General features: G+C 43.0%; 22 protein-coding genes and 2 long non-coding RNA genes across 46 annotated transcripts; 10 read left to right on the top strand and 14 right to left on the bottom strand.

The window, feature by feature from the left end:
- Positions 1–18,666: 18,666 nt before the first annotated feature.
- Positions 18,667–23,923, bottom strand: eif3d (eukaryotic translation initiation factor 3, subunit D). The gene is made up of 16 exons (XM_029160027.2): positions 23,774–23,923; positions 22,724–22,849; positions 22,591–22,636; positions 22,180–22,316; positions 21,989–22,074; positions 21,773–21,845; positions 21,431–21,552; positions 21,207–21,339; positions 20,946–21,093; positions 20,601–20,731; positions 20,270–20,355; positions 19,914–20,043; positions 19,505–19,647; positions 19,040–19,232; positions 18,873–18,960; positions 18,667–18,780 (listed from the first exon to the last, which is right to left on the bottom strand). The coding sequence occupies exons 1-16, from the start codon at positions 23,864–23,866 to the stop codon at positions 18,767–18,769; spliced, it is 1,749 nt and encodes a 582-aa protein (XP_029015860.1). The 5' UTR covers positions 23,867–23,923; the 3' UTR covers positions 18,667–18,766.
- Positions 23,924–27,965: 4,042 nt separating this feature from the next.
- sstr3 (somatostatin receptor 3) lies at positions 27,966–37,241 on the bottom strand. Its single transcript, XM_029160025.3, has 2 exons — positions 36,923–37,241; positions 27,966–29,971 (listed from the first exon to the last, which is right to left on the bottom strand). Exon 2 carries the CDS (start codon positions 29,905–29,907, stop codon positions 28,459–28,461), a length of 1,449 nt encoding a protein of 482 aa, XP_029015858.1. The 5' UTR covers positions 29,908–29,971; positions 36,923–37,241; the 3' UTR covers positions 27,966–28,458.
- A 4,096-nt stretch (positions 37,242–41,337) lies between these two features.
- LOC129604476 (uncharacterized) lies at positions 41,338–43,877 on the top strand. The gene is made up of 4 exons (XR_008695383.1): positions 41,338–41,518; positions 41,886–41,963; positions 42,520–42,612; positions 42,748–43,877. It is a non-coding gene; the product is annotated as an uncharacterized LOC129604476 (long non-coding RNA).
- A 1,971-nt stretch (positions 43,878–45,848) lies between these two features.
- On the top strand, positions 45,849–53,286 carry LOC114861038 (cytohesin-4-like). Of its 2 annotated transcripts, XM_029160014.3 has the most exons (13): positions 45,849–46,329; positions 46,926–47,002; positions 47,258–47,322; positions 48,466–48,532; positions 49,309–49,427; positions 49,517–49,597; positions 49,771–49,883; positions 50,324–50,472; positions 51,038–51,149; positions 51,239–51,315; positions 51,409–51,480; positions 51,762–51,910; positions 52,379–53,286. In XM_029160014.3, the coding sequence occupies exons 1-13, from the start codon at positions 46,167–46,169 to the stop codon at positions 52,461–52,463; spliced, it is 1,329 nt and encodes a 442-aa protein (XP_029015847.1). In that variant the 5' UTR covers positions 45,849–46,166; the 3' UTR covers positions 52,464–53,286. The 2 variants fall into 2 exon arrangements, with proteins under 2 accessions (XP_029015847.1, XP_040927878.1); XM_041071944.2 differs by lacking the exons at positions 45,849–46,329; positions 46,926–47,002 and having other exon boundaries at positions 47,255–47,322; positions 48,768–49,427.
- A 571-nt stretch (positions 53,287–53,857) lies between these two features.
- Positions 53,858–61,730, bottom strand: fam83fa (family with sequence similarity 83 member Fa). The gene is made up of 5 exons (XM_029159541.3): positions 60,914–61,730; positions 58,538–58,705; positions 57,194–57,315; positions 55,590–56,380; positions 53,858–55,398 (listed from the first exon to the last, which is right to left on the bottom strand). The coding sequence occupies exons 1-5, from the start codon at positions 61,547–61,549 to the stop codon at positions 55,349–55,351; spliced, it is 1,767 nt and encodes a 588-aa protein (XP_029015374.1). The 5' UTR covers positions 61,550–61,730; the 3' UTR covers positions 53,858–55,348.
- A 156-nt stretch (positions 61,731–61,886) lies between these two features.
- grap2a (GRB2 related adaptor protein 2a) lies at positions 61,887–72,881 on the bottom strand. Its single transcript, XM_029159543.3, has 8 exons — positions 72,652–72,881; positions 68,767–68,913; positions 68,582–68,673; positions 68,257–68,376; positions 66,258–66,447; positions 65,407–65,499; positions 65,088–65,204; positions 61,887–63,029 (listed from the first exon to the last, which is right to left on the bottom strand). Exons 2-8 carry the CDS (start codon positions 68,842–68,844, stop codon positions 62,856–62,858), a joined length of 864 nt encoding a protein of 287 aa, XP_029015376.1. The 5' UTR covers positions 68,845–68,913; positions 72,652–72,881; the 3' UTR covers positions 61,887–62,855.
- A 6,557-nt stretch (positions 72,882–79,438) lies between these two features.
- Positions 79,439–95,673, top strand: radil2a (Ras association and DIL domains 2a). Its single transcript, XM_029159483.2, has 16 exons — positions 79,439–79,920; positions 80,303–80,629; positions 81,174–81,409; positions 82,478–82,806; positions 84,438–85,133; positions 85,259–85,296; positions 85,759–85,928; positions 86,023–86,135; positions 87,496–87,715; positions 87,899–88,071; positions 89,991–90,135; positions 90,842–91,023; positions 91,133–91,493; positions 94,064–94,179; positions 94,337–94,476; positions 94,563–95,673. The coding sequence occupies exons 1-16, from the start codon at positions 79,793–79,795 to the stop codon at positions 94,660–94,662; spliced, it is 3,474 nt and encodes a 1,157-aa protein (XP_029015316.1). The 5' UTR covers positions 79,439–79,792; the 3' UTR covers positions 94,663–95,673.
- A 25-nt stretch (positions 95,674–95,698) lies between these two features.
- Positions 95,699–100,740, bottom strand: LOC114860548 (uncharacterized). Of its 2 annotated transcripts, XM_029159220.3 has the most exons (7): positions 100,303–100,740; positions 99,136–99,321; positions 98,602–98,681; positions 98,327–98,498; positions 97,628–97,748; positions 97,490–97,549; positions 95,699–96,909 (listed from the first exon to the last, which is right to left on the bottom strand). In XM_029159220.3, exons 2-7 carry the CDS (start codon positions 99,269–99,271, stop codon positions 96,543–96,545), a joined length of 936 nt encoding a protein of 311 aa, XP_029015053.1. In that variant the 5' UTR covers positions 99,272–99,321; positions 100,303–100,740; the 3' UTR covers positions 95,699–96,542. The 2 variants fall into 2 exon arrangements, with proteins under 2 accessions (XP_029015053.1, XP_029015054.1); XM_029159221.3 differs by lacking the exon at positions 99,136–99,321 and having other exon boundaries at positions 95,963–96,909; positions 100,303–100,652.
- Positions 100,741–105,836: 5,096 nt separating this feature from the next.
- LOC114860956 (serine/threonine-protein kinase SBK1-like) lies at positions 105,837–113,993 on the top strand. The gene is made up of 4 exons (XM_029159875.3): positions 105,837–106,070; positions 109,914–110,142; positions 111,413–111,615; positions 112,061–113,993. The coding sequence occupies exons 1-4, from the start codon at positions 105,852–105,854 to the stop codon at positions 112,865–112,867; spliced, it is 1,458 nt and encodes a 485-aa protein (XP_029015708.2). The 5' UTR covers positions 105,837–105,851; the 3' UTR covers positions 112,868–113,993.
- Positions 113,994–116,402: 2,409 nt separating this feature from the next.
- On the bottom strand, positions 116,403–122,495 carry LOC114860428 (uncharacterized). Of its 4 annotated transcripts, none has more exons than XR_008695322.1 (7): positions 122,114–122,494; positions 119,398–121,328; positions 119,183–119,276; positions 118,888–118,937; positions 118,424–118,492; positions 117,578–117,887; positions 116,403–117,529 (listed from the first exon to the last, which is right to left on the bottom strand). XR_008695322.1 is itself a non-coding variant. In XM_055510747.1 (6 exons), exons 2-5 carry the CDS (start codon positions 121,324–121,326, stop codon positions 118,451–118,453), a joined length of 2,115 nt encoding a protein of 704 aa, XP_055366722.1. In that variant the 5' UTR covers positions 121,327–121,375; positions 122,114–122,495; the 3' UTR covers positions 116,403–117,887; positions 118,424–118,450. The 4 variants fall into 4 exon arrangements, 2 of the variants coding, with proteins under 2 accessions (XP_055366722.1, XP_029014848.1); XR_008695323.1 differs by having other exon boundaries at positions 117,582–117,887; XM_055510747.1 differs by having other exon boundaries at positions 116,403–117,887; positions 119,398–121,375; positions 122,114–122,495.
- Positions 122,496–122,726: 231 nt separating this feature from the next.
- On the bottom strand, positions 122,727–138,422 carry LOC114860426 (myosin phosphatase Rho-interacting protein-like). 6 transcript variants are annotated; one of them, XM_041071883.2, is made up of 22 exons: positions 138,125–138,422; positions 136,230–136,307; positions 136,049–136,114; positions 135,506–135,657; positions 135,345–135,429; positions 134,882–135,044; positions 133,983–134,133; positions 132,633–132,747; positions 129,342–129,440; positions 128,862–128,918; positions 128,598–128,666; positions 128,429–128,518; positions 128,228–128,337; positions 127,518–128,004; positions 127,046–127,138; positions 124,789–126,963; positions 124,558–124,705; positions 124,180–124,297; positions 123,931–124,090; positions 123,757–123,846; positions 123,588–123,686; positions 122,727–123,505 (listed from the first exon to the last, which is right to left on the bottom strand). In XM_041071883.2, exons 1-22 carry the CDS (start codon positions 138,248–138,250, stop codon positions 123,365–123,367), a joined length of 4,872 nt encoding a protein of 1,623 aa, XP_040927817.1. In that variant the 5' UTR covers positions 138,251–138,422; the 3' UTR covers positions 122,727–123,364. The 6 variants fall into 6 exon arrangements, with proteins under 6 accessions (XP_040927817.1, XP_040927819.1, XP_029014841.1 ...); XM_041071885.2 differs by having other exon boundaries at positions 128,459–128,518; XM_029159008.3 differs by having other exon boundaries at positions 127,518–128,031; positions 138,125–138,421.
- Positions 138,423–139,191: 769 nt separating this feature from the next.
- On the bottom strand, positions 139,192–148,418 carry LOC114860732 (splicing factor U2AF 65 kDa subunit-like). Its single transcript, XM_029159534.3, has 11 exons — positions 148,244–148,418; positions 147,160–147,334; positions 146,772–146,875; positions 145,936–146,087; positions 145,725–145,841; positions 144,929–145,067; positions 144,746–144,825; positions 142,379–142,501; positions 142,210–142,296; positions 141,724–141,966; positions 139,192–141,181 (listed from the first exon to the last, which is right to left on the bottom strand). The coding sequence occupies exons 1-11, from the start codon at positions 148,290–148,292 to the stop codon at positions 141,050–141,052; spliced, it is 1,401 nt and encodes a 466-aa protein (XP_029015367.1). The 5' UTR covers positions 148,293–148,418; the 3' UTR covers positions 139,192–141,049.
- Positions 148,419–149,504: 1,086 nt separating this feature from the next.
- Positions 149,505–152,516, top strand: LOC114860733 (dehydrogenase/reductase SDR family member 7C-B-like). 2 transcript variants are annotated; one of them, XM_029159535.3, is made up of 8 exons: positions 149,512–149,653; positions 150,591–150,682; positions 150,937–151,114; positions 151,204–151,313; positions 151,522–151,732; positions 151,796–151,888; positions 151,984–152,127; positions 152,220–152,516. In XM_029159535.3, the coding sequence occupies exons 2-8, from the start codon at positions 150,629–150,631 to the stop codon at positions 152,423–152,425; spliced, it is 996 nt and encodes a 331-aa protein (XP_029015368.1). In that variant the 5' UTR covers positions 149,512–149,653; positions 150,591–150,628; the 3' UTR covers positions 152,426–152,516. The 2 variants fall into 2 exon arrangements, with proteins under 2 accessions (XP_029015370.1, XP_029015368.1); XM_029159537.3 differs by lacking the exon at positions 150,591–150,682 and having other exon boundaries at positions 149,505–149,653.
- Positions 152,517–152,602: 86 nt separating this feature from the next.
- Positions 152,603–161,941, top strand: LOC114860734 (protein NATD1-like). 2 transcript variants are annotated; one of them, XM_029159539.3, is made up of 4 exons: positions 152,619–152,940; positions 160,816–160,934; positions 161,018–161,070; positions 161,860–161,941. In XM_029159539.3, exons 1-4 carry the CDS (start codon positions 152,727–152,729, stop codon positions 161,864–161,866), a joined length of 393 nt encoding a protein of 130 aa, XP_029015372.1. In that variant the 5' UTR covers positions 152,619–152,726; the 3' UTR covers positions 161,867–161,941. The 2 variants fall into 2 exon arrangements, with proteins under 2 accessions (XP_029015371.1, XP_029015372.1); XM_029159538.3 differs by having other exon boundaries at positions 152,603–152,940; positions 161,018–161,941.
- A 139-nt stretch (positions 161,942–162,080) lies between these two features.
- Positions 162,081–165,737, bottom strand: LOC114860697 (germ cell-specific gene 1-like protein). The gene is made up of 5 exons (XM_029159482.3): positions 165,207–165,737; positions 164,732–164,779; positions 164,089–164,241; positions 162,729–162,840; positions 162,081–162,435 (listed from the first exon to the last, which is right to left on the bottom strand). Exons 1-5 carry the CDS (start codon positions 165,508–165,510, stop codon positions 162,132–162,134), a joined length of 921 nt encoding a protein of 306 aa, XP_029015315.1. The 5' UTR covers positions 165,511–165,737; the 3' UTR covers positions 162,081–162,131.
- Positions 165,738–167,938: 2,201 nt separating this feature from the next.
- Positions 167,939–170,750, top strand: rcvrna (recoverin a). Its single transcript, XM_029159209.3, has 3 exons — positions 167,939–168,410; positions 168,785–168,896; positions 168,974–170,750. Exons 1-3 carry the CDS (start codon positions 168,030–168,032, stop codon positions 169,090–169,092), a joined length of 612 nt encoding a protein of 203 aa, XP_029015042.1. The 5' UTR covers positions 167,939–168,029; the 3' UTR covers positions 169,093–170,750.
- Positions 170,751–171,334: 584 nt separating this feature from the next.
- Positions 171,335–188,163, bottom strand: gas7a (growth arrest-specific 7a). 6 transcript variants are annotated; one of them, XM_029160151.3, is made up of 14 exons: positions 188,005–188,163; positions 185,759–185,882; positions 184,442–184,519; positions 183,218–183,288; positions 181,674–181,736; positions 178,603–178,692; positions 177,854–177,969; positions 177,125–177,199; positions 176,744–176,822; positions 175,952–176,083; positions 175,064–175,187; positions 173,940–174,019; positions 173,757–173,855; positions 171,335–173,024 (listed from the first exon to the last, which is right to left on the bottom strand). In XM_029160151.3, exons 1-14 carry the CDS (start codon positions 188,005–188,007, stop codon positions 172,911–172,913), a joined length of 1,248 nt encoding a protein of 415 aa, XP_029015984.1. In that variant the 5' UTR covers positions 188,008–188,163; the 3' UTR covers positions 171,335–172,910. The 6 variants fall into 6 exon arrangements, with proteins under 6 accessions (XP_029015984.1, XP_055366689.1, XP_055366691.1 ...); XM_055510714.1 differs by lacking the exon at positions 188,005–188,163 and adding an exon at positions 182,644–182,822 and having other exon boundaries at positions 185,759–185,883; XM_055510716.1 differs by lacking the exons at positions 184,442–184,519; positions 185,759–185,882; positions 188,005–188,163 and adding exons at positions 182,644–182,822; positions 184,310–184,362.
- A 1,786-nt stretch (positions 188,164–189,949) lies between these two features.
- Positions 189,950–199,626, top strand: LOC114861126 (myosin-4-like). The gene is made up of 39 exons (XM_029160154.3): positions 189,950–190,298; positions 190,383–190,526; positions 190,889–191,045; positions 191,136–191,163; positions 191,240–191,348; positions 191,431–191,523; positions 191,612–191,675; positions 191,764–191,862; positions 191,963–192,066; positions 192,145–192,283; positions 192,362–192,480; positions 192,558–192,707; positions 192,790–192,960; positions 193,053–193,359; positions 193,484–193,560; positions 193,730–193,817; positions 193,902–194,019; positions 194,098–194,221; positions 194,306–194,442; positions 194,530–194,785; positions 194,861–195,103; positions 195,182–195,358; positions 195,434–195,579; positions 195,721–195,811; positions 195,905–196,294; positions 196,365–196,491; positions 196,575–196,693; positions 196,769–196,965; positions 197,043–197,226; positions 197,304–197,469; positions 197,556–197,680; positions 197,748–198,056; positions 198,127–198,330; positions 198,405–198,530; positions 198,605–198,775; positions 198,864–198,968; positions 199,054–199,149; positions 199,227–199,358; positions 199,458–199,626. The coding sequence occupies exons 1-39, from the start codon at positions 190,095–190,097 to the stop codon at positions 199,473–199,475; spliced, it is 5,814 nt and encodes a 1,937-aa protein (XP_029015987.1). The 5' UTR covers positions 189,950–190,094; the 3' UTR covers positions 199,476–199,626.
- A 150-nt stretch (positions 199,627–199,776) lies between these two features.
- On the bottom strand, positions 199,777–202,303 carry LOC114861128 (uncharacterized). The gene is made up of 3 exons (XR_003786713.3): positions 202,049–202,303; positions 201,412–201,499; positions 199,777–200,188 (listed from the first exon to the last, which is right to left on the bottom strand). It is a non-coding gene; the product is annotated as an uncharacterized LOC114861128 (long non-coding RNA).
- Positions 202,304–203,558: 1,255 nt separating this feature from the next.
- On the bottom strand, positions 203,559–216,148 carry LOC114860062 (myosin-8-like). Its single transcript, XM_029158336.3, has 38 exons — positions 215,822–216,148; positions 215,547–215,690; positions 215,270–215,426; positions 215,122–215,149; positions 214,921–215,035; positions 214,751–214,843; positions 214,560–214,623; positions 214,359–214,457; positions 214,132–214,235; positions 213,827–213,965; positions 213,608–213,726; positions 213,381–213,530; positions 213,126–213,296; positions 212,738–213,041; positions 212,364–212,428; positions 212,101–212,188; positions 211,897–212,014; positions 211,686–211,809; positions 211,424–211,560; positions 210,983–211,238; positions 210,467–210,709; positions 210,224–210,400; positions 209,981–210,126; positions 209,819–209,909; positions 209,356–209,745; positions 209,142–209,268; positions 208,946–209,064; positions 208,221–208,417; positions 207,961–208,144; positions 207,721–207,886; positions 207,510–207,634; positions 207,125–207,433; positions 206,856–207,059; positions 206,511–206,636; positions 206,255–206,425; positions 206,073–206,177; positions 205,895–205,990; positions 203,559–205,815 (listed from the first exon to the last, which is right to left on the bottom strand). The coding sequence occupies exons 1-38, from the start codon at positions 216,020–216,022 to the stop codon at positions 205,672–205,674; spliced, it is 5,796 nt and encodes a 1,931-aa protein (XP_029014169.1). The 5' UTR covers positions 216,023–216,148; the 3' UTR covers positions 203,559–205,671.
- Positions 216,149–218,808: 2,660 nt separating this feature from the next.
- LOC114861044 (protein SCO1 homolog, mitochondrial) lies at positions 218,809–222,222 on the bottom strand. Its single transcript, XM_029160023.3, has 7 exons — positions 221,962–222,222; positions 220,785–220,904; positions 220,226–220,316; positions 219,876–220,073; positions 219,688–219,780; positions 219,308–219,423; positions 218,809–219,210 (listed from the first exon to the last, which is right to left on the bottom strand). Exons 1-7 carry the CDS (start codon positions 222,115–222,117, stop codon positions 219,064–219,066), a joined length of 921 nt encoding a protein of 306 aa, XP_029015856.1. The 5' UTR covers positions 222,118–222,222; the 3' UTR covers positions 218,809–219,063.
- Positions 222,223–223,118: 896 nt separating this feature from the next.
- Positions 223,119–225,154, bottom strand: tmem220 (transmembrane protein 220). Its single transcript, XM_029159342.3, has 6 exons — positions 224,732–225,154; positions 224,614–224,643; positions 224,475–224,535; positions 224,078–224,201; positions 223,877–223,936; positions 223,119–223,740 (listed from the first exon to the last, which is right to left on the bottom strand). Exons 1-6 carry the CDS (start codon positions 224,837–224,839, stop codon positions 223,608–223,610), a joined length of 516 nt encoding a protein of 171 aa, XP_029015175.1. The 5' UTR covers positions 224,840–225,154; the 3' UTR covers positions 223,119–223,607.
- Positions 225,155–225,504: 350 nt separating this feature from the next.
- map2k4a (mitogen-activated protein kinase kinase 4a) lies at positions 225,505–234,199 on the top strand. Of its 5 annotated transcripts, none has more exons than XM_055510892.1 (13): positions 225,505–225,993; positions 226,720–226,755; positions 227,321–227,458; positions 229,176–229,278; positions 229,360–229,534; positions 229,647–229,766; positions 229,887–230,006; positions 230,101–230,152; positions 230,239–230,366; positions 232,766–232,843; positions 233,125–233,273; positions 233,376–233,421; positions 233,516–234,199. In XM_055510892.1, the coding sequence occupies exons 1-13, from the start codon at positions 225,894–225,896 to the stop codon at positions 233,627–233,629; spliced, it is 1,359 nt and encodes a 452-aa protein (XP_055366867.1). In that variant the 5' UTR covers positions 225,505–225,893; the 3' UTR covers positions 233,630–234,199. The 5 variants fall into 5 exon arrangements, with proteins under 5 accessions (XP_055366867.1, XP_029015171.1, XP_029015173.1 ...); XM_029159338.3 differs by having other exon boundaries at positions 225,507–225,993; positions 227,321–227,353; XM_029159340.3 differs by lacking the exon at positions 227,321–227,458 and having other exon boundaries at positions 225,507–225,993; positions 229,188–229,278.
- A 519-nt stretch (positions 234,200–234,718) lies between these two features.
- Positions 234,719–241,727, top strand: elac2 (elaC ribonuclease Z 2). Of its 2 annotated transcripts, none has more exons than XM_029159841.3 (24): positions 234,719–235,241; positions 235,569–235,619; positions 235,718–235,788; positions 235,865–235,929; positions 236,025–236,082; positions 236,170–236,238; positions 236,323–236,430; positions 236,577–236,632; positions 236,722–236,780; positions 237,469–237,541; positions 237,630–237,742; positions 237,821–237,919; positions 238,001–238,139; positions 238,287–238,372; positions 238,676–238,797; positions 238,966–239,062; positions 239,300–239,438; positions 239,520–239,558; positions 239,636–239,745; positions 239,828–239,927; positions 240,006–240,126; positions 240,522–240,600; positions 240,899–241,043; positions 241,244–241,727. In XM_029159841.3, the coding sequence occupies exons 1-24, from the start codon at positions 234,877–234,879 to the stop codon at positions 241,490–241,492; spliced, it is 2,613 nt and encodes an 870-aa protein (XP_029015674.1). In that variant the 5' UTR covers positions 234,719–234,876; the 3' UTR covers positions 241,493–241,727. The 2 variants fall into 2 exon arrangements, with proteins under 2 accessions (XP_029015674.1, XP_029015673.1); XM_029159840.3 differs by having other exon boundaries at positions 238,963–239,062.
- The last annotated feature ends 13,123 nt before the right edge of the window (positions 241,728–254,850 follow it).

The following is a 254,850-nucleotide window of genomic DNA, read 5'->3' as shown; positions in this document are numbered from 1 at the left end:
GTCTGCATCAGAACCCTGAGTAAACTGTAATTTGATGACCACTGGTTCACATCCACTGGCGACCCGTCCAGGATGTACCCTGCCTCTCGCCCATAGCCAGCTGGGTTAGGCTCCAGCACCCCCGTGACCCCACATTAGGGGAGTAAGCGGTTTAGAAAATGGATGGATGGATGGATGGTTCACATCCTCTGATCAAACCTTCATCATATCTGTGTGTGAGGGGCTTCCTGTAAGGCTGAGTGTTGCGTTAGAGCGTCCTCTGAAAAAATATCAAGAAAAAACAAAAACATTACAGTGTGTCATTAGAATGCTGATGTGTGATATGTGATGAAGTTCACTGTTCGCTGCGCATGAGAGGCAGATTAAAAAAAGTTTTCTATAAGCATGCAAAGTAGGTAAGTACGTCACATGAGGGAGCAATTGTTTATTGCCAGCAGATAAGCATGAATTTGGATGAACTGAGTGTGTATAAAGAATAAGAATACCAATGGGAAAACCTTTAATAGTCCCGCAGTGGGGAAATTACTTCTCACAACAGCAGTACAGATGAGCGAGAATACAGGTACAGTTTGTGTTGACACAGTACAAAGCAGTACAGTACAGTTAGAGTGAGTATGAGGTCATTGCAGGGTTATTGCACAGTAATGGGTATAAGATTTGTACCGGTAACAATATACATGATTGTTCACAGATTTACACAAATATTGTGCAGAGCAGGTTGCTGTATAAACCACTGATGCAGTGGGTGAGTGACTGTAGTGGGACATGGTCAACAGTTCTGATTGTACAGTCTGACAGCAGCAGGTAGGAAGGATCTACGATATTTCTCCTTCACACAGCGAGGGTGAATCAGTCTGCTACTGAAGCTGCTCTCCAGAGCAGACAGTGAGTCGTCCAGTGGGTGAGAGTCCTGGTCCATGATGGATGTCAGTTTAGCCAGGACCCTTCTCTCACCCACCTCCTGCACCGTGTCCAGAGTGCAGCCCAGGACAGAGTTGGACTTCTTGATGATCCTGTCCAGTTCCTTCCTGTCCCTCACTGCGATGCTGCTGCCCCAGCAGACCACACCGTACAGGATGGCTGATGCCACCACAGAGTCATAGAAGGTCTTCAGGAGTGGCCCCCTCACCCCAAAAGACCGCAGTCTCCTCAGCAGGTAGAGTCTGCTCTGACCCTTCCTGTACAGTGCATCCGTGTTATGAGTCCAGTCCAGTTTATTGTTCAAATGCACACCCAGGTACTTGTAAGAGTCCACTCTCTCAATGTCCCTTCCCTGGATGTGCATCGGTGGGATGACAGCAGGCTGCTGTCTGCGGAAATCCACCACCATCTCCTTCGTTTTCCCTGCATTGATCAGGAGGTGGTTCCGCTGGCACCAGTCCACAAAGTTCTGAGTGAGTCCTCTGTACTCTGCATCGTCATCATCGGTGATCAGTCCGACGATCACAGAGTCGTTAGAGAACCTCTGCAGAACACAGCTGTCTGTGTTGTGTCTGAAGTCTGACATATAGAGGATGAAGAGGAAGAGGCCAGTACAGTCCCCTGTGGGGCCCCCACACTGCAGGTCAGAGTGTCAGACACACAGTCCCTGGCTCTCACAAACTGAGGCCTGTTTGTGAGATAGTCCATAATCCACTCTGTCAGATGGAGGTCCACACCAGCCTCCTCCAGTTTGTCTTTCAGAAGCACCGGCTGGATGGTGTTGAAGGCACTGGAGAAGTCAAAGAACATGATCCTCACAGTGCTGCCGGGCTTCTCTAGGTGGGAAAGAGCTCGATGTAGGAGGAAGATGACGGCGTCGTCTACTCCTATGCCGTGTCGGTAGGCGAACTGCAGCGGGTCCAGGTAGGTTCCCACTGCAGAGCGGAGGTGACCCAGGACCAGTCTCTCCAGTGTCTTCATCAGGTGTGATGTCAGAGTCACTGGTCTGAAGCTGCTGGGGTCTTTGGCGTGCGGTGTCTTGGGCACTGGTACCACGCAGGAGGTCTTCCAGAGCTGTGGTACCACCCTCAGCTTGAGGCTCAGGTTGAAGACATGCTCCATAACTCCACACAGTTCGCCTGCGCAGGACTTTAGGAGTCTGGAGCTGATGCCGTCTGGTCCAGCTGCTTTCCTGGCCTTGATCTTCCTGAGCTCACTTCTCACCTGGGTGCTGGAGAAGGATAAGGGTTGAGGGAGTGTCTCAGTGTGGTGTGAAGTGAGAGGGTGTTTGTTGTTGCTGTAAGCGTGTTCCTTCATTGCGTGTGTGTGTGTGTGTGTGTGTGTGTGTGTGTGTGTGTGTGTGTGTGTGTGTGTGTGTGTGTGCGCGTGCGCGTGCGCGCTTGTTTGCGGTACTTCTGCTGAAAGGGGTCCAGATCCAGATTTACCCTGATCGCGCTCAGGTCTGCATTAGGATAAAGAGCATGACATGAGTACAGACGAAAGCTCGGTTCCACAAGCCAACCCTTAGAAACCATCATCTCACTACCCAGAGAGAGACTTTGACCTAATTGATTTTATTATTTTTTATCTAATCAATTTTCTTAATTAAATTTAGTGTTTCAACCAAATAGAAGATTTATTTTCCAACCAATTGAAATGTTTAAGCCAAATTAAATATAAAAGTTCCAAATTCTTTTTTTTCCCAAATCAAATCAATCACCACAGGAAGAAATCTCTCTCACCGGGCCGAGCCAAGTTAATATTTGAGTTTGAATTTCAGTTTGTTGGATCTCGTCAGAGACGATCCAGGTGGGTGAGCAGTCCTCCCAGCTCTGAATGTTTGTTGAGGTTTGAAGGCTGAGGACTATCGGCCCGGGTCACACCATCCAGTCGACCTGGAGCAAATCCTGTTGAACAGATCTCGCCGTGAAGTTATCCCCGCTGAGAGGAACTATGACATCGGAGATCGGGAGCTGCTGGCCGTTAAGATCGCGTTAGAGAAGTGGAGACATTGGCTGGAGGGTGCAGAGCAACTGTTTTTGGTGTATACTGACCTTGAGTATCTTAGGACAGCCAAACGGCTAAACTCTCAGCAGGCCCGTTGGTCTCTGTTTTTTGCCCGCTTTAACTTTCACCTGTCATCGTCCTGGGTCTAGAAACACCAAGCCGGACATCCTGTCCCGCCTCCATGATACGGGACATGAGCAACAGAGCTGTGTGGTGGGAGCGGTGACCTAGCCCATTGCCGACATCTCCCGCTTGCCCGCCTAACCGCCTGTTTGTTCCCCCAGATCTTCGGAGCGACGTTATACATTGGGTGCTGTGGTGGAAATTTTCCATAAAGAAGTAGATGAGAGAGAGTTGTCCTTTTTGTGCGATTTATTGAAATAATAAAGAAAATAAAAATAATGGGGAAAGCAAATAAAAAGCATGGATGTTGATCGTGCACATCAACAAACCAAAAACCAGCTGGGAGATCAGTGCACACACCACGAAGGTGTGATGCAAAGAGCCCACGATCCTAAAGTTGCTTCTGCCCTTTTAGCTTCTCTGTCCAACTAGGGTGGAATGTCTTTCTAACCCAATCAAATTACACGCACCATCTTCTCCCTGTCGCAGTGTGTGTGAAGATTTTTACTTTCTCACACCTGCATCGCTGACGTCCAACTATCTGTGAGAAAGGAGCACCAAGTCTCAACAGACAGAGACACAACTCCCCGACCTTGGGTTTGGGAGCTAGAGTTGAGAGTCTATCAGGCAGAGACAACCATTGAACAATCTAGGTGAAATGTCAAATGCATACAGTAAGACAAACATAAGATATTAATTGCAGAAATAAGTCATAACTCGTTATAATAACTGCATAGAAATGCATAGAAATAAGGAAGAGACAATTTTTCCATAAACACTCCCCCCTTTTGATTACACATAATCAAACCATAAAGGATAACTAAAATTGTCAACATCACATTCTGTAATAATAAAAGATCCTTGCAAATGAAACAATACGGGTATAACTCATCAAGATTCAAAATACACCTTCACATAAAATGCAAGTAACTTAGGGACAAAAGGTTGGGAAGCTGTTTTTGGGGGTAGTTATACAAGAATAACTTCTGTATGGCATGTGAAGAAATAAGCTTCATAATCATAGTTGTATCAGATATATTTTGTGATCAGATAGCCCTAAGACCATCGTCAAAGTCATACGTGAATTAGAGTTGGGGTTTTTGAACATAGTTCTTGTGTCATTTGATACGAGAGTGTGCTGCAGGTCGCACGCATGATGAGACCTTTAACCAGTGGGATAACGCAAAACCAAACAAGAGAACACAGCCATCTCAATATAAAGGAAACAGCTGTGGACATGAGGACAGATTTCCATTTTCCAGACATTTCGTCTAGCCAATTTCCAAGGGAAAGAACCTATACCAGAGTTAGCTGAGGATTCTGAAGGTCGTGGAGCGCCTTCGCCACAATACCATTAGAATCCGTGTTATTCAGGATGTAAGTACAATATGCGTCTCCAAACATAACACAACCGCCTTTTTTCTCTGCTAACAACGTGTCTACGGCCATTCAATTGTAATGTAATAAAGACAATTAATGTATGATAGCCATAGGTTTCCGGTGGGGTTCTGTATCATATAATCTTCAGATAGATTTCATGCTTTCGGATCTTTAATTGTACATTTGGGCCTAGAGCGAATAGGAGATTCAGGGATTTAACCAGAATGATGATGCGTTTTTCCGCTTGTGTTGTCTTTCATCTGTAGATGAAGGATAAAACTAATTGTAGCAGTGAATAAAGTGATTGTGAGCAAATTAAACACCAAGTCAACTTTAGGATATTTAAACTCAGTGTTGTGAATTATGTGAAATTTTCTCATTCAAAAGTAGTGTGTAAAGTTACATAGAAACATCATATGATCAAGGCAATAATCAGAGTAACATAAAATGTCTAACGCAACGAGGTTACAATTGACGTCTCGTAACAATCTGCTTCGTCCTGTTGAACAGTAGCGTTAGATTGTTTCCAACCTGTGTGTTGAAGTATTGATTGTTCGTTGGGGTTCTTCAGGTTGTGATCAGCTGATCACAGAGACACTTGGGATTCGTTATCACCGCCAGGTTTCCTCCCAATGTCGTCTGAGTCACTGTCACTCTCGTGATGTGAAGAGTCTACACGTCGTCCAGCGTCGGCAACTCAAGGCTGCTCGTGTGTGTGTTTTCTCAGGAGCGTGTGTGTAGATATATGGTCTGATAGTGTGATTCACCGGCGCAGCTTCAGGCGGCGCTTGGCTCACACCTTTAGCTGAACGGTCAACGCAGCCTCGCCTCAGTGCGTGTGTGAGCACAGCGAGGGTCGACCTTCTCAGTTCTTTTCGTCAGTGGTGGTTTTCTCGTGTGGTGTAGATGGAGATGGAGGGTCGTCTGTCGGATCCGGGACCTTCCTGCAGTGGCTGGAGTGGATCCAAGTCGCTCTTTCTGCGATCTTCACAGCCGTGTGGGTCGTCAGAAGGACCTGGAAGGGGCTTCGCCACCGTTTGGAGTCCCAGTGCTTCCTCCTGAACTCCTTAACGATCACCCAGTGCCCTGGTTGGATGGTGTAATGGTCCTGTCGCCTGCTTTCACCTGTTGGGAAATCTGAATTATGGGGAAAAGGTGTTTGGGCGGCACGGCGTGTCATCAGGCCCAAACCAGACTCCATGGCTACAGGTGGAACCATTCGTCAGCCAGAGTCTGCGTTCCTGCGAGGTAGAAAATGTTTAAAGCACAGGGAGAGAGGAAAGAGAAGAAGGAAGGAAAGGATAGAGAGAGTTGGAGAGAGGGAACAAGGATGAGGAGAGGAAACGAGGATCAGGAGAGGGAGGGGTTGTCGTCCTTCGCAGCAGCGTCTGCAGCTGCATGTCGGCAGAAACAAAGTCGTCACTGATGATGTAAAAACAGCATTAGCTGTAGGCAGCAGGACAGCGTCCAGCAAAGCAGAACCTAATCATGATGTGAGATAGGTTTGCAATTAGACTTCAAAAAGCTTCCTATGCTTCCACAGAGCGTCTGTGGAGTCCGTGTAGATGGTAACAGACTCTCCTTCTGCTAGTTTACTAGCTTCAGTCAACGCAATCAACTCTGCAGCCTGAGCAGAGTGGTGTCTTAGCAAAGCCAGACTTCAAGACGGACTCTTGATAGTAACGTTCAGCATGTTGAGTAAGGTGGTGTTGCATCTAAGCCATCGGGCTGTAGAAAGATGTGATGTTTTCCAAAAGAATCAAAGACACAGTATGAGGACAAAGAACAGAAGTCGTACAACCTGATCTCTCATCCACTGTTTGAGTGAAAGGTCGCATAGGGTCAGATCAGGAAGACCCAAAGTAGGAGCCTGAAGAGCAAGCATGAGGTCAGTGAACGTTGTTCAGCCTCAGACGTCCACGTGAGACAAGAAGTGGACGATGAAGACGTCTGCATCAGAACCCTGAATGGGGCCTCAAAGACAGTAAAGTTAGGACTGAAGGTCCTACAATAAGAACAAAGACCTAGAAAAAACATCAGCTGTTTTTACGTGCACGGTTTAGGCAGGTTTCAAATTGCTTTAACTCTGTTGGGTGAGATGGATTTGCCATCAGCTGTAATTACAATGACCCAGAAAATAACCTTTGTCTGAACAAAGTGTAATTTAGACAGGCTCTCTTTGTGGCCTGTAGCATCCAATGTTTCAGTATCTTAGCGGTGTCTGCAGTAACGCCATCTTTGGCTTCTTTCAAGAGGGTGTTGTTGTTTACATGGTTTGTGGTCAGATTTAGGTGTGATGACCACTGGTTCACATCCTCTGATCAAACCTACATCATGTCTGTGTGTGAGCCACAGGGAAGCAGGGCTTCCTGTAAGGCTGAGTGTTGGGTCAGAGCGTCCTCTGAAAAATGAAAATAAAAACAAAAGCGTGTAATGTGTGTCATTAGAATGTGGAGGTACCCAGTTTACTGTTTGCTGCACATGACGGCAGAATAAAAAAAAGTTTTCTAAAGTATGCAAAGTAGGTAAATACGTCACATGGGGTCAGAAGTCGTTCACCAGTCTCCACCCCGTTGACATCTGTTCACGAAAGGACCCACGTCCTGCATCTGTCTCCATCATGTTTTCACAGAGGGACGTGTGGAGCTGTAGAATAAACATCAAAAATCTTTTTGTTCGTTAGTAAAAGAAATCGCAAGCGCAGACCTGTGTTCATCCCAAAAGAGGGAAGTTGAGGCCAGTTTGTCAGTGTGTGTGTGTGAAATCATAAACAAGCTGTGATGCAGCCTGTGTGAGGGCCTCAGTTACAGCCCCCTCTCAGCAGCCAATGATAAGAGCACAGCTGAGCTGAAGTTAACACCAACAAAAGAGGGATTATTTAGAATGTCTGTAGACGTAACCTGCACTCCGTCTGGAGTGGAAATCAATCAAATACCTAAACTACACATGAGATCTCTTCCTAAAAATTTAAACTGGGCATAAGTTTGAAAGCAAAAATGAATGTTACGGTGTCTTGCTGTCAGATGTTGCACATGACAGTGAAAGAATAAGTTTTTCTTTAATAATCTGGTACGTACAGTAATTATTATTACTTCTCTCTAATAGTCGTCTTCCCTTTAATAGTCATTAATAGTCTGTTTCGTTTTCCTATAGTCTGTTTTTTGTTTTTTCTACAGTCTGTTTTGTTTTTCTACAGTCTGGCCAGACAAACCTATATTGTGCACAAGTATTTTTAGAAACATGGAGGATTTTATTACTGAATTTGTTGTAAATTGAAATAGTTTAAACCCATCAGACTGCAAAGTCATGCAGCAGTTGTCATTTAGCTGTTTGTCATATTTTTAAAATCACTCTGTGGGATTTTTTTTTTGAGCAAAAAGCGATTCTTCATTGCAAGCAGATAAGCATGAACATGAATTTGAGCGTGTATCAGCTGTAAGCGTGTTTCTTCATTGCGTGTATGAATGTGTGTGTGTGTTTGCGGTACCGTCTTGTACGTCACGTGAAAAGGAACCGTCACCTTCCTCCTTCCCCAACCATCAGTCTGATGTGAGCGCCAGCGGGTGAAGCATTTCAATGGGACAGTTGTTCCTCGATGACAGACCTTTCCTGGATCCTCGGTTGCAGCTCTTTTGGGCCGATCACGTCTGAAGCCTCTCCTGTTGTTTCAACCAGTGTCTGTGTCAGAGCACGTCTTCTCTGCTGTTGCTCTGTGCTTGTTTTCCTTTGCTGATTGTCATAAGCAGGTGTCTGTGTCAGACACACACGCTTGTAGTAGCTGGTTTATCTGATGAGCCCAGAACGTGATGGCTGCAGACGTTGTGGGGTCAGTGAGGCGTCCATGCTGTGGTCTGTGTCCTCCAGCTGCTGTGGTGTCAGAGCTTCCACCCTGTTCTGGCTGTTGGTCAGACGCTTCTTCTCCTTCGGTTCTTCTGCTGATGGTGGGAAAGGAGTCCAGATCCGGATTTACCCTCATCGCGCTCAGTTCTGCATTAGAATAGAGAGCAGAAAGAATGGGAGCATTTGCTCTTGACATGATATGTGTGTGTGTGTGGCGAGTGCAAACAATTCTTCCCCAGAGTTGTTATCTCCTTTTTTTTTTTTTTTTCTCTGTTACTCTCATCTCTCTTTTGTTTCTTTTAGGGGTTTCGTTTTGATAGTTTTGCTTTTTCAAATCTCATCTTTTGTATCTAACTTTTCTTTTAAGGTGCGTATGTCCTTTTACACTAAGCGATTCTCCTTTTGAACCCATAACCAGTTTCCCACTCATGGAAACATGAAACGCACTAATAACCATATTTACTTTTTACTTTTAATTACTTTTACTTTTGTAATGCTGCAGTCTGGTGGTGGAGACTTAGATCGCCCCGAACCCATCTTTCAGAGTCCCGGCGGTTTTCTGCCTTAGATTTTTATGTGTTCCGGCCGGAACCTTCAAAATGCCTTTTTATCGGACGTCTCCGTAAAAGGGAACCAACCCGATCTGGCGACAGAGTTCACGAAGTACTCCTCAACGTAGGCCCCTCTAGGCCCGGGCCCTCGTCTCTTGAAAATACTTCACTCTGCAAACGCGCCCTCTTTCAGAAGCCGTCTTTTATACTCAGTCCCCACTTTGGACACGCACAGATCAGAAAACAGTCTGTATCCTCAGTACAGAAAAGCTCGGTCCCACGAGCCAACCCTTAGCAACCACCGTCTCGACCACCAGGGCACACTTTGACCTAATTAATTTTACCCGAATATTAAGTTTTTTTTAATTAAAAAAAATTGTTTGGTCCTAATTATTATATTTTAGATGTTTTCAGCCACATAGTCGTTTTAGAAATATTATCTCTTTTCCTAGTTATATTTTCTTTTTGTTTTTTCCCAAATTAAAAGGAATCTCTCTCACCGAGCGAGCCAAATTAGGATTTGAGTTTGAATCTGAGTTCGTGGATCTCGTCAGAGGCGATCCAGACGGGTGAGCAGTCCTCCCAGCTCTGAATGTCTGTAGAGGTTGGAGGCTGAGCGACCCTAGTCCTCAGGACTATCGTCCCTGGTCACACCGTCCAGACGACCTGCCGCGGGATCCTGCCGACAACGCCAATTTCTGTGGTGGAAATTTTCCATAAAGAAGTAGATGAGAGAGAGTTGTCCTTTTTGTGCGATTTATTGAAATAATAAAGAAAATAAAAATAATGGGGAAAGCAAATAAAAAGCATGGATGTTGATCGTGCACATCAACAAACCAAAAACCAGCTGGGGAGATCAGTGCACACACCACGAAGGTGTGATGCAAAGAGCCCACGATCCTAAAGTTGCTTCTGCCTTTTAGCTTCTCTGTCCAACTAGGGTGGAATGTCTTTCTAACCCAATCAAATTACACGCACCATCTTCTCCCTGTCGCAGTGTGTGTGAAGATTTTTACTTTCTCACACCTGCATCGCTGACGTCCAACTATCTGTGAGAAAGGAGCACCAAGTCTCAACAGACAGAGACACAACTCCCCGACCTTGGGTTTGGGAGCTAGAGTTGAGAGTCTATCAGGCAGAGACAACCATTGAACAATCTAGGTGAAATGTCAAATGCATACAGTAAGACAAAACATAAGATATTAATTGCAGAACATAAGTCATAACTCGTATAATAACTGCATAGAAATGCATAGAAATAAGGAAGAGACAATTTTTCCCATAACAGTGCACACCGCTTTGTTCAGTAACCACCCAGGCACTGGTTGTACTGCAATCATGGATCCGACCTATGATGAGTGAGACCAGGTGTGGTTGTCTTCCAAGGACCTTCCCCTGAGGGTCCAGTCATGTAAGTTAGCGCAAAGATTCATTGGGCCACTTACCATCTCCGCAGTTATTAACCCAGTATCTGTCAGGCTCTCCTTGCCTACGTCAATGAGGGTCCACCCCACCTTACATGTTAGTTGATTTAAGCACGTGAACTCCACCCACACAAGCTTTCAGGACTAGGTCCCCGAGTTCTTGGAGGCGAGAAGGCGCAACCCCACCTCCTCCCCACCCGTAGCCTGGGCAGTCTGTTTCGCGGATGGGAGCTTGGGCAAAGGGATGAAATGGGTCAGTTTAGAGAATTGGTCTCCTACAGTCATGAATACTGTGTTACCGTGGGAGAGAGGATGCCGGTCACAAAGTCCAAGGCCACTTGTGACCATGGTCCATGCGGCACTGGTAGGGGACGCGGGAGACCCGCTGGACATTGGTGAGAGGATTGCATGGAGCAGGTGGGACATCCCGCAACATACTCCCGCATGTCCTCTTTCATCGAAGGTCACCAGAAGCACCTGCCTACTCTGAACATGGTTCGAGGTGCTCCTGGATGACAACTCACCGCCGAGGCTCAGTGTAATACCTCCCCTCGGAGATCTGGAGGCACAAACAGACGGTTACATGTTGTTCCACCAGCCAGGAAACTGCGCCCACAAGACATCCAGCCACCAGGATGTTCTCTGGTTCCGCTGAACCCTCCTGGGAGTCGTGAAGTTGAGAAAGAGCATCAGTTTTGGTATTCTTGGAGCCTGGGCGGTAAGAGACATGGAAGTTGAAACGGCTAAAAAACAGCGCCCAGCGAGCCTGATGAGAGTTTAACCTCTTACCGTATTCAAGGGTTTTGTGGTTGGTGTAGACCAGGAATGGTTGCTCTGCCCCCTCCAACCAAAGTCGCCATTGTTCCAGTGCGGCCTTCGCCGCCAGTAACTCGCGATTGCCAATTTCGTAATTCCTCTCGGCTGGGGATAACTTACGGGACATAAAGGCACATGGATGCAGCCTACCTTTAACTGGGTCTCTCTGCGAAAGCACCCCACCCACTTCGGAATTAGACGCATCCACTTCAACCACAAACTGGCCAGCAGGATCTGGCATGCGCAGCACTGGGACAGAGACAAAACTCCTCTTGAGGCGCTGGAACGCTGCATCTGCTTCTGGCGACCACTGAAACAGAGCCTTGAGAGATGTTAGAGTATAAGGTGGTGCAGCTATGCTGCTGAACCTGCGGATAAAGCTATGGTAAAAGTTAACAAAACCCAGGAATCGCTGCACATATCTGCATATTTCAGGACGTGCCGCACGTGTGGACGGTGTTCCTCTTCTGTGCGAGAGAAGATCAGAATATCATCGAGATATACAAATACAAAGGTATTGATCATGGGACCAAGGACCTCATAAACGAAGGACTGGAAGACTGCCGGCGCGTTGGTAAGGCCAAAATGCATAACTAGATATTCGTAATGCCCATTGGATGTGTTGAAGGCCGTCTTCCACTTATCTCTCTCACGTATCCGCACTAAATGATATGCGTTGCGGAGATCCAGCTTGGTGAGCCACTTGGCCCCAGATAACAACTCGAACGTGGACGACAGCAAGGGGAGAGGGTAGGAGTCCCGTATGGTGATGTCATTGAGGCCTCGGTAGTCAATGCAAGGCCGTAGAGAGCCATCCTTCTTGCCGACAAAAAAGAATACAGCTTCAGCCGGGGAGGATGAAAGTCCAATGAGACCGGAAACCAAGGCTGAATCCATGTACCCCCTCATGGCCTGCCGCTCCTTGGTAGACAGTTGGTAGAGTCTTCCCTTCAGTGGAGTCAAACCTGGTCTAAGGTTAATAGCACAGTCATGGTTTTGGTGGGGGGGAAGCGACATGGCTCTTGACTTACTAAACATGGCGTGAAGATCATGGTAGCAGTCCGAAACCCCTGTCAGGTCTGCTTTCTCATGTTCGGGGTCGTCTGGAACCACAGCCGTAGGGGACTCCGGTTCAGCTGTAGTCTGAAAACAGGTATTAGCACAGTCACCCTTTCAGTTGTGGATTGTGCCGTCGTAGCCAGGTGTGTCCCAACACCACCGGATGGTAACAGGATTCCACCACCAAGAAAGTAATTTGTTCTGAATGAGAGTCTCCGTGTGGTGAGTCACTCTCCAGAGCTGACGACCATCTAATGCCACAGTCTCCACTGGCGACGCGGTGAGGTGGTGATACCGATTCTCTCCACCAGGCCCGCATCCATTATACTCGTATCTGCGCCTAAGTCTATGAGCACCGCCTGCTGGACTGAACGGACCTTGGACGACAATGTGACGGTGGGTAAGGAGCGGGCGGAGGCACTGCAAAACATGATTCAGCTCACCACTATTCTCTGTGCTAACGGTTGAGCCTGATCTTTTAGCGGGCAACCTGCCGAATAATGACCGGACTGACTCCCATAATCCATGGGAGCGTCCTCTCTGTTTCTTCGAGTCTGGAAGGCGAGCGTGACCTAACTGCATGGGCTCCTCTGTCGGCTGAACGTCTCCCGAGGCTCGGGACGCGGCATGGTTGACAGCTCTGGGCCGCTCCCGAGTGGCCGTGCCTCCTGAGTTGCCCTGTCCTCTCGGGAAGCTTTCGTTCCGGGATCTGCGTTGCTCCCCCATCTTTTCCTCTCCGTGATGCTCCTGGTTGCTGTTCCACAATCGGTTAACGACTTCAACCAAGCCCGCTACAGCATTCTCTTGACGGAGGGCACACTTCGCTAGTCTCCGGAGCGAATCATTTGTCTTTTCCTCCTGCTCGCTGAGCCGTTTACCTGGGCGAGGAGCACAGCGCGGAGGGTCTTGATGCTGGCTGGGTCCATTTCTGGTCAGATTGTTCTGTCAGTGGCTCGAAGATGGCGGACCCACATGCACAGCTCCAGACAAGATTGATAGTGTAAACAGGCTTTAATGTTACTTTGACAAATCCAGTTCAAGCAAAGTCATACATGGTAAAACTCACGGTGACGGTACAGACTGGGTGTAGGCTCAGGTCAAAAAACAGGCAAGGTCAGGACAGAACACAAGATCAGGAACTAAGAATAGCAACGTAAGGTAACGCTTCGAGGTGAAAACATGCAACAATCTGGCAACTGGATGTGGTGGCTACTGGCGTTTAAATACAGGTGAGTGATGACTGATGATAAACAGGTGTGTTAAACAAGAACCGTACGTAAGGCGAGAACTAACATGGTAAGAACAAAAACCAGAAGTGCTTTCACAGTAAAACAGGAAATGAGTCCAGAGTCGTGACAGTAACATGGCCTGCGCTAGCTGCTTAGCCGTGGGTATCTTAGGTAGAAATGAAATGAGTTAAGTGGGAGAAGAGATCAACGACTGTCATAACCACCGTATTGCCTTGCCAATTTGGATAACCCAAATACGAAGTCTAGAGCGGCGTGTGACCATGAACAATATGGATGATAATATGGACATTATAGACGGTGCAGAAAACAAAGGAATTCGGCTGGACACTGGTGCGAGGGCTTGTGGGTTCTTAGAGCTTGGACTGTACGAGAGGTGGAAGTTAAAGGTCCATGCACACGCTTTTTTCGTGCTCCACATTGCTAAAGAATTGGACCTTGATGTCTCAGTAAGGTGTCTGTAACTTTTCATGCCAAAAAGTGCTGTAGATTGCCCACACGACTCGTCTGAAAATGTGTGTTTTAAGCTCTCGTCCACAACGCTCTATTTTCGGAGTGTGTCGGAAGCTCAACTGATCGCCACACCCCTTTGAGGAAGACCATAGCCGTGATCCGCCGCGGGAATCAAACGTCACGGTCACTGAATCCAACAGCGAAACTGGCTCCCTCGTCCTCGTAGTGGAGTTTAACCATATGTTTGATCCAAAATCTGACTCTGAAGTCGAATGGGAGGCTGTTCAAGTGGTTACACTTTGACTGGCGCAAGGTACGTCTAACTGGCAGATTCATGTTTAATTTAAGTTTTTGATTTATATAATACGCAACTTGATTAGCCGCTAACGCTAATACTAATGGTTGCAAATTAGCAGCCTGAATTAATACAACAGAATATTCATAACACGACTACAGCTTGTTTGGGAGCATAGCTTGATAAACTAATATAAACTCATTTTTACATGTTTTTTTCTTTCTCGTTCTGCTGATGTGTGAAAATAATTTTTCTATATCTTCAGCTGCAGCTTATATTTTGCCGTATTTGTCTGTAATAAAGTGCCAATGTAGGAATGTACCAATGTACCTGGGAACTCTGGTTTACAAACATAGTTTTGTTTCTAAATATATATTGACCTAATATTTTTTTATTGTTTTTAGTAAGGTTTATGATATATCAAGTGCTAATATATAACTAATAGAAATGTAGTTATTGTTTTTTCTATACTATGTGTGTATCTCAAGTTGTTGCAGGTATCTAGCCTAGAAGTCTTGTTAGCTGGTGCTGTGGACTTCTAGGGCGAAGAGTCCAAGTCATCCCACCTTCCCTGGTCTGGATCAGGGAAGCTGGATTTTCTGAGGGACAAGGCACCTATGTTGGACTTAGACCACCTGTGAGAACCTAACCAATGCACCAGCACTATAATGCTGGATAAGTTACCGTCACAGTTCAATTTGCAGACCACAAAATGAACGGGTAGGATTCATAGTTATGTTGAAAGCATAGTTTCTGGAGTGGAACAGGTACAGTCATGGGCAGTTGGCTGGGGAGATGTGAGGATCTTTTTTGTCTTCACGTGTTCGGAAGCAGTGCAGCTGCTGTACAGATGGAGGATGCAGCTGTTTTCCTTGACACCACTCTAGAAGGTATAAAGAATAGAAAAGCAGATTAATGAAATGACCAGTATTTTCTATGTATATCACAACCTTTACATATCTAAACAATAAATAGAGGTAGTTAAATCAGTTTTAATGGTGTTTGGAGCAAACACGTTTTTAACTTATTTTATAGTGCTGGTTTGTTAAATCTGAGCATGACATTATTGACCTCCTTTCTGTCAGGTTGCTCAAATTCTGCTCAGAGGGCCGGTGGGACAGGGATGTTTACAAGGACCTCCATAGAACAACCTGAGTCCAGCAGGACTTTATTGAAGATGGTCTCCATCACATTTTCCACATAATCTGCACCATAACACAAGAGTTACAAATTACCCGTCAACAGACTAAAATATCAAAATAAGTTGACCAACTGCATACAGAGTAAATACATAGACAATAATATAGATCAGATTATGAATCCCACAACTACTGAAATGTGAAATGCAAAATCTCTGTCAAATAAAACTGCATATTGGCCAACAGATGATTATACTTCTGTTAAATGTACATACCTTTGCTTCTGAGGTGAGCAACAACTCTTCTACAAGGTAGCTGTTTGTCCACAGACCGCAGTGGCGTCAGTTTGAGAAACAACCTCCTTGCGTTTCGGTAGCTGGGATGCGTCAGCCTGTATAAAAAAACACGTCACGTTTACAGCTAAAGTAGCTGACTAGATAAGCAACAACACACATGTTAGACTTAGATAGAACTTGCAATAACCCAAATTCAGGGGTCTACTCGGGCTACAACATACACACGACAGGCTCGGTAGTAATTAAAAACACTGCTGACTCTCACAACTAGCCGCTAACGCTAGCCGCTAACGCTGTGCTACCATTGCGCTAGCAGCTACAATGTGAGCTGAGTGAATGACCTCAGTACCATATATCACACGATTCGAACCGGACAAATGCTGGAGAGGCTTGGACTCAACCAAATTGCATGTCAGCACCTTGCAACACTGTCTCTCTCTGTCGCTGTAGCTGTTACATTCAACGGTTCTAGCAATTGGAATTCCTTACACAGGAGGGAAGCTACATTATAAACAAAGAAATTTCTGGAGTACATACATCAAATAAGAATCAAGCATGTACTTATGTTTGGGGAAGCAGCAGGTGGATAACGTCTTGAGGATCAGGGCGCTTCTTCAACCTGAGTGACTTCTTCTTTTGTCTGGTTCTGTGATTGGTCAAGTGAATGCAGACGTATCCAGTCCGCCAAATTTGAAACGATGCGAAGCAAACCGGATTGGATAAACTCTCAAAAATGTGAAATAAGTAGGGGGCGTACTTCTAAAACACCAGGAGTGTCTTAACGTGACCCAGGGAGTTAAATAAACGTACCAGAATACCCAAAAAGTGAATTTTGCATGTGCAGGCACCTTTAAAACGACTAAAAAATAGGCACCAACGGGCTTGGCTTTTGGCTGTCTTGAGGTACTCTAGACAAACTGCTGAACCTACATATAAATCTCCAGCAGAAGAAGAAGCAGACAAATTCAAGGAACTGTTGAACATCATGTCGGTTGAACATCATGTTGACTCTAGGGAGCTGGCTCATTCTTCCACTCTTCTTGGCTGGAAGAGTGTCGCTGGATGTGTCCCTGCAAGATCATAAAGTCCATCCATCTTCCATACCACTTAATCCCAGCACAGGGGTGCTGGAGCCTAACTCAGCTGGCTATGGGCGAGAGGCGGGGTACACGCCAGGGCAACACACAGACAAACAACAATTCACACCTACGGGCAATGGAGAGTAGTCAATCAACCTAATGCATGTTTCTGGACTATGGGAGGAAGCCGGAGAATTCGGAGAGAACCCACGTGAACACGGGTTCACCTGGCCTCCTCTTCTTGGCGACAGACAGTCGTGCTCGGCACAGTTGCATGGGCTATGTCCCCAAGGAGTACCGAAAACCAGATTCCGCGTGTGCGACGTGTCCACTAGCTTGAGTTCTGTCTGGTGGGCGAGCGGTCCTCTTGACGGTGCTCCAGGTTGCTGTTCCATAAGCGACAGTCTATCTGTATTGCCAGGGCGATCAAAGCATTGAGTTCAACTGGTACACCTCGAGCTGTCAAACAATCCTTCACCCTGCGTGAGAGGCCTTGAATAAAAACGGCCATGCCGTAGCGTCCCATTCAGCTTCCACAGCTAGTGTTTGAAATTCAGTGTCATATTTACTGTAGCCGTACTACATCTACCTTGCCTTAGAGTGACCAACCTTTGTGCGGCCTCGGGTCCCCCGTTCTTGCTTAAAGAATGTGCTTCGACGCCTCTGCGAAGCTTCCAAATGTGGCCATACACATTTGCGTAGCATGCAGGAATTTTACACTGGGTCAATTTCTGGCCAGATAGATCTGTCAGGCGGTTTATCATGGCGGACTCACATGCACAGCACCGAGGCAGGAGGTAAGTAAAAGGTTCTTTAATCATGAGGCTGAGGCTTGGTCGCACAGGCGGGGTTCCGAACACAGGTAAGCACTGGAAAAGGGCAAGGCAAGACAGAACAAGACAAGGCTGAGAGCTGGGTCATACATATAGACTTATTTTTTCTTATCTCATGACAATGAGCTTTGAGTTCATGACAATAAGCTTTGTCTGTGCCTTTGTCTGTCTGCTACAAGTGAGATTAACTTGTCATAGTGACTGTTCTATACCTCTTGTATTTTGGCAGAATCATTGTCAAAAGAATGTCTGGGATAAACTCCAGGAAACAGAAAATTGCTTTTGAGTAAGCACTTAGTGCTCATTTCTGATTTCAGACCACAAGTTAGAATGGAACCAGATGTTTGACATCGTTTTAGGGCCTATAAGCTCATACCTTAGCCTGAGATGGGTAGACCCCCACGAATTGGCAGATGACTCGTATCTGGGACCATGCGGTTCTCGGGCAGGCACCACGGGTGCCACAGTGGTGCACCACCATGCCGCCCGTGGCTGTAGGTACCACGTTGCTACCCGCGGTGCTGCAACTGCTACACGGTGCCGCCAAGAAGGTTGTGGGTTTGATTCCTGGGGCAGACCAGGTGCCTTTCTGTGTGGAGTGTGCATGTTCTCCCCATGTTCGCTCTCATTGGTCACTCTAGCTCTAGTTGTCTGTGTGTGTTGCCCTGTGAAGGACTGGCAGCCTGTCCAGGGTTTACCCTCTTGCCCGTAGTTAGCTGGGAGAGAAAGCGAAACCACGCTTTAACTAATTTCAACATGTCAACACAGATTGGCTTCTACCTCAAGTTTTCTTGTACTTTGCACTATGCAAATGTGAGGCTGGTTTATTATTTACCAAAGGGTCAATAATCTTGCTTTTTTGTTATTTTATAGGTTTGTTAACATTTTAGGCCTGTGTTTAACAATTTAGATGATCCTGGTTTAATCACATTTCAAAATAGAGTTTAAATATAGAGCCATCACACATCCTTTCAGTTCCACTTCAGTTCTCCTTCAGACACATTTACTCTTATTTTTCTTGTTCGGGCATGAAGCCAGCTGCAACTAAGATCTGCAGTTTAAGATAAAGCCTTTACAAAAGCCAAATAGGAGTTTATACCAGTAGCACCTTAATTAATCTGCAGTGTCTATGCAAAAAATATGCGAACAGTTACTAGCTGTAGCTTTTGTAAGGTGATAATAAACAGACAAAAAAACAAATCATCTGGCCAATGTTTAATCTTTATTGAAAGTCAAAAGAAATAACATTGTTTTTTGTGTGTGTGGTAAAGGCTGGTTTGGTCAATGGAGCCGACTCCACACTTCAGTTGTCTTCATCTAGAAGTGGAGAAAGAGACGATAAGCTGTTTAATAGTGGGCATTTATGAGCAATGTGCCATCTGATTTCACCATCACAGACGACATCCCACCTTCTTCTTCCTCGTCATCTTCCTCATCATCATCCTCCTCATCAGAGCTGAAGGTCCCATCAGGCAGACTGTACACCCGGATCACTTGCTGTTGACATAAATAGAACATAAGCTCCAAATATTCACCATCGCCTCGAATAAACCACAACGAGAAACTGACACCTCACCTTGTTGGGATCCTTCAGAATGAGGTACTTGCCCTCTTCCAGCTTACGGCAGATGTCAATGACACAGCGCAGAATTCCCCAGGCATTCTCCATGCTCAGGTTGATCTGGCTGGCAAACTCGTTAGGTTTGAACTGCTGGGTGCCCAGGATGACATGGCGAGCAGAGTCCTTCACGTGGTACCGGGAAACATACCTGAAGAAAGCAAGAGAGGAACGTTATTCAGTACAAGGTTTCCCAACCACCAAACATTAATTTCATATATTTACTAGAAACAAGGCTTAGGTCAAAAAAATGAGCGCTTCATCAATATTCTCCTAGAATTTTATAGATTACACAGCCTTAAATTTAACACCATTAACCTTCACAAGTGTTACATTTTCTACAGCTTACCCTCCCTAATAAATCCGTATTACATTACCGCCACACACTGATACGCAGTATTTAATCACCAACATGTCCCTCACCCCAGTTTCAGGTACTCTGATCCTGCTAGCATGGCGCAGCAGGTCCAGCGGGCCAATTTATAGCTGTTGTTTTTCAGCTCAGTGGCCAACACGGCTCCTCTCTGAGAGTCCAGCTTCTGACGCCAGTCCACACCGTTACAGTGCTGATGACAACACAGAACAAAGAACGTTAAGCTGACAGGAGCCACTAAAGTTAAACTGTGCTTGGCAAGAGACCACAACAATTTATCCATCTTATTAAAAGAACAGCTCTTAACTTTTAAGAGCTTTGCTTAACTTTTGATGTTTATCTTTCTTTGTGTAAACGGAACAAACAACAACATGAATGTTTAATAGTTATATAATAGATGTTATATATTTAGTTCAGTTCAGACAACAATTTAACACATAAATGCATATTAAAATATACCCTAGAGTCCCACTCATTGAGGGTCTTGACGTTAATGAAGGAAACTTCTCCATTGGCACCGGTCATCACTCCATCATGTTCACAGCGAACAATTAAATCAATGTCATCCCCAAGCTTCCAGTGACGATACCTAAAAGACAAAAGCACCACATGAGCCTGGAAGAATTTTCAAAAACCTACTAGAATGCTTTTTATATACAGTGATGCTTTTATGTACAGAATAAAACCCCTAATCCAGAGATCTATGACTGGGACAATTTAATAGGTTAATAAATGGCAACATGTTTTGTCCAACTAAAAACAAAAGTGGAGCAATGCTGGACCAGCTGGGAAACAGAGGCAGAGGTAGCACCTACCTGTAGGCTACAGACGCCACCTCACTCTTGTCCATATCCTCTTCTACGAACGGGTTAGAGTTTGGAAACTTGTACCTCTCTCCTCCCTTTTCAGAATGAAAAAAATGAAATTACATATCTTCATTGAAAAAGTAATTCATGCAGGTATAGAAAAATCTTCATGTCCAGGCTATAACAAAATGTAAAAAAAATAAAAGCATTTCAATATTGTTTCTACACATGTACTACAAGTGTAAAACGTTTCATTACTGACATAAACCTTCATTAGTCTGTGGTGTAATGCAGGCATAATTTCATGTATTACATCAGTACAAATGTAACTATAACTTACCATGCGCAAACACTGCTGGCTGAAGTTGTGGTTGATGTACGTGGCCTCCATGGCCAGGTTACGGGGAGAGTTGAAGGAGTTCCCCTCATCCTGTGGCGGCTCGTTGGCCGTCTCGCTCACAGTAAGCAAATCTAAGAAGTGTTAAAACAATGGGTGAAACTGCCAATCGACCACATAAACACTGGGAAATCCTAACAACCGTAGTGGTTATCGTGTATGGTACAACACAATCTAAAGATTGCCAGAATGAGCTGTGTCTCTCCTCACTGTTTTAATCAAAACTTTTAATCAAAAAACATTTCATAACTTCCTAATGCTTGTGAATAAGTTGAAATGAAACCTCACCAAAATCAGAGTTGTCTCTCTTGTCAAAGAACAGCTTGTTTCCCACTCTCTGGACAATGATGTCCCAGGAGTTGACTGAGCGTGTGCAGCACATCAGGGTGGCCAAAATAGCATCAGTGGCAAACACATTACCCTGAGTTTTGGCCAGCTGGAAAGAGGAGCAGAAACCTGGTTATTACGAATTTGTGGAAACTACATTCCAGCTAAATGTGTTATGTTGGGTTTACTCAGCTAGTTTATTATATGCTAAAAACTCTGCACCTTGCGGATCACAGGATCATCTGTAGTGGTTACAGTGTGGAAGATCCTCTTGATGCTTTTTAGTTGCTTCTCATTGCGGGTGGTGATCCGATCGAAGGCCTTATCGTAGTACTCCAAAGCACCACAGCACTCACTTAAGGAAAAGCAAACCAGGTTTAGTTAGCTTTGGATCATCACCAAGAACAAGAACATGACTGATGTAAGCAGAGAGCCGTTCCACTTACATGTCCACAGGATCAGCCACCTCCATGTATCTCATCTTCATCAGTCTGGGGAAATCCATTTCCTCCTTTACTTCCCAGTCGCTCCTCACCTCCACAGAAGAATCTCTGGGCTTGAGCTGGGCCTGGAGAGCGTACAAACAAGATTTTAGAAGGCATGAAAGACCTAGACTTAGAAATCTTTGCTGGGAAAAAGCCTTCTACAAAACAAAGATAACACCATTTTGTTATTGCCAAATTACGGAATGGCAATTTCATACATTCTTCTCAGGGATTAGGAATTATTTTTCTAACAGGGATTCATCTTAATTTTTCTGCCATTAACATCTGTTAACTGATTCTGACCTGGGACTTTTGGTCCCACTTCTGACGAACACCAAACTGCTTTTGGAACTTCTTCTGCAGACGCATACGATCCCTTAATAAAAACAAAAACGATTCAGATTATGTCTCAACACAAACAGCTGTCAACATAAAATATAATCAGAAATGGTATCCTTATTGTCAACATGTGGAACAACTCAAAATGGTTTTCCAACAATCTTTAAGGCTGAACCTCACCTCTCCTTTTGCTTGGCACTCTTTGGGAGTGTCTGCATATTGAACTGGGTCAGGTTTCTGCGGTCTTTGTCCCTGCGAAGGTTCCTCTGTGGAAACAATAAGTAATGGCACAAATGAGAATATGCATAATGTTCTACAGAAGTGTGTGAACATTCTGGCAACTGCCACTGCTTTCCTTTGCCTTGTTGTACCTGGGCAAACCTCATGCGGTTCCTCTGGTAGGCAGTCTTCTGTGTCTTGGCAGTGTCCACCAACTGGAAGCTTGTCTCATCCTCCTCATGAAAGTAGGCATACTGACTGCCACCTCCAAACTGAGAGGAATACTTATCTGAAGACAAAGTAAAAGCAAAACTATAAGAAGTGATTCTGGATCTATACAGTAATTTAACAAAACAAAACAGACCAGGTTTTGTATTGGAGATGCTTATCTAAAAGCATTGAAATGAGGCTCATGCTATGGCCAAAATTATTCATAATATAAATATTACTTCATATTAAATATTTAAATTTACTTTGACAGTTAATTTAGCAGTATTTAGCTCCTGCACTTTAATTGTGTAGCTGACAGAAACTGAAGACATTTAAACCACTGTCCCACTTACTTGTGTATCTCTTATCTTGGTAAGTTGCCCCGGTCCAGTCAGCGACCTGACAGAGAAAACGGACATTGAAGAAAACTGTGCTAAACTAAATCTGCTGGAGAACTTCAAAAGCAAGTTGAGAATGAATACAAACCTTTCCCAGACGATCTCCTTTGCTGAAGGGCTGGTAAGGCATGTCTTTAAACTTTTCTGGGACTGCACATGGACCCCATCCGCATGGGTTGTCCTGGATCACAGGGGCGTGGAACTTCGCCATTGCCTGAGATCAGTAAGTAAAAAAGACATGAAGTCAAAAACAAACTGAATAATCTAATTGTGACCTGATGCAAACACTCAAGTCTCACTTGTAGGGTCTCAGCCAATAAGCAGCACTGAATTCTCCAGCCATGCACTAAATTAGATAGGCACTGGTCAGTTTGCGCAGTGGGCTAGTCATCATTGACCCCTGAACATCCAATAAATGAGACTTACAACTTCACAAAAACACACTTTTATCAGAGGTATGAACTAAAGCAACAACCTCTACTGAAACACAATCTTAATCAAAATGGGAGTGATTTTGTAGACCTGATGGACCCTCTACTGGACTTCACTAATTTAATTTTGCAAATAATAGAGATGACGATGGCAGAAACAAAATGTTTACTTGTGTTGTGTAACCTACAAATAGACAACAGACCATTACTAAATTAGAAAATTATATTTCTTACAACCAAATCTCTTATCAAATTTAGTTCAAGCACAAAACACTCACGAGTGTTGTTTATTTCATTAGTTCAGTTCGCTGGTAGCCCTTTGGCAACACTGGCTAACCTACAGATTAGCTGGTGTGATACAAGTAACAGATACATTTATTATCTCAACATTACAGATAGTTGCCGCTACTGGCAACGACTGGTGTTGTTTTAGACACGCTTGAACCTCGACCAGACAAGTTTAAACTAACAGAGCAGATCTAAGCATTTTTAAGCATCATAATGGCTTTTGTTGTATGATTAGCTTAAGCAGCTAACGGCTGCTGCTGCTAGCGTTAGTCATCCGGCCAGGTGGCCGCACTAACTACGCTAAGCTAACAGGGTGGTGGACTGCAATCCCGTACATAACACTTTATATCAGTAAACGCAATAAACAACACAAATCGCGCGTTTTTCATGTGTCTGTTCATGTCCGACTATTGTCTCACCGTGAACGATGCAATGTCTTTAAAACCTTTAAGTCCGACCGGTCGTAAAACGGCGCAGATCCCCGACACAGTGCCGGTGGGAAAGGAAGTCATCAGCTGCCGTAAAGCGGAAGCTTTTTCCTGTCGTATAACAACCAACACTGTCGTAATAAACGTAACGTTACATTTATACTATAGATATGTACACGTGTATGTGTTTATAGGTAACGTTTGAAGCTTTAAACTACTGTGTTGATAAATAGCTTTTGCGGTCAACTATATTTTAGTGTCACGCAGTTGTCATTACTCACTGCATCCACCAGAGGGCAGCAAAACGAGTGTTTTACAAAATCTGTACTGCGATTATAAAAAAGCGCAGCAGAATGATGTCTACAGTGAACTGGACAGATGTATTTCTCACTTACACAGAGTCAGAGACGTCTCAGAACTGATTTATTTGCGTCAGTCAGACACACTTTGTAATCATTTGCTTCTTTCACAAACAATTCTCAGCATCTCATTCAAGATCATCTCTGCTGACACTCCGGAGGCCTGTGTGGGTGTGGGCATGTTTTCTAAACGGATCCCTGGATCCAATTAAGATGTTATTCATGCACTGCAAAGGTCAGGAAATCTGATTAAAAAACAGCTGATTGTCGATGTGATGGATGTTGGTCTCGCAGAGAAGGAAATATTTCTTGTGGGATTTAGTAACAGCAGTTGATCATCCTGCTCACAGATCTCTCTGTTGATGAATGCTGCAGCCGTCTCTGCATCTGACGGTTTAGGCATCAGCATTCATTGACACTTTATTTAATAGGCGGTTTCTCATCATCTATTACAAAGCATTTCTCTCAGCAAAATCAAACAGCTCCAATCTCTACAAGATATCAAATGTACATACACCAGAATGTGAATTTTGCCGTGTTTTCATTGCATTATCACCTGGCAGCTGGACTGTGAGTCATATCAAACATGCTCAGTGTGGTCCTTCTGGGGTTTCTGGAACAGGGCTAACAACAGATGGTAAACACAGTATGCACATAAATGATATCCATTCTGTATTTTAATAGGAAAATGTGGCGAACTTCTATAGAACCTTCCTAAGGACTTACCATTTACGCTTGTGGAAAGCAACAAGATTCCTGAGGTTATCGCTCCTGAATATGATATACCTTCTGTAGACAATGTTTGTAGCGTTACTAGCTCTTGTTCACATCTAAGTGAACTTACGAGTCACAATTTCACGTTTCATTTCCATTTAACACATTTTCCCTCACACTCAATTGCAATGGCCTCAGGCAAGCAGTTCTAACCAAGAGCACTTTTACTCCTGCAGTGCACAAGTTGTAGCTCTTTTCCGTCATGTAATGACATCAGCGAGGTCGTTGATTGCCCTGAAATTCACTTTGTCGAATGATAACAAGCCCAAACAGTCAGAAAGAAAAAACTAGCTTCAGCATCAATAATTTGTGCAGCACGGGTTGGTTCCCACAGAGCCTAGATCTCCGACACGATGATCCGACACTGAAAAAGACTAAATCCTTAGTCCCGATTCTCAGTGAGATTTATCTGCTTACTAAAAATCTTCAGGTTTGTCACAGACAAGTGGATATTTTTTTTGAGGACATTCTAAAGACAAAATAAATAATTAATCAATGAAAACAAATGTCATAAACTATTACGTTTGATGACATTCAACAATTTAGTTGTTTACATGCTGTTGGTAAAACAATACATTGTCTGCTTGTTTTAACAGTGTGAAATGAAACAGTATGGCATTGTTTTATTATTATCGTTTGCAAAAATGCAAACAAACAAGAGAAATATAATAAATGTAAATAAATATAACAAAATGTTACAACAATATAATAAATATATAAAAATGTCGTAGCAGCATTAGAGACTGAATCCTTTTGCTTTTTATGCACCATTAATATAATAAATAATAATTGCAGTTTTTCTCTGGACCATTTTGTCCCTGTCCCTCAGAGCTAATGTCTAGATTAGTATGAACTGACCTGTGTTTGGTCAGAGAACTCCACCTCTGAAACCTGGAGATTGCAGCTCACTCTGTAATACCTGGAGACCGCCGAGGGCTCCAGGATTACTCATTCTCAGTGTGATGGATCACTGCGCAGAGCCTGAAAACACTTAGAGTTTCTTTATCCTTAGAGAGGCAGGATGCGGTGTTGCACTGATCTGGGAGCACAAGCGTTTGAATGTAATCATAGACTCCTACAGTATGTTCCAGTAAAATACAATGTACACAATATTTTAAGGCTACAACTATACATACATTTTAATTCTTGTACCTGTTATAAAAAAGACACTGGAAAAAAGATTTTTGATTTCACTAAAATATAATTTCTTTAATTTCTTCTTACTCCCGCAAGAACGACATCCAAATCTACACCACACTGCATCTAGCAGTAGCAGAAATAGGTTTTAAGTTTCCCCTGATGGGTTTAACTTATCCACAAAAATCTCGCTGATAGACAAGTAAAAGCTGGAAGCGTCACAGCGTTGCAGAGACTTTGATGAGATTTGCGTCCCAGCGGGAAGAACTTCAGGTTAACACACAGAGCAATACAAAGTCTCCCACTCCATCAGCAGTAATGATGCGCTGCAGTTTCACAGCTTTTCCTATGAATCCCAATTACCTGACAGCACAAGCACTGTGTGAAATACGTGTAAATGTCAAAACACTATAAACTCAATGGACTCTGATATTTAATTGGGTCAAAAAGGGAAGCACAGACATTTTAGAAAGACCGTCTGTGTTCATCCTCTTGAGCTCATGATAGTGTTTGCTCTGGGTTTCCATAGCTGCTTCTGCCAAAAAAAAAAGTAAATAATAGGCTATTAGAGTTAACTTGAGTCTCGTCCATGTTGTACGTGGGTGAGAGCCTGTAGGCAGAGAATCACACTGAGTCATAACGATGCCACCGGCGGATGCATCAACCGACTATGACTTGTGCGTGTACAGTAAGCGCAGGTGGGTTATCGCTGGGAGAAGCCGAGGATCACGCAGCTCCAAACAGGAATATTTATAGCCCAACACACACACAAGCAGCGACACTAGTAAACAGAGGAGCAAACGCACACACCGCCCTTCCCAGCTAATCTGCGCTCTCATCAAGCCACAAAGCCCCAGGGGCCTGGCAAATAAACTATCAGAAAGGTAAATCCCTTTTTAATGTGCCTTTAATGATGGCTTCATGCTCCTGCTGGAGTCTTTCCAGAAGGGCGTGAGTGGGCGTGTGGGCTGGAGACCAGTGGAAAGCAGTGGCAGCAGCACAGTAACACTGTTTCACTGTCTTTGCAGCCAGATAATGACAACGCCGCTGCTTCTGCATGCTGTCGGAGCGTGTGCCCATGAATGAGCAGCGCGTTTATGATGAATGAAGGAGACATAAAAAGCACAGGAACAAAAAAGCACATCTAGCGGCGTATTACATGTCAGGTTTCAAAAGTTAAGTGACACGTGTCACTGAAGGCCATCGCTGGGACCTGTACAGCAGCAGGGCTGCTATGAAGGTAATCCTAACCTATGTGTAAATGGAGGTTTATTAGCAGTCATTAGCAGCCTTTAAATGAGCCAGGCCTGCGAGCCCTCATGGCCAGATACGGTGGAAACAGCTGCACAGGAGGCAAAGAAGGTTAAAAGGCAGCTGTGGAAGTGAGTGACAGACATTTTAGTTCGCTGTATTTATAAATTTAATTGCTTAGTTTTTAATCAGCTACAGCAGCTGCTGTAGTGGTCGAGTGAAACTCCGGCAGCGTTTAGTTTCTCTAATCAAACGGATGAAGGCAAGTTGAAATTGAGAATCAAGATATGAGAAACATAAAAATGAATCAAGCAGCAAATCAGTTACTAAGGAATGGGGGGGTAGAAAAGCTAAAAACACTGATTTAACCATAGACACCAACACAAATCCTGTGATTTAGTCTGTGTTCACTGAAATAATGTCTTCACTGAAATAATGTTTACAGTGCATTAAAATAATTAGCAGGGAATATTTATCAGTGTTATAAACCTATTTTCCTATAAACCTATAAACTTAAGCTCCAGCTGCTTCATCCTGTTTAATCCATGTCGTACCCACTCGGCCGTCGAGCGCTCCTTTGAAGCTGAGACAATTCTAAGTTTAAGCCCTCCTTGACATTACACACATGAGAAATCACTGAGCTCAGACATCAGTAGGACACGCTGGGTTAGAAGACGTTTTCTCTTTATTACTTGCTACAGCTGATCAGGTCCTGTGGCATCCACGTCGGACAAACATCACAAAGAACAATCACTAGACTTTTGATCTGCCTGTAAAAATAGCTGCAAATCCTTTTAACCACGAAAATTCACTGACAGTCAAAATGTTGGTATTCAAAGGCCTGTGAGCACAGAAAAAACAGTCATCTCTCTACTGTATGCATTTATTTGTAACCTATTTTCACTACAGCCAACCTTGAGGCAGCATTTGTTACATTATGACATAAAGAGAACACGACGATAAACAAGACACATTAGAATGTTGAGTAAAGGCACAGATCTGTACATTTAGCCGTGCCGAACTGTACACGTTACACCTGCTGCTAATGGACTAGCAACTGCTTCCAATGCTAAACAAACATCTTAAAGGTCTGGTCTTAAAGTTCCCCACCAGGGTTTCCCATCATGACCAACGCATTGTTGTCCATGTATCACATTATAAGTAACTGATCTCCAGCGACGTGCTCTGCTCCGTGTTTTCCTCCGGCAAGGTTTTAACGCTGCCATTTCTGGCCCCGTTGAGAAGCAAGGGGACCGTCAGCGTGGCCCCGTTGGCCGCATCGCTCCCCCTCGCCTCCTCTGCTTTGTCCTTGGCGTCCGGCGAGGGCAGATCCCTCGCTCCCGGGGCGGCGCCCTTCTCGGAGAACAGCGGCTGCGAGCTCTCCGGCTGGAAGCCGCTGTTGCCGTTCTGGGCGATTCTGTAGATCTGAGTCATTTCGGAGACATCCTCCTCGTCGTCGTCCTCTTCGTCCCGGATCACCCGCCTCAGGCTCTCCCGGGGCATGAGCGCCCTCCGGCCCTCGTCCTGCTGCTGCTGGCGCTCCATGGGGTCGTGGTTCTCCACCCTCCTCGTGGAGCGGCACAGCGCCTTGCGGAAGCCCCTCTTGAAGTTGTCCGACAGGAAGCCGTAGACGATGGGGTTGGCGCAGCTGTTGGCGTAGCCCAGCACCACCACGAAGTAATAAAGGCCCTTGTACTCCGGGGGGAGGGACACCAGCAGGTTGATGATGTTCAGGGCGTAGAAAGGCAGCCAGCAGAAGACAAACACGGCCACCACAATCACCACCATGCGCGTGACCTTCCGCTCTGACTTCCTCCTCTTGGTTGAGGTGGCGTGGACCTTTTTGCCCGAGCTGCGAATCTTGAAGACAATGAGCAGGTAGCAGAGGCAGATGATCAGAAGGGGGCAGAAGAATCCCACGGTGGAGGTGTAGATGATGAAAGCCGCCTGCCAGATGTTGGCCGGCTGAGGCCAGGCGATGTTGCACATGCCTCCCATCTTCTGGATGTTGGCAAAGATCACCACCGGCAGCACCACGAGGAACGACAGGGCCCACACGGTGCCGTTCACCACCTTGGCCACCTGGGGGCGCCGCCACTTGGAGGAGCGAATGGGGTGGACCACGGCGAGGTAGCGGTCGATGCTCATCACCGTGAGGCAGAAGATGCTGGTGAACTGGTTGATGGAGTCGACGGTCATGACCAGGCGGCACATGAAGGAGCCAAAGGGCCACGTCTGCAGGGTGTTCTGCACTGCCAGGAAGGGCAGGCCCAGCATGAAGAGCTCGTCGGCGATGGCTAAGTTCAGGATGTAGATGTTGGTCACCGATTCTATCTTCGAGTAGTGCAGCACTATGTGGATGACTAAGGTGTTCCCGCCCAGACCGATGATACAAACAATGATGTAGATGAGTGGGATGAGGATCCCCGCCACGCTGGGACCCGAAGGGACGTCAGGGACGGTGGAGTTGGTGGAGTTGAACAGCGTCTCGTTCAGGTCGCTGTGGTTGAGCATGAGCAGAAACAGCGGGGGGCCGGGCGTGGGGCTGGCGGAGCTGCTGTTTTCCCACATCTCATCTGTCATCTCCAGTCCAGGAAGCGACATGTCACCCGCGAGCGGCGCGCCTCTTGCTTTGTCCTTCTGCTGTCTCAGCTTGCACCCATCTGTTCTGTTGGGAGAAAAGAAATTCGTCACATTTCTATTTTAAGTTTCTATTTTAAGTCTGTCTAAACTGAAAAATAGGAAGTAAAAAGACATTTGTGCAGGAACTACACGGCACCGATAAGCTTCACCCAGCGAGGATGAGGTGAGAGACGTGACCCTTGAGTAGAGGCTCCATCCCTGCACATCCCCCGTTTATTAGGCCACTGTTGCTAATGACTGGTTTGACTGGTTTACACCGAGATGCGCAGGAAATGGGTTAAGATAAGATAGAAAAACAAAAAGCAGGTGGAATGGAGATGAAGGTGAGACGGTGACTCAGACAGGAAGCGAGTCTAATTAGGATGAAGATGGATGTTTGATAGTGGGCCAATGTGGCCGCGGCAGCTATAAACTGACAGAACGGCCAGTTTAAACACAGGCGGTTCACACCCATGTGTGATAATGAGCCCTGACATTTCATTATGCGATGCCGGCCCAGCACCGAACTGGTGTCTGGGAACAGCTTCCCATCGAGGACACGCACACGCGAGCAGAGCTGAGCTTTTCACCGCACTTGGCTCGTGTTTCACACTGAGTCACCTTCAGCAGGAAGCGTCTTGGGAACATTCTTAAACATATAGAAGATCACATCTGAGGTGGTGTCACACAAGCAGCATGAAAGCATGTGGAGGCTTCACATTTCATTTCACCCTTCGTTACCGACAAAGCTGCACTGAACAGTGTTCAGTCTGCGATCAAAATCAAGGCCTCATGAGAAGCGTGACAGAAAGATATTGGGCTTCTTTTTTTTTTTTAAACGAACTGCCTGATGTTGCTTTTCGGAAAATGGGCCGTAAGAACAGCACAGATGTGCCCCGAGCTTGCTGGTGCAGCTCATCAAACAAATTGAATGAAAGCTTATAGTCACCTCTGCAGCAACAGCTGCAGTCTATAAAAAGCCATTCAATCTCTGCCCTTTGCTTTGAGCTCAACCTAAAAAGACACAGGAGACTTGAAAAAAGTACCTGAAACTCCAAAAAGCAAAAAACGTACAGAGGCGTCGTCTTTATTTCGTTGATTCCACTCACATTCATCATTTTTCAATATCTGGAGTTCCTACAGTGATTATGGATATTTCACGTGGAATGCTCCAATTTTGAGCGCCATGGAAACCGGAGAGCGAGGAAACCCGGGGCCCCGTGTCGTAAATCAAATGAAAACCAAATAAATGGCAGCAAGCGGCCGGAAAGGAGGAAAACAGCAAAGTCCCTGACGCCTCCTCAGTGATAATACAATAAAACAGCATCAGCTCAGATCGAGCCGGCGTTGACCTGCCTTAAATGTCTGTCAACAGGTTATTTGGCTACAATCTCCTACACAGCAGGATGAAAACGTTCTTTGAGAAGCTCCTTTGCATTTCTTAATGGCTCAAATTTAATTTCCCTTCTACTGTTAGTAATTGTGTGAGTCACGCTGCCTCACAGAGCGATGGACACCTCTCCAAAATCTGTCCCTCCTGCCCCCTTACGTCAGGGAACGTTATATCTGGTGAGATCCATGAATGGAGATCAATGTTTTTAATTTAGCTGTTCAGAGTAAATCCGAACTAAAGCTGCGTTGTTCAGTTGAATTTAAGAAGCCGTTTGGGTGAATAGAGCTCTACATCCTCACTCCTACTTTAAACACACAGTTGTCATGCAGTCAAATTGATTGTGAGTCATTTTCCTGCTGTTGGGTTCTACAGCTAAATTAAAACAATGTCCTTCAGTCAAAGCTTTATTGTGGAGAAGCCTTCATATTAGTTTATATTCCCCACAGCTGTGATACCTTTGAAAAATCTGTTTGCCAAGCTCCTCGTCCACGTTGTTTATCTCCAAAGCCCTGAAGGCGTTCTGATCTCTACATTGTATTTGTCATATTTGATTCCCCCCTCATTAATCACCACATTCAGTCGAGACCTTTCGGGCCTTTCAGACTTAAATCCATTCAGTTTGTGAATTGAGGCTGAGCCGCTGCCGGGACACCGGCAGCGGGCATCCTCCCGTCCACGCGCCTCCTCGTCTGCCGTCCTTTTGTTCGGACGACGGGAGGCGAGACAGCCGCATGATCTCACGTGAAACCAGAGCGAGCAGCGGGATCAGTGGCTCGTTGCGATGCTCCGCTCCGCATGCGCAACCGGAGGCTGTCGCTGGGAGAAATAACAGGAGGCACTGGCTGAAATGACAGATGATCTATGTTTGAGTTGAAGGCGGATGTTGTTGACTACTCGACGTCTGGGCTGCGTCAAGGACTCGGTGCTTCTGCTGTAACTGTCTCTGGTGACGCACTTCTTTTTGAATTGATTTATTCACTGATTCACTGCAGGAGGCAACTTATAACGTACCAAATGAGCTTTACAGCGACTGACAGCTTATTTTCATTTCATAGAACCAACCGATGATTAGGTTGAGTTAAACTTAAGGTTTGTCAGTTCCAGATCTGCATCAACATGTGGATCCCATGGACAGTTCTGATCGCTCGAACATAAAACAGCCATGTATGAAACAACATAACTGTGAGCGGCTCAGTGTGAGCAAACAAACGTGCCGCTATCAGTGCTGCTGAAGGTGAAAGCTGCCTTATTGCCTTATCTAAACGTCCCTGTGGAAGTGACAGATGAGCTGCAGAGCGGGTTTTCATACTGGGAACTGATGTAACTTTACTAACTACAAACACCTTCATGGCTTCATATTCACAACCAACCTGCAGTAAATTACTCTTATGAGTAATAAGATCCTGCCAGCTGCCATGAGTATCATACCACTCATCACATGAGTGTGAGTCCCACACATCGGTCGGTGCTAGAGGTCGCTTTGAGTGGCGACGTTGCTCAGTGGACTGAATTAGGTTTGAACGTTCCGACTCTGGAGAATGGATGCTAATATCTGAGCTAGAGCTTAGCTATCACCAGTTCAGGAACAGGCTGGACCTCTGCAGGGGTTCTTTAAAATAGAAAATCCTTTTTGCAACGCTGATTGTTTTAAAGTGGCCCTTTCAAAAATGCGCCTAAATAAATTCAAGTTCACCTTCAACTGGCGCACATCTCCTGACGGTAAACACAGGTGAGGGAATCATTGTTTCTGTCACAGCTCACCGCAGGAGCGGAAATGCCAACATCCTAGCTGTCGAGTGCAGCTGCACCGCTGAGCATCCGTCACAAAGGTCAGAGTCTGCAACAGCTGGAGAGCTTGAAAGGTTCAGAGTATTTCAGGAAGGAGCCTCGTCATCCCGACTGTCATGTAACACACGTTACCACCGTTGGTTCTGAACTGTGTGTGTGCTACGTTTATTCACTGGACTTCTGTGATGCTCTTTGAAAGCTGAGGAATGTTGGATCTGTACATCTGAAGAAGTCGTCTGTCAATTTTTGTACCAAAATAAAGTTAGATCGCCTCCATCGGCCCAAGCTGCTCTTATGCTATGCTAATGAGGTGTGATGCCCACACCTCAGAGTGCGTATGACGTAGGGGAGGTCAGGTCACAGCCTCCTTCTTGTTGTCGTGGTAACGGCCAACCAACGACGACTTCAGACAAAGGAGGACCCTGTGATGGGGTGAGAAAAGGTCCTGGTCTATGTTGACGAGGTGAAGAATAGTACCAGAATGTCTAAAAAGTGGATTTTGTACAATATGGGACCTTTAGTAGAAATGTGAAGTATTTGAGTCCTGTCTTTGCCTCTTTATGAGACTACATTTCAAAAGGAGACACTACAAGCAAAAGCTGGTTCTAATTGAAACTACAAACTAGCACAGCTTCTCAAACTTCAAACCTTCAAACAAAGGGCTAAACTCACACTTGACACAAGTGTGTGTGAGCCCAGCTCACGGTCATGGTTGAGGACACTGGCAGAGTTGTTTGAATAGTATATTTGTGTAGCTTTTCTTTTGTTGTCGCCTCTTGAAAGCAGAGTGAATGTGCAGCAGCTTGCCAAGTGATAACACTGAGTGTGGCCTGGAGAACAGAAAAACACAGCGCTACATTTAGAAACAAATATAAGTACTGGGAAACATACCACGCATTTAAATACCATGTATTTTGGTTGTAATGAGCTAATTTGGGGCCATGAGCACGGAAAATACAGCTCACTTGTTAGCAGCTGTGCCTAATATCACATATCAGCCCACCTCCAACATAATACGAGTCAGAAGATTAATTACAATGCGGAAGGTGCATTAATCTGGAAATAACCATAGCAACACAGTAATACTTCTCACGGCTAAGCTGAAATCCTTTCCTGTTAGTAGCGCTAGCAACAAGCTACTCAGCAAAAATGCCAGAAAAGTTACGAAGCTCCAAAAGCCACTGTGCAAATGGTGGTGTCGATTTTATTATGTGGCGTTCACTGCTCCCCCGAGCTTAGAGTGCTGTAATGACGTCCCCCAGTGTGAGTGGCAGCTACTTGACAGTACAGTACTTCATGACGTCACGTGCTCTGGAAAATAACTAGCGTGATAGCATGTAAACACACGCGTGTTCATGTCAGCAGCAGAACAACAACAACAACAACAACACAACTCGGCACCAGGCCGAGCCCTGAGTGTCTACCGAGGTCAGTATCCCGGGCTCCGCTGTCGTGACATGGTTACACACAGCCTCCATGTTCATCACCTTTTGTGTTTCGTTGGTTCAACACCTCCGTGTGAACACGAGGGGGCATTTAGTTAAACCGTTAGTCCACGTATGACCTTTCACTTTCCAGGCGATGGGGGTCCTGCTGTGGATGTGGCGACCCTAATTGCATACACGTGTATGTGTGTGTGTGTGTGTGTGTGTGGCCTGCGCGCGTGGGCATGCCGCTGAATATCACAGGTGCCCAACAAATCCATTCCGGACATTATTCGGCCGTTGAATAAACCATGAACGCGGCTCTGCATGTTGATCGATGAATCCTTAGCAGCCGCGGCGTTACGTCCCCGGCCCCTCCTCGCTGCGAGGCGCGACGGGGAGCCCGCCGTCCTGAGGGGGCTGTGCCGCCGCAGTCCTGCTGACACTTTGGGAAAGTGAAGTGGGCTTCTCGTCCAGGGCTCAGCGACTAACGCCTGCCGTCTGAGTCGGAGCCTCATTTCAAGCGCTTCACGACTCTTTTATCGGACTCGTCCTGCTCATCGCAGCAAATAGCAACCAATGCATCCGTCACTGTTTCTTCTTGATAACAGGACACGCATCGCTCTCCGCGTCGAGTGAGTGTGACGGCGGTTTAGCGCATCACTCTCATGTGTCTGAGTCTCATTTACGCAAAGGTCACGACAGCAATCTGAGTAGTAACATTTTCATCTTGGCACCGAATTGATTGCCGCCCGATTAATGTAGCGGCTGCAGCGCAAGGTTAAACACCAACAGAGAGAAATTAAATGCGTATCTGCCTGACTGAGAGCCTCCTAATAGATTTTTTCAACCGTGGCTCTTTATTCTCAACAACCTAAAGGCTTTGAATGAGTCGGTTCTGATGTTCGTGGTACTATTCACATTTATCAAGATTTTTCTTAGAACAGCCGATGTTTAATGATGCTCACATTGTCTCCCTTCGGTGCATTTTAGGTTTTAGTGTATAAACCTACATATGACGTGATGATTAATCAGCTGAACTTAGCTTTGCTACAAACCAATTTGGCCTGAAATGCTGTGATTGCACTGATTAAGTTCCCACCTCTGGCTACTGTGACTGTGTGTGATTACAGCTTTACCTTTGTGCTTGCCTCGTTTTGTGACAGGTGATGGAATAATCCTGCCTTGGAACACATGAATACATATAAATTCTCATATTTTTGTGTAATTTGTACAGGAACACAGATTACCTTTGCATCAATATTGGTTTTAAAGCATTATTTAAATTGTTAAGTATAAAGGAAATACAAGTTAAATGTGGTATAATCATGGATTTACAATAAAAAAATAAGAGATTATTGATTAAGACATTTATATAACACTGTGGTGATTATTCTGATTTTATTCATGTCATCTACCTCAATCTGGATGACGCCTCAACAGATGTATTATTATGATCTGTTATCACATATCTAAATTAAAAAGCCTGTCTTCCAGTCTAGGCAGAAAACGCTCTTCCTTCCTTTAGACTGTGATTAGATCGCTGCTGCAGAAGCTTCACAGTAACCTGGTGATGGCGAAGTGACTGCATGTACATGTGGAGGTGGCTAAAGTGAGAGTCGCACTACAGCCCTGTTCTCTGCCAGAGTGCCCTTGAACATTTCACCAAACCTGCACGACCTAAAATAGAAACTGACCTGTTGTTCTGCTTGTTACACATGAGATACAGTCAGAGCAACTGAACACACTGAACAAATGCGTAGCCACCAAATTAACCACAGGTAATCCATCATAGCTGTCACCTTTTACTTTAATATATGCATTATGCATGCCTACACACACACACACACACACACACACACACACACACACACACACACACACACACACACACACACACACACACACACACACACACACACTAAGAGTGAACACAGATTAGGTTACTATGCCAATATTTAGTTATATTTCACTGTGAGGCGCATGTGACTCATGGAAACAGGCACCAACCTTCAAACCTATTAAAGCTTATTTAGATTTGTTTAAGGAACAAAAAACTATTTTAGTTGTATAATATAATAACACAAAACCTAATAAGTATAATACTATGTACAATGAGAACCAAGATGACTGAGAAGAGACCAAAGCATGATGCAGACATATTAATAACAGTTTCCTGATAAATGCTATTCATGAAATTATACATTAGTTTTTTTATATTTTCAATGTGCAGATATTTAAAGTCGATTAAGTCATCCATCTATTAGGTACAGTATAGGTGTTAAGGCTAGAAGCCCTCACCTGCCAGTTCCCTGTCAAAAGTTTAGAGAGGATACAAATGCAGTGAATTAATAACAGTCCCACTATTAAATGAGCGACTCTTTCAACTTACCTTTCCACGCGGACTTTTCTCTCTCACAGCCCGGTCTCGTCCAATGCTTTAGGCTGTGGTGCTGAAACAACGCGAGAGGAGCCGCTTCCCTTCACCTATTCCCCGTCAGGATGCGTTGCATTTTCATCCTCGGCTGTGAAACAGTCTGCTCCCCTGCTCTGTGTGTGTTTTCTCGCTGAGTTTCTCCTCCGTCTGCTCCCGGACCGACTGATACGCTGAGAGTCAGCGACGCTACATTATAACAGTAGCGCAGGTCTCTGGCTTGTAACTAGGTAACAGCTCAGCCTGCCGCACACAGTCAAGTAGGAGGTGTTAAAATCCTATAGCCTGGTGTGTGTGAACTCATTCCCACTGTGTGCACAGTCTCAGTATGTGTGTTTGTGTGTGCGTTTGTGTGTGTGTGTGTGTGTGTGTGTGTGTGTGTGTGTGTGTGTGTGTGTGTGTGTGTGTGTGTGTGTGTGTGAGAGCGAGAGGGAGGGAGAGAGAGACAGAGGGAGGGAGAGAGAGAGAGAATCAACGAAATGGTTGTTTGATAAAAGAACAGTTCTTCTGTAAAGAGCATTAAAACACATTAAAGAACAGTTTATTTACTTTTTTTGTTTGATAGCACTGATAGCAGTTTGATACAACTGACAACTATGCAACCCGCGTTGGCCACAAAGATGTGGTTAATGTGCCATTATCTTTTGGAAAGTTCATGGAACATATTGGGCAATCACATTCAAAGCAGTTGGAGGCATTATGAGACCAGCAGTAAATAGCCGTGGTCTGAGCTTCTATGACTTCATTCTATCTTTAACTGTGATCAGACCCACATCCTCTAAGTCAGGGGGGTTCAACCCAGATCCTGGAGAGCCACAGTCCTGCTGGTTTTCTAACTGTCCCTGATCACCTGACCAGGTGTGTTCAGTCAATCAGCAGCTAACTGACACACCTGAACAAGGTGATCAGCAGAGAGTTGGATGCGATCACCTTAGTTTCATCAGTTTGGACAGATTCTCTGGTGCTGGAGATTAACGACTACTGACAAACTTTGTTTTGTAATGTGTGGCAATAAAACTGGATTACGGGAAGAAACTTTCCATTTATATGTATACGAGAGCATGTTCCTTCCTCTGATTCAGCCCTGGGTGTTCAATATTTGTGCTTCTGATAGATGTGATCTGATCAGATTGTCAGACGTCTCCCTGACTGATGATCTACCTCCAAAGTCTGCAGTCTGCTGTTAAAATGACAACAGGGACTATCAGCCATCTGTTGCTGCAACAGAGTTTATGCAGTATGCATGTGTGTGTGTGTGTGTGTGTGTGTGTGTGTGTGTGTGTGTGTGTGTGTGTGTGTGAGAGAGAGAGAGAGAGACTGTACTAAACTGCTTGTGTTAACTCCTCTGTGTATTATGACTGTGTATTATATGGGGGGGGGGCTATTGGTACCATATGTGGGAGATTATTACATATAACAGCAGTAAGGCTGTCACCTAACACTAGCACCCCCCGTCCCCCATCTCTAACTAAGCGTCACATCTTTAGGTGGGAGATGCTCTTTTTCACCATACTTTGCAGTTCAATAAGGATGAGTCAGACAAGAATGATGAGGCGTGGGCCAACATGGATTCAGGACAGAAAAAGATCCTAATGAGACAATCTGAGACGGGTCTTTGAACTGCCCTACGGTCTTTTGCATCTCCCGTTCATGTTGTTTGCCTTAACAAGGATTTCAAATAATAACAATAATAGTATTTTTGCATTCTGAGCTTTTACAGTGAAGGATCCAAAAACCTGTTCCACGACTGCTGCTTTTACTGAGCAGGAAAAAGAAAAAAATCAATAACCTAAGTGAGACAGTTGAGCGTTTGCGCTCAAAGGTCGACTAAAGTCCCGCCTGCTGAGAAGTGATTCAGTAAGAAACCGCCCACCAGCTTCTAGACAGTGGTCCCTGACCTTTGACCTCTCTGAGCGGGGTGGACACAGAAGAGGAGGCCTGATCAGACATCCGGACCAGCAGCTTGTTTCCTGCAGTCGATTAGGTCTCCAGTGACGACACTTCAGACGTTCTCTGGCCGCTAGAACGAGGCCTGAAAGAAATGTGGAACAGGTTTTCTAATGAAGTTTAATGAACCTGTATCTTCAAAATTAATTTTATTTAATTCAAAGAAATAACTTATTTAAAAGATAGTAGTTTACCATTTTAATAGAGATGTCTGCTGAACAGTGGGTGAGGCTCGTCCCTGTTGTTTCTGCTCTTTGCTAATCAGTGTTCTTTCATTTAACTCTGGATTAGAAGTTCATTTTCCAAACACCAAACCATTCCAATAGCGCCTATTCACACTGGGGGTGTGAGTCATGCAGAGCTCATGGAGGCACTAATTCATTTCTTTAAGCAAAAAGATGGGAAAAAGAAGCAAAGCACTGGGGCAAAGTCCTCTCCTGTCTGCGGCTTTCCACCATGACTTTAAATTCTACTTTAATTCAAATAAGGACAATAACCAGACAAAGCCCAGAAATATGTTTTCTGTCTGGATACACGTCTGAGTGCAGAGCAAACTCTCGGATACTTTCTGCGTAGACTGAAGGAACAGGTCAGATTGTGATCAAGGCACAGCGGGTCACAGCTGGACTGATGCCTCCTTCCATCGCCCGAAGCCTTAAGGTCCAGTTCATGGAGACTCCAAATGATCTGAACTGTAGGTGTGACTGTACATCACCTGAAAAGTCTTTCTACAGTACCTTTACACATTACCCACTGGTGCCGTCTGGTTATAAGCAGTCGTATATACATAAAACATAAAACATAAATCAAGTCCTTTCATTGAATCTTAAATCCTCTTGCTGTGTCACATGTGAAAATAGCATCATCCTCATCATTATATCTTGTAGTGCTCGCCGATGCTGATGTTTATCGCTCTCGCCCCTAAATGACAAAGTAAAGCCGCTTCCCATACTGCTTTCATCCGCTCTGACAGCAACCAGCTGCTCCTGCGATTAGATAAGTGCTCCCTTTTCACGCCGCCACCTTCGCGACGCTGCCTCTTAGACTCATTTATTTCCTCCTTGGTGTTAATTCGTCTTTTGGCACAGAGAGGCCTCAAAACGTCACAAAGTGAGACGAGCAGCTCCGAGCGAACGAACACGCAGATAAAAGCAGTTTTATATCTGCATCTTTTGATTGAGACATGTTCAGTGTCATATTCCCTAACATTATATAGTCTTACATTGTGATTAGTGCTTCTTAACCACCAGCAATCATTCATTCATATGGAAAACTTCTAAAGCAAGATCAGTTTGAAATAAAAACAAAAGTTTTGGCCACATGTCTTGGAACAACAATGCGGCTTCCTTCCCTTGCTTTGTTTTGTGTTTAGAAATGAGCTGCACAGCGTTTGGTCGCATGTTTTGCTCAGATACGGCCGAGCTTCTTTGTTCGCTGCCAGCGGTAAATCAGCCAGAAACTCTCCGTGGACTCCAGCCCCCTTTTTGTGCGGCCTTCAGAGTGTGTACGGCCAGGTCCTCGCATTAATTACGTCCAGTGCGGGGCCTTTGATGCAGAAACAATTATGTGCAGTTCACTGTCGTCCATCTTTAGGGGCTTTGGTCGTCGTAGTGAATTGAGTTGATGTGGTTAATGTTAATCTTCATTTTGAGACATGGAGTTTTGAGAGCTGTTTTATAATATTTCAGAGTTTGGAGTAAGATAATTGCCAGAATGTCCTTTTACAATGATGCTCAAACACTTTAGCAAAGTCTAATATGATGCTGTTTAGTTACTACTTCCTGTAAATTGTTTTAGCACATGCTGTAGTATGTTAAAAGGTGTGAAAACACCCTCACAAGCAAATACTTCTACTTAAATAGAATCAGAATGCTTCAGTGTATGAGGTGCTCACTTTTAAAAGTATTTTTGTATGATTCATGCAACTTCTGTATTAAAAGTATGAAATTATTCCACTGAGAAGCACTGTCCCAGGGAGGAGCTGCCGTTTTCAGCTGCGCTTTAATCGTCCCAACGCACCTCAAGTGTCCTTCTTTTCTGTCTTATCTTTGGAGCAAAAGCGCAACATCACTTCAGTGGCGAATTGAAAACCATCGGAATACATTAACCTAATGATGTCTAAGAGTGTTACGGCTTTGATGTGTCAGAGCAGAGGGCGTCTGTGAACTTGCTGAACTTCTGCAGCTGCCCTAACCTCCCCCTCCCCCCCCGGGTAACTCGAAGGCAGAAGTAAAATAAGGTGACGTTTTCTGTTCGAATGATGTGAGCAGATAATCTTTCTACATGAAATATAATTGCTTCTCACAACATACAAAACGGCTTTAATGTTAGGGCACAAACACAAAAAACCCGCTAACCTCAAAGTAGATGGGAGAAAAGCCTGTAACCATGGTAACTGTAGGGCTAAAATGACACGAAAGTGTCAATGACGTGTTGTTTGTATTTTTGTAGTTAAGTTGAGCTGGTTCACTGGTTCAAGATGTTTTTGGCTCCTCTATGTTCCCACTTTGGCCTTTTCTGTAAAAGATATCTTTGCTACTCCAAAGCAGATTATCAAGACTCTACAGTAGCCACCAGGCAGCAGACAAAACAGCGAGTAAAGCTCAGGTGAAACATACTCCATGTTCTTCTAATACATTCATCAGATTGTTCAAGCTAAGGAACACTTTCACCTAAAACACCAAAACATTTAGTTTTTTATTTTTCAATGACTAAATCTAATTAATGCATGAATTTAAAAACCTGATGCACTGATGTCTTCAAAGCAGCACATTACAACATGCTAAAGACAGTTTATATTTTTTAAACATTCCTCGCAGTCCTGACATGTTGTAATGTTCTAATCTGAGTCTGGAGCAATTGAAATGCAGCCATTCATCAAGCAGCCGCATCCGAGGAGGAGTTTGGGGGCATTTAGCACTTCTCCCTGTGAATGAGTGTTTACAGTCAACAGACGCCGTGTGATTGTTTTCAGTGTGTCAAGACTATTTCTGTCTGTCGTGAAGCATCCAGTTGATGAAGGCCTCCCTCTGCCAACAACACTCGCTTCAAGGTTTGTATGAAATTAAAAGATGGTGAGTCATTATTGCACTGGACGTGTACGCATTTCTACATAGATTGTTTGACACAAAATCATCATATATAACCTTCAGCAATGAATCTATCAGTTGTGTTAAATGATTTTTTTAAAGCAGTTTGAATAATAAACATGAGTCGGTTGAGTTAAAGACAAATGACGGAAAGTTTAAGTGATGAAAATAACTTCGATTTAAATTCCATCTACTTTTAATGAACAAATTTGCATCAAGAATTCATCATCTTCTGTCCTTCATCAAAGCTACTGAGGGTATGAAGCACAATTAATGGCTGATGGTCAACCACAGATTCTGGCAGCTCAGCTCCATCTGAGTCACTCTCGGTGGCCCCAGCGTTTTTGTACCATTCCATGAGCTTTTCTTTCCTCAGAATTTGCATTTCAGCACCAAGTGAGAGAATAACATTATGTCCAAATATCTGCACAGAGACCTTTTGCTGTTTTCTGAATCTATAACGTATAAATTAACACATGATGATAATTGATTCATGTGTGAACACTATTCCCTTCACAGGCCCTGTCCATGGTGCTGATTCCTCCACGTCCCATCCACATTTAAGCTATTCCCATCAGAATGGGGTGATGCTGGTATCATTCCCATCGTCAGGTAAGCCGGCATCAATGTCACCAATCAGCAGACAAACTCCACAAAAGCAAGCTCTGTGCTCAGAGTGACAGATTGAGGTCTGATTACACTCAGAATTAGATCTGAAGGTGTTAAATTGTGACTATTGATTTACAGGCTTTGAACGCTGAGGGCTTGTGAATTCTTTTAGCAGAAAGGTCTGTGGAGACAGCACCACCAATAAGAATGTAGTGAATGGGAGGAAGATGGAACCACCGACCACCCTCCCTTCATTCTCCTGCTGCAACTAGAGGCGGCATTTGTTACCTGAAGGTCTGTAATGTGACAAGGCAGCATTTGCATTATGGATATCAGGTTACTATGGCAACTGAATAAAGCCCTAGGACCTTAAAAAGATTTTGAAACGCATTGCAAGCCAAAGTTTCAGACGAGGGACGGTGTCAGGTGTTGGCATGTTGGATGTGGAAGGGAGCAAAGGGTTTCTGATGCTGGGGCCTGGTGACATATCTAAACACTTAGCACACAGCCGAGACTCTAAACCACACAAATTAACATGAATGGTGCCTCCATTACCAGCACAGAGAACAATCTTCCCTGTCCTCCAGCTCATTTAATGCACCTGCGACTTCAGCGCTGGGTCCAGAGTAAACACTTATTCCCTCTGACAAAGTGTGAGACTCGTTGCTACAGCTGCTGGAGCCGCGGACGAACTTGATTTGCCTGACGAAGTTTGGAGCTGCACAGTGATCAACCACTGGTTTTAAATTTCCAATTCTTCTTGCGATTCTATCACAAACTACTGCATGTTTACTTTATATGAATGCTGATGTTGGGACATTGGGCCCGTGATGTTGTTTAGTGCTCAATTTGGTCTCTCCACAGTGAATTTGTAGGTTTTGTATTTCTTCATTTGTGGCTTTGCAGAGTCTAAACCATTTTATTTTACTAATTCGATTAAATGGGTGTTTTATGTGTTTGCAGCTGATTTGTGTTTCTTTCAGTCTTCATTTGTTTATTTTGTCATTTTGGGAGGTTGACCTCAGAGTTCCGTGTAGTTTCCTACTTGTTTCTCTCAGTGATATTTGTGAGTGTTGAATCTTTTGAGTTTCTTTTTGTCGGGTAATTATCCAGTTGTCCCTTAACTGCAGGCTCCGTCTCAGGCCCCTCTGATTGCAGAACCAGTCTAGTCAGCCCATTCAATAATAGCGACTAACAGCCCCAGTATGTCTCAAAGGAAAGTGGACGCAGAGTGTTCCAAGAAAAATGGTCATCATCCTATTTATTCACGGAAGTGAATGTGAAGGCTCCCAGCATGTTGCAGTGCTGAAGGAATATAACCTTCGTCGCCACTATGTGAGTCTTCATGCCGACAAATAGTGTATGACAACTCAAGGACAGCGGAGAAGACAGAAGGTGAATGAACTGCTGGCGGGTGTTGCATACATGATGAAGGAAGCGGAGACTGCGTGCCAATATCAGCCTGTCAAGAAACCATTGCAGACAGGATTCCCGATCTTTCAGTGGATGTGGACACTGGAAGCAAAAGTAAAGTCATTTAGTGCGGTTTCATTTGCAAGTGATAAAGCACGGACATTACAGATGTAGCACAACTGGTCATTTTCATCCGTGGAGTTCATGACACATCACAGAAGAGTTTGTGGAGTTGATGCAGATGACAGCTACAACGACAGGAAGCACATATCTTTGTGAGCAAGTTTTTTTTCTGTAATGAGCATAAATAAACAAAGCTTGAAAATGGTGAAAATCTGGTGAAAAAAGGTGAAATCTGAAAGATGCCAGGTATTAGGAGTCCACTAAACTATGTAACCCAATTTAAAGTGCTGCATGAGACACCCTGATATAGTTCTGTGATCTGTGATCTACTTTTGTGAATCACTGAGGCGTTGTGTGTTCTTTTTCCTTAGAATTTTCAAATAACTTGAGGTGTTTTATGATTACTAGTGATATTGGGCTTTTGGACACCATGTCCTGTTTCATGTTTATCATATTATAACAAAAAAAATGTTTTTAAGTTATATATAGCGGGATTTTAACGGTTCGGCCCACTTACAGTAGGAATAGACTTTGCTGAATGTAGCTTGAGCTAAAATGAGTTGGACACCTCTGCTTTAGAGGACAACGAATGCACTGTGGAGGGATAGAACCTATAACAGTTTATACTACTGTATAAAGTCATGAGGACTGGAATGTGCCTGTAACTCCCCAATAGCAATACATGTCTTAATCAAGCACTTATAGTGAATTAAATCCATGAACGTACAAGTGAACTTAGTTCCAACTGGAAAGTTGGTGTCAGCGTGAATCGCACCATTTTACAGGACATTACACAACTGGCTTGTGCAGACTATTTTAGAAGTGACCCACTCATCCTGACCCATGCCGTTTTACATTTACCCTATGTGACTGAGTTTAAGGAAGTAACACAAGCACATTTGATGACTTGCAATGTCAAACCATTGGTTCAGGTTTCTTATTTGTGTGACAAATTTTCCTTGAAACTGAAGTTGATGAGTAAACTTAAACGGACAGTTACACCTCTTCTATCATAGCATCTGATGTTAAATGTTTTACCTCAATAACAGGACAAAGCAAAACAACGACACGTATAGTACTTCAGTAACCTGGAAAAAACAGTAAAGATAATGCACACAGTGTATCAGATGAATGTGTTTGTTTGCTCTTCATTTGTAGAAAAAGGGCGATATGAGAAGAAATATTAGATTGTGGAGCAGATTTTCTCCAGCCCTTCGCTGCAGGAGGCTGATGCTGGGGTCCTTTCTCCACTCACCTCTCTGAGCGTGTGCTTCTTTGTCGCATTATTTTGTGTTTGCGATTACAAAATGAGTGTAATGAATCCATACTGTAAAATAAACAAAAGCGTCTGTTCTTTGTCCAGGACTCGATCCCACTTACAGCTATTTTATATGTTCACGGCAGAATATTTATTTTTTCTATACGGTGAAGTTCTATTTTTGCAGCTATTTAAACCCCCATCAATGAGTCACACAGTTGAACTTGGTGACTTTTCCCTCATTACCATGGACACACACCAGATTATTATGACTCAGTCATACATATATTGCTCTGCTGCATTCAATCATTAGTTCGCTTAAACGGTTGCTGAAACCAATTCCTCCTGGTTAATAAAAAGGCTTTGTGTACAGCAGTGTGTAAAAATAGCTTCTTTTTAAAAAGTCCTAACAGAATACAGGACTTGTTTCCGACTAATGAGGTGTCAGCAGCCGCCAGGCTGGAAAAGGCTGAGAAGGTCCGTTTGTTGGCACAGTAAGAGTCTGTGTAACAGCAGAGCTTTATGTGTGTTTGCTGTTTGGGGCAGCACTCGCCTCTGAAGCCGAATCAAGGCCTCCACTGACTTTAAGTGGGGGATGTCTCCTAATCAGTGATATTACATTTCTTGTTTTTGTTTTTTTTTTGAAGCAAAACAAAACATTTTAAAATGACTGTTTTTTTGAATTAATCCAATTTTTTAATTTGTACAGGTTTTTTGGGTCTCATTTTTGCTACCCAGAGCAACGCATCACGCTAACGTCTTGATGCGGCTGCCATCGGAAACGGAGGAAGAACCGCTGAGGAGAGAATGGCAGCGCTGGCCCCTTTTCACTCTGACTGAGTCGACTTCCTGTACAGCCGCACTGTCGCTCAGCGCCGGCAACAACATGGCTATACGCAAGAGAGACAGCTTCCTGTGGGGCAAAGGTAGGCACTTATTCACTTTTAATTATTAGTCTGACTTAAAACAGAAAGGTTTGTTAGGAGACTGTTTGTAGTCAAATCATTTTTGGGGTTAAGTTCATGGAGCAAACTTAAAATGCTGCCAATGCACAAAAGTTCTCTTACAATCCATGCACAGTGCACAGTGTGTGTGTGTGTATACAGAATATATATGCGTGTGTGTTTGTGTAGAACCAACCGATTTAGAAAGATACAAAGAATTTAATCACAAGAATGGCTCTGATGCAGAGCGATGTGATGTTAGACATTGGCTGACATATGTGTTTGCTTGTCATCTTTTTACTTATCTATAACAACCAATCCAGAGCCGTGTTATTGTTTCTATTGTTTTAGACCTGCAGAACTCAACAACTGGTTTATGAAACAAATGTAAAAACGTTTACAAAACCAGAGCTCAGGGAAACTGTGTTTTCAGGCCGTTTCTCCTCATTTATGGCGCTTTCCTCTAACTTGTGATGCTGGTCTGTGAATGTGAGAGGGAGAGTAGGTGCGAAGGAGTATGTGAGGACAGTTCTGTCACCAAACTGAGCCGCCCTGTTGGCGATTCTTTCTTGTCCCAGTTCCTCTGAGCTTCACTGCGGCCGAGATGAGGCACGACGGTGAAGGCGTCCACGCCGAGCTGCTGGATGATGCTCAGGTACTGGTGACTAGAGCTCTTCAAGGTCCCACACTAAAAAGCCTCGCTATTCTCCTCTGTGCACCCACTCCTGACAGCCTCGCACACAAAGCCGCTCCATTCACTGTCTTTCATGTAAAGAATGTGAAGGTTACTTGACAACGGCGGAGGTGAGAAAGTGGCCCTGAGTCACATCGCGCCGAGCCGGTGATGTCATAACGAGCCTTGATCCCAGGCTTACGTCACAGCCCTTTCTTTCTCCGCTCCCTTTCACAGAAGCTGCGGCCGGCGGCGAATCGCCGCGTGTCCGAAATCCACAGCCCTGAGGCGAAGGAGCAGAAGTGAGTATGAGCGGGCTTTAAGGACAGCGTGACACTGGTGCAGCCTCCACTGACAATCTGCTTTGTTTGAGTGAGAGAGCGCCGTGATTTAAATTTCTTTTACATTCACACAAATTAGTGGTTCGTAATTATGTTTTCAGGTTTAACTAGAAGGATGCAGAGCTCTCCAGGGTCACTGAGCTGACTGTAAACAGCCCTCACATGACTCCCGGTCAGATGAGGTCATGTAGATGAGCAATGGCAACTGAAGTTCAAGAAAGAACTGTTACTGCAATATAATAATATTCAAATTATTTTATTAATACACTAATAATTTAATAATCAATTGTATTAATTTATATAACTTTTTTATATCTTTATTGAAACTAGTAGCTACTTTTCTGTTAAGGCATCAGAGAGGATCCTAGATATGGAAGAAAAGCCAGACTTCAGTGTTGAAGAATGTTTTGTGAGATGCACAAAACTTCTGCAGTAGTTTATCTCAAGTGTCAGCATCTCATATCTCATACTTGATCCCACGCCTGCTCTGTTCACAGCAGCAGTGGAGGGGATCTTTTGTCTTTGTTATGCTTAGGTTTGGACACAAAGTTTTGTATAAGTTTTATTTATACAGCAAGTCATGCCACAGGTTCATGTAGAGGGGTGTTAGTGTGGCCACGCTGTCATGTATAATGACTTTAAGGTCGCTGTAATCGAGCAAGAGCATGACTTGGGGAGAAACGCTCTTGTGACGTTTTGAGAACCGGTGCGTGTGGACTTCCTGTGGTTTGTGTCGCTGCTTTTAGAGGGTGATAATGTTAAGTGAGCACACATAGGCTGTGATGTTAAAATGCTGAATTTCAAAATACATAACTGTCTTTACTGGAATGACGAATACAGTTTCTTAGTAAACCCTCAAACCCCCTGATACAGTAAGTGACACTGAGGAAGTCATTAAAGAACTCCAGCTTAAGAATTTTACATGATAAGCATTTACGGTAGATAGTTAACAATTTGTCCCAAGTTATCAAATATTAGTCAAAGTTTTCCCAAAAACTGTGTAAGAGGCTTTAAGAAGTAAAGCTTTATGTATGTCATTTTATTTGATGTTCACACAATTACTATTATCATTCTTATGACTTTTCATTAAAATTATTTTTGCAGTAAAAATGTGGTGAGGAACAGAAAATTCTTACGCGGGAAAAAGAAATTTAACATGGATCCCAAAAAGGTGAGCATGTGCTCCACATTTGTCCATGAACAGTCAAACTTGAGTTTTTACCTGTAAGGTCCCTATTTATGGTGGAATCAGCGTTACCTGCCTATGTGTGTGTGTGTGCGTGCGTGTGTGCGTGCATGTGTGTGTGCGTGTGTGTGTGCGTGCACGTGTGTGTGTGCGTGTCTGTGTGCGTGTGTGTGCGTGCGTGCGTGCGTGCGTGCGTGTGTGCGTGCATGTGTGTCTGCAGACGTGCAAATGCTGCAGACACAGAGGAGCAGTAGCGAGAACAACCACATCCTGTTCCCTGAAGTGGGGCAGAGGCGCCACTTCACCACAGCGACCTCTGTATTTTCAATCTTCCTGCTTCTCTGCGCTCGGCTTCAGTCGAGTCGCTCGCCCTGCGACTGCTCCGCACTCCGTGGGCGACTGACAAGCTTCAGGACGTCTTGCAGTTAAGGGTGGTTTTTAAGTGGAATGAACTTGAAGAGAAGAAGAGTGTCCACTCATAATGAAAGGTCATATTTTGAAGATCTTGCTCTAATCGTCGTGAGATTGAGCAATAACACCACGCAATATTAATCTTATCATGTCCACAGAGACTCCAAGGTAGAAGTAAAAAACTGTGTTCCATGACGTGACGTTTTCAGGATTATCAAAACAGAAACACACAAACACGCTTTTTGCTCCAGTGTTTCAGTCTAATCGCCCCCGTTCTATGTGTGAACATGCACACGCTCCCGCTCTTCATGCACCGTTCCGGCAGCTGTGACGTGTGGTTTTTGCTGCAGGGGGTGCATTACCTGGTGGAGAACAACCTGCTGGAGTGGCAAGCGGCGTCTGTGGCCGAGTTCCTTTACAAAGAGGAAGGACTGAACAAGACGGCCATCGGCAACTTCTTAGGGGAGAGGTACAATTCTCAGACGGCCGAGGCCTGTATGTGTGAGCTTCTTATGGAATGCACACTGTTTTTAATGTCTATTTTAATTCTTCTCACAGGGAGGAAATGCATCTAGACACACTAAAAGCATTTGTGGCCCTACACGAATTCTCAGATCTGAATCTGGTGCAGGCGCTGAGGTTTGTCTCACTAAAACAACCCTCTGCAGGCGAGAGAGGGTGAAACTAAGCATGAAGCGTTGCAGCAGTTTTACCTTTACCTCAGTTTTTCAGATGATGTAGAAATTCCCCTTTCTTTGCATGTTCACCACACTCAGTGTGTGTGTGTGTTTTCTTTATCCGCCGTCCCGCAGGCAGTTTCTGTGGAGTTTTCGTCTCCCGGGAGAAGCTCAGAAGATTGACAGGATGATGGAGGCATTCGCAACTCGCTACTGTGACTGTAATCCTGGGGTCTTCCAGTCAACAGGTATGAAAAATAAAAGCCCTCATCTCATCCCATCATCATCATCATCATCATCATCATCATCAAAAAGTTTTACCATCATCTTTTTAATTAATTTTGAAGTTTTAAATTGAACTAGAAAATCTTCTGAAACACAAGTGGCCCTTTTTTAAAACAAATCTTTTTCCTTTAGTTCCTTTGTTATCCTTTAGTTTTCACAATTACATTTTCAATTGCAGTTCAATGTAAATGATTCTGCTCAGGCGACATTCTCAGAAACCTATTATTTTTAATGGGTCCAATTTATGGAGCTGAAGCAGTGATAATAATGCACAGCTGAGGAACACTCTTGTTTGTGTGTGTGTGTGTGTGTGTGTGTGTGTGTGTGTGTGTGTGTGTGTGTGTGTGTGTGTGTGTGTGTGTGTGTGTGTGTGTGTGTGTGTGTGTGTGTGTGTGTGTGACAGACACCTGCTACATCCTGTCATTTGCCATCATCATGCTCAACACGAGTCTCCACAACCCGAATGTGAAAGACAAACCCAGCCTGCAGCGATTCATTTCCATGAACAGAGGAATTAACAACGGCGAGGACCTGCCCACTGAGCTGCTCACGGTCAGCTGCTGCTATCAGAGCACGTGTTTGACTAACGTCCTATCACAATATGCAAGAAACTAATAAACTAAATGAAGCATAGATTAAAGTTATGGAGCCACTTCAGGTAGTAGCTCATTCAAAGGCTCAGTGTTTTGCCCAAGGCCACAGCAGGAGCCTTAAGCAAAATGCTAATGTCTGACGTCTAGCACTCCCCCGATAACACGCAATAGATGCTTCAGTCTAGGCTAAAACGTTGGAATCACAATAAACTTCATCTCCAGAAAGAATTAAGGCCAATCCTGGGAGTGATCAAAACAAACCACTTTAACTCAACATCAAATTCTCTGGATTTTGGAAGCTTCTTATATTTAATTATCTTAAGATAATTTTATGACATTACGCTCAAACATTAGGACTGGTATTTCTCAGAAAGGATTCATCACAATAATTATAGTTTTATCATCTGGCAACCTTTCATTAAAATGTTCTAGACTTCTCTTGCAATGTTGTAGTGATTTGTCTAAAGCAGCTTTCACGACAATTCGATAATTCAGTTTGCATCTTGCCTTTAAATCTCCTCCAGAAACTGTATGCGAGCATCCGCAGTGAGCCATTTAAAATCCCAGAGGATGACGGGAACGACCTCACGCTGACGTTTTTTAACCCAGACAGAGAGGGCTGGCTCCTCAAAATGGGTGAGGTGACGCCTGAGGTGATTTCAGGACAACAGCAGGACTCATTGCTGTTTATTACAGAAGTTCATGGCTTCTTTATTTTTTTAAAGGTGGTCGGATTAAAACCTGGAAGAGGAGGTGGTTTATTCTGACAGACAGCTGCCTGTACTACTTTGAATACACAACAGTAAGTACACAACAAGAACCTGAACCTGCTAATTAATTATGTTTTGGTTGCTGGAAGCTTCAGGCTGCCTCTCGTACTCATCTCCTCCCCCAGGATAAAGATCCAATTGGCATTATTCCCCTCGAGAACCTGTGTGTGAGGAAGCTCCAAGACACGGGCAAATCGGTACGCCGCCATTAACTTTTATCAGTGTGTGTGGAGAATTGTTGTTCACATTTCGTGTTGGCACAGAACTTAATGAATCACACAGCAGCTGCTAAATGAATTTCTAACACAAGTGTCTGCAACAGTGAGTCACAAGGCTGACAGAAAAAAGCATATGGACGCTCTGATGGGGAATGTGTGTGTGTGTGTGTGTGTGTGTGTGTGTGTGTGTGTGTGTGTGTGTGTGTGTGTGTGTGTGTGTGTGTGTGTGTGTGTGTGTGCGTGTGCGTGTCTTTGAATAGAATTGTTTGGAGTTATACAACCCGAAAGGACAAAAAATCAAGGCCTGCAAGACGGAGAACAAAGGCAGAGTGGTGCAGGGCAAACACCAGTCCTACAGGCTGAACGCAGCCACCGCGGAGGAGCGGGACAACTGGATAGATGCCATCAGGTGAGAACTGATCACGCGGGAGGACGCGCAGCGGTAACTAAGTAACTAACTAACTGCAGTACAGTATCATTACTGGAATGTGCCAAGCTATTTCCTGACCAGGCCCAGTGAGGTGTCAAGGTGAGTCTCACCCAGTTTCCTGGCAACAGTCTGACGAAGACAGAGGCAGGTTAGCTGCTTCCCCCCATTACGCTTTAGGCTTGTTTATACATTCTGTTATTTAGAATCTTCCAAATACACTGACAGCGATGGCTGTTGGTCACACAACCAATGGGATCAACTCTATGGCATCACTGTTCAGCCTCAGGGGAAAATGAACTACAGTGATTTGAGTTTAGTTCTGTTATGTTTGTGGGGTCCAGATATATTTTCACTATTTTCTGTAATTGTTTTACAGACCAACATACTGTATGATAATCATTTATTCTGGTGTTCTTGATGAGTTCATTGTCCGTATTCCTTTCTCAGGGCCAGCATCACTAAGGACCCTTTCTATGACTTGGTAACACAGCGTAAGAGAAAAGTCATAAGCAACAACTCCTCACTTGACTGAAACAAGGGACACGAGTGGAAGCACAAGGATTTGGTTTCCAGACGCTTTATGAGGAATCATCCCGAAACTTTTATAAAGATGACTGATAACAAAACAGAAACTAATTCACTCAGCGTTTCACCAAGATAAACAAAGAAGAAGTGATACTTTTTAAAGTGCTAAAATATTATAATCTTTCAGCCCTTGCTTTATTTCTGGAAACTACATGCACTACTGCTCTGGTCTGGTAACTCCCACTGACACCCATCTGCTATGGAGGCAGGGCCAATCAACCATTTTCAGATTATCTATTCATTTTTTCAACTCATCTTTTATTAGCCCAACTGGATTTTGTCTACCTTGCTGAATGCATAGCTCCATGCTCCCTGTTGTTGTAGGATGTGTCCACTTGGGGCCACTAACATGTGGTTCCTGGAGAACGTTTCACTGAGGATTGTCATGGCTACAAGTTATTTTGAATATTGTTTCTTTTAGCATTAACCTTTTCACACGAGCTGGTCAACCCACCTGCTCTGTCACTCTGTCTGCAGGGTCTAAAAAATCTAAACAGTTCAAATCTTGATGCATGGATCAGTAAAAGATGTAGCACTTTGTGTTTTTAATTACGAAATAATTAAAAGTACCTGTACAATTTTTAAATAGCTTGAAGTTTGATTATGCTCATTAAATGATGTACATTTATTTTTTGTATTAATCTGAAGTAAACAGATTTAAATTAACTTATTATTAACATATTTTCTTATGTGTAGTCCTTTTTAATTTCTGTATAAAGATGCATGACTGTCAAACTATTGCTGTATAAAGTATAAAGTTTTTAATGCTGCATACGTCCATGTGCCTGTTTCTCCAGCAGATGGCGCTACACTGTCGCTGCTGCTATTTCAGCTAGAACTCTCGCTCGTTTACAAATTAATCACGTTGCTACAGTGATGAGAAAGTACTGAGAAACGTCAAGCTATCGTACCAGCATCAGATTATGAGCGTGCGCGAAACGAGCTTTTCCTGTGCAGTTCCTGTCTTGTGAGTGATGCTATGATACTGAGTTGTGGCTTCCTGGAGGCAAGTACTGTATGCATGACACGAGCATGCAAAATAAGACATAAAATACACTCCTCACAACCTGATCCTCTGGCCAGGTGGGTTCTATGAACTCTTCAACTTCTCTTATGAAGCAAGACCTCAGCTCTATGTCCTCTTCAGAAATAGCTGCTCATCCAGTAATGTATTAAAAAAATCTAGAGTTGTAACATCATTTTTATGTCATGCTTCTAATTTTAGTCGGAAATACATCAAACAATATTATTTTCTAGTCTTTACTTGTACTGTATTTTATTATGTTGTGATGTCAAAGTTGGACATAGAGAAGCTGAAACTAACACAAAAGTAATTTTTTTTTTAAATTAGTTGCTGGGGACAATAATTGTTGTTTAGTATATATTATACAGTATTTACATTAATTGTAGTGACTGACATTAAAAGTAAATTTTAGTTTTTTAAAAAAGGAAGGAAAGAAAAGGGTGTTCTTCGATCACAGGAGCAACATTTTGTCAGTTGGCTTTTGTTCATTGTAGTCTGGATTTTTTAGCTTCAGTTTCATTGTACAGTAACATCAGAATAGGATCCAATGAATTCACACTATTTGGAGGAGCGATGGCTCAAAACAGCTCTGTTTTCATCAACACAGATACAGGGTACAGCAGATGAAAATCCATTTGATCAAACAATGGACTCCATAAACTGGTCCAATTAAATCCCCTACAAAGACAGGAAGGAGATGTCTGATGCTCAAACATGGAAGTTAATTCCAATCTACTGGAAAACGGACACACAACAAACACAAGGCTGCCTTTAGAACGTACCAGGTGGTGTGTCTGCAACCTCTGCTCTGAAAACAGAGGATGGAACGTTGACCAAGAAGATGATGACACAGCACATGATCCTCTGGGTTTCTACAGGCTGTGGGTGAAAGTTACAGTGAATACCACAGAATGCAGCTCTATTGTTCCGCCATCGTTTTCTCTGGGCCGTGAGGTGTAACGTTACTCACCTTTTCAACGCTTAATAGTATTATGTGATTTTTTCACCTTTACAAAACAGACTTTATAGAACTAACCCAAAAACTGCTGAAGACACTTTCTCCATCTGTGATTTTGGTTATTATTATATACTACTATAAGGTTGTGCAGGTACCTCTGTACATGATGGCAGTTATAAAATTAAGGAGTTCACCTTTTGAATCTTCCGCTCCGTGTGTGTAAACTAATTCTAATAGACATTTAATCGGCTGTAAAACACATCTTTATTTCATTTCTGCTACAAAAATCAAATCAACCTTTCATTTCAAGGATTCACATTTTAATAATTCCCAGTTTAAACTGGACAAAAAGTCCAAAAGTGCAAAGAGAAAAGTGCTGCTGCCGCCACAGAACTGCATTATTTACAGCAGAGCAGCAGACTCTGATGAACACCCGCTCTGTTGTCAAGGCTCCTCTGCAAACTGATCACTTTTCCCGTCTCCATAGAAACCAGGGACGTCCCACGACGACTACTCTGGGGTGTTTACTTTCAAACATACAAGAGCGAAGGCACTTTAACGGTGGAATAATTTAATACAAAAGCCCAACAAACTGACGGCGATCGGATCTGCCTTTGGCTGAAAGGTCGCCCCCGTGCTTAGCTGAACTCTAACAGCTGTTTAGAGGCTCCCACGAGGGCACAGCTGCGGACTTTCACCCCGGCTGCAGCGGAGCAGCCACTGCCTTCCCTCCGTCCTAGTGTCACCTGGTTAAAGCGAGGCGATCCTGTGACTGAGCCGTACAAGCACATGATCCTCATCATCCAGGTGCTTCTGACTTTTGTGGCAGATCGTCTTCCTGGTTTTGATTTCAGGACTGGATGCAGTTCTTCTTCTGATGCCGGCGGCGACTTTTGAAACCTGTGGAAACAAAAGGCATTAAACCTGTGGGCATATGTACATGCAGTAAATTAATACAAAGTAAAAACGGGGGAAATAATTTAATATTGGTTAAAGCTGCATTAACATTTTTTGGCCTGTGGACAAAAAACGACTTTACTGTGAAAAGCTTTGGGATTGAACATTTTGCACAGTGACATTTGAGCTCATACCGTCTTCGTCTCCTGTATTGATGGTCTGCAGAGACACGCTTCTCTGAATGTGTTTCGAGGCCTTTTTGGTTTTGGATTTCAGCGGCCCTGGTTTGTCGGTGATCTCGGATGAGTCATCCAGCTCGTTTCCTGCCGAGCCGTTTGTCTCTGACACTCTACAGGTGGGGGAGGTGCTCTGAGGAGAGGCCGTGCCTTCTTCTATAGTCTCTGTGCTCTGATTGGCTGCCCTGCCTTTTAAGAAGTGCCTAAAGGAGCTGCGCTGCTTCTTCACACCAGGTGAGTGAGTCTTCTTAAATGCTTCCTTTCCATCCTCCGCCTCCTCCTCCATGTGTGAGCCAGGGGAGGCTCTTCCCACCTTTTCCTTGCTGCTACTTTTGACGTTAGAGAAGCCGTTTTCCAGGAAGCCTTTCTGGCTCATTCCACCAATCAGTGAGTCGCTTGGACTTGAGAGGTCTTGTAAGGAACGTGTGAGGCCCACATTGTTTCCAAACACTAGCGAGTACTTAGGATTGTGGTACTTATGAGCAGGGACCTTCAGGTCGATCTGTTTCGAGTCCCCGACTGACACTTGAAAGCGCGACGTGGAGACGGCCAGAGGTCGAACCGGCTCCACCTTCGGCTTCTTGACGGGGCTGGAGATCGGCGGTTTGGTGATGCTGAACTCCTTGTAGAGGTCCACCTGTTCAGACACGGCGTACAGCTCCCTGAAGTCGCTGTCGAAGAAATCCACGATTTGCCCCGACATCACCGTGATCGTGTTCCTGTCCATCCGAGACGAGCTCCAGGTGAAGCTGGGGACGAGAGAAACGGATGAAAACTGGAAGCGAGGCATCACATGAGTTAAAACCCTCACTGCTCCCGTTTGACTGGGCACCAGTCAGCCACCAGTCACTCCAGGGTGGATCTTAGTGGGTCACGGATGTTTTCATAATGGATTCACTCTAATGTTTAAAGACACCTGTATTACAGACAAGCATGAGTCACTTACAAGTAAAACAGATGACGTGTAGAAACGTTTGTTCAGTCATCTGTTGTGTGCAGTAGCTTATCTACAGTAGCTCCTCCGGTGCTCAAACAGCTTCTGAAACCTCCTTCACCAAACCTTTACAGAACAAGCCACTTGTTTTCCAACAATTTCTGTGACTATGAATAACTGGTGTTGAGCACAGAATCACCTTGAGCGCTGATTGTGTAAACAGCTGCTTATAAACAAACCAGGGAGACATTTGTAACGATAAAAGATCTAAAAAGCTCCAACCAATACATAAAAGCGCATAAACAAACACAAGTGCTGTGGGGTTTTTTTTGAAGCGATTGTTAAGCATAATGTTCTTCCATAGGTTTCAATCCGTGATCACGCTGTCAGGTTGACCTACAACAACAGCCTGATGTGCTACAGTGAATCAATTACAGTAGAGCTATAAACAGACACTGCAGTCACTCAACAGGTATAACCCACTGAGTCATTACAGGGAAATTAGCACTGAGCAAACAGACTTTGTACTGTTTAGCAGCCTGTTGTGTTTTCAAGCCTGTTGTGTGTGATTTAAAGCTAGGCACAGCGAAACCATTACAGCCAGGTGAGGAGCGGGATGAATGCTCACCTGTAAGACCCGAACATGACCCTCTCTCCGTCCACCAGCATGTACTTGGAGCTCAAGGAGCCGGGCAGCTTTCCAAAGGACAGCGCCAGCCCTGCGCCTCTAACCATGCGCACGCGGAGGTTCTGCAACGACAAGGAAACACACACCTGAGACCCTGAGACGGCTCAGTCGACCATGACCTGAGATGCCACGTCGAACCGAACACCTCGCTAAGCAAAGCAATTTTCCCGGGAATAACAGGACAAAACACGAACCTGTGAGTCAGATGTTTACTTAAATTTAGGAAAAGTGGGGGGACAAGGAACGAAGAGAGCGATGTAAGCAAACACACTGTGGGGAGGAGGGGCGCCTCTGAACACCCAGCATCGAGTTACAGCCCCTTTGGTCCTGCTCTCAGGTTCTATGAATGCTCATTTGTAAGAAGTAAGAGTAACAGAGCCAGGCGCTCTGAAAAGGCCTTTCACAGCCTTATCAGCTGACACCACTGCAGCCCGGCTCTCCAGCGCTCCTGTTCACCTGCAGCTGTGAGCTCTGTGTGCAGCTCCATAAGGTCGGCTATTGTGTGGATGACAGCTCGCCGCAGGAAACCGCTCTCCTCTATCCCCTCACCCCAACGGGCCCAGGCGGACGGAGGCCCGCTCCGAGCCCGGTGCTGCTCAAGTGGGACCTTTTTGGGCCTTCTGTGTAACTCAATACAGCTGTAAAGTCGTAATATTCCATTACGGGTGCCTCAGGATGACTTCTGATGAATAGGTGTCACATGAATAAGCTGAATGGATCATTTTTAGAGCTGATCATCACACAGATAACACTGTGAATTAGTGACCCACTTATATGTTGGGTTCCAGTAAGAAATCACACCTGATCAGAAAGAAAAAGGCTTTTAAGAAATGAATACCCTGCACTGAACACACTACTTAAAGTTAAGGGTGGTGTTTGGTTTATTAAATGCTCTTTTATGCACTTTCTTTTACATTTTCATCTTTGGGGGCAAAAAAGCGGATCTGAAAATACTGTCAAATAAACCTGAAACTCTCGGAATGAGTTCCAGGGTAAGTACGTTTTTGTAATTTTGAACCCTTCAGCAGATTCACAGTAACTTACTGTAGATTTGTCCCACTTCCTGATAAGGCACGGCTTCTATTTGTACCACTTGTGAGTCACAGGTTTATTAACGTCAATGTTTGGAGTTGTCATGTAGTGTTAGCCCTGCCAAACGCATCTCTACCCCATTTGACAGGATGTCTTCAAACTTCACGGGCTCCTGTGCTGTTTGAACAAGCGCCTCCTCCCTCTAATAGCACTCCGCCGTGCTTTCCAATGTTTGCAGAACTCAGTTCTCACCCGCAGATGCACTGCAGTGATCTGCAGCCGAGTGCACATGTCCAGGAAGTGGGGCACTCCCCTGGCCTCCAGCACCGCGTAAACAGCCACGCCGCGCCGTGACGAGGCATCCAGCAGGTCCTGGAGGATCTGCAGGTCGGTCAGGAGGTCCATGACGATGGCCACCACCTGGGAAACAAACAGGAAACAGCGCATTTCCTCCATATTTATACGAGATACAAAACATCTGCACGCCGTTCACCCGGGCACAAACAACTGAGCTTACCCAGATCCTGTTTATCCAGTGTCACAAAAGACACTTTGGACACAATCCAACAACCGTTATGGTTAACATGCACTTGAATTAGTGCAGGTTAAGTTTGTGACTTGCATAACAGGAAGTGAAACAAGGGAAGGATCACCTGGCGACACAGCGGGGATCAGGCCACAGCTAGAATCGGTGTATTCTAATTAGAAGTTTAGCTCAGGCTAATTATGTCAATTGAAGCGTATGCTTATGCTTGTCTACGTGTTGGTGCTCGGTGCCACAGCCTTTTGCTGATCACGTTGTGCTTCGGGCTTCGAGCACACCAGCAGTTTTGTACAATAATGACATGTTATTAAAAACAAACCAGGCGTGTATTGTAATGGAGCATCTGTCAACGCACTCTCATCATAATGGTTAATATACTGTATTTATACCTATATTGAGCTTCTTTTGGTTAAATGGATGTAGATATTATTTCTTCTTCAAATTTTGGTCAACCAACATCTACCCACTGACGATCACTTACTAACCTCACCTCACAGTTGTGTTTAGAAAATTGGAAGAGGTGAAACATGTTGTGAATCCTAAACAATACGTATAGAGACAGTGGTTTATTTTGAGGTTTAGTGTTCAGGTCCACCCTGCACACCAACTATATACCACATAGGAAAAAAAACTCACAGCTTCATATCAGCTCAAGGTGATAAATGTTTAGCGAGCACTCCCCATGCTCCACCGAAGCTGCTCATATAAAACTGCCATGAGATTTAAATCATGCTTTAATAACAACGTTATGCTCTTGAATGCTGTTTAATCAGAAACATAATTATTCCTGTCCTATCATGCAGCGATCACCTGGCTCACCTCCTAATCCACAGCTCATTTCAACGTGAAGTACTGTACACGTCGGGGCTCTGGGCTCCTGGCTTGAGATACGGATCTCCTTCAGAGCTATTTTCTGATTCCAGAAGGTGCGTGTGAGGGTGTTCTTGCCTTTTTGAAGATGCACAAGCACTGCTTGAAACTTCAGGGTACTGATATAGAGACAGGTACTTGGCAGGCTGCACGATAGATGAATATTTCACCTCAAGGGGACATAATTAGGCTAAGCACAGATGTTTCAACTTAGATTGTGGACTAAGCCATGCAGTAGAAAGGAAATTGCCATTAACTTTTATTTCTGTGATCTTATAAATTAATGTTTGGATCAGCTCGGCTACGAGTCACACACTGCTGAGGAAATTAAGTCTAAACCGAGTCAGCGCATTTGGGGAAGAGTCTTAGTCTTTATCTTTGTGCTGCATGTTCGGATGTGCAGCTGCTCAATCTGCTCCATCTGCCACCACGTATGACTCAGCTTGTTAAAACCTGTACACGACTCTCCCGTCTATGTCGATTTTATTATCACCACTGCTGGTTAACCCTTTGCTAACTGCTACTGCTTGTTTTCTTTATGAATCACATTTTACTGGATTATGTTAAGACTAAACAATGACTGCATTAGTAAAGCTCCGTCATTGCTTATATTATGGATGATTACGATGATTACAGGTCCTAACTGTCACTTTTATTTTTGCTTTCACGTCCTCTAAAAATAATTGGATTAAAGTGAGTTTGAGGAAACTTGTCTCGTTTACAGTAAATCCATATCAAGACATATCAAGAAGTTGAATTACATATTATTGCGTGAATAAAAATGTTTCTCTAAACACCATAAACACAAGATGACATAAAGTGGCGATGCAACACTAAGACAAATGTAGATAATTATTAATTAATTGACTTCACTGTTTATGACACATGTACTGTTTGTAAATAAATTTAGCCTAATAAATACATGTGTGAAAAGGCAGCCTGCTTCAGACTAAAGCTTAGTCAGTGATTGTTCCCTGAATTCTATTCCTGTACCTGTAGCCAATCATGTGGACAATTCATTCAGCTGTGGTCAATGTCAAGGAGCATTGTTGAGTCTTGGAATGTTTTTATTATTATATTATATTATTAGGTTATGGTTTAATTTTCTTTTGCTTAATTCTAAACTCTTCATTGAGTGTCTGAAATCCAGTACTATAATAACAGGCAAGACAGTAGGTGTTGTGTGACTGCGCAGCCATCAGCCTTGAGGTTACCTTGCGTGACTCCTGTATGAGTCTCCTCACCACCTCCTTGATGTGCGGACCGGGCTCCTTGGGTGGGTGGCTGTACACGGACACCCGGGTCACCCCCTTGTACACGCCGCTGGTGCCGGGCCAGCCGATGTCCAGGGACGGGACCTCGGTGTCGGACATCTGGGGCCAGTAGGTGGAGTGGACCCCGGAGTCGGCGCTGGAGGACTCCTTGGACTTCTCGTGCTCGCCGGACTCTGAGTCGCTGTCCGTGTCGTAGTCTTGAAAGGTTTTGCGGATGCATTTCACCTCCCTGGCGGAGAGAAAGTCCTTGACGTTGTCGACTTTGAGGCGCGTCTTGTAGGCGCCGTCTCCGTTCCTCAGCAGCTGCTCCAGAGCCGCCCGCTGCTCCTCGCTGTAGTAGAACTCGGGTCTGGACTCCGGGATCTTCTCGTTGACGTGCTCGTCGTCCATGCACAGCAGCTGAGACTCCGCCATCGCACGTTCCGGTTCCCCTACGGTCGCTGCTGCGTCTGCGGCGCCGCGCTGCCTGTGCCGACAGGTACAGCAGGTGCTCAGGTGTCGCGCAGGTAGAGTCAGTGGGCGGGACTTACTCTGCTCTGGGATTCGACCCATTTCCCGTTGATAACCCTCCAGCATGATATAATCCACATGTACTGAAAACCTGTTTTGAAATTACCTGTAGGTGTAAGTGGAGCATATATCTGAAGAAAAACACACTGTATGAACATTTGTGTAATAAAAGTGATACTACTTAAATAAACTGTAAACACATTTAAAGCAAACATGGTACATTTGACCAATCTACTTCATGGCACACGCTATTCATGTAGCTTAAATATAAATACTTAATAATACGTAAATACTTTTAAAGACTGTGGTTCCCAGACCTTTTTGTTACCTAGAATCCACTCGAGGCACAGAAAAGTTACCTGATCTGACAGCGAAACAGTTAACAAATACAGACTCATGTATGTACAGTATATAATTTATTAGTTACGATATTATCTTCACGTTAATGTACGTAACTGAAACCAAGGCACAAGAAAAGTCAGCTCTGCCAGCTACCGTACCTGTGTGTACTGTATGAATGAAAGGCACTTTGTGAAACACTCGGCAATACTCGTATGGCTACATTTGTCTTTAAACCCTTGATTTCCTGTTGCTCAACATGAGATAACGGGAAACACAGCAACTCATATTTTAAGTCTCAAGTGACATCAAGTGACATTGAAACAATTTTGTTTTATTAGCATGTGGGTGAAATGAAAATTAAAATCAAAACCTGCTTCATCAACTGGTTTGAAAATCTTGTCAGCAAATGTATTTCTGGCATTAGTGAGCCTACAAACACTCAACTTCAGATGACAGCACATTCTTAATTAGATGGACTCTGGTTACATCCGACTTCAGCTGCCAACTTGCAGCTAAGGAAAAGAGGTTCACTATAAAGACTGCGAATGTGGTTCTCAAGTGCTATGTAGCATAAATTCTGTGACAAAATAAGTTTATAGAGGATATACTGTACAGTATATGATGCAGTAAGACTTTGACAGCTTTTTTATCTCGTGAAATATGTTGTGAAAAATAAAATGTGACTACACAAAGCAGCAAGATCGTAGTCGATTTATCAGTCTTTGCAAATAAATACCTGCTGATGAGTCAAATGTTGGAACATCCCTCACGAGAGCTGCAGCTGGAGCTGTGCCAGTCAAACATGTACCTGATGTTCTGTCATACAGTATAAACAGTATGCTGAATATAATCAGAAAAAAACCTATTCGACTCACAGTCCTGTGTTCGTGACGTACAGAGATCAGACAATTCACCAGCTGCTCAGTGTTTTATGTTCAGAAACACGTATTCTGAGCTGCTGCACTTGCAGAGAGACTGAGTCTGAATGTGGACGGACCTCGTGAGCGCATCGTCTGGGGCGTTTCCTCACTCACAGCTGTATCGTGTAATTGGCAGGAAACAGCCCGCTTTTCCCACGCAGCCTGCCTTTCCACCACGACGCGTCAGAGCGATCCAGCACTTCGATGACGTCCCCGGCACAAAAACCGAGCTCATCGTCCTCCTCTGCGACGAAGTTGTACAGTGCCTTCACCTGCAATGACTTCTGTGGGACGATATAGAGGAACCAAATCAGTCATTAAAGCTGAGAGTGGAGTCTAGGATTTAAAAAAAGCCTTCTTTCGTGTGACGTACTAAATGAAAAAATGAATTTATTCCATCCATTTATACTCGATCTTCTCACTCTATTGTAGCTTGCTCTAATTATCAATCCACTACGACTGTAAAGTCAAAGTACTGTGAAAGGAAAGAACCAAAGACAATATGAACATACTAAGGGACATAGTGTAAAAACAGAACATTTAGAACATTACTTTGATTTTTGAATATCTATTAATATTATTATATACTGTAAATAATATTAACAGAAAGATACCGTAAACTCTAAATATACCGCCACCTTATTGTGGTGGAAGCACAAAATAAGTTTATATGCTGATGATGTATTATTATCCTGCAGCCACAGATGTCTCTCCCTACAACTATCAGCCTCATACAGTAGATGAATTCTCAGCACTTTCAGAATATTCTATCAGCTGGACAAAAACTAAAGTGTTACGACTTTATGGTGAATAACATTCCTTTTACCACACTCAGGCAACATCAGATACTTAGGCATCGAATTATCCTCTAGGCTGTCAAACCTTATTGAAATAAAATATAATCTATTATTAAAATAAATACTGTAGAAGCCAGCCTCAAAAGATGCAGTTTCTACCCATTTCACTAATGGGAAAAATTGCCACTATAAATATGATGGTCCTGACTAGACTTAACTAAATGTTCTTTGACTCCAAATCAGCCAGGCCAGGTGTGGTTTAAGGCTTTGGACTCATCCATCTCGATTTGTTAATGAAGAAACAAGCCATCTCCAATCAGCTTACTGTAAAAACGCTTCAAATATCCAAACGCTGAGAATACCGTACCTAACTTCAAACATCAAACACCATAGTTGCTACATAGTTATAAGTATAACTGATAGCCTGGTAGGATTTTCTTAAAATTACTGTACTTTCGCTCACTCTTTGCAAATACACACCAATTTGGAACAATCCAGACATCCTTCAATACAAAAAAGAAATACATTTTCCTGTGTTTGCATAACACAGGGATAACACATCTATAACATTCTTTCACCCCTCTTGAAGAATTAGTTCTTGATATAAATCACTTGTGACAATTTCTTTGAATTTCAGCAACTGATGGTACACTGAGCCTCCTGATCTCTAAATGGGAAGTTGATTTAGATAACACACAGTGTTCTAGACACATGGACGATGGTAGTGTTTGATTCTGGGGTAGCTGCATGGTGCTCCTGAGGTTGGGTTGTGGTGGCTGGTGGGACTGGCACTCAGGTGCTGGAGTTGGGCCATTTGGGGGCTTGGCATGTGTCTGGCCCTGGTAAACAGAGGCGGACCTGAGGGTGGAGATCTGGGCACCCTGTGTCCGGGGGGGGTTCCTGACTGGGGGGCAGCGAGGGGTAGAGGGATGTGTAGCAGAGCTCGTCTGGAACATGGCTCTCTGGACCCTGGTGCCACTTTCAATGCACTGCAGTTCCTCAAACTCACATTCAAGCTGGGCTACTCCACCAACTGCCAGCCTTGTGTTGCAGGCCCAAGGTGATGCCAAGGGTTATGGTCAGGCTGCTGGGGTGGGCCCCTGCTTCGCTTTTGAGGGGGTGGGGGACCAGGGGCGCTCATTTGACTACGTGTGGTGGCTGGGCTCCTATCATCACCCTGTGGCATTGTTCATGCACAAACGTCTATGTTACAGCTTTACTAATATCAACTATTAGTACACTAAGTATTAAGTGATTACATCACACACACACACACACACACACACACACACACACACACACACACACACACACACACACACACACACACACACACACACACACACACACACACACACACACACACACTTAACCTGTCCACCAACTCCCAAGCTGACATCCCGTTTATTGAAGGGGAATATCTACTATTTACTTTTATTTTTATTTTGAAATATTTTACAATAAACCATTCACTCTGTTTTAGCTTTTCACTCTTTTACATCTGTGGGATGAGATTGTAAAATACAAAGTTAGATAAGAACAGACCTGTGGCAAAGGTAAGGTTTCAGATGTGCGACGTGGAGGATATGCAGAGCTGACGGGGCTGCTTCTTCCTGTGTGACCTATAGTGTGAGCCCGCTCCTCCAGGCCCGGCCGCTTAGCCTGGAATTTCCAAGCACAGGTATACATACTGCATTATATATTATAAAAGGGTGCACAGCAGTGACAACCAGGAGATGATATTAATTAATTAATTAAATTAGCATATTACTGTAAGTCAGTCATATCAGTGTTTAAAAAATAACCTAGCACATTTCCAGTCAAACCAGTGGGATGTGAAGTTGCTGTTGGTGGCAGTAAATACCATCTGGCTTGGAGGCTGGTCCGAAGCTCTGCGCGGTGCAGCAGCGCTGGCTCCAGCTGCGTTACGCTGTTCAGGCAAACTTCCCCTCTTCACCTGAAGACAGGAAACAGACAGGAAGCACACAGCAGCACTCTGCAACATCAAAACAGGTGAACTGGGAACAACAGCGCAGTGCAGCGATAAACGCGGCTGCCGTTTTTAGATTTTCATCTAATACTGTATGTTGACGCCTCATGAACTCAGCGCCAATTCTCACGTCAAGCCGTAAAAGTCTAAGCCTTCAATCTCAAACACCAGCATTTCACAAAGTTTGAGTAATTTATTCAAACACTTACATAAAACCTAAATAATGTCTAATCTAACTGCCATGACGGAGTCATTACCTTCTTTTATTTCTTTGACTTATTAGCAACATGTGAGAGAGGAAGACCACGTCCTTAGTTGCTTTCTTAGTTTCATTTCCTCTTCCAGCACTTGATCAGTCAGCGGTGTCGTGGCCTGTAGTTGGCCACTTCACCTCTTTTTAGCAAGTGAAAAGTGTTTTTCCCGTGGCTCTTTGCAAATTTGTTGCGTTAAAGAATGAATTTGTCAAATATTAAGAAAAAATCACCAAAAACACTTCATGTCAGTGGCTCATGTTGCCCGTAAGTTAATATGTGTGAAATACTAAATGAAAATGATTAAATAAATGACAGTAACAAATTTTTTCCTCTGTGGTTTAATAAAACACGCTACTAAAGCTAACATAATGTAATATATGCCATAATTTAATATTATCTGTAAAATCAAATTTATTTTCAATTTTGCAAAAATAGAAAATTAAAGTGGCATACATCAAGAGGGATTCTTACCGACTGGGCTGAGGTGGGGCTCTTACAGTCCGGGCTGCCGTCATCCAGGTAAATCTCTCTAGTCTTGGAGATGGAGGTGGTTTTATAGAAATCCACCAGCTTGTTGAGTGAAGAGAACTTCTCAGACCACAGGAAATACTGGAAGGTGCTGTCCTTCATCACTTTGAAGTGCTGGACGTCATTGTCATGTCTGGGGAAAAAAAGTCTCTGGATCAAACAAAAAACTGTGCAAATTGGGACTTTAAACAGATTTGATCACATTGGAATAAAAACTAAACTAAGAACATCTCACACAACCAGCACATTTTAACTCCATTTTAGCTCCAGAAAGAAATAGGTCAAATTATCTGGATGGATTATCTGGGTTTACTTCTGGATCATTTCCTCAGCTGGATTGTCCTCTGCTGGTCATGATGCTAACTTACATCCCAATTTTAATTTTACCCTGCTGACCATAGAGGTTCACAACACCACAACCCCTAATTGTATATCTATATCTATATCTATCTATCTATCTATCTATCTATCTATCTATCTATCTATCTATCTATCTATCTATCTATCTATCTATCTATCTATCTATCTATCTATCTATCTATCTATCTATCTATCTATCTATCTATCTATCTATCTATCTATCTATCTATATCTATCTATCTATCTATCTCTCTCTATCTCTATCTATCTCTCTCTCTCTCTCTCTCTCTCTCTCTCTCTCTATATATATATATATATATATATATATATATATATATATATATATATATATATATATATATATATATATATATATATACAGACCATTGATGCTTTTAGAAAAGTAAATCTTTCATCTCATGTTTTTTGAAATACTTCTGTCTGCAACTACTTAAAAAAGGCCACCTACAAACTACATGAAACAGTCAGAGCCATTCTCGAATCCAGCCCGCGGAGCAGTGGCTGGTAATTTTAAGTGACTCAGCATCGACAGAAAATCTTTGAGTGGTTTTATGTTGTTTTCCAGTGACAGAGATTAACAACTTACATGAAAAATAAAGTACTGCATTTATTTCCCGTACACATTTTTAGACAAAACACAGCTACCACTAAAAGCTTTATCAAACTGTAGAATTTAGCACATTGGGGAAGTGAAACAGATACTGTACAGTATATGGTTAGAGAGATTTATTTAGCTTTTATACTGCTGGGTATGAACGTGAAGTTGTATTGTTTCCTATTATAATCAGACCAGAGACACAAAATAAGTTTTATAAACTATGCACAACTACAACATCTGTAAATCAAATCTACATTCAGTTCATTGTCTTAGAAGACATCGCTGAAGCCCGTCCATTCAGGCCGAGCTGTTTCTGGCAACCGGTTTATCATCTCATTATTAATAAAGCAGATTGTTTGTCTGTGTCGACACCCAGTTTTATAAGTAGCACTCTGGTTAGTTACACATTAACATGAACTAATTCCACTTTCTGACTGATTGCTTACAAAAAGGAGGAAGTTGGCTTGGTGACAAATACTTGATGTCATGGAATTTCGAGAAGCTTAAATCATTTCTATAATATGTGCAGACTTCATTGTCCCCATTTCAATAACTCTCAAATTAAGCTGTCTTGATTTTTAGTGTTTGGACCAATTTAAGCCCCTGATTTCATCTAATCCCATCAACGTGGATGACTGAGCGGATAAACAAAGAAACACACAAACAAACACGTTTGGACCCCACATTCTCCTGACGCGGTACTTCTGCCTCGTATCTTTAGCATTTTTGTGACTGTGGAAAATATTTCCCAGACTAGTGTCAGCCTCACTGAGCAAAAGAGCGTCAGCTCCTCTGTTGTTCTGTGACCTGGTTTTACGCTCGTTTGAAGCTTTTCCAGGCCGGGCTGATTTTGCAAGCTGAACACAACAACAATGGAACAGTGGAACAGTGAAATAACAACCTGAAGAACAGAAACAAACAAGGACAGTTGAGAACCTATCTTTGAGTCGCTCTTTAACTCACTTGACAGAGATGGAGAAGTCTCCAGGGGAACTCTGGGAACCTCGAATCACAAATTCCCCCACATTTCCTCGTCTCAGGTGATCTTCTGCAGCGCTGCGAGTGGAATTCTCCTTAAACCATCTGGAAACAGAATAGAAGCCATGTTGCTCTGGATCGCAGGTCAAAAACAGCACCTACAGACATGATATGCATTTCCCCGCACTATGCTGCAACCGCTGATTTACACACATGCAAATAGAATAATGAGACTCTGCTGGCTGTAATGTACTGTATGAGCTTCAGTGTTAAACCCACATGCAGATACACAGTTAATACTGTTTCTTACTTTGGGATTTGCATTTCAATGTAGTTCTGTGGCACATATCCTGACTGTCCATTCATCTCCGCCTTAAACCAGTCATCTTCTCGGCTTATGATCTGACCAGAAGGACAAATAGAGAGGAAAGTTGTACATAACAGGAACAAAAGGACAATTCACAGACACATTGAGAAAGACTTTAATGCACTGACCTTAAGTATATCTCCCTTTCTGAAGCTGAGCTCATCGTCGGCTGTTGAAGTAAAATCATACTTCCCTCTCGCTTCCATCCTGAATGGATGCGGATGTTTAGAAGACGAGGAAAAACGAGTCAGGCAACCAGAGGGGCCAAAGTGGTTCTACCAGGCAAAAGGGAATAAATCTTATCAAAGTGCGTAGTGATAGAAGAATTATATTGTGTGCCAGCTGTGAGGGGAGGGTCACAAGATTTACTCCAAACTTCATAAAGTCACAAGAAAATATCGCATAATTCATATCTGGGAGCTAAAAGTTAAACACAGTTGTATACACTGATAAACATTGGTGTCCCGCTGCTTTCCCCCTCATTACACAATATAGAAATGTCAAAATATACTATTTAAGGCAGGTCAGAGCATTTTAACACCATCTCACACACTATTACGCATCTAGCATTGACATTATGTGTTCATGCACTACTCAGATATTACTGGACAGTAAAGGAACTGGAAAACTTTGTTGTAATCTCTTTCTAAAATGGGAAGAGTCAAACGAGCCACTTCCCTGTTTTCCTGTGTTTCTATTGGTTTTAAGCGGTTTACCTACAGATACACAAACAGGATAGAAATGCAGAGGCTCACACCTTGTTATAGACAATGTAAATTAAATCAGTTAACGTGAGGCCTTGAGTGCAGTTGCTGTATCGTGCTTGATATTTGATTGTCTTCGCACCACAGAAATGAATTAATTTCACTCTGTAAGTTTGTGGTTAGCAGGCAACGGAAGTGGTGAGTGACGGAGAAGAGACAGACTTTACCTTCTCTACGATCTCGCCACCGTGAAAGTGTCGAGCAAATCAAGTACCTTTGGATGTTTGACTGTAACATATTCCTTTTTCCTTTGGGCCAAAATTAATAAATTCACCATTCTTACAATTAACCAGCACATTGATCTAAGATATTAACATACAAACAATAAGCTACTGTATTTAAAAAGACTTCATGGTGGCTGATATATAATAATAATGTTGACCAGAAGTACTGTAATTATCTAGTGTAAAACAAAATGAACAGCTCTTGGTCAAGAGTCAATTTTTAAAGCAATATATGTTGAGCTGCATGAAATTCCACCAAACAGTGTAGAAACTAAATAAAAGTAGTTTCATTTAGTAGATGAAGGGTTTATTCATCCATTCATTGTATCACAATTATTCCAGATCCATGTGACCAAAGTGAAGGAAACCATATGTGCTTTATCTCGCTCTTTGCAGCTTCATATTCTTTCATTTTCTTCCTGTCACACGCTGTGTTTAATATGCATCACAATTAATGTTTTTTAAGAGGAGTTAAAACAAGACAGCGTAAGAAATCCCCTCCCTGTCATTCCAGTGTCATCTGCTGACTGCACTAAATGGGAAAATAAATAGAGGAAATCATAGACACTTTTAGTACATCAAGCTGAGTTTGCGTGCCATAGACCTCTTTAGTTACAGCTTTTCTGTTTAATGAGTGTTTTTGACCAAGTGTAGAAAAAAGAAGAAAAACGTTCCAGATGATTTGAAAGTTAAACCATACACACACTGAAAGCATTCTAAATAAAAGTCATACAGTAAAGAGTAATAGTATATATATGCATAAATAAATATATGTTTTTTTTACATATATTTATTAATATATGCATATTACACACACACACACACACACACACACCACACACACACACATATATATATAGTAGTATATATATATATATATATATATATATATATATATATATATATTATATATATATATAATATATATATATATATATTATTATATAGTAAGTATGTTCAAGAGTATGTTCAAGAGTCCTTAAAACAAAATCACACATTTCTTCATCTAGCATTTCGTACGTAGGTGAAACATTTTAGCTTTCAGGCAAACAAGAGATCAGCTGTAACGTTTGTCCCTGTGTCATTAGAATCAGAATCAGAATCAGAATCGTTTCTATTTGCCAATATTACGAACAGTAATCATTTACATATCAGTTAGCTTTATAAACATACATTAGCGGCTCACTTACTGATTCATTTTCCCAAACAAAAGTATTAAATATTCAGATGTTGGGATCAGTATTTTTTTTGCATTTCACAATGAACATGGTCAATTTAAAAATATAGGAATGCAATTTTTTCTTGATGCTGCAACTAATGATAACTTCATTATGGATTAACTTGCGTGTGAAAATGACCAAACTTCTGGGAACACCAGTATTTTTAAACTGTAGTCTAATTAAAACTGAACTATACATGGAAATTAATAACAGTTTATTAAATTCATTTATTAAGTATTTTCTCAAACCAATCTGTGAGGAAGTGTTTATCAACAGCCAGCGTTTGTGTAAGGTGTTGCTTGCAGTGTTGCATTAAGTTTCACTGTCACAACTAGGAGTTTAGTCGTTTTGCATTTGCACCTGCAATTAAGCTGTGTGCACACTAGCATAAAGAGAGGAGAAGTGGGTAAAGCCTTAAAAGCCTCACAAAGCTGCTACTTTAATAGGAGGCATCGACTCGAAACCCCCCACATCAATATACTGTATGTTTGGCAGCATTCTGCCTGCTGCTCTCCCACACACATGCTACATGGAGACAGTGAATGCATCGCCAGCCACTGGTGAAACATGATGGTGAAACGGCATGTACAGGTAGTTTAGGACAGATGTTTTAAGGTTCAGCACCTTCAGAAGGCTCATGAGATTAATCTGAGTGGTCGTGAGGGGATTGAAGAGGAAAAACCAAAAGCACTAAGCAGCTTCTCAGAGGCCAAACCTTGTCTTACCTATCTAATGTAACAATGCAAAGCCAAATCTCTTGTAAGAGACAAAGTCAGTAAATGTGAGAAGCAGAGGGCATGAAATAAAACAAATTTAATAAAAGTTATGTTGTGTTTGAGTGATGGGGGGGGGGGGTTGCTTGATTTGACTTATACTGGTTACTTGTTTCACGCTGAGGCAAATTCAGCCGAAACATTTGAATATTAAACAAACCATGATTCAAAAGTTTACGTCACATTTCATTTCAATTTAAAAGGCAACTTAAACTGTGGGAATTAAAAAGCACAATATGTGGACGTAGACACAAATATGAAATAAAAAGGCTCAAGTCAATATGTGTATTTGAAACTTCTTCTTGATCTTAGTTCTTTTCTACTACACCTACTGTATCTAACTCACAGGGCTCAGACAGTAACAGTAAGCACAATTACTCAAAATACTGCACTGTATGACTACGTAGGTTTATGGAGTTCCATCTACTTTGTGAAGCTTCATCTGCATTTCATTGGGAAATGTGACCAAGCAAAAGCAAGCAGACAGATGTTTTCAGTCCGGTGGCTGCACAGCTGCATGCAGCACGGGACCTCGTGTCTGTCTTGGCTCGTCTCCGACGCCAACACTTACAGTACAAGTGCTTCTGAAAACGAGGCTGACATAAGACATTTTCTCCAACCACAGGGTGCACGGATGTGTAACGTGTCTGCAGAGAAAGCTGCCTTGAAAGCTGCCGTGAGGTCGCTGTCATCGGGGAGGACTGACCCCTGACACCCTGGTGTCTGACCGCCTCGGATCTCAAATATTAAACATCTGTATTCTCGTTTTCCCCCTCGTGAGCAAACCACTTCCCCAAAGCGAAGGCAGAAAAACCATGCAACTCAAGCACAAACAATACAACAGCAAAATGCAATCATTTAACTCAAAATGTATTGTTATCCTGCAGTGGAGGAGATCTAAAGCATCTTACGAGCTGCAATACAGCGCACAGCTACTTCACTTTATTAAGTGCAGCGCTAAATAAAGCAATACGAGCATTAAAAATCATTATTCCGTTATTTAAACGTTACCTAAAACATTCCTTATCTTACCGTTCCTCTTTTCTGGAGTACAGTTAGACTTGGCTCAGGTTTATTCTAAGTCGGTCCGCTCCTCACGGCGCAGCATATCTATGAGCGCACTACCGTTCGCATTCACAAATTAAAGTTCCGGTTTGAGTTGAGCGCTGTTCTGTCCGCTCGGTTAGCGCCTTGAGCAATGACGGAGCAGCGCGCCTCTGCTCTCTGCAGTCGTCTGCGGTCTGGTCTTCAGGGAACCACCGCCACTGTTCAAAATATCAGTAGCTGTAAGTAGGAAACGTCTACTTCCGTCAAAGGTTTATTTTCAAAATAAGGCTTCATGCGCCTCTCCTGTCCAGCAAAAGGGGAAGCAGAGTTGACAGCATGGAGCTCAAGATGGATGGATTCTTTAAAGCAAAACATGAGAACCTCACATGTTACCTGCAAGTATCAAGACTAGACGGAATCTATTAACTTACTGTTAACTTATGAAAGTTGTTCTGTTTGCTCAAGACCTAGTTTACAGCTTTGCTCTGTTGATACTTTTATTTTTACCAGAAATCAACACCGTTGTCAGTTGAGTCCTTTTCACTCTGTTTAACTTCACACAGCTTCCTCATCCTTTTCTGTATGTTTACCAATATATCTTTCCCCATCTTTAAGTGCTTCATCAGCAGTACTGTCTCAAATACTACTCAGCAGTTCTGCAAAAGAGTTTTGGACACAAAATCACAAACACAATCACACACACACTCACACTCATACACTCAGTACCACGACCAGCACGCAGTAGAAACCTCAACCCTATCATACAGGCTCATTCCTCAAGTTGTGCATATGATGATTTAAATGATGTTATGCCCTTAACCACCAATTTATCTGCACATGCTGCAGCTGTTTCACTTCCTAAATACTAAAGAGACATTATATATATATATATATATATATATATATATATATATATATATAGATATATATATATATATATATATATATATATATATATATATATAATATATATATATATATATATATATATGTCAGTCATTTCTAAATTCTGACAAACTCAAGCTGATCATTTTAGCAGCAGTTAATATTCTAAAGCCTTATTTGACAGCTGTCCTGTGATATGTTCTTATTTTGTGTCTGCAAACATGGCAACGGTAACGAGTGTAAATGAGATCTGGACTTTCCCAAATGCTGCAAATCCAACATGTATATTCAGCTTTATGCCATAATCTTAATGATCTCAATCTATTCATAATTATCTTAACATTATTGTAAGAGGCGAGCAGCACGGTGGTGCAGATGCTGGCACTGTTGCCTCACAGCAAGAAGGGCGCACTGCGCAAGTGCCTTTCTGTGTGGAGTTTGCATGTTCTCCCCGTGTTTGCATGGGTTCTCTTCGGGTTCTCTGGCTTCCTCTCACAGTCCAGAAACATGCGCTTAGGTTAACTGGCTACTCTACATTGCCCATACTGTAGGAGTGAGTGTTTGTGTGTGAAAGGTTGTTTGTCTCTCTGTGTGGCCCTGCGATGGACTGGTGATCTGTTCAGGGTGTACCCTGCCTCTCGCCCCTAACAACTGTAGCTGGAATAGGCTCCAGCACCCCTGCGAGCCCCCACGGGAATAAGTGGCAGAAAATGGATGGAGGGATGGATTATCATAAAAGCAGGTGCTTAATAAGACAGATTTACTCACTGTAGAACTTATGTATCCTTGAATTACATACATTTGTTTTACAGTTAAATTCTAATTAGCATAAATATCAACTGGCATAGATTTGAACTTTATAGAGAAAATGAAATCATCTTATAGTAGTAGACTGAATTGCAGTCAATGTTCCCTAATTTTTCATGTGTCTGAGCAAACACACAAACCTCATGAGCGATCTCTTGGATTGTAAACTGTGGTCACGCCAGCATTGCATCCATCCACATTACATGATTTATTAACATCAAATTGGAGCATTTACATTTGTGTTCGAATACCAAATAGAAGACAATATAAACTAAACACACAGAGGTGAGGTACATGTAGGGGATCAAACCTCAGGGCTTTCTTTTAAAGATGTTAGCAACTGCTATACAACACACATGTGGAGGCACACACGTCCAACGATACTTTGAGTTAGGAGGGACCTTTTGAAGACGCAAACATTTTGTTACTTACAAAACGAAATAAAGGCTTCAGTGACCAAAGCGAGACACTGTCTGACTAATTGCCTGTGTTGGGAAATGAGTGGAAAAATTTTTTTAAATGTTAATTGTAAATGTTACAGTAAGTGATTGCAGAGTGTAACACTGAATATTTATAAATGTGCAAGTCCACCCTACCCTCAAACAGCGCTCGTAATGCTGATCCCGGATCAGTGACGCGGCCTCAAACACCTCAAACAGTAGCATAGCTCCGCCCACATCTGACTCTGGATCGGTGGAAACCTGAAGTCGAAGCCATCATGGTCGTCAGCTCCGACTCCCTCCCGTTAGCGGAGATTGAACAGGCTGTAACGGCAGGTGTGCGAGCTGAGGCTCCGCTTTACACTGCTGTTGTTCTGTCGTAAAACACCATTAATGGGGATTTAACTAGGTTTGAATAGAATATTTCTGTGACGCCGGTGGAGAATTAGTTAGCTAACTATACTAGCTAGCCGAAGTTACGTCCACGCTAAAAACAAAAGTTTCCAGGTCCGATGTAGGCGGGTTTTGCGCGCACTGTTTAAGGTGTTTTGAGTTCGTGAAAACATGTGTAATTTAGTTAAATTTGAGAAAACTAGTTATAGGTGCTCCTTTTACATTCAGCACCCCAGAGCTTGTACCTGTCTGAGGCTAGTAGAACCAGTAAGATGCTGTGTTCACGTTGCCAAAAAGTGATTCAAGCCTCTCTGTTTTGATGAGATACTTATATCTGTCTCATTTTAACCCTAAATGTGTTCTACTGGATCAAACTAAAGTTTTAGTTAACATCCAGTCCATCTGATCACTTCTTTTACCAGTCTGAAACCAGAAAGATATTGGCATGAATTACTTTTTCAAATGTGAACACTGCATCTTACTGGTTATACTGGCATCAGACAGGTACAAGCAGGCACCAAGCAGGTACAACTGGTTTAACTGGCCTCAAACAGGTGTAGAAAGTGAAGATGTACTGGATGCTCATTAAATCTGTTAATAAAACCCAGCAGAGCTCCATAAACTTAAAATAAGGGAAGCTTTCAGTAAACAGATATTACTGTAGCTTTTGGCTCTAAAAATCACGTTTTGGCAACATTAAAGCATCTTACTGGTTTAACTGGTCTCATGCAGATATTAAAAGTGGTAAAATAAATCGGTGGTCACTCGTGCAGTTTCAATCATACACAAAATGTGGAAGAACAAACATGTTGCAGCAATATTGGGTCATACAGTAGATCTGAGTCCTAGCGTCATGTCATAGAGTTAAACATTCACGATCAACGATAGCTTTAAAGGGAATTACGATGATTATTTCGGTTGTTTATACAGAATCTAAAAGACGTAGCATCAGTACGACCACTAGAAAACATGTGGCGGATAATATTTACAAGTTATGGCTGTTTGAGACAGAAATGAGCAGCTGAAGTCATACACAAGCCGAGCTAAACGCCTTAACAAGGCAGTGCATGGTCCCGCGTGCAGCAAAAGATTTCATATAAAGACAGTCACTTTTTGGCACGACAACGGCAGTAAACTTCTGTCAGACAGACACAACACCAGTGACCCAGCAGCACACAGGCTTGTCTGACAGTGAAAGAATAACGCTATTCTGTTCGTCAGAAAAGCTTCAGCGGTTGCAGTAGTGGGCTCTGATTGGGTAAGACAGTTTAAAAAACGATTTTATTTTGACACTCTTGGGGAAAATGTAATGCGATTGATTAAGTCTATTTAAACGTTTAATAAAACGGGGTTTCGAATCAACACTTTTTAATAATGCATTTCCATTTGCAGAATGCATTTTCAAATTGAATGACGATATTGCATATTGAATTGCCAATTGACAAATATATTGTGAATTGGATTTTGAGTCAGAAAAACTTCCATAGGGGAAGTATGAGTACGTGGCGTACGTATGAGTACGTGGCGTGACGATGATTTGACCATGGAAAAGCGAACAGTGTCTGATTTGACCGCTATTCAATTCAGTCAATTACGTTGCTGTATAAATACGTCTGTGAAACGCATCATTGCCTGGAGAAGCCATTCACTGACTCATTGCAAAATAACACAGAATGAATTGTTATGTGTTTTTTTTTTTTTTCAATTCAGGTTGGATTTTTTTGTGCAAGCAGTCAGATATTCTGTGTCAGCAGTGCACAGTTGTGCATGCGCACAGCTTTGAGGGAACAGTGGTTACGGTGTATATGTACCTACTAGTGTTATAAGAGCAGATGCTGCATTGTTTGCTGACATACTGTCAGACAACCAAAAACATAAATATAAAAAGTAGTTTAGGGATTCTTGAGTTATTAGGTTCACTAAATGTCACGTATTGTGACTTAATTCATTGATTAGTTGTTGTTTTTTTTATATAATTTTTTGGTTCTTTGCTCAGGATTTTTGTGGTTGCTCTCACTTTGCTGCAAATACTGGAAAAGCCTAACTGTTTAAGGAAGTTTTTTTTCTGCAAATTTAATAAATACTTTACTGTTAGCGTGTGATTGTTTCTTTAAAGCTTCATCAAGTATTAGGCGAAATGTAAACACTTATCTGTTGCTTTTTCGGGGGTTGGACCAAATAACTAGATTTCAACCCAGAACAAACTTCATTTTTCATGCATCTCAGTATTCCACACTCGTGGAATACTCAAGTATTACTATTGAATTTTAAAACTATGTCTATCTTAATCATCTTCATACTGTATAACTACACCTAATGTCCTTACATTCATAGTCACAGGCAGCTGTAGATCTTTCTCCAAAAAAACGCAACAAGCGCTGACCTGAATCTTGTTTCCTAAAAACCGCTTAACGTGCACAGCAGCTGCAGGTAGAACTCAGTCACTTCCGCCTGTGACTCTATTACTCAATACCACAAAAAGTCTGTGTGTGTGTGTGAAGAGAAACAGGGAGAAAAAGACGCCACTTTGTACTAAGGTTGTGCAGGTGGCTCACTTTGTATTTACTTTGTGTATCATAAATTATCATTACTACTTAAAACAACTTTTCTTTTAACATAAACTATACTGTGTATTCTAAACACACATTTGTCTAAAAGTTACACGTCCCACGTCTCCATCTGTCCTTTTCTGCTGTGCAACTTACGCTCTCTAAGGTGTTACAGTATGTTACATTTCTTTCATGAGTGCCTCCCACTGGCTCAGCAATGTCATTGCTTTTGTTATTGCTTTACTTGATTGTTTAGCATATCTATATTCATATTCAGTCAGTAATGTTGCAATTATGTTTAAGTAACTTTTTTTGTCCAAATTCATTTTTCCGCAAACAAGTCCCCGACAACCCCCGCCCCCTCGTGCTATGTAAAATATGTGCATTATGAATAGTTATACGTCTGCATAGTAACTAGTGTTTGGAACTATGAAAACTGATGTAATAAAACTGTCAAAACTGATAGAAAAAGCACCACTGATAATTTTAATACAGACTACAGTTTTATGATTCTGCCACTAGATGTCAGGTTTGCCCCATTTGTATTCTACCCCTGCTCACAACATCTAAAACCTGCTCTTGGGTGCACAAAAACTAATACTTTTAGGGTTTTCTTTTTCTTATTTACATGATGTAATCACCAGGATCTGATATTTATTTATTTGTTTATTTATTTATATTGCTTAACACATGGAAGCTAAATTAAGTTTCACCTCTAATAAAGTTAAACGTGACAGTTGGTGACATGATGATGTGCAATTATAGTTGTTAGCATCGATGACATTGCTACAAATGAAATGATGATGCAGGAGAACGTAAACATTTAAAAAGGAATCACTAAATGGTTAATCTAAATGCAGCTCAGAGGCAGCTAGGTCAGCCTCACTGAGCCCATCAAACCTGTTTCCAGCAGTGAAAACAAGCAGACTCTGATAACCCCACATTATTTGACCTGTGCAGTGCCAGCTGGAACAACGTTAGTAATTCTAGATGGTGAAGAAAAAGCACCATTCAGCAGAAATTGTCTCTCAGAACTTGTTCTTCTTCCTCTGGTACAAAAGGTCATAGGCTCCCTCATTCTTTATCCATCAACATGTGAACACTCCCATACACATAGTTACTGTGCTCTGTTGGCCCGTTTCATTCACCAATGGAATGCAACTAATGTACATACACTTATTTAAAAACATTACAATTCATTACAATTCATTACAACTACCTTTTTTAACTCTGGCAGCAATACTAACTGTTAAGATTGATGATTTTCCTGCCCAAGAAATAACTTCTATAACTAATAAAATAATATATTAACTAATTTCTAATTACTTTACTCATAAAGTTGTTATTGTGTTATAACATAGCACATTTTTGATAATTAGATGATTTAAAATAGCCCTTTTGTCCACATTACCATTCTTTGACATCGCGTACGTGACACTTGCCCCGCCCACTCGCGAAACTAGCGCGCTTGGCAACACTGACGTCACTTGTAGTAGCTCGTGCCTCCAACTGCAGGTTGTGGTTCATTCAGTCCGCTCCAGGCTCCTGTCGGAGTTAACGGATTCTACTATATTTATCATGGGGCGTTCTGTCCACCTACTTGTTTTCGATGGGTTTAAGTCCAGGAGTGAAGTATTGTTTTGCCAGAACGTTTCGTTTGTTTTCTTTTTCTACAAAACTTTAATTTCAGTTTGAGTTTTACGTTCGAGTGACGCTATTTGGAAGTTTTAAATCTATGGACCAGAGTTTTCCTCTGACGCGCGTGGGAACTTCACGTTAACTTCGGTTACTCGAAGGAAACTTTACACTGAAATAAATACTTTTAACAGTTTTTTCTCTGACGAATACAGCGACTATATACGCACATTTTTGTGATTTTTGAGGGAATTTCGTGTGGACGTGGAAGTGGACTATTTTCGCGGAGAACCTTCTTTTAACCGTTCCCTTTTCCTTTCCTAGTTAGCAAACGTAAGCTAGCTAGCGGCGAAGAATGCCATTATATAGTCATCTCAGTACGTTTTAAGAGTGCTGTGTTTGTCAGTTATAACAACAATGCTTTCAGAAGAGAGAAGCAGCCACTCAAATAAGCAAACCCTTAACTTCCCTGTGGGTTTACTCATCCGCTCTCCCAAGAGGCGACTGGCCAAACTGGGGAGGAAACCCAGCAATGGGTCTGTCCAGTAAGTCTAAGTGGCTCATTTTGTTTATTACTACAGTATATTGCTTAAGAACCAAATAACCAAAAAAGATCTATAAAACTGAATAGTGTTTGTGTTATGTTAGGTTGACAAAGCGGCTGTTGGTATCTGACAGACGTGGCCATATTTATATATGGTTAAGGATATTTTTTTAGGTTGAAAATGACAGGTGTGCACTGTTATAGCATTATACTACTCCTTAACTAAGTTTAAAACTCAAAGAACAAATTCCTTTCTGGTTTTCAGACACATGACTGCAACCAAACATTTAGGATGGGTTAAACATAATTCTTTTTAAGCAGTTAAGATAATGCTTTTAAGCTTTAACTACTAGTGTACCTTATCTTCTTTTCTGTTGTCTTAGGTCAAACAAATCGGACAGCACTGTACACTCCACAGAAAGTGTGGGTGTCCGGCAGCCAGCCAAAAGCAAAATCCGCCGCCACAACAACAGACTTTCAACAGTTTTCAACTACAGCCCAAACCTGCGTGACACAGGGCGTCGGGGCCAGGCTTTAGGCAGTGGAGACCTACAAACTGCAGATGATCCAGCAGAGTTGTCCAGCCAAATGTCTGTCCCTGGTGTCCTGAAGATTTTCGGCAATGACATCTGTCAAGGAACAAACTACAAAAGTGTGCTGGCAACCACACAGTCCAGTGCAAAGGAGCTGGTGAAAGAGGCATTAGAGAGGTATAAGGCTTCATCTGACACACTGTGTGTGTCTGTATGTTTTTTCCACATAAAAGAAGGTGCTGAAATTTGTCAGCTGGACTACATCTTCAAGTGCCTGGAAAAACTCTGGAAAAACTTAGTGTTAACAGATATGCACGGCATGAAACAGGTTCTGGCTATGATGCCTGTAAAACATTATACTATAATCTGGCATATCAAGCATTTAAGCCATCTTGATAGATCTTGTAACTGCAACAACATATTTCAAACACAATGTACGTCTGAACTGTGTTGTCAAAATGAGATCTATTATAACAGGTAACTTGTAACATAACTTGTACTGTAGGTCGTTAGGATTTTTAACAATATTACTGATTTTGCAATGAGTAAAATCTGTAATCAGCACCATATAATTGCATAGTAATTTCTGATAGTACTGTACAGTACTGTAAAGCTGGGCATATGATATGTAGGACTGAAAACAGTAAAATCAGTCCCTAATAATTTTCCATCTATCGATAACATTCTCTGAAAATCCTCCTGCCCCTTTTTCTTTGCTCAGGTACTGCCTGGAGAAAGAAGATCCAAATGACTATGTGCTCTGCGATGTGATTGGCCAGACAGGAGCTGATAACCAGTGGAAGAGAGAATGTTTTCGTGTTGTGGGAGATAACGAGAAACCTCTCATGCTGCAATCACTTTGGAAACCCAAGGAAGGCTTCTCCAGACGCTTTGAAATTCAGCTAAGAGCAAATATAGAAGAGCAAAGTTTAAAAGACAGAGACACAATCACAGCAGGTATAGAAGTCATTTAATGTCAGAGTATTTTAACTTTTTAACAGTGACCATAATGTCCTTACACCTGGAAAATCAGTCCCTCAGTTTTGTTGTGGTGATATGTGGGAGCCTTTGTCCAGCTTATCACAAGCTAGAACAGGGAAGATGGCAGGCGTGTGAGAGGGGTCAGGAGGAAACAAAAGCTGCAATGAGGGACAGAGGAGGTCACAGCTGCCCCAGTCTTATCTTTGTTTTATTGCAAGGGCCTATCATGGCCCCACAAAACATCAAGGCACCATGTAGCTCCTCTCACTGGGTCTGTAGCTGGGTCTGTAGCAGCACTGACTGCTGTGTTAGTCTTTCTATCAGTGTTCACTTCCTGTACCCTGGAACCTCAAAGGTCAATTTACATTTGCAGTAAGGCTTTCCTTACTTGCATTTGACAAAAATGTATGTGTAGATTTACAGTATGCTTAGTGTTTTGAATGTTGAAATTCATCATGATTATGGCCATTTACTAGTTGCTGGTTCCTCAAAGTTGTGTATATTTCACCGCTCTTTACCTCTCTGGGTTTCTTAGGCACTGAGCCTATCTATCATAGTGTTGAAAGATGTGGAAAACACCTATTTCCATGGCTGATATGAATGGTGGAGTCCCGTGTGAAGCAAGGCTCTGTGGACATTCCACAGTGCTTAATGGCTCGAAATGAACTGAATGGTGTTTGTGTTATGTTAGGTTGACAAAGCGGCTGTTGGTATCTGACAGACGTGGCCACTTTTCACATTTCCTGCACATTTTCTCTCTTTCCTCTGATTATCTTATGGTTTGCAGTAGTTCCAGTGCAGCCAGCCCTTAATGTTAGACTATGCGTCTAATGGGATTTTGGTCATTGTTAATTGTTAATTTAAATTAACACATTCAAGCAAAACATATTTTAAAGTATAATCTCTTGCTTAGTCAAGAAATTGAATTGCCATTTAAAATTTTGTGTAGTCTGCATTTATTTGCATTCTGTGAAAATTCACTGATAGATCTAATTATTGAAAACACTGCATTTGCCTTAACACACTTTCTCCTCTTTAATGCAGGTATCAATGCTCAGGCTCGTAAGCTGCAGAAGGGCCGCTCCAGAGTCACCTCTCTGTTTGTGGATGGCAGCGGCGAGGATGCGGATGGACTTGGGATCTGGAGGAGCTTAAGCGAGATGGATCTGTCTGCAATGGAGAAGGAGGCCAGTCGAGCCCAGCACACCATGCTTAGAGAGGACCCAGACGCAGAAGCTGACAAGGAAGTGCTGCAAATTGGCACGGAGAAGGAGGAGACAGAGAGCAGTGATGACAACACCACACAGTATTCCATTCATCCACCTTTTGAATTTCCATACTTCCTCTTGCTGCAGGGCTACAGCCATAGGCAGGTGAGAGACGAGGTGAAAGTGTCAACCAGATCAACAATCATCCCTTTAAACAAAGTTACATAAATTGGTTGATGAAGCATGGTGCAATGCACAACAAGTAAAAATCTGACTTGTGGCTTGTATGTATTGTCCATATAACAAATGGTTACATAGTAAACAAGGTTTAGTGCTATAAATGATTTTCAAGTTAAATGGGTCACTTCTTAAAGTACTGTCACTTAAGATAGATTTCATGTTAATATGTTAAATTAACATTAAAGTGGAAAACAGATTATGCCTTAGAAGCAAACACAGGTGTGTCAACAGGTACATGAGCAAGTTGGACTGAACTTGTGAGGTTAAGTACCTCAAGGAGAAAATCCCAGAGCAGAGAGTAGGCCATTGGTAAGCTGTGGTGGACAGAGTCTGTGGCTTTCTTGGGACAGAGTGAGACTGGCTTGTGAACTACACAGTTGATCCTGTAGTCCTGTTTAGATTCAGAGGGGGAACACAAGTGGCTTTGCTTGTTGAGCCTACTCAGGGCATTTAAAACAAGGAGATAGCCTTGATTGACTGTAGATAAAAGATAAACTGCACAGGAGCTGCTTTTTGAGTGCTGTATATAAACACACTCTGGGGTAGGGCTCACTTTAACTACCATAGTGTATTGTAATCTGCATACCTGGGTTTTAAATTATGACTCATTCAAAAACGATCTCAAAAACATCACGTTCCCTGTGTAATAAACTTTAAATCACTTGTTTACATAGCTCACAGCTTTCCACAGTAAACCCGAGTCAGGCTGTGGCTTCAGCCCAGCCCTTTCCCAAAAACAGGAAGCACTTTTTTTTTGCTCATGATGTTGCTTGTGGAGATTGCTGACTGTGCAGGATACATTAGCACAGCAGGCCTAATCTGACTCTGCAACAGCAGGTGTAAGCAAAAAAAATTCAAGCTATAATTACAAAATGTAACATCAGTGATCATTTGTCAACAATCTGTGATAAAATCTGTGATTTGTTTATTAGCTTGAAGTTTTAATTATGTGGAGGCTAAGTCTATAAATTGTGCACAAGTAGCAGCCATAATGTGATAGTGTGCTAGGACATTATTTATTTGAAAGCACACATTAAAGTAGTTCTACCCCAACATGAGGGCTGCTGTTAGACTTCTAGACACAGGCCTCTCAAGCCGTTGATACTGTGTCATTGCCCGACTAAGAGTCTTAATGTGATGACCCCAAGGTCGTGAACATCTCCGATGTCTCACCCATAAGCCCTTCCACATTTGCCTGTTCTCATGCTGTAATTACACCAGCTGATCCTACTGCTGTTCACACGCACAGTGCTGGTTCATTTCCAGAGAGTTACGCAATGAAAGTCATACCCAGCATACGCACTGGCTGACACCTCCAAATAGGGTTTGATAATTGTATTACTGTACGTCAAAACAGTTTCATTTTTTTCAATTTCATGTTTTTGATTAATTACTGTATGATTGACATTTATAATATTTAATGATTTTTTTGAAATCCAAAGAATCAATGATAATGTTATTGATAAGTAAAATACAGTGAAATGTTTATTTACCTAATTTATCCTAACGTGAAGCAATTCTTTATTTTATAGTTTAACTTGTTCATTTATTTGCAGGATTTTGTTATTTACTTGTTGAGCGGGACCACCACCATCCTTGGGTGCTGTAAGGAACACTGTAATGGAGAAGATGAGGAGAGATTAAAGGTTGACGTCCTTCTCTTTGCTCCTGATGTGTTGCCTCAACACTGCTGTGTCAGACGGCTTGACTCAAACAACCCCACATCCACAGGGGAGCACAGGAAGACACAGACAATGCTGAAGCCCCTACATGGTGCTCCTGTGACTAGAAATGGTTCTTTCCTCAAAGGTGAGGTAGAACTGAACCCAGGGGACTTAGTGGGTTTGGGTAAACACTACTTGTTCCTGTTTAAGGATCCTACTAGCACATCAGCATCCCTACAGACCCCACTGTGGATGACCAGAATCTGCCCAAATGTGGATTTAAAGGCAACACCTGCGTGTTCATCTTGTGGTTCTTCAATTGCCACAAAAAGGTTCCTGAGGAAGACTGTCCCACCTCGTTGGAGGGACCTGGAAGGCACAGAGGCTTCGATAAACTATGGTCTGGAGCAAGAGGAAAAAGTCCTGCAGAAAATTTTAAACATGCTTGATCCGTGTGGAAATGAACCAAAACTCACACCTGCCTTCTTGCTGAGCCTTTGTATCCAGCACTCAGCCTCCACATTCGAGCTGACACACTTAAGACAACTACTGCTAAGAATAGCCAGCAAAATCCAGCTTATTATGTGGGTAAGGCTAAAACTTTGCTCTTTGTTTCTGCCTCATAAATAACCTTTCTAGACCAAGCTTAAAGGTGTTTTTCTGTGTTGATGGCGAACCCTCAAATGCATATTTTCTTCACTGCATGTGTTTAGGAGAAGACAAAGGAGCTTGCAACAATTCAGCCAGAAATGTGAGTAGACAAACCATAGATGGATTTAGATTTAGATCAGCTGCTGCCTGAAATTATATATGATGCCTGACAGCAAGTGTTACTGTCTGAATAAAAGAAGTGTTAGGGATCCTGATTTACTACTACATGCTCCTTCAGAAAACAAAGAGATGTCTTAAATGCAGGTTGTGTAAAGAGACGACCTCCCACATTCTCTTCTCTAAGAAACTTGCAGCAGTTTATTTAGTTCTCATGAGAACGGTGCTATATGCTCAGACGTCAGTGAATTGAATAGAGTCTACTTCGAGGTTCATTGTCATATGTCCGTAAATATCAGCTTTCATGTCAAGTCTTTTTACACATTATATTATTTATTTTTAAATCATTCTGTTATAGATAACAGCATGGTACAGGTACATATGCATAAAGAGCAGACCTCCATTACATTACTTACTTTTTCTAATTGTTCTGTCTGTAAATCAGGAGCTCCACTAATGGGCAGCCTGATCATCTTCAGCTGCTCAGCATGGAGGAACTGATCCCAGGTCTGCAGCCTTTGCTGCTATGGATGTCCAACTCCATTGAACTGCTGCACTTTATCCAGCATGAAGTCCCTGAGTTACTACCCTGGAGGCCGGAACAGGAGGACGAAGGTGTTTACTATAATAACACTTAACATGCTTGCCACCGTAAAACTTTTTTTGAAACTTATTTGTTTGTTTATTTGGTGTTTTCTTGGTATTTTAGGTCTTTTGGACTCTGAGATATCCTCTACTAGAACAGCCTGTGAGGAAGCCATGACAGTCCTAGAGGAAGTGATCATGTTCACCTTTCAGCAGTCTGTCTACTATCTAACAAAGGTTGGCTGAAACACACAGTTTTCAAAAAATACAGTTACCAAGGTGCAAACCTAAATAAAGGCCAGTTTTATTGTGACCGTAGCACAGCAAAACCATCTAATCAGAGGAGCTAAAGGATCTGACTGCACAATGTGGCCCAAAGACAATATAGATAAATTTACTTATTTGAAAGTTCATTTTATGTTTATTTGGTGATTGGCGAAGGGAAGCCATGGTCTGACCTGATGAAGCCAGTTACTATCTGTTTTAGTTATGAACAGCATAGAATACTGGTTGCCTATTTCTGCTGGATATTTCGAGATATTTAAGCTACTTGATTAAATCTTTTTTTAATTTTAAAAAAGTGCCAGAAAGATTGTGTTCAAATATAGACTGAATTTTGGCTAAATGTTTGGCCTTCCAGCATTTTATAGTACGTATTATGTGTTTAACTTGGTTTCAAGATTAGTTTTATTTTGACTTACAGTAGCTCAGCTACCTCAGCTTAGCAATGTGTCAGCACATACAATGTATTACATATAAACCTGAACCCCTCGGGTACAACACAGCACATCAAAAGTGGAAAAAAGGAAACATAATCAGTTTTAACTTAAACTGATCTATTGTGCCATCTAGAAGACACTCTTAAATTCTGTTAATTCTTTAAATGTATATTAGTATGTTGTAACCTTTGTTGTTGTCCATGAATGACAAAACTGAACTTCCCTGTTTTACTGCGGTGCAGACACTTCCAGGATAGATCTGTTCAGCCTTCCTATTCACAGGAACCATATTGAAATGTTCACACATTCAAATGCAACTTCACCGCAGAGGCACAAAATTGCCTAGTCTGTAGAAACACCACCACCCTGCACAAGGACTGAGGAAGGAAGGGAAGGAAGCAGGAACAGCCTGTGCTGTTCTTTGGAATAGTCAGGCATAATAATCACAATAGCAGCAAAATATTTGAAAGATTGTCGTTTAGCTAATACATTTAGTTTAATGCTTCTTTTCTTATTTGACTTGTCAGCTTGTCACACATCTCGTCCGCTGCTCCATGTTATTTATTAATAATAAACAATATAATAGTTAATTCATGTTTTTGGTGTTAATTATTTTTAACAATTATTAGCTCATATAGGCATTAGTTTATTGCAGAGGAAGACACTAAGCAGGAGGAAGGAAGGGAGGAGAAGAAAACAGTCTTTCTCTTAATTTCCTGTTAAATATGACTCCATTACTGCACCTCTCTACTTCTGCTTCTTCTTTTTTGCTTTTAGCCTCTTGCTTCAAGTATATGAATAAAAATGGGTCAGGTTGCATGAGATCTGCTGATTAATCAATTTATAAAAAATTGTTGAAATAAAGACTGTTTCCACAGAGTATGTATTCAGCTCTCCCTGGTCTGCTGGATGGAAACCCATTCACAGAGAGTGGTCACCTTCGGGTACCTGATGGACTCGGTGGTATCCTTGAGGTGCTGAAGGAGGCGTTGATGCTTCTCACGGCCTTCCAGGTGCATCCTGACATCTCATTACAACTCTGTGCGTATCTGTTCTTCTTCATCAATGCGTCACTGTTCAACGCACTCATGGAGAGAGGTAAGATTAAATCTGAACACTGTTAAAATTGCATTGTAAATCTATTGTTTTCTAATAAACTGCATTTAGGCTATTTTGATATCATGTAATACATAATGCTTGTGTTGTGAATACAAAAACTAAAATTTCTAGACTTTACAGTTAGGATATTGAAGCCTAATCTAAGTCTACTTCATTGTTTAGGATCCATTTCTGGGTTCTACCAGTGGTCCAGAGGGGTTCAGATCCGGGCCAACCTGGACCTGCTGATGGACTGGGTCCAGAGTGCCGGTCTGGGGGATTTGGCCACTGAGTTTTTCCAGAAACTGTCTACTGCTGTCAACCTGCTGGCCACACCTAGAGAAACCCTCCTGCAGGTCAGGGGACATCCGCTTCTCCTTTCCTGTTTGTCTTACTGTAGCCTGGAGAGTTGGGTCGAGTTTGCGTCAGAGTTTGCTCAAAGATTCCAAGACAATACAAGTTATTTATGTTTATTACGTGCACACTGTTGAATCTTTGAGAAATGTTAACTTCTTCTAGCCATTTCCACTGTAGCAAGGTAATCCTCTTCTTTACAGCTTCTTGCTGTTGATAAACACTGTGATAATATGACTAATTAAACCCGACAAATCTCTGGAAACACGCTAGTGGTTTATGGCTATACAGTAGTAAGCTTAGAGAACAGATGGACTTAAATACACTGCAGTGACATCACAATGTCACAGTGCCAGCAAAGGTTTGGCATTCCCACATCTCTTTTAAAGTTAAACAGAGCTGAGTATATCCCATTAGCCTTTGTGTGTTTGCAATTCATTATCACTGTAAATCTTGTTTATTCTTACATAATCCAAGCTACGAGCTCAGATGTCACTTACAACACACAGAAGTACATCAGAGGAACGAATTTTAAAATATTTTATACATCAGTTGAGCAAGTTTACGTTTGCTTTTGTGTGTAATCTTTGCTGAGCACTAGTAATCTGCTGATTTAACCTAATCTTACCTTTTTTGGTTACCCGTCTTGTTTACACTTTGTACTAAAAATGGCAGCTAAATTGAATTTGAATGGGTCAGGTATAAAAATAACCCTTATGCAACACAGTTGAAGGGTGACACATGGACAAGACAAGATTGGTGCAAATAATTAATCATTTTATGATTTATGGGTTTTTGGATGATATGAGACACACAGCACAGTGAGGACTTTCGTTTGTTTCAATAGATTGTGTGCTTCATTTTTACAATACAGCCACATGAATGATTCATCTGCACCTCTCAAACATAAAAGCTTTTATCCATTACTAAACACAGTAGGATTGAGACCTAGTTTAACCTTTTATAGGAGTCATGAATATCTCACTACATAGCACCAACCCACCCACAATGCAGCTGTCAAAGATGGTGTGTCATCAGTTCATAGAATTGGAAGGTTGCTAGGAAGTCAGTGGCTTAATGTATCCCTGCCCTGATATGAGGTCACCGTGCAGCAGTAGAGCACACACCCTCAACAGACTTGTAGTTTGCCATCTGGAGTTTCTTTGGCCTTTCTTCTCTGGCATAGTAATACATTACAGCAGGGGATGTGGCATGGCTTTCTCTGCCAACAGTATTAAACAACACAACATCTGAGGGTTCATTTTAGCTGTGCAACATTAAATCTTAAATAGTACACATAGACATTTTCAAGTTTCTGTTTATGAGTGGCACTTAAACTGCACCTTCCGTTGGTTGAGCCGTGAGTGTGGCATCTGTGTTATTAAAGAGGGCGGGACTCCTCAGAATCATATGTTTTCTTTTGTGGCCCCGGCATGTCTGGGCAAAGTCTTATTTCCAGTTCAACTGGAAAAAGATTCAGTGAAGTGAATAGTGTTTGTCTTGAATGTCACCGTTTCCTTTTGGCAGTGATCAAAAACTAATACATCCAAGAAAGACTGGCTATGGCATCAAGAAGAACAGCAAAGTGCATACAGCATATGCTGCTGGTGTGTTCCCGCTGTGCAAGGGAAATATTTTCCCAAGATTCTTTGTTACTATATCCAATCCCGTGGTGACACATACAAAAAGCACATACCAGATTGTATAACTCGTGTAAGATGGTTTAAATTCAAATGAGAGGGTAGCGTTGACTTTGTTTCCTTATATGGCGACAAGCATGATTGGGAAAGCACTCGCCAGCCTCGCATCCTGAACTACAAAGGCACAGTTTTACAATCCTGCAAGTCCTTTAAAGTTTTTTAAATCTCTTTTTCCCTGTTTCATAATATTGTGGGTGTCTTTGTTGTTTTACGTCCTTCAGTCATCCTGGGCTTCTCTGAGAACCGAGTTTGCAGCCTTGAACCCTGCTCAGCTTCACCACATGCTGAGGGAATATAGCTCGGGTAAAGCCTGTCCCACTGGATGGACCCCAACACAGAATGACGCTATAGGCGCTGTCAAGACAAGTGAGTATCGTAGTAAATGCACCTGCCTTTATTACTACTACTTTGACTTGACATAACTTTTTTAATTTATTTAATATATGATACACAATAGATGTACTATATAGACTTTTTAGTTAATCATATTTTTATATACCTAATTTCAAATGTTTAAAATCCATTTAACCATTAGATTATAAAACAACACTCAACTTTTCTGTAGCTGTCCTGTTCTTAAAGGTGACAGTATGTACTGTAAACTGTTGTAACCAGACTCTCCTTTGAGCCTGATGTGACGTACATGTTTGTGCTTGACAGAGCGAGACGTTATGTAAAAGAGACCACTGTGCTTCTGTTTTTAAAAACTTGCCATTCTTGCCATATTTTTTAGCCATCAAATAAGCAAGTCTCTTTTTACATTTCTTACATGGTCTCTTTATTTTTTTGTACCTTTTCAGTTCAGTTTTGTTCTGTCTTTTTCTCAAATTGGACTTCAAACTTAGCATGAATTAACCCTAAACCAGGCTAGTAACACAAGGGCTGTCAACCCTTTGCTGCCAACTCATGACACCTCCTCACACAAATTGGCTGCATTCTTTTACTGGAAACACGTGACACAACAACTCATTTTAAATGGAGCAGTTTTACACGGAGATTGAGTTTCAAACAAGGTTTATGCCACTTTTTAAAGGAGCAATAACAAGCAGGCTTTTCTGTTTCACATCGGCAGCTGACATCCTGGAGAACTTTGACAACCACCCGCCACTCATCCTGCCCAGCAGCACTTTTCACTTGGAGCTGAGTAATCCTTCCATCGAGCCAGCTCTGTTTGAACAACTTAGTCGACTGCAGGAGTTCATTCGCCATCTCCCTCACAATAAAACCCAAGCTGATGCTGACAGGGAAGAACAGGTAACAAGCTCACTGAACAGAAACAAACATAACATCAGTCAGGCATGAAGGGGGCCACTTTTATGTTTTTAAATCTGCCATTAATTGACCTAATATATCTTGAAATTAGGCCCTCAATGGGATGACTACAGACAGCCAGTCTGCAACCTCACCCTCATTACAACATCAGGAGGTCTCTGAGCCAGTTACCTGCCCCTCTTCTGAGACAGAGATGAAGTGTTCCCCCCTTCAAGAGCCTGCTCCTGCCCGAGGATCTCATGGTGACCTTAGCAGCTGTGAGGAGGTCTTGGCCCAGAAACTGAAAAACTTGGAGCTACAAAACACCCTTCCAGGACAGGCTGACATGGGCTACCACAAAAGCCTGGCCTTGGACCCATCCTGTCTGCTCACACCTCCCAACACCCCTCAGGGCATGGAGCTTGCTGACCTAGAGGCTGACCTGCAGGAGGGAGCGTGCCACCAAAGGAAAGGTAGCAGAAAAATACTTCGCACTCCAAAATGCAATTGCCTGTCAGTCACACTGCCATAATTAGGTAATTAGGATTTCCAGTAATTCATACAATGTATAATTAAAATATAAATTGCTGCCCAACACATTTAAATTAAATATAGCCATAAAAGTTATAACAGATTTATTAAAGTTGCTCTTTAAAGACTCACCAGTAGCTAAAACATTTTAACTGAAATTTGAGTAAAAGAGACCTAAACACAGTGACTTTTCAGTCAAATGACAAACGCCTCTGTCAAAGGCAATACGAGGTTGAACCGAGGCTCATTAACAACCTCTGGGGTGAGGTCAGCCGCACTCCTTTCTCTTTCATCCTCATTACCGTCGCCTGACTAACTGAAGTTTTTACAAAAACTTTTTAGCGACTTGACCTCGTGGAACTGCTGCTTTAGTGTCCCCTTCAGTTCGATAGCCGCGTTTAGGTGCCCCAACATAAAAAGACAGCGTGTCTCCTCCCTTCATCTGTTACTCACTCTGGAGGTCAGGAATCTGTCTCTGCAGGGTGGGTTCACTGTGGAAAAGGAAAGAGCGCTTCCTCTCCCGCCTCTATTGTTTTTGGAGGCCTCTGTCATGACGTCATCAATAGGAGTTACAGGGAGTTGACCTTTTTAGTTTTAGAGTTACAACTACAACTAAAAGTTACAATATTGCTACTTTTTTTAGGAACATTTTCCACATTCTACATTGACTCATCTAGTCATACGAGATTAAAGCTTCAAACTTCTGGGGGGTGTTTCCAGTGGCAGGATGTTGAACACAATGAGAGAAGAAGTATATATTTTTTTACCTATAAACCAATAAACACTTCACGTCATCCTCCTACAGTACATATGCTGAACAAGACATAATGCCTTTTATTATTCTTCAAACTACTGATGCATTATGCTAAGATGGATAGCCCCTTACTTTTAGACGTGTATACAATATCTATTCAAACTTGTTTTTGTTATTCAAAAATTGTCATGTTTGACCATAAATAAGACATCCATTTTAAGCTACTGTACAGACAGACATTGTTTACAAATAAATTGCCTCACACAACAAAGACAGTAAATGTTAGTTGCTGTTAGTTGTAAGAAAACATTGTGGTATCTAAGCGAGCCCGGTTGGTACAGATGCACTCTTAAAGCCCTTAGATCTGAATCAAGCCTTCAAAAACACTTTTCGTCACATGTGATTTGCGTTTGTGTATAAGAGGTTCAACTGGTGCTAATGCGTTCCTTAACAGACCCCCCAGTGAGGTTGTATGCAATTACAAAGAGGGTTTATGTTGATCTTAATCAGATGTCTTTACTCTCATTGGTTGCTTGTTCCTCTGTGCATCTCGTTTAGTGCCTTAATAAAAGTAATTTGCCTAAATTGGTTGGGAATTACTTTGAACATTCCCCATTAGTCATTGCCTGGATTATTATACAGTAAAACATTGTGAGCTGCAATAATTTAGCCAAAAATGAAAATAAAAGAACAGATTTACCAAGCTGCAACTACTGCAGTACATTTTTATTATTTTTTGTATTTAATACCAATATTTGACCAATATTTTAGTAATGGTATTTACTTTCAGTATTTTGTACAAGTAGCTGATAATGAATAAATTCAATAAGTTGTCCAGTTGTCTGTAACAGAAAACACCCTGATGGAAACTGTTTGTATGCTGGGCCGCTGTGTCTACCTCTCTGGTTGTGGCTAACAGTTAATGTTATTTTCAAAGTTTGGTAATCCTTTAATCTGGCACCAAGAATTACAGAGAGGTGGTGATGTCAGGAGAGAAAAGAGCAGTGGCCGATCCCTCATGGGAATTTACAGTTGGGTTGGTGCGTGGAATCTTAATCGGGGATGGCATTGTCCGGGGCAGGTCCTGCGTGGGGGGCAGATGAACTGCGTGTTAGGAGAGGGTGGTGGGGGCTGAGGGGGGAGGAGGAGAGGGCAGGAGAGGAGCAGGAGTGGCCTGGGTGGGAACAATTTGTTTTGGAAATGCTAGTGGCTGGTGCATTGTTGTTAGTTAGATGGGAAGTCCCTGATACAGCATCACAGCATTCTATAGTCAGTGTCTACAGTCAGGTGAAAATAGTAAATGACACCTGGTATTTTAATCATGACCTGATTCAGCTCATAATGGCATACTTGTTATGTACTGTAACACTGTGTCCTTACTAATAGTAGAACCAGTGGAACTAGTTTTCCATCGGTCAAACCTGTGAGCTACACTGTTTTCAGTCACTACCTGGTTTTTGAGCCATTACTGGACGGTTCATTCCCTCTGCTTCTTAATCTACTTCTGCTAAATACACACCATACTGCACACACGATCACAAATGGGGCACAAACAAACCCTGTGATGTTAATGAGGTATAACACGTTTTTTTTAATATACTGTAGGTAAGTCAGTGGATAAACTAAAAGTTATTGAGTAGAAAAAATCATACAGCAATAATAAACAGTCCGCAGGTTCCAGATCCCGCAGCACAGCTGTGGAATCAACTCCTCCAGGTTTGTTTAACATGAACATGTCTTTCTTTGTGTTTTTTTCAGTCAGTGGATGTCCTCAGCGGATGACAGAAAATGTGGAAGGTGGCAGAGAGGAAGTGTTCACAGTGGAGCTTAAAAAAGGCCCTCACGGCCTCGGACTGGCTCTCGTAGATGGAACAGTACGAAGACTTCCTCTTCATTCTTTCCACTCATCCACACGTCTGCCTGATGTTTATCATTTTGTAAAGTTAATAAAAATAAATGCAGTACAGTTATGCCTACACTAAAGCTACAGTATATGACAGTACAATAACCTTATACTTTATCTTCATATAGAAAACACCACTGGGAATGAGTGGGATTTATGTCAAGTCCGTGGTTCCGGACTCTCCCGCTGCCCAGTGTCAGAAACTGAAGACGGGCGATCGCATCCTGGCTGTTAACGGCATCAGCCTGGTTGGTATGGAGTATAACATGTAAGTGAGACAGCACACGCAGGTCGAGGTTGTATCAGTCTGATCTCTTCCTAGCGCTGTGCACTTATTGTTTTTTGTCATTTCAGCGGTAGAGAGCTTATTAGATCTTCTGGAGACTTTCTCCGACTTCTGGTTGCCAAGATGGACTCAAAAACCATCAAAAGGGAACAGCAACACTCTAAATAAAAGCAGCAAGTGGACAATCAAGAGCAAAGTGGGAAAACTGGAGGACATGGCTGCATCCGGTGTGATTATATCACAGGGGATGGATTCTTTGACCAAAGGAACACACTGTAGAGCTGTTCAATCAGACAATCAATCAGAATTTTGTTGGCAGACGAGTAGAAAATACAAGTTTATAAATGCTTATTCTGCTCTCCCAGCTTCTTTCTGGCCCATAAACAAACTGATGGTTTCTGCTCCGTGTTCATAAACCATGAGGTTTTGGTGGTGAGGAAAATAGTCGCCTGCTGCAATTGGCAGTTGCAGAAAAATGTCTGTTTGTATGTTTGAAGAGCAACTATTCTGTCTAAAGAGCATCAACAAGCTGCTTTAAAGTCATTCATCTCCTGCATCTGCTGGAAATATGTTGAAATGCTTTTTAAACTTGGAGCTTTTGTAGCTATTCTGAAAACTGTGACACAGGTTACTCCATCTTGCCCAGTTGTTTGGCAGTCATCAGGCTTCAGGGTTGCAAAATTTAAGTTAATTTAATCTTGTTTTTAGAAAGAATGTGGTCTGGAATGTGTTCACCTCATTGGTTAGAAAACTAAATATAAATTTTAAATAGCCCCCTGAAGGTTTTCTGGAAATGAGAGACATGTAAAATAAATGTGCTGCAGTTATTTTGTTATTCTTACATTAGTTTATGTAGAAAAACAAAAATGCTTCAGCATTTATTATGAACTGTCCAGTTCTGCTAAACTAAATGCTGGTTTTATATTTAGCACATAGACATGAAAGTAATATTCTTTTACTTTTCATGCCACAAATTGTTTAAAAATGTTCGTTTAAAGCCTTAGTGTCAGTGAGTTCTGTTGTTTTTCACTTGTTCTAAAACTTCTTAAATGTACTGATTTGGAAGCATATAAACAATCTAACAGTGTTAAAGTTCAAGTATTAAAAGTATTCAATTTTGTAATATTTATATTGCACGTTTTTTTTTAACCTATGGAATAAAAACTGTTTTGACTTTGACAGTTGTAGACCTTGTTAAATGTATTTGCGTTGTTTCTCTTCTGTTTTGGGGGGAATTAAATGTGCAGCTGGGAGCTACAGGCCAGTCTGGGCTCAGAGCTGCATAGCCACCACCAGCCGCTGTTTATAGCTGCTCTGTGGTTTCCACCAGCCAAGCACTTTCCACTGGCTCCAGTGAGGGACAGTGTAGCTCCTCTGGCCCCCTGGGGCCCCAATTACACACACCGCTTTATGGAGCAGTAAAAATGGGAGTATGCTGCACACTCAGACTGAAATGATCTCCCTGTGAGTACGACCCCCTGCTGAGTGTGAAGCTCCCAGCTGGTTTGCTTCTAAAACCCAAACCTTGTAATTGTTGACAACTGTACATTGACTCAGCAGGCTGTCAGTGCTCAGCTTGCATTTTTTTAAACAGTAGTTATGTCTTAATGATCTGATCCCATTTACCAAAATACTGCTGTCACATGGAATCACAAGGAGGAGGAGGAGAGAGACACCTTCTGATGAAGGTGCCTAGAGTTGAACAGCAACATAAAGCAAGTACTGGGCCAATCAGTTTAGAGTCTTATAAGGGAAATAATAAAATTATTGGATTCACACAGATTCACATAAATGCCATTATATAACGATGATATAGTGAAACAACCTATAACACAATAACATTTTCATAAACATCTTCCTACCAAATTCACACGACTGCGTTCACACCAGTAAAACAGTTATTGGTTAGGTATTAACTTCACAGTTATTTACGTTAATAATTTATAACTGCATGTTTTTCTCTGTTACATTCAGGTGCAGAGTCAGAGAAAAGTAACTATGAGACCTGTTTGTACTTCTGGCTAGAATCTCATTTTTTCAACGTTTTATCAACAGGTTCTAGTTCGTCTGGCAGCAGGATCTGGTTCCAGCCTGAAGTAGTGGTCGCAGTTGAGGAGTGGACAGTCTGCGAGCGTCAGGCTGTAGTCGTAGTACACCGTGTCCTCTGCAGGGCTCTCCTCCGGCCCTCCTATGAAGCCGCACTCCTCCAGCGTGCGCTCCGGGGGCAGGCAGGCCTCCGCTGCGGTCTGCCGGCTCGGGAACACCTCCAGCCTGCGGGTCTGGATCCCGACCCGGTCCTGGATGATCCTCGTCAGACCGGCCACTTTGGTGCTGCTTGGCAGAATCACCTCAAAGTTCCCTGGATGGGCTGCAGAGGAGTCAAATGGAACAAGTCTGAGCCTGAGGCGGACGAATCTGTGGTAGAGAAAGTTACAGTTTGATTTTAGGTCCATTTCATCAAGGCTTCAACTTGTTAATTCCCAAAACCTTTACTAGAGGTTAACACAACCAAGGCACCAGCATTGGCGCAAAGGTCGTGCCGCATCCCGTTTGTTTTGAAAGCTGCTGAGTCTAAATGTGTCCTGAACTGGGATTGTGTTGAGGAACGCAGCAGAGTTACACAAGGTGAGTCACACACTGATTTACTGCCGGGAGCCGAGGGCCAGAAAACCCCGAGACGGCTGAACCTCAGACGTGGAGGTTGTGGTCTGAACGTCAACACAGCCTGACGTTTGTTCACAAAGATTCTTGGAATCGCTCTGCCACACATTGTTTCGTTACACGAAGCTTCCCTTTACGCTAAATACAGCTTTCCTATATGTCTGTGCTCAGCGGCTGTACATTCATACTCACGCACTAAACCAGATCACAGTTTTATGACTCAGAGTCAAACATACCAGGACCTTTTGAAAACAACTCTGACTGTAGATTAAATAATGTTTTAAAATAATCTGAATATCATCTTTATCCGGGTAACAGCTGACAGTCAACACACCTCCCCACGTCTCCTCTCTCAGCTGTTTGAGCACCGACCTCTAGGCTCCCGACCCCCAGCCTTCAAGGAGAAAAATGCCAAATGAAAAGTTCATAAACGCAGAGATGAACGAGCCGCTCACACCAGCATCTGCGTTACCTCACACTCTGCACTTGTCCGTTCAAGCCTCGATAACGTATCGTGTTGCCGGCGTTCTTCAGCAGCTGAGTCAGTGTCTGGAGCTGAGCGCGCTGACAGGGGACGTCCAGGTTCATCAGGCCTGCAGGCAGAGACGCAGGGGTCACCGATGATGGATCTGTGAGCCGTGTGAGTTACTGCATCTTCATCAGATTGTGTGTGAATGTAATGAGTCATTTGTCATGAGAAAAGCTGAGAGAAACCCTAACGAAGTTCAGCTGTGTCTCCTGTAGATTAGGCACCAGCATATTTTCTATTAATATATTAAAAACCAAGTAATTGTGTGTGTTTGTGTGTACTCCTGTGTTTGCTGTTTGTGTGTGTGTGATTTCTAGTAAATCGCAGCGTTATCCTAAAGGCTGGAGCTCCCCGGTGCCTCGAACATCTTTCATCACAGACGTATAGATTCCTCACGGTATCTGAAGTTTGACAGACAAAAGCAACGTTGTCCATGATTTGTTTCCAGGAGCCAGCTGGTCTTATCTGAGGGGGTGGGGGGGGGTCTCTGCTTCATGATCAAACGTCGGTTTCACAGTGCCCTTCGTGAAATGCTCCACTGTGGCTTTTACTGTAGCCAACGCTGACTCACATCATCGCTGTCTAATCTCCTTTTCCCATTCGGGTGATCTTTATCTGACATTCAAGGAGCTGACGGATTACCCAGACAAAAGTCCTTCAGGTGCACCCGTCCACTCCCGTCCGGGTCGCTGGGGCCGAACAGCTGATCAACCTGTTGCTGATGCTCGGAAAACCATCTGATCATCTGATCCAGGAACGCCACGAACTCCGGGGCGTTGGAGCCGAAGGCCTCGTTGGTTTGTTCTGTGGAAACCTTGAAACCAGATGCACAGATCAGCTCTTTTTCAGTCTGTATGAGGACACAACTGCTCATAAACACATTTCATAGTGGGATTTCAGATTTAAACTGCACAGACCTTTTCTCTCTTCTTTTTCTTGCTAGGTTTTTGTGCTCGCTGCTTCTTCTTTCTCACGTTGGTCGACATGTGACTGTTTCCTGGAGGAAGGAAGCAGCTCTGTGTATTTAGGAGGTTGAACATTGATATCAGTCGTCCACTAATCACTATGTAACAAGTTACACTTTTATTTAAGCACGTCTACATTTTATTCTTGTTGCCTGTATTTTTATCGAAGTCGTACAGTATTTCGTCATATTTTATATGTATATATCTGAGGTTAAGTAAGGACAAAGTGAACATGTGTATGTTGTACATTGTTTAGCACACATTTATTATAGTATAACTTTCTCTTAAGGCTAAATTCGATTTTTACTGGCTCGCCTCCAAACCCGTTTTCCCTGCACACCTTCGTCTCCAGACAGGATTTCCTGCCTGTGTCTGAGATATAAGGATCTTGGGAACCTCCCCAGTTTCCAGTCCTGTGACTGGGAACGTTGTACTGGCCAGTGGAGTGGGAAGTGAGCTCACTGGTTCGAACGCTGAGCTGCTCACCGCGCTGTAGTTTCCTGTCTTTATTGTTAACGACGAGCAGGAAGGATGAGACATGAGAAAAGCTTGAGGACTTCCTTCCTTTTGTCACGTTGTCGCTGCCCTGAGGCGACGAGCCCTTGTGTAATCTTGCTCTCATATATCTATAATTTTGTTGTTCCCAGGCTTTGCAACGTGCTGAAATGGTCTCTGAGGATAAAAATGAATATGTAAACGCTACAGGAGCTCAGCCACCTGCGAATAAAACAAACACTTTGTTTCTGACTGAAAGCACAACTTCTCGTCTGAGAAACACGCTCGCAGCAGAAAAACCTTTCATCTCCTCTCATGGACATTTCTTTGAGTCTCATCTATATTTATGCCTCTGGAGCAGGGAGATCACTTCAAAGTGGACTTGATCCTGTTCCAGTGGGGAACCACAGGTGTGCTGGGCGGAATGTGCAGGGCTGTGCAGGGGTTAAGGACATACCCCCATTCAGACGTCCAAGACATTTTTATTTCCGATGATATGAAGTTCAGCAACAAGTAATAATAATAATAATAATAATAATAATAATAATAATAATAATAATAATAATAATAATAATAATAATAATAATAATAATAATAATAATAATAATAATAATAATAATAATAATAATAATAATAATAATAATAATAATAATAATAGCTGCAGTGTCCTAGAACACTGTGTGATGATGAGCGTGATCCCTGATTAAGCTGAAAGCAGCTGTAGCCGAAAGCTCATAGCTGCACTTTGAACCCCGGAGGATTTTATGTGCTCTGTTGCGTCTCCCTCTGGTGGAAATGTGTAGAACTACAACAACAACAGCTTCATTTCCTTCTAGAGTCATAGTCTGGGTCAAAATTAGAAACATTTTTCATTATTATTACGCACAGTGTGCTGCATAGTGATAGTCCATTTTTAAGTTTCATTTAGAACATAACCCATCTAGTTCCATTCATAATACTGTACATTAATTTATTATTATATTCAGGTCCAAATGTTCTTTTAGAAGGAGACGTTTTCGTTAATGATACCAATAACCTTTTTCTATTCGTGAACATAATTTAAAGCGTCACTGACAAACAGGAAATCAAGAGAATGACATAATCTGTGACATTGTCTTTGCTGTTTAGTGCCAGTGAGTAACAGCGTGGTCATCTTACCCAGCGCCGACCTGTGAGTGAGTCAGTCTTCAGCCAGAATGGCTCACGGTTCACTCTTGCTTTGAGTAACGTCTCAGAGAAGTGTCCTGATTTCTCTCGCTGCTGTTGCATCGCTGTGTTGACTGGTTGTCACGGTGACAGGACCTTCAAACGGGCAGACGTTTATGGCCGGGACCAAACAAAAAGGAGAAGCAAGCAGTCGACTTGATTCACAAACCGTGGATTAAAGGACGGACGGATTCACGCTTAAAGTTCAAGAAAGACATTAGTTACAAATAACAAATAACACATCCTGCAGTTACAGAAGCTACAGAACGACATCATGCTTGTGCTCCTCCAGTCCATTTTACAGTGACTACATCTTACATTGAAATAACACTTCTAATTAACTTACACTAAGATATGAATCGTTTGCCTTTTACCAGAGATAAAAAAAAATGCACCATTTTCAGTTTTTGTTAACTGCCTCGTTCCTAAGTTTCATTCATATAAATCAAGGTCACTTTTTTGTTCAAATGTCACAATAGTTTATATCATGAATATGGCAACAACTGTTTTTTTTAGATTTTTTTGTTTTGTGAAATTTTGGTGAAACTACAATAAACATTTTATTAATTGTAAGACTCAGGTTTAATGTTTCAATGCTTCAAACCTTCAATTTTATGTGTATGTCATATTTTCCCTTTTCTGACTTTGGCAATTAAATAGTCAGACATTTTAAGGAGCAATCAAACGGTTGAGTGAGCTTTGTTATCTTCAAGAACCGGGTGATTATTATGATTCAGAAATGTTTACAGTATCTACTGTTCATAGAAAGTTGTTGATTACCAAAATAAAGCTTTATATTTCAAGCATTTTAACTTTTAACCTGTCAAAAAACATGATCTTGCTTTTAGTGTTGGTCGCTAGCACTTAGCTCATGGTAAAAGTATTTAGCAGAAGGTTGTTGTGTTACTGTTACAAATGTGCTCTTTGCTCTGACTACACACACCTGAGCGCTACACACTGGCTGCACACTAAAGCCTATGCTAACTAACTACTAGGCCTGCTCCCTCAGAGCCCAGGCCACACTGGGAAACACCAAGCTAGATTCTAACTAGAGACTAACAAGACACTAGAGAAAAAAACCACAACCCAGACTTGATCATGAATTTAGTCATGATTGTAGTTAGCGTGCATAACTGACCAAGTGGTGTGTGGGAGGAAAGCTTCAACAAGAGGCTATGGAACAGGTGCAGGTAATGAGCCTGACTGAGCGGATGCAGGACAGAAGATAAAATGACTTCAAAAGACCTGACTCAGCAAATAAAAGAGCATTATGACTGATTTTTGGGGGATTGTACAAGACTTCAGAAAGACATACAGTAATTCAGTAAATACAGTACAAATAATAATACTAATGAAAAGCCAGTTATTCCTACAGTGAGACTAATCATGAGTATGTTTTGTCCAATGAATCCAACTTAACTAAATGTCAAGGTCGAAGCAATGTTGTCTCTCTGACTGTGAGCTGGTGTTTACTGAACCACGAGTTTCAGGCTTCAACAGCTGTAAACTCATGAAGCTAATAGTTGGTGCCAGGTCATCTGGTTATTTTATTACCAAGCGAGAGATGGAAACCTGTCAGCATGTGGAACATCTTCCTCCACCTTCATCATCCTCCACCAGCATCGTATGGTGTGACTTTACTGAACCAGTGCTGATGTCAAGTTACAGGACTTTAGTGGGATTCCCTGTGAGTTAGTCCTTCCTCCTCGTCTCCTCTCTGGTGCTGATGAACCGGTGGCTGCCGTCACCGCTGTGAACGTCCTCAGCAACACGCTCCGCACAGGTGAGCAAAGCGCTGATGCTGTGTTTTAAGGAGGAAGATAAACATGCGTTCCACTGCCACCAGCTCTGCCACACAAAGGCAGAGAAGTGAGTTAGACTGTGACAGAAGGACAGGTTCATGCTGCGCCGTCGCTTTCAGCCACGTGCAGTAAAGCTGCAGCTGCTTCGGTTCCTCAAATGATGTTTTTGGCCGCTCAGCAGAAAATGCTGTGCTGAAAACATAAAGACAACATCTGTCCCCGTCTGGTATCACTGTCCCATCAGCATCCCACACAGATCTGATATGTTTGTCAGCCAGATATCAGAGTTACATCAATCAATCCCTCTATTATTTCTGCTGCTACAAGCTTAATACACGACTGCTTTGATTTAGTGTTTCCAGCCAGAGAATTGTGGGTAATCTGCCGCCTCCTGCACTGTTAACCCTCCGTTTGCAGCACGTGAAGCAGCTGGAATATCTGATGATGAACATTACTGTGAGGACCTCGCGGTAATTGTAACCCTCCGGCTCCAACCAGCGGGACGGCGTGTTCCAACGCCGACGAAGGAGAGCACATAAATAACGTCTCCACAGCGCTGCTGCAAAGCAAATAAACCCACCCGGCACGGAGCAGGCGAGCAGCGCCGGGGAGCGATCTGTTCTCCTTCTGTGCACGTGTCCAGGCCGTTTGCAGGCTGCTACACGTGGAGCGCTGCACTGTGGCCTGTGTGGGGGCGGCCGCACGCTTAGACGGCGCAGATGTTCACTGTGGCACATCCAGACACCCTTCACCTGCTTTCATGTCACGGGCGGCAGCAACAGAGGGACGAGTGGATGCGGCAGGACTGGACTGAGGAAAGGCTTATTACACTGTTATTATCAAACTAGAACAGTTTGACAGATGGGAAACAGTGTTGGATGCTTTGGCTATAAATAAATTCATAACATCTACTGTAACCTAAAAACACTGTGATAACAAATAATACTTCTTGTGAATATTCCTGTTTGTTTGTGTCCTGCAGCAAATTATATTGATGTATCACACCAGTCTGAAAATTATTTAAAAACTTAATATTAAAATGCTTATTAATACAGGATGAACAGGTCTGCCTTCACCATACAAATGCAACATTTTACCCTAATTACATAACAGCAATCTTGCCCCCGATCTTTTCCTCTGCTTCGGCCCGATGGTCGCCCACAGAGGAGGTCACGGAGCTCCAGTGAGAACATTAACTCCGCTTGTCGGGACAGAGGCTCTAACAGCGGCTGGATCCCCCAAGTCTGACTCCTGGCAGGATCAGAAACACTGGACGTCAGCCCGGAGGGGATTCTGGGAGATTACTGGCATAACCTTGATTGAAGGATTCCCAGCTGTTGGGTGGTTTGTGTTTATTTTTTTATTTGTTCATTGTATGTGGTAAACAAGGTTCGCTGGAGGGCAGACGTGAACCCTACACCTTGACCTATAACATGTCAGACGTCCAGGAAGAAAACCTCCACAGGTGCATTCAGCACAGAGGAACTGATTATTTTCATTCTCTTCGTCTAAGTTGTTACATGAAAGAAAATACCAAGTGATTATATTCATTCATTTTGCTCAAAGGACCGAGGGAAATGTGACATTTGAACCATCATCTTGACATCCTGACATCATTTCCTGGTCTGACGACATAAAGCAGTGTAAAAATCCCTCTAGGACTGTGGGACCTTTTCTGGTCTCTCTGCTTCAGAAAAACAACAGATGCCACAGACACTTTTCCATTCTTTCCTAGTCTGGGTTTCTCTGGGTTAATGAGGGACCGGATTCAAGAATTTTAGTTCATTTTATTCAGTAACAATCAGTGACTGTAAAAAAATGGCTAGAAAAGCATTTTTTCTACCTGAAATGCAAACATTAAACTGTGAGGTGCTAAATTCACGAGCTGTTAACAGAACATTTCACATCAGGAAAATCCGACCTAAATCAGTTTCTCTGCCGTTCTCCCACCTTTCATTCCTTCATCTGCAGAAACGCAGTCTCTGGTGGTGACACATCCAGTGACTCAGTGATCCTCTGACTTTGTGTTTCTCGGCGAGCAGGTGAGAACCGGCACAGAATAATCACATCACCACAGGCCCACGGTGTCATAGTCTGTTCTTTATTGGGCTTCAAAGCACGTTGATCTTTTGATGTCTACTGCTTTGGTCTGGGTCTTTAAACTACACACAGATATGATCCTAACCTTCAACCCTTTTAACTATGTTCTCATACATTTTGATCTACATTTGGTGTGTACCGGTAATTAGTTTAGGTTTTACCTGGTTACTTGGCTATACAATATTTTCTGCATCTGGCTTCATTTAAATGTTAGTGAAGGAAAGGTCATGGCCGTGTGTGTGTGTGTGTGTGTGTGTGTGTGTGTGTGTGTGTGTGTGTGTGTGTGTGTGTGTGTGTGTGTGTGTGTGTGTGTGCGTGCGTGCGTACTGATGTATTTCTAAAAAAAAATCTGAGAATATCAAGATGCGTTAAATAAAAATGCAAATGAATGCGTGTTTCCTCCCACGACCGATGTCTAAAGAAACAGCAGCCAATGAACAGAGCACATGGGAACCAAGACATCCATTTATAACACAGTCTTAATATGACATTTGTTTTATAGATGGATTGGAAGAAATTCTCCACACAGAGCTTAAGTTTTCATGTCTTCAACAGATGTTTACGGGCTTCTTTTACTTAAAGTTCCCTTATTATACGAAATGCCCCTTTTAGACGATCTGGCACATTCATCTGCCTCTAGGCTCCATGTAGACACAAACTAAGTATGTTAGACGAATGGTAGTGCTCCTGTTAACACATTTTTAGTCTCACTTTTTTCCACAACAATACATTCACCTTGTCGATCTAAGATCTGTCATCACACTTTTCCACCTTAGGCTCCGCCCATCACAGCTCATCCAGGTCTGGTAGGTTTTTTTTATTATTTTTAATGATTACCTCTTCATACAATAAGTGCTGTTTTTGCTGATTATAACTTTACACAGCACAAAACGGTTTTTATTAGTTTGGACGTTTTTTGTTTTTAATTATGTGTCACTTACTGTACTGTACAGGTAAAGCAATTTTTTAACTCATGGCATCTCTTGACACACAAAGTAATGCAAATTAAAGGGCTGTTTTCAGACACTGATAAATGCGATGTCAGTCACACCTCCTGTTGTAATTACACATTTAGTAAAAGACTGCTCTAATTGGTAGCTCTCTAAAAACACTCTGCATGTGCTGTATTCACGTTGCATTCACGGATACGTGAATGCAACGAAGAATATGCTTCTTCACTGCAGCCCTGTAAATCATGGTTACTGTAAGAAATGTTACAAAACGATGGTTTAAGGATGATTGTGTTCCCTTATACAACTTAAATTGTCTGGACTCCAAGATAATTTACATAAATCATAAAAGACAAGTATGTGTCCTTCAACACGGCAAACAAATGAATTAATTAAAAAAACAGCCGGCTTTGGCCTTCAATTGCCTGATTTTACTGTTACAAAGTTGTCTAATATTTCAGAAATAAATTCTGGGCACGTGTGCTAATGCCATGCTTCAGCATGCCTCACAACAACGCATGTGTTGTCCAGGCTTTCTACTATTTGATAGATTCTTGAGAAGCAAGTAAGTATTCCTACACCACGTGAATGCATCACAGAGGCAGCGGAGCGCACGGCTGCTCTGCGCTCTGATTGGACCGTGGCGGTGATGGGCGGGTTCACCGGCGGAGTGAGGAGAGACAATAGAGAGCGGCTTGACGGCCAGCGAACAGCGGACAGACAGTGTCAGAGACAGCGGGTGTCCCTGCTGAGGTTTCATCTCCAGACTCAGGTCCACGCTGCTGAGAGTAAAAGAAGAAGAAGGACACAGCGGTTCCTCGATGATGGACTGACAGCCGCGGATACTGCTCGCAGCGCGTCCCGAAAGGTGAGATAAGATCCGGCGTCTTTTTGCTTTTTAATCTCGCAGCGGGTCCAAACCAAAAAGCTACAGTACAAACAAACATGTGTCTCCAGATGTTCCTCCTCACACGTGCAGCTCAGGTGTCAGTTCTAGAGTGGTGTCTCATTCTGTCCTCTGCCTCTTTGTGTCTGGACCGTAACGCTGCATTGTGTGTTCTCCTCGATTTCAGCTGCTGCTTTCTTTTATTTATAAACATATCTTGAAACATTATCCGTAATAAAAAAAAAGTTCCAGATGCACCACGTGACAAACCACTGACAGAGCAGAACAATGGAGCTGCTGCGAAGCTATTGTGTCCCAGCAGCACATCTGTAATCACTGAACCTCTATTGTTGTCATTGGCGTTTGTGCAAGCAGTGACCACAGAATCAGGTTTCTGCCCAGCTCACAGCTTATTTCTCCCTGGTAACAGGGTCAGGTGCACACGAGCTCAACCTGACACACGTTATGTTGGACGTAAAGCATGAGTGTGAACACTGATATCATCTCAGCTTTGCAAAGGAGCCAAGTGCTGATACATACATTATCCTGTAGAACGTCTCTTATCGTCTTGGCACGAACAAAGCCTCTGGATCGTCTGCACCACTCTGCTCACATCATGTTCTTAGTGGTTGCACATCCGCCAGCTATTTAATCAACTGGTTTTCATGGCTCTCGTAAAAGCAACTTTTTCAATGAGAGGGTTTGTTGGTGGACATGAACGTCTGTGGGTTTTTCAGATTCGACAAAACAAGCAAAAGGCATCATTTATGAAGCTGGAAGACGAGAATAACTGTCATCTGACATTTTGATACATGGTCAGTAGTCAGATTTTATTTATTGGAAATTGTATATTTCAGCATTTAGGATATCAGTCAACAAAGACATGCTTTAATGATCTGCTGAACATTCCCCATTGTTGGATGTTCTGTTGTGTTAGCCCAAGATGAAACGTTGGACAGTATTTACTATTGCTGTTCTGCAAGACAATGTGAAAGCAGCCTCTCAGGTCAAACCAGAAACAAATGCTTGAAGATGTGTTAACGAGCAGTGGAGACGTCATCTGTGTGTTTGTGTGTTGGCTCATAACGGGAGCAGTTGTTTGTTGCAGCCTGCAGCTGTTTGTAGTGAGAAATTAAGACGTGCTCGTGGTTGTGAGGACAACAGGCTCTGAGCAGACGACGGCAGAAAAGTGGGAAAAGGAAAAAGCAGAGGCAGAGATTAAAGCAGACGAAGCGTCAGAGCCGCTGCTGCAGCGCCGGGTTCAAAGCGGCCGGCGGTGGGCTGCCGAGACACAAAGCCCCAGTGTCAGCAGACGCTGGAGGCCGAGCGTTTCACGCACGGCAGCTTTGATGAGCCGACCTGAACCGAGCCTTCACACACACGCACGCACGCACACACACACGTGCACGCACGCACACATGCACGCACGCACACACACATGCACGCACGCACGCACGCACACGCACACACGCACATACACACACACACACACACACGCACATACACACATGCACGCACACACACACACACACACACACACACGCACACACACACACACAGTGGGAGTGTGAAGGCTGCAGCAGTCAGAAGCACAGAGGACTGAGCTAAACCCACTGGGCCGGTTCTGTCTCAGTGGGCAGCAGCGTTTCCCACATGGTGGCTCACGGCTCCTGCTCTGGAGACATACTGTACGAGTCACAGTGGATGGAGCCAAGTCAGCACAGAGTCCGGTTCAGAGCGCGTTCTCCACAGAGACTTTTATTCGCTTGGGGCAGCTTGACCCCGTGATTCTTCAGGTTTCTTGTTGTGTAAGAGCATCACTTTCCAGAATAGGAGCCGAGTTGGTCTTTTTGATCCACCAACTTGGTTTCTAATAATAAGCTGCACAGAAGCAGCCGGCGAGTTAAACACCCGTCAAACAGATTTGAGAATGTGTTATAGTTGTCTGTCTCCACAGACTGATGAACATTACCAGGCCAGTCTGCTCTTTCTGGAGGCCTCCGGCGTAACTGAACATGCATCGGTGTATTGATTAAGCTTTTCTTTGATTAATGAGATGCTGAGCTTTTTACCCAGACCTGACCTGAGCTCACGGTTTTTCATTGCTCAGCTCGTCATGTTAACGAACACGTGGTAGTGAAAATGTCAGGCCTCTGCTGATGCTTTAACTGAGCTGGGCTCATTCTGGCGTCATCAGCAGCACTTGATGGATATTTGTGGTCGATAGACATCAGAGATGGATTCATCTTTTTCTGATTCAGGGATAAAAATCGTGAAAGTTACTGTAAAACGAGAGGATGCAGTGGAAGAAGGTGGAGGAACCAGGTGTCTGTTCAGCCTCTGACTGCTAGCAAACGCGGCTCCATTTCCGTCTGTGATCCCAACATCTGGTAACATCTGGAGCAGAGGCTGTGGTCACACAGAAAGTACCTGCAGCCGCTTCTTCAAAGAACAGCTCCCATTTGATTTAGGGGTGAAGCGACGCCGTCTGTTTATCCATTAGCAGGTAGTTTCGTGTGGGTCTGCAGCTCCAGACGCGCAAGCTGCCTCATCTGCCGAGTATTTTATCGACCTTGTCAGAGGGAGCCTGAGTGGACCGGTGATCGACAGCCACTTGGCTCCTTCGGGTTCAGATTACTCATCGCTTTCCGTCCGCTCTCGTACTCTCATGCTCGGCACGTACAGTACAGTACTGTTTGTGTCTCGCCTCGTTTTTTTTTTTTTTTTTTTTTTAACATTAGTCCTTTGAGTTGAAATCTTTAAGATTTCAGAGCAGCGCTGAAGTCATTTTCAGAAATACAACAAAAGATCAACTGTTGTTTCTGTTTATAGTTGAACAAACTGTGGCCGGTTTCCAGTCGGTCAGTTTTGGGCCTTGTCCATCACATGGCGTCTCGAGGCGGGTTTCAAACAGCTCAATGAGGACGTTGTTTATTAAAAGACAAATATCTGAATGTTTGAAAGAGTTTTCTGTTGGTGGTTTAAATTGTTCTTTGGGAAAAGTAAGCATAATTATGAGGTGATGTACAGGTTCGGTTAAAGCAGCTATAAGTGATATTGATTTAATGAAAAGCAGCCAAATTAAACTACATTCGTATTGCGTGTTTTCCCATTGACTGGATCTGGTGCGCACGCTGCCCCTCGCTAGCAGACGGGCGCCGTCTCCCAGGCAGCCACAGACAGGATGCGGTGAACATCCTGTCTCCTTCAACACCTCCCCGTCCCGTTAATGAGAGCCGGTGTGATCGCCATCAGAACCGCGAAGTCCCAGCAGTCGCTCGGAGGCCCCGGTCGCCGAGGGCGACGGAGGAGGAGGCGGCTCCACTCCGTCTGGTAGCAGACGGAGGAGAATGGTCTGACAGGTCTGCTGAGAACGGAAGAGCAAACATTCATTAATGCAAGAAGGGCATTCATCTACAAATAGCAGCACGTCCTCACTCGTCATCCCGTTTCCACAGTGGAACCTCCTGCTTGTTGTGTGTGAGTGAACCTTGGTCAACCCAGTCAGAGATGACAGTCCACTTGCTTATCAGCATCTGTTTTACACATTATGGATCATTTCATTCCACTTTTATTTCCCAGAGGCCTCCAGTGGTTGGACAGTTTATTATAGTTCATTCATTTTGTTGATGAGAACAGAAAGTATTTTCCCAGAATCGAATACGTGTATCAAAGAGTACACAACTTTCCTTTGGCTCCGACTCAAAGCATTTTTGTTTGTGGTGGAGTCTCTCTGTGTTTGTGTACGTACAATACAATAGGTGAGCTCTGTTTACAGCGGCTGAATGCGTTCCTCCGAGTGAACCTTTCCTTCCTGTCGCTCAGGTCCACAGGAACCGTCTCCAGACCCAGCCCTTGGGCCCGGATCGAACCTCCAGAAGCATGAACTCCTCGCCTCACGGCTCCCACGCCTCCATCGACATCCTGGAGGAGCTACAGCTGATCGCCGCCCAGAACCTGGAGAAGCTGGACATCCATAAATACTATGAGGTCGTCCGCGAGCTGGGCAAAGGCACGTACGGGAAAGTGGATCTGGTCGTCCACAAAATCAGAGGTAATGGCAAAGGTCATCAACACAGCACATTAAATGGCAGATTACTGATCATTATATTGCACTGAAATCAGCTGGGTTGCACAGTTTCGATGTTCAGAGCATGTTATCCACCAGCATCCGCTATCAGAAGCCCAGACAACCTAGATTTACTTCCAATCACAGGCCTAAAAATGAACCATGTGCCGCAGTCCCCGTTTGCTCAGTCTGCCCTGAGGTGACCTTTGACCTTTCCCAGCCCCAGCCATGTGCAGCTGCAGGACGTGTGGCAGCACACGTGTGCCTGCGGCTTCGTTATCCGCCGTCGTGTCACAGGCGCCGCGCAGCTTTTAATTGTCTGCCCTCCGACGTCTAATGGTGCTCAGCGGAAATGTCAAGTGAAGCAAATGGGCCGAAGGTGAAATCATTTCTAAACCGTGAATCATAACTGCGTCCAAATGTACAAGAAGCACAGTCCTCAGCAGTGGAGGAACGTAAATGAACTTCTTTTTCCTGTATTGGTTTATTCAACAATTCTTAGTTGTGATTGTGTGTGTGTGTGTGCGTGTGTGTGTGTGTGTGTGTGTGCGTGCGTGCGTGCATGCGTGTGTGTGTGCGCGCGCGTGTGCGTGTGTGTGTGTGTGTGTGTGTGTGTGTGTGTGTGTGTGTGTGTGTGGACTACAAAGCAAACCCAAAGCCTCCCGTTGACCTCACCCTCTGTAAAGCAGTGGCACAAAGCGCTGTGCAGCGCTGAGCCGGTGCTATTGGAGAAGTGTCACCGTGGCCTCCGCTGACGCGACGGCTGCCGGGCGCAGGCGGAGGCGGAGGCAGAGGCGGAGTCTGTCCTGGCAACCGCTCGCCACACGCATCGTTCCTTTCTGCCTCCGGCTCTGGACAGCACGGCAGAACGTCGGCTTTGTCTTGGGATTTCTGATCCCATTACCCGCTCTCTATGAGGACGCGTTTCCAGCTGTAAACATCAATTTGGTGCTAAATCTCAAGCATGAAAGCAGATCAGCAGCATCCTGCTCCCTCTGTGAGCCTGAGTCCAGCAGAGGATTGGAAGTAGTTGCTGTGCAGCTGAAATCTCCTGGGGAAAGAACATCAGGCTGTACTTCTGTGACATTGAAAACTTTAATTATTCATGAAGTTCAAAATGACTTTAATTCATTTTCCCGCATGCAATTACAGGCTGCGGAATAAATCCCCCAACTCCTTAATAGACTGGCCGAGAACAAGGAGCGGAGGAATGAGGCCGGAGGTTACGTAACCGCTGCCTGTTCTCGCTTTTCAGGCACCAAAATGGCCTTGAAGTTCCTGAGGAAGAGGACGACGAAGCTCAAGAGCTTCCTGCGCGAGTACAGCGTCTCCCTCTACCTGTCGCCCTGCCCGTTCATCATCAACATGTACGGCATCGCCTTCGAAACAGACGACTACTACGTCTTCGCCCAGGAGTACGCGGTGGCGGGAGACCTGTTCGACATCATCCCTCCACAGGTGAGTGGAGGAAAACCCTCATCGGTGCTATTTGCTGTAGCCTCAAAATGAAAACCTTAATCCCTCAAATGCTGGCGCCTATTTTTAGAGTGTGGCTTACACACTGGTTGGGGACATACAGTACAGTACAGTATAGTGGGTTGTAACTCGTGGCAACCGTGCCTTTCATGCGTCGCACCAGACGAATATCTGGGATGCAGAATCGGCGGGAGCTGAAGCAGAGGCACCAGAACTGGATGCATTTTAATGATGCAAATCTCTGTCTGCCTCAGATGAAACATTTACATGAACATGCTTTGTTGTTATTTGTTGCGTAGTAACACTACTGTTGCTACTGAGTATATTCTGAGACCTAGGCTTTAAATGCAGCTGTTTGCTCCTCAGGCCCCAGGTCTCATTCACTCATTGTCCCCCCCTGTCGACCCTGTCTCCGCTCTCCCTCCAGGTGGGTCTCACTGAGACGGTGGCCAAGCGCTGCGTCCACCAGGTCGCCATCGCTCTGGACTACCTGCACTGCAAGAAGCTGGTGCACCGGGACATCAAGCCTGAGAACATCCTCATCTTCGACAAGGAGTGCAGGAAGGTCAAGCTGTCGGACTTCGGCATGACGCGCCGCGCCGGCTCGCCGGTCAAGCGCGTGAGCGGGACCATCCCCTACACGGCGCCCGAGCTGTGCGACCCGTGCCGCCGCGAGGGCTTCTGCGTGGACCACAGCACGGACGTGTGGGCGTTTGGCGTGCTCCTCTTCTGCATGCTGACGGGGAACTTCCCCTGGGAGAAGGCCATGCCCGGCGACGCCTTCTACGAGGAGTTCGCGCGCTGGCAGCGGCGCCGGAGCGGCGCGGTGCCGTCGCAGTGGCGCCGCTTCACGGACGACGCCCTGCGGATGTTCCGCAGGCTCCTGTCCATCGAGCAGGAGCGGCGCTGCTCCGTCAAGGAGGTGTTCGGCTACTTCAACCACGGCTGGATGCTGGACGCGGAGAACGGGAACGGCGGCGGCGCGGGCGTTCCTCCTCTGGACATCAGCCTGACCTCGTCTGAGGAGGACGTGCTGGTGGACCGACTCAAGCAGCAGAGTCTGTCCCCCGTTTGCATGGCGACCAAGGGGAACATGGTGATGGACACGCACTACTCAAGCTCCATGTCCACCAACAGCTCGCCGTCCTCCACCGGCAGCTACGAGCGCGTGAACAGGGAGAACAACGAGCGGGGGCGCCTCCTGGTCACCACGCCCATCGAGATCTGCGTGTAGAGGCTGCCGATGCCGAGCGACAGGCTACCTGCTCACACACACACACACACGCACACGCACACCGGGTGTGTGTCTCCGGGTGGAGGAGGAGGGCGAGGGTGGCGACGCGCGGCCGTGCGCGGCGCCAGGAAACTGTCAGTGTTTGCGATTCGCCGGAGCTTCGGTGCGGATTTGCTCATTTCTGATGAAGACGAGCTCTGAGGAAATGAAGGCTGAGACAATCACGCGCTGTTGGCTCCTGTTCGCGGTTTATACTTTAGCTGGTGGGAGAAGACGTCCACTCACAGGGTGTCCGACTTGTTGGAGGGAGCAACATCAAACAAACAAACAAACAAAACCAACACAAGCAAGATGTAAAACCATTTGGAGCGTCAGATGTTCGTGCATAACAGCACCCACGAGTCATGATGTGTGTGAGTGTTGTTTTCTGTATAGTGCATTTCTTAATTTTATTTGGTTAATGTCAGATGCATGTATTTATGATTTATTACGTGGAGATCTGAAACCTGAATATTCTCTCCTATTCTGGATTTTACAGACTGTATTTGCATTTTTTTTCCCAAATGTTATATATAATTTTGTTTTTGTCTATCAAAAGTAATGTACGTAGATGACCTGTGTCCTTTTCATGTTCCCTGTGATGGCTAAATACTGTAGAGTAGCAGTCAGCAATAGAAGCAACTGAAGCTGCACCTCATAGCTGCTCCCAATAAACTGCTCAGATCCTACTGTTACATGTTCTGTTAGCGTATGTAAAGGGATGAATGCGTTCAAATGAATATTTATTTTGTTTGTGATTATTTACAGTCATGAGACTACTGAGAACAGTTCAATGATCATATAGTAAGTGTCTTGTGAGTCATTATCTAACAATGGAAATATTTGGACTGAAACATACAGGAAAATAATTTAATTACCTTTACACCTTTAATCGCACAAATTTTACAAATTCAACCCCCATCTAAGCGTTTATTCCTGTTTTTGTTGTACAATTTATGATAAACCCTAAAAATGTGACACACAATGGATGAATGTAGAAAACTTCAGAAGTCTGTTGTTTTTTTGTAATTAATGCATGACTGTAACTGTGGTGATCATTTGTTGAAATAAACTCAAAAAAGAAGCAGTTTCAGTTTTTTCAGTGAAGGGATATTTTGTTGTAATAAGTACAACAACAGCCCATTTGCACAGCTTAGTGGTAAGCTACACATTATGTCACATTAGCACTAGGAAGAAAGTAATTGCTATTATTAGCGTTAGTTAGCATAATACAAAGATAAAGGCTATTACATTGAATATGCCATTTAGAAAATATGATTTTTTTATTTAGAGTTACTGTATGAAGTTTTTGTACAAATACACAAAATAAAAATGAGTCGTCTAGCAAATTACTTCAGCCTGATTTTTCATATTCCTGTCACAAAGTATATCATATTGTAAATAAAGGTTTCTGTGACAGGCTCAGACAATGGATGAAGTGTTGCAGAAAATCGCTTTGTGCCTCATCGTGCCTTAAACCTTCTCTCAGTTCATTAAAAATGAAAAAAGGCAAATGGAAACGCAGCTGTCCTCTGAGATGTTGAGGTGTAAAACAACTGAGGTGGAAAAACTCAGCTTCTCTTTCAGCAGATTTGAAGCTGAAACTTCTCAAATCAGGATGTGATTCCTTCATTCATACCCAAGACACAATAATACAGTAGTAAAAATTAATTGTCAGCATACAAAGCCATGTTCTTATGCAGGTGAAGCAGGGCCGTTAGTTATTTACTATTACATTAGAATAAACAAATGCCATGTAATGTAATGTAAACACACCACAAAGCACCTTTACAGAGCGACAAGTTCCTCCAAAGCGCCTTTGGCTAAAACGGACCTGAAGGTCACAAAGGCCACGTGCAGCTGAGTTGGAGAGTTCGTCATCAGGCTCAGGTTCAGCATAGCAACTACAGCAGAGTGCTGCATTCACTGCCCCCAGTGCTTCTGACATCCTGCTTAAATATTTAACGCCGGCAAAGACAGTCTGGCCTGTAATCAAGTGCTGTGAGGTGGAGAGTTGTGGTTCAGATGTGCCACTAATTCTTCCACTTTTGATGAAAAATGGGAATAAGCATCGCTGAAACAGGACATGTTGTACTTTGATGGGATGTGATGAGAGGAGTTTGAGCAAACGATATTAACATCTCCAGGATGCAGAATATAGCGCAGAATTTGATTTATGACATACTGTACTGTACTCAATTCACTCATGGCTGAAAAGGCAGAGGCGACCACTGTAATGTTAAAATGTCAGTGCTGAGAAGTGTCTGGTTTGCATCGGGGGCGTGTTGATTGCTTAATTGACTGGTTAGTCCAACACTTTCATCCAATCAGACTCTACAAGCGTGAACTGTGAACAGCTGCTATTAGTGACTTTCCCATCAGCTGAGGTTCCTACACTGCAAACACCTTAATTCACTGATGACCTTGTCTCGTGGCCTGACTCCCAGTCTGATAAAAGTCTCTGTCCTCCATGTCTGACTCCTGCTGTATCAGTATCAGCAGCAGCGTTTCTGTGCTGTGCTTCGGGGACACTGGGGAGGATTGTGATCTCTGTCTGCAAACAGAGATAAGCTTGCAGCCAGAGCGAAGGATGGTGGAGGTAAAGAGACACAGAAGGAAGACGAGGGACACGCTGACAGGCCTGGAACAATGAAAAGAACACACCAGCAATGAGAGGAAACACGAGGTAAGCGAGCTGCAGGTAGAACCGGCGTAGAGGGAGAATGTGTCTGTTGCTATTTCCATCACGTCCTGTCTGACACTATTAAAAAGGTCGATGCCACTAAGGTTAAATAAAATGCTTCTATCTTTATCCAGCGGGATCATCGGCGCTGACCTTCCTCCTCCCAACACTGTGCCAGTCGATGCTCTCTGGAGCTTCCATGGAGCTGACACAGTCTCCAGCTGCCAAAGCGCCGCAGTTCAACAAGAAGCCCAATCTTCCACAGGTCACTGAGTCGCAGCTCAGCTCTGAGGTATCAACTCCTAACCAACAGCAGTGGCTCAGATCACGCTGGAAAATCTAAAAGTTACAGTAACACGACTATAGCAACAGCGGTGGTTCTGATCTGATCAGCACAACGATGATGATACCTTCAGGAAGAGAGTTTCGCTTTAAAAGGAAATACATCAAAGAAAAACAGGTCTTGCTTTTTCTTATTATGTAAAGAATTTTTTTGTAACTGATATGAATGGGGGGATCATTTCTATGATCAGATTACTGCAATGTATAGTACAGTAGCTCTACACCACTCTCATAACTATAAATTCCCTGAAAATAATAAAGCTGCATAGCATTAATATATTAGAAAACACGTATGATCACACGCCGGTAGAGCCAGTATGTTGACTTGGTTGGAAAGAGAGATTTAAAGTGTGAGAGCACATTCCTTCAGATACAGTAGCTGGCCATGTGCCAACCCCCAGACACACGCTGTTCTCATGTAGGAGTATTAACGATTGTACACAAACACAACGGAGCGGAGCAGAACCACACTCAGAGACGATGGTGCAGGTTTATTGATTTTTACTCAATAAAACACAGAAAGTGTGAACACAACTTGGTTAAAACAATTATTGCCAGTTCATCACCAGCCGCCTCATTCCAGAAACACTTCATATGAACTCAAACTCAGGAGATCAAAGAGACGGACGCTGCACTAGGCAACATGCAGTGACAGCAAACATTAAAGGGCCAATTCACTCAAATCACAAAACACATTTTTCAGCTTATTCTAGTTTGATTTTCTTGAAAACGGTCCACGGCCACAGGGCTGCGCCAAAAATCAAAGCTTCTTAGAAAGTCAAAACTGGAATCTGATTGAACAGATGATTTTGTACATCATATGATATGTGCAATTCACAAACAGATCAACACCTTGGAAGAAACTGAGAACGCAAACATGGCGTTAAAAACTGTGTCATTTGGAATTGAAAATATTCCTTCAATATGCTTGTGGAAAATCTACTTTAATAACACAATCATCAATAATAACCAATCATCAAAACACTCAACTGATTTAGACAATTCTTATTTAGGGGATTTTGTGATTTGCTTGAAGAGCCCTGTTAATTTCTCCTCCCTCTGACGAGACAGACATGAACAAGCTGATGTTTGCATCAAGTGCTCGGTCGAACTCTGCATTTCAACTTTCGACATCCCGTGTGCAAAGACTCCTCTAAACCCATGGATTTACACTTAGTGGTCCCAGTTTTAGTCTTACTTTGTGATTTACACAGAAGTTCAACAGTTTTATATAAAATAGTGCTTAGTGCAGCTTTGTATTCCATTAAATGATTTTAGTAGAAAGGCAAAAACCAAGTCCATAAATAGAAATAAATAACGGCTGCAAATTAATTATAGAAAACCTGGGTTGTGCATGCAGCTTGATGAAAATAAATTATGTAACAGTTACATGAAGACTGAAGCACTAGCAGTCATAGAAAAGTAGTATAAAACCTGTATAAAGAAAACAGTGGCCTTACAGTATAGAAAGATATTACACTCTATAGAACATATTACCAAAGCTTCTTTAATAGTTTAATATAATTATGTTTAAATAATAAACTGTATTTGTGATGTGGCTGTTCTAGAAGAATAAATACACTCGCTCACTCACTCGCCTACACACACACACACACACACACACACACACACACACACACACACACACACACACACACACACACACACACACACACACACACACACACACACACACACACACACACACACTTGGCTCAGTCCATTTGTTACAAGTGTCTGTATTAAAGACCAACAAAAGGGCAGAAATGGAACTAAACACAATACGCGTCTTATAAAAACCTTAACGAGGCCCCAGGTTGGACCTGTCCATCACGGTGAGCCTCACCAGAAGGTGTGCCTTCTGCTCGGGCACACACAATAATTAGTGTTGGAAAACTGCAGAGGTGAAGTCGTTTGGCAGCGGATGGCGAACCCTGAGGAGATCTGAGGATCGTTCTGGAGGAGACGAGACAAGTATCGTTAATGAGTTCTTCAGTGTTTGTGGTCTGTATTCATTTACCGGTTCTTAATGGTTATTAATATTCCTCCCTTTGGGGAAGAGAAGCTTTTGTATCTGCTGCTCTTGTCATGTGCCAGATAGCAGCACGTTTCACACACCAAATAAACAAAACCACTTAAACACCAAGATGGCTGAACATAGATGCTCTATACAGCAGAACTCAAGCAGCAGTTAACCAGTGGGAGGTGCTTTTCACAGGCCTCCTCCTTTATAAATTCTTACTGAGCATTATGGTTCTCATAGAACACAGTCTCTCCAAAACACTCAGCCATATATTGAATCTCCTGTTTAATTAACCTTCAGTATGAAGCCAACGGATATCTATCAATTTTCATTTCTAGTGTACATTGCCCTAATGTTTAGCTGTTTTCGTCCTCGATTCCAAGGATGCGTCTGTTTCAGCATTAAATCTGTGATCTTCACATCAAACAGGCTTCTTTTACGTCCACTGCCCATCCAATATTAAACCTACCCCCAGCGTCCCTGCGCGTCTCTCACGTCATCTCTGGTGTAGCTTGCTTACACTTGTGAATGGTCTGTTCTGTTACACACAGAAAAAAAAAACATACAAACAGATTCCATCAAAGCTGTTTATACAGTACAACATGAAATAGGTTCATCCTTACAGTAAATGATTGCATCTGCAGAAACATTTCACTTAAATGCACTAACATTAAAGTTCTTTGTGATGAGATTTTTGTCAGGTTTTTAAACTGTTAGTACTTTTATTCAAATGTTTTATTAATAGACTATCATCAGCATTATTATTGTTGTTTGTCAAGAAATCTATTTCATGTCTGTTTCCACTGTTACTACCAGCAGTATTTATCTAAATTTTCTGAACAATAATTTTGTTGCGCTCATAGTCTTTTCTTTTAAAGCTACACTAGTGACCCCCAGAGGTGGTGCTGCTTAAAAGTCTTTTGTCCTATTTACCTTGTGCTCTGGACATCTCATTGAGAAGTTCTCTTCACTTAGGATGCATCCTGAAAACACACACACAAACAGAATGATTCTTCTTCAGGCTTTTGTCACAAACACTCATCATGTTGGGGTGAGTGAGAGCGTCAGCCTTCGTTGAGGTCACAGTCTGAAAACAGCATTTCAAGCCGCCTTCCTACATAGTGACTCAGGATCTCACCCTCAAAAGCTCCATCAAGTCAGACATGACTTTCACAGCCAGAATTATCAAGCAAATAATCATTTGAACGCTGCATCGTCCACACTGTACCTGAAGAAATGGCACATCTGTAGTGATAATTTCTGGAGCAGCCCTTCTGGAAACAACCCATTATTGCACCTGTCTGTTGGCAGCTCGAACACACCTGAGGAAGACAAGCATATAAGAGAAACACAGCTGTGAGGTCTTGTTTTCTATCAGGGTGGAGTCTGCTGTGTGCTCATCACATCTTTAATCCACCTACATCTATCTGCTGATAAACCCACCGTCTCTTGTGCCAGCCGGGCGGCTTCTTCTAGGCCGTACAGCTTCCCTCTGACCAGGAAGATGCCAGCGGACCAGATGCCGCAGTCCTCGTGGATCCAGCACTCATGCAAACAAAGAGGCACCTTTGGGAGGGAGTGGCTGTTGCTCTGGAGGTAACCGTTGTCAGAACCGTCTGGGCCGTCACATCCTCCGTCAGCGAGCCCGCGGGCGCTTCCTCCGTCTTTCTGCTCGGCCCTGCTGCTCCGGCGGTTCCCGGGCGAGATGGCGGGGTAGTACGGCCCGTGGAGGTCCCCGAGGCCCGTGGCGTTGGCCGTCTGGCCGCACAGGCAGCACAGCAGCGTGGCGTGGCACCTGCTCTCCGAACCGAGCCGACCCAGCTGGAAGCAGGACGTGCTGGGAAGGAAGCCGGGCGGAGAAGTGAGCTGCCGTCGGCCTCTGCTGCTCCACAGCGTCGCCTCCTCCTGGAAGTTGACGACAGTGCACGTCCTCTGCTCCATGTGAACGAAGGGGCAAAAGCCGTCCACCTTCTTGTCCCTCCGCTCCCCTTTGATGTTTGCATATCGAAGCTTGATTTCAGGCTCTGTGACAGGAAACCGAGCAGAAGGTCCAGGCTGAGGTCTCCGTTTCCTCTTTCGTCTGTTCACTTTGCTTTTGTTCGCCAATGCTTTCTGACAGGACGATGGCTTTGGAAGTTTCACACTTTTTTTCTGTCTTTTTACGGTTCTCCTCAACGTTTTAGCCTCGCCATCAGAAAGTGGACCCTTTCTTTTCTGATTCATGTTTTTCCTCTGCTGGTGCCTCCTTGGTGACCCAGTCTTTGTCTGAGTGTCTGCATCGGACTCCTCTGAGTTGGTGCACACTCTTCCAGATGCATTGGGCTGGGAAGCCGACTCGTCCGCCTCTGAGCTCGACAGCCGCACCGCATACTCCATCACATTGTCAGAATCACAGCTTTCATTATAGATACCCACAGCATCGTTCTTGACTTGTCTCCTCAGACTGTTTCGAGACACGCTGCAGGTAAACGGAGGCATTTCAGAGATGGATTTTCTAATCCTGCTGCTACGTCGTACTTCTCTGGGTCCAGCTTTTTCACCCTGTCTCTGACTCTGAGGAGTAGTTTCTCTCAGCTTCTTGCAGGGAACATTTTTCTTACAATTGAAGCTGCTGCTTTTCTTTTTATCATCGCTTGCTGAAACTTCAATAACGTCGCTTTCATCACTGGAAATATCTACGGGTGATTCAGCCCGGTTGTTGTACACAGCACTGAGTTCCGACAGAAGAACTACAGGCCTGGTGTGATGTATAGGAATGTCCACTGAGCTGTCTGAGGAGTCCTCTGAGTATGAGCAGTCTGGACTGGGTGAGCTCATAGGCTGAGGTAGGTGATAACAACCTCTGCTTTCATCCAGTGACGATTCATTTGGAGACAGAGGCTCCACGATGTGCCTCACACTCTCTTGAATGAATGGACTGCATAAGAGCGGCTCCTTCGCCGATGAAACAAGGAAAATGACATCGGAGCCACTGTCACTCTCCTCTCCACAGCTGCTTTCAGGATCAGGGCCACAGCTCTGATCAGGCCCATAGAAACCTGAATGCCACAGGTTGCCATGCACTCTGTCATGGTACAGATCCAGGGCTGGAGCTCGTGTTGAATTCATGTAGGTACCCAAAACCTCAGGGTCTTGCTCCATGTCTCTACAAAGGACAGGCGCTCCCGTTTGTGTGGCAAGAGAGTTGTAGGAAGACGAGGCTCTAGTCCTGTATGACGGGGTGATGTCTGTGCTGCAGCTTGACGGACGCCGGTGGTACCACTCCGGCTTCTTCACCAGGTCCATGGCTTCAGTGTGGTTACAGGTCAGCGGCTTGTAGCTCTTAGACAGGTCCATGGCCATGAGAGACGGGTCCTGGGAGGATACTTCCATCCCTGCCACACATACAGTATTAGCACAACTGTGAAGTTTGTTTTGAACTCTACATGGAACACAACCAAAACATGTATAAATCATCTGAGAAGCATAAAGTACTGTATGATAAAAAAAGCATTGTGGGTCATAATCTTACTATTAATCAGTATCAGTAGTATTACTACTACTACTATTAATATCTTCTTTAGAGACTTATTCTGGGCCGTGTTGTTGTTGTTTTATAAAGAAATTATTAATAGTATTTTTACTAACGCTACTAATAGTATATTCAATGATAATGATTATTATTATTCACTTTTTCAAAAAAAAATTCAAAACACAATCTAAAAACGTTCAGACCCAGTTTTTCTGGTACAAAGTAAAGACAGACTCAGACTGTTCTCTGTTTCAGCTCATTGAAAATAAAAATGTTTAAGATGGTCATATAATCACAATAGAAAGACTTTGTGCATCAGAAACAACTGGAAAGTTTGTTTTCATACAATATTCTGTAAAATATTTTTGGATTTATTATTATTTATAAGCGACTATTGTAGTACGTGAAAAAAGAAGATTAAAAAAAAATTAAAAGCGAGTACTTAATAACCTAGTTATCGAGCTGTAAGCATAGTTTGTTGTGTCATTCTCTGTTTTGAACAGGTAGGCCCGTTCTGACATCCATCCATGAGTCATGTCAAGTCGGACAACCTGTCTTGTAATGTAATGTAATGTCATGTAGGACACATGCACTTCACGCTACAGCCTCCAACTGTCTTTCAACCATGCATCCACAGCTCGATCTTACCCCTCGTCTGGCAGCGGTTGTGACGGACGTCGCCGGGCTGTAGGATGTCACTTTGCCCCCTGAAACAGCTCTGGTAGCTGGATTAGCTAACACACCTCTCCAGGCCCATCATCATCAGGACTGGATGTAAACAAAAGCTGCGACAGCTCCAGTTCATGCTAGCTGGCTAACTAGCTGGCGTTAGCACGCTAAGCTAGTTGAAACCGGGGTCGACACTCGACGCGTTGGCAAGCGGCGCACATTTTCCCCGAAGTGAGAGTAGCTAGGAAATACTAGCCACTGGCTACTCCTGGTATTTTAAAGTTGTCATCATGGACACCTTCTTCAAGCAGAGTTAAGTCAGATCGAAACCACGAACATGAAACCGGAAAGGAACTCTGGCACTTCAAAGTAAAAGCTTCCCAGGCTGATGTATAGTCGACTCGATTATACTACTAATTCCAGGTTTTTGACAGGAGCAGGACTGAAACTTCTTCAAGTCAACCTCAAAAATCCTTTGTTGCATCTTTTTAGAGATCAAACTCTGACTCTAGTTGCTTTAATTCTGGAAAAAACAAATGTCTCAGTCTTTCCCCTTGTTTTGCAAAAAAGTGTCATAATTAAAAAACAAACATCAGAGACAATATTCAGGTTTATTTTGCCAATTTAATCAAAATAACATTTAAATAAAAAAAGGTATGAATTTATATTAATAACACTGCAAAGTACAAATATAAATTACAGTTACTGTATTTGTGGCTGATACGTCTGTTTGGAACATCACCCAACACAATTTTTAAAAGTTAATTTAATTCAAAAATATCTTTAACTGTTTAAAATGCAGTTTAATATTAAAACCATACAACAGGAAACTGGGGCCTGAATACTAAAATATCTACAGTAAAAACACAGAATAGTGCAAGTCACATTAAAGTACTACAGTAATAAAACACTGTGCAGATAAAATACGTACCAGACACAAACCAATACTAAAACTTACAGTTTCACAGAAAGACTGCAGGACAAATCAGTGGGGAGCAATTGTCAAAAATGTTTCACAATCCAGACAACCATCACCGACATTAAACAAGAGCTACTGTAATACGTTTTTTTGTCCACAGTTGACGAGGATATCTTTTCCAAAACTAAAAGCAGGTGAGTTCCTGAACTTTTCAATAAAGTCGGTGTAAATTTACGGTATGGAAGGAAATAACTGATTGTTTTAAATATTGAGGGTAAAGTACTCTATGGTAGAAGATCTCTATGAAGTGTTTACGGTGAAGTTTGACCCAGAGCCCGGTGAGCCAACCTCAGGTTCTCTCTCAGTTCACTCATCTCTCGTTCAGCTTTAGCCCTGACGATGCTCAGCTCAGTGTATGTGTCGTTGTATTTCTTTGTTGCGTTCCTCTTGTCCTGTAACGACACAAACGTCTTTACACCTGACAAAGTCATTTTTGCTGCATTGATATGTTCAAACAAACAGTCAAACTCTCACCCTTTGTGCTGACTGCAGTTCTTCCTTTAGTGATGTGATCACCTGCTTCAGACATTGCAACTCAGATTCCTTCACTCGCAGGGTGATCTGGAGGAGGAACTGTACATAATCAACTTCATATCACTAAAAGGCCTTAATGTACAGCTTATTCAGGTTCATAGTAACTCACCTCCATCTCGTAGACATCCGTCCCCTGACTGAGCGGTACGGATAGAGAACACAGTCTGGTAATCTCTGCTGCCAGGTTCCCGCTCAGCTCCTGTACCAGGAAAAGCACAAAGTCTAAGTCTTCTGAGCCACTGACACACTGCTTGTTTTCAACCATATGAACCAGATCTCTCACCTGGTTTCTGGTGCTCAGGTCCTGGTTCTCCTGCTGGCACTGACACAAGGCCTTCCTCTCAGCATCCAGAGCCTGCACGAGGTGTCCATTCTCCAGACACTTCAGAGAGAATTGCTGCGACAAAACCTCGAGTTCCCTCTGGTAGGAGGCCACCTCCTCGCTTGTCAAACACAACCACACGCACTAATCAATAAGGACACCTTCAAAACTATGTCTATGTCTGTGGAAGTGCAGTAAGTATAAACGCACCCGTGCTGCCTGTAGACGTCTTGCAGGTCTGCGTTTCCACTGCTGTTTTCTGACTGACATCTCCTCTGCAACTCTCTCTCCAGCTCCAGGCGATGAGCATTTTTGATGGCTTCGATTGCTGTGATGCAGAAAAACACGAGAGGGAGCTCATCAGACTGGGCAGGACATGTTTCTGTATGGTCTGTCAGCATCTATTATTATTATAAGAATACAATAATAATTTCTATTAAAGCCTATTATTCACAGTTGTGAAAGCAATAATGGTAAGGTTAATGATAATAATAATGATCCTTATCTTTAACTGTGTGGATATAAATAATTATAGCTGCTGTTGTTGAAATCATTTTGCAGATGGAACTGGTCTGAACGTTAGTTTACCAGTGGCAGTGGCAGCACTCTCCTCCTCCAGCAGTCGGTCTCTTTCCGTCAGCAGTCGCTCCACTTCCTGACGGTGTCGGCGGTGCAGCTCCTCCACCGCCTTCAGGTGCGACTCCTGCACGGAGGCAAGTCCATGCTGACACGTGGCCTGGAGAGAGAAGAGACACTCGCGCTGCAGCGACAACCTTCATGTTTCTCTGAGTCAGACTACTTTTTAACACGCGCACCCACCTTCAGCTTCTCCACCTCCTTCTTATGTTGCATCTGCACAGAACTCATTTGCTCATCAAAGGCCTCTTTCATCTCCTCAGGTATGACGGACAGCAGCTCCTCCAGCTCCTCCACTCTCCTTCTCAGCACTGACACTTGATCCATCTCCTGACTTGAAACTGTTTCCTCGTGGATGTCATTACTTTCCTGTGTGTTTTCATCTGGGATCTCCTGAATTCCCAGGTGACCTTCAACGTCGTCTGGAAGCAGGATTTCCATAAAGTTTTCAATTGTTTCAAATTGTTTTTCATTTACTTCCCTAATCTCATCTGTAGCATCTTCCTTTGTTATCTTTATCCCTGTATCTATATCCTGTTGGAATGTGTCCTCTGTCTGACAACAACTGTCCCTTTTATTGTCACATAAAGATGCTTGTATTCTTGCTTCCAGTTCCCTGTTTTTCTCCATCAGTTTGACACAGTTGCTGCAGTTGAGAGACAAAGTGAGGAGTCTGTGCTCATTGTCTTCGCGCTCCCGCTCGTATTTTGAGTGAAGCCTGCTCAAACGCCAGCAGTACAGTGCTTCGGTGGCTGCAGAGTGAATGAAACCAGACCAAGGGCCGTCTGAAAAGTAAAAGTGGTACAGCCTGTCTGCCATCAGCTGCAGCTCGTCAGGGGCTGTCTCAACAGAGGATCTGATGTGAGTCAGCAAAGACAGTTTCATCTGTGTCAGTGCACGGACGCGTTCAATGTCCCACACCTGGTGGTTGAATTCAGTGATATCCCTTCCATCTGGCCTTTGAATGTCTGTTCCTGTAAAACTTGCATTGCTCCTAATAATATCCAGATCTTTTAATGCTTCACTTGTGTGCCCACCATTTCTGAGACCATGGCCCAAAAGCAGCACTTGCTTTTCTAATATCACATACTCTGCCCCCTCTCTGAGCAGTGTCTCTACAGATTTCCCCTCGTACGGCTGGGAGGGGCTGGCCTGGAGTTCACTGAGCAGTATATTCCAAAAAACCTTCTCCCACCTCACCTGACCCACCACTGTAGGCTCCTCATCATGCTCCTTTTCCAAATTCAACCTGTCAATCACTTCCAATAATCTCCTCAAAGCTTCTAACCTGACGACCATTCCATCTATTACTTGCTGGATTCTTTCTTCAGCAGAAACATGCTTTGTCCTCTGCTCCTCTAACCCTTGATTCAACCTGCTAATTTCTACTTCTGCAGCCTTTTGACAGTGAAACTTCTCTGCTTCCTTCAGCTCTGAGTTTTGCACCTGGAGCTCCCTGCAGGTCATCTCTGATTGGCTGAGCTGCCTCTCCAGCTCCGTGAGCTTGGCCTCGGTAGCCTCAAAACACCGCAGCATGTATTCCTCCGCTTTCGTAGCGCCGTCGCTTTTGACCTCCCCTTCTACTTCTGTTGCTGCGGGGATGTTCATATGAAGCAAGGCCTCAGTCTCCCTCAGGCTTTCCTCCAGGGAGATGATCAGCGTTTGGGCCTCTAGGAGCTCCTGGTTCCTCAAGCTCAGCTCCCTCTCCAAATCTTCCACCCTGAGGTTTCCTTGTTGTTCCACTTCTGGAAGATGATGAGTACAGTCAGCATACCTGCTGTTGAGCTCGGCTTTCAGGCGTTCTATCTCGCGGTCTGCTTCAGTCAGCTGGTTTAGCATCTCCTGGTTGCGCTGGTTGAGGGCCTGGTTCTGGCCAGTGAGAAGCTCCACCTCTTGTGAAAGTCTCCTCACAGCTGCCTGGTCTGGAGATAGACTTAAAGACCTTGAACTATACCCATTGTTATTTATCTGTGCTTCCGAAGTGAGAATCAACTCACTGTCTTCTGAGTTTGTCATATCCTTATGGGCGCTTTCTGCAGCATTCAAGTTTAGCTCCACAGCTTGTCCATCGGCTGGAGAAAGCAGGTCTTGGTTGTCTGATGAAGGTGAAAGTAACAATGTGGGAATGTTGTTAGGAAGCAAATGTCCTAGATCTTGGAGATTGCCCTCTGTGTCATGCAGCCAAATGCTGGGTGTCTGAGGGGAAAAGTTTGTCTCCTGTTCAATGAGGTTCTGCTGCTGTAGGAGCTCATTTGTTTCTTCATATGTGTTCAAGCTTAGTGTTTGGCTGTTCAGTGATGTTTCATTTGCCTCCCATGGGCAAACATCTGCTTCTGCTTCAATTAGCAAAGGGTCCAGCTAAGAGAAAGAGAAAGCGAAGGCATAAAGAGAAAGAGATTGATACGTAACTAGCAAAAAGCTGATTATGCTGTCGACAAACCTGCTGCTGCTGATATGGCCCTGAACTCAGCTGAGCTTCGAGCTCCAGTACGCGATGCTCAGATTCTACCAGCTTGGCCTTTAGCTCCTCAGCCTTTAGAAAACATGCACACACAAGACTTATTGTTAGTGCTACACAGGCTGAGTAAACGGATATGGCACGATTAAGTTGAAAATGGAAATCTTATGTGCAATTTATTCCGTGTCCACTGGGAGGCAGAAGATGTATATTTCAAACTACCATCACTTTCACTGCTGATGATGTTACTACTATGTTCAATGGCTGGTCTGAAAATGGTTGTCTGCAGTGTTGTTTAATAGAATTTGATGAAAGCACTAGGCCTCTCACTAGGGCCATATTTGTGCCGGATGTAATGAACCTAATGTTTCTGATATATTGTGTTCATGAGACTATGTCAGGCCAAGAAAGAGAATAGTACACAGCAAAGTCTCTCAGATTTGTCTGCACTCACCCACGTCCTGTAGCTGTCCAGCAGCTTCTCCACATCTGCTTTATCTTTGGTGTAAAGTGGAACAGCCCTTTCCAGTCTAAACACAGTGTTTTCCACCTGCTTCCAGCGCTCCTCTATGTCTTCCTCTATTTTGTGTTGTGATGTTGGACTCAGTGCTCTGACACTCGCAGCCACTGTCTTCTTTTCCCAGCTCAGAGAGAAGCCCAGCATGTGCTCATACCTTCTCCTCCTCTCCTCTCGCCTCTTCCTTCTCTCCAGGTCAACCATTTCCAACGAGCACGGAGGTTCGGTTCTCCTAGGATCTGTCTCCGGTGTCGGTTTGTTCTGAGGACTAAAATCCAGTCCAGTCCAGTCGAAGGTTTTGTAGCGACCTCCGCGGCGTCTGTCCGTCACGTTCTTGGGTTTCAGGAGAGAATCTCTCTCCGTGGGGACATCGGTAGAGGGGGAGTCCTGAGTCACATCTGGTTTGGGGAGGGCTTCAGGTGTGCTGCAGGGAACATGGTGGCCAGGTAAACTGTATGACAGAGGAGTTAGCTGTTTAGTTAGCATGTTTGTATGCTGTAAAAATATACAATTTTGCTGACTTTGATATCATTTTTTTTCTAACACACACTTACCGTTGGCTAATGTAAATAAGCATGTCCCTTTACCATTTACTAACCACATTGCTACCGCAGTTTTAGAGCAGTTCTCTGCTAATGTGAAGTTACCTTGCTACATCTGGGGCATTGGCTGGATGCACATTTTTCATCAGGGCCTGGATCCAGTTCCTGCGTATCCCTGCAGTCATGGCAGACAACGTAAAGGTGGCCTTCGAGGTCTACAACACACAGAGCGAACAATAAAACTCTTCTTAATGCAGGAAACAAAGCGTAAAACAGAACATTATGAGCTCTGAAGGTTTACTGTACATTGATCTGAAAACCGTAGTTCCTCTGCACCTGGTACTCAGACACATTATGGCACTTTGTCAGGTCAATTTCTCCCTCAACATGTGATGCCTGAGAGGAGGAAGCAGAAAACATGTTTAATTCCTGAAATACGTACATGAGCCCCATGTCTGTAATGTAATCAAGGTACCTCCTCTGCTACAGAGTCTTTGTAGTATCTTAGACTGTCGGTGGAGAGCACAAACCAGTATTTTTTCCACTAGAGAAAAGAAGAAGGCATGGAAAATAAACAAAGCAAAGGAGAAAACAAGTAAATTGTTGACAAATTAATTAAGAACATTTAAATAATCAAGTTTCAAATATTTGATTAGAGTAAAGCTAGAGGTCATGGTAAAGGGTAAATGGTAAATGGCCGGAACTTATACAACGCATTTGATGCCAGCATGTACCGTACCTGATCATTTTCATCTAGTTTTACCATCCAGCCTTTTTTGAAGTTTAATAAATCTGGCTGTAAGGAAAGAAGAAACAAATCCCATATTAGTGTACTGCATTAGTAGTTCTCTATTAGTAGTTCTCTGAAATGAAATGGAACAATTCTGTTTCTAAAGGTGACATTTTTCACTTACACTAACAAAAATTATGATTCAAAAGGTCCAAAACAGTTAGTTACTTAGGTTTCATGGTGTTTCACTGAAAGAGAAATGAACCAGCACATGATGTGTAGGACTCATGCATGACTTCCAGTGATCCATCACAGTGAAGCGTTTTTTGTAAACGGAGGTGGAGGGAGCTACGTACGAGGCCTCTAGGGGTAATGATTGAGGACCTCACTCTTTAGCTAGTACACAATATACTTGTTGGGCTGATCTCTACCTGTCTACTGTGTGACAAATAGGGAGCAGGCGCTGAAAAGGTTGTGCTGATTACTCACCGTCATTACATTGTCTGATGTTCTACCGTCAAGAGACTTAGCTCTTCTGTGAGGATGGTGAACGCTGAGCTGGGATATGTCACCACATGACTGCAGTTTCTGCAGAAGGAGCATAATCGATATGCTGAAACCACCACCAGTTATTACTACATGCAGGTTTCCACTGACACAACGACGTGAGGCGTTTTCTCAATCGGGACAGTGGCAGCTGTGTGTGCAGGCTGCATTCCTCCGGCCGGAGTAACCGATAGATTGGATACTTGGCAGGGACGTCAGCTGCTGGAGGGCGCTGCGGGGAGCCCTGCAGGCTTTTCTCCCTTTCCCGTTAAAATCGCATCCCCACTGACCTGCACACGGATGACTGCATTTGGCCACGGAGTCCATGAAACAGTTTTAGAAGGAACATAATCGCGGATACTCTGCTGCTTTTTGTCTTGAGTTTCAAAATAAAGCTACAAGTCCAGACTGACAGACACTGAGTTAGACTCCTACTCGCTCCTGATCATCAGGTTTCGTGTTGCCTAATAAAGCTGATTTAAGCAGTCTGGATTACACAGCATTAAATGAAACACGATTTTTTGTTTATTTGTGCCGCAGCCATTCAAAAGCTTCATTCTTCTCCCTTACGTAACCACTTTAATAGGGAAAAATAAGCACTTTAATCATTACAGAACATTCTTTGTGTTTCCTTCTGGCATTTGAAAGCTACCCATGCACACAACGCACTGCTCTGGCAGCAGCGTGAACTGGTCTTAGTTTCCATCCCAAACAATCGCTGACCACTAGAGACAGAGCCTGTCCACAGAGCTGAAGGAGAGGTGGGGGCGAGGAATCTCAGCCTGCCGGCCTGAATGAGCTGCAGACAGGCTCCTCTGACCTTCTCCTGGCTACCAAAACAAACGCACACAAAGGCACATAAACCAGTGCATGATAAAAAACAAAAAAAGCACAAATCCTCTGGAATGAGCGTGTGTGCTTAATCAAAGCTTAGCAGCTGCCACGGCGTTGGCCATCTGTGTTGTACTGCCGTGGTCGTACTTCTACAGCGTTTTCTACATCTGCTTCGGCTACTGAGGGGTGTTTCGTAAAGGAAGTGCAGAAAAACTGTGTTTTTGTGAAAATGCTGAGCCAGGATTAATCTGTTTTCTAAACAGAGCTGGTGTGAGCAAACTAAGCCCCAACCCAGTCTGTTTCATGACTCTGAAGCACCAATCCAGAACACAAAGCACTGATTACGTGTAGATCAGTTTTTCCTATTTCTACCTCCATGAGAAAAAGGCATTTTCCTCTGTTTCTCAAAAAACCCTTTGTCTTACGAGCACGTGCAAGTTTTATAGCAAGACTTATTGTATTGTATCTTTTAAACTTAACTCAGAACTATTCTAATAGTAAACTTACTGTAATTAGCTAAACTCAAAACAGTGTGTTTCTATAGTAACTACTGTATATTAGAATTATTTAAACCACCCCAATGAAACATTTTGATGTAAGTAAAGCCTGCTTTGCTGATGTAAGTCTGGTATAAGTCATAATCCTGCTTTATGTAACACCCTCTGGACTAATCACGCCTCAGGTTTGTGTTTGTCACACAGACAGGCACTTGTTAAGGTTTACTCACCTCTTTAATAAGTGAGTCTTAGTCTGATAACATAACGTGACTATCATTTAAAACCAGATGTGCACTTGGAAATGAGCTGCACATGGAGGACCCACTCTCTGAGCTTTTCCAGAGCTTAGCAGGCTCAGTAAATACAGTCTGACACACGCAGAGATTCCCCCGAACCGTCTTTGGGAGCCATGACTCCCAGTGTTACACTGGATCTCGTTAAAGTTCAGAGGAATCCCTGTAAGAGGAATCCCCACATAAGAGGACACAACAGCACGCGGGCTGAACACCTTCAGGGCAATCGAAACTCCAGCACTTCTTGTTGCAAATAAAATGCAGCTCTCAATGAATCACCACCTTTCTGTTGACACATGCACCAACTAACACATGCATGCTGGAAAACGCACGTCTTGACACAGGAGGAGTGACCTCACTACACTCCTCACCACAAACTCAGATCATCTGCCTTTCAAATATTGGCTTTGTGAAGGAAACGAACGAGCGCTGTGCACGAATCAGGCTCAAGACTCGTTCCTTGCATTCATCAAGGTTTGCACTTTACTGATTAGATGACGTCTTTCTCTTCTAAAAACACCTGGTTGCGTGAGTCACACTCGGATCAGCCCAGCCCACAGCCCAATCCACTACAGGCTAAATACCTACAGCAACATGCAACGGCTGGTCTTAATCAGGATGAGCCACGCTGAAATGAATCACAATCACTTGTTTGTGGTTATTATCATATGGTTGCAATTGACCACATTCAGGAAATAGGTTTTTAATTATTTGGTGCTCAGGTCCTGAAAATCCTCTCTATCATTTGATCAAGATTTACAAAGAATAACTGTAGTTTTGTGTTGATTTTTCCTCAGCAGTTTAAATACATACAGTGTAGCAATTTATTATTCATTTTATTTCCTTCTTCCTGTTTAAAGCAGAGTTTACATCTGTGAAGTCGGCAGAGCCTTCATTAAGACACTGAACGTCAGTTTGCTAATTTTAGTCATGTGCATCTCTTGGGATGGGACAGGCATTTCTGGCCCTTGTATAGGGTCTCCTCCCAACAGGACGAATCCAGAATAGCTTTAAGGTTAGTCATCTAGGAGGCTTGGTCCATGTAACACCAGTACTGCTCCAATAGCTTTTAGATCACCACATGAACATGTCGTATCGTTTCTACAAGCTCCTGCATGCTTTATGACTGCAGTCACTGTTAAAAACAAATTTGTTATCACCTTTTTAGTGCTGACATTAGAGCTCATCCAGTCCATGTTAAGGTCAAGTCAGTTCTTTGCACACATGCTTAAGGCTGTTTGAGAAAGGAGTGATCACCCACAGTACATCAGTTGAGAAAGCTGACAACTGTGTGACATCCTAGTGTAAAATGCAAACTGTAATAACTGTAGAAAGGTGATATTTATTAGGACTTGGACTTAGGTCAACTTGTCATTTCAGTATTTATCGCATATGTTAGAAGATTTGACACCTTGTTGGTATTTTGCCAGACGACCTCAGATGCTGCTTACTCAGTTCTCCTCTCATGCTCTACTTAATGAGCTCAACAAACATTTTAATGTCTAGCTGATTTTTATGTAAAATATTTCATATCTCATTTATTATGAAGGTTTGGAAATATACCTATAGTAAATCATGAACAAAATTCTACACATGCTTACTCCAAGTACCTCTCGCTTGCTGGTGCGAGCTTCACTCCTGCTCTTCCTTGAAAGTGCTGCTTCCTCTTCCTGCTCTGTCACTGTGACCTCTGACCCCAGAATCCTCTCTGCTGTGCTGCCAATGCTGGAAAACACAAACATGTAATTAGATAAACACACTGTGAACATGAGCGGTGGCATCCCTTCGCTCTGTTAGCACACAGGTTGGTTCTGACATCATTTCCCCCAGACTAATTTTGAGGACGACAGCTTTATAATAGACCTGATGAGCGGAAATGAGCTCAGATGACACTTAGTGGCGCCCAGAGTTTTGTTTTAGTGTCATCGAAGCTAAGAGGTGGAATTAGAGCTGATGCTCACTGGTGTCACGGGGGTGTTTTTCCTGTGGAAGGAGTGGACCCAAAGCAACCTGATATTATGTGTACACAACTCTCGGTGTGATGAAAAGCAAGGCTGTTGGTTAAAAGTTGGACTTCACGTTTCAGGAATGCAGTGACGGAGACAAATTACAGTCACAGTACTTTCAGCCGCTGAGACAATCATTCATGTGCTTATCACCTAGATGTTAAGATGCATAGAGATTGATTGACAAGTACACAGTAGTTTCACATTAATATATCTATGTCTTACAATACAACAGACAAATTAGGATCAAAAATCTTTAGTTTAGTTTGATAATCATGTACAGTAGGTTCACTTCCACAGCTTTTCTAGAACTTGTTCCTGAACAGGATGTTTCAGTTCCCTCTCTAAGTGCCGACACTCATGTACCCTCAAACTAAGCCTTACTGTAAGTCTTTGCCTGACAGGCAGGCAGACAGTCAGCAATAAGGTCCTGAGAAACAATGCAGCAGATATCTAATTACACAAGACGTTTGGAATTCGTGGCCTTATTTGGAAGGGGGGAATAAGGATTCTGCATTTTGTTTCCCAAAAAGGCAACGAGAACTGAGATATGGTTTCCTCACGTAACCAGTTTACATGCTGCTGGGGCACAAACCCGGGAGGGTTTAAAAGCTAAATTTAAAAACACAGCAGTCCAATCTCTAATGGAAGGGTTGAGCTGGAGCCTTTGATCTGCTGTTTAGTGGTGTGTGATGGCTTTCTGCTTTATATTGGGGGGAAGCGGAGAGGCATTGGATGTCCTTTGCCCTAATTGCTTGCACATTTAGCCTCTTTTCCACTGCCTAGCTAATTTAAATGCTTGTTAACAACACTCACGAATTACACACAAGCCTACACACAGAGAAGAAACATCAGATTGACACAAAAAATATTAGAAAAATATTAGAAAAATATAATATTTACACTTATTAGAATTGATTGTAGATTGTAAATACATTTAGGATCTTTTCTAACCTCATGCGCTGGTCCTTTTCATTTGCTGGTGTATGCATACTGTTGTTTTCATCAAGCGGCAAGTCCAAAACAGAGCTACTAAAGCTGCTGCCACCATTCAAGGGCACAGCTTCCTTGGATACTGACACTGGCAGGTAAGATGATGATTTGCCTGGATTTAAAATAATCAAAATTAGGATAATGTAACACGAAGGAGGCTGAGTCAAAATACTATACCTATGGAAATGAATTTATAATGTATACAGTGAAATAAGATGTACTGTACAGTATGTGGGTGTGGGTTTTGAAGGAACATTAATAGGGTAAGTGTTTATGATGCTCTCAGGATAGTTTCTTCCCCATTAGCTTTGTATTTCTTATATTTAGCATAAACTCTGCTTCTGTCACTCTCCCTTTCAAATCTACAATTACGCACCCTGCACCTTCTACCTCTTCCCTAACACCTTATCCTTATCTTCCACAGCCTTACTCAGCACTGCTTAATACATAATATGACAACCCCACTAATAAAGGTCTCTGCAATGACTCTGATATGTGATGGGACAGTATACTGTAGAACCCCTGTACTGTGCTGATAATCAACGCTATTGACTGTATTATGGATTGTGATTAACTTTTACAGTGGCTAAAGTTTACAGGCATGGGGTCTTTGTACTGTATCTTTCTATTAGTCAGTTTGTGTAACTTCCTGCTAAAACACAACCCTCTCTGTCATTCCCATCAGTTCAGTCCAGTCCAGTCAACGTGTCCCGTTTAAGCCTTAAATGAGCCCCGTAAATCAAAAGAGTCAAGTGTGAGAACATCTGCAGAACATTAGGACAGTACAAGAGGAGAGGAAATGGCTGGGACTGGGTGGTGGACATGAAAGCAGGGGGATGTGTGTTTTGTCCCTTCTGCACCTGCAGGGGTCTGTTCTAGGCCTGGGGGATCAGTGACAGTCCAGACGGAGGTTACATCCGGTCTCCTGCTCTGTTGGTCTTCTATACAGTGACTGGAGATGGTAGAGCTCTCACAGAATGTAAGATTTGAATCTGTTGCAGCCATTTTTGCGGGACTGGGCTCCTAATGAAGAAATAGGAGCGTGAGACTGACAAAATTAAAAGTAATTGGAAAATAACACCTTTATTAAATTCATGAAAACGTGGACCTACTATAGAGGTGGAACACATCTTTAAATAATATTATTTTACAACAACAACACATTTGAATTAGAATTATCATGAATATAAGTAACAATGTATGTAACTTATCAATTACTGATGTGTACTTTCTATTTCAATATAATGCAATAATAGAAAAACTGATGATAACCCTTATTATTATTAATTCATAATGAGTGACTGTAACCATTTGTTTGGTTACCTGAGTGGCCACTGGCTCCACTTTGCGCTTTTTCTTCAGGTTTTGTTTGTTAATCCGCAGGTAGACAGATAGCTGTTCACTCCATCTGATGAACAAAAACAATCAAGAAATGACATTATTTTAATACCAGATGATGACGCAACCTTTAGTGTTATACCAACCCATTAATGATCTCTTTGTTGTCGCCCCGGATGAATATTTCCTGCTCTGGTGTGACAATGCAAAGGGCATTTCTCTGGGCCGTCCTGGGCTCAGCGTCTGTGATGTCTGTACAGAGGTTCATGTTCAGCGTCCCCTGAGGCAAAGTGCTAGGCTGGAGGAGAATCAAAGCATCCAAATCACTGCTGTTTGTTTGGAAATGTATTTAATAAAATTGGTTTGCAAGGAGTTATCAGGAAGCAACTGAATGACAGATAAACTGAAAGTAGTCGGTGGTGTTAAACGTGTAATGAAAGAGCCGATGGAATGAGATTTGAGGGATCTCAGAGAGGGGGGATGTGCATTAGAGGAAAAGCTTAGCCCACATTATCTGTTGTGGTTTCGCATATGACATCTGGCATAAAGATGCCTGCGTGATCCCTCACCGTAAATGCAGAAGCATTCACAGAACATATACAGTACAATGCTGCCTTACACTAGTGTATGTTTGATTTGCCTGCGACTCAGGGCTTGTGTTCGGTTTCACTGTGTTTTTTTTTTCTCACCAGTTCATCCAGGGCAAAGCTCAGGCTGCCGTGTTCGTAAAGGATAAAGAAGCGCCGCTGCCATTTCTGAGTGTCAAGACAAAAGCATAAAAGTATAGTTTTATTAAACACCATTAACCAGTACAGAAGTGCAACATTCAGTACAGAATGTGTGATTTTGAGCCCATTGGTCATGTCCTACCCTTGACCTTTGCATCGGGTTGTCAAAGTCTGTGCCCTCAGGTGCCAAACAAAGCCATCCTCCATAGATCGGTTTGGCCTGTTTGCCAGGAAGATGTACAAGCAAGAGTTAGAGAAGCTGAAGTAACACTTGGTTTCTCTAATCTTTTTATGGGTTTGATCAGAAGACTTAACGCAAAGCAGTTTATAGAAATATTAAACCCAGAAAGGTGGGATTAAAAAATCTAAATCAGATTACATGTGAATGTATTTATTTCAAATTGACAATTCTTTGTATAATAATAATTATTATTATTATTTGAATATTTGAGAATGACCATTTACTTTATACAGGTACAGTATAGCCTGTTGGATAGACACAATAAGGTCTAATTTGATTATTTACATTCATATATCAGTCTTCTCATATAATGTGTATACACTATGTTGTACAAATATCATGTCATGTCACTCTATGCTGATTAACTGACAACATAAGCAATTGTTTCATCTGAAAACAGACAATTTTACAGCAGCACAAGGTAAAAGAGTTTTTTTAAATCACACCCAAAGTTCCGGTAAGGAAAACAATCCTGATATTCCCATGATAATTGGGGAATGGGCTCCATCACTGCTCAGTTACTGACATCAAGTAGAAAGAAATTATGCCATGCGTTTTCAGTCTTCATGACAAGGGGGAAGGGGAAGAAGGAAAATGCAGACAGATGTTTTTGCATCATTGCACAACTCAATAAACATAAAGAAAACATGCACGACACTTGTAGCAAAAAACCTGTTTTTCCTCTGTAAACATATTCCACTGTGTCTGCGTAATACTATGTAGAGTGTTTGCAGGTTGAGCAACAGTGTTGAAATTAGAGGGAACTGTGAAAACCGGCAGGCGAACGCACACTAATAACACATGTGAGGCATGTAGGAAACCTCAACGTGACAGCTACAGTACACAAGAAACATTTTTTCCAAGGATGACTAATTGGTGAGTTTCTGTACCTGGGAAACAAGGAAGTAACATGATAAAGTCATTTCTTATCTACTTTACACAGAAGAAACAAACATCCAGTCTTCACCATCATTTAAAAAACCCCACCCGGTTTTCTGCAACAATAAGCAGCTACCTGACACAAGAAAAGAACTGTTTCACACTTTTCCATTGACTGGACTCCATTTGTTAAGTTCTGACCCCAATTAGCTCTAGTTAATGTCATTTGCCCAGAGCTTTACATGTTTATAACCTACACTGTGAAAGATGGATTTAAGATGGAAATCCTTTAGAAGAATGAAGTGATTTGTGTATTATTAAAATAAACAGTGTAAACCATCACAGTTTACCACAAGTGTAAATATACAGTATGCACATATGTAAAGAATTTAGAGAGTTTATTTAGTGTTTCTCACCACTGTAAGAAATAAAGTAAATAATAAATAAAATAATAAATGTTTACTTTTATTAATTAATTAATAACATTATTGTAGCTGTTCAATGAACTGATACATAATGTATAAAATAGCACTTATTTAAAATAATATATAATATTTATCTCTTTATGTAAACGTTGATGCTTATTCTGAAATAGCGTTCAACCATTTGGTGCTTTTTGTTTTGGCTTTTTTAATACCAATAAACCTTCTCTCCTTTTTCTATTTTTTTTCCAGATTTAACCGTATAAACCCAAAGTACAACACCAGTAGTGTGAAGTCCGTGTTTATTTAAAAAAGTATTAATTTACACTAATAAACCATAATATGTTAACAGTGAGTCAGATGCCGCTTAGGGATGCTAAAATGCGATAAAATAATGTTAAGGTTACAACTTTTCAGACCGTTGGACAAGATAACTGTAATGACTCAAGTGATTTCAGAAAACGCGGAGGTGCTTCGTGAGTAGTTCACGGTTACCTGTTCCATGTCTCGGTCGTTGAGCAGATGCAGTTCCCGGGACTTGAAGCAGTTTTGGCATTTACTCTTATTAAAAATGTTAGCTTGAAATTTGTTACAGGGGCTCGTCGCCTTTTCCGCTGACATGTTTCAGTTTTCAGTCGGCGGTAAATAATCCAAAGACACAGTGCTGTCGTCGTCTCCTTTTCTTCGGCATTGAATGAAGCGGCTTGTCTTGAACGAACATCTGTCAAACACTGAAAATCTGTTGACTTCTGTCGTCATGGTCGCCTCCTACGACACTACTGCAACCAACATCCGGTTGCACCCTACAAAATAAAGCGTCCAGGTTAATTCCGTAAAGACAGCAAAAAGACATTGAGTTCAAAGGTCATTCAACAATAAAAATGTCTCTTTTCACTGCTCACCTTTATGTACTTTAGCAGTTGGTTTTACATTTAAATGGCTTTAAATACATTTTTGCCAACTTACTGTGTATTTGAAATAACAAGTATTCTGGTCACACCAAAGACCTGTATTGTCTTTCTTATAATACTAAATTACGAACTTTATAAGCTTTATGGTTCATCTCGAGATACTTCCAAATATTGTCTTAACATACTGTATTTACATAAATATCCTGTTAGGAAGGGAAAAGAACCCATCTGTGTTCTGCTTTCTCACCCATGTTGATGATGCAAAAAAAGTAGTGGTTACTTAGTACTAGTTGCAAACTCTACTGCAGTAATTGAAAAATAGTGATTGTTATAATATGTTGTTGTCGGGTTATTAAATAAGCATTTCATGAACACTATCACATTTAATGTAGTATGCAGTGCCCCCAGGAGGTCAGTGAACAAATCCTAAAGACAAATCCTTAACAAGGTTGTCAGACTGAGATGAGATTTAGATTGTTAATAAAAAAATTAGAAAAATAATATCAAAACAACATATCATATAAAACACCCTATTGATGTGTTACACAGATGTAATGTATGATTACCATGTATTCAATATCTATGTACATTGTCTATCATAACTGACCATTTAACTGTGTCAGATTAAAGCACATTTCACATCAGCAGCCAGACAGTGGACACAGGCCTTTATTGAAGGCAAATACAGAGGCAGGGATACATGATAAGAAGATTTAGTAGTAGTTAGCCGTCAAAAATGGATAAATTACAGTTGTACAGTGTTGTGCTAAAAACAACATTTAACTTTTTTCAATATGCATTTATGTATTGAAAAAAAAATGACAATGCAAAGTAAAGTACCCCCCTTAACTTTATTACTTCCACAGAGTTTAACAGGAAAGTTATAATCTGGAGCTTGTGATCATTGTCAGCAGTTCTGAAGACCTCTATAAAGGCAGAACGTTTGCCAGTTTGCTTTACAGACCCTACAGGTCTAGCTAAACATGTTTCAATCCAAAGCAGCATAATTATAAGGAGACTGAACAAGTACAATTTGTTCTAATGGACTAAGATACAAAGCACGAACGCACAAGTGACAATTGTGAAACTGCATGCATCCCATGTTGAGAAAAACACAAACTGTGTTTAAATGGAACACCTCATTGCTGCTGTTGGTTGGTTCCATCCACTGAGCAGAAATGCAGAGGTGAATGCCCAAAGGGTCATAATTAACTGGAGTAATGTGAAAAAGAAAGAAGGTCTTACAACAAACAATTACTTCAAACTATTTCAGCTAAACTAACAAAATCACTGGAGGAACCTTTCTTTTGGGCTTAATTAACGTTATATAAATAAATAAATGCACAGTAAAGAAAGTGTTGTTGTTTTACAGTATTTACCTAAAACTAAGACCCAAAACAATTAGAAATTTTTTAATATGTTTTAGTTTTAAAAAGTCACAATACAGTACTGTATATTCTGCACATGATTGTATAGTATAATTTAATATATTCTAATTAATACACAAGACAGTTTTATTGTGAAAATACAAGTTTGCTTCATGGTCAACTGGCCATCATCCCCATGTGTTTGAATGCTGTACTGTATATGTAAATTACAGACAATAAAACCGCACAACTAAATAAGTTTAATACTGTGAAAAAAATATGTTGGTTTCTTTTGGTAACATTTTCTCTAGGCTTTATTATTTTAGAATATGATGCTGACAACAAATGATGAATGACATCGCTGACTGACAGTTGTTTGTAAAATCCCACCATTACAGTACTAGTTCAAGTTTCCCTACCAGCATTAGGCCCCACTCCCTAAACGTGGACCATAATATTATTTTGTAGAAGTATTATTGTGTAGAAGTTCAAGTGGCCTCTGCTTCACTGTATGTGGCCAGCTGAATATACATATCTTACTTAGACTTGTTTTATATTTACAAAATTATATTTGTAATAATATATACAGTATTTTCTCACTTTTGACAAAGTATGAGGCCATTAGGTGTTCGTAAGAAATACTAGCATCATATGTTTTCAAGATTTGGCATACAAAAAATAATAATTACAGTAATCAATGGAGTAGTATTAAATATGTAAATTATGATGGCTTTTCAGATTTGAGTAAAAATACTTGAAGAAAAATGTAAATGCGCCTCTTTTTCTCTTTTCCTCACATGACATATACTTGATAGGACAGCTACTCTGGCAATGTCAGGCAATATTACAGTATATGTTTAGGTTTGGCAGTTATTCTACAGCAAATGTAATATCTACTACAGCTTTTATGCAAAACCAGAATGAGATCAGTTCATGTTACAGGTATTGTTGGGAGTTAAATATTCAGTATTGAAGAAACACGCATTGCAGTTTAGTTTGTTAAGTAGAAGACATCATAATATGTATTTATCAAGTCTAGTTTCTAAGGACACATTCACAACATTCAGAGCACTAAATAAACTAACTTGAACCCAAGCTGACAAACAGAAATGACAAGAAAGACGCTCCTGTCAGATCCGCCTTTAAAACTCGTGTCTGTGATACATGTCTGGATCGTAGTATTTGGTGACCACGACTCTGTTGGCAAACTTGCGGCCGGTGAGGGCCTGCATGGCTTTCTGACAGTCTGCAGCTGAGACGTACTCCACGAAGATCTGAAATGAAATATTAGAAACTTACTGTAAAGAGGACACAACCACAAAATACTGATTTGATGTTTAATATGATATAAATTACCATAGCTTTCTATAAAAAAATGCATGGAGAACACATGCTGGAAATTCAACTATTGTATTCACCTAAATTCTGGTGATTTTATCTAACTCAAAAAAAAAACAGACACTGCAACTTTGTACAGTAAACACAAGACATTCCTCAGATAGATTTTTTTATATTGCCTCTAATTGTTCATTTCATGGTATATTATCACCACTAAAAACATTCACGTAAATAATAATTACAGTAAGCAGTTAGGCTGGTCACTTATTGTCGACAATAACTAAGAACATGAGACATCATTCGTGGGGTTCTGCTTGTCTGCAGTGGTAGCTTTATAAATTATTTAGATCTAATTTAGCATCTAAAGATGAATACAGTGAATCTGTCTGGTGTCAGACAATATTGACACACTGTAGGAGTGGATTCACTAAGTGTTTTTTTTTCTCAAATCAACTGTCTACTTAAATACAGAGCTTACTTTTCCACACCCAGGGACTTCCACACCGTCGACAGGGCGGGGGATCTCGATGGAGCGAACGCTTCCATACTTGCAACACTCTTCACGGATGTCTTCCAGGATCTCCTCGTAGTCCTCGTCGTCCACCAATTCCTCTGGCATTACCATGTTTAGAAGGCACAGTACCTCGGTGGGCATGCCAGAGTTTTGCAGCCTCTGTAGCCCGGGGACCTGCAGCGTTACTGGGGTCTCTACTATGGAGGTCTACAGGTGGAAACAATGCATGCATCAGTTCAGTGTTAAGACAATTGCAGTACTGCCAATTAGGATTAAGCAAATACTGTACTATGAACAGATACAGTGAGGAGCAAGCCTGGGACACATGGTCCGGCGCACTCTGACAGTCTTGCCTGGAGGAAGCAAAACACTGACTGCTTCCCTAAACTTGGATCTACAGTCAAACACAGTTTGCACTGTAGATACTAGATATTTTAAAGAATTACTCACAGGGTTGGCGTTTTTAGCTCCCACGCTCGCTCTTTGGACTATCAGCTTTTTATCACCCAGCTGCATTCCATTGAGCCCAGCTACGGCCTGGTGAAGAATACCCACAACAGTCAGAACACTAGCCGGTAATCCAAAGTACTACTTTACATACTTGCTGTACTTTATATACCTGATCTGTTGCACTGATGTCTACATATTCACAAAAGGCGTAACCTTTTGACAGTGATGTCGCACTGTCCTTCACAAGATTGAACGCTTTAAGTGGCCCGAATGAGGTCAAGAGCTCCTTAACCTGCAAAATATTAGCCAGACAGCGATATATGACACTAGTAATCTATAGAAAGCATAATGTGTCTTCTACAGTGAATCCTAAAAGTCCATGTGATACTCAAAATCAGGTAAATACAATGTACACTATACAGAATTGAATATGATTAATGCAAACAAAATATTTATGATTTTAAACTATACACTAAAGTAATAGATGTTTCTATTGAGAGTTATGAAAAGAAAAGAAGTGACAGATCTGTGTTTTGTAGGTTTTGAGATGTTAAATGTAGAAGCTGAAGATGTGCAACCTCAGTTGCATCTGAGAGTTACGTAATAAAGACTTCAGAGAAAAAGGACTAAACACTAAACACACAAGAGAAATCAAGAAAAGAGCAGCGATGCATGATTATTATTTCATGATTATATTTCCATTAATAAATAGTCTCACAGATATTTTCTTCACTGTATGTTAGTAGTAAAAATCACAATTTCCATGAAGGCCAAGTTAATGTTTTAAAATAGTATCTTCTGTCACACTTTGTCATAAATATGTAAATGCTAAAGTGATTATTGTATCAGATGAATGTAATAAGAAAAACTACCTAAAAAACATTTAGTTTAAAACTGACTTCAACTAATAAATTGTCAAAATGATGCCTGAGACAAAGTCATGCATAATCAAATGGTGTGGAATCTTACATTCAGGCTTGTATTTATCCTAAAGACAAGCCGTGTGGTAAAAGATGCAATGATACAATACAAAATAAAAGAATACCTTTTTACTCAGTAAACTTAATTACTAAGTAAAACTTAGTAAGACTAGTATTTTGCACCACAACATTTGGACAGCATCTTTTTACAGTCTTACCTTTACGCTAAAAACTAGATACTGCCCCCAAAACCATCACCAGCAATAACTTCCCCAATGTCTTAATAAGCACCCTTAACCCAAAAGCCCGGGTCCTAAACGCGCTCCAAAAGCATGATGGGAGAAAGAAAGTAGCCAGAAAGGGAGCCTGCTGGCTTGCAGGGTATCCGTGTGAAGACCAGAATGTCTTACTTGCCTTGTGTTACATGTTGGCATGGCAGCAGTAGATGAGTACTACTGAACAAATTATGAGCGTGGACTTAACGATCTTACAGGCCCCTAGCTGGGGACAAAGTGGGGGAACAAAAATGAAAGAGCTGTGAGTATCAACGCAGTGGCAATGACTGCAAGAATTAAAAATAATAAGTCAGTGAATAATACACATCAGGCTTCACGTGCTGTGTAAAGTAGCTGGAGTAAATGAGACAGTTAGAATTCACTGTGAGGTTCGCATCATCTGCCCGACTGAGAGCAAAGATGGAGGTAGGTTCCAAACTTAGACAGCAAAAGGTTGATCTATTTATAAGTCAATAAGAAATTAAGATCTTTAAATTATTAAATAAAAAGCCTCCCTTGGGTTCAGTTAAACTCAACATATACTTCTCATTTATGGTCGATTCCAAAACACAATCCATTTGTGCAGTTGTTTACTGATTTATCTCTAAGAATGTGATTGTTTTGTGGCACATACAGTATGTTGTTATATTGTGTATTTAATCTACTGTACGACTAAACAACAAAAATACCCTGAGAGGCACAGGTAGCACTGACCATTATGAAAACCATTACCAGGAGAGTTTCTTAAGGTGGACTTTTTCTTAACAATACTAACTCACACTCACGAGGAGCAACTCTCAGGCCTCAGTACCAGCCAGGAACAAAAGGTTAGTTCATCCACCTCATGGTGATAAACTGAGCTTTGCTTACCTTTCATAAGTCAGTACGCTTAACATGAGAATGGTATAAGTTTACCTAGATGTCACAATGTTTAATATCAGACAGATTAACTAAATAAAAGTGTGGAACACAGTTGCTTAAAAACCTACAGTAATGCAGTATTTAGGTTGTTTATTGTGAATAATTTAAAATATATTTTAAACATTTTTAAAAGGGCAAGCCATTAATAAACTTTTTCTACACTGTTTTTGTAATTTTAATATTTTCTGTTCTCTTTTTCTCTACACCTTTACATGATGTCTGTTCATGTTGTTTCCACAGTAGGTATAATTAAACACACAGCTATTTTGTGTCATGCTCTTACTGTACACCACACTACATTTTGTATTTTTCCATGTCATAAAACAAAAAACAAAAGATATATGATTAAATGTGACAAAAAGGTCTGCAAGTGGTTGAAAGGTAAGAAAAGATGAGTGCACCTGTTTTTCAGGTAAATACCTGGTCATCGTTAAGGTAGTTGGGTAGTCCTCCTATAAAAAGTTTATGGGGGGAATCAGGGACGACAGTGGAGACGACACCTACACAGAACAAAAGTAAAAAATATGTATATATACATTTATATAAATATAAAGCTCTTGTACAATATACATCAAATAAAAGTATTTTCCATCAGTGACAAACCTGGGACGTGGAAGGCAGGCTGCTCTGAGATACCAGGTAGAGGTCGATAGTCGTGAGGTCTTCTGATCTTCAGTGACTGACCCTGGAAAATGATTCCATCAAAGGCCATGGCCTGCGTCGTCTCATCCACAGACCGAAACTGTTTCAAATAAAAAAGTAAACAGCTTTGACATATACTGTAAGGTGAAGGTTTTCTTTACAGTGACATGATAGGAACTTACAGTGAAGAGTGGATGAGCTGTGAAATATCAGCACAAACCGATCTGTTGTTTCATGCAAAAGCTGTGGCTCATGTGTCAAGTGAGAAATGCACAGTGACAATTTCTTGCTCTCAGCTAACATGTTGTTAATCTTGGAAAAGCTACAGGCAGCCTTACAGACATGCTACCAGCTCTGTGCGGCTGCACTCATCATTCTTACCAACATGCTAACATACTGATGTTTAGTGCAAGCAGGTTATTTACACCTCTGAATAAGGGAAGTGGTATTTGTAACAACAGTGGCATCCAGAGTTACAAAGAATTAAAAAGAGAAACAACACATGCTGACTTAAGACAAAGAATATGAGAATATGATGTTTACAAAGGCTATCCTAACCACAAATGAGTGAGCTAAATCAGGTACTGGATACAGAGATGATGTTTCAGAAGAAGAAGAACTGATAGCTTTAGTAACTTCATGAGATTTTTTTGCAAAATAATAATTAAAAGCCAGAAGGCATATACAGTACAGTACAGTACATTATCGTAGTTTGAAATAAAGTCAGTCTGCAAGTATCAGCATTCTAGTTACCTACCTCTAGGAAAGCAAAGTTCTTATCCTGATTAATCTGCACAGCGAGCACAGGGTTACTTGGAGCTTGTGAAAGGCCTGCAAGCCGCATCTGAGCGTTAAAGAACTCGGCCATGGATTCCTGATGAAACAACGCACACAGTATGCGTGAAAACACTGCAGCATGGACATAGTAGCACTGAGTGTGAATAGCAAGTGGAAATTAGACACTTTACTTCAGTCACTCCGAAAGGAATATTTCCAACGTAGAGGCGTCTGGCTTGTCTTGTCATCTGACTGCCAACTATGGGGACTTGTGTCGGCGCTGCAGCCACTCCAGTGGTGGTGGAGGTTGCCAGCAGAGCGATCGTTGGAATCTGCCCAGCAGCTGAGGTACAATATAAAAGAAGACGTCATGAAGCGCATCAGCAACCATTCTGTTTTCTTCTGCAACCTGTGCCTTCGAAATAACGAAATAAATAGTGTCATTTAGGCCGTGTTAGGAAAAGCTAATGTCAGGAAGTGAGCAGCCCGTAGCTAGATTCAGACTCAGACCAGTTTTAATGAGTTGTTCGTTGCCAGAACTTCTAAACACTTACTGTAAACATGTATATTTTAAGTTGCGTCTCACTAATAAATATGTATTGTTGCAAAACAGTTGCACTCCCCAATATGTTCCTCTTATATTTTTTTCCTGTTGAGTATCACTATTATTATTATTATCCTGCAGAATACCTTTTCCCCATTCCAATTGCTCTAAATTATAAGCAAAGGCACAACATTACATAATAAATGCTCAAACAATCTTACACAGTACTCCCTACAGTACATGTATGGTAAAACTATTTAAAAGCTGCTTGCACCTGGTTGGTGTGTTAAACAGACAACAGTCAAAACCTGGTTTGACCCCTACTAAAAGAACTGCTACGATACAGCAAACAAGATATCATACAAACTCTAAACCATAACAACTGGATCCAGCACAAAATCAGAAGAGAAGAACTTGTGGGTGCAGCTCTGAAACGGACCTACTTAGAAGCTAGTAGAGAAGCAAACAAGACATTTCAAGTACCTTGCATAGCTTTATACTGCATTGGAGTGATGTGCTCAAAGCCAGGGGGAGGCACGTCCCAGTATTTGCAGATTCTTTTCTTCCTTGTTCGTCTTGGAGAGTGGCTAGGAATAGAAAATGGAAAGATTCTAGCTACAGTAAAACATTACTGATTTTATACTGTAAATGTGAAAAAGTTTAGTATTGGATATTAAATGTAATGTTAATTTAGAAGGGTGGACGAAATATATGATAAAACAATAAAAATGTTCCCTTATAAAAAGCTTAGACTTACAGTTTAATAAGCACTGATATAAAAGCATGTCACCCCAATCTGAGCATCATGACCTTCACGTTTTTGGCAGTACTGTTGGATTTTTGGTATTAGAGGCAGTGGTCATCCACTGACCTGTGCTTTTTGTGGTCCCGCGAGGAGCTGCGACGGTCTCGGCTCTTGCGGTCTCGGCTGCGGCTCCGCTTCTCTCGGCTGCGGCTCCCTCGGTCCTTACTCCAGCTGCGATGTTTGTCGCCGCGGCCAAGAGATCCGCTGCGACTCCTCTTTTTATGCCGCTCTCGTTCTCGTTCTGTGGTCAGAAAAAGCACAGGAGCAAAAGTTTGTTATTATATATCAGGTATATTCAATGTAGTATTACCAGATCAAAGTTATTATATTAAGGAAACTATGTGTTATTTTCATTATAGATTAACATGTTGTGGTCATTTAGAAGTAAATGATTTATGTTGACCTAAAATTTAGTTATAATTGTATTCTGTGTAGTTTAATTCGGCTTTTCTTCTTGGCGAAAAGAAAGAAAACACAGCTTTTAACCTTTTAACAAAACAGTACAGATCTGATCAACTTCAATCAAGTCCTTCTTTGATTGAAAACCAAGTATCACATGGAATGTTGCCATTTCTTGTGTTTTTTTTTTATTTTGAGTCTGAAAACACCTGTATTGATTTTTTTAAAATTTCTTTTGAATTTGAATGCTTTTCGAAAAGCACTACTGCATCATCAAAAATTTACAGTTTAAAAACAGCAGATGCTTATGGTGATGCCAAAACAAAAAGCCCAAGAACGTCCAGTTAGTTGGAAGAATTTCCTCAATCTTTGCAACATCTGCCCAAATAAAGAGTAGACGATGTTTCACAATATGTCAAGAAATACATTGTCTGGTCGTATTTACATTTAAAGAACAGGAAAACGGAGTAAATGGTTAGACTGAATATGACGGCAGCAGGAGACCGACAGGTGAGAAGTATTTTATGTAACATCTCACATTATTAGCAGCTGCAGGATGGGACGAGCTCCGCGTTATCGCCCTAACATAAAACGGCACGCAGCTGAGTCATAGCGTAGAAAAGCGCTCGCTAAAGTTGTTGCCAGACCCGCTCGTTCATTCAGAAATAACGCAGGCGGCTAACGTGACGTGACGGACGGACGGGCGCCGCTTTGCTAGCTCACAGCGCGGGATGGGGCGCGGGACACTCACCTTGTCGATTCTCACTCAGCTGCTTCTCAAATTCTTCAAAATCCGACATTCTGCCGGTTATGCTGTCGTGCTTGAACACGGCAGGTCCGGCTCGCCTCCGGCCCGAGCGGACGGTTAAGGCAGCCGAACTGTCAGTGCAGCAAAAGCCCACTGAGACCCCCCACCCCCCGCCTCCCGGCCTCAAGGCACGCGCATGGACACAACCGCATCCGGCAAACCTTTCGAAGTAAAATCAGTCGCAAAATGAAATGACAATATCTCCACCCAACAATAGTTGAATGTTAACAATTACGTATACATTCTGTATAAAATATACTACAAATCAACAACAAAGACAGCAGGATGTGTAGCTAGTGATACATATCTTAATTTTACCGTTTTGCTACCTTTAATTTGATAGAGCCAACATCCGGTTACTTTTTGTAACTTGTTTAAATTTAATGGCAGAATTTTCGAGGGTCTGATTCACACGTGCGCGCACACGCATCTACCGTGTCTAGTTCCTCCAGACACCCTGGCGCTCATTAGTATTTGCAATCAGATGATTTATATCAAGTTCAATGAAGTCATAGATTATACCCATTGTACAACATTCAACTAATATGCTTTTCTACAGTGTTATGATTTCATTTTAACTTAGCATAATGTGGTCGTTCACTGTGAAAAAGTTTAATTCAAAACATTTCAATTTATATCTATAAATCTGATAGTTGTCTATCTGTGTTTGATACATTCTGACCCTAAGAGGAGAAATGAATGGGTACTGTACACGTGCAGGTAACAGTTACTGTAGGTGGAAACAGGTGTGATGAATGAGGAGTAGTACCATCACTCACAAAGAAGAGCAATCTGAAACAGAGAAGACAACAGAGGATTGTTTAACAAATTGATACTGGAGAAATTAGTATTTGAATGCATCACAGATAACGCTCTTTGAGCTGAACCTTAAAGGTCAAACTTTTGATGTTCACAGGAGACATAATAGAACCTTAGGGCCTACATGGGCTTATTTTAGTGATGTAGCATTAGATAAAATATATTAAAAAAAATAGATTAATTTAAACAGAAAGGAGAATATTCTGGTTCAGAAGTGTGTTTTGATTTTCACATTTGATTTTATATTTATTACAAACTGTATATACTGCAGCTAATGGAGACACCTCTCTAACCCCAGCAGCTCTCTCTCCTCCCTGGCCAATCCCACCATTCTCAACACAATCTTGACCACATGCATGGAAAGTACCTGACTCAGCTGTGTGGCTATTAAAAGACCTCAAATCCCAGAGTATTGCTGCAGCAGGACACCCAGCTGACGGATCGGCGGAGCTCCGTGAATGAGTTGCTGAGGTGAGCAGCTCCAGCTCCTCAGGAGAGGATTCAAAGGCAGTCCAGAGAACCTGCCTGAGAGGAGTGAGTGTTACCTGTTCATTTATCTCTTGAAATATTTATAAAATATTAATGCAGCTTCTTGAATCTGCCAGTGAGGAGCCACAATACTATGGAACATTTTGAGTTTTGCTTTAAGGCTTAATTGTGTTCTAAAAATCTGCAGCATAAAATTAACACTGTTTGGTGATTTTACAGGATTTGTGTTTATGCGTGCCCTGCCTTTGTTGTGGTGTAATATAACAAGTCCTCTGTGACACTGAGCTTCTATTTCTGTAGGGGTTTAAATTTAGAGGGTCCATCTTAGACAAGCAGCTGGTGCCTGTTATTGGTGAACCAAAGGTCATCTTTGAATTTCCAGCTGGACATGACTAGAACATATGAGCGCTGGTTGTTAGAGTGTGATGACAAAATATGGCACAGTCGAAAGGTTTCAGCCTTTAATGTGAGCATAATCTGTCTGTGCTTTATTGGCAAATAGCAAATGTGAGACAATTGGTGCAAGTAGTGTTCCCCAAAGCAAGAAAACAAAAAACTAAAAGGGAAAAAGACAAAACAAAGCAGCTCTCTATTATAGGTTTCTATCTATTCGAAGTAATATTTAAAGCGATTTAAAGACATTTTATGTGCCTCTAGACATTTTATATGTCTCTGAGGTTGCCTTGTTTTGTTTTTGGTGACATTTATATATTGGGATAGTTTTGCTTTTCTTTGTTGTTTATTGTTCATTGTGTCTGTCTAAGTCATGTCTTCTTTCTTTTTCAAAATACGGTAAGAAACAAAAGGACAAATGTGTGTTATTTAATTCAGTTTTTTTTCTTAATTCAGGCTTTTTAAACCTTAGCATTAGTCATGGTTACAACATACACAATCATCAGATAATAAAAAAGGACTGTATTCATTCTTTATTCCTTCATCCATAAAGAATATGATCACCGATGTCTGCTTTGCTGTGTTTCAGAAATATAAAATCACACTGTAGTTACTGTAGATGTTAAAATGGTTGCTGAGGGCGGGATGGACTCTAATAGAACGGAGCCAGTGAGCTTCTGGGTATGAACCTCTGCTTCATGTTCTCTGTGTACATCTGTAGTAGTATTTCTTTGTTTCCATCCCATCTCCAGAAAATTAATATTCGTCTAAAACAGTTTGCCCTTCTTCATAGTTAAGTATGCTAAGCTCCACTAACGCAGTGTCAGCATTTGTTCTAACCCTTCAGCTGTAAATAGATGTGTTTTCATCTCGTCTTCAATATTTACAGTGCAAAATTCAACGTGTTTCTATATAAAAGCACAACCTTTTTTCAGGACATTCTCCAAGAGATGGATCCCACGTGGACCACCACCGTTCTCCTGGTGCCCTGCGTTGTTGTACTGACAGCTGGGTTTTTCTACCTCTACGGTGTAGTCATTGGTCTGCTGTCTAAAACATCAGTACGCAATAAAGTGGTGGTCATAACCGACGCTCTGTCCGGACTCGGAAAAGGTAACAAATACGCGAACCCAGAGAAAAAAAGTGTGATAGTTGCTGAATGTGTTGTGTGGGGTTTTCAACCTGTTCTCGCGTTGCTGAAGAATGTGCAGGTGCTTTTCACAAAGGAGGAGCGAGGTTGATCCTTTGTGGGAAAAGCTGGGAGAAACTTGAAGAACTCGGTGATGATTTGGCAAATGCAGATCCTACTGTAGTAAGTAACCAGCACTTAATGTTTAGTTTTTTTCTTGTGAAATTATATTTACACAAACTCACACAATACTGCATCATCATGCATATGCTGTAGCTTTTGTTGCCTTTGACCTGCATTGGTACGGTTTCCCCGACAGAACAATGCTCTGTAAAACCTCTCGCTTGACTTCAAAAATGAAAACACAACACTGACCGATTTTCCTCCTCAGACGTTTCCCCCTAAATTGGTGCTGCTGGACTTCGGGGATATGGACAGCATGCCGGAGGCCATCGCAGAGGTCCTGGACTGTTATGGTTGTGTGGATGTTCTCATCCTCAACAGCAGCATGAAAGTCAAAGCACCTGCTCACAATCTGTCCCTGGAGCTGGACAAGTTACTGATGGACAACAACTACTTTGGACCGGCCACACTGGCTAAAGGTAGAGACTGGACGTGCATATGCAGCAGTCAGTTAAAGGTTTGATGATGCCTTTCTGTTTCAGGTGTGCTACCCTCCATGATCTCTAGGAGAACCGGGCATCTGCTCCTGGTCAACAGCATCCAAGGGAAACTAACTGTGCCTTTTCGCACGACATGTGAGTTACTTGGTATTTATTATTTAGTAGATGGTAAATAATATTTTAGAAACGCATGGTTCCCAGAGGATTGACTACTGTTATTATTTTCCCAGATGCAGCCTCTAAGCATGCCGTGCAGGCCTTCTTTGACTGCCTGAGAGCAGAAGTGGATGAGTACGGCATCTCCGTCAGCACCGTCACCCACACCTTCATCAGCAGCGCTGCAGAGAACACAGCCACCAGGTCTCTCTGGTCACGTGAGTGAGAGCCAAACAACTGCGATTCATTGAGGAAATCAGTGAAGGTCAGCGTTGGTGTAATATCCCAGCGCCTCTCGCTGCTCTTACAGTGTTGTACACGAGGAAACCTCGCGGCGTTTCTCCAGACGAGGCAGCTGCTGAGATCATCAAGACTCTAAACAACAAGAGGAACGAGGTGGTAATTGCTCCATCGCTGCCTAAAATGGCCGTGGTCACCAGATGCTTCTTCCCCAATGTGTTCTTTGCTGTGATGGCTGCAGGAGTGAAGGCTGCTGATGCCTCAGAGAAGATGTAGCGCTACAACTTCTCATAATCAGACTTTGTGGGAATTTGTACTTGATTGCTGATGACTTTAAGCTAAAATACAAGACTGTGTTGAACATGTGTATGTGTGTACAATACCTAGTTTTACCATTGTTTCTATTGTCTTTAATATTTAACAGTTTAACTTAAGGATATCATCACCTATTGTATTATTTATTTATTTACCTGTTTTGTGTTTAATTGAAATAATATAAAAAATATATCTGAATAATCTTGTTACATCTTGTAATACATAGATATTTGTATATCGTACTTATTTCTTTCGTTTAAATATGTTTGGCGCCCCCTACTGGATGTCACGTGACCACTACACCGTTTCCAGGTTCAACTTGCCTTTCGTGTACAAAATGGCCTTGAACGTACTTGCTAGGATCGCTCCGATGACTCTCAGAGTGACGTCTTCTCCTCTGAGCTCCAGCAGCAGGTTAAAGGTGAACCACGACCGACCGAACCGGCGCTTCACCGTCACACCGGGCGGCGGCTCTGGTAAGCGCACTGCCGCGTTGGTCCACGTTCTCCAGCGAGGGAACCGTTCAGTCAACAGCAGTTTCTCCTGTAACACCCCACCTCACCGTTTATTATATTACAGTAAATCTAGAAGCTCATTATACGTGTAAGGCGATAAAAGGTGGGCACACGCCGACATTAAGCTGCTTTAGTAGTGGGTCACGACACTCGTTATGTGTTATTATTTGTAAAAATGTCAGTCAGTCACTGCGATAGAATTCGTTTTTAGCCCACGTTTCCTATATTTGATCATTTGACACGTCTTTAGAATAAAATAAAATAAAAACATTTTTTTGTTTATCCGAATGATAGACGTGACAAAAAGCACAGACACTCTTTTGCACCAGCAGCGGCTCCTCACTGACTGCGGTCAAGTGAGCCGTCGTTCGTTCATCCGTCGTTCAGCCAGCCGCGCTTCAGAAACGTCTTGCGCCCGTATTACGCGCTTTACAGCAGAGCACAAAACACGCTCGTCGCGACTTCCTCTTTTCATAGCGACACGTCTGGTCTGTTCAAAATATTGAAAAATACGAAACAAAATATTGCATATATAGAAAAACTGTCGCCTAATAAAGATCTGTATACTTTTACTGTAAAATTAAGCATTTATTAGTATTTAAAACTACCATGTCATACTGTGAAACTTTTATAATATATAACTTAACTTTGGTGCATAGTTCCAGGCTCAGACCACTTTCCCCTTGTTCTACTAGAGGTGTACTATCACCACACAAAGATCTGTATATTTTTACTGTATAGTTTTGGATTTATTAGTATTCAAAACTACCATGTCATACTGTAATACAGTCAACTTTGATCATTAATAACTTGACTTTGGTGCATAGTTCCAGGCTCTGACCACTTTCCCCTTGTTCTACTAGAAGTGTACTATCACCACACAAAAATTCATGTATTTTTACTGTATAGTTTAGGATTTAGCAGTACTTGAAAGTACTATGTCATACTGTAATACAGTCAACTTTAATCATTAATAACTTGACTTTGGTGCATAGTTCCAGGCTTAGACCACTTTCTCCTTATTCTACTAGTGATGTGCTATCACCACACAAAAATTCATGTATTTTTACTGTATAGTTGAGGATTTAGCAGTACTTGAAAGTACTATGTCATACTGTAATACAGTCAACTTTGATAATCAATAACTTGACTTTGGTGCATAGTTCCAGGCTCAGACCACTTTCCTCTTGTTCTACTAGAGGTGTACTATCACCCCACCAAAATTCATGTATTTTTACTGTGTAGTTTAGGATTCAGCAGTACTTGAAAGTACTATGTCATACTGTAATACAGTCAACTTTGATAATCAATAACTTGACTTTGGTGCATAGTTCCAGGCTCAGACCACTTTCCTCTTGTTCTACTAGAGGTGTACTATCACCCCACCAAAATTCATGTATTTTTACTGTATAGTTTAGGATTCAGCAGTACTTGAAAGTACTATGTCATACTGTAATACAGTCAACTTTGATCATTAATAACTTGACTTTGGTGCATAGTTCCAGGCCCAGACCACTTTCCCCTTGTTCTACTAGATGTGTACTATCACCCCACCAAACTTCATGTATTTTTACTGTATAGTTTAGGATTTAGCAGTACTTGAAAGTACTATGTCATACTGTAATACAGTCAACTTTGATAATCAATAACTTGACTTTGGTGCATAGTTCCAGGCTCAGACCACTTTCCCCTTGTTCTACTAGAAGTGTACTATCACCACACAAAGATTCGTGTATTTCTACTGTATAGTTTAGGATTTAGCAGTACTTGAAAGTACTATGTCATACTGTAACTGTATAGGCCGTATAGTCAACTTTAATGATCAATAACTTGACTTTGGTGCATAGTTCCAGGCCCAGACCACTTTCTCCTATTTCTGCTAGATGTGTACTATCATCACACAAATATTCGTGTATTTTTACTGTATAGTTTAGGATTTATTAGTATTCAAAACTACCAGTTCATACTGTAACTGTATAGGCCGTATAGTCAACTTTAATGATCAATAACTTGACTTTGGTGCATAGTTCCAGGCCCAGACCACTTTCCCTTTGTTCTACTAGATGTGTACTATCACCACACAAACATTCTTGTATTTTTACTGTATAGTTTTGGATTTATTAGTATTCAAATCTACCATGTCATACTGTAATACAGTCAACTTTAATCATTAATAACTTGACTTTGGTGCATAGTTCCAGGCTCAGACCACTTTCCTCTTGTTCTACTAGAGGTGTACTATTACCCCACAAAGATCTGTATATTTTTACTGTATAGTTTTGGATTTATTAGTATTCAAAACTACCAGTTCATACTGTAACTGTATAGGCCGTATAGTCAACTTTAATGATCAATAACTTGACTTTGGTGCATAGTTCCAGGCCCAGACCACTTTCCCTTTGTTCTACTAGATGTGTACTATCACCACACAAACATTCTTGTATTTTTACTGTATAGTTTTGGATTTATTAGTATTCAAATCTACCATGTCATACTGTAATACAGTCAACTTTAATCATTAATAACTTGACTTTGGTGCATAGTTCCAGGCTCAGACCACTTTCCTCTTGTTCTACTAGAGGTGTACTATTACCCCACAAAGATCTGTATATTTTTACTGTATAGTTTTGGATTTATTAGTATTCAAAACTACCAGTTCATACTGTAACTGTATAGGCCGTATAGTCAACTTTAATGATCAATAACTTGACTTTGGTGCATAGTTCCAGGCCCAGACCACTTTCTCCTATTTCTGCTAGATGTGTACTATCATCACACAAAGATTCGTGTATTTTTACTGTATAGTTTAGGATTTATTAGTATTCAAAACTACCATGTCATACTGTAATACAGTCAACTTTGATCATTAATAACTTGACTTTGGTGCATAGTTCCAGGCTCAGACCACTTTCCCCTTGTTCTACTAGATGTGTACTATCACCCCACAAAAAATCATGTATTTTTACTGTATAGTTTAGGATTTAGCAGTACTTGAAAGTACAATGTCATACTGTAATACAGTCAACTTTGATAATCAATAACTTGACTTTGGTGCATAGTTCCAGGCTTAGACCACTTTCCCCTTGTTCTACTAGAAGTGTACTATCACCACACAAAGATTCGTGTATTTTTACTGTATAGTTTAGGATTTATTAGTATTCAAAACTACCAGTTCATACTGTAACTGTATAGGCCGTATAGTCAACTTTAATGATCAATAACTTGACTTTGGTGCATAGTTCCAGGCTCAGACCACTTTCTCCTATTTCTGCTAGATGTGTACTATCATCACACAAAGATTCGTGTATTTTTACTGTATAGTTTAGGATTTATTTGTATTCAAAACTACCAAGTCATACTGTAACTGTATGGGCCGTATAGTCAACTTTAATCGTTAATAACTAGACTTTGGTGCATAGTTCCAGGCTCAGACCACATTCCCCATGATCTACTAGAGATGTACTATCACCCCACAAAGATCTGTGTACTTTTACTGTATAGTTTAGGATTTTAGTAGTACCATGTTATGCTGAAATATGGCCCTTACAGTCAAGCATAAAACCAATAAGTACTGCACTACAAACAGTGTAGTGTGTCTTTCTTTTTTATTGTTTTAAGTCTGTATTGTGAAGAGAGAATAATTGCATTAAATCTAATCCTGAATATTTGGTTATATACATTTTGTATTTACATTTTAGTGTTCAAAACTAGATATTACAATGTGTAAGAACAGAGACGGCAATAACTTTGATAAAACAAACTCCAGACATGGGAAATGGTTTAATGAGAACAAATAAAGATTTCAGCATCCATCCATTTTCAACCGCTTTTTCTGGGGGCGGTCGCGGGGGCAACAGTCTAAGCAAACTCCAAACTTCCCTTTCTCCGGACACTTCCTCCACTTCAGCCCAGCCCAGGACCTGTTTGCCTTGGGAGACCCTACCAGGGGCATTTACCCCCCGACAACATAGCTCCCAGGGTCATTCAGGCACACAAACTCCTCCACCACGTTAATGTATGTTTCACACATAAATATTCAGTTTTTGACTGTTCAATGACTTTATATTAAACATTAAACATTTAGTTTCAATATTAAAAGTCACACTTTGGAGTCCTAACAGATGGTAATAAAAGGATTTAATGTGTGTGTGCTTAGCCTCACTCACAGTTTTTTATATGAAAAGTGACATAATCTGGGCCTGGCATTATGCACTAAAGTCAAGTTATTCATCATCATAGTTGAATATAAGGCCCATAGAGTATTACAGTATGACCTGGAGGTTTTGAATACTAATAAATCCAAAACTATACAGTAAAAATACACAAATCTTTGTGTGGTGATAGTACATCTCTAGTAGATCAGGGGGAATGTGGTCTGAGCCTGGAACTATGCACCAAAGTCAAGTTATTGATTATCAAAGTTGACTGTATTACAGTATGACATTGTACTTTCAAGTACTGCTAAATCCTAAACTATACAGTAAAAATACATGAATTTTTGTGGGGTGATAGTACACATCTAGTAGAACAAAGGGAAAGTGGTCTGGGCCTGGAACTATGCACCAAAGTCTAGTTATTAACGATTAAAGTTGACTATACGGCCCATACAGTTACAGTATGACTTGGTAGTTTTGAATACTAATAAATCCTAAACTATACAGTAAAAATACACGAATCTTTGTGTGATGATAGTACACATCTAGCAGAAATAGGAGAAAGTGGTCTGGGCCTGGAACTATGCACCAAAGTCAAGTTATTGATCATTAAAGTTGACTATACGGCCTATACAGTTACAGTATGACATAGTACTTTCAAGTACTGCTAAATCCTAAACTATACAGTAGAAATACACGAATCTTTGTGTGGTGATAGTACACTTCTAGTAGAACAAGGGGAAAGTGGTCTGAGCCTGGAACTATGCACCAAAGTCAAGTTATTGATTATCAAAGTTGACTGTATTACAGTATGACATAGTACTTTCAAGTACTGCTAAATCCTAAACTATACAGTAAAAATACATGAATTTTGGTGGGGTGATAGTACACATCTAGTAGAACAAGGGGAAAGTGGTCTGGGCCTGGAACTATGCACCAAAGTCTAGTTATTAATGATTAAAGTTGACTGTATTACAGTATGACATAGTACTTTCAAGTACTGCTGAATCCTAAACTACACAGTAAAAATACATGAATTTTGGTGGGGTGATAGTACACCTCTAGTAGAACAAGAGGAAAGTGGTCTGAGCCTGGAACTATGCACCAAAGTCAAGTTATTGATTATCAAAGTTGACTGTATTACAGTATGACATAGTACTTTCAAGTACTGCTAAATCCTCAACTATACAGTAAAAATACATGAATTTTTGTGTGGTGATAGCACATCACTAGTAGAATAAGGAGAAAGTGGTCTAAGCCTGGAACTATGCACCAAAGTCAAGTTATTATTGATTAAAGTTGACTGTATTACAGTATGACATAGTACTTTCAAGTACTGCTAAATCCTAAACTATACAGTAAAAATACACGAATCTTTGTGTGGTGATAGTACACCTCTAGTAGAACAAAGGGAAAGTGGTCTGGGCCTGGAACTATGCACCAAAGTCAAGTTATTGATCATTAAAGTTGACTATACGGCCTATACAGTTACAGTATGAACTGGTAGTTTTGAATACTAATAAATCCAAAACTATACAGTAAAAATATACAGATCTTTGTGGGGTGATAGTACACCTCTAGTAGAACAAGAGGAAAGTGGTCTGAGCCTGGAACTATGCACCAAAGTCAAGTTATTAATGATTAAAGTTGACTGTATTACAGTATGACATGGTAGATTTGAATACTAATAAATCCAAAACTATACAGTAAAAATACAAGAATTTTGGTGGGGTGATAGTACACATCTAGTAGAACAAGGGGAAAGTGGTCTGGGCCTGGAACTATGCACCAAAGTCTAGTTATTAATGATTAAAGTTGACTGTATTACAGTATGACATAGTACTTTCAAGTACTGCTGAATCCTAAACTACACAGTAAAAATACATGAATTTTGGTGGGGTGATAGTACACCTCTAGTAGAACAAGAGGAAAGTGGTCTGAGCCTGGAACTATGCACCAAAGTCAAGTTATTGATTATCAAAGTTGACTGTATTACAGTATGACATAGTACTTTCAAGTACTGCTAAATCCTCAACTATACAGTAAAAATACATGAATTTTTGTGTGGTGATAGCACATCACTAGTAGAATAAGGAGAAAGTGGTCTAAGCCTGGAACTATGCACCAAAGTCAAGTTATTATTGATTAAAGTTGACTGTATTACAGTATGACATAGTACTTTCAAGTACTGCTAAATCCTAAACTATACAGTAAAAATACACGAATCTTTGTGTGGTGATAGTACACCTCTAGTAGAACAAAGGGAAAGTGGTCTGGGCCTGGAACTATGCACCAAAGTCAAGTTATTGATCATTAAAGTTGACTATACGGCCTATACAGTTACAGTATGAACTGGTAGTTTTGAATACTAATAAATCCAAAACTATACAGTAAAAATATACAGATCTTTGTGGGGTGATAGTACACCTCTAGTAGAACAAGAGGAAAGTGGTCTGAGCCTGGAACTATGCACCAAAGTCAAGTTATTAATGATTAAAGTTGACTGTATTACAGTATGACATGGTAGATTTGAATACTAATAAATCCAAAACTATACAGTAAAAATACAAGAATGTTTGTGTGGTGATAGTACACCTCTAGTAGAACAAAGGGAAAGTGGTCTGGGCCTGGAACTATGCACCAAAGTCAAGTTATTGATCATTAAAGTTGACTATACGGCCTATACAGTTACAGTATGAACTGGTAGTTTTGAATACTAATAAATCCTAAACTATACAGTAAAAATACACGAATCTTTGTGTGGTGATAGTACACTTCTAGTAGAACAAGGGGAAAGTGGTCAGAGTCTGGAACTATGCACCAAAGTCAAGTTATTAATGATCAAAGTTGACTGTATTACAGTATGACATGGTAGATTTGAATACTAATAAATCCAAAACTATACAGTAAAAATACAAGAATGTTTGTGTGGTGATAGTACACCTCTAGTAGAACAAAGGGAAAGTGGTCTGGGCCTGGAACTATGCACCAAAGTCAAGTTATTGATCATTAAAGTTGACTATACGGCCTATACAGTTACAGTATGAACTGGTAGTTTTGAATACTAATAAATCCTAAACTATACAGTAAAAATACACGAATCTTTGTGTGGTGATAGTACACCTCTAGTAGAACAAAGGGAAAGTGGTCTGGGCCTGGAACTATGCACCAAAGTCAAGTTATTGATCATTAAAGTTGACTATACGGCCCATACAGTTACAGTATGAACTGGTAGTTTTGAATACTAATAAATCCAAAACTATACAGTAAAAATATACAGATCTTTGTGTGGTGATAGTACACCTCTAGTAGAACAAGAGGAAAGTGGTCTGAGCCTGGAACTATGCACCAAAGTTAAGTTATTAATTATAAAAGTTTCACAGTATGACATGGTAGTTTTAAATACTAATAAATGCTTAATTTTACAGTAAAAGTATACAGATGTTTATTAGGCGACAGTTTTTCTATATATGCAATATTTTGTTTCGTATTTTTCAATATTTTGAACAGACCAGACGTTTCGCTATGAAAAGAGGAAGTCGCGACGAGCGTGTTTTGTGCTCTGCTGTAAAGCGCGTAATACGGGCGCAAGACGTTTCTGAAGCGCGGCTGGCTGAACGACGGATGGACGAACGACGGCTCACTTGACCGCAGTTCCACACTGTGCGTCTCCTGTCTGCAGGGCTCCATGAATGTGCAGTGCTGCAGTACAGGTTCACGGGGGACAGGGAGGTGGATCTGATGTCCACCTACGTCCCAGAGGCCTTTAGAAGCCGAGGCGTCGCTGCGCTGCTGTCGCAGGTCAGAGCCGTGCGTCGGTGGCTTTTACTGTAAAAAGCTGTAGATTGCTTTTACAGCATGTACTCGATCTGTTTCCTTCACAGGCTGCCATGGAGTTCCTGCTTGAAGAAAACCTCAAGGCCCGCGTTTCTTGTTGGTATATAAAGAAATACATTGAGGACAACCCACTACACAGATATAAAGACCTCGTCATCACCTGAATGTGGATTGTCCACTATTGCCTCAAACACTACCTCCCAACCACCCACAATCCACAGATTGTAGATGACCCTGAACATGATTCATTTTTTTCAAACTTTTTCTTTTCAAAACAAAAAGTGACAATGTGTGAGATCAATTTCTTGACAGTAGTTCTCTTTTCTCTGAGCGTTGGTGCTTATCTGCGTACATCCAGGGTGGTTTCAGGTTTACTGGTTAACGACAACAGAAATCCTCATTAGCTGTGTGTTTGCTTTGGTGTGTGAGGGGAAAATGAGAGACCGGCAGCTGAACTATGATACAGCAAATGAAGTAAAAACATTTGGCGTCCAAACAAAGATCAGTGAAGAAGTAACTTCTGAGAAAAACACACGTGAACACATTCTGGATTCTGGGTCTTCATTTAATCCCTGTGTACACGTCATATATGTTTCTTCCTGTAGATGTCAGTCACGCTCCATTATAAACTGTGTCCCTGTGTTTCATTTATACCTCAAAATAGAAAATGTTTAACATCCATAACTCCAGTCAGGTCCCTCCACACAAGCCACAATAAATAAAATATACTGTACCATATTCGCATTTCACCTCTGCTCCTCCCCAAATCTTGGAGGCTTTATGTATGAGCACATTTCTCCCCATTCTGGTGCTTCTAAATGTTGATTTAATATTTTCGTGGTAAATGTCTTTATGCATTTGTGGAGCTTTCTGTTTCTGTCTATTTCAGTCACTGAAACACAGTCCTGAACACCAACCTTTACGTGGCCAATAAAGCAGCAGCTGAGTTGGAACCAGGTCAAACGACAAAATTGCAGCCCTTTTCTCCTTTTGTTGCACAAGTGCATGTTGTGCTTACGTACCATGTGGTATTATTCAGGGCCCAGGCTTCACATTTGAAGTGTGGCATGGAGCGGACCAAGCTTCCTCCTGTATTAGAAATTTAAATTCCTAACGAAAGTCAAAGCGGGTCCAAGCCCCCAGGAGTGAGGAGCTCATCAGTCAGCAGTAGGCCTCCCCCTGTGGCTCCGGCGCGCCGTCCATTTCCACCACGTACGTTGCTCCCGTAGATGGTTTGTGGCCGTTGACCGGCAGTTCTAACGGCGCCTCGGCGTCGCCGGGCACAGCTGTCAGGTACATGTCCAACATCTGCTCGGGACGCTCCAGCTCCATCATCTTCTGCTTGATCAGCAGGCTCTTCTCGATGTTCCGCCGCTTGTATTTGAACTCCACAATGGTCTTTGTGTACCTGTTGAGCGCCGTGACGGCTGAGGCCATGCAGGTGCCGAAGGAGCCCCACGCCAGGCTGCAAAGAGGGCCCAATAAACAAGACTTCATTAAAACGCTTGCCAAGAAAGGTTATGAAGAATCTTGACACTCAGCTAAGTACTAGTAGTACTTTTGTACTATATGAGCATTTCAGGTAAGTTATAACAGGGCACATTTGGGAGCAACTGTTAAATTATTAAATGCAGAATGAGCTTGGAAAGTGAAAACTTGCTCATTTTAAACCTGCTGGTGTTAACAGCTGTGCCACATGTTATGAAGTCTGTCATTAAACTTCACTTGGTCACTTTACTGTAGACATAAAAGGCGTACGCGTAGGACCAGCTGTAGTCCCAGGTCTTGGGTCTCCAATCTTCTGGCCCCATTGCTACAGCCAGCTGGAATATGGTGGTGAACATCATGTGGGCCACCATCCCACAAAGGCCTGAAGACAAGAGCAAACACCGGGTTTCAGTCAATGCATCTCATGACAGGACAACGTCATGTTCGACTGTAAGAAGATTGGAATAGTAGCATTGCATGAAACCTTGATGATGAAACATCCGCTACTGTGATTATATAATGTGTCTGCCGGTGCTGCTGCTGAGCTGGAACCCAAAGCCTGAAGCCTGAAGCCTGAAGCCTGAAGCCTGGGCCAGGTAACGCGGCCTCCACCTCTCTCCCGCTCGCTCTCATCCACTACTCTGCCTCTCCACGCCTGATTTTCTCGGGATTAACTGGTAACAACGGCGGGGGATGGGAGTCAGGGGGACGGGGGCAGCGGAGGGGGTGGGAGGAGCTCCTCTGGGCAGGTCCTGGCGAGGCCCCAAACCTCTGCACAGGCTCCAATCCGATTAGTCCACAAACCGGCAAATCCTCCAAAGCAGTGAGTGGACACAGTTACTGTAGCTGCTCCGAGCGCTCGCTGCTGCTGCTGCTGCTGCTGACTGTCAACTTCACCTCTTCCAGCCGGCCTGACCTGCTGCCCTGCTCCTTAGCCTGCGCGTTTACAGCATCGCCTGCACATACTGTAAAACACGGCTCCACGTTTACGCCGGACCCCTAAACACTGTGGTTTTAAGCACAAAGGCATATTTACACACAGTGTATTTATTATGACACTAGCTTCGCTAATGATGAATGTGGCCCTGCAGCTGAATACGATAAAAGACATGAAGTCCAATAAATGAATCCAGATTTATAGCAGCAACATATAAACCGTATGTCACAGTTATAGTTCAGCCTTCACGGGTCGTGGAGCGATTCTAATAAACAGACATAATTAGGACGTTCTGCTGCTGCCTGTCGCTTAAACAAACGCTTCCATCCGTCGTAAGACAATAAATGTTTAGTTTGTAGCCTTCGTTATTATTTGGATACTGCATGAATATTAAACATATAATATATATATATAATATATAATATAAAACAGTTATCTAACTTTTTATCTGTCAGTTGGCGTAGAACTTTAAATACAAAGCGGTGCTACACACATTAGCTTTTCTACCTGATTAGCAGAACCATTGTGTGTTCAGGTGCGTAACAAGCCAACTGGGCCCCGTGTCGTTTGCCTCGTGATCCTGTCTCCCTCTGTGGCTTTGCAGAGGTGAGCTGCAACTGATCAGATTAAGCAGCTCTGCCTCTGAGAAAGGTCCGTGTGGACCCAAAACGGCGGCGGGAGCGGCGGCCTTACCTGAAAGGGCAGTGCACAAGGCAGCGAAGGCACTGAGCTTCAGCTTGTTCATGACACTGAAGCAGGGACACTGCTCCAGGGTCATCAGGGCCCCGCCTGTGAAGAGCAGGGTGAGGTACAGACTCTCAGCCACAATACATAACCACAGGACCCCTGGGAACACACACACACACACACACACACACACACATACAGACACACGCACACACACGCAACAAAACAAGCAGGGAGATATTGAGACAGAATTGAGATGTGTTGTCCTTATAAAACCCTGTCACCCTGGAATAATCCCACTTGTCTAAAGACAGACATGCATGTGGCTACAACAGGTCTGCTCCCACAGATCACGCCATGATCCAGGCGAAGTGGGCATCTGGCCGCTGTTTATAACTTGAAGCATGTACAGTATAAGGCAAAGGCCCTGCGTTACTGAGCTGCGATACCTCGGAGCTGATCTGGTGACTGTTGCGGTTTTATTATTGCTCGTATTGTGATCATATGTTCATTATTCCAGGTGCAGCGTCAGCGATTCACAGTGATTGACAGACGGTTGAATGGGAGCGCTGCTGCATTCGTCGCATTGTCAGATTGTAACACGTTTTTCTTCCTTCCTCATAACATTTTGTTGCTTTGTCATTTTTACCTCGTTCGTGTTCAGGCGCAATCTCGGAGAAGTCTCGACAGTCAAAGCCTGAAATCAGAAGAAACAGGGACACTCAGTGTGTAAATTTTTAATATTTAAAAGGAAAATATGTTATTACTGAAGTTAATTTCATAATTGTACTATTTTCATACCACTGTGTGTACAATGTGACAGATATAATGTACAAGTACAATTTGAAAATCTGAGGATAATACGCTGTTACAACAGGTTTTTAAATCATAAACAAGTATTGGATTGTTTTAAAATCTTGCCCCTTTAGCATTGTGTTTTCTGGCAAAACATATCTACAGTCAAATATGCAGTATTCGGCTGTACAGTGGTGCTTTCTCATCAGTTTCTACACAAATAATGTAAATAAAACAAGTTCAGTGCTCCTACTAAGTAACAGATCCCACTTTTACAAAGTGACGCTAGTGACGCAAAGTGACTCTATCACCACTTCCTGTCGTCCTACCGTTCATGTCGGCGGCCTGTTCGCAGGAGAAGAATATGCCCGTGTGGAACTTCCGGAGGAGGAACTTCTCCTCTCCCGTCTCGAAGATGTACTGCACCAGGCGCGTGTCGTTGACGTTGGAGCTGTTGAAGCGGATGCAGAACCACTGCTTCACCTTGAGCGGAGGCCCCGTGCAGAAGGGCTTGGCCACCTTCCTGGTCCCCTCGCACCAGTAGCTGGTGGTCACCGCCGATAAGGCAAAGGCAAACGCCACAAAGTTGAGGGTGAGCGCGAGCGAAGCCCGCCGCCCGTGCTCTAACCTCATGGTCGAGGCCAGAGGAGATGAAATGAAAAGGCAACTAATCCTGGCTTTCGCTATGTATCCACAGCGCTTCGCCTCCCAGCAGATATATCAAATCTTCATAATCTTGTTGCGCTCGGTGCTTCTTGGGTATGATGTCTGCACATCCGCGCGCCCGCTCCAGCGATGTCCTGCCACTTTGATCATTCATCCTCCCTGCGTTCATAAAAACAATACAAACCCACCGGAGACCTCTGTGATTTCCCTCTGCCTCATTTCAACTCTTGCGCTCTACACTGCTGCTGCTCATCCAACACCAACGCTCCTCCCCTCCTATAAATCTACCCCTACAATATTATCCATTACAAATGGCAAATTATACTTTAGATGTCCTTTGACTGTATTAATAATGAAAAGGATTAGTGTGAGCTCAGATTATAATCCAGAACGAGCTTCTTCCTGTTCACAATTCCCTGATTTGTAAGCATTTCATGCCGAAGTGATTGCAGCACAGACCTAAGATTTAGTGCCTGTTTTACAGTGTGTGACCCATGACATAATGTTTACAGTCTCACATGTAAATCCTCCCATAATGTGTGCGTGTGAATGCAGCATAAATCTCATGTCCGATGGTCGACCGGACACACAGGGGAAGACAAACGATTTACAGAGGGAAACGACAGATGTTTGGTAAAAGCGTCTGCTGCCTTTACGCTGCCATTGTCTTATTTTCTGACAAAAAAAGTATAAGTGTCCTCTTTGTTTTAGCTGTTGCATAATTCCAGCTCATAAACAAAGTTTGGGTGAGGATTCCTACAGAACCATGTTCTGTTGGGATCGGTACTCATGACCAGGCTCAGGCGCTTTAGGTGAGGGTATGGAGGAAGTTGTTTTTCTGCTGACTAAAGGTCAATGATTATGGCCTCATATACAGTACTTTAAAGCTCCTTTTAACTTCTAATGTAGATTTATCCAAATAATAAATACTCAAGTAATTAATTCACTTTTTGCAATGACATTTTACTTGCTTCCTTCCCCTTAGCGCACATTAGCATGTAGCATTTAGCTCCCCTGCATCCAAAGGCCTCGCATCCTGCCAGACACTAGCAAAAGCATTTGTATCCCCATTCTTTTATTACTATCTTTTTTTAATGTGATAGCAGTGCTGTGAGTGGCCAAAGCCATAACCAGTGTAATTCTCCCGCAACACAAAGGGATTATTACATTAGCTTCCATGTAATCAAAATGTAACCATCGCAGCAGTAAGCCTGTTGTGCAGTGACTGTTTCACTGACTTATCCCTGTTTACATAATACATACCTGCCACGAAGGAACTCATTTGAGTCGCTGCTGTAATATTATACTGGCAGATGTGAGATTCGAATATCTGCCTACGTGTACTTCCCTGAGACATTGTGTGCATTTTTAAAACAAAACCTAATGCTGTTATATAAAAGTACATAATCATATTGAAACGCAAAACAAAAAACGAGGAGTTTCCTAATCTCGTTTGGCGAATGTACAGAAGCCATGACAAGTTGACGATGGATGTTCACCGATGATGATGATGATGATGATTATTATTGTGAATACGCTTGTATTAGCTGCTTTTAAGGTGTTTAAGGTGCATTTTAGACCTTGACTGGACAAACTGTAGATTAGAACTACAGTAGCTTTTACTATTATATTAATAAAATAATATATTTTTTAAATCTTGCAGTAGATCCAGGCTGAGAATGCCCTGCAGACGTTTCCAGGACCCAGCACACAGCTCACACGCATCCCAGGTCTTTAATTGCCTCCACTCGCTGTGCTTTTGGCACCGGCGCAGCAGATGGTCTTGTAATCTGGCCTGAGACTATTACACACGACACAAAAATAATCTCATCCTATTGTGGAGGGGCAGCACCCACAGCATCTGACCGACCTCATCTGAATCCATCACCAGCCCCCGGCTGACCGCGAGGGCCGCGACTAAATGCTCTTCATATCACTTAACCGTGGTGCATATATACAGATCAGTGGGGATTAAGTGGACACTGTGAAAACACTAGTTAGAACAGCAACTACACTTAAGGTATTTAGGTAACATGAGCATTAGAAAGCAAATTTTTTAAAGTTTTCTCGTTTCTAGTTGTGTGGGAATGAAAGTACAGAGATGAGCATAGAGAAAACGTCTAACACATGTTACTGAAGATAAAATAGACTAAATAGGTCTTAGAGGAACGCTGCAGGGTCCATTTGTAGCGGGGAGCAGCGCTAATGCTAAATGGTCTTCCAGATGTTGACCTTTTAAGTGTCAGCCACCTGTTGTGTGTAATCCTCTACTTATACCTGCAGTATTTGTCTTCAGAAAGGTGTGACGTGTTTATCCCCTTAAGCTTCAAGACAGCAATCTGGATTTAGGTAGTGATGACAATAATCCCATTTGACACCTTGAGGGGCTGCCAGGGTGAGCACGAGGCAGAGCAGCGCCAACGGGCACCGGGGAGCGTTTGGCCGCACAAACACACACAGCAGAGAGCAGCGAGGCAGGAAGGGACATGGGGAATACGAAGAGCAGCGCTCTGTCCAAGGAGCTCCTGGACGAGCTCAAATCCAACACCAAGTACTCGGAGGCCGAGCTCTGCACGTGGTACCAGTCCTTCCTGAAGGAGTGTCCCAGCGGGAAGATCAGCAAGGAGCAGTTTGAGGGGATCTACGCCGGCTTCTTCCCGGACGCAAACCCCACGGCGTACGCGCGGCACGTGTTCCGAAGCTTCGACACCAACGCCGACGGCACATTGGACTTTAAGGAGTACATCGTGGCCCTGCACCTCACGTCCGGGGGAAAGACCCTGCAGAAGCTGGAGTGGGCCTTCGCTCTGTACGACGTGGATGGGAACGGGACCATCAGCAAAAATGAAATCCAAGAAATAGTTCGGGTACAGTTGTTTTATTTCAAGCTCCTGCTTCTCAGTTTTCTCACCTATCTACTACATTGTAGCAACTGAAAACGTGTGTTTCATTCTAGAGCGCTCGCCCTGTGATCTGTGGGTTCATAATGTGGCACACTTCCTCAATAATAACATGTTTTATTATTTCAGATGTAGTCTAAAAGAAATATGTATAATAAAAAAATGTATTCTCAAATCAAACAGACTAAAAACTGAAAGCAGCAGGTTTTCATAATTAAATACCTGTAGTGGCCATGTTTTGGTATAATGAGGCAACCTTTAAGCATATTTGCTGTTATATGTTAAATACTATGCGTGACTTTTTCCCCTCTCAGTGTAATTCTTGTTCTAAATGTACACAGTCTATATTCAACATGATTCCTGTGGATGACCAGAAGAACCTCCCTGAGGACGAAAACACGCCGGAGAAACGAGCGGAAAAAATCTGGACGTTTTTCGGGAAGAAAGAGAACGGTAGCTCTCAGCTCATTCAGGCGTCTTGTTGTTTTTACCAGCGTTCATTAAAATCTTCTGTTGCTATCTGTTCTCAGATAAAATCTCAGAGGGAGAGTTCATTCGCGGCGTGATGGACAACAAGGACATCCTGCGGCTGATACAATATGACGAGCCCCAGAAAATCAAAGACAAGCTGAAGGAGAAGAGGCAATAGCGCCGGAGCCGACGCCTCCTCCTGAGACTGTGGTACTTTTCCGTTGACATCATCACCAGACCGGCTGCTCGCACGCTCCCCTCACGTTTTCCTATCGCTACATGGTTTCATCAATGCATCTAGAGAGAAGTGATTTATAACAGAAATGGCGAGTCAAGGCCTGGGTCATGTTTTGGATCGTCGTTGCGCCATGATGTCAGCCTGTCGGCGACACGTGGCACCGGTTCAAGGAGCCATGTTATTCCCACCGCTGGCAGAGAGCGCTCCTCTGGCACCTGTGTCCCGGTTGTAGTTAAGTAAAGACTAATTAGGAAAAGTAGTCAGTAATTTGTCACTTTGATCAGACATATCGTCCACAACGCGACCTTCACGTGTGCAGTTCAACAGCGTTTGACTCAACGTACAGTGGTGTAGAGTTCTACGACCGTTACACAACAACGATCACTTCTCACACACCCGTCCTGACTGTCGGACCGCTTGGACTCATTCATCATGTTGACAGCAAAGAAAGACCAGATGAGCGCTCCTGATGAGAGGAATTAGGCTCAGGTTAACAATCCACCTGCATCAGCCAATCCTATTAGGAGCTGAAGGTCAGTTGAGACAAGCAGCCTTCTAGTTAGGATAATGAGGAGCTTGGCACGAAGAAGGATTCACTGCCCCGATGCTGTATCGCTTTTGTTTTTTCTCAGTTTCTTAGCTTTTAGAGATGTTATGGATGAAAAAGGAATGTTACAGAGCGTTTAAAGTGAGAGATATGCAGTGACAACATTTGCCTTCTGCCACGTAGAGAATAGACGCGTCGCCTTTACAAACACATCAACAAACCTCCTCCTGTGCAAACCTGCTTACGGAGATTAACTAGCTTGTGTGTTGTGATACTTAAAGGCATCCTGTGGAGTTTTCATACAAACCTAAAGAACCCAAACACTGCCCTGGTAAAGAACACAGGCTTGAGCTGGGTGTTGATGTGTGACACAGTGGTGACCTGCACTTGCACAAATAAGATTACACCCGAAACTTCGCTCAATACCACCTCTAGTGGCCAAAACTCCACAGGAAACCTTTAAATTCTGTTTTACTCGCGTTATGCTAAGAAGTAAATATTGTCCCAAATGTTTTGTGTGTAACCATTAAGAGGTAAAAAGTAACACAGTGGATGTTGCACTTTCCATTTTCATCTGTTACACAAAACAAGTACTCATTTTACTGCTGATTCCCTGCTTAAAAGAAGCAAATAGCTAAATAAGCCTCTGAATAACAAGTGTCATCACACACAGTGTGAAACGTGATCGCGAGAGATACACATCAACTGGTGCTTTCCTTTTAGCATCCACGTCTGAGCCTGATTTCTTTTTATGAATTTCAGTAAATTTGTGTAGTGAAGTCAACTTGCAATAAATGTGATGTTGTTTTGTCCGTGATGTAATGTTTAAATTTGCTACAGCTGAATGGTTATACACAACATTAATACACTTACAGTACAGTCGTAGCACTTCAATGTGTCAACCTTTACGGCAATCTGTTTGCATTTTCAGCGCGGTATCACCGGGTTTTAAGCGCATTGGAGCTGTGTTGCGTCTATTTGGCCTATAGGTATCATCTACTGTATGTACAATTATCTAAAGACAAAAACAAAAATAAAAGGTGTAATAACTCAAAACTCCACATTAGATTTGTTCATATGACTGAATATATAAGGATCTGTTGCCCTCTCGTTTGGTGATATGATCACAGCTGACATCATCAGGTGCAGCAAATAAAGATATTTGGCACTATATGAACTTAAGCTAAATAATAATGAGCTAAATAACATTAATGAATATTTGATATGTTATTGTTCAATATGAAGAAAGCTAAATTAAGCAGTTTGTTTGTGATTAGGCCTTATATACGCTACGTTTAGGAAACACAGCAAAGGCTGCTCAACTAAATAGCTTTAAAAGTGTCTGTTTCATTGTTTTACATGGTACATTGTTGCATTAGCCTAAGAAGTTACGGCCTGTAGCTGTATCCAGAGGGAGGAGAACCCTCGGCTTCATCACCATCCACCCAGCTGCCCTACTTTTCCTTCCAATCTGTACTGGACTGGAGCCACTGGTCTGTGGAGGTTTCATCTATGGTTCAGGCTGTGTGTGTGTGTGTGTGTGTGTGTGTGTGTGTGTGTGTGTGTGTGTGTGTGTGTGTGTGTGTGTGTGTGTTTTTCCCCCAATACAGTTACATAATAACACACAGTTGAAAATTAATTTTCAAAGAGATTTATTTTCGACACTGCATTCCACAGTACACCGTCTGGACAGAGGTCACCTATGAGCAAACATTCTTTGAACATCAGGAACATCGGGTTTAATGCACGTTATGAGAATGTTCACCACAGAAGGGCATAACTCAACGTTATGTCATGATGGAGTCATCAATTCCTGTCGAGAACATTTAGTTGGAACATAACAACTACATTTAATGCACAACATTGACAAACACTGATCAAACCTCTACAACAGATATAAACTATTTAGGACCTGCATGAAGCCACTTGGGTGCGAAACACATCTGCACAGGTAGAAATGAACTAAGTCAATGGATAACAAGGACCTTTGCATTGATGATCAGGCTGTTCATCCTTTATTTTTTTGTTCTGGTGCCTGGACGATGGACCTGAATCTTTGTCGGCTTGGGGAATAGAAATAAACAGACACAGAAGGCGTCAATCCAAATAATCTAGAGCAGATAAAGACAAAGACGAACACATAAACACAGACACACTGAACATGCAGCCATTTGCTAAAACGTACAGGATTTGCATTCTGGCAACTGACCCATCAGCTCTGATAAGTGAACCATATGAGAAATGCAGTATTTTGTGTGTAGTTTGGTGTATTCCACGTTGCTCCCTTTGACTGATCGTCATCATGAAGAAACTCTCTGTACATTTACCAAAGAAATCAACACTGTTCTACAGTACAAACACCTCATTGGTCCAAACATCTGGGTCGCGTTAAACATCTGACAGTAAAATACGTGTAGCCTGTCTGTACAAATGTACACTGATACAGAGTAGAGTATATCAAGGACATTCCAGGTATATAACCATTAGGCACTAAAAGGTGTTTCAGTGTAACTTGGACCACCTTTTTCCCCTAGACCGGTCCAAAACAGACCCTGACCTCATCTGATCCACCTCATATGCGGCGAGCGTAATGAACATCACATTCCTGTACAGTATGTGTGCGGTTTTAACAACTGAGGTTACTGGATTGTAAATGCAGTAAAACACACAACGTCTATTTTTTTTCTCAATTCCTGTCATACAAGGTAAAGAAAACCTTGAGTGGATTCAATGAAACATAGCAAAAACAGCAGATATTTAAAACATGCAACTTCCACCAACATGAACCAGCAAAATATGAAAATATATAATATCCATATCCAGGACTTTGATATGTTTCAGTATCTAAAATAAAGGTAATATCAGTAATCAAAGTTTTTTGTTTGGCTTACTGAAACTGTTTAGGAGTTAGTTGAAGCTAAATCAAACAATTTAAAACACATATAATTTTTTAGTGTCAACTGTACAACAGGTAAACAGCAGAATGTGTTAAATGGCATTCAGTAAGCTAATATTGGTTATGACAGGGTGTGACTTCAGAACATGCTGGTACTGCCATCCGTTACTGTATTCTGGACCTTTCTTCCTGTTCTTCCAGTCAGGGAACAGACCTCTGTCATCCGAACATGCACTGGCCCTGGATCAGTGTTGTTATACAGTAGAAGACCCCAGTGTTCTGGGGACAGGTCAGCTGATCCCAGCTCAGGATAACCTAGATGTCCATATCCACCGGCCGGACCTCGCTGGTTTTGTTCTCCTTCACCCACAGCTCTCTGTCTTTGGCCGGATCCACGTTCTGCAGCAGCTGGTCGACTGGTTCCGCCGTCTGAAAGTGCACAAGGCGCAACATGTTACAGTCACACGTGGACGCAGGCTTGGTTCATTAGGTAAGACAGTGAGTGTACAGATGTCCTAATGGAGTGGTGCATTAAGGAACCTCCTCACCTACATCACCTCATCAGAGAGTCAGTGTCGGGCCAGGCTCTAATGCTCTATATTCATTTCAGGAATACAATAAGTCAATAAAAGTCAGTGAGTGTATGATTAAATATTCTGGATGATAAATATATGAAGAGGGACGTCCTGCTTCCAGGTGTCTCCTGTTATCACTAAGTAGAGGGTACATTTACTGTCTGTCATTTTAGCTTCCTCTGTAATAGATAGGCCAGATACTGTAATACAAAGCAATGCTGGAGTGCCTTCTTGTGGACAACAGCATTGTCAGTAGCCTCAGTGGCCGAGGGCACAGCTGTGATTCTATTATAACACCTTGATGTTAAAACTGTTTCCTGTAAAGACTTAGAGCTCTGCTCAAGGACACGTTCTTATTCTACACTTATAACTGTGATCATAGTGATTTTATTTGCTGGACAAATCTGGGACAGTCTTTAAACAGAGCTGAGATCTCAGAGACGCTTTCGTTTTAACTGGCAGGATAAATAATGAGTAATTTATTCAGCGTCCTCTTTATTTTTTTATAGGATAAAGATGGACCTGAGATTATTTCAGCTTTTCGTACAGAAGCGGAGTAAAGTCACAGAGTAAAGAGGAGACTCACACTCTGGTTGAACATGTCGGTCTCGTGCCGCAGGGTCGTGTACTGGCGCAGATGCTGCTGAATCCACTCGATCCGTTCAACCTCCAGCTTCTCCAGCTCCTGAGGGCGCACAGAGACACGCACACAGTAAACGTGAGGCACTGAGACGCCGGCACCGGCGCTCTGACCTCAGAGGGGCTTTACCATGCTGGTGGTGACCATCTCCTCAAACCACTTGGACTGGGTTTGATTGTACAGGTCCACACAGCGCATCAGGTCGTCTCCTGCACACGAAACAAAGGGGTCATATGCGGCGGGTGGACCTGCGGCGTGTCTGTCTGTCCTTAATGTAGACGGCCAGCAGGGGGCGCACACGCCTCATTTCCAAAACGCCATCGTTTAATGTGTGTATTAATACCCGATGCAGCTGCTCTGGTTGTCAAATTAATAAATAATTATCTTGAAGATGCAGTTTATTAGGATGGAGGCTATGCAACTCTTCAAGCTGTCAACAAAGCTTCAAAGAGCAGATGCTGTATGTTGTAAGTTTTAAAACAATACCTTGTTTTTGTTTTGCAATTAATGTGCTAGAATTTCTTTAAAATAGAAGCAAAGGACAGCAGTGTATGTAGCCAGACACAGAGGACACTGCCTGTATATGTAACACATCTCTGACTTTTGCTGTAGGACAGAATAAAAGAAAGTAACAAGGGACCTTTAGGAGCAGAGACCTACACCTTCGTCTAAGGTCAGATGTGAATATATTCAATATTCATTTCCAAGATCGTTCATTTCCAAAAGTTTTTTTTTTTTTTTTTTGAAGAAACCTCCCATCATAAAAGAGAAACCGTGACCTGAGCTCTGCAGCGGCGTGAGCCGAGCTGACATCTGGCCCAGCCTTGAGGTGGCAGCGGTGATCGCTGACATCATTTAACTGTACAGCACCTCATGAGCACTATTGATTAGTGCTGCGGACTGTGACTAATCTAGTGAGCGGGGGAGAGAGGGAGCCAGATAAGGTGCTGCAGCGATGTTCCCCTGCCGGAGCCTGTGCAGAACAAGGCTGCAGCAGCAGGAAGCTCGTCCTCATCTCATTAGAATGTCACACACGGAGGACTCCTGCCTTTTATTCTAGTGCTGTGCTCCAGAGCCTTGTGAATTTCTACTAAACCAAATACACTTGCATTACATTTTAACGATTACGACGCTACGGTATTGGGTAGTTATAGGTATTACACCTCAATCAGCAATGGCCCTTTTTTTATCTTGTTTTCTGCCATAAAAAATAAAAGTGTTTAGTGACATCGCCTCACTCTGCGACCTCTGACCTGCTTGTGTGGATTTCCGTCGGGCCTTCTTGATGTCCTCCTCTGTCTTGTTGCTGAGCTTGATCTCCAGCTGCTGGGTCTTCACCTCCAGATCCTTCTGTCTGTCTGCCAGGGCTTTGCGGGCCTGTGTCCGACAACACATCCAGCAGAACGTGTGAACGCAGAAACAATGAGTCACTCACCATAATCCTTAGATTTACTGCCTCTCCCTCTATTACGAGAGTCGTCGCAGCCTTTTCATGTCGGCTACTGACATCCGCGCTCGGATCCCGGTCTCATCCTTTAATCTTTCCTTAATCCACATCACTGAGTCTTTCCTCTTATTCTACACAGAGACGCCTCACCAAGGTCATGGTGTAATAGTATCTGGAGAGTCAACAGCAGCGGTGATGTGTAGGCCAGGAAAATCCATTTCCAACGAACAATAACAAGAAGAAAACATGTGGGATGGACTCAGTGATGAGATCTGCTGCAGTGGTGCAGATATGGAGCCAAAGGCCGATTTTTGGCTGGAAGTCAATAGTTGGGAAACCAACAGGGTGAGACACTGTGAGGAAATATGGTTGGATTTAATGATAATAAAAACTGAGGCTGATGCAATTTGCAGAAACCGCTAGATTTGAGACAGGTTACATACTGAACATCATGCAAATGTTTTCAAACCTGACGCATTAAACACATTAATATTAACATCTGCACACACGTACAGTGTCAGGGCTATTTTAACTGAGTGTGTGCAAACAGGACATGAGTTAACAAGTGGGAGGCAGCTGAAGTGTAGGAGCATCATTACATAACCTGATGTCCAGTACTCGGAGCCAGGCTCCGTCTCGCTGACATCCCGTCATCCACACATCCAAACTCACTGCCGCCTGCGTTTGACTCTACCTTCTCCACACTTGCGTAGCGACTGGCCAGCTGCTTCCTGAGGTCGGCGATGTGATGATCGTACTTCTTCAGGTCCTTCTTGAAGTTGTCGCCTCTGAACGTGAGCAGGGGCTTCTCCACCTCCGAGTGGAGCTGTGGAAACGGAGAGCGTCACGGGAGGGTGAGGTCTCTGAGCAAAGCCCCACCTGCTCTGCTCCAAAGACCCATAATGCTCCTCGGCGCTTTGGAGGAGCTCAAAGTCCCAGAAAATGTCCAGAGCCGCAAAATAAAGCACGCAAACACACAAGTGGTTTGGAGAAAGGCCACAGAAAGCAGCTGCAGACCTAATGCAGCTCATCAGAAAATGAGCCGGGGCGTCTGCAGGTTCGATAGGAACCCCCCCACGCGTGAGGGCTAGTCACAACATGCGGCTAATTACTCAGACAACAGAGGCCTATGAAAAGCCGCCAGCTGCCTCAGCGTTATTTATGGCTGCATCCGAGGCCACTGCCAGGTTTCTGTGTCATTTACTGAGCTCAACACTGACTGAAGAAGCCCCATCACCTCAAGATCAAGCATCTAGTGCTCCAACTGTTCCCAAACATTAAACACGGGACCCTAAAGGTGCAGAAAGCTCAAAATGCTGTGGCTTCGATTGATGTTCCATCATTTTCCATTTTTGGTATCATCTTGATACTTAAAGACTGTATGTTTAAATTGTACTTAGTTTTTACAGTTCTCTTGCTAAATATTTTTGTCTAAACTTGAGTCACCTTCGGGTTGTCAGCTCATGTGTTTCTCATCATATCTCACCTTGTTGGAGAACTTGAGGTGAACCTCAGCCTCATCGTGGAGACTCTTCTTCAGCTGAGTCCAGGCTTCTCCAAGAGTCCTGAGCAATAAATGACGGAATAAATAAAGATGTTGTATTTTGTATTTATTTTTTTTTTCTGAATTTTTTTCCTTTTAAACCTACAGCACCACTTTACACCTTATACTTTACTTCTATCATTTTTAATGCTTCTATTTCTTGAATCAGTGCAACTTAAAACGCTGTGTAGAGCAAAGTGAGCACTCATGGTGAACCGTGTCCATCAGACGCGGCTGGACGTGACGCGTGAGCTCCAAACCCGCTTGTGTCGATCAGCGACGCTGCCTCCTGCTTCGCTTACAGCCTGTGCTCACTGCACTCACCCTTCCTCCTGTGCCGCCAGGGGGCTGAGAGACAGCTTGGAGAGGTTCTTGGCATATTCCTCCTCAATCTTTATCCTGAAACACAAACGGAGGGACGTGTTCACTGCAGCAGAATTTGCTGCAAAGGCATTTCTGAACAAGCTCCGACGGGAAATAAGATGTGCTCACATTTGCCACAAGGGACATTTAACCAGCGGAGCCGTGCTTGTGCCCTTCGTGACAATCACCGCCTCCACCAGCCTCACATTTACCATCCACACCTGAGTACGTCTGTCACCTACAGAAGGTCATGAGGCTCCTCAGCGACTGAACGTTCGGGTACTCACAGCTCCAGAAAAGGTCAGCACCGATCTGAAATCTTCTTGCATCTAGAGCTTCATTAACGTCCCAGGACTCAGACCGAGACATGAACTGAGCTTTTGTGGGCTTACAAAGAGGTAATTAAATGAAGGTGCTGGTATCCGTGTTGCTTGTGACATCCTGGTTAAGGGTTAGCTCATAGGGATGAGGCAATGTGGAGATCTATAGACCTTAATTACTGATTGTGAGCAAAGGTTTACTTTTATAATATATGTCAGATTCTCCTTATTATAAATAAATGTGACTTCTAATCTAATCCTACCTTAATAGGCGGATATAAGAGTTCTTGCCCACTCATCATTTTCAGGCTTCACAGTGAAATCAAACCATTTTTCTCCTAGCTAAAGTCCATTTTGTGGAGCTTTTTACCTCTCGTGGACGAACTCAGCCATCTCCTTCTGCATCTGTTTGCCCTTCAGCTGCTTCTGCAGAAGCACCTCGAAGCCCGCCACCGAAGTGGTCCCCTGGGGATCCTTCTTGTCGGCCTGGAACAGGGGGCACGGCAGCGTTATCGAACCACGGCGAACACCATTACCATGGACGCACATGTCCAGCGGCGCCTCTCTGCTGCTTCGCGAGCGCTGGCGAGCACTCGAAGGGCTTGCGAGGTCGATCCGTGGGGGGCGAGTCACAGCGAAGAGCGCGTGGGTGTGACTCATCCACGCGTCACGCAGGGCATGAGCGCGTGCTTTGTGTGGTCTCCGTCAAGCGGCCTCATGCAATGGGAGATCGATTGGGTTCAAGCAGAACAGAGGGTCCAGCTTTATTTTAGGCATCGGGTTTCAGTTGATTATGGAGGCTGAAGGTATTTTCAATCTAAATACAATTAAGGATGGAAAAGTATGGGAAGTGAAAAGGACAGGAGTCACGGGGGAGACATCAAACGCAGGACGATCATTGTGTTTACAGAGGAACCGGTCGATCGTGAAACCCAAGAGCTTGTTGTTGTTCTACGACAGCAGAGCAAGTTAACGTCATATTGTTTTCTATTTGTTTATTCACACACTCTGAGAGGTGTTGACCTCTGAGAGCGGGAGGGTTCTGCGTTCATCTCTGTGTCTGTTTTCTTTCTATATGCATCTGCTTGCACTCATTACGGCTCCCGCGGTGGAACTCACCCAGAAATAGTCGCAGTAGCTCCATTCGTTTGGCTTCAAGAGCTGCTGCTCAGGCCCTTCTCCAGGCAGAGGGAACGTCACACAGTTGATCTGAAGCAGAGCGAGAACAGCGTTGTCTGTGAAAGAGCACGGTGCCGGGCCTGCGCTTTATGTAGATGCATGCAGATGCGGGGAAAAAGGTCAGACAGGAGTAAAAGTACGCGTGCGGTGATGGTACTCGTCCAGACATCAGGCCTTCAGGGTGAAAAAGAGAGAGAGTCAGGACCCCGAAAAGCTTTTCTATTAGCGTTAATTGAACAGTAAACCATGTGCCTGCAGATGAACGCGCCCGGCCCTCGGCCCGAACAGACTCCGTGGTCCACGGCTTCTCCAATTACTCTTGAGGCTGCAATTATGTAACGCTCAGCATCTGCGAGTCCTCCCTCCTGGCGCTGGGACAGAGCCTCTGTGCCACGTCGGTGGGTGACTCAGTGTTTACAGCACGGGGCCACAACTGTGCTACAGCTGCGAAATGACAATCACCACTCTATTATTATTATTCTGACCCATTCCTCCTCCGCTCTCCTACAGCTGTTCACCTCTGCAGCTCCCAGTAAACAACTTCAAAAGCAGATGAGTAATAGTTTTTCTCCCGTTACATAACCGACAACATGCAGCGGAGGCCCAAACGAGCGAACTACAGGACAGGAAACAATTCCAGACACGAGCAGTCAAATGCAGAGACGCCCATTAACTCCCAGTGACAGTTTGTCACGTAGGAGCCTGAGTGTGATTTACTCCGGGTGCCGACCAGTCACTTTGTTCATTTTCTGCCTCAGAGATCACACTGATTGTCATTGGTACTAGATTTTCCATTACGCAGACTCCACATCTATCATGGCTGTTGTTTATCTGCCTTCACATCCCAAAGAAAATGAGCCCATTTATCTCCAGGTAGGCTGTCGGGGTGGCGGCCTGCTCCTCCACGCGTGTGATAGCGCCTCGAGATCGGAGGCCGGCGTGGAGCGTCTGGACCCGGGATGCTGCAGCAGCGGCTCCAGCTTAAACGTACGAGTTTATCAGCGAGCATCAAAGGAACGCGCGATTAGCAGAGAGGAGTGGGACGTTTTGTCCTCGTTCAGCGCTCGCAAACATGCGCTCTCGCGAGGCGTTTGCATCCGGGCCACAGGCGCCGCTTGTTTCATTATGCATTCAAATGGTTTTATTTCCTTATTCCGCTGCCTGTTTTCTTTGCTTATTAATGGAAAGAATATGACACAGTCGATGAACGAACGTCCCACGAGACACATGAAACACAACAGTTTGGCAGAGAGAAATACTGTACTTCCACTCGCTCTCGCTCCAACATCCAGTTCTCGGCAGCGGATGAGACTGGATGCTTCGCTACTGTTGCTAAGCGACAAATTACTTTAGCTGTGAGAAAGACAGAACGCCCCTGTCCCCACTTCTTCCATTTACACAACTTCTCATAACCAAACAGTCTGAGACCTCCTCCCTGCTGCCTCTCCGTCCCTCATCTCCACCGGCCAATCCGAGCGGCCCCGTCCCAGTCCCGCCAGCGAAGCCCGATGACACACTTTAACGAGCGTCTGTTCCCCCAGCGCTCGCTCCGAACACATGCAGCATAGCAACAAGTCCAGCTGAATGTTTAATAAGCTGGAAAAAAAAAAAACATGAAAGGCCGAGACGGCCCGAGTCGTGAGCCGCTGTTTACGCTGTGTGAAGGTGACAGCAAGGTTACAGGCAGCGTCCTGCGATCTCATGTGACGCCTGTGTGTCCTGCCAGGGTCCATTTTGCCAACAGTCAGGGATGTGTGCGTCTCCATGACAACTACGAGGGGGTTGTGTAATGTGAGGTGCACCGTGGCGACGATGAAACACCTTTGTGGACTGACGTCATCCGTCCTCATCTACAGATTTGGGCATTATCACCTGTTTTCCTTTTCTGTCTTCCACTGCGTTCGAACGGTTCCTGTCAAGAGATCACACCGACGCGCGTGTGAGGGTTTGAAATCGTGTTCAAAGGCAGTACAACTACTGTTACGCCTCCTTAGCTTTACCTAAACATCCAATGCATCGCTATAAGTCTGGGCACCAAAAAGGAGAATGATCTTTTTTTTTTTTTTTTATCCAACTGTACTGTGTGTCTTCCCTGAATATCTGAACCCCCCCATCTCTCGTCTATGCCACTGTTTTCCATTTCAACCACCATTAATCAGTGCTATTGCTTTTGTCACCATGGAAACTGGACTTGCTGCATCTCTTGCGAGGGGTTTGTCACAATAGGCAGACTGACGGCTCCCGTGGCTGCAGCAGGTCAGCGAGCTCACCGATTCAGCCTCTTACGAAAAACAACACCTCTGTTTTCCTCTCCACGGTCGCCTCACCCTCACCGCTAACCCTCTCCTCCTCCAATACTCATTATTATGGACTAAGAGATTATATAACCACAGCTACTGTCTGGGCAACTTCAGACAAAGATGCTGTGCAATTTCCACAGTGCATCCAGGCAAAGAGCGAGGTAAAGACTGATGAATTCGTCTTCGGGCACCGCTACGGTGGATGTGATGCGACCCGTGCAGCCCTGCTGATTACATGTGGAGCCTTTGAAAAGAGAAAGAAGGCACCACACGGCGAGATGGAGCAAACCAGATCACTTCTTCATCCGACTGTCCGGCGTGAGTCTAAAAATACCGTCCTCGGTCCGCAGCCCGCTTCCAAGTGCCTCAAATAACATGTCGAAGTGGAGAAGAATCGCTCGCGTGTCTCAGGAGGAAGATTTTATGTGACAAGCATGAAATCAATATTATGGATTGAGTCAGTCAAGTCAAGTCAGTAAGATATAAATAAGTGGCAGCTTCGTCTTCATTCAGAATAACGTGGCTTCTAATATGCAGGGAAGCCCATGTGGCACAATGTGGCAGCATGTAAAGTAGTAAACACAGACAAGTCAGACAGAAACAGACCACATCTGAAGCCGACTACAGAGAGGACGGGAGTGAAGCAGGTGGAAGATGATGCAGGAGATGAAGGTGGGAAAGATTGAGGATTATGATCCTGGGTGTACTCACCGTGGTCTTGGTCTCCTTGACCTCCTTGATCTGCCTCTTGGCCGGCGAAACAGAGCCAGGCGGCTGCGGGGCGAGACAGGAGGGATCGTCAAAACTCTCCTCAGTGTCAAAGCTGGCTTCCATCATCATCCCTCTCACCTCCTCCTGATTCTCTATTCTGGGAAAGCCTCTCTCTCCTCTCTCTCTCTCTCTCTCTCGCTCGCTCTCTCCCTCCACTCACGAGGCTGCCTCCAGTCTCGCAAGCTACGAAGTGAGTGGTGAGGAGTCGTTCGCGGGGGGGAGGGGGCAGAGGGTGCGTGGAAGTGGGAAGGGGTGAGAGCGAGGAGGAGGAGGGACGGTGAGGGGGGGGTGCGGGGGAGGGAGCGTGACGAAGTCTAGCCTCCGGTTAAGCTGCTGTCACACGGGTTCTAAAGGTTGAAGCCTACGAGGAGACGGATGCTGCTGGCGAGGGGCTCCGCTCTCTGTCACCCTCCACTGCCTCACCACCCCCCACCCCCCCTCACACACACACACATCCTCAAATGATGAAAGGAAACCAGACTCCCTCTGTGAGTCGGTGCTGCAGCGCAAAGGCGAAGACATGAAGGGGAGAAGGCAGAAACGCAGAAATGCGTGGAGTCAGAGGAGAAAGAGGAGGAGGGGCCGCATTTATTTACATGATCTTTGCCACACCTCCCTCCACAGACAGCCTGATAGTGAGGAGGGGGCTGGTGGGATGATCATGTTCAGGAGAGTAATTAGTATTGCAGGGGAGGACGAACCAGTCAGCCAATAAGATGCACAAACACCGCGAAGCAAGCAGCGTATGTACGCGTGTGTGTTCATCAGCAACGCCGGGGGCGTCGAACGCGAGCCTCGAGCCGAGGCTGGGGAGCAGGAGAGCACACGTGACGGCCGCCGCGCTCACACCTTCTCCCAGCGTCCACCTGACAGCAGCCCCACCGGAACCAGCGCCGACCCGCATCCTCACCTTGGTCGTGCAGAACATGGCGGCGGACGGCTCCAGACAGCACAGTGCCGGGCTCCCAGTGCTCCCAGTGCGCCCAGTGCTCCCAGCTTGGCTTTTTTGGCTGTCCTCCTGTACCAGAGCGGGCAAACTCCAGGTCTCAGCCGTCCATTCGCCTCGGCTGTCCGTCCATCCACACTCTCCTGTGTGATCATGACACCGCACGCCCTCAGCCGACTCGCAATTAGTCACGTGTGTTGGCGAGCGGTGGACGTTGGCCCCGGTTCATGGGGACAGCGGGAGCTGAGCTGAGCCTCAGCTCATGGAAATACTAATTTGGGTCTGGACAGCAGGCACACGTCCACACCAGTGTCCAAGTACTGATGGACCATCTTTTTGAGTTCTACATTATGTTATAGAGCATGTTCCTGGGAGACTTTGTGTAGAAACGAGGGACTATCAGATTTGACATCACAATATTCAAAATGTTTTCACTAAAGGAACTCAAACGTGCTGTAACAGCTTCATCAACCGGTAACGACAGTCTGAACCTCCTTCCGTTCAGACTGACGTGTTCCTGACTCAGCACATACTCCACCTGTTTGTTGAGGGCCGGCTTCCTCAGAGCGACGCTCGCTGCCGGCGGCCTGGTCTTCGCGCATCCATTGGCTGCAACGACAGGTTACACCAAGCGTCAGTTCCTGCTTCATGTCTGTGCAACGGCTTCTCACCAGCTTAACTCTGCTTACTGCAGAAAGGCCGTACTTGGCATCCCTGTATTGTCCAGACTCTGGTTAGTTATTTTCATCCTCTAGGATCAGGCGTCATCTTTAGTGTTTTATCGTGACCTGTGACTCATCAGCTGTCAGGTCGTCACATGTCAAAACCCTCCATCTCCAGGTAAGGGTGAGTTTGATGAGACGGGGACCCCGGTTAAAGCCCACCCAGACCCCGGCACAGCCATCACCATGGCAACCCCCCCCGACTCTTTCACACCTGTCATGAGCTCGGAACAACCCGCATGTGCCGTGCGTGCTGTAATTGCAGTGCAGCGGCTGAACGGATCGAGTTACGCGGTGGGACAGCTGCTCTGCCACGGGCGTCCTCCCTCCTCCACCGCCTCGTGCTGACGCGGTGACAGCCCGTAGTACCGTTGCTAAGCAGGTACAAGAAGCAGCCTGTGCTGCATCCGCTGTATCCTGTCTGTCTACTGTACGTGGAACCGCCGCTGCTGGATTCCTGTCCAGAGGATCACGCTCGTCTGCCTGAGCGCCGACAAACCCGCCCGCAGCCGACTCGTCTCCACCACTCGTTCCTCCTCTAAACGGGTTTAGGCCGCACGCCAAGAGGAAAAGACAAAACCATCTGCCATCTACTGAGATGTTGTTAGCGAGGACGCTGGCAGCGATGGGAACTGAATAAACCACTCATTAAGAAAAAGGCAGGATCTCCTCCAGTGGCACTTAGCGAGGCTGATGATAACGCACGGCGCCGCAGAGGAATCCGTTTCCAGATCGCCTGAAAAGGCGACGATTAATTATGAAGCCACATTGTGTCACGTACGGCTCAAGGAAGTCTTAGTGTAACGCTGATGATGAACGAACAGGCTTATCTGTGTGGAAAAAACGTTGAGTCATGACCTGCAGCAGCAAGTGGAAACAATCTCCATGAAAAAGGGATTGAAAATTACCCAGAGGATGCACAAATGATCTTGGTCTCTCTATTCATCAGGCCCAACCCATAAAAGTCTGCTGTTGTCCTGTTTTAGCAACTGTGTGGAAACTGTGCAGACAGGTGAAGGAAAATCACGGCGCGGCTTTACCATATGTTGAGGAACTGGGCCGTGCCAGCGGTCCCTGCGGGGCCTCGGATGACAAGGAGGGACGACGCCATGTTGTTTCTGCAGGGGAACAACAAGAAACGTCCTGCAGTTAGTCACAAAGGTGCTATTTAATATTCTATTACTTTGACTTTTCATTTTATATGTTTATCTTCTTAAATCTACCTCACTTTGCATACTGTATTACACAACACTTGTTTTCTTAAAACGTGGGCAATATTAGCTGTGTAATTTAACACAATCTATAATTAGCAATTAATTCAAATGAATAAAAACTAGTTGAACTTGATGCATTGACACATTTTCAAATGATGAGCACGACCAGCAAACTAAAAGCTTGCAAAATCATATTCCCTTTTTTTTCAGTAAGTAAGCAGAGTTCACATACTGTATAGGACCACTCTATTAGAGACTAAACTATAGAAGTCTCCACGTCTCAGCATTCTTGATCCCACTATCATATGTGTAACTGTGAAGGCCTTACGCTGGGGGATGCAGCTTATCCCCATTTGTGTATCCTCTCCCTTAAACGACACAGGCTGGAAACAACAAGCCTTTGTCTGATCTGCGCTGTGATACAGTCTGCCGTCTATGACAGCAGCAGCAGCGGCAGCTCCGCATTCAGGGATGAAACAACCACAAACTGTAACACAACAAGGCGCGGCGGAGGTAGCATATGGCTTCTGAATGTAAAAATAGCTCATTGCTTTTTCCCTCAGCTCGATGTGTGTGTTTGTGCTGTGAGCCAGGGGGCCGCCGCTGCCGGCGCCGACGCTGCTGCAGCCGAGCCCGGTACCGCGGGAGCCCCTGTCCGATCCCCTCGACTCCCTCCCACGCCAGGCGCACAACTCGCACGCGCACGCCTGACGGCAGATGTTTGCCAAGGGGCGCCTGCGTCTGCGTCAGCGCAGCTCCCGAGTCCGTGTTAGGTAACAGAAGCATCGCTCCACCTCTGAATCCACAGACCTCTCAGCCTGAAGTGCCACACATTTGAGATAATCACATTAAAGTGGATCGAATCTGCAGGCCTGTCTCCACATGAATGGACTGTGAAGACACGACACTGGAGGAGAATGATAATGACTCCTCGCAGCTCCTGGTCTTAAAATCTCAAGAAAACGCAATGCTATCCATTATCTAGACATCTCAGACTCACATCTAAGATAGTTACTGTTAATGCTTATTACTATATTATGCGCCGTTAATAGCACTTACTGTATAATATAATTGTGATGCATTGCTCTTTATTTGGTGCTTAACTATTGGAGGGTGACCATTAAACTCAAGAGTGGCTCTCACCTTTGCTGCTGCTGTTCACATAGTAGCTCAGTCCCTCAGGAGAAGTGTAGCTCCTCCATCCGGGAGGAAGAGGCCGACCGTCAGCTTCCTCTGAACCTCCAGCCGAGCACAAGACGCTTGACTCCTGTCAACAAACAGCACACCGGTCTTGGACCTGCTTTCTTTTTTTTATTATCATGACACTGATTGTAATTGTAACATCCTGCAGGAGTCACGACAGCCTCGCCAATAAGTGATGCTATTACCACAAAATTCCCATTTTGCTTCTCTGCACTTCTCACTTACTAAATAATGTAATAGTGTTATTCACGTGCTGATATATGATCCACTTAATGCTTGCTATCAGCAGTCCCCATGAGCCTCCACCACCACCACCAAGCCATTACATCCTTGCAGGCTGCACTCTGCCGACACTGGGCCAGAAATGACCGCAGTGCGCTTTACAAGGGAAAAAGTCGTTTTTAATCTGCGGGGATCGCCGGCCGGCTGTTCATTTTCAGATGCAGCGGTGCGCGGCCCGAGATCTGTCTGCTGGATCTGACAGAGGGCAGGCTGAACTCCGGGGCGGTGCACCCCAATTAAACATCCAGGGAGACGGTGGGGGGCTGTAATCGGGCAGATGTAGTGTGGAAACAGGGAGAATATGAGCCCGATGATAAATGATTCACGTCGTGTTCGTTTTGCTCACACGGGCAGCGGCGGCGGAGCGGGTGGATGAGGCCCATTGATGTGAGACATTAAAGGATCTTTGTTATCGCTGCTCCTTGTTTAATGACGGAGCAGGCGGCCGTGCTGCAGATTCCCTCTGACGGTCACGATCATTACGCATCTCACTATATGATCAAACAGGGTTGGTCCAAAGCTACAGAACCAGCGAAATCTGAAAACAGGACTTAGATTAAGTTCAAACTTACTTCTCAGCACTCAAGTCTTTATAATATAAGCGATAAACTCTTATTGTGAAAGTCTTATGTTCAATCACTGATTTTTACAGAATGTCTGTTACTATTTAGGTAAAGATTTGGGTGGTTTGTGACGACCAATGAAGTGTTTATATAAAAGAGAAAAGCATAAGGTACGTACTGTATATATTTTATATATCACTGTAAAGTGGAGCAAAACTAAACTAAACTGTAAAACACTGCAGCCTGAAATTACAGAGGGGAAATAAGGATGTGCCGTATTATTGCCAGAGAGTTTTTCATTATCATAAATCTATTTTGAACTTTTCATTTAAATGCGCAGTATAAACAATCTGAAAACATCTAAAGGCCTGTGTATAATTGTAGATGGCGCAGACAAAAACTAAAAAGCACGCTTTTTCACATGGACTGTTTCTGTGCCCTGAGGCAGCTGCTGAGTTTCAAACAGCAGCGATTACAGAAGAAACAAGAGGAAGCCTCGGAGAGGAATGAACAATGAGTCCACAAAGGACAGTGATTAGAACTTTGTTCCCAGAGAGTGGCTTTTTAACTTGAGTTTTTTTTTTTTGGTGATTCTCCATTGCTCTGTGCCACAATAAGCTAAGTATTACTGTCTTATTTCATTTGGAGAAATCGTGGGGATCAGGCATCACTATCATCATCAGCAGCAGCTCAAGTTAAACCTACAAATAATAAATTATTAGCAAGACCAAAACACACAGGGATTCTTTTTTTTCCAGCATAAACATCAGCTTGTCAATCTTCTACTGTGGACAAACAACGGTGACACTGCAAACCTCATTCATCCACCTGCTAGATTGTCCAGATGTAGTGCTGCAGTTCTGTATTGTCAGCTTTTGTTACTAATGACAGACATACTGTAACCGATATTCATGTAACAATAAGACAATGAAGTATAATAGTAAAAAGCAACTGTATAAAAACAGAATAAACAGACTAAAAAAATTATTTTCAGGATGCTTGTCATGACATCGCAGGTCATCTGATATATGAGATGTTGAAAGACATCTTACATAACTTACTGTAAATCCTGCTGTTTTTGCATCGCATTCTATGTCTTGTGAGGAAACAACACATTTCACATGCAGCGTTGTAATCACACATTTTAATTATGAAGCGTTCCGTAAATCCACGAAGCAGCAGAAGCGCCTGTGGTGACGTGGTTCCAGAGCATAATGGTGTAAATGCAAGCTAACTATCGCTGATCTCAATCTGTCCTCAATGCCTATAAACGCTTTGATCTACCGCAGATATGAGCGCTTGACTCAAATCACACAGGAGGCAATTAGATGGTGGACTTACCATGCTGCTGCGCTGTTACGCTGAGGAATGGTGTCAGTCAATCAGCCCCTGGAAACAGGAAGTAGGAGAGGGAAGAGATTATTTCCTGTCATTGCTGTCCAGAATGACCCAGGGCCTGCAGGGTCACAGCCAGCAGCATGGAGCTAAAGAGGAGACACTCAATCTTTCCATTTCCACTGCTCCAAAACAAAAGGCCCGGCCATGACACAGGCTTTGGTTTGGATCACTCGAAGGCATTTTCTGTGTAGGTCTTTGTTTGGGAGAAATGTTCGCTGGTTCCGAGCTGAGAAACACAATAAAGGCTGCTGTCAGACACAGCTGTGATGCGCTGAGACACAACAAGGAGCTTTCTGTCCGGCCAGCGTGCCCGCTTCTGTTAAATCAGATTGACTCTGCATATATTGAATGTCAGTCTGGTCGTAGTCAAGATTCCACCGCACTGCTGGGAACATAAACAACATCAGCAACCAACAAAGGGCAACAATGACAGTCGTGGAGCAAGACTTTAATTCTGAAATCGTCCGACGAATCTGCAGCTGAGCCACATCTGCTGCCAGGGTCACTGAGTCGCACCAGAGAGCCCATGTTCTTCAAATTGTAATTTCATTTTGTTTATTATGTTCAGTTTTCATAAACGGGCTTCAGGATTCAGTCACTAACTTCATCAAAGCATCATTTCCACGTCTGTAACATGTTTTGTCTCCTCATTCTGTCAGAACATACAAGGAAGCTTTGTCTAAATTTAAACAAAGGGACAGAACAAAGCAGACTATTTTTGGTCCGATGTCTTTTCTTGTTGTTGCTGATCAAAAGCCGTGTCGCACTGGAAAGCAAAGTCCTGGAGCAGATCAAATATTAATGCCTTTATGACACAAATGGATCATTTTAAAATCTATAAAGATGCACAGAATAAACAAAAACATCCTCATCTGAGCTACGTATGCTAATAAGGGTTTAACCCACTCAGCTGGCACAGAGACAGAGGAGGTACAGTCAGACTCTTCTAGAAGAAAAAGCTGCTGTTTAATTTCCCATTATTACAAAGTGAAACCCAAACCTGCAAAGTCAGGCACCCACCATGCAAACTTCCTGCCTCAACCTCACCTTGCTGTCACATTACAGCTACGACCTTCACCGAAACCTCCACACCAACTGGTCCAAGTCTTGGCGGAAATTAAAGATGAGGATCACAGAGTTCACGACAACAACTCATGTGTGACACTGGACTGTTGACTTTGGACCGCTACTTCACTGTCATCAGTAAAAAGGAAAACAGCACACTGTCAAGGCTTTGAAGACCTTTTTTATTTCCACCCAGCTGCCTTTAATAATCCTCTAAAAGGAATAGAATCAATCCTCTTCAAAGCTGTGTCCGGGCACTAATCACCTCTGCTATATACACTAAAATAGTCCCTTAACCATAATTAGGGGAAATATTCAGCTTACTCCTGTGTGAAGGTGGAAGAGTTTGTCATGTCGAATCTGTTCCATCTGCTCTGGTTGATCCTCTATAATTCTCAGGAAGCAGTGGGTTTATCACTTGTTAAGTAAAACAAACAGAAGGAAGAATGTCTAATTATTCAGAAGATGCAAATGTAAGTACAGCCAATGTCAAATCATAAAATGTAATTAATAGAAACCTTAATCGGGTTTAAACATACTCATCAATCATTATGTGTCTCATATTTTGCTCTTCTGTGTAACTTTTTACAACAAAGCCAAAATATTCTGCATGTAATCAAATGTGGCGTCAGAATGTATAGTATGAGCTAAAGATAACTAAGCAGCATCTTCCACCCTCATCCACGAGGTGCAACAGGTTCAGATTAACACATGCCCATGTAAAGGAAGGAGGCTTCCCACCAAGGACAATGGTGAGGTATAAAGGGATGAGTGGAGCTGGTCGTGTTTATTAATCACAGGGTTATCGTTTAGTGACTGTGATTATTCCCTGGGTTTGTACCTGAATAAACGCTCTGTTGCCAGCGTCGGGCCTGCATTTCTAAGGTAAGAACAACACTGCAGCAAGTAGGTGAGCATCAGCATCAAAGCAAAAAAAAAGGGTTCTGTCTTTGGTTCAGGAGCAGAAAATGAGCGCAGATGGGGAGATGTCGATGTTCGGGCTCGCTGCCCAGTTCCTGCGGAAGTCAGAGAAGGAGAGGATGGAGATCCAGTCTCGCCCGTTTGACAGCAAGACGGCCTGCTTCGTCAGTGATGAGAAAGAGCTGTATGCCAAGGCTGAGATCCAGGACAAGGTGGACGGCAAAGTCACCGTCAAGACCGAGGACGAGCGAGTGGGTGGATACAAAACTGGCATATTTCAGAATATCATGCTAATATAACACAGGTCTGATAACCTTTGCCCACCTCCTCTGCAGACTTTAACCGTGAGGGAGGACCAGGTGTTTCCCATGAACCCCCCCAAGTTCGACAAGATCGAGGACATGGTGATGATGACGCACCTGCATGAACCCGCCGTGCTTTTCAACCTCAAGGAGCGTTACAGCGCGTGGATGATCTACGTAAGGCTAGAAACCGTAGCGGAGATAAAGCCACAGTAAAAAACTGTTTGATTCGATATTGAGCTCAGATTCACAAACCAGTATTAGAAATTGTATTTTCAAGGGTAAATCTCCAGAACATGCGTGCTTGTACCGACTGTTATTAATAACTTCCATCTGCTGCTGACTCCACTGAAAGACTGAGACATTCTGTTCCCCGCGGAGCGCTGTCAACACAGCTGAAGGCTGATGTGTTGATTTATTTGACTGGCTGTCATTTCACACTGAAAACGACTTACTGTAGCTATTAAGAATTGAATAATCCACTTCTGAACATGTGCAAATGTTGCACAATTAAGGACTCCTGACTCTCCTCTGTGCAGACCTACTCTGGCCTCTTCTGCGTCACAGTGAATCCTTACAAATGGCTGCCGGTCTACAACCCTGAGGTGGTTCAGGCCTACAGAGGGAAGAAGAGGATGGAGGTCCCCCCTCACATCTTTGCCCTGTCTGATAACGCCTACCAGTTCATGCTGACCGGTACCGTTCACCTGCACCACGACATCAATGCCCTGGATTCAATTAGATCTGTAGCTGTGTTTGTGCAGTGATGCTTCTTGTGTTCCACAGATCGTGAGAATCAGTCTATACTTATAACGTAAGTTCAGCAGCTACTGTATGTTGTTGAGCTCCTGACAGCTGATATAGACTCACTGGCTTTGGGTTTTGTTCAGTGGAGAATCTGGTGCAGGCAAGACCGTCAACACCAAGCGTGTGATTCAGTATTTCGCCACGATTGCAGTTCCTGCCGACAAAAAGAAGGAGACAAACATCAAAATGAAGGTGATTTGTTAAAATCACAGCCACTCGTTAGTTTTCCAGGAACCAGTGAATCTGTCCTGTTTACGTGTGACTTGGTCCACAGGGGACTCTGGAGGATCAGATCATCCAGGCCAACCCGCTGCTGGAAGCATTCGGCAACGCCAAGACTGTGAGAAACGACAACTCGTCTCGATTCGTGAGTGCCCCTCAGGGATTTGGATTCGATTAAGTGGGAAAATGTGTTGGACGCTTCAAGAGCGGGAGCTCACTGTTGTGTTTCACAGGGTAAATTCATTCGGATTCACTTCGGCACCAGTGGTAAACTGGCCTCCGCAGATATTGAAACATGTACGTTTATGCGTGTTTTATATCATTTTGGCTCAGATGACTGTCGCTGCAGGAGGAAAACAGTTCTTGCTTCTCCTTATTTTCAAAGATCTGCTTGAAAAATCCCGAGTGACGTTTCAGCTGGTGGCTGAGAGGAGCTATCACATCTTCTATCAGCTTACTTGCAACAAGAAGCCGGAACTTATTGGTAATTTTCTGATTCCTTTTGTCTCCGTTCCCTCATATTCACCCAGAGGCAAACATTCACACAATAGATTTAGATTTCGATTAGCTCTGCTTCCCTACAGATCTGCTTCTCATCACTACCAACCCCTACGACTTTGCCTTCGTCAGTCAAGGGGAAGTCAGCGTCAAAAGCATAAACGATGCAGATGAATTAATGGCCACAGATGTGAGTCATCTGAAAACAAACTATGCCTCAATTTTCTGCATTAGTTGCTTTGCTTATTTTCTGTGCTCTTTGTCACAGGAGGCCTTCGATATTCTGGGTTTCACCGCTGAAGAGAAGGCGTCCATCTACAAGCTGACTGGTGCCGTGATGCATTATGGGAACATGAAGTTCAAGCAAAAGCAGCGCGAGGAGCAGGCAGAGCCCGACGGCACTGAGGGTGAGGCCTCGCCGTCACAGGTCAGTCGCACAAAAGAGAGGAGAGCATGTGCAAACAGAAATGTGTTCTTGTCTGCAGAGGCTGACAAGGCTGCGTATCTGATGGGTCTGAACTCAGCTGATCTGCTCAAGAACCTCTGTTATCCCAGAGTAAAAGTTGGGAATGAGTTTGTTACCAAAGGGCAGAATGTGCAGCAGGTGAGTTTGTATTAAGCACAACTAAAAACACGAAAGCCCAGTGTGAGTCATTAAAGGGAACCGACTACACTTCGTAGGTGTACAACTCCATCGGTGCCTTGGCAAAATCAGTGTATGAGAAGATGTTTGTGTGGATGGTGATGCGCATCAACCAGCAGCTGGACACGAAACAGCCCAGACAACACTTCATTGGAGTCCTGGACATCGCCGGCTTTGAGATCTTTGACGTAAGTGTTTAAAGAATGGAAGCTCGCTTCGTTTTTCGCGGGCTGAACAATATTTATTATTGCCGTCGGTATTCGTCCTCAGCACAACAGTATGGAGCAACTCTGCATCAATTTCACCAACGAAAAGCTGCAGCAGTTTTTCAACCACCACATGTTTGTACTGGAGCAAGAGGAGTACAAAAAGGAAGGGATCGAGTGGGAGTTCATTGATTTTGGTATGGACCTGGCAGCATGCATCGAGCTTATTGAGAAGGTACTGTACAGAGTCCGAATATGATAATAAATGTAAATGAAGATTGTTCATGAAGCTCTCTGTTCTCTCTCTCTGTCCTCTCTGTTTTCCAGCCATTGGGCATCTTCTCCATTCTCGAGGAGGAGTGCATGTTCCCAAAGTCGACAGACACATCCTTCAAGAACAAACTCTACGACCAGCATCTTGGTAAAAGCAACTGCTTCCTGAAGCCCAAAGCAGTGAAAGGAAAGCCCGAGGCTCACTTCACCCTGGTGCACTACGCCGGAACTGTGGACTACAACATCACTGGCTGGCTGGTGAAGAACAAAGACCCTCTGAATGAGTCGGTGGTGCAGCTTTACCAGAAGTCGTCGGTCAAAATCTTGGCCATGCTGTATGCCAGCTTCTCTGGATCCAATGGTAAGTTTAACCATATGCACGCAGGCAATATAGTTATAAAAGAACAATATCACTGCATGCTACTATCTTAATGAGACAGTCAGCCGTTACATTGACTGAGTCCTTCAAATGCATCATAACTTAGACACAGCTGGAGGAGGAACCAAGAAAGGATCCAAGAAGAAGGGAGCATCTTTTCAAACAGTGTCGGCTCTATTTAGGGTAAGAGACCCATTCATTCTAGGTCAGTCTCCTTTGAATATACATTACATATATACATAAAATTGTAATTATTAATCTATCTACAAACCAGTTAGGAATTTACCTGAACGTCACCCCATATCCTCTAAATTTCAGAAGTTAAGTCATTTCTGGACTCATCTTTTTACAGGAGAATCTCGGAAAGCTGATGACCAATCTGAGGACGACTCATCCTCACTTCGTGCGGTGTTTGATCCCAAACGAGACAAAAACACCAGGTGCTTGGGAATAATCCTCTTTGTACCGTGTACAGTATGTATCCTATGAATATGAGGCAAAAACTAATATTGCCCCCCTTGCAGGAATTATGGAAAACCTGCTGGTTATCCATCAGTTACGCTGCAACGGCGTTCTGGAGGGCATCCGCATCTGCAGGAAAGGCTTTCCCAGCAGAATCCTCTACGGGGACTTCAAGCAAAGGTAAACGCAGCTTTGCATTTACATGTAAATATCTGAGATCGCTTATTCTCATACTGACCCATTTTATTCCTTTCACAGATACAGGATCCTCAACGCCAGTGCCGTTCCCGAGGGGCAGTTCATGGATAACAAAAAAGCGGCGGAGAAACTGCTGAGCTCGATCGACGTGGATCACACACAATACAAGTTTGGACACACTAAGGTTGGATCTGTTCGAGAGTCTCTGGCAGAAATGCAGATGGGCTGCACGTACGCAGTCGATAACGGCCTTTGATGCCGATTTCAGGTGTTTTTCAAAGCCGGCCTGCTGGGAGCGTTGGAGGAAATGAGGGATGAGCGGTTAGCCCAGGTGGTGATGTCCACTCAGGCTCTGTGCCGTGGACACCTCGTTCGTCTGGAATATCAGAAGATGATCGCCAGAAAGTAACGAGATTTACTACTTCAAAGCTGCTGGAACTCATTTTTGTCTAATTTACATTGGTGCAATTATGAAAAATTATGTCTCGCCAGGGAGGCAATCTACACTATTCAGTATAACTTCCGTTCATTCATGAACGTGAAGCACTGGCCATGGATGAAGCTGTACTTTAAACTCAAACCTCTCCTGAAGAGCGCTGAGGCCGAGAAGGAAATGGCTCAAATGAAGGTGGACTTCGCCAAACTCAAAGAAGACCTGGGCAGATCAGAAAACCGCAGGCGGGAGCTTGAGGAGAGGATGGTCTCCGTTGTGCAGGAGAAGAATGATCTTCTGCTCCAAGTCCAAGCAGTGAGTTACCTCACACAGAGTTAACAGGCATGTCTGGATGAGCTCTGGCACTAATTTTTACACGCTTGCTATCAGGAAGCAGACAACCTGCAGGACGCAGAGGAAAGATGTGAAGGATTGATCAAAAGCAAAATACAGCTTGAGGCCAAACTGAAGGAGGTGACGGAGAGGCTGGAGGACGAGGAGGAGGCCAACGCCGAGCTGACAGCCAAGAAGCGGAAGCTTGAGGATGAGTGCGCTGAACTCAAGAGGGACATCGATGATTTAGAGCTCACCTTGTCCAAAGTGGAGAAGGAGAAGCACGCTGTTGAAAACAAGGTAACATGAAACAGCTCAGATGGCTCAATGCTGAATCAACTTATTGTCCCACTGGTTTTTAAATATTAAAATTTATAGGTGAAAAATCTAACTGAAGAAATCATGAGCCAAGATGAGAACATCACCAAACTGTCCAAAGAGAAGAAAGCGCTGCAGGAGGCTCATCAGCAAACACTGGACGACCTGCAGTCAGAGGAGGACAAGGTCAACGCTTTAACCAAAGCTAAAACTAAGCTGGACCAGCAGGTGGACGAGGTGAGTAGCTCGTCATAGAATCGGGGCTGGAGAGGTGTGAAGAGACACAAAGCCATGACAAGACGGTCTTTGTAGCTGGAGGGATCGCTGGAGCAAGAGAAGAAGGCTCGTATGGAGCTGGAGAGAACAAAGAGGAAGCTGGAGGGCGACATGAAACTCGCCCAGGAGTCCGTGATGGATCTGGAAAACGAGAAGCAGCAGCTGGATGAAAAGTTGAAAAAGTAGGATGTCTCTGAAAAACACAAGTGTGTTTTTATTATTGAGTGAGGTCTCAGTTGTCGTCTGTGGCTGACGCCATTATGGGTTTGATGTGCAAGATTGCTTGTTGCTCATTAAGTAAATAGCAGACTTTGACTTTACAGGAAAGACTTTGAGTCGTCACAGCTGCAGACAAAAATAGAGGATGAACAAGCTCTCGGTGTTCAGCTACAGAAGAAAATCAAAGAGTTGCAGGTGAAATGCAACAAGTGTTCAATTCACGTGATGTTACTTTAATTCACTTAGTTTTGTTTTTCATTCACATTTCTGTTAAAACATTATCTACAGGCTCGAATTGAAGAGCTGGAAGAGGAAAACGAGGCCGAGCGCTCGGCTCGGGCGAAGGTGGAGAAGCAGAGGTCTGATCAGCTCAGGGAGCTGGAGGAGATCAGCGAGAAGCTGGAGGAGGCCGGAGGAGCCAACGCCGCCCAGGTGGAGGTCAACAAGAAGCGCGAGGCCGAGTTCCTGAAGCTGCGCAGGGACCTGGAGGAGTGTGCGCTGCAGCACGAGGCCACGTCAGCAGCGCTGCGCAAGAAGCACTCGGACAGCGTGGCTGAGCTGGGAGAACAGCTGGATAACATGCAGAGGGTCCGGCAGAAGCTGGAGAAGGAGAAGAGCGAGCTGAGGCTGGAGGTGGACGACCTGTCCAGCAACATGGAAACGCTGGCTAAAGCAAAGGTTGGTTGTCCAGCTCACGACCTGTTCATTTAGAGACGTGATGAGTAAATGTCCTCCTGTCCATCTGAAGATCAATTTAGAGAAAACGTGCCGTGCACTCGAAGATCAACTGGCCGAGGTGAAATCCAAAGAGGAGGAGCATCAGAGACTAATACATGATCTTTCTAATCAGAAATCTCGGCTGCAGACGGAAAATGGTGAGGACGCATTGGACATATCTGAATAATCAAAGTCAGAGTCAAACACTCGCTGACAGGCGCCGCTCTTTTTTATCATCCAGCTGAAATGTCTCACCAGCTGGAAGAAAAAGAATCTTTAATGTCACAGCTAACCCGGGGGAAGCAGGGCTTCATTCAGCAGACCGAGGAGCTGAAAAGGCTCCATGAGGAGGAGGTGAAGGTAAGGCTCCATACAACCGTCAGGCCCGATGAAGGGGAGATGAAGGTGCATTCACGCCCTGTAATCGCTCCACAGGCAAAAAACGCCCTGGCTCACAGTCTGCAGTCGTCTCGCCACGACTGCGAGCTTCTCCGGGAGCAGTACGAGGAGGAGCAGGAGGCCAAGGCCGAGCTGCTCCGCGGCCTGTCCAAGGCCAACGGCGAGGTGGCTCACTGGAGGACCAAGTACGAGACGGACGCCATCCAGCGCACCGAGGAGCTGGAGGAGGCCAAGTGAGGAGCAGCTCGGCACAGGGTTTATACAGGACGAAGCCGCGGGTTCCCACCACGTGCCTTCGCTTGTCCCGCAGGAAGAAGCTGGCAATACGTCTGCAGGACGCGGAAGAGGCCGTGGAGGCGGTTAACTCCAAGTGCTCCTCCCTGGAGAAGACAAAGCAGCGGCTGCAGGGAGAGGTGGAGGACTTGATGATGGACGTGGAGCGGTCCAACGCTGCCGCCGCTGCCCTGGACAAGAAGCAGAGGCACTTTGACAAGGTCGGACTTGTCCAATATATACCACACCTGGAATAGATACAACCATTAGCTTTCAATGAAATGTGTGCTTTTCATAGGTTCTGGCTGAGTGGAAGCAGAAATATGAAGAAAGTCAGGCTGAGCTGGAGTCGGCTCTAAAGGAAGTACGTTCACTGGGCACCGAAAACTTCAAGATGAAGAACGCTTTCGAGGAATGTCTGGAGCACGTGGAGACCTTAAAGCGGGAGAACAAGAACCTGCAGCGTACGTCAGGCCATGTCTGTGCGTAGCTCGCGTGTTTGTTTCAGTAAGACGGTGATACATCATCACGTGTATGTTTTTGGATCCAGAGGAAATAATGGATCTCAGCGAACAGCTGGGGGAGACGAGCAAGACCATCCACGAGCTCGATAAATGTAAGAAACAGGCGGAGCAGGAGAAGCTGGAGGCTCAGTCTGCTCTGGAGGAGGCGGAGGTGAGTAGAACGAAGACGGCTCCCACGCTTCTCTGTCTACTGTAAGAATACTCCATGCTGTACATAGGCCTCACTGGAGCACGAGGAATCCAAAATCCTGCGGGTCCAGCTGGAGCTGAACCAGGTGAAGTCCGAAGTGGACAAGAAGGTGGCTGAAAAGGACGAGGAGATCGAGCAGCTGAAGAGAAACAGCCAGCGCGCGGTCGACGCCATGCAAAGCAACCTGGACGCCGAGGTGCGCAGCAGGAACGACGCCCTGAGGGTGAAGAAGAAGATGGAGGGCGACCTCAACGAGATGGAGGTCCAGCTGAGCCACGCCAACCGGCAGGCGGCCGAGGCGCAGAAGCAGCTGAGGAACCTGCAGGCTCAGCTCAAGGTGGGCGGCGCCAGCCGAGGCACCGGTCCACTGGGCCCTAGAGAGGCGCTGACCCTGTTCACCCGTGCAGGAGGTTCAGATCCAGCTGGACGACACCACGAGGGCCAACGACGACATGAAGGAGCAGGTGGGTGTGTCCGAGCGCAGGAGCAGCCTCGTGCAGGCCGAGGTGGAGGAGCTGAGGGCGGCTCTGGAGCAGACGGAGCGGAGCCGCAAGCTGGCGGAGCAGGAGCTGCTGGACGCCGGCGAGAGGCTGCAGCTGCTTCACGCGCAGGTTCAAAGCCACCGCGTTGAAGTCGTCGCCCAACGCCAAGTTCCGCATTAACATGCAGAGCCTGTGACTTGCAGAACACCAGCCTGCTGAACGGCCGGAAGAAGCTGGAGGCTGACTTTGCCCAGGTTCAGGGTGAAATAGACGAGATGATCCAAGCGGCGAAAAATGCAGAAGAAAAAGCCAAGAAGGCCACCACTGATGTAAGCCGGAATCTGATGAGGTCAAAGCAACAGGTGAGCGGTAAATAAAATCATTTCCCGTCTTTGGTTTCCAGGCGGCCATGATGGCCGAGGAGCTGAAGAAGGAGCAGGACACCAGCGCGCACCTGGAACGGATGAAGAAGAACCTGGAGGTGACGGTGAAGGACCTGCAGCACCGCCTGGACGAGGCCGAGAACCTGGCCATGAAGGGGGGGAAGAAGCAGCTCCAGAAACTTGAAGCCAGAGTAGAAAACACTTCACGTCAATCAATGTTATGTATATATTTTTTTCAATTTCTACATTGATCGTGAAAAATGTTTATTTCCTCTGTAGGTGCGAGAGCTGGAGAATGAGCTGGAAGCAGAACAGAGACACGGATCAGAATCTGTGAAGGGAGTTCGCAAACTGGAACGCAGGATTAAGGACCTCACCTATCAGGTGTCGGCTTCTTTGCTTTTACAGCTTGTGTTTAGCTGCAGATGTTTCGCGCCTTAAGTATTTTTCTCCTGTTACTGCACGTCAGTCGGACGAGGAGAAGAAAACCGCCATGCGGCTGCAGGAGCTCGTGGACAAACTGCAGCTGAAGGTCAAAGTGTACAAGCGTCAGGCCGAAGAGGCGGTGAGTGCTGCTTTCCTCCGCGAGGCCCAACGCGCCGCCTGCCGGCTCCCACTAAGCTCTCGCTCTGTGTCCGACAGGAAGAACAGGCCAACGCGCACCTGGCCAAACTGAGGAAGGTGCAGCACGAGCTGGAGGAGGCCGAGGAGCGAGCCGACATCGCCGAGTCCCAAGTCAATAAGATGAAAGTCAAGAGCCGCGACGCGGGCAAGGCGAGTCCGCCTGCAGATCATCGCTGATCGTGACAGATCATCGCTGATCGTGACAGATCATCGCTCAGTCACTAACTGTTTGTCTGTCTCACTTAACAGGCAAAAGACGGCGATTAGTCACCGGCAGCCATGAAGAGCCTGCTTTACTCTCTACAAGTAGTAGTATTGCACTTTGCAATAAGCAATATGCCACCAAGATGGCTTTTATGTGTTATATGTTGAATCATATATTTTCTGTTAGGTGGATTTTGACATATGACACCTGCCTGCATCTTTTTTGTTTTTTAGTGGATGGACAGTGCCATGAATTATTGTTGAAGTTAATATTTATACGATAATCCCTTGTTTTATTCCGAGCATTACAGACCACGTACCTGACTTATATTTAACTTACATCTCCATTGACAGAAATAGGAAATATTGAAATAGCATATCGTTTATTACTATTAGTGACAGTTTTCTCCTACTACACATGCAAATACACAGTTTGACACTTTTTTGGAAAATACTGCATTTAATCATTAAAACATCTTTTGCTGATTTGCGATAGCTTCGTTAGCTGTGCTTTGGCCTTGACGTTTTCTCCCTTCTGCTCTGCAAGGAAAGGGAGTACCTTTGTGTACAGTACTGTAGCATCTTTATCTGATGTGCATGGTGCAAGAAATATTTTCCCATGTATTGTGTGACTTTGCAACTCCCCGGGTGGAAACCAACTATATTATGAGCTGTACAGTACTCTTTTCTTTTCTTCAGTGAGTGGAAGTTGCCTTTGCTGTGAACTGCTCACTCCTTGAAAGTAAAATCCTGAAGAAAGGGTCTGATTGTGTCTCCTGTTGAAAGAAAATGTAGAAAGAAATAAAAATTAATTAATTAAATATAAATTTGGTCAAAACTTTAGAACCACAATTGTTTTTATCAAACACGGATTTTAGTGTCCTGTGTACAGTAAATGCACACTTTTACTCTCTTTTTTCACATTCATTCTTAGTATAACATAAGAAAATAATTCAATGTATCATGTTATAATAGATTAATCAGCTAATACTAAACCCTATAGTAGCATTACCATAGTAACAACCCTGTTTCAGATCAGAGTTACTTTCATTAATCAAGGTTGATTTAATTAGCATGCTTTGATACAGATTATTGAAAAAAATGTATTAAAATGATAACAGAAATCTACAAAGAGAATGTAGCCTAAGGAAAAGAAATGAGAATATACAGGTGATACTAAAAAAATTGGAAGATCGTGGAAAACTTAATTCATTTCAGTAATGCAACATTCAGGGAAACGAATATGAGATAGACTCATTACATTACATAAAGATAGCTGAAGTTGTGATTTGTCATAATTGAGATTATGATGGTTTACAGCTCATGAAAACCCCAAATCCACAATCTCAGAAAATTAAAATATTCTCAAAAGGTTCACTATTTTATTATAATCTTAATTATGGAAAATCACAGATTGAACTATCTTGTTTAATGTTTTGCACGATATTATATTTTTCCAAGTATCACCTGTATACGTACAAATAGTCTTAAAATGTCCAAATAAAAAATGAGACAAAAACACCTTAAAAGCAGGCATCACACTACAGTCAATTTGTGATTATTGAATAAGCACAATACACTATTTATGAATGCTCTACTATACCATGTCCTTCAGACTCTACCGGTCACACAATACAATGACTCGTCACAGATACAAACATAACTGTGCAATAACCACTGCTGAATGTGACACTGCAAGCTGCAGTTTATATTCTAATTCGTCAATTTTTAGTAAATAACTAATAAAAAAATAGTAAAAAAAAGATGATCAAGAGGAAACAAAGATGGAGTTAGACCACATATAATCCTAGGTTGTACCTGTGTAAACTTTGCCATTAAAGCTGATTGTGGTTCTGATATCCAGCTCCTAGTCTGCTTTTCAGAAATAATACTGTCAACTGAATATACATTTATAGTTATAAACAAGGTAATAATCAAAGTTGAGACTTACAATAATTGCTCTAAAGCAGCCTTAAGGTAGTCGATGCATTTTACTCACCCTAATTTGGGCTTTACCATAAACATGGTTCTCAATGTCGTTGCTGTTCTTTGTGTGAGCTGTGCCAGGTATTCTCATGGTCTCTTCACTGGAAGGAAACATACATGACAGGATATCAAATCAAATAAAATATCATAAACACCATCAACAGACTCTAATTTCACAGTTTCAGCTCAAAATTGACGATTGAAGAGCGATCGCGGGCGACATAATACCAAATAATGAAATGTAGATATAGACAAATACAGAATACTTATTATGCAAGAACACTTACTTGGTGCACTTGGTGCATGAAGCACCTTATTAAAAAACACCTACGAGTCACGTTAACCTAAAATGGTAAACGTTGAGTCACAAAGAATATCATAAGTCTAACAGCATTTAAAGGATGTGTTCTGATAATACATCTTGAAGGTAAAGGTGTTTAATATTTGACTGATTCTACTTTTTGTAGTTTGTTTTTTGTGCACTGAAATTAATTAAATCAAAAAACGCCGTAATATATGACTCACATTTGTGGATCAATGTTTCCTAGCTGAGCTAAAGTTAGCTAAGCTGTAGCTGTTCGCTGCAACAGAAACCAAAACAATACTTAAGTGGCTGAGGTTCAGCTCAGAGTTATTCAAACGGATCTCACATCTGAGCGACGACTTTTTGTCGGAACTGAGGGCTCCTCCAGTCGCTGTCCACAGGAACGTTCAATTCCTCCCTCCCACGGCCTGGGGATAATGGCGTCTGATCTGCAAGGGAGTGTTGATGTAGTAGAGTATCTTCTGTGGGCTAAACTGTTCACGAGTAATAAAGTGACACGGTTACAGCTCCAAACTTCCCTCCCTTTTATTCCATTCCAGAGCAAACCAACAGAACGCGAGAGATACAGCACCCGCCCACATGTGCGCAGTGCGCATGCCCGTTGCCAGAGTATGGCGAACCCCGAAGGACAAAAAGGACATCAAGCATACAGTACTACGTACATAAACAGAGCGCAAGCGCATCCAAACAGGAGAGCCCTAACACTAAACGGTGTGCTACATTAATAAAGGGTACCGCCACCTGCTGGACGGAGCGATCACCTGCTCACTGCAGCTTTTATTTTACATTTAGCCTGTTTACGAATAGTATGACAACGACTGGTACTTTTTAATTAGGCATTTTTTCATTCATGTTCATAACAATAGTAGTAGTACTAGTGGTTCCACAAGGTGTAAAATACCTCCTGCAAATGTAAAAATTGCCAATTCATAAGAGAGCCACAGTGTGCAGCCAGCCAACATTATGTATGACCATGTATGTACACTTAGTTCCCGGGCTCAAAGGGCAAGAAAAATCAGAACACAGATGATCAATGGCAGAGACTCTAAGCCCAGATATACTTTTATCGTATCACAAGGATATTTGCTCCCAGAGATTTTTGAATACGAGTTGACACTATTCAAAGAGACTGAGGTTTGTCTCTAACCTTATTCATTCTTTCTGGTAGCACCCGCCAATCAACAATAAGAAAGTAATCAAATAATTAGAATCAAATTCAAACTAGACAATTAGATATCTTATTAAACAATCTGTGCCAAAAATAAGCCAAAGCAAAATGTAAACTGAGGCATTCAGAAACAGCACATAACGTATTTTCCAGTTCCTCTAAAATTCCTTAATCAGTCAGGAGGAGACACTCCCATTTTTTATTTTGGTTGCGCCCACGTAGGCCTGGTGCCATTTGTGGCTTGGCCTCCATGGTAGTGATTGGAGGTTCTATAAGTATTCACACTCATTTGTGTTGGTTTTACAGTTTTTATTAGTTGCTTTGACGCAGCTGTCCAGTAAACAACATAATCTCTTAAAATTTAATACACAGGTCTAAACAACAACTCCAAACGCTTTGTTTGTAAAAGGCTGTAACTGCATCTAATCACTGGAAATATGCAGCAAAAACAAATTTTGCCTTCAAACAATACAACTTGCAACCAAGTATATGAACACGTCTAATCAGTCCTAACACAGTGGACAGCAAAATACAAAGCACTGATCTCAGTGTGAATCAGTGCCTCATTGCTTGTCATTGGAGCCTGTTGCTATTTGTTGTCTTTGTGGTTTATGTATATACTGTATATGTATGTATATATGTATAATTTACCTTTCATGCAAAGAATTGGATCCAGATGAAGAAATGCTTTGATTTATTGAATCCATGACATTCATTTTTCAAACTGTGGCAGAAAACTGAAACATGAAAAACACTGAAAACATGTAAACTAAAATACAGTCAAACACAGACCTGGCAACATTTTAAGGCCTAAAGACTGATAGCAAATTGAAGATTTTGAGAGTCAAACAGGTGCTATGGTGGGTTCATACTGGTCTTATTGGTTTCTATGTCATTACTCCTAGCTGGCGAGTTAACAGCCAGTTTAATGTAACGCAAATTCTACATTTATTCAAATAAATAATTTGAATTCTTATCTGGTGCATCTAAAAAAGTGTCTTGATTTGCAAGCATCTAGTAATGTAAGACATTAGATAGGTAGTACTTTATATACTTTTCTTCTTCCACTCATTTCCTAGTTTGAATTGTTCTCTTAAACTTTAGATGTAGTTGTCCTTATTTATTATTCTAAAGAGCAATGGTCACCCCTAAAGCTGTATCATAACCTAAACCTATTTACAGTTACTGACCGATTTATTAGGTACACCTGTACAATTCTAAACGCACCAAAAGAGGTGGTCTGCAGGGAATTCTACAATGCTCAAATTGTTGTGAAAATCGTCTTATAAAGACATCTACTGGAGATCATCACTGTGCCGACGTGAGGTGAACCAGGCTACATAACACTAAGACATATTGAATATCCATTCAAAGGATGACAAGACAAAGCCTACTTACATACAAGCATTGCCTAGGGCTGGCCTCCCACTGTGTCTTGTTTACATGCAAACTGGTAAAAAAAACTCATAAATGCATGGCATCTCCCCACATGAATATCACAAGCCAATGTCAGACATAAATAAACACCTCTTCCACCTCTTTACATCCTTTGATAACAAATGCTTGATGGCCCTTCCATGAACCGCCAACCCACTGAGCCATAAAAAAGCTACTGTACAATAAACATTAACAATTAAATATTGTTAACAAATATTAACATATTATTCAACAGTAGTGTGCAAAATACTGTAGCAATATGTGTTTTTGCATTACTATTAAATCAGATATCTTTTTTTGAGTTATAGTTATGACATAGAACTGTCTGCATCTTAGTGGAAAGCCGTGTATTATTAAACTTATTATTACTACAAGAATACTTTGTTTACTCAATTCAAAGTATTACAGACTATCTACCTCACTTATATTTGCTTTACATCTGTAGTCTATTTAACACAAGAAATCCACACAAGCACACACGCAAAGTCAAAATCCCCAAAAATACAGTACACAAAAAGAAGACTAGAAAATCAAATTTCTGTTCTTTCCATAATTCTTAATGCAGCGTGAACGACAAGTCTGGAAGTGAAAATCTCATTACATTATCAGGAGTGAGCGAAGTGTGAACTGTAATACTATATTTAGATTATAGTTTGTGTTTCATAAGAAATTATTCTTGATGCATATACTGTAGATAAGAAAAATGAGAAGAATTCACAGGTTTTATCATTTAATCAAATAATGTAAACACATACTAAACTGTTTTATATTGTCAGCTACAGCAACAGCTATCAGTGTTGAAAGAAAATGTAGAAAATATAGAAAGAAATATTTGAAACTGAATATAAATTTTTTAAAAAATTGGCCAAAACATAAGAACCATGTTATTAATGATTTTTTGTAAATCAAACATAGATTTTAGTGTCCTGTGTACAGTAAATACTTACTTAATGTACAAGTACATGTAAATGCATACTTTTACCCCACTATAGTTTATTGCAGATTCATTCTTAGTATGATATATAAAAAAAAACAATGCAATGTATTGTCTGATAATAGATTAATCAGCTGATACTACGCACCACATTCACGTCGCCATAGTAACAACCCTCTTTTAGATGCACAAAGATAATCAGGGTTGATTCAATTAGTAAAAAAAAGAAATTTTGCTGAAATGAAAAGCGAAATCTACAATGAGAACGTAGCCCGAGGACGAGAAATGAGATTATATACAAATGCAAATGAAAGGTCAAAATACAAAACACAGCTGCAAATTTCGCACCACAGTCAGCACAAACATATTACACTAGTTATGGCTGCTATACTGTATTATACTATATATTCTACTCAGCTTTACCAGTTACATCACGGCTCTTGGCCCGTAATTTATTCAACTGGGATTCTGCAACGTCGGCTCGCTCCTCAGCTGCCTCCAGCTCGTGCTGCACTTTCCGATATTTAGCCAGATTGACGCTGGTCTGTTCCTCCTGCTTGTCACAAACAACAATAGAGTAAAGGGGATGCTTATTTAGATGCACATCACTGCTTGTGTGTATTTTTACCCACCGCCTCCTCACACTGCCTCTTGTATGCTTTGACTTTCAGCTGCAGCTTGTTGACCAAGTCCTGCAACCTTCCTGCATTCTTCTTCTCCTCTTCGCTCTTAACATGACAAGAACAACTTCAAGTATTTCTGTCACCATTTTGCAAATTCGCTCCCCATGTAATGCAATGCATTTCCTACCTGATAAGTGAGCTCTTTAATTTTCCTTTCATATTTCCTCAAGCCTTTCATAGCCTCGCTGCTGCGTCTCTGTTCAGCTTCCAGTTCCTTTTCCAGCTCAGCAACCTTAAAACATTCCTCTTCTCATTTTCCGTCCGCTACATCGCTGCCGACTGGTTTTGTTTTTGTTGTTTGTCACGTACCTTTTTTTCGAGCTTCTGAAGCTCCTTTCTTCCCCCTTTTAGAGCCATCTGCTCGGCCTCATCCAGGCGTTGCTGCAGGTCCTTCACTGTGGACTCCAGGTTTTTCTTCATCCTCTCCAAGTGTGCACTGGTGTCCTGCTCTTTCTTCAGTTCCTCCGCCATCATTGCAGCCTCCATGCACACATAAACTCATGTTTGAAATGTAATACGCCTCAGAATCCAGCTGTGCTAAACTGGGCTGAGGCCAAACACTTACATCCACGATGGCTTTCTTGGCTTTCTCATCTGCGTTTCTTCCCTCCTGGACGGCATCCTCCATCTCCGTCTGCAGCTGAGCTATGTCAGACTCCATCTTCTTCTTAGTGTTCAACAGGCTGGTGTTCTAATCCACATGTTACAGAATAAGAAACACCAGTGAAACCAGACATTCACAAAGTATAAAACAATCTGCATGCTGCACCTTTAAATCCCCAAGATCAGTGCTCATCACTTTATTTTTTGATTGACAGCTATCATCATGTGATTGTGGTTGTGATGGGATGGGATTTGTGGACACAATTCCTGTTTAAATACTCTTTAGAACTTCATTCCTCCTTCTGACCTGGGAGTGCAGCAGCTGGACCCTCTCGCTGGCGTCCATCAGCTCCTGCTCCGCCAGCCTCCGACTCCTCTCAGACTGTTCCAGTGCTGCCCTCATGTCCTCATTCTCCGCCATCATGAGATTGTTGCGGCGCTCTACAATCGCGAGTTGCTCCCTCAGGTCCTCCTGACTGTGGAGGGCCTCATCCAGGTGGACTTGGGTGTCCTGGTATGGAAAGCCAACGCTTGCTCACGTTTATTGTCCCAACATTGCAGTGCGTTATCACAAACCTTGAGCTGAGTCTGCAGGTTTCGCAGCTGTTTGGTGGCCTCAGCCGCCTGCCGGTTGGCGTGTCCCAGTTGGATTTCCATCTCGTTCAGATCCCCCTCCATCTTCTTCTTCATCCGGACGGCGTCGTTTCTGCTGCGCGTTTCGGCGTCCAGCGTGGCTTGAACGGTGTCCACCGTCCTCTGGTGGTTTCGTTTGAGCTGCTCCATTTCCTCATCTTTCTCCGTCACCTTTCTTTCCATCTCCGACTTGATCTGGTTGAGCTCCAGTTGCAGGTTCAGGGTTTTGGCTTCCTCCTGTTCCAGGGAAGACTACAGGAGCAAAGCAAAGACTTTGAGCTGTGCCCTTTATATAATTATTCGTTTAGTTTAAGGGTATAATACAAACCTCAGCTTCCTCCAGAGCTGTCTGCGTCTCTCTTTTTTCATGTTCCAGTTGCTTAGCAGCTTTCTCCAACTCATGGATAGTTTTAGCAGATTCTCCAACTTGATCTGTTATATCAGCAATTTCCTCTGAAAATATGAAAAAAAGGTGTTCATTGCAAGAAGAAGAAAAGAACCACAGTACCTCAGTAATGATTTTTTAACAGAGCTCTTACGCTGAAGATTTTTATTCTCCCGCTTGATGTTGTCCAGGTGATCCAAAGCTTCTTCGTATGAGTTTTTCATCTTGAAAACCTCTGTGCTCAGCACTCTGGACTCTCTCTGTGAGATCTCCAGTTCCGACTGACTCTCCTCATATTTTTGTTTCCATTCAGCCAGAACCTAGAGAAGGAAACACCAGCCGTAATGAATGCTGCTTCCCGAAGCGATGAGGAAGAGGCGGAAAAAGAAGAAACCTTGTCAAAGTTCCTCTGCTTCTTGTCCAGTGTGGCATTGGCTGCATTGGACCTTTCCAGCTCAACCATGAGGTCCTCCACCTCGGCCTGCAGCCTCTGCTTGGTTTTCTCCAGCGATGCGCATTTGACATTTGCAACTTCTGTCATTTCCTCGAACTCCTGCAGCCGCTGGGCCAGCTTCTTCCTAAGAACCCGAGGTAAAGGGGGTGAAAGAAATGAATCGTACGCGCTCGCCTGGAAATGATCCGGGGGCCGCTTACTTGGCCTCCTCCAGCTCCTCGGTGCGTTGGATGGCGTCCGTCTCGTATTTGGTTCTCCACTGAGCCACGTCCATGTTGGCCTTGGACAGGCAGCGCTGCAGCTCGGCCTTGGCCTCCTGCTCCTCCTCGTACTGCTCCCTGAGAAGCTCGCAGTCGTGGCGAGACGACTGCAGACTGTGAGCGAAGGCGTTTTTTGCCTAACAAAAGCAAAACCATGAGCGCAAGAAACGAAACAAATGCAAAATGGATAAAATGTTATATATATGTTATATATGAATGAATAAAATAAATACTACATTTAGCAAGCTCAAGCTAAATCAAACAAAATGACGGTAAATAACTGCTGAGGGCAGGATGCGCTGGTGGCTCTGAAGTAAGCTATAAGAAAAAGGTTGAAAATGTCCTTGAACTCAAGCCTGACTAGACCGTCGTGACTCAGGGGTTGTAGATAATTATAGATTATAATATCAAAACTGCTCACATTGATAGAAATAAAGCTTTAGGATTTCTAGTCTGGATTTCCAGTACACCTCATCTTGTCTTTTGTGACTCTGCACTAGGTTGTCTACAGTCTTCAATGTTGCGCACATCTCTGCTCCTCTCTTTTCTTTTTCCATCTATACAATGGAAGGCTTGTTTTTTAGCCTGTTGTTGTGTCTGTTCATTTATCATCTTCCATTGGTTGCATCCGATCCATAAGATGACTGCTGTTATTTTGTCTGCACCTTAATTTCTTCATCCAAAAGCCTCTTTAACTCTTCAATTTGTTGAGTTCCCAGCGTTTTGACTCTGCTCAGCTGGGACAGCGCATTGTCTTTCTCCTCCAGGAGACGTGTGAGATCACCTACACAAAACAATGAGGATACAAACTTATCGACATCAAAGGCTCCGTCTAATCTATATCTTTAAGAGACTAAATACCGTTTTCTGTCTGTAGGCGAGCAGCGAGTGCCGTGTAGTCACTCAGAGATCTCTGGGATTCATCTGCTTTGCTTTTGTATTCATTCATTTGATCTTCAAGGCTTCGACACTGCTTCTCAAGATTGACCTGAGAAAATGAGAAAATGACAACTGGTGATTACAGGAGCAATCGCTACATGACATCCAGGCCCTGTCTGACTCAGTGTTACCGCACCTTGCTTTTTACAACCGTCTCCACGTTGCTCGTCACGTCATCGATCTCCATCTTCAGCTCGCTCTTCTCTTTCTCCAGTTTCTGCTTGACCTTTTGCAGGTTGTCTATCTGATCGCTGAGCTCTGCGGCGCTCTCTGCGTATCTTTTGCGTAGCGTTGCCGTGATGGACTCGTGCTGCAGCGTGGACTCGTCCAGGTCGCGTCGCAGCCGCTGAAACTCCACCTCGCGCTTCTTGTAGAGCTCGGCCTGGGCCGCGGTGGCTCCTCCGGCCTCCTCCAGCCTCTCGCTGATCTCGTCGAGCTCTCTGGACAGGTCGCCCCTCTGCTTCTCCACCTTGGCTCGAGCTGCGCGCTCGGCCTCCACTTCCTCCTCCAGCTCCTCGATGCGGGCCTGCAGCGACAGCCTGCAAAGCTTCACCACATTCAAAATATTGTGGGGACATACTGTGGCACGCATAATGTACCTGCAGCTCTTTAATCTTCTTCTGTAGCTGAGTGTCAAGGACTAGTTCATCCTCAACTCTGGACTGCAGATTGCTGATATCAAAGTCTTTTCTGGAAAGAATTGATTGACAGGTCGTCTCTCTGTTAACAGGTGTTATCATCATTATTACTTTATGACCCACTTGTTCAGCCTTTCTTCCATCTGCTGTCTATCATTCTCCATGTCCATGATGGTTTCCTGGGACAGCTTGAGATCACCCTCCAATTTTCTTTTAGATCTTTCCAAGTCTGCTCGAATCTTCTTCTCATGCTCCAACGAGCCTTCCAGCTGCAGAAGGCAACAGAACGAGCACATGGTGCTTATGTCCATCACGCAAAGCACCGACCGCCCAACTGCTGCCTCTGTTTCATCTTGTCAAACTTACATCATCCACCTGTTGCTCCAATTTCATCTTGGTCTTCATCAGTGAGTTTACCTTCTCCTCCTCGGCCTGAAGGTCGTCTAACGTCTGCTGGTGCACCTCCTGCAGCGCTTTCATCTCCTTTGAGGACTTCAATACATTTTCCTCAAGAGTCGTCAGCTCCTCTACCAAATTCTTCACCTGGGAAGCATTAGTGCATTAGTATATGTGCATTAAAACCTGTGTGTGCTCAAAATGATGAGGCACCTTATTTTCTGTGGCATATTTTTCCTTCTCCACTTTGGTGATAGTAAGCTCCAGGTCATCAATGTCTCTTTTGAGCTCCGTGCATTCGTCCTCCAGCTTCCTCTTCTTTGCAGTGATTTCCGCATTGATCTCCTCCTCTTCCTCCATCCTCTCAGAGAACTCTTTGACTTTGGCCTCCATGAGGATCTTGCTCTTTATCAGACCTTCGCATCGCTCCTCAGCATCGCAAAGGCTCTCCCTCTCCTTAACGTCATGGACACAAACAGCTGTTAGTACAGTGAAATGCTTTCATTTAAGTAGATTTAGACTTTTGCCTCACAGTATTTCTCTTTAAGTGTCCCGTCATTAACATTTGATGGCTTATCGAACTTCTATTTGCATTATCTTTGTGTATTTTATGATTTCCTCATTGGAATCAATAACTTTATCTATTATCAAGTCTTATCAGTCCTACTTGCTTTATCTGCCTAACCTAAATCAATACAAACTTTTCTACCCGTGTTTCTATTTACATACTGCTTGGATTTGAAGGTAAAGGTCGTTTTTCTCCTGGACCATCATCACCATCTTCTCCTCCAGCTCCTTCCTCCTTGCTTCTGACTTTGAGAACTCCTCCTTAAGTCGCGCAAACTCTTCTTTCATCATCTGCATCTCCTTCTCGGCTTCTGCGCTCCGTAGCAGCGGCTTTATCTTGAAGAAAAGCCTTATCCAGGGCCAGTTCTTCACGTTCATGAAAGAGCGAATGTTGTACTGAATGATGAAAATGGACTCTCTGTAGAATGACAATGCAAGATTAAATATGAGAACAATAAGATTCTTTCACAAAAAATTAAGATCACCTTTAAATGAAACATTAATTTTATGGAAAATTCATACCCATTTGCAAATCTTTTGCAAATGGGTATGGGCAAATGGGCAAAAAGTTGTAAAGTTTCAAGTAATTAATTTCTCTGAGACCTTTTCTTGGACATCTCCTTGAACCTTAGCCTGGTGACGTAGCCTCTGGCCACAGCCTGGATTCGAGTCATCAGCACAGCCAGTCGTTCATCCCTCATCTCCTCCAGTAGACCCAGAAGGCCAGCTTTGAAAAACACCTGTTGGAAGGATGTTGCCTTTGTTTTTGCATAGCATCCAACTGTTCACAACATCAGCTAGCGCGTCATGCCCCAGAAGACAATGGCCACAAACATGAACCTGTTCCTAATATTTTGGACAGTACCTTGGTGTATCCGAATCTGTACTGGGCGTGGTCTACATCAATAGAGGCCAGCAGTTTCTCTGAAGCTTTCTTGCTGTCGATAAACTGCCCCTCTGGGATCGCACTGGCGTTCAGAATCCTGTATCTGAGGCCGAGCAACAACAGTTTGGGTGAGTTACTGATTATGTGCATTTGCGTAATAGACCCTAAACAAGAGAAACTCCAACTGTACCTCTGCCTGAAATCACCATAGAGGATCCTGCTGGGGAAGCCCTTCCTGCAGATCCTGATCCCTTCCAGTACGCCGTTACAGCGCAGTTGGTGAAGGACCAGGTGGTGGTCCATGGAGCCTACGTGGAGAAATACGTCAGAATTATTGTCAGACTGAAGTCTCATCAAACACTTATTGTAGGTGTTTATTGATTTCTTTTTTGACCTGGTGTCCTGGTCTCATTTGGGATGATGCATCTCACAAAGTGTGGATGTGTGGACCTAAGGTTGGCCATCAGTTTGTTGAGGTTTTCCTGCAGCAGATAACAGTAGTATATTGTATTTTTTTAGTTTTTTTACATTTTGGGAAATGTGTTTATTTGGTTCTTTGCAGAAGTTAAACGAAAAGAACAAAGCTACACTGATGTGTGTGCAGTAAACATGCAGCTGCATCTAGAAGCATACTGTGTAGAAATTGTTACATTTTACCCTAAATAGTGCAGAAACTGTCTGGAAGGACGAGCCTTTCCTTTTGGAGATTTTCTTATTTCCAGCTACAGGAAGACAAAAAGAGAAATATTAGCTCCTTACCTAGCAGTCATTTTAAAACTGAATCATAGTTGACTCACTGTCATAATTATGATTGAATGACTATTGGATTATGTTTTGATTTCGAAAGAGGAAGCAATGTTGAGCATCCGAAGTTAGCATTGAATGTTTGAGACGTGGTTCAACGTTGCATCTACTTTACAAAAACATTATTTCAAGCATATGGCGGTCCGTTGCATGCCTGCTGGGTAGTCAACTTATACTTGTGGAGATATTTCTTTAGTCTTTTTTGCTCGACATGAGTGTGAACTGACCATCACCAGCGTACGTGGCAAAGATCAGCGAGAGAAGCTTAAGCGAGGCCTTCTGGTAGAGCTGCACCACGGTGTCATTCAGTGGGTCCTTGTTCTTTTCCAGCCAGCCGCTGATGTTGTAGTCCACGGTGCCAGCGTAGTGCATGAGCGAGAAGTGAGCCTCCGTCTTGGCTTTGGAAGGTTTGGGCTTCTGGAAGATGCTGTTTTTCCCCAGATGTTGGTCGAACAGCTTGTTCTTGAAGGAGCTGTCTGTTGCTTTTGGAAACATGCACTCTTCTTCGAGAATCGAGAAAATACCCATTGGCTGTGAGTCAGAAAGGTGATTAGTGTTTTGTTCTGTTGTTCCGCTCGCGAGGTGAATATTTGGAGCCTTTAAAAGCTACCGTACCTTCTCAATGAGCTCGATGCAGGCGGCCAAGTCCATGCCAAAGTCAATAAACTCCCACACAATCCCTTCCTTCTTGTATTCCTCCTGCTCCAGGACGAACATATGGTGGTTAAAAAACTGTTGCAGCTTCTCGTTGGTGAAGTTGATACAGAGCTGCTCCAAGCTGTTCATCTGAATCAAGACACGGAAAGGAAGCAATTAAACACTCTAGGAAGAAATAACTGTGTGATTTATGGACGTGAATATCCTGCTCGCCTCAAAGATCTCAAACCCTGCGATGTCCAGGACCCCAATAAAATGCTGCCTCGGTAGTTTGGTGTCCAGCTGCTGGTTGATCCTCGTCACCATCCACATGAATAGCTTCTCGTACACGGCCTTGGACAGAGCACCCATGGCGTTGTTGACCTATAACAACAATTAGGATTATACATTTTCTAAAAGTGGCCACTGCAAATGATTTCAGACATATAAACACACTATACCTGCTGTGGAGTCTGACCTTTGGTGACATACTCATTTCCAACTTTCACCCGAGGGTAACACAGAGCTTTCAGTAGGTCAGCAGAGTTCAGACCCATCAAATAGGCCACTTTGTCAGCAACTATGTCACATAAGACACACACAGGGACCAATATATACAGAACGTATTAGCAGTAGTGTTGTTGATATTAGGATTTAATACTAAAGCTGAGGAGTGTCACCCTCTGTGCCGTCGGGCTCTGCCTGTTCCTCCCTTTGTTTCTGTTTAAACCTCATGTTCCCGTTATGCATCACAGCACCAGTCAGCTTGTAGATCCCTACTTTTTCCTCTGTGTTGAAGCCCAGTATGTCAATGGCACTCTGGGAATAAAACCATGCAGAAAGTGTTATTGAAACTGTCTAAACCCACGAAGGCAGAGGCTCATACATCTGCTTTGATTCGTGGATATCTATGTACACATTCCCACCCAACAACATCATTATCTTGCTCATATCTGTGAGCTTATTCTGACCCATGTGGACTCACATCCGTAGCCAGAAGCTCCTCTGTATCATTGATGCTCAGCACAGTGATTTCACCCTGGCTGATGAAAGGATAGTCATATGGATTGGTTGTTATCAGCAGCATCTCTGAAAGGAAGCACATGGGGATTTGATATGTCTATGCACCTACTAGAGCAGTAATGATTATATTTTTGGTATTTGGCGGGATCACTATTGCATCATAATAATTTCAAGGACAAATTACAATACCAATTAAATCTGGCTTCTTGTTTGACAGGATCTGATAGAAGATGTGATAGCTCCTCTCTGCTGGTAGTTGGAATGTTACTCTGGACTTTTCCAAAAGGTCTAAACATAAATATAAAAGATTAACTGACAGAATGTGTAAAAAACTTAAAATAAATAAAATATCACTATTTTATCATCTGACAGTGATAGAATCAAACTTACAGGTTTCAATGTCAGCTGATGCTAATTTCCCTTTTGTTCCAAAATGGATGCGAATAAATTTTCCCTGTTAAAATTAATAAATTTTGATTTGAATTTGACCTTGTTACAAAAAATATAATGTGGGAATAGTAAAGATTTCAGAATTATTGATCGTGTCAACAGATGTTCATAGAGGTTTAGTATCAACGCACAAATCGAGAGGAGTTGTCATTCCTCACAGTCTTGGCATTCCCAAAAGCTTCCAGCAGAGGATTGGCCTGAATGATTTGATCCTCTAGAGTCCCCTGCAAAAGAAATACAGTTAGTAAAAACGGGCATATGGAACCTGTGATTTCACACTGTGTCCAATTATTTGTTGGACCTTTGCTTTTCCTGGAAGATGCTCTTTTTTGCTCAAGTCTCCGATGGATGCAATTGTTGCAAAATACTGGATGACTCTCTTTGTGTTGACTGTCTTCCCGGCACCTGATTCCCCACTGACATGAGTAAAACATTAAGTGTGAGTTGAGAATTAAACAACCACATGTACAAGTGAGGAAGCAACACGTGAAGTTGTACGTACGTGATTAAAATAGACTGGTTCTCACGGTCTGTTGAGATAAAGGAATAGGAGGAAAAATGTCACGGATCTCAGCCTTTTAGAATAAACTTTGAATAAGTCACATTTGATCTATTTAACTAGTTTAACAGGGCAAAGGTTGAAGCGTGACCTGTGAGCATGTACTGGTAAGCATTGTCAGAGATGGAGAAGATGTGTGGAGGTGCCTCCTGACGTTTCTTCCCACGGTATCCAGCTACGACCTGAGGGTTATAGACTGGAAGCCATTTGTAGGGATTCACAGTAACGCAGAAGAGCCCAGAGTAAGTCTGTTGGTAAACGGCAAAAAGTTTCATTAATATAAATACAGAACATGTATTTGTGGAATTTTTTCTTCAAAGGTTTGGTCTTAAAAACATATCCATTTAGTCATTCACTGCCTTTCTTACATAAATCATCCAGGCCCTATAACGCTCCTTGAGGTTGAAGAGCACAGCCGGTTCGTGGAGATGTGTCAGCAGAGCCATGTCCTCTATCTTGTCAAACTTTGGCGGGTTCATGGGGCGAATGTCATCCAACAGCACTGTAGTGATCTAAAAGCGAATTCACCAAACAGAGTGGTTAAATTATACCAAGAAAAACAGCCGGCGAGGATGAAGATGAAACATACATGTCTACAAATCCTAAGAATGTGAATTATACAGTAAAATATGTGTGAACCCACCTTTCCAATCTCAGTCTCCACGGTGACTCTGGTGCCATCTTGGCTCAGGATTTTCCCACGGACGTACTCCTGCTTCGGGTCGGGCACAAAGACAGCTGTCTTGGCGTCAAAAGGCACATTTTGCGCGGCAATCCTTTCCCTTTCGGATTTGCGGAGGTATGGTGCTGCAGCTCCAAATATCTCCATCTCAGCGTCGCTCATTTTGTCAATCTACCCAGGTGGGATAAAAATTACACACAAAATTACCAACTGAACAGATGTCAGAGGTCAAAGCTCCTTCTACTACAGGCACAAGAGACAACTCTCTCCTGCTTGTTCTGTGGTGTCCTCAAACCACTGCACAGACATCTCACACCAGGACTAAGATGGTTCTTATAAGCAGCAGTCAAGCCTGTATCATGGCCGCTTTCTCTCCTATATTTGGAAATCTGGCTTCTACGCCACCTTGGGAAAGTCAAGTATGTCCATTTTGTATTTCAAACTGTCTATGTATAGCCGTATTGTGTCACTTAAAATGGTTTCGACTGTAATCCTCCAGAATGTCCATTAAAAAGCAATGAATAGTAAAGACAACAGCTTAGAGGGCTTATGGTCCCGACATGGCGGACCTCATTTTCTGGGATCAGGAAAGATTAGGTCTGTTAGGGCATTGCTGAAATTCTGGCATTGGTTGTCTGGAGAGCAGAGCTGATCACACACACACATGGTTTGGGTTTTGTGCCGAGGGCAGCCAGGGTTGAGGTAACAATCATCCCATTCTAGACAATATGAGAGTCTATTAATCCAGTTAATACATTTCTTACAGTATCCGCCAATAAATGTTCTTTGGATTATTTTCTGGTTCCATTAAATATAAACATAAACAAACACACATTACATGACACATGGGCCCCCAACAGGCCAACATTCTAGTCTTATCAACAATACAGAGATTAAAGTTAGTACATCTCACAAAACATCGCTGTGTTGCCTTTTGTGTGACCAAATCAAGTAAATCTACTATAGCTCCACAGATTCAGTCACTTTCAATAATAAGTCAAAGCGGAAGTGTGTGCTTTACTGTTGCTGCAGTGTAGCAGTGAGAAGTCACTTCAATTTATGATATAAACTATGCTCTGAACCGATGTCTTCTCTACTATTCACATGATGAACTTGAAGAAGCATGTTCGGTTTTCTTCCTTTTTTTTAAGTCCCCATTTTTATTTTTGAGTCTCAACGTTGGTTTGTACTGAAATAAATTAAAGGCTTCTTATTGTTGTTACTACAATGCTGTCACATAAAAAGTCTGAAGTGAAGTTTTTATTGGCTTTTAGATGAAGGTTCAACTTAAAATAACAATAAAAATAATATAATTTGCTGGTTGGGTGGATGGGGGAGTGACACAATAGAGGCACAGTGTGCCTTAGGGAAGAAAACCTGAAATTACTCTACTCCACAAATCCCATTATTTAGTAACAAGCACCAAGCCTGAGGCCGGACAAGAACCTGAGCTGTCTACTGACATGCCCGCCCCACCCAGCATGAAGCTGCACTCAGAGCTACTGTGGTCAAACCACTCAGCTAAACCTGGGCCCTAAACCAAGAAGGTGTTCACTCCTTCAGCTCCTCTGCATCATTGTATAAATTGCATTACTCATGTCTGTGCTGCAAATATACATGTCAGTTTATCCAGTTAACGCAGACGTTTCAGTCGCTTGTTTGACGACTCCTTGTCAGGGCAAAGGAATGGTAATCTAGTTTGTAAAGAGATTTCATAGCCTTTTAATGTCGCATAAAGGTCTGGCAACAGCTGCAGTTATAATTGGCTTTGGGTGGGGGACTGACTGGACAGACCAGTGCAGGGGACACAAATGTGGAAGCGCCACAGCATGTAAATTCAAGGGTCGCTGAACAAGAAAGGAACAGCCAGGAGAAAATCCCTATCACTTGGTAGAGTTGGAGGGAGACCGGTGCCTCACCCCGGCAGAAAATAGATGTGAGGATGAGGGCACCAGCACAGGATTAGAGCGGCCAGTGGGAAAAACAAGGACCTGCCTCAGTGTAAAGCTGCAAACTGCAAAGCACAGACATAAAGCATCAGTCCAGTTAGACATGTTTCTAAAGCAAACTTCACATACAGCATAGTCACACCTTTATCAGGTTATTTGATAATATTACTTTATCAATGCAGAAGGAAAATTAACCCAACACATACATGTACAAGTACATCCACTGTAGTTTGACAGCAACGTTGATCCGTTCAGAAACAGGATCATTGTATGAGGTGTTGGCAGAGCCTGGCCACTTCACAGATTATCCCTTCACATCACAGCATACGGGACAAATGTTTGTAATGCAACAAGCATGGACAACAACAAACCTCGCTTTGTTTACTGCATGTTCACATGGGTTCCTGGTTTGAGGTTAATTATCATGTGTTTTCTGCACAAAAGCCAAGTAAGTTCTTGCATTGTCAATAGCAACAACTAGAAATACACAGGCTGGCCACCTTTTATATTGTTTTTGTGATGAAGAATTTAAAGGTTGTCCTTGTGTGGTAAATATGTTTTTTTTCTTGCTGCGTGTGGTATGAAGCGACAGTAAAGTTTATTTTTTTCCTAAATAACTTATCAATCCAGAAAACACTTTGTTCCACTCTGAGTGCTGCATGCTACAGCGCTCAGAGCTGAACTACCCCCGTCCTCCAGGAATTTGTGTGGAGTCTCGCTCAACAATTGCTGTGCCGGCGCTTCTAATCCAGTTCTTATAAAAGGCACCACGACAGGTGTGCAGACAGGAAAGATCAATACTGGCTGGTGGCAGGGTCATATTAGAATAAACACAATGTTTCTCTAAACAGAACTTCTATTTGTGGTCGACTTAATATTAATCTCTCATCTAGTATGAAGTGAAAGCTGTTGAATGAGATGCTATTGTTGAATAGTTACTTATAAATTAACCACTGTGATTGCTAGTTGACAATTACACCATGCCTGTGGAGAAAAGGCAACAGTTGGATTTTGGCTTTTATTGCAAACGTTCCTTTACATTTGATCTGGGGTATTTCTCTATTGTAAACATCCGAAACCAGATACATTGAGCCAAATAAGTGGAAACTCCATTAGTGACAGTAATGGAGAAAGAACACACCAACATCATACAGCAGATCTGCTGGGTTTTGCACGTCACACATCAAAATGAATGTTAGTGCAGCCACTGTAGCTGTACACTAAAAGCGCTGACCATTTAGGACAGAGCGATGCTCAAGCTGCTGCTTTCTTCTGTTCCCTGTACTTTCTCATATGTGATGCTATTGAGCCGACGATTTCCACATTTTTCTTGTTCTGTCCGTAATAGTCCACAAACTCTCCGTCAGGTCCCACAAGGTACATGATGATGGTGTGATCAACCTAAGACGACAAAAGTTTTAATTTAGCTTTCAATAAACAAACTGCTCTATGCAACATCATTTAATTACTCCTACTGGTAGAGCGGTTTAGAACTCACAATGTAGTCGTTGTCTTCATCTTTTGGCCCCTGACTGTAATAGACTCTGTAGGATCTGGTAACCGGCTCAATCTGAGCCGGAGTCCCGGTCAGTCCAATAAGCTTCGGGGAAAACTCTGAAAAATACAACAGATTTCTCCTTTTGTGGGATTTTAAAAATAAAAATGTAAATAATTCAGGGTTATTTTTTTAAATTCTTTTTTCCCCCCACTGGTTGCTTTACACTTTTATCCTACGGGGCTGATGGAAAATTGTTTCTGCATACAATAGAAAACAAGGACAATCAATCATACATGCTGTGTGCTTTCATCCCATGCTGTGAGGATCTACTGAACCACAACATATAAAGAAAACAGCGCCTGGTGATATAGTTTATGTACCTTTTACATATGCAGCCATGGCCTCTGGTGTGTCCCTTTCAGGGTCAATGGTGATGACGATAGGTGTCAGATTTGGAAGACGCTTTATTTGGTCTGTGAAACAGAATGAGAACAAGATATTTAGTAACGTGAGGACCACTAATCATTACACTCATGTCGTTCACATTCTGTTTTAATTTATTTATTACCTATTTCATCCACTACTTCAATCATTTTCTCTATTTCATCAGGGCAGATGTCAGGGCAGTGAGTAAACCCAAAATAGATTAGGACCCATTGTCCCAGGAAGTCCTCGCTCTTAGTGGGCTTGTTGTTGTGATCGACGAGCGAGAATGGACCGCCAAGCGCTGGTTTACCCAACGATTTGTTCCTCTCTCTTTCAATCACTGTAGAGGGAATGCAAAAGAATCACAGTTACAGGTTCTATAGTAAAGGTTCAGATTTTCTATTCTAAACTGAATGATAAAAAACATTCACAATTCGCTAAACTGTATAACATATGACCTTGACAGTGAAGTCTGAAAAGTACAGTACTCACTTTCTTCCTTTTCTTTCTTGAAATATTTCATCACTCCAAGCGCAACGCCTCCAAAAGCAAATGTTATTGCTAAAGATTTCCACGTCACTGGCTGTAAAGGTGAGGTAATGAAAAAACAACATCAAGAATCACTTAACTAGATGCCCAAAGCATATTTAATTGAAATGTTATCTCCTGAGTAACAAATTGATGAAGAATTGATGAGAAATCCTTATTGAGGCTGAACTAGTGGATGTTGAAATTAAATGCAAATATGTGTTCATTAAGATTTCTTTTGTTACACTAATCAACTTTTTAAGCAGTGTTTAAACATTTCAGTTCTGTAACACACAGTAACAATTGTATGATGGCAAATTTGTAAGTTTTTACTTAATGGAAACTAGAGCAATAACTAAGTGGCAATAACCTTGTGTGCAAACCTCTAGTTCCTGAGTTATTCTAGTAATGGAATTCCACTACTAATGTTATTTACTCTATTATTTTGTGTTCTAAGATTTAGACCTAGTGTCTAAACGTAAGTCACTACTCCCACAAACACCCATCCGCGTTTGCCACTCACCCCAGACTTTTTTGGCCCACGCCCTGACGAGGGTCCTGCGGACAGTGAGGAGAAGGTTCTGGAGGTGTGCTGACTCAGACAATGGGTTGTTCTGCAGGTGGGCCACTGATGAGCATTCACCTGTTCATGAGTAAACAAAAGGAGGAACCATGTGGTTAAAGTCAATGTCAATTTTGCCTCTTTCATTGCAAACATGTGGACATTCTGCTGAATGCATTTCATATTTCTCACCCCTAAATGTAACAGTAGAGAAAAGTAGAACATTTCTGAGCCCCAGTGGGCATCAATGCTTTTTTGATTAATTTGTCCATTAGGATAAATTAGAGTCAGGAACCTGGGCTTCCTGAGGACAGACTGCTTATCCACTACCTCTGCTCAATCAACAATCAATCAAGAGCTGGAAGATACCAATTCCCTTAGTTATTTTGCTCTTTTTCTTATAGAAGGCGCTATCCTCCGCAGTAAGACACTGCGGTCAAGCGAGCAGTCGTTCGTTCATCCGTCGTTCAGCCAGCCGCGTTTCAAAAACGTCTTGCGCCCGTATTACACGCTTTACAACAGAGCACAAAACACACTCGTCGCTACTTCCTCTTCATAACGAGACGTCTGGTCTGTTCAAACTATGGAAAACTACGAAAGAAAATATTGCATACATAGAAAAACTGTCACCTAATAGAGATCTGTGTATGTTTACTGTGTATTTTAATATTTATTAGCTTAAACTGGCATCTAATGCTAAAAACCAGTATTAGTTTGGCTTTCATTACAATGATTTTGGTCCATAATGCCAGACTCTCACCACTATAACTTCACAAAGATCTGTGTACTTTTACTGTACAGTTTAGGATTTATTAGTATTTAAAACTACCATGTCATGACGACATTATACACCTGAAGCAGGCAACACCTGTAGTTTTTCCGTTTAGAAAAGTCACATATTAGCTGACAATTAGCAATTAGCAAATAAAAAAATAAAACAATCAGTGTTTGTTAAACGACCAATGAGCTCCAAACAATAACTCCACTGACAGTTAAGTTAAAACTGTTATTTATTCGTTTTAGCAGCTAAATAAAAAGTTAATATAAAAATGAGTAATTCGGTAGCATATGCTTTGAATGACAACATACCTAGAGGGAGTGTGATGCTGTGCTTGGGCACTGACTAGCTTTGACCTACCAGGCAGCAGTCAACTCTCAGCGGTAACGCTTTGTGTTTCAGTCCAGTTTCGTTCCATAAAGTGTGCGCCAGTCTGACGGCGTGAGTCTGGACGCATCTCTGTAAGACGCCGACGTTAGTGTATAAGAACCTGCGATGTAAAACCCTCAGCGTCATGTTGAGACCTTGACAAAACCGCCGACACGAGGAAGCGGCTTCAAGTTTACAAAACACGAGAAATGAAAGGAAGTGCGGCAAATGACAGATCTTAGGTCAGTACCACAGCCGTAAATAATGTTTCACTGGCTTAGGCGAGATTCAAAGGGCTGTTCTCAGATCAGACGTTACGTAGCTAAACTCTTCTTCTACGATTATAAAATATGTTCTTTGCTGCCCCCTAGAGGCTGGAGAATCGTTATAAAACACGAAAAAATACACTATTAATCAGTCAACAATACGTTGACAACCATAATCATTCGATCACGTGTTAATACGTTGCTGTGCACCTAATCGTAAAAAAAACAAGCAATTTGATAGTATACATCTAGAAGTATGTTTCATAGTTGCAGGACTATGTTGTTATCTACAGTGCTGTCACAACACTGCTGTGGAATAGAAGTTAAATAAGAAGTGTACAGTACATTTTTCCTTGCACATACTGTATGCCAGGATCCTGTTCCTAGACAACATGACCGTCATTGGTCTCATCCAGGAAGTGGGCCCCCCACATAGACACTGTCCGCAAAATTCCCAGCAGGAGCTGCTTCTATACAGGATCTTTTATACAGCCATCATCCAATCTGTCCCCTTCACCTCCATCACTGTGTGGTTTGGTTCAGCCACCAAACAGGACAGACACAGACTGCAGTAGGTGGTCCACTCAGCAGAGAAGATCATTGTGACTGAGCTTCCCTCCATCGAGCATCTGTCCCAGGCCAGACTCAAAAAACAGGCTGTCAGCATCACTGCTGACCCCACACACCCTGCACACAAACCTCTCCTCTCTGGCAGGTGTCACAAATCCATAGCCACCAGAACCAGCAGACACAGAGCTAGTTTCTTCCCCCAGGCTGTTTCTGAGCTGAACTCTACTGGTCACACAATACAATGACTCAATGACTCTTCACAGACACAAAAATAAACGTGCAATAATTACTGCTGAATGTGACACAACAGGCTGCAGTTTATATAATTTATTTGTTCATTTTTGTAAGTAACTATAATTAAAATTGTAAATAATTAGCTTTTTGTCACAAGGGGGAACAAAGACAGAGTCAGAGTCCATTAAAGCTGATTCTGATTTTGAATTAATGTGGAGGGAACGTAACACAGGATGAACATTATCAAGTAACATAAAAGCTGAAGGTTGACTGAGTTTCACTTTTTTTGATTATATTTTGTGTTATTTACATGATTATTACATTTATATTACACAATTAAAGGAGAATGAACGTAAACAGAAATAACAAATAAGTTAATCCCTTCATTAGTTGAAAATTACAAATTTAATAAGATTTAACACAAAATCAAGTTTGTAATACTGATGAAACAGAGTGTGGCTAAATAGTTGAGTGACATTAGAGAACATGATCTGTAGCAGCATTCTTTTGCCAGATTTGTCAGTCTCGGCACACAGCATAGGAATGTTCAATTAGCAGACAGTTCATCTAAATAGCAGTTTTACAATGGTCAGGCCAGTTCAATCGCAATTCCTTGTTGATGTAGTAATAAAACCAGGCCACAAAGGGGAAGACTGTGATGGCCACTGCTGTCAAGACTCTGGACATCCCAACAGAACCTCTGACAGAGAAGATAAGATGTTGTTACATAATATAATCAAAAAAGGGATAAACCTCTCATTAGGTAGTTTTTTAATATATTTGTCTATAAGAAAAAAGACACGTTCCCTTGCATGCCCTGCATGGTTACATTTTACCTTCCAGAGTGACGACACAGAAGAAGCCAAACAGCCGTCAACAGCAAACCAGAAAACTCTCTACAGAGGAAATAAAACTTTTAGTTATTTCTTCATAAAAAAATCATACTTTGGGGTTTCCTCAAAAGAAACAACTGACACTTAAAGAGTGTCAATTAGAGCTGAAGTAAACAGCTCAGGACTATCATGTTTGTACAGTACCTGCCCTCCTCCCGTTGGAAGATCTGTGTGATTCGCTCTTTATACAGTGCCCATCCCAACATGCCAATAACAGCGCTGGAAATCATCACATGTAGATCAGCAACACGCCTCCAGGGCAAAGTCTCTGCAATGCAATGGCAACAATAGATAAATGTAGAGTTTTCTTTTGCACAGTCCAGACACATCCACTTGATTGCGCTTTCAAGAAGAAGGAACATTTACTGGAGCAGAATTCAACAATTTAGAAAGTTTGGGAAAGAAAGAAGAAGAAACATTTAACACAGCCAATGTTACAGGAAAATAAACCCTGATTCATGATTATATTAGAGAGTTCAGTCCTAAACTGCCACCTGATGTACACTAAGCATGACCTTTATACTCCATATCATCTCCCTACCTGTCACACTGGGTTTCAAGCCAATAAATGCAACCAAGATTGCGGGGACACCATAACCCACCTACAACAGAAGCCTGGCGTCAACTGCAATCAACAATCTCAAAAAGACGCAATGACACGAGACGGGGTTGTGTCTTACCATCCATAACCCTGCGTCTGGATCATTAATCTAGAAACAACAACCAGAAGATATTCGTTACGGATTATAAATAAAACGCATATTGAAAAAGCATGTACCCTACAGTTAGAGCGCTCACCTGTACATATGTTGCAAGAGCAAAGAATAAAGACATTAAAACATTACAGAACTGCCAGATCACGCTAAGTCGTGTCTTAATGATCTTCTCTTTACTAACTTCTCCCATTGTTGCAGCTACTTCCCCGCCCAGCGTACGGAACGTCAGACATCAGGAAGCAGGCGCACTGACTCCGTCCGTGTTTGATGTAAACACCGCCAGCTCTCATATGAACTGACATCTTTAAATGCGTGCCTAACAGCCAAGGATGTGTACATATATGTACATTATCGCCACGAACATATATACGTATACATCACATAATAGTCCTATATGGAAAAATGAACCACTATCAATGAATCGCTTACTGCAATGTAACGTATCTTCATTAAGCGGTTAACCCGTGCAACAAAACGAACACATACTTCCCAAACGCTCAATAAGGAGACAGTACTTCCGTTGACTCAAAAAAACAAAATTAATAATGTACCGATGATTGTGAACTTAACTATAGTGGATACTATATTGAGTGGCAAATTTATTTGACTTACTTTCTAGTAAGTGATTGATTGGAACAATATATCCGAATATAACACGAATCATCGTTTCCTGAAAATGCTGAATGTATTTTCTTAAAATAATATGTCTATTACAGCTAATTTGCTCAATTAAATAACGAAATAATTATTCTACTGGCCTGTTTGTTGGATTCTCAGTGAAATAATCGAAGTATCAAATATATAAAATTTCTACCTCCCGCGTGTTTTTTTTTTATTTTGAAACAAACATCCGGTGTGCTCGTTGCTAACTGTCGCTAGCGTGCCGCAGCCATGGACGCTGTGGGTGTTGACATGTCAGTGTCACTTGGTCAGCTGATTGCGGCTCGTAAAAGCCTCACGGCCGTCTAGTCCCGTTAGCCTAACCTAGCTGCATGTTTGTTTTTGTTGACGTTGCTACACGGGTAGCATTTAACCCAGCTTCCAGCTCCGTGGTTTCGTAGCAGCGGGACGCAATTTCAAAGTGCCGCGCCGTCGCTGCCTGTCCTGCTTTGCGGCGCGAGGCTGGTGTCAGCGAGGCCGCCGTTATTGTGTCAGGGAGGGACGGGTGAAGCTGCTCTGCGACTCTCCGCATTGCAGCCCCGGCGCTGCTGCTGCTACTGCTACTGGAATTTGCACGCACAACAATGGCGACTCCCAGTCCCAACAACTCAACGACAGCTAGCAGCCACAACAGCAGCGCTAACGCAGGATCCCAGCATATCACAACAATGAGCAGCATGCAGGGTAAGTGTGTGCGGGGGGGGCGATGCGTTGAGCTGCTGCAGTGAAGGTTAATGTTAGCCGGGCTAGCTGTTAGCTTGGGAGGCACAGCTACACCCACGATTGGAAAGCATTCCCACTGGAACGGACCAGTGGGAATTCAACGTGACTGGCCTGGCGGATGTTATCACTTGAGGTTGTATTTTCCAAAGTAATAATGTAATTTTTAGCTGATCAACAGTCTGGAGCCGCTACATTTAGTCCTCTTCAGCCCTGGGATAACGTCGCCAAACCCCAGTCAAAAAATGGGCAGTTAAGGCGTAAATATGATCCGGGTAGCCCACATAAACCATATACCTATATCATCCCCTCCATTTTAAAATAAAAGAAACATAAATATTTACTCTTCTGCATATATTTGAAGACCAGAATCACTGTTTCCCCGACATAGAGGCCGTTTATTGGTGACTAAGCTGCTTTCTGATAGTTGCATTGCAATCGATTAGAAAAAAGTAGTTTGTCTTAATTAACTTGATGCAAAACATATTAACAGCTGAAACATCTGCTGTCAAGTTACATTGCGTGTACGTGATTGTAAATATGTTGAACCAAATCCAGTTTGATGTTTTGTGGGTTTCTGTACAGCTGTGTGTCACATGTAGCTTTGCAGGCTCAAAGGCTCTTTTTTCATAGCACTACTAAAACAAATGCTCACTGCAGCTCTGTTCACATTCTCATTTTTAATTTCAGAGTCCAACACCTGCTGGAGATGTCAGAGTGAAACAGGTAGATACACACACTTCCTTGATTCAGCAGAGTGAGCTGATGAGTTAAAAATCCAGTCACAGAGAAACGTTGATGTGTTTTCTTGTTATTCTCCTTTCTCTGATCTTGTTTCACATTTTATCTTAATGCTGCTATCTAATGATTCCTAACTCCTGCTACGTGATGGTGAACGATGGTGAGCTGTCCCAAGAAAAAAAAAACATTTTTGAACTCTAGTGTGCTTTCCTTGCAAAACCATTTCATTATGGTAATTCTCCTCCACCCCATTTCCTTTTTTATGTTTACCTTCAGGTCATGTTATGTTGTCCATCTGATTGTATCTGTTTTAGTTATTAAAATGCCTGTGCATGCTAATGCATTACCATCCAGGAGATGCATTCAATGACCAATCAAACGATTCAGTGTGTTTTCAAAGGCCAATTTCTATGATCAGCCCTAAAAGTGTGGGACTTATCCCAGGAAGAGGCGACGGCCTAACTGACAGAGCGTTCTCTTGAGAAAGACCCCTCGAGCTTTTAAATGGACTGAAATATGAAGAAAATAAAAGCTGTCTTCTTACCTCTAGGGTTTCAGATAAACCTGTCTGGAGCTCCTCAAAGTAAGCCAAACCTCTTTTCCTACAGCAACAGCAATTCTCATCCCTTTGTTTTTAACCGACAGTCTGGTTTGGGGAAGCCTGTCCTGCTGTTCTCCACTAATCCAAGTCAGTACTACTGATGGGGTCAGGCCACGAGCTAACATTTATGGCTATATAATGCAAATGTTGAGTTAACGTCAGTGCTCAAAAGCCATTTCAATTGTCTTGTCTTGATTCCGCTGGCACAAGCCTAAAATTCACAGCTTGCATATATTCACAATCGTCTTCTGACTCATTTTACAACATTGTGATAGTAGAGTTCTTCCAGCTGGAAAAAGACACATTTTTAAGTAACAGTCACTGTTTTTGTAGTGTGCAACTAACAAGCAACAAACCGTAGCGTCTGTGGTGTCGTCACAATGTTTTTGTTTCCCCCCCCCCCCTCTCCTTTTTTTGGCATGGGTTCACTTGTGCATAGCACTTGCTTGTCCAGACAAGATACACACACTCAAAAGTTGTCATTTCAAGTGGCGTTTTCCATTCAAGCCTATTGGAATTCCAGCACAAACATTCCTGCGGTATTTTTGGGTGGAGTGAGTGCAAAAGTCTGTCAGGTGATTCAAGGTGAAATCAAAGCAGTTGGCCTTGAAAAGCATGTCTCTGTCAGGATTCCTCACATTTTGTTTTCTTGTTCTGTGTTTGTCTGTGGTGGGTTTGTCTCTCTGCACAGGGAATGTAGGTGTTTCAGATTTTAGCAGCATGCTCCAGTTCTTTTTTGTATCAGTTAAAGGCTCTATATAACCCACTTAGGGAACCCAGTTAAACAAAGAAGACACAAAAATTAATTGATTTATTGTAGCAAAGGGAATAATTGTGTCGCAGAAGATGGCAACATCTAATTTCACTAAATTCTTTTCATGCAAAAAATAATATGAAATAATTTCTGAAATGTTTATCAGCCTTAAAGTAGCTTGGACTAGTTTTTTCCTTCAACACAGGAAATGTTGGCTGCTTTAAAAAGTAGGATAAAAGTAGGATTCAAATTTCCAAAAGAATAAATGACACCTCTCAGCCCTGTGTGATTAGCATCATCGTATATATGTTTACTGATGGCACAATCAATGATCGCAAAGTGGGTCATCGAACATACTGCCAGAATTGTGTGTCAAATATTTGCGTTTATGACTGCTCAATAGTCACATTAAGCCCAAAGGTGTGCAATCGAATGCAACAGTGTTGCAGCTCATTGCAGATAACGTTTTTATTTTAAAGATGTGTTTATTCGAGTCTATAAATGCTTTTGGTGCTGTACAATAATGAATTTGAAGCAGGGATGTTTACAGGATCATAGGACTTTTATAGTTGCTACATAAAGGTCTACAGCCAAAAACCAACGTAAAACCCAAAGGTTTAACTTCGTAGCACTAAGTGATTTTGAAATGACAAGTAACACAAAGGGCTATTTTATTTCATGGAGCTTTTTCTTCCTCCCAACCAATCAGTCTTTCTCTCTAATCTCACAGTTTACAACTAAAGATGTAAATGCTTAAAAAGTTTATGATTTGGTATAATAAATATAGAAACAAAGTGTTTTGTACATCAGCCATAATGAGAATGTGTGTTTGGTTTGTCGTCCCTTGTTTTATGAAAAGCATGACAGCCTTGCTTTTGATTATGTTTGGATGAATTTACTTCTGGTCCTTCTTCCCATTGTTTCATGTCTTGTTCTGTTGTTTTGATCACCATTCATATTGGTTGAATGTGGCTTTGGAACCTTTTAATTTCAAAAAGTCTGTTGCTTGGTGTAACGTCCGATCTGGTCATGGTCACTTCTCCTGTTTAGGCAAACGCAAAGCCCTGAAGCTAAACTTCGCCAATCCTCCGATCAAACCGGCGACTCGATTCACACTGAACACGGCGGGGCCGCCCTTTCAAAACCCACACATGTGAGTGACACCCAAAGGTTTCCTACATTTAGTGGACTTTAATGTCTCTTTACTCAACTTACCCTCATTTATCATCTCCAGAGAGAGGCTGAGAACACACAGCATCGAATCATCCGGGAAGTTGAAAATCTCCCCCGAGCAGCACTGGGACTTCACAGCCGAGGATCTCAAAGATCTGGGCGAGATCGGCCGAGGGGCTTACGGCTCGGTCAATAAGATGGTGCACAAGCCGAGCAACCAGATCATGGCAGTCAAGGTGAACTCATAAAATTTCATTTTAACCCAGATACAGAACCTAGGTGCAAATTAAAATACCTATTAACCATAGCGTTGCTTGAAGTCATGGCTGGTTGTTGTTTTTATCCCAGAGAATTCGGTCGACAGTCGATGAAAAGGAGCAGAAGCAGCTGCTGATGGACTTGGACGTGGTCATGAGAAGTAGTGATTGTCCTTACATCGTGCAGTTTTACGGCGCTCTGTTCAGAGAGGTGACGTCAATTAGCATTCCTGCCCATATTGTGGCTTTACAGTTATTATTGTGTCAACCCATTTATATGTGTGTATATATATTTTTTAACAATCTAAAGGCTGAATGTTCTATGTTTCAGGGTGACTGCTGGATTTGTATGGAACTTATGGCTACCTCCTTAGACAAATTTTACAAATTTGTTTATTGCTCATTAGACGACGTGATTCCAGAAGAAATACTAGGAAAAATAACTTTAGCTGTAAGTTTCTGCTATTTTTCTTTCCTGTGACTTACAAAGCTACTTGCGCGACTTTTTGACTTTTGCTACTAAACCACTTCTTTGCATTTTGCAGACTGTGAAAGCACTTAACCACTTAAAAGAAAACTTGAAAATAATTCACAGAGGTACAGTGGTGCCGGCTTATTGTTATTTTCTAACTTTGTCTCTTTAGGCATATTTTAATCACCCGTCTTTCTCCTTTCTCCATCAGACATTAAACCATCAAACATCCTTCTGGACAGGAACGGCAACATTAAACTGTGTGACTTTGGCATCAGTGGTCAGCTGGTGGACTCCATTGCCAAAACCAGAGATGCGGGCTGTAGACCATACATGGCTGTGAGTAGCACGAAGCTGAATGTGATCAGGTTTTATCAGTGGAGACGTTACACAAGCCAAACGTTCTAGCCTTTGTAACTCATTATATGTTGATGTGAATCAGCCCTTACTCGTCTGCTGACACAGGACAGCAGTCATATCTCGTCATGAGCTCATTCATGATGAAGTAGCACAGCTTGTTGGGATCGTGCTCAGAATCATGGAACTAACAAACAATGATGTTCTGGACTTGAATGATACCAGTGAGAAAAAGGTCATGGATATATTCACTATTTCAACAACCGACCTCTTCAGCGTCTGATTACTGCAGCTCATCTTGGTTTTTATCACTGTAAATTCTTAGTTAATGGGCTTACAAAAGACATATTTTATTAGAGTGATGAAAGACAACATGGCAGAGGGAAAAACATCTTGACTTTTAATAGTTCGTGTGGAACAATCGCAAAGAATAATGTTGCCATAATGCACCTAATAGACCTCTGTCTTTCTCCATACTCCAGATACACCATGAAATGTCTGGATACAAAAACAACTGAAATGTCTGAATTCTAAATTAATCCCTGTGATCTGTGTCATTACTCAGTTAGAAACTCCTCCTTTAGATTATTTGTTGTAGACAAAGGCTCACCCAGAATCTAAGGTGCTGTTTTTTTCTGTGAACCTGCTTTTGTTTGGCAAAGAGATAAAGTATTTTAAAAGTAGTATCGCTACAGCAATGTTTATCTTGAGCAGACACCCTTTGTATAGTTTGTGGCAGTTCATTTGAAAAACATCAAAGCTTTTGTGCTTCAGATGATCCCATTTCATCGTCACTTAAGGTTATTTTCTGCCGCAGGGTTGTGTGAGCTGGGGAGCACCACCCTCCTCCTCCTCCCCCCTGTCTCCCCAAACACTCCCCAGCAGTTTCCATGCTAAATTTGGTTAGGCACTATCAGAACCCCAGCGTCACATCAACACCACCGAGCTCCACACTCTGCCCTCTGAAATGCTAAGTTGGAGCACTTCATTCATGACTTGGTCTGACTTAAGTCAGCCAGGAGCTTCCTGTGGCTGTGAGCTCACGGGGCAAGAATCTCCGCAACAGTTTCTGGTGTTTGATCACTGGGCTGCTGCCTGCTGCACGCTCAGTAATGTGAAAAATCAGTGCAGCTACGGAATCTGATCTGTTCGGGTCTGATCGGGTGTGGTTTTCAGCGAGCCGGTAGCTCTGATTCACCGCTTTCTGTGGTCGTGGTCATGACTGTGTTTCATGACTGATTGAGCTGTTGTGGCTCCAAAAAGGCTTCTGTGCATGATGACACACAAATAAACGGAACATTTGTCAAACTGAAATAAACAGCACTGGTTGTGGAGGAGTCAGAGTGAGGAAACGGCTGAAGGAATTTAAAGGAGGACAACGTTTTCCAGTTTAGTGTGCATTAGCTACTGTTTTCACTGAGAGGAAGGTGGAATAAATAATAGATTATGATAATTAGTGTGGAATTGCTTCCTCACATTCACATCCCATGACTGTGTAGACTACGCACTTCCAGTCTTGCCAGATGTGATGCTCTCTGCAGTAGTAAGCTGCTGCTCTAGAAAAGCCACCAGCGCTGCAGCACAGTCTGTCCCGCTCTGCTGGGTGACATCAGCATCTAATTCAGGTCTGTAAAATGGGCCAGCGAGACGCGTCCTCCTCAGCGCGGCAGCATGAGACGGCTGCGACTTTCTGACACCTCGTTATCACGTCTGCTCTGCAGTCTGAGACACTGTGTAGAAGATGTTGTAAAAGACCAAAATAGTTCAGATGGTCCTGCTGTGCAGGTGAAAACATGCCCAGAGGTGATGAACTGGGTTGGTATTCTCAGAGAGCAGTGGGTCTGTTGGTGGATTAATTTGAACCCAGGCTGAACAGTAACATGTGTCTTTCTAATGTTGAAGATGTACATGTTTTATACTTCTTCTACATTCACTTTTTTTACTGTCCAAGTGTGAGGGTTTTTTTTTCTTGGTACAGTAGGGCTATGAATGAGCAGAGTGACACCTGGTGGCCAGCAAAACCTCCTGCGCTCCATTATGAGTCAGGCACTGTAGTGAGAGAATCCTTATTAATAGGACTTCAGATCTACTTCAGATCTTTTGAAGAGCTGTGGGAAAAACTCTTTTGATGTCTTGCATACTTCTCCTAATACATTTATTTTTATGATTTTTATTTTTTTATTTTACGATTCTGCTAGTAAAGGAAAAAAAAAAAAAAATATATATATATAATATATATATATATATATATATATATATATATATATATATATATATATATATATATATATATATATATATATATATATATATATATATATATATATATTATATAAAATAATATATAAAAAATAACAAAATAAAATTTTGTTCATATCCAGCCAGAGAGAATAGACCCCAGTGCATCCAGACAAGGCTACGATGTCCGTTCAGATGTGTGGAGTCTGGGAATCACACTGGTGGGTATTAATAATAGCTTTACTTGCCCCATGAAGTAAGAAATAAATATTTTCTTATTTTTTTACAAAGGAAAGAGACAATTTCAAGGTAGAATCATTCAGATTTTAATTATTTCCCATTTTATATTTTGAAGGAATCCATTTATTAAACTGCACTTTTATAATTTTCTTTTGTGCTCTGACAAAAAGAATTTGAATGCAACTTCAAATGCACAATAAATTCTGTTGACCTGTACTATGTTGACCTAACATTTAACATGTGTGCATGTAATGTTCTTCAGTATGAGCTGGCCACAGGACGGTTTCCTTACCCAAAGTGGAACAGTGTGTTTGACCAGTTGACCCAGGTGGTGAGAGGAGACCCTCCGCAACTCAGCAACTCAGAGGAGAGGCGCTTCTCTCCCAAATTCATCGCCTTTGTCAACGTGTGGTAAGGATGCACATAATTTAAATATTCAGATTAAATCATAGCTGCACCCTGCACTTCCACAACTGTTGTTAGAACTGTTTTTGTTCTTTCTGTTTGATCAAGCCTTACAAAGGATGAATCCAAAAGGCCAAAGTACAAAGAGCTACTGGTGAGTTTATGCTAAAAACACAAAATGATGACTCTGAAACTTGGTAATAGTGCATTATTGTATATATGATTGTCCTTTCTCATCCTCTTTTCAGAGAGACCCATTTATTCAGATGTATGAGGAACGTTCGGTCGACGTCGCCGGTTACGTTTGCAGGATCATGGATCAAATGCCAGCTTCTCCAAGCTCTCCCATGTATATGGACTGATAGCAGAACAAACGTTAAAACTGTCTGCAACAGAGACATTAAACTGAAAAAAGGCAACAAAGTAAACAAAAAAAGTCTTTGCTTGGTCCCCTTATTGCAGTGTTAAGAGAATTTTAAAACACCATTTGCAATACCGTGGTGTTTATTTCAGTCATGTCTGTATAATATATAAACACACCTCTTATTTTTCTCGTTCTAAAACACACACACACACACACACACACACACACAGATGCACAGTCACTTAAGTATAATAGCAGTCGATTCAGTTAGTCAGTCATGGTCTTGATTCAGCTTGATGAGGATCCATCTCAGTGATTAGTTACAAGTATATTACGCAGAAAAAAATATCCTGGAAACTGTATTTATAGAACCACAAGGATGAAGGTAAAGTTGAACATACTGGAATCACGCTCTTTGTAAATTGTCCCACCTCTTTCATGTACGTGAATGAAAGCGTTGTTGTTTGGTATCGTATTGGAATTTTGCTTCTCTGGCTAAAAAGCAGTGTTGATAATAACAATCATGTTAGATAAAATGCGAAAATATAAATAAAGAAAGAGAAAATGTTGCGTGTGTTGTTTTCTGAGTAAATTATACTGACTTAGATATTTCAATACAAATATTTGGCTGGCACTTCATGCATGTAATTCCATAGTTGTTTCATAACTGCAGACTTGTTACTTTAAATGTCTGCTATTAATTTCTTACTTAATCTAACAACATGTAGCTCCAACATGCTGTATATATGTATAATCATTCACTAATAATCATTATCTGTTCAAAATGTTAATCATTCCCTCTTTTGGAGGCTGGGAATTCAGTACAAGTGCATCCACATGACTTAAATTTGAATCTGGAAGGCACTTCAAGTTTTAGAATATGGAAAATCTAATTTATTGTGTTCTGGGTGGTTTAATCGTAAGGTGCCTTAATAAGGGTCGAATATTTCTAATATTTTAGAAGTTCTTTGTTGAAATAGTGTTTCCCCGCCTTCCTCTACAAAACAACGCTTGTGATTGGTCCAGACAGCTCCCAGTGTAACCAATGGGCAAACGCGTGAAGAAACGTCATCATTAGATGCCGGATGAAGTGTCACATGTGTCAACCAAAGTCCTTCTCAGTGTGTATCAGGCCATTTTCAGACCGTTCACTGACCGAAAACGACCGTAGGGATGCGTTTTCAGGAGTTAAACGGCTGATTTTCATTTACGTTCATCTTCAAATGGTTGTGTGACGTGTTTATTATGAATACGGTCCATCTGAAACTTAGGCACCTGACGTTGTTTGTGAAAGGCCAGGCTCCTTCTGTTGCTGTCCCGTCACTCGCAAGCTGTGGTTCTGCTTCGCATCGGAGTGTTTTCCAGTTTTTCAGGACAATGGCAACTTTTATTAATAATAACAATAATAATGATAACATTAACCCGAACACCAGGCAGCTGGTCGGTCCGAAGAAAGCAAAGCAGAAGGAGCCGCTGCGGAGGATCAAAGCCAGAGAAAAGAGGAGTAAACGAGGAGACGTTCACGGACCATCCACTGTGTACCTGCAGGTCGTCGGTGCTGGAAGCAGAGACAACCCTGCGTCACTCTATCTATTTTCCGAGTACAACAGGTAAATATTAGACAAGCCTACAGTTTATCCTGTTAATTAACAGCAACAAACCTTATCCTGCATGTCAACAACATCACACACTTCACCATTTTAATCTTCTAACATCTTCATCATTCATCGACCAGCGAGCATCTAAGAAGGTCATTAAAGGTTAACTGTCTACAGTTGCAATGAACCTTCTGAAGATGCCCAATAATGATAGAGGCAAAATGGCCCAAGGATACAAAGCGACACAATGATAAATTCTCAAACACAGATAATATTAGTCTGCACAGCAAATGCAGTATCACTGTACATGTTTATCATCTTCCCTCCGCTCTGCTACAGGTACCTGTTCAACTGTGGTGAGGGAACACAGAGACTCATGCAGGAACACAAGTGCGTTTTATATCTCAGTCGATAAGTAGATGCATTAGTTCCCATTCAGTCTGAATTACACTGAAACAAAGTTGATGTTAACGTGTCCCTCGTGCCAGGCTGAAAGCTGCTCACCTGGACAACATCTTCCTGACCAGACTGAGCTGGGCGAATGTGGGAGGTTTATCAGGTCAGGAACATCTTTGTGATTTAGTCCATTATAGTGTAACTTTGGGTTTGTACATCACACTATATTTTTTTCACAGGGATGATATTAACCTTGAAGGACATGTGTGTCCCTGAGTGTGTCCTCTCTGGACCTCCACAGCTGGTGAGAAACCCAGTACGAGTATGAACACATCTGGACCTGTTAGTGTAATACCCACTTGACAAATGCAGCGTTTCTGCCCTTTTCTTTTATTAAAGGAGAACTTTCTTACTTCAATCAAGTCCTTTTCTGGACCCTTGGAGCACATCAAGCTATGTATGTTGAATTTGCCAAGCTGAATCAGGTTACCCACTGAATTTTTGCATTCTCAGTTTTTTGTATGTGTGTACCTTGTATTCACAGCAGTTCGACCATACACTGACGAGACATATGCAGATGGCACAATGACGGTTTATCAAGTGCCAATATTCGGTGAGTTCAAAGACTTTTTTTATTTTTAGAATGCTACCTCTTTTAGAGGCTGTTGGCTGAATCTTTTCTGACATTACTCTGTAGCTAAGCTGGGGGGTGACGGCAGAAGCCCTAGCTCAGGCAGCGGCAGCCCCCCTAGAAGTCCTGCTTCTAGAGACAGCATTCAGGCAAACATCTCAGTTGAAAATCCAGGTGACCTGAGTCATTGCTGACTCTTTATCTGAACTATATGCTATACTTACAAGTATGTGTGTGCTCACTTCATAAAAAATATAGAACACGTTTTCATTATGCACTATATGAGACTAATCTGATACTTTCTTCAAACTCTCTTGTAGGTGAAAGACAAATGTTGGCTAGGGATTCCTCTTTGGTGGTTTCTTTCATATGCAAGGTAGAAAAAAAAACTACAAAAAACTCAACATGTTTTCTTTGTGTGTGAATAACTTTATATGTGACTTTGATTTAATCTTGAATCCACAGCTTCACCCCAAGAAGGGGAATTTCTTAGTGACTCAGGCCAGAGAGCTGGGTTTGCCTGTGTAAGTCAAACACCTTGTTGTGCTTTTAAAAGGAAAATGCGGAGTGTGACATTGATTGCACTGAATTTAAAATCAGCAGGTTTCCTATACACACAGTACATTACAGTAAAAGGACATTCCCACAATGACACGACTGTCTCGACGGAAGTACAGTAGACGTTACCTGCATATTTGTTTGCCGTGAATTTCAGTACGACTGGCTGTAAACCTTCTACACCACTTGCGAACATTTTTTGACATCCATGCACAATTGGCGATGAATTTTAACCAGTGGTGGCGAGCTGTTATGACATGGGCATTCTAAAACTGCCACAGAGTCTGCAGAAATAAAAAAAAAAAAATCAACCCAAATGGCGATTATGTAGAAAAATAAATAATTATTCAATCTTTAAAGTGATTTAAATATTAGAGAAATTAAACGGTTGTTTGTATTAATAATAGCAGATTGTAGACCTTACTTTTTGGATTGCAGTCTCAGTTGAGTCTGGCATATAATTAATAATGCTATAATATTGTTATTTTTACTCTTTTTTTGTTTAAACACTGAAGTAACCCGATACAAAGTGATGGGTTCCAGTAATATTATACACAATGAAATAAAATTGAAAGACTGGATTTGAATGTGTTATATTGTTTTCCGTTGGGCCTGCTGCCTTTTTTTAATCCTGTAACAATGTTTTTCACCCAGGGGCACTGCAGCTATCGGTCCACTCATCGCAGCTCTGAAGGATGGAAAAACCATAACGTATGAAGACAAAGAGGTGCTGTGTAAAGATGCGCTAGCACATAGTCGATTCCAGGCTCTAACTCTAAAGTCTAATTGCTGACGATGAGCTTCTCTCCACGTAGATCCGGCCTGAGCAGGTTTGTACTCCCACCGACCCAGGCCCCGTCTTTATTGTAGTTGAGTGTCCATCGGAGAACTTTGTTGAAGCTGTTTGCACCAATCAGCAAATGAGAAGGTACCACCGTCGTCTGAGTTCAAATATGAAAGGAGAACAGCTTGTTCTTTTAGCTGTAACTGTATCAATTCCCTTCAGGTACCAAACCGGAGGGACCGAGGACCCTGCTGTGCTGGTGGTCCACATGACTCCAGAGTCCATTTTGAAAGCAGATCAATATCAGGAGTGGATGGAGAGGTTTGATTTCTCCCACTGTGAATCAAAAGTGATGATTTTTTTTTTAGTTGTATACTAAACTCTTTCCCTGCTTTTCTGCAGGTTCCCATCCACAACAGAACATTTGATTCTTAATGAAGAAACGTCAACATTTCACAACATCAGAAGTTACAAGATTCAAGCCCAACTGAATATGATTCACTCAGAGATCTTCCCACAACTAAAAACTTATAATATAAGGGTAAAGCTGGTAGTGAAACATCTTTTGTAATTATCCATACTGTTAGCTGACGGAAGGGCCACACCACTGAGACATTTGCAGTTAAATAAATACAACCTGTGAAAACATGAAAGCCTTCTTGTTTTTTTGTTTTTTTTTTTTACCTAGGAGCCTCAGGCTGCCTTGCGTGTTGCCAACGTCAGAGCCGAGTGTCTGCTCAAGTTCCAGCTCAGGCCCGTAATGGAGTGGCAAAGGTTAGTTTGTCCTTCAACCACCCCCACCAACCCACCAATTTGACCAGCATTGCTCCAAAGCTCCGAGCGCTGCCTTGTCACAGAAAACAATCTGGGATGGACCATTGCACTCAGCCTCTTTCTTCTTTTTTTAACCTCATCTTTCAAGTGTCAGTGTTCCTCTTTTCCCATCCTGCACTCCTCCTGTCAAAGCGGAGGAGAAGCTCACCAGGGTCAGATGTGAAACGAATCCCTGTTTTCCCCGCCAGTGTTTTTCCAGGCATCGATGTGTGTGTCTCCCTGACTTTGTATCTCGTTCGTTAGAGATGCCATCCCCTCCTGCAACAACGAGGAGTTTGTGAAAGAGGCTTCTGAGATCCCTAACTTTCTGCAAGAAGTTGGGAAGTGCAAAAAGTTCTGCTCCACTAACCCTGAGGAGCCTCCTGGTTAGTTCTCCACAGAGGAATGCTTTAAATTTTTAAACATTTTTCTATTACATGTGGACAGATAGTCCTTCTGTAATGTTTACTGCAAGAAGTGTTTATCAATTTTAAATGTAGTTATCTGTTTGTTTTAGCAGCTGAGTGTTGTTACATGTGTGTCGTCTTCAGCAGAATGTGGAAAACAGTACCCAGAGGTGGTGTTCTTGGGGACAGGATCAGCGCTTCCAATGAAAACTAGGAACGTCAGTGGCACTTTAGTCAATATCAGGTATGAGCGTTTATTTTTATTTACATGTAGTTTATGAATTAGGATTTTTGGAAATTTCCTGTATTTGTTAATTTCTTACATGTAAATAAGGAGACAAATGCTGCAAATAAAAACAAAATCTCCACTACTCCCCTGCCTGGCATTTCCCCCGGCTGCTTCCTTTCAGCCTTTACTGAAGTGTGTGTCCATTATTCATTTCCTCGCGTCGTAATTGTCTGCGTTTGCACCCGGCTGCAGCCCGAGTCAATCGGTGCTGCTGGACTGCGGCGAGGGAACCTTCGGTCAGCTCTGCAGGCACTATGGCGACGGGGTGGATGATGTGCTGTCCAACATCTCCACAGTCTTCATCTCACACTTGCATGCTGATCACCACACAGTGAGCAGATTTTCTTCATGGTAAAAAAACCCAAAAGCAGTCAGTCAGCTGCTGATCCTGATGCTGGTCTCTTTGCCTTAGGGGCTGCTGAAGTTGCTGTATCAGAGAGCACGAGCACTGGTTTGTGTGAGAGGAAAGACTTATTGTACACAGTCATGTTGATTCATTCAACTAATTCTGTCATAATCTGTTTCTAGACAACTTTAGGAAAAGAATTCAGTCCCATCTACCTGTTCGCTCCTGTTGAGATCATGAGATGGCTCAGTCAGTATCACCACCACTGTGAGGAGATCCTCAGCCACATTAAGTACATGCAGTTCGAAACTTGTGTGAATGAAGGTTCGCTTTTGCTCGTCTTTGTCTCTAACATCTCCTGTTTTGCATCTTAGCTTCATTCCTAACAGAATTATGTGCGATGACGCGGAGGCGCCCAAGCAGAGAACAAAGTCGTTCATCCAAGCTGCGCTGAGAATGAACGACCTGCAGAAGGTCTGCAGCTGTTGGAACATTGCATCCTCCGGCGTTTCTGTCACGGTCGCTCATGATTTTTTTGACTGTGTGTCTCAGTTCCAGACATGCTTGGTTCGTCACTGCAGGAACGCCTTCGCCTGCAGCTTCACTCATCAGTCGGGCTGGAAGCTGGCCTTTTCTGGAGACACCATGCCCTGCGATGCCTTTGTGCACATCGGTGAGTGTTACTCAGAGTGGATCAGCCAGTGCCCAACAGAAGCATAGGCATCGATCGAGTATGCGTTTAAGGGAAATGGCCAACACTGTAGCTTGTCTGCCTGGATCATCGTCCGCTTTCAATCACACTGTTAGTTGGCAGGGTCTTGTAATGGCTCCTGTGGGATCCTACTTCACGGGCTCTTCTGAAACTGCTTGACAGGAATCAGCCCTGAGACAGCCAGCGTATCCCACGCCTGTTCATTAAAGACGACTCAGTTCGCCAGACAAACATGGCCAATGGGCCCGTTCTTGATTACGTTGACTAACTGATTTCCTCAAGGACAGTAACTACGCTGTAAGTGTTTGTTTGCTGCTGGGGCATCTGATTCAGGCTGTGTGTGTGTTTTTTTTCAGGAAAGAATGCAACATTAGTTATCCATGAGGCCACGCTGGAGGACATGCTGGAGGAGGAAGCCTTAGAGAAGAGACACAGGTGACGAAACAGATCTATAACAGCTAAAGAAAGCAGTCATGAGAGAAAAGCAACACAGTCTCGTTAATAGGTAGTTAAATCTTTGTCTGCCAACTGTTAAAGTTCTTTTGATTTGTAATCTCCTCATCCTCTACAAACAGCATTGATTTTCACACCTTTTTTTACTGTAGCGAAGTGAGCATCTGTCTCCACAAAAGCATGCTCGATATTTGTCAAGAGTATATACGCTTTGCCAAACTCTGTGAAAGCCGCGCTGAGGAGGAAGCCTGCTGAGTGCACCCTTCATGTGTTCTGACAGCACAACCTCCCAGGCCATCGGCATCGGCATGAAGATGGACGCCGAGTTCATCATGCTGAACCACTTCAGCCAGCGCTATGCCAAGATTCCCCTCTTCAGCGAAGACTTCAGTGACAAAGTGGGAATATCGTTTGACCACATGAGGGTAAGCAGCATTGTACGGGGGGGAAGTGAGGAAAAATGTAATCATTCTTTTTTGTCCTGATCCTGAAATTAAACTTGGATCCTCAGATTGCAGGCACCATATGTGTCTAAAGAGCTCATGAACCTACCTACTTCTAAAGTATATATCTGCACCAATTCTATTTGATACTTTATACATAATGTTCTCGTTTTTTCTCTTAGATTTGTTTAGGGGACTTTAAAATCCTTCCCAGACTTATTCCTGCACTTAAAGCCCTCTTTGCCGAGGACATCGGCGAGATGGAGGAGAGAAGTGAGAGGAGAGAGCTGAGAAATCTGAGAGAAAGCGGGTGGGAGGTGAACGCTGGGCAGAAGACGACTGCAGAGGTGGCGACGGGCCGTGCTGCTAAACGAGACCAGGAGGAGGCAGCACACAACGTAGAACCCACCAAGAGAATCAAAACCAGCTGAAGTATTTGAACAGCATCTTATTTAAACCTCAGTTCAGAGAAAAGAGCATCCTGAGTTGTCTTATTTAAATGAACTGTGATTTTTATTTGGCTTGTGTTGCTTGATAGAAGAGTATACCTGTATATTTCCTGCACTGAAGTGTGTAATGCTCCATGGTTTTGTTTTTCAATAAACCGATTAAGGAAATAACACAGATGGGTTATATACATTAATACATAAATGAATTTGATTTAGGGTAAAAATATAAAAATGGTTATGTTCTATCTAGAAGATTTGTTATACATATGATAACGTCTTGGTATTATGATGAAGTATCTTACTGTAGGTGGTGCTTTAGTATGAGATTTTGATTACATGTAGCTATTGTCTAGTAATAAAAATTATTAAATGAATACAGATGCAACAGATGAAATGTTAGAGGTCCTAACTCCCCACATTCATCCTCCAATTTATTTTTGTGAAAATTAAACTAAGGAAAGATTTTTCTGATAAATAATTAATTGTTCATTTTAATGTATGTGAGCTGTGGTTTTAATGCATGTTTTATATTCTGTGTATGACCATTGATCAAAAGTTCTTCTCCTGGCCACATGGGGGCTTCAGAGAGCCATAAGTGCTGATTTCTAGTCACTGAGTCTAAAGGAAAATCATTCAAGATGCTAATATGTGATAAAGTGACTTATTATTTTTTACCACTTGAGGGGGTGGTGGCTGCAGGAATCTCCACTGCTCTCCGGCCTCATTAAAACTATTTGGAGGTAGCTGGCTCCGTTACGCAGCATGGGAATCCTAAAGCGTCCCGGGTTGTACGAGTCTGCATCTTTTGACAGTCTGAACAGCGCGTGCAGGGCATGAATGATCTTTGTTTTCTGAAGCTTGACCTTTCATTACAGACAAGCACTCAGAGAAAAAGACATTATGTTCCAGCGCTTTCCGTTCCTCCAAAGTTCAGCTCCCTGTTTATGTCCAAATTAAACATCAGCTATGGTTCATCTGTACATTTAAGGCTGAAGGCATAAGACTGACTTCAGCTGCAGGAGGATCCGCCTCCTCTCCTCTCCTCAGATAAGACAGGTGCCAGGTCTCTGAGGTAAATATGAGTTTTTAGAGATTAGTGGGCCGAGCGGTGAGCCAGCCATTCACCTTTTTTATAGGGAGCGGAGCAGGGAGCTGAAGACGCATTGCTTCTGAGTCAATTTAGAGGTCTTTGCTGCCAATGAGGCCATTCATACCATAGGAGGTATGAAATATTAGCAGGAGGGAGCAGAGGCCAAATGGTGGGTTGATAGACCTAATCGCCACTTGACCAGAGGTGAACCAAATAGCGGAGAAACTATTCGAACGATTTATAAAACCAACATGATGCTTTAAGTTATAGGACTTTACAGGACGGGAGTCAAGTAAATGAAGACTTAAGGGATGATGCTTTATTACTGTTAATCTGGAATCTGGCCGTGGAACGAAACACATGCAGGTGTGGAGTCAGAGTTGATGTATATAGATGAGAGAAATGAGACTGGAGTCAAAATACACAGCAGTTACAACATTAAAGAATACTTTTTGACTGGCTCCTACCTCTGCAGAAGTAGTTTACTACATTTAGTTCAAATAAATTTTAACCGATTCTGAGCCTTTCACTGTTTTATGTTCAGCATCACAGCAACCCTGCTAATTAGTTCTCTTGGTAAAATGTAATATTTTCGTGTTTTAGCCACAGGCGTGAAAATCTATTGTCCATATCTGCTGGCCTCACAACGCCAGAGGGGATTTTTGATCAGGATGTGGGCTCAGTGGAGAGAGATGACCCGTCTCTGCCTCCTGTGGATTAGCCACGTACCGCTGTCCTGAGAATGACAGGCAAAAATAACTGTGGGCGACAGACGAACTCATTAAAATGTAACATTATGAAGCTAACAGGCGCCTCCTTTATTCATGTTTGTCATTGTTTATTTGGCGTGGAATGACAGGAGCCAGAGCTGAACAGAGCGGGACGCCACCAATCAGACACACCTCCTCCACCCCGAATCCTCCGCTTCAATCCAAAGTCAATTATGCAGCCCGTTCACCCCTCGTCACATTCTCTGCCCGGCTGCTGATTCAGAGAGTGGCCCCGTTCTGCTCTGGCACAAATCAAAGTGTGAGGTAATCCGAGGGGACTTGTGTGAAAAAAAAAAAAAAGGCAGCGCCGGGGCCCGGAGTTTCAGTAATTGTGGGCAGACGATCTATCTGAGCATGATTCCTGCATTACCGTCTCTCAGCTGTCGCCTCACGTCTAGATCTCCATCCAGGCATCTCAGACACCTTTGTCCATCGCCTGCACCGGGCTCTAAAAACAGAAGGGACAACCCCAGAGCCTCCCCCACTCCCTCTCAACCAGGCGGCGGGAGAAAGTCGACAAAATTGAGATCAAAGATCCGAGCGGGACCTTTTATACCTTTTAAAATCCTGTGGAAGTGGCTTTTGTGCAGAGGAGGAGCGGCAACACATCGCAGGGCATTAATATTCCAGGTGCTTGTGCCTGGCTTAGCCTCTCTCCCCACCCAGCGTGGCGGCTCTCCATTAACAGACTGTCTGAGAGAACAACCGTGGGAGGCTCACAAAGCCCTGGCGCTCGCCGAGGCCCGCATGCGAATAACGTCCGGATCTTCCCCCACTTCCCCGGAAAACAATCATATTCGCAAGTGGTCGCGGCTCAGATCACACCTGCTCGCTGCTCCGGAAAACAAAACGGAGCATTGAAAACCTCAGCTTTTACCCAGAGGCTGGAAAACGAACGCAGGTTTGTCCTTCCTTGTTAGTATTCTGAGGTTCAGATAAAGACTTAAGGTGGATTAAAGAGTTAAGATCAATTAAAGAGGCATCTTAAAAGATGCTTTATGTGCATTTTTTAGATTCCCACGAGAGAGACCTAGAATAAAAGAGAGAGAGCAATTTATCACTCAAATTTGAGATTAAAAGACTGATGAACAAAACATTACAAGTGTTTCGATTGAGTTCAGTGCTTGAGATTGAAGAAAGATGCAGCAGCCTCACACTTTCAGTCTCCAGAGAGGTGACAGGAAGGTGAAGTGCTGTTCTATCGTTCATTTGTCACAAAACAATGTGAGCGGCCACTTGTGCCTCAGAGATGGAGGAGAAACAGCCACTCCTGCCGGGACTGGAATCATTTAACAGCATTAAAGTGATCATTATAACGTCGGCATTGAGCTGCTGAAACCAAGTTTTCAACACACTTTACACCTCATTAAGTCCGACTTTCATTCGTGTGGTTCCCAGTGTTGCAGGCCTTTCTGCAGATGTCCTTTGTGCATTTTCAAACTGTCCATTTCCATCCATGTTCAAAATTAGCCTGATCACGTGCAATATGCACGTCGTTACAGTTTGCTTTGAGAACTGATAGCGATTTACTCTGATCTTCGGATCAATGGAAGATCCGATTAATCTGGGCTGGAACATAAAAGTCAATAGTTTGTACATCTGCTTTCACATCAGCGGAGGTTAGTGATGAACAGCTAGGTCACACGTATTGTACAAGTCAAACACACACTCTAAATCTATAGAAGGAACAAAATATTGAATCCAGACCAGAACAATGCAATGACTTGTAATTTGTTCAGTCGAAACAATTCGATGAATCACCGTGAAAACAGATTTTTAATTAACAGCTACAGGGGTATGATGCAAAGGGAAGCATGAAGGGAGCTGCGATGTGCCCACGTGTCGCAGGAACGAGCCACCGTGGTCCAGTCCACAGCGCTTTATATTAATTAGTACATGGATGTGGACTCTGGGTGACTGGCTGCAGGACGACGTCAGGCAGTGACACCAGTGCCTTCGCAGCAAATAGACTCCACAGAGATGGTGCTTTTACTGAACGGGAAAATGGAGTTCTCATTGGGATTATGAACTGAACGCCGCATTTCAGGCGTCTGCTTTGTGTCCTGGTTAATACCTGGGACCAAGTGGAGCCAGGGAGCTTCAAGTTTTTGGACTGACCTCTAAAATTTACAGTATCAGTATGTGGAAGCTTTTTTAATGCGTTCTGCTACTGTTAATCTTCAGTCACATACTGTATAACACGCTGTGTATCCAGTGGAGTGGATACGGTGGAACATAGTCCCCTTTAATTTTGGGACTTAACCTGAAGACAATAGAGGTGCTTGATTTAAAATGTAAAGCAGTCATTACCACCGACGGGCGCCTGGACTGCTCTGCAGCAGCAGCGAGTGTCTCTGAAGCCTGCAGGCAGCACTGATCCCATCCACAGGCTAACAAGCTACTGAGCTGACAAGCCATCAGGCTAACAAGTGTATTGTTTCCACTACATGAACGAAGTAGGTGAAGCTGCAGTTTGTTCCTCTTCTTTGTCAGTGTCAGTGAATGCATCCGTATATTTGTCGGAGGCCTAGTGCACCAGTGTAAGTGTTTTAGACTTGGATACAGAGTCTGTTATTTTTTTTATTAGCACAACAACAGCATTTGATCAAGGAGGAAGCATTGGGGTATTTTACATATACACATAAAACATCACTGTTCTCCAATGGTCAAAGCCCTGAATTTGATAAATGATGTATTATAATATTGTATTTTATCACCTGCCTCTCTGTGTGGAGGTGTGGAGGTTCTACATGGGTGTCTGCTGGTTTCTAGTTAACTTGAGTTAACTGGGGACGTCATTGCCCATAGGTGAAAGTGTTCTGACGCCTGGTGACCTCCTCAGGTTGGTTAAAATTTATTTTTTTTGTGCTAATTAACAAAATGCAAGAATTTAAATCCTGTACTTGTCCACTGTGACTGTGGCATCTACATCAATTATAGATTACCATGCGAGAGAAAAGTCTTTTAGAAGAGTTTTTGTGGACGCTTGACGTCTTTGAGGTTATTTTTAGAGCAAAACGGGAAACAGGCTGCGGAATGCAAGGGAAAACTAAGAGGAAACAGAAGTTCAGTGAGGAACCTTATGTGTGAAGGCAGAAGCATCGCATGAGGCAACATCTCCACACCCTGCTGGTGCGCAGAGAGCTGACCGTGAAGACAAAACCACACTTTCATGAACCACAACCTTTTGTTTCAGCATAGAAACTTTAGATGATAGTAGCTTTTGTTGCGAATCCTTCTGTGCTGCGCTCAACAAAAAACGGGCTCTGACAACCTGGATGAAGGTGCCGCTGCACACAGCTGCCGGCGCCAGGCTGCTTCCTGCCTCGCACCAATTAGCTGGAGCGTCGTGGATGTGTGTCTGTGAACTGAAATCAGACAGGAACAGAATATTGGCAAATTGCTCATCAAAACCTTCAGTCAGTCTGCAACGGGCCCAGGTGTTCTGTTCAGGGAAGATGTCAGGTCTGTTCTTCTGGGAGGAGTCGCCAAGGCAGAGAGCAGGCGGAGGAGAAAGGAAGACCAGATAGTTGTCACGGCGGGAAACGTGTAGGTGTGATCGGTAAACACAACAATGAGTGCGTTCTGTGTGGAAGCTCGTGCTATTGTTCGTGTTTGCTTCTGAAGCCGGCGTCAGACCAGCGACCATGTGGTGAAATTACTGGACAGGAATCAGTGCAGATAAGGTGACTGTCGCTGTTTATTCTCACCAGCAGTTCAGTTTCAGCCAGCTTTAAGTGCTAGTGCTGAAGTATTTGTGTCTTTTTAAATTTTTAAAGAAGCTTTAACTCAAATAGGGTTTCTCAGGGTTAAGACATGTCTTTGGTTTCTTCTGCTGGAGGTACAACAACTAAATGGAGGTTTAGAAAGCTCGTCTAGCAGGTCTGAACCAAGGTCAAGGCTTGTGTTACTTGAAAGAGGCCTGATGAGGACAAACTGCCTTTCCCAAAGGATTAACAGCAGTTCAGTTTAAGTCAGTTCACTTCATTTACATGGCAACAATTAACCACACAAGTGATGTCAGGGCTTTATGAAGTAAGGTTTTAGACCTTACATCTATATAGAAACCTCCAGTAGATCCAGGCTCAGGGTGGGTGGTCATCTGCCTTGACTGGCTAAAAAAAACATTCTCAATGAGTTAAACAGGCTTTTAGTTTATTTGTTTATTTGACAATTCCAGTTAAGAATTTTTAGTTGCAACAACCTTGATTTATAAAAACCTCAAAAAAAAAACTGAAACAAAAAAAAATGGTTTTATGAACAATTATTTATGAACACATAAAAATAAATCTAGAATATTTCTATATGTAAACTGCATCTGAGAAGATATTACCCAAAAATACCTGGTCTATGCTTGTTCCTGTCTTTAGAATGTTTTATTTGGCCACTGGATCAACTAGAGAATATTGAACTGAAAAATGTCTATTAATATGAAACAACCTTGTATTCAAGAATTTTATAAGAATAAATAAAATAGGAATATAAGATTTTTTTTGCTATATATATTTACCAAGGTCCTTTGTGACAAATGACAAAGTGTGTTTTTAATAGTGTCTGGTCTTTCACGGAGCATTATTAGCTTGACTAATAGCTGGGTGTCTGCTGTACTCATTAGGAAACTCCTGGATTGTGTGGTTTCTCGGGCAACAATGAGTCACACGGGAGGTATTTTCTGTGTCTGTGCCATCGTATTGTGAATAAATAAACAGTGGAGAATGCAGCGTCGCTGTCGTTTGTTAAGTTAATCTGCTGGGGTAAACAGATCAGTGGGGAAAATATTGGACAGACGTGACTCAGGAACAGATGAATGTAAAGACGAGTGTGACAGAATGCCAGAATCCAGTCTGCTTAGTAGTGAGAGAGCGTCACCGGTGCGTTCTGTCACCAGAGACGGGGGAACACTGGTGATGGAACCAGAGCGAAGCTGGTTTGTCAACCACCCGCAGACTTCATGTGAACGTTAGCGTTTCAGTCGACAAGGACGACACCAGTTGATCCATAGGTCACTGGAGAGAGCGGGAATGGGAAGCGGCGATGTAGTGGTCAGGTGCCACAACACTGGCCGCTATATTGCATTCTGTAATACACATTCACGTTTGGAATCCTGTTCAATTCTACCTCCAGCCTGTGCCTTGGTGATTTTGTTGCAGACATGGCAGAAAAGGGCGGAGCTGAGTGACAACAGACCCTACTCTACGTCAACAAGGAGAAAAAAAGAGGGAAAAAAGGAAAAAAAAGAGAGAAACAAAAAACAAAAAAAAGGTGTCAATTCTGAAGAAACCGATTTGAAAAAGGATCGGAATAAATAACTACAAAAAAGAGGAATACTCAGTACTTAGTATGTGTCTACATGCAGCCCAGTGTCATTAAATATAGCAGAATGTTTAAACACTGTATTGCTGATCAGTAACATTTGACTGATTCTTTAGAATCCAATATCAGAACTTTAACATTTGTATCTGTACCTATAAATCCTACACAAACCACTAAAGATGCCTGAGGTTCTACCACACACAACTCATCATACACAACAAATGTGTGTGGTGATCATTTGTCACTTACCTCATTGTTCAAGTTGTTATCAAGTTGTTGCACCCAGCAGTAAATTATTATGGTTTATGGTTCACCATATTTCAAAACTAGAGGTAATTAGATACACACAGTTTGGCAGCTGTGGTTTCCTACTGTGCAAACAAATGTAAATGAATGAAAGACGAGCGTATGTGGGGGAGGATCTGATAAATAGACTATGTTGCTTTGTTGTTTTTTCCCTTTACTCCAGTTTCGGCTCCACACACTTCGTCACGTCTCAGCCTTTAGCTCCCACATCCACCTCCACAGCCCTGATGCTGCGGCGGCCGCTGTGCCGTCCTGCCCCGGCGTCAGGCTTCCCCTCGCTCCTCGAAGAGGAGGAAACCCCGCCCTTCGTCATTCAAGGCCATGGAGCGGTCCCGCGTTTCTGAATTAAGGAGGCTTCAATGGCGAATGCCTCTGTTCTGATGAATCGAGATGAAATTGTGTGCGTCGCTAATAAGCTCTCCAGGATTAAGTCTGCAAGAACATCTCTTTTCTTTTACAAGTGTTAATCAGCGTTGAAGTGAGCGACGCGCGTTGGACTCGTCAGCGAGGCTGCAGGAGGAGACTGAGAGCATTGCTTTACTGCTGAGCAGAGAAGAAAAGGATAATCACAGCCTGCAGTGACTTGTGTGTGGAGATGCTGGAGATAAACAAGGCGCCCTCAGGGAAGGCAGGCAGACAAAGACGGATTTGCTTTATCTTTGTAAACAGTGACACACGAGAGGTTGATTCAGGAAGTCCTGAGATAATTAGGACATCAGCTCCATGTCGACCCTTCTCCCCGACAGGCCGCTCGGCGACGCACTGTCCCTCCGATCTGGAGTAGCTCGCGTGTTTTAAAGCCACAGGTCTTTTGTTGGATCGCTCTCAACTTAATGACTTCACCAAAGCGTATTTTAAAGCAGGAGCCGTGATTCTGTGCGGCTGTCGGACGATAAATGGCGACAGGCACGATAACGGGATGGAAGGGTTTGAACCGGGGACTTCGTTCATGTTTGTTCCAAATGTAAAATGTGTGTTTCACAGAAAACATTTAATTTAGCTCTTTTCTCATAGAGGCCAATGTGCAGCCATTGAGTGACAGGAAGAGACCGTGAAGGCCTCATACAAAGTCCAGGGTTTGTCAACTTATCCTATTGTATTCTCGTGTTGCTATTAGATTCAATATACTGTATATATTCCTATACAGCAATGCTGGCTGATTTTCAGTCGCAGCATAATAAGCTAATTTACACTTCTATTCAATTTTTCCATATATTCTTCCACTGAAATATTTCTATTCTCTTTATATTTTCATCTAAATGCTCCATTCTTCGTCGTTCCCCCGAGAAGGGCCACAGTCTGACAATGTATCTTCTCCATCTATTGTTCTGCAACAAACGCTCAGCCAGTCAGAGAAACTACTGCGAGCTCGTTGTTTTCTAGAATCCATCCCCAGCCTTCACCTTTCCCCTCCCTCACTCCCTCCGCCCGGTTCCGTAACGACATTCAGGTCACATTTTTTAAGCCAGCGCAAACAGCGAAGCTCGCAGCTTGTCTCCGCTGAATGAGGAATGGCAGCTAAGAGCACAAATGAATGAGCCCGGTCGAATGCCAGCGAAAAAGGCTAATACAAATACACACGGAAGCCAATTGTTTCTGCATCTGGGACGTCTCCATTTATCACGAGGGGGAATCAGAAACACAAAACAGGGATGCAGAACTGCTCCCATTGAGGAGAAATGAATGGAGCCTTTAGCTGAGGTAAGGCTTCCTGGCCGTGCTGATGAATTGGTGGAGGCTTATTATTGTGATATAATCTCATCCTTTCCATAAATCCCAGCCTGTGTCCTTGGTTCTGACTTACTATATGCTACAAAAGTGTTTACGGCCTCAGAGCAGCACAGGACAGGGATTTAGTACCAGCCATGCTGCTTCATTAGAGCCGTGTTGTTGCCTGATTGGCTGGTATTTCATCGTCTACACTCCAGGCAGCTGGATGAGGGCCGGAGACGGCTCCTGCTCCAGCAGCAACAGGTTTGACTGGTGACATCAACACACGTGCTGTCCTGAGACCAAGAACATGAACTCCTTTGGGAAATCCAGCTTTTGTAAAAACAAAGATCACCAACGCTCTCGTTGACTGACAGTAGGAAAAAGACAAACCTGCTAAAAACAAGACTTCTCCAGAAGTTTATCTGCAACAGAAGTCATGTCTATTGACATGTTTCTCTTTCGAGGAAAGAAAAACGAGCCTATAAAAAGAAAGTATAGTAAGGTTTTTATAATTATTGTTGTTAGTTGTGTGTCTAACAGCTAATGGATCAGTCCCATTAACACTTGGACAGAGCAGCCGGATGCAGTCTCTGTTGGGGTCACTTCCACTTTTGTAACAAAGGAAAAGGCTCAGAGTCACAAAATGGTGACAGCGTCAGCTTTACTATGGATTTAAACTAAATACTTATTAACCTTATGGACAGAAGCAGCGGTTGGAGCCCGAGTATTGAAATTCCACGAATCTGCTGTTTTTTTGGTTGTAAATATTTGTTCTTTCCTGACCGGAGGCTGTTAAAAGAGTTTGATTGCGTTTGATCCAAACCCTCCGTTTGCTCCCTTCGCGGCGCAGAGTCTGATCGTTCTGCCTCATTGCCTCCGAAACCAAATCAAATCCTAGAAATATCGCCGCACGCCCAGTTGTTGTTTTCGGTTTCGGTGCAGCAACAGTCTCGCTGTCCCAGAAGGAAGGTAATTCACATTCACCACCGGATTGAGCAGAAGCACTATAAAACCAGAGCTGACATGACCTTTTGAATATGTGAGACCTGTGATCCCTTTATAGTTGAAACACATTCTCTGCTAGAAAAGCTGGGACCACCAAGACAACCCACCCAATCCACACACTAGACATGATTTATTTTGTGTTATTTTTCACCTAAATCGTTCATTTCTATTTTAAACGTAGGTGAGCAGCCTGTCTATCGGGCTGAAGTATTACCTCATCGATACATTGGCCCCGGAGGACGGTTCCTATTTTGTTTGGCTATTGTCTGCAGTCAAAGTTTTCATTTCATCTGGGAAATCAATAAACATCTAAAGGGTGGATCACCGCAGTATTTCATCCACGTCATTGTAAAGTTGTACCACAGTAAATCCCAACGATTTATAATGATTTATAAGCTGGAAGCTCTGCTTCGCTTCCAGAGCTTTTGGCATCGTTCAGACTTGTGCTGCGTTCAAGTGTGCGGATTCAATCAAAAGGCCAAAAAAACGTTACGACCTTTTATGTTGCAGTCTAAACATAACATTAGCTCGCTAACCTCTCTGTGACAGATTCTTACTTTTCAGAGCTGTATAATTACATTTACTGGACAACTTTCCAGTGAAACTTTATAAAAATAATACTTTACTGTACAAAACAACTAAGTTCTCCCAATTTTCTGCTGCAATCGCCTGCTGCGTAATGAGCTTTACATCGAAAAGTGTCCTCAGTTCCCCAGGTGTTGCTGTAAATATAACGACAGTGCATACAGCATAATATTATGTGCTCATCCTCAAAAACCACTGATTGGGCTCCCGCCGAGCCAAGGCGTAGATCAGAATGAGTGAGGGACAAAGAAGAAAAACACATCTTCCACAGAAAATCCACTGAGACAGACAAATGAAGTAAATCACCTCTGCAACAAATCTCTCCTCGTGGCGCTCGCCATCAACAGCCCGGCAAACGCGGAGTATTGCCTGTCCAGTGTAATCACAGAGCTGTCTGGAGCACAGAGAGCCTGGGCGCGCGCTGGAGGCTCAGTATGACAGATACGTTCCAGATAAATTGCAGCTGAGCTCCTATAGAAGCAGAAGATGGGGAGTTTCTACAGTGAGCTGTGTGACGAGGAAGAGTCCGTGTGGCTTTGCTTTAACCACTCATATATTCTACTGTGTCTACTATGTACTTGCGTACTAGTATCACCAACATTTAACTTGGTTTGGCTTTGTCAGATATTGATATTGTATATTTGCCCTCTAGGCGTGAAATAGTTCGGTGGTTTGTGGAGAAGGCTTCTACCTGCAGGCCAAGTAGCGCTCAGGGACGTTCAGGGGAGTTTGACAGATCCATGATTGAGCAGGAGTTTTTAAAATGAAAAGTCTGTCACAGCTTAGAGAATTCAAAAGCTAAAGCGTATTATACTCACATACTCCAAACTTCAGGCCCGATGTTTGAGTCTGTTCAAACACACTGGCCACGCCCACCGTGACATCACACTGCCCCTCCCACCTGTTAAGGACTATCATTTTTACCAGGACTCTGCATGTGGTTTTGGTGTAAGATGCAAAATGTTTGCCTGAAAATGTCATCATCATCATCATCATCACCACCACTATCATCATAATCATCATCATCATCATCTGCATGGCTGCATATTTTACCCACAAATCTGAAAATGTCATTAGGAGACGAGCATTAGTGCAGCACAGCGGCATCACATATGCCGATGTTTGAGCTGTGCACTGATAACAGGCCATATGTTCCCTCTCCTCTTTGGCCCGGAGGAGTCAAAATGTCAAGTCTTCCAAATGTCAGAGCGTCAGAGTTTGATTCCATCTTAAGAGCGAGAGCCTGGGTGAAAAGAAGGTGACGCCGGATCTGGACCTTGTTAATACACGCTTACTATTTGCATTTACAGATGGAGCGGCGAACCGCGTTGGCTGACAAGGTTTTCCCAAGGTGTGCAATGATTGTCGCTACACAGCGCTGTGCACTGGACGACCAGCTTTGCCTTTGCATGACATTTGCAAGAGACTGTGAAATCTGCAAAATGTTAGCCCTCATATGCAAATGCAATAAATGTAATAGAAGATACTGGAACATGCTGTCGACCATGTCTCAGCATGGTATAGTACAAGTATAGCATAGGTACAGTATAGGTATAGGTGAATATATTTATATGTAATGAGTGAATCAATGAATTTCACCATTCTGATCCAAACGCAAACAAAAAATGATGCAGATATGTTTTCATGGTTGGCTATGCATTTTGAAGTGCTTGCTCATTTTGCATGTTTGAAGCGGTCGGGCTAAGCTAATTAGCTGCCGCGGCTTCCTCTGCTTGTTTACCTCGCTTTTATTTGCAAAGGGCTCGCGACAGGCCCTGCAGTATGTGCTTGCCACATATGTTTACATTCCCTCACATCATAAAGCGAGGAGAAGCCGAGGCGAGAGCACGGAAACCTTATTGTAAAAAGTCTATTTGAAAGCTATTAGTGACACTGCATCCCTCTCAGGAATATCATTTCCCATCCTCAATAACTCCCCGTTTCTCTGGTGTCCTAATTTGTGGTGTGGGGGATATTGCTTGTTTTCTCAGCATAATAGGCCGCACAGAGGAGTAATGGTCACACTGTTGGCTGCATTCTTTTCTCCTCTCATCCTTCACTCATTATTCCCCCTGTGCTATGTGCAGTGGCAGAGAGGCCAGGTCTCCCTTCATTGCTGGTCAAATAGCTGCTCTTTCTTCCTCTCAGTCTCTTTCTCATTGTGGGAGTCAGGGATAGAGGGCGAATCTCCCGGGGAAACAAAATCTAGAGCAAAGCCTTCCTTTGCGCCGGGCTCATAATTAAATTGGCAGATTAAAGTCTCTTATTGTGGAGGCTTTAATGAATATTCACTAAGCCCTGGATCGTCTAGGTGATGTGAGCTTTGCTTTAGTTAACACATTGACCCCTTCAGACTTCAGCCTTCCCTCTGCTCATCAGCTCAGCGCACAACCTTTTGACTTAATTGATCTGCACTCTGTGACACTGTTGGCCAAAGGATCTTGGCTTTCAGTTATTGACGACCGCTGTTTCGCACTCAATACAGCTGGATTCAACTATTTTCAATCCAAGCAACTCAGAGCCTTTTGGTGAGGTCAGGTTGGAGAGGTCTGGAGAAA

Source organism: Betta splendens, chromosome 8 (assembly GCF_900634795.4).
Source record: "Betta splendens chromosome 8, fBetSpl5.4, whole genome shotgun sequence".
NCBI classification, from domain to species: domain Eukaryota; kingdom Metazoa; phylum Chordata; class Actinopteri; order Anabantiformes; family Osphronemidae; genus Betta; species Betta splendens.
This window is presented reverse-complemented; position numbering and strand designations above follow the sequence as displayed.

What these genes read in the sequence shown, in the direction of transcription:
- eif3d (XM_029160027.2), bottom strand. Translation starts at nt 23,866, where the DNA reads ATGACTTCCTTTCCCACCGGCACTGTGTCGGGGATCTGCGCCGTTTTA. An exon ending in AAGGAGATCGTCTGGGAAAG is followed by an intron (nt 22,637 to 22,723) that starts GTTTGTATTCAT and finishes TTTCTCTGTCAG; the next exon opens with GTCGCTGACTGGACCGGGGC. An exon ending in CCAAGATAAGAGATACACAA is followed by an intron (nt 22,317 to 22,590) that starts GTAAGTGGGACA and finishes CTTTGTCTTCAG; the next exon opens with ATAAGTATTCCTCTCAGTTT.
- sstr3 (XM_029160025.3), bottom strand. Translation starts at nt 29,907, where the DNA reads ATGTCGCTTCCTGGACTGGAGATGACAGATGAGATGTGGGAAAACAGC.
- LOC114861038 (XM_029160014.3), top strand. Translation starts at nt 46,167, where the DNA reads ATGCGGCTGCCATCGGAAACGGAGGAAGAACCGCTGAGGAGAGAATGG. An exon ending in CCTGAGGCGAAGGAGCAGAA is followed by an intron (nt 47,323 to 48,465) that starts GTGAGTATGAGC and finishes TTATTTTTGCAG; the next exon opens with TAAAAATGTGGTGAGGAACA. An exon ending in TTAACATGGATCCCAAAAAG is followed by an intron (nt 48,533 to 49,308) that starts GTGAGCATGTGC and finishes TTTTTGCTGCAG; the next exon opens with GGGGTGCATTACCTGGTGGA.
- fam83fa (XM_029159541.3), bottom strand. Translation starts at nt 61,549, where the DNA reads ATGCTGGAGGGTTATCAACGGGAAATGGGTCGAATCCCAGAGCAGAGT. An exon ending in TCATACAGGAGTCACGCAAG is followed by an intron (nt 58,706 to 60,913) that starts GTAACCTCAAGG and finishes TTTGTTTCCCAG; the next exon opens with GTGGTGGCCATCGTCATGGA. An exon ending in CAATACAGGAGACGAAGACG is followed by an intron (nt 55,399 to 55,589) that starts GTATGAGCTCAA and finishes TTGTTTCCACAG; the next exon opens with GTTTCAAAAGTCGCCGCCGG.
- grap2a (XM_029159543.3), bottom strand. Translation starts at nt 68,844, where the DNA reads ATGGAAGCGAGAGGGAAGTATGATTTTACTTCAACAGCCGACGATGAG. An exon ending in ATTGAAATGCAAATCCCAAA is followed by an intron (nt 68,377 to 68,581) that starts GTAAGAAACAGT and finishes TTCTGTTTCCAG; the next exon opens with ATGGTTTAAGGAGAATTCCA. An exon ending in AAACCTTACCTTTGCCACAG is followed by an intron (nt 63,030 to 65,087) that starts GTCTGTTCTTAT and finishes ATCGTCCCACAG; the next exon opens with AAGTCATTGCAGGTGAAGGC.
- radil2a (XM_029159483.2), top strand. Translation starts at nt 79,793, where the DNA reads ATGCTTTCAGAAGAGAGAAGCAGCCACTCAAATAAGCAAACCCTTAAC. An exon ending in CCCAGCAATGGGTCTGTCCA is followed by an intron (nt 79,921 to 80,302) that starts GTAAGTCTAAGT and finishes CTGTTGTCTTAG; the next exon opens with GTCAAACAAATCGGACAGCA. An exon ending in AAATCCAGCTTATTATGTGG is followed by an intron (nt 85,134 to 85,258) that starts GTAAGGCTAAAA and finishes GCATGTGTTTAG; the next exon opens with GAGAAGACAAAGGAGCTTGC.
- LOC114860548 (XM_029159220.3), bottom strand. Translation starts at nt 99,271, where the DNA reads ATGAGAGCAAGATTACACAAGGGCTCGTCGCCTCAGGGCAGCGACAAC. An exon ending in AGAAAAAGAAGAGAGAAAAG is followed by an intron (nt 98,499 to 98,601) that starts GTCTGTGCAGTT and finishes TCTGGTTTCAAG; the next exon opens with GTTTCCACAGAACAAACCAA. An exon ending in GGACAAGTGCAGAGTGTGAG is followed by an intron (nt 97,550 to 97,627) that starts GTAACGCAGATG and finishes TTCTCCTTGAAG; the next exon opens with GCTGGGGGTCGGGAGCCTAG.
- LOC114860956 (XM_029159875.3), top strand. Translation starts at nt 105,852, where the DNA reads ATGGGCGGGTTCACCGGCGGAGTGAGGAGAGACAATAGAGAGCGGCTT. An exon ending in CTCGCAGCGCGTCCCGAAAG is followed by an intron (nt 106,071 to 109,913) that starts GTGAGATAAGAT and finishes CCTGTCGCTCAG; the next exon opens with GTCCACAGGAACCGTCTCCA. An exon ending in TCGACATCATCCCTCCACAG is followed by an intron (nt 111,616 to 112,060) that starts GTGAGTGGAGGA and finishes CTCTCCCTCCAG; the next exon opens with GTGGGTCTCACTGAGACGGT.
- LOC114860428 (XM_055510747.1), bottom strand. Translation starts at nt 121,326, where the DNA reads ATGGAAGTATCCTCCCAGGACCCGTCTCTCATGGCCATGGACCTGTCT. An exon ending in CAGATGTGCCATTTCTTCAG is followed by an intron (nt 118,938 to 119,182) that starts GTACAGTGTGGA and finishes GTGTGTTTTCAG; the next exon opens with GATGCATCCTAAGTGAAGAG. An exon ending in TGAGATGTCCAGAGCACAAG is followed by an intron (nt 118,493 to 118,887) that starts GTAAATAGGACA and finishes TGTGTGTAACAG; the next exon opens with AACAGACCATTCACAAGTGT.
- LOC114860426 (XM_029159008.3), bottom strand. Translation starts at nt 138,250, where the DNA reads ATGTCAGCGGAAAAGGCGACGAGCCCCTGTAACAAATTTCAAGCTAAC. An exon ending in CATCAGACAATGTAATGACG is followed by an intron (nt 128,919 to 129,341) that starts GTGAGTAATCAG and finishes CTTTCCTTACAG; the next exon opens with CCAGATTTATTAAACTTCAA. An exon ending in GGCCATATCAGCAGCAGCAG is followed by an intron (nt 126,964 to 127,045) that starts GTTTGTCGACAG and finishes TCTTTCTCTTAG; the next exon opens with CTGGACCCTTTGCTAATTGA.
- LOC114860732 (XM_029159534.3), bottom strand. Translation starts at nt 148,292, where the DNA reads ATGTCGGATTTTGAAGAATTTGAGAAGCAGCTGAGTGAGAATCGACAA. An exon ending in ACATCAGTGCAACAGATCAG is followed by an intron (nt 142,297 to 142,378) that starts GTATATAAAGTA and finishes ATTCTTCACCAG; the next exon opens with GCCGTAGCTGGGCTCAATGG. An exon ending in AAGTCCCTGGGTGTGGAAAA is followed by an intron (nt 141,182 to 141,723) that starts GTAAGCTCTGTA and finishes ATTTCATTTCAG; the next exon opens with ATCTTCGTGGAGTACGTCTC.
- LOC114860733 (XM_029159535.3), top strand. Translation starts at nt 150,629, where the DNA reads ATGGTTGCTGAGGGCGGGATGGACTCTAATAGAACGGAGCCAGTGAGC. An exon ending in CGGAGCCAGTGAGCTTCTGG is followed by an intron (nt 150,683 to 150,936) that starts GTATGAACCTCT and finishes ACCTTTTTTCAG; the next exon opens with GACATTCTCCAAGAGATGGA. An exon ending in CAAATGCAGATCCTACTGTA is followed by an intron (nt 151,314 to 151,521) that starts GTAAGTAACCAG and finishes TTTCCTCCTCAG; the next exon opens with ACGTTTCCCCCTAAATTGGT.
- LOC114860734 (XM_029159538.3), top strand. Translation starts at nt 152,727, where the DNA reads ATGTTTGGCGCCCCCTACTGGATGTCACGTGACCACTACACCGTTTCC. An exon ending in CACACCGGGCGGCGGCTCTG is followed by an intron (nt 152,941 to 160,815) that starts GTAAGCGCACTG and finishes TCCTGTCTGCAG; the next exon opens with GGCTCCATGAATGTGCAGTG. An exon ending in TCGCTGCGCTGCTGTCGCAG is followed by an intron (nt 160,935 to 161,017) that starts GTCAGAGCCGTG and finishes TTTCCTTCACAG; the next exon opens with GCTGCCATGGAGTTCCTGCT.
- LOC114860697 (XM_029159482.3), bottom strand. Translation starts at nt 165,510, where the DNA reads ATGAGGTTAGAGCACGGGCGGCGGGCTTCGCTCGCGCTCACCCTCAAC. An exon ending in ACAGGCCGCCGACATGAACG is followed by an intron (nt 164,780 to 165,206) that starts GTAGGACGACAG and finishes TTCTGATTTCAG; the next exon opens with GCTTTGACTGTCGAGACTTC. An exon ending in GACTACAGCTGGTCCTACGC is followed by an intron (nt 162,436 to 162,728) that starts GTACGCCTTTTA and finishes CCCTCTTTGCAG; the next exon opens with CCTGGCGTGGGGCTCCTTCG.
- rcvrna (XM_029159209.3), top strand. Translation starts at nt 168,030, where the DNA reads ATGGGGAATACGAAGAGCAGCGCTCTGTCCAAGGAGCTCCTGGACGAG. An exon ending in AAATCCAAGAAATAGTTCGG is followed by an intron (nt 168,411 to 168,784) that starts GTACAGTTGTTT and finishes AAATGTACACAG; the next exon opens with TCTATATTCAACATGATTCC. An exon ending in TTTCGGGAAGAAAGAGAACG is followed by an intron (nt 168,897 to 168,973) that starts GTAGCTCTCAGC and finishes ATCTGTTCTCAG; the next exon opens with ATAAAATCTCAGAGGGAGAG.
- gas7a (XM_055510714.1), bottom strand. Translation starts at nt 184,512, where the DNA reads ATGGCGTCGTCCCTCCTTGTCATCCGAGGCCCCGCAGGGACCGCTGGC. An exon ending in GCCCAGTTCCTCAACATATG is followed by an intron (nt 183,289 to 184,441) that starts GTAAAGCCGCGC and finishes CTGTCGTTGCAG; the next exon opens with CCAATGGATGCGCGAAGACC. An exon ending in AGCCGGCCCTCAACAAACAG is followed by an intron (nt 182,823 to 183,217) that starts GTGGAGTATGTG and finishes ATGATCACACAG; the next exon opens with GAGAGTGTGGATGGACGGAC.
- LOC114861126 (XM_029160154.3), top strand. Translation starts at nt 190,095, where the DNA reads ATGAGCGCAGATGGGGAGATGTCGATGTTCGGGCTCGCTGCCCAGTTC. An exon ending in GCATCGAGCTTATTGAGAAG is followed by an intron (nt 192,961 to 193,052) that starts GTACTGTACAGA and finishes TCTGTTTTCCAG; the next exon opens with CCATTGGGCATCTTCTCCAT. An exon ending in ACAAGTTTGGACACACTAAG is followed by an intron (nt 194,222 to 194,305) that starts GTTGGATCTGTT and finishes TGCCGATTTCAG; the next exon opens with GTGTTTTTCAAAGCCGGCCT.
- LOC114860062 (XM_029158336.3), bottom strand. Translation starts at nt 216,022, where the DNA reads ATGAGCGACGCTGAGATGGAGATATTTGGAGCTGCAGCACCATACCTC. An exon ending in AGGAGCTTCTGGCTACGGAT is followed by an intron (nt 213,966 to 214,131) that starts GTGAGTCCACAT and finishes TTTTATTCCCAG; the next exon opens with AGTGCCATTGACATACTGGG. An exon ending in CAGTTTCTGCACTATTTAGG is followed by an intron (nt 212,189 to 212,363) that starts GTAAAATGTAAC and finishes TATCTGCTGCAG; the next exon opens with GAAAACCTCAACAAACTGAT.
- LOC114861044 (XM_029160023.3), bottom strand. Translation starts at nt 222,117, where the DNA reads ATGACGCTGAGGGTTTTACATCGCAGGTTCTTATACACTAACGTCGGC. An exon ending in GTGGGCCAAAAAAGTCTGGG is followed by an intron (nt 220,317 to 220,784) that starts GTGAGTGGCAAA and finishes TCACCTTTACAG; the next exon opens with CCAGTGACGTGGAAATCTTT. An exon ending in CAAGAAAGAAAAGGAAGAAA is followed by an intron (nt 220,074 to 220,225) that starts GTGAGTACTGTA and finishes TTCCCTCTACAG; the next exon opens with TGATTGAAAGAGAGAGGAAC.
- tmem220 (XM_029159342.3), bottom strand. Translation starts at nt 224,839, where the DNA reads ATGGGAGAAGTTAGTAAAGAGAAGATCATTAAGACACGACTTAGCGTG. An exon ending in CTCTTGCAACATATGTACAG is followed by an intron (nt 224,644 to 224,731) that starts GTGAGCGCTCTA and finishes TGTTGTTTCTAG; the next exon opens with ATTAATGATCCAGACGCAGG. An exon ending in CTGTGTCGTCACTCTGGAAG is followed by an intron (nt 223,741 to 223,876) that starts GTAAAATGTAAC and finishes CTTCTCTGTCAG; the next exon opens with AGGTTCTGTTGGGATGTCCA.
- map2k4a (XM_055510892.1), top strand. Translation starts at nt 225,894, where the DNA reads ATGGCGACTCCCAGTCCCAACAACTCAACGACAGCTAGCAGCCACAAC. An exon ending in ACCAGATCATGGCAGTCAAG is followed by an intron (nt 229,535 to 229,646) that starts GTGAACTCATAA and finishes TTTTTATCCCAG; the next exon opens with AGAATTCGGTCGACAGTCGA. An exon ending in TAGGAAAAATAACTTTAGCT is followed by an intron (nt 230,007 to 230,100) that starts GTAAGTTTCTGC and finishes TGCATTTTGCAG; the next exon opens with ACTGTGAAAGCACTTAACCA.
- elac2 (XM_029159840.3), top strand. Translation starts at nt 234,877, where the DNA reads ATGAATACGGTCCATCTGAAACTTAGGCACCTGACGTTGTTTGTGAAA. An exon ending in ACCAATCAGCAAATGAGAAG is followed by an intron (nt 237,743 to 237,820) that starts GTACCACCGTCG and finishes AATTCCCTTCAG; the next exon opens with GTACCAAACCGGAGGGACCG. An exon ending in ATCAGAGAGCACGAGCACTG is followed by an intron (nt 239,559 to 239,635) that starts GTTTGTGTGAGA and finishes ATCTGTTTCTAG; the next exon opens with ACAACTTTAGGAAAAGAATT.